This window comes from Manacus candei, unplaced genomic scaffold (assembly GCF_025592945.1).
Source record: "Manacus candei isolate 608988 ecotype Guabito, Panama unplaced genomic scaffold, ASM2559294v1 h1tg000060l, whole genome shotgun sequence".
NCBI lineage: Eukaryota > Metazoa > Chordata > Aves > Passeriformes > Pipridae > Manacus > Manacus candei.
The window spans coordinates 2,194,633-2,448,262 of record NW_026138108.1 but is presented as its reverse complement, the minus strand read 5'-3'; the positions used below and the strand labels follow the sequence as shown (position 1 = coordinate 2,448,262).

The 253,630-nt window shown below is 45.4% G+C and overlaps 4 protein-coding genes and 1 non-coding gene across 22 annotated transcripts; 3 read left to right on the top strand and 2 right to left on the bottom strand.

The window, feature by feature from the left end:
* Positions 1-20,618: 20,618 nt before the first annotated feature.
* LRRC56 (leucine rich repeat containing 56) lies at positions 20,619-106,141 on the bottom strand. Of its 11 annotated transcripts, XM_051804353.1 has the most exons (18): positions 105,949-106,141; positions 104,509-104,583; positions 98,075-98,187; positions 96,281-96,340; positions 84,029-84,174; positions 77,505-77,673; positions 75,491-75,655; positions 67,797-67,884; positions 60,914-60,974; positions 42,121-42,217; positions 41,535-41,732; positions 35,915-36,092; positions 33,600-33,800; positions 32,518-32,582; positions 31,270-31,400; positions 30,328-30,521; positions 27,211-27,577; positions 20,623-26,481 (listed from the first exon to the last, which is right to left on the bottom strand). In XM_051804353.1, exons 7-18 carry the CDS (start codon positions 75,644-75,646, stop codon positions 26,289-26,291), a joined length of 1,929 nt encoding a protein of 642 aa, XP_051660313.1. In that variant the 5' UTR covers positions 75,647-75,655; positions 77,505-77,673; positions 84,029-84,174; positions 96,281-96,340; positions 98,075-98,187; positions 104,509-104,583; positions 105,949-106,141; the 3' UTR covers positions 20,623-26,288. The 11 variants fall into 11 exon arrangements, with proteins under 11 accessions (XP_051660322.1, XP_051660321.1, XP_051660313.1 ...); XM_051804355.1 differs by lacking the exon at positions 96,281-96,340 and having other exon boundaries at positions 84,029-84,177; XM_051804354.1 differs by lacking the exon at positions 96,281-96,340.
* A 245-nt stretch (positions 106,142-106,386) lies between these two features.
* Positions 106,387-147,546, top strand: LOC127478520 (GTPase HRas). Its single transcript, XM_051804373.1, has 6 exons — positions 106,387-106,773; positions 136,955-137,108; positions 141,717-141,895; positions 144,169-144,328; positions 145,036-145,160; positions 147,245-147,546. The coding sequence occupies exons 2-5, from the start codon at positions 136,998-137,000 to the stop codon at positions 145,153-145,155; spliced, it is 570 nt and encodes a 189-aa protein (XP_051660333.1). The 5' UTR covers positions 106,387-106,773; positions 136,955-136,997; the 3' UTR covers positions 145,156-145,160; positions 147,245-147,546.
* An 8,343-nt stretch (positions 147,547-155,889) lies between these two features.
* LOC127478516 (USP6 N-terminal-like protein) lies at positions 155,890-233,770 on the bottom strand. Of its 5 annotated transcripts, XM_051804346.1 has the most exons (17): positions 233,699-233,770; positions 221,739-221,820; positions 217,634-217,777; positions 188,343-188,634; positions 183,308-183,381; positions 182,701-182,786; positions 181,952-181,991; positions 181,158-181,238; positions 172,432-172,539; positions 168,461-168,570; positions 167,790-167,838; positions 166,196-166,316; positions 165,248-165,342; positions 163,625-163,690; positions 162,145-162,244; positions 160,710-160,862; positions 155,890-160,521 (listed from the first exon to the last, which is right to left on the bottom strand). In XM_051804346.1, exons 5-17 carry the CDS (start codon positions 183,371-183,373, stop codon positions 159,257-159,259), a joined length of 2,340 nt encoding a protein of 779 aa, XP_051660306.1. In that variant the 5' UTR covers positions 183,374-183,381; positions 188,343-188,634; positions 217,634-217,777; positions 221,739-221,820; positions 233,699-233,770; the 3' UTR covers positions 155,890-159,256. The 5 variants fall into 5 exon arrangements, with proteins under 5 accessions (XP_051660306.1, XP_051660305.1, XP_051660308.1 ...); XM_051804345.1 differs by lacking the exon at positions 217,634-217,777; XM_051804348.1 differs by lacking the exons at positions 217,634-217,777; positions 221,739-221,820; positions 233,699-233,770 and adding an exon at positions 199,172-199,725.
* Positions 233,771-233,845: 75 nt separating this feature from the next.
* On the top strand, positions 233,846-253,320 carry RNH1 (ribonuclease/angiogenin inhibitor 1). 4 transcript variants are annotated; one of them, XM_051804364.1, is made up of 11 exons: positions 233,846-233,890; positions 239,030-239,123; positions 242,514-242,619; positions 244,267-244,437; positions 246,998-247,168; positions 247,821-247,991; positions 248,780-248,950; positions 249,443-249,613; positions 250,548-250,718; positions 251,942-252,112; positions 252,520-253,320. In XM_051804364.1, the coding sequence occupies exons 1-11, from the start codon at positions 233,861-233,863 to the stop codon at positions 252,605-252,607; spliced, it is 1,515 nt and encodes a 504-aa protein (XP_051660324.1). In that variant the 5' UTR covers positions 233,846-233,860; the 3' UTR covers positions 252,608-253,320. The 4 variants fall into 4 exon arrangements, with proteins under 4 accessions (XP_051660324.1, XP_051660323.1, XP_051660325.1 ...); XM_051804363.1 differs by lacking the exon at positions 233,846-233,890 and adding an exon at positions 233,901-234,018; XM_051804365.1 differs by lacking the exon at positions 233,846-233,890 and adding an exon at positions 236,296-236,322.
* TRNAA-AGC (transfer RNA alanine (anticodon AGC)) lies at positions 233,893-233,965 on the top strand. The gene has a single exon. It is a non-coding gene; the product is annotated as a tRNA-Ala (tRNA).
* Positions 253,321-253,630: the final 310 nt, after the last annotated feature.

Below are 253,630 nucleotides of genomic sequence, written 5' to 3'. Positions count from 1 at the left end.
GGGTTCTTCTGGATGTCCTCGTTCTTCACCTCCCGGCTCCAGCCTAGACCCCGGTGGTCACCTCATCAGGGAGAGCCAGCGCCTGGATCGCTTCATTCAGGGAGCGATGGAGCTTCCCCAGAACTGGCAGTGTGCTCCTTGTCCCCCAGTGTGGCTGCTTCCACCTGACCGGCTCTGCCCCAGACTGTGCAGCATGGGTGTAGACCCACAGTTCCAGGGATGCTTTCTGGCTTGGCTGCAGTTGCAGGGGCATTTTTTCTCCCAGCCAGCCCCTGCAAGATGTTTTTTACAGAGGCCAAAACTGCAGCCCTAAGCGCCCCGTGAGCACAGGGCACAGGTCAATACACAATGCAAACAGTCCATCTTTTGTTAAGGAAACTTTCCTGTCTGACCATTGGGAGGCACTTTGGCTGTCACAGTCCCAAATTTGAGTGCCTCCCGAATGATCAGACAGGAAAGTTTCCTTAACACCTTGGTGCTGGCTTCTCGGCTCAAACAGGTGCAGCTGCTGCCAAGGTGCACATCTGAGTGAAAGATGCAGCCTTGTTTCCTGTGGTGCCAGTGATGAGAACCAGTGCATTTTGCCTGCCCACAGCTGGAGAGGGTTAGACCCACCAGGCTCCTTCCCAAGGTGGGTAGGTCCAGGTGCCCAGGTACAAACTGAAGAGAGACTTCTACATCACCTTGGTGGTGGTGATAGTGGGATGGACAACAGGGATCCAGATATCTTGGCAGAGCTTCTTCCTCTGAGCCCTTTAGACTCTCCAATCCAGGCATCTATGTAGATCTCCTTCCTGCTCACGGTTCAAAGTCATAGCATAATATCCTTCATGCCCAGAGCAGATGCTGAGCCTCTGGGATAAGTGTACTGGGTTTCTCTAACCCTGTTGCCTGTAATTTATTCTCCCCACCAGAAGACAACTGAGGTTTTGCCTGCTCCCAAGAGAAGATGACCTGAAGTGTGGTCTGAGCATGCTGGAGGGTGGAACCATAGGATCAACTCCATGTGGTGCTGTGCCTGACTCACTCTCTATTATACCACCTCCCAACCATTCATTTCACTTCATTAATTAGCTACGCTGCCGAGGTGCAATTCACTCCCGTGGCCTGCACTTGGGCTGCTTTCCTTGTCACCCTGTGCCAGCAACAATTAATGAATCCAGGCTGGCTCCTTACCCCACTCTGCTCTGCAGGTGGATGCGAATGAGCTGTAGCAGCCTTTTCCCTGTGGATCCGCGTCTTTCCTGTACAGCACCAGGCACCCAGACTGCCTTCCTCGCCTTTGGGCTCAATTCAGCACCTCTTGAATGAGGTATGATTTAATTAAGGACACTGTTTCTGCAGAAGATGGCCCATGTGAGGCTGTAAAGGACTTTAACTCATTAATTTTCTGGGCATACCTACAGTTAATTTGTGGTGACTTTATGCAGTAGACAAGCACACAGGGAGGTGTCCACGTGGCTCTGAGGTTGCTCTGCTCATCCTTAGCACCAAGTCTCCAGTAGTGCTGATTAGACCACGGTTACAGAGGTCCCTTGTTTGGCTCAGATATCAGATTTCTCCATTGACTCAATGAAGGAGAAAGCAAACGACAATCACAGAAAGTGATGGGATGGATTTCACCCCCTCATTAGTTCCATCACCCCAGTTACAGAGCTTGGGGAGGATGTCAGCTGTCAACCAGGGATACAGCCCCACCACCACACACAAAGCAGGAGGGTGAAAACATTGACATTTCTGGCAGCTTTCCTGAAGAGAACAGACAACATCTCAAGAGATCAGGTGCATATCAGCATGGAGCTGGGGGATATGAAAGGATATCCCTACCAGTGCTGTTCATGCTTTTAACAGCAAGTTAGGAGGGTTGAACAAGGCAGCAAGACCTGGCTGTCTGGGCACTGCTGTGGTGCAGCAACACACAGCAGTGAGCTGCAGTGCTGCACCCAGGGGAAAGGCAAACAGCAGCCCTGGCCAGCAGTGGGACTTGCGGATGAGGCTGTCAGAAATACTGAGCTGAGGTGGTACCAGCTTTTCTGTGTTGGAGAAAGAGCCATTTTCTGCACTTCTTGCATATGATTTAGAAGCACTCCCCTTTATCCTCAACCTATTCTGTCCTTACCAGAGCCAGGAGTAAACTTCTAGCTCCCCAACTCACCATCTTTTATCTCAGGCTTTAATGCAGGCAGCTAATCTTGGGTCCCAATCACCTGGGGAGATTTTCAATCAGGGGAAAAAACACACTTGAGAGTGATTTCTCTCTTAAGAGACTGACTCAGCCCCTGGAAGTGCCATTTCCCTCCTCCACACAGGCAGGAGCCAGGTATAACCAGGCATAGTCTCGCGTTAGATGGGAGAGGAATGCTGCCTCCAGACAAAATCAAAGGATGTGAGATACCAAAATAATCCAGAGGGCATGGGCCTCACTCCTTAGCTAGGAGTCAACCAGCCCCATGCATTTTGTCCAGGCATGGGCAGCATTGGTGTATTGGATAAGTGAGCTCAGCTCCCTCCTCCAGGACTCACCAGGTCCTTCAGGAACTGGAGATACTGCCACTACCAGCATGGGGAGGGAGCAAAAGATCCCCTTTTGCACAGCTCTCTTGCAGCCAAGCTGTCAGAAAAGCTGTTGTGTTGCTGGACAATGGACATCCATCCAGACAGCTTGGACATCTGACCATGGAACCTTTGAAAGTATTATAGTGGAAGAGGGTCTCAGCAGAAACCTCCTCTACCACGCCACTATGAGTGTCATGATGCAACGAGGCTACAAGATAGCAACAAAACATGCCAAACTAACCCAGTGGTGGGGCAGAGTGGACTCAACCAGTCAACCATTGGAGGCAGAAAGGGGGTAGTCTTTTCCAAGGACCAATGGCTCCGTTTTGCCCTTTAATGCTTCTCCAAGCAAGATCTGCTCTGCCTGTCATTGGTGCAGGTGTCCCATCCAGAGCCACCCAACATCACAGGCACTGATGCAGTGGCATGTGGGATAAGACCCTAGAGGGATGCAGCAGAACAGTGTGATCTCCCTCCAAGTAGTTATTTGTTTGTGAGCTCCCCAAAATCCCCAGCTAGCCAACACCAGAGCTGGTGGGCTGGTGGAAGGAAATAAACCCGTTGTTTCTGGAGGGGCTGGAAGAGGGCCCAGCAAGTATTGATTCAATTCTTCATTCAGTGCATGTTTGAGTGAAGCAATTCAGAACTGTTCCATCAATTCAAACTTGCGTAATAACATTAGCCACAAAACTCAGGAACTTGGTCCATCTTTCCTAGCAGATCCATTATTCTGAATCACTCCCTGAGTAACGACAATAAAATGATCTTGGCCTGATACATCAAAGCCAAAACCCCTAAAAGTCTAAGAGACAAAGTTTTTGTTATCACCTTTTCCTGGACAAGAATACCCTACAGGAACGTTCCCCATCTCCCCCTTACCTTGAATAAATAGTATTGTAAAACAAGTATAAGAATAAAGTAAAATTTAGAAAATATATTCTTGATAAGCACATCTTAAAAAAAACAAAAGAAAAAAAAAGAGAAAATGTGCAAACCCTTTTTAGCACTCAGAGCAACCAGAGCCAAGGAAAACAGTAGGGCTGAAGAGGAAGACTGTATGGGCACTGCCAGGGTGGGAACAGACTACAGGGAGGGAACTGTGACCCCCACTTTTCCACATGTACACTTCACCCTTACAGTAGACTTAACTTGAAGTTACATATTTTCTCAATTCAATAATACCTCTAAAAAACCTATGTCCATCTCTGCTCTCCCCACATCACCTGCTCTCAGGTGATCATCTCTTCTAACCCATACTTTTGGTTTAGCCTATATATTCCTTGGACAAACTCCTCCAAGGTGGCAATCTCCTCTCCCCATTCTCCCTGAAGGGTTTTCCTTTACCATTAGATTTATTTTGTCACATGCCCAGCAGGAACTGAAATGAGGGCAAACAAGTGTATTCATTCACGTCTCCGTCTCCACATTATATCTGTCTCACAGGTAAGATGCAAACCCTGCTGTGAATAACAGCTTTAACCATGGCAACACACTCCAGCAACACAAACATAAAGGCACTGAGGTTGTAAAAAGGCTGGAAAAAAGAATGAAAGGAGGAGAGGGACCAGGTCCATCAAGGCCTGTCAAGAGCCAGGCACCCGGACCTGGGCTGAGCAGCCAGGTATTGGGGGTGGTACCTCTTCTCCCCCTTTTTTCTCCCTTTGTACTCACATCTCAGCATCTTGCTAAGCAGAGGTCTTATTCCATCACCTCTGCCACCACTGGGCTTGACTGACCTGGCATAGAGCTTATTTTCTTCAGCCCCAAGTTGTAATAAAGGCACATTACAATTGAAGATCCTGGCTGCTTGAAAATTACAGACATCCATCACTGTGTGGCCTGATGGAAAAACCAGACTAGTGGTGGGATGCCATCATCTCAGCTCTATCCTCCTCCTGTGTGATGAGCTAGCCACATGGCTCAGGCTATAAAAGCCAACAGCCCCTTCTTTCATTATGGGATACCCAAGCCCCTTTCATGTTAGATACCAGCATCATCTTGTCGTGCTCGTAGGACAGCTTCAAGGGTACTTGCTGGCTGAAGAAATCAAAGCACTGATTTACTCATGGAGAGGACAGAGATCATTGTTGGTATGGAAGAAAGAGAGATTTTAGCTGTTTGGAAAGAACCTGCAATGCAATCAGGTCATTCCTGGCATACTTGAAGCCTCCAGTGAAGACCCTGGCAGCATTACATGAGGCGCTGCATGGGCAAGGCCCTGTCCCACTGAGCTTGCAGGGCAAAGGAGCAAGATTGATGGGAGGTGGAAGAAAGCATGTTTTATGAATTCCATTCTCCAAAGAGGATGAAGAGCAAGGGTTAAGTGGCCCTCCCACAGTCAGCCCAGATGCCCACAGCAGTGTCAGAAGTGGACACAGCCCCACTGCTGTTTCACCTCCCTTGTGGCTGCTACTATTCTTAAGACACAGCCAGAAATACAGGACTGCCACCTGGTCTGGGTGGACTGGTCTCTCTCCTCTGAGTAGGGAAGTGAATCTGGACAAAGCAGCAGCCTTTTGCTATCCACAGATGAAATGTCATAATTTTTGGATGATTTTGACTCTACAGTCACCTCAGACCTCCTTTTAAAGGGTGATGTGGGTTGTTTTGCTTATTCGTGGTTAAAATCCAACAAGCCTTTGCAGCCTGCAAAGAGCGAAGGAGATGGTGATGAGGCACACTGTCCACAGACAGTGAGACTGGAGGTGACACCCGTGGCTTAGGAAAGCTGTACCCATGCAAATCAGAGAGAGGAGGAAAACTGGAGTGGCATGGGGAGAGGAGCACCCACAAGGGTAACTGGTTAGTGAGGAAGAGAGGTGCTGAAGGGTTAAAGGGTTTTAGTGAAAGCACAGAAGAGACTAAATGGATCGGAGAGTGAAAATCCAATTAGGAGATCTAACAGGAAGAAGCCAAGCCCTGAAACAATAAAGATAATAGTTTTAGCTGCCAAAGAAAAGATTAGAGTGAGAGCAGATTTGTGGTGGGGCCAAGAGGAAGGAGAAATTGTAGCAAAAAACCCATAAAAAAATATAAAGAGTTATTATTCGTCAAGACAGATTCTCACTACAGTCTCACCTACAGCAAAGTTCATCTTGGGACCCACACTGTGCAGCTGGTTCTCACTTTTATAATAGGCTGATTGCCTTCAAAGAAGTTTGAAGTTCCAGTTTGAGCCCCTCACTTTCTTGTTGGCATGAAAGAAGCCAGAAGAGAATTGACCACACTGAGGTTTGTTTGCTTTCTTTGCTCTTACGTGTTGTTTTGTAAATACATTTTACCTGGGATAAAAGCAAAGAGGAGGAGCTGGTACAGCTTCAAATGTGTCCCCTTCAGGTCTCAGGGGGGCTCTCACCTACAGTCCCTTACACAGCATGGGGTCTCTGCAGGAAAAACAAGGAGATTAAACACTGGGAGCATGGCCTTGCAGTCAGGAGACAGGAAACAGTCCAATGCTCAATGAAACACTCAGATGAGACTTCTACCCTTCCAGAAGAGAAAGAGTCCTGGATCAAAAAAAACCCAAAACAAAACCAAAATCCCAAGCTGGTTATGCATGGTATGCTGTGCCAATTACTTAAGCAAGCAGGATCACAGGAGCTGGCACAGCCTGTGGCCAAGAAACATCAGCATCTGGAGGGAGCAAGAGCTGTGAGGCAGGCATGCTTGCCAAGCCACTGCACTGACCTGTGCCCCAAAAGGCACCTCTTTGAAGCCTCAAACCCAAAATGTAATAGGGCAATATGGAGAATGGGATGAAGGAGGATCAAAGGTCTGGGGGAGCCTCCCTGCAAGCAAGGACTCGTGCATGCCAGGCCTTCTCAGTCTGGAAAAGACATGGCTGAAGAGGTTATGGTAGCGGGCCATGAAGTCATGCATGGCCCAGAGAAGGCTGATAAAGATTAGTCTTGCCGCCTTCTCCCAGTGCAAAAACTGGCGCTGATTTCAAAGCATGAAGGTTCTCATGTGATGGGGGTCAGACCTGGGGATCTCTTTGCCCAAGGATGCTGTTGGCTGTGAGCATTTGCACAGGTTCAACACAAGACTGGACAAGTTGGTGGGGGAAAAAAGCCATTTGGATTAATAAATATAGATACATGCTGTTTAGGAAGCCTAGGGGATTGTGCTCTTGACCTGTGTTAGTAGCAAATGGTGAGGGGACATATGGGCCACACTCTACCCATTTAGACCTCACTCCTGGAGGCAATGGCAAGGGGTGAGAATTGAGGGAATGCTAATCAACATGCCCTTGAGAGCACCTACTGCTCCCTGTAGCCACCCTAGGATGCTCAGCAACTCAGACCCTTGATCTTAGTATAGGATTTTCTACTTCCTCATGGCTAAACAGCCACTGGATCCCAGTCTTGTCCCAGGATCACAGCTTATCAACAGGAAAGCATTATAGGGAGTGATTTCTTCCTGTAGTATGTGTCCTCAACTGCTAGCCTACATCAAAGAAATCCAGCCACAGCCTCATCCAACTTATTTCTAAAGTGTGACTTGTTATACTTAAAAACAGAGGTCCTCCCACTGAAGAATCCCACCATGCCAACAGAGGATCATCCATCTCTCACAGGGCTGAAGCTCCATCTCCAAGCTCATGCAACCCCACTCAGCCCATGGCCATGCTGTGTTTCTCCACCACCAAAAGCACACCACTCACATTAGACAGCATAAAGCCTCTGACCCACTTGTCAGATGGGAATACACTCTTGCCAGCGCCAGCTCCCAGATGGCAAGAGGAAACCTTTGCCAGCCCCACGCCAACCCCAGGGCAGCAGGTGCCCCTGCCAACTTCCTGTGTGCTGAACCATATTTGCTATCTCAGGGAACCACAGAGCTTTCATGTTTAATAAAGTGAAGGCTGCACAGATGTGGGGGTAGCAGATGGCTGGCTGAAGGTCAAGATGCTCATGTGCTCCTTGTCCCTCCCATATTATGTCTTCCTCAACTCTCCCTCTGACCTTCCTTTCATCTGGATGCACATGGTGTGGATGTGGGATGTGATGTCAAGCCAGAAACCGTGGCCTGACTTTTATGGCCTTGTGGGATCACCAATCCCCACAAGAGGTGCCAGGCAGCAGCCAAACCTGTGCTGGGTGTCTGTCTTGTGCCTATTGGGAACTGCCTCATCTTGGCCAAAAGAAGAACCTTGCAATCTAACAGAGAGGTCTTTTCAAGCTCTCAAGAAGACAAAAAACGCCTGTGCCTCTGCCTGGTTTACATTTCATCAGCCCATGATCAGCTCAGAGACCCCAACCCCAAAGCACAGCACTGCAGAAGCTGTGGTAAACCCCTGCGCTGCCAGGACATCCTGGGGAGGCTGCAGCAGAGGAGAGCTGTTTGAACTGGAGCTGCTGCACTCGGAGTGCAGGATGGAAATCTTGCCTAAGCCAAATGTTAATGAGATGGCAGAGGCTCTGGGCAGGCTTTGTACTTTTTTTCCTCCTGGATTAAGCAGCGGCATGTGAGGATCATGGAGCTGAATGGCTGACAGCTGAAGGTTAACATCAGGTCAACAAGCCCTTTTCCATGCCTTTCAGTCCCAAGACCCTGAGGTGAGAGGGTTACCTAAAGCAAACATTTTTAAAAAGGCAGTTCTCCTTTCTTCCCTGTCTCTTTCCCTTGCTTGCAGAGGAGATGCCCTGGTTTTGAAAGCCAGCTTGAACACTGCTTATCTGTGAACATCAGGATGTGGGAGCAAAGGCAAGCCATGGCTCTTCTCCCATCTGAAGTCCACTGGTTTCTTTTTCCCAGGACGAGCTTACTCCTACACACCTGCAAGTGTCTGCAAGCACCTGAGCTGTGCAAAGGAAAGCAGGCTTCAGCTCCTGACTCTGCAGCTGATTTCTTGGGTGATGCCAGGCAGGTTTTTCACAGACTGACTCAGCCACCCTTGGGTTTCCTTGTATTGCAGAAGGATAATCAAGGTCCGGGCTCTGACGTCTCTTCCCCAAAGCAAAGGTCATCACCTCTCTCCTCATCACCCTCATGTGTGTGTGCCCCCGATGGAGCAGTGGTTCCTGTTTGATCATCTGGGTGGTACCACAACTCAAACACAACAAGTGGCTTGTTCCCCCCCATGCTGCTGTGCAGAGGGCTGTGGGCTGCCCTGGCCTGCACCCAAAACCACGCAGTCTCATCAACAGCGTTAAGGACAGTAGAGCAAAACATGGTACTTTAAGGATCTTTTTTTCCAAGGCAGAGTTTGGTGACTCAATTACTACACACCTTTAGAAGTAGTGATCCAACACACTGGATGGGGAGCTCCAGGGCAGCTTCACCTGCACAGAAAAGTGGCTCATGGGAGCTGTTTCCAAAAGGGATCCAGCTGGGCAGTGGGGGAACTTCAGAGGGGACCATGGCTGTCCAAGCTAAATAAAATCCCAGCCAAGTGTGCCACAGGGATGAGAAGAGGTTCCCCAACCCTTCCCACTGCCTCTGCTACGGGTGCATCAATCCTGAGCAGTCAGAGTACTGAGAAACTTGGAGACGAGGAACAGAGGAGGGAACAGGAGGAAAACCAAATCATAAACCATCATAGATACTTCTGCCATCACCTTCTGGCCGCTGCTTCAAGCCTTGTTAGCATTCACAAGTTGCATCGATTTAAAGCTGTTAGAGTAATTAAAGTGGAACAAATTTCCCAGGAATTTTTTTTTCCATACACACACACATGAATGTGGATGTATATGTGTGTATATATACATACATGCACCTGTAAAACTGAAGCACCATCCTTTACATTGCCATAGCTTACTTACTTTTGCCTGGGAAGGAGGTATCAGTACAGATTTTTAGGAGATGTGTTATCAAATGTTGTAAGCCTTATAAGACAAAAATATCTCACTTTCAAAACACCTGCCACATTTCTGATTGGTCTTTATACCAATAAAAATGTCATGTGCCCTCTTGGAAAATGAATCCAAAATGATTAAGACTGTAGATTTAGATTAGTGGAACCACATTAAGTCTTTCTGTATTCACTGTCATTTGAAATAAACACTCTTAATTTAGGTTAATTTGTAACTAATTGAAAAAATCCTTAACTCAATTGAAGGGACCATTAGTCTATTATGTTCCAAATGAGGCTGTCAATAGAGCTCTCAGCTGATTATATATTGCCTGTCATAATTACACCAGAACAGAAGCACCTGAGAGTTTCCCTGGGCATCCAAGAAGCCCTCAGGGTCTGTGAGGGGAACTTGGGGACAGTGATAAGACATTCAAGCCTTTTCTTCAGGCGTGGTGCTGTGAACAGAAGCATGACCACTTGAGCAGAAAAATGGCCTTTTTGGGCTCTTGATCCTCCAGTCTCAGCATTCCCACCTCCCTGATGCCTATTGCCCTCTGATGTGGCTTAGGAAAGGAATCACTTACTTCCTAAGGGTGTGTGGGGAGGGAGCTCACCCTGCAGCCCCTCAGGGACCCAGACCTAAGGGAATCACTTGTTCAGAAAGGTGTAGGTGCACATTAAGGTTTTGCATGTGCCCAGTGCAGTAGTTCACCCTGCACACGGCAGATATGGCCCCCAAAATTGTACCTTGCCGAGAGCCAGCTGGTTGCCCATCATCACTCATTAGGCAATAAAGCTTATTCCAAAGTCAGGAACAGTTTGGGGTACTTGGGCAGTTCAGCCCAGCCAGAAACAGGAATGGGGTAACCAGCATCCATGCCCCACAGCACCAGAGAGGTGGAAGCATGGCTTCTCTATAACCCAGCCAAGATCAAACACCCCATTGCTCGTGTATTCCACCACATTCTTGCTTTTGCTCCAGTGAGCGGAGCCAGTATAAAACATTCCCTGCCATCACCAACAGGGATTTGTTGAGGGTCAGCTGCGATGAACCCATCCAACCACTGTCTGTGATGGAGCCACTAGATTTGAGGAGAGGGAAAAAGCAGGAGACAACATATTTTTGATGTTAGTAAGGCTTTAGACATTGTTACAGATAAAACCATTCTCATGAGTGAGTCTGTGGAATGATTGTTGAGATTAAAAACACTGCACAGGGAGTGCACAGAGCGTATTTACTGGTTTTTCTGGTCAAAACAGAGAGGGCCCAAAACTGTTAACCCATTCAGGTATTCAGTTTGGAGGTAACAGCAAATGAGAGGAGTTGCCAGCACATCTGAGAAAGGGATTATGATTCAAAATGGTGTTGAGAAATCAGAGAAATACTCTGGAAAAAAAATCCCAAAATATAATTCAACAGAAGTGTGGGTGAGGTGAGATGGGATAATCAGTTGGACAAATGGAGGATGAAGAGAGTTATCCTTGCGGGAATAGTCAGTTGGACAAGAATAATAATTTCTATAGAAAAGGTGCTTTTGATCATAATCTATGATATGGGTTAATCATGCTGTGTTGGATGGCTTAAAACAGGTCCCTTACTTGGTTATCACTGCTCTGTGCTGGTAATGCTTCTCAAGAAAATAAGAAGCACTTGAAGAGAGCTATACAAGTTGGGGAGAAAAGTGATCAGAGAGGGGTTGGTAAAGGAACGGCGATCATTTTGTCTAGGAAGGGGAAGGCTAAGGAGACGTTTCAAATACACAGAAAGGGCTGTGATGGAGACCAGAGTTTGTGCAAGCCAGAATGAAAGCAATGCTTTGCAGTGGGGCCAAGGGCAGTGTGGGCTAAACGGGGCAAAACATCTTTATCCCAGCTGTCAGGATGGCCAGTGCTGCACCCGTGGGAACTGGCAAAGAAAGTTTCAGGAGAGCTAGGACAGGGCTAGGCAGTATGATGTCACCTCCCCTTACCCCTTCCCCTTGCTCCCTTCCCCCCAGCCCAACAAAAACTCATGTTTCATTTGACTCAGGCAATGAAACAGTGCTGGGAATTACCTGCCTGGTATCTGCTGCAACATGGCAGGTGAGAGCAAACACCAACAACGTTGCAGGAGCTTATAATGAACTTTTTTCATGTTTGGAGTTCATTGATGCCAGCTGGATTGCAGTCATTGACGACGGTGGTTTGTAGTGCGGAGATGCTGCAGCCTGCAAATATGGGGGAATAAGGAACAGTGATGGTACCCAGCTACAAATATTGCCATTTATATGTGTCCCTTAGCCTTGCACAGCGTCTCTAGCTGATGAAGGGATGTAGGCTTTTCCTAAAGCTACCAGCACAGAGATGAGACTACAAAATTATGCCATTCCTGTATGCCAAAGGCACAGACGATTACAATTTTTCTTCTGACTCCTACTCATCCCGCCTCATGAAGATCAGATTAATCGTGGCACATGATCAAAGAGATTGAAATGAAGAAACCAAGAACCAGATAGCTGCCGCTACTCTGCTGAAAAACTTAGGTGCAGATAAGGACTGTAATTTTGCTGTGAAATAGCCTGGGCTAAGAGAGGTGAGGGATACGGTGCTAACCCCATGTGTTTTTATCCTAACAAGTACCCCAGCACTCCTGATTCAATGAGAACCCTGTTATCACACTTCTAGCTTCAAGAAAAAAAAAATCACTGCCTTTTGGGAGAGTAAAAGCAAAGTGTGAGACCTGTGAAAATCAGCAGAGCTGCAAAGAGACTTTGCCATGCAGAAAATGCACATGGTGGCTTGGAGCACTTGTGGGCTGAAGCTCCTGTACATGAAGCCCAAAATGTTCCCAGGTCATGGTTATGGACCAGCTGCAGTCCCAGTAGCCCCTCCTCTGTAGCTGAGGACCAGCAACACACCATAAACTGGCCCCTAAACCCACCATCCCTCTCCTAGTACAGAGCAGTTGCTTTAATGAAGGGTTAGCACCCTTCAAGAGAAACTTGGCAGTGTGGGGCACCTGTATCCCACCCACTCCTCCTCCTCATTCTCCTCCTCCTAGCCTGCTTCTGGCACACCACCCACAGACCCCGCTGGCCACCCTTGGCAGCTCCTCAGAGAGTTCCACTGAAGCGGAGCCAGATGGAGCTGCCAGCTCTCCTGTACAGGATGGCACAGGCTTTTCAAGACGCCTCTTCCTGGAGCTGCCTACTCCCTGTGGGAGGTGTAAGTGAGGCACGTGTTGCTTCCCCTGATGACTGATCCTCTAGTGTGTCCCATGCCACCAGCGCTGCCACTGAAGCCTGTGCTTGGTTGTCCTGCAGAGCTACCAAGCATCAAACTGGCTCAGATAAGCACTGTGTCACCTCTTCCAAAGGCCCTCTGGGTGGAGTGCAATTCAAGACAGAGCATTACGGCTGCTGACCCAAAAGCCAAGGGATTTTCATGGTCACCTGGCTGTGTGAGCAGTATCTGCGTGCACAAAAGTCCTGTCCATGGCCCGTGACCTTGTCCACCATCACGTTGAGATGGTGCCAGCAGCAGGATTCCCAGCCTGGGAAGTGAAATTCCTGGGAAGACCCTCCTCCTTGCACACTCCCAAGTTTTATTCCCACTTACAACTTTGGGAGGACCATAGGAAAGAGTATCCACCACTGTCCCCTAGAGAGACCTGCCTCAGGCATCCTGTGGGATGTGCTGCCTATAAGGACAGGCTGGTGGGTGGAAGGGGAAGATGTCACCTGCTGTGACACACATCTCCATGTGGAGACGAGGTGTTTGTACAGGGTGAGAAAAGCCAAGACCACTGCAGCCTGGTGGCTCCGGCAAATCCTTAGGTAAAATCCTCTCTTTAATTCCCAGCATTTTACTATCTCAGTAAAGCCCAGAACACATAAGGGAGGAAAAACAGGCCCTGCACTGCAGCTTGCCAAAAATGAATTCAGGTGTTGGCTACACTGCGGACACTTGCTTCAGGTTGCCACAGGGCTTCGTCACAGTTTCAAGCCTGCTGCAACCATAGGTGCTGGGAATGCTGCCTTTGGAATATGGGAAGTGACCAGCATGGGAGCAAGCAGGCAGGTGTCAGATTTCCAGTGCTTGGGAAGCAGAACGCAGCCTTTTGTGGGCTGGGTGAGCTGGCTTGACACAGAGACTCGCACGTCTCGCTGCCATTGCCAGGGATCAGGCTGTCTTGACACATTTCCAGGAATCTTCATCTGTGCTGGAGAAGCACTTCTTGCCTCTGCAGTCTTGATGGCTGGGGAGAGATTGGAGTGTTCAGAGATGCAGTGTTTCTTCCGGGGGGAGCAGGCAAAAACAGCTCATCTGGCTGTATTTTCATGCTGGGCTTTCAGCAATCAGATAAACTGGATGCAAAAATATCTTGTAAAGGAGAAAAAACCCTTTCACACCTAAAGTGGGACCCCAGGGCTGCTGTTGAGGGTCTATCATTACCCAGGGAGCCTGTCAGGGCATGTGGAGTGGTAGACTGCCAAAGGTGGCATGGTATGGCCAGGGCCATGTGGGCTGTGTGTGCATTGTCAACACAGCTGGAGCAGCATGCAACACAGGACAGTGATGAGGACCTCCAGGTCACAGGCAGCCTCCTGGCTCTTCCCTTATCTCTTTAGCAAAGGCCTCTCTGGGGTCAGGCCAAGCCAACACCAGATACAACCTTAATTACATGAGTCTGGTTTTACAGCTACCATTTCTCTCTGCCGTGGAGCCACGTTCAGCCCTCTTGGTGCTGCTCTGTGGTTTTAGCTCACTTGGCTGGGGTTTGCAGTGCTGGGCTGGGCTGCCACCAAAGCAGCTGAACCCAAGAAGTGTTTTTCAATATAATCACTTTTGCGCTGCCATTGTTGTATGGGAGGAGGGATGGCAAAGTGCTTGTCTGAGGGATGTGGACTTGGTCCACCAGCTGTGATGTGGCACTTGCCACACCAGGCCTAAGACCACCACTTCCTCCAGCAAGGGGGCTTAGGAGGTACCTAAGGTCTGTTGTGATCAAGGGTGGTGGTTGCCACCTGCAGCAGACCTCATGAGTGACACATGATTATAAAACAAAAATACAAGAAAACCCCTTCCACCATCTCTCCACTGGCCTTCACCCAGGATGCAGGGTGCATCCCTTTGCTGGCTCAGCTTTCTCCATGGTAACAGATGGATGTCGGAGTCCCATCCCCCTTCATGATGCTGGGACGGGAGGGTGGGAGACAGATGGTGATGGAGGGGAAAAGAGTCCAGATCCTCCTGAGTGGCAGAAATTGCAGGAATCCCTGATTGCCGAAGCCAAGACGCTGACCCAGAGCTGTGGGAGGGAGGGAAAGCGGAGGCGCGTGGCTCTGCTGAGCCTGGAATAGCAGAGCAGCTGTTAAGTTATCACTTGTAATTATTACAGCATATGGGAAGGAAAGAATAGCTCTCAAAGGGAGAAAAACAAATAAGGAAAAGTCGGGCTGCCGCAGGGCTGAGCTGCAGGAGGAGTGACACTCAGCACTGTGGCGGGTCCCCACCAGGTGGCAAGGGCATCGGGGGACAGCTCTTCCTGTCCACAGCTCTGGTAGGAATTTGGGTGCAAATATTTGTACCTGCAGGACTAGGTGCTCACCCATCTCAGAGGGTGCCCACTGCCCACTCAGGGCCATGGATATGCTGGGGAGAGGATGACACTGGCTGGGGTGTTGCAAAGGGATAGAGCCTGGCATGCCCCCCGGGCCCTTCTCCCATGCATGATACGACTGCTCGCTCTGCAATTTGGCAGGAGCCATCGCTACTGCATGTGAGTGAGGCAGCACGGCCATGGGCAGCAGGTGACACCACTAGAGCACCAAGTGCCTGCATGCCATGGTTTGGAGGGAGAGCACTCAAATTTCTCACCTATGGATGCTGCCAGCCCATGTCCAGTGCTATACAGGGAGACAGGACGGGTGGCATGGAGCACTGCTGCTCACACCGGCCACTGCAAGACAAGGCTGGAACTGCAGAGTCAGAGTAAACACCTGCCCTCAGCTTCAGGATGCACCAGTTAGCCCCAGTAAACCAAAGGGGAAAGTCTCAGGGATGGGCCCTGCATGGGACAGTCTGCTTGCAGGAAGACATGGAGCAGGGGAGAGCAGCAGCATTAGGAAGAGAAGAGAAATTAGGATTACAGTCTGTGAATGAGGAGCAATCACAGTCTCTCTTAAGTCCTGTGCCACTTGGAATAAGTGGCCTCTTATGGCAGTTATTATTCTGGGCTTTCAATATCAGAAAAAATTAAAAATGGCAATAAGTCCTTGGAAACGTGGAGCTATTGGCAGCTGCATCAGCTTCATCCCACCTTTGGACTGCAGTGTGGGGACAAGGAGTGTCAGGGGATGCTACCCTTCTCCCCACCCAGAAAAAGCCTGAGAGACTTAATGAAGAAAAATCTAAGTATATCTGCTATGCATTATATGCAGATATTTAAATTCACTGATAAAATTCACAGCCACTGAGCTACAGATTTTCCTGAGAGTGGGAGAGCTTTTGGAGCCCATTTTGATATTTGCTTGTCCTGCGCAACAGGCACATAGCCACAGAGATGAGTCAAGACAAGAAAGCGATGTTACTTGTCCTGTTCCCATGCTCTGATGGCTTTTCCCTGGGCAGCTGCTACTGGCTACAACTGGAGATGATGCAGGACCAGGGGCAAGGGGTTAAGGGGTTAAAATCTATTCTGAAGAGATGCTTTTATACTCTCTTATATTCACCTGTCTCCTGCTTTTCAGCTGTCTACTGCTGCCTTCTCCCTGCAAGTGTAATGATTATCCTCAGAGCAGGTGAATTGGCACCCACCTGTTTACCTAGATCAACACCAGTGTGTCCCTGGGTCTCTCATCCCAAGCCAACCTGATCCCATTGCAAAAAGCCACTGGCTCTGGTGAAAAACACCAATATCTGCTGGAGCAGGAGATGGAGAACCCTGGGCACACTGGGCTAATGTGCCAGGACCAAAGCACACCACTCCTAGACTGAAGCCAAGAGCTTGGAGCAATGCCTTGGACAGGCATTGCCAGCAGGACACTGATGTAGATGAGTGCTGAGCATCTGCTGGTCCCATGGGAGCCTGGGAAGTGCCCTTCAGCTCTGGTACTCCACTTGGACATGCAGCACAGGCAGCTGCTGAACAGCGATGACGCTGCAAACAAAGCTGTGACAGAAGCATTGGAAATAGGAGACGGTTCAAACTCTGTGATCCAGAACAGGAATAAATCACATGTGGCAGACAACAGCCCCAGCACCCGTTAAATAAACCAACCAAACCCTGCCAGCATCCCAGGATCCTTGCCAAGACAGGCACTGTGCTTGGAGACTGAAGGACCAGCTCTGCTGCTAGCACAGCCTGGGTGAAGATCAGGGAGGCAACAACAGTTTGCACCAGATGGGAATCTGGCCTGATGCTTTCTAAACTGCTGGCCCTGCCAGAAGAGCTGACCCCCACCTCATGTACCCAGACTTGACTGCTGATGTGTGGGGGTGACCCGACAACCCAGCTAAACCTGGAGGTGTTCCCCGCTGCTCTGACACCTCAGAACAGAGGGAAGCAGCAATGCTGAGATTTGCAGAGCTGCTTGGTCCTTTCCTCCTCCATCTGCAGTGACTGAGGGGTAGGGAAGGGCTGCAGCAGGGCAGATGGGGGCTGTGCTCTGGCATAGGACACAACTTGGGCTATCCCTGCCCATAGCAGTGGGTTTGGAACTGGGTGATCTTTAAGGTCCTTCCATCACAAACCATTCTATGATCTAGAATGAAAGTATTTTCAGCATTTCTGCCAGAGCCTCCCTGGGGGACTGTGCTGTGTCAGGCAACCAGGGGGAGACAGAAAACCTGCCAAGAGCAGCAAATGGAGGAGAACTGCATTTGTAGTTCTTTCTTATCTCCATTTTGGCCCTGGATTTGCAGTGTCTGAGTTAGAGCTATCAGGGTTTTGACAGCTAAGCCCTCCTTGTAGCAGGATGCTCTGCCTAGGTGGAGGTAAAACAGCTCAGACTTTGCCCTATTTGCAAGGAGTTATCAGTGATGGATGGAGAAGGGGGGTCACGCTGCTTTTGGTGTCAAAGAATGCTGAAACCAGCCTGACTCATCAATACCAAAGTTAAACATTCTGAGGACATGAAAAACAATGTTTCCTGACAGAAACTGGCACCAGCGAGGAGGTGGCAGACAAAGTTCCTGATAAAGGAACCAACAAGTTATAGTACAGATAACTTATCTAATGGTGCTGAGCTAGAGGCTGCTGAGCTGACATAGCTGGCCTAGAAACATATGACTGACAGGAAATCACTTTATACTATAAAAGCCCAGTCCCACTTTTTAATGTCAGGGCCTTCTAACACACCCCATCTCGGAGTCTGTGGAGATTCCTCTCTTGAGTGAGGACTCCCCTAAAGGTTACTCCTTAAGGCTGAATGAAAGAGATAAGCCCATGATTGTTGGTATGGGTGAGTAACATCAATCTCTACTTAATAATTATTTTGCTAGCTTAAATATTGTTACTTCAATATGGTTTCAAGAAATAGTGTACTATACTAGTAGTTACAACTCTCTATATTCTGTAGTAAACAATTCTGATTAAAGTCTTTTAGTCTAATCATCATTGTCATCATCATTTAAATAATCATTCTATTCATATAAATATATTTGGTTTGTCATCCTTAATTCTGAAGGACAAAGTTGTATAAAGGCACAATTACACCTATATAATCCTTTAGACATAAACTGTTGATCAAGTCTGGGACCAGGACTGGATCCAGCTGCACTTAAGACTCCTCTCTGATAAGGAGTTTAGAAAGCAAGGGGTCCTTTCTGACCCTTATGATTCAACAGGAGGGTTTCCATGATAGACCTTGTCTGAAACTTCCACCTTTGCCCATGACAATCCTGCATCCCAAACTCCCCCTGCAGCCCTTGTTCGACCTCCCATGCCCTCCATTCTTGACTCAGGGCAAGGTGGCAGGGATGCCAGAACCACCCCAGAGCTTAGCAGGGAACAGACACACACACGCACACAGTCACACACAGGTGCATACACAGAGTCCCCCTCTTGCACTTTTGGCCACCTTCCCAAATGCCAGCATGACATAGCAGTCCCTTTCCATCTCTGTCCCTTCTTCTGTAAATCACCCACAAAGTTACTTGATCTTAAGGTAATCCCTTTTTCCACAGCAGCAAGGGCCTCTCATTTGTTTTTACATGCCATTAATCTAATCCGAAAGTTTGTGTTTGGATTCCTGCTTCCCCTGGATTGTTTGTAATAAAAGAAAATCAGGATTGGGCAATAGCAATTGAAAGAGGAAAGTAATACCTCCCTTTTTCTATCAAAATTGACACTAGATAAAATAAAAGGGACAGGAGAAATCAGGGAAAGTAGAAGTTTTGAACTTTTTTCTTTCCTCCATTTAAAAAACCTTATTTGTTGCTTTGACCCTACAAGACCCCTGAATATTTTTAATTCCTTGCTATGGCTGTGAAACCCCACCTAGGGAAGCAGCAGGAAACATTCCTTGGAGTATCCTAGCAGCTCTTGGAACTGAGCTTCTCAACAGGGGAAGGTTTGGTGACTAATCCAGGAAATCCCCTTCTCCTGGACAAGACATCCACATCCTGATCCTGGCTGTTGTTCCTGGTGTGCAGCATTTTTCTGGTAAGGACTGACAGATTCATACCCAGACCCTGGAAGATGCTTGCCTTGGCAAGACATTAGCAGTCATTCAAGTGGTCTGGAAAACACGATCTGCTCTAACCCTTCCTCTCTTGAGGAGGGTGTTGCTTTGGAGGGGGTCCATCATGCCTGCCTTGTTACTAGTTCCACATCTGATCCAGCAGAACATGGTTTTCCTCCTGTGACAGGATTGCACAGTGCTCCCAACCTGACTCCTGCTGCTGGCACACCCATCTTTCCCGTGCTGACCACTGCAGCCTGTGCTTCCTCTTCTGCTCACCAAGTGCCTTCCTCCTGGGGCAGATCTCCCAAAAGTTTTCAATGCTTCCTCCCACGGCAGTTTCACCTTTTCTTTCTCTCCTTGAACATGACACCTCCTTTCCATGGTAGATGGTGCAGCCACAAGTGCCTGTACCCTTGGTTAGTGTGTGTGCCCTGGCACAGCCCTGGCACAACCAGGAGACAGCATGTGCTCAGCAGTGTCTCTACAGGCAGCATGGCCAGGGCAATGTGTTTTGGCTGGTGAGGAGAGAGCAGGTACTGTGGTACTCACCTTCGGGCCCCTGTCATGGCTCTAGATGTCCCCTGGGTATGGATGATGCTGGTGACAGCAGCCTGCAGCAGCAGTGGCCCAGACATGAAGAAGGGACTGTTGCAAGCTGTTGGGGAAGAAGGGTCTGATCCTGCCCACAAAGCAGCAGTAAGAACGTGGGTGTTGATTTTTGCCAGGCTCCACATGGGGAAAGGGCTGGGACAGAAATGACATGGGCTAGGTGGTGGCAGATATGGAGCCCTTGGGACCTGCCAGGGTCTCCCAGTGCTGTCCTGACATCAGAAGGAGGGTCAAGATCCCTGCAGGTGGAAAGTCATGGAAGAGAGAAGAGCTACAATAAATGCAAACCATGCCTAGCTTTCACAACTCTTCCAGCGAGGCCCTGCCAGGGAGGTACCAGGATGCCAGGTGGGGGGCCGAGCTGGGTTAGAACCAGGAGCAGGGCAGGGGAAGGATAGAAGAGGTGAAGGTGGGGATAAAGTGGAGAGAAGTGGCAGAGAGCTTTCACACAGCTGGGCTGGGAGAGGACTGGTTTCAGACTGGAAGACCTAGCAGCAGGGACTTGCCCAGCAGCACTGGGGAGCACAGTCACCAAGGAAGTTCTGCCTGCTCTGCTGGGCTCTGGAGATGAGAGGGCCCTGGACAGCATGAGAAGAGAAGCTGGAACTCAAGCCATGCGTTGTTTTGAGCCTGTTTGCAGCTCATAGCTGTAGTCTGTGACAAAGATAATACCTTTAAAACATGTTGGGATTGAACATAGCATAATCACGTGCCCTATAACACCACTAATGCCTGAAAGCACCACAGCTTTCCAGTGCTGAGGCAGGTCTGGGATGTTCTCCATTGCACTTTTAGGGCATTGCAGGCTTCCTAAATTTCGAAATAAACCAAAGTCGTGTGTGATACAGCAAGCCACTATCAGCATAGCGCATTTGGGGGCATCACACGAGGCAAGCACACTGGGTGCTGGATAAGGTAAAGAAGAAAACGTTGAGTCTCTGACTGTCAATCTCCTCCCAAGCGCTCTGGAGCTGCTTGGGTTTGGTTTCCGACTCTATTACACTTGTGAGACTCTCTTCTTCCCTCTAGCGTCCATTCCAAGGCGTTCCTCTTACTCTTTAGCTAAAGCGGCGCTTGCCTCGTTGCATGTGCAGTCACTCCCTTCCTGAGGCACAGGTTTAATATTTATAAATGATAGTGCAACTCTCCACCCAGGAATCCAACGTTTTACTTTTCGGTTTACGCTGTGCCATGCAGGAGGATCCTGCAAGGCTGTCATCCCCTGGCACAGTTGAAAAATGATCTCAGTTACTCCCTTAATTTTAGCATGATGGTGCTGAGCTACAGCTGGGGATGTGTAGCCACAATGAGGTTTCTGATGGCAGTGAGGAGAGGACGTGACAGTGGTAAATGTATTGTTCGAGGGATGGGTCAGAGTAAGCCCCTGCTCTTGTTGCCTTTGTAAGACTGTGCTACATCTCTCAGATCAGGATTTGTCCTTGGGCTGTAGGAAACCAATGCAGAGCTGAAAAATTACTCCACTGCCCCTAAGGCTGGATCAAGGCTGTCACTGAAAGGTTGTTTTATTTCTGGCGACAGCAAGAGACCTCTCAGGCAGGATCTCCATTACCTGGGTCCCCTCCCAGATAGCTGGACTGGTTTCTCTAAGTCCAGCCAGCCTCCTCCTCTTTGAGGACAGAGATGACAGACATCCCCCTCTTCTGGGGACTGGGCAGCAGACCTGCACTCCCAGATGCATCTGCAACAGGCCAGCTCTCTGCCTGCACTCACGGTCTGCAGAACACCTTGAGTTCAGTCCAGGACAAGTCCTCCTTGCTGTCCTGCAGCCATCCTGATCTACCTACCCCACTGCCTGCGCCTCCCTGGAAGGTGCAAAAGCTTCACAGGCCTGCTCAAAGAGCCATGTGCACCGACTTGAGGTGTGCTGCCCCAGCAGTCACAGGCTCCCATGCTGTCTCCACTCTCCATGGCCGATCCTTTATCTCAGCCAGGACATTTCCACTATCCCCCAGGGTAACTTTAGAGGAGCAGGACACAATAAAAACATGGTCAGGATACTCTGGCATACTGAGACACTATTGCAGGGCAGGATTCATCTCACCTGGCTTGGATGGTACCATCTAAGCCATCACAAACCCTGTTTTATCAATGGAGAGACTGGCACTGTTGGAGCACAAGCCATCTGACTAATCATACTCCAGGAGCATCTGCGTTCTACCATGGGTGCAGACCTGCCCATGGCAATGAGCCCAAACATGTCAGGCTCTGAACAAGCCAAGAAACCATGTTGGAAATAATCCTGAGCTGACCTGTCATTTGCATGTATTTGAAAAGAAGGCATGTACAAGACTTTCCCTCCCGAACATCTCCTGGGCCAAAAGTCTCCTCCTTGACAGCCAAAGAAAGTATCTCCTCTTCATCCTTTAATGAAGATGAATTTGTTCCAAGTGCAAAGCAATCCCAAGCCTTCAATGAGAATAATGCCTTGGTAACAAGCAGGACAGACAGCCACGAGCCCTGTGGCCGTGTGCTGTGCACACAGCTGCCATGGGGACCCTGTCCCCAAATGGAATGCTAAGGTCTCTGCTGTGGGTGGGGCTCTGCAGAGCTAGGAGGTGTAGAACACAGTCCAAGTCTGAGCAGGAGCCACCTTTGATTGTCAGGGCCCATTTGTCTGAGTGGGATACTGTCCCAGACATGCTTCACTTCAGGAAGAGGGACAATTTTTAAACAGTGAAATAACAGTCTGGCTGGCACACAGCTCCCTACTTATTTCTCCAATTTTTTTTGTTGAAGCTCCATCTGAGTGGAGCCTTTCAGCATGCAGGACAGCACCAGCCACTCCTGCAGAGCTGCTCACAGGACACCAGTGATGTTCAGAGGCCTCATGGATAGATCATGCTTCTGCTAATGCCACAGCATTGTCACTTTGGGCCAAATCCTTTTGCTTCTATCCCTGCTCCCTGCAGGGCAACTGTTCCCAGCTAACCATTGCCCTCCTTCCCTTAGCAGCACGCAGTGATGAGACTTGGCTCCCAGTAGAAAACTCTTCCCTGCAGTGCTGATTTATTAATAGGTGAGGGGAACAGCTCTCACCCCTCTCTCCAGCTTACACACTAGATATCAATTTGGCAGCCAGCAGCAAATGCCATTAAGGCAGTGAGACACTTAAAGGCATCAGCAGCTCCTGGCCCATTACAAGAACAAGGAGATGGACCCTGGTAATGCATATCTGAAACTCATCACATCCAACTGGAAGCAAGGATCCTACTGAGATAAATATTAGGAGTCTGAAAAGGTAAGGGATGGGAATAAGCTTGTTCATATTCAAGGGACCAATGCAGGGGAAAAGCAACAAAAAAACACAAAATTAAACTCTCCATATATTTTCGTTTTGGGCCAAGAGAACTGAATTCATGAGTAGCCTATCATACCCGACATTTCCTAATGTCAGGTATTAAAGCCTATTAAAGCCCTGGCTGACTTTTGCATTTTCTAGATGAAAAGGGTGGAATATGGACAAGCAGAGGCTAAACCAGAGCAATAATTTTCTCTGTGGATCTGCTGTGGCTGTGCAGACAGCAATGGCCCTGTTTATTTTGCTTGTCCTGGAAAATGCAAGACAACAGCATGGTAGCTCTGGGAAACCTGGAGGCACAGCCACTAATGGCAGACAGAAGACTACCAGTCCTTCTTCCCCATCAGGTCAGGCTGTGATCACAACTTGCCCTCTTGAGCCTCCCTGCTGCTCCATGCGTGACAGCCTGGTGTTGGGTCCCATTACCCATTCAGCTTCAGAGCACATACTCTTGCACATAACCACTCATCAGGTCAGATTGCCCAGAAGGGACACAATGAAGGTGGCACACAAAAATCTGATGCCTCCAACGCAGCTGTCCACCACTGCTTGGCTCTGCTACCTGCTAAACTTTCATGTGCTGGGAACTAACTAGTCTTACTCCACTCCCTGTGCCAAAACCATATTAACAAGATGTGTGCAAGTCAGAGGCAAGTCTGGTGCCAACATGCTTCACCATCCTCTCTGTATGCCAGAAACCAGGCTCTGCCCTGCTGGGTAACACAGCTGGATATCCACCTTGGGAAGGCAATGCCCAAAAGCTAAGCACTGTTGCTTCACTGAGCCTGAGAGCATCCTTCTCTGGCCTGTTGCCCTGTGCTCTGGGTACGTGGTCAGCAGTGCAGCTCGAGACCAACCACATCTCCCAGAAAAGCATGGGGTGTTGTGTCCACAAGGTCCATCTGAGCTTTTGCTTTCCTGCACTTAAACCAGAGGTTCAAATGAGGAGAGATGCTGCCCTGCAAGAGCCCCAGGCCCCCCAGCTCCTGGCATCACTGATTGCTGCTGCAGCACAGTGCCACTAAAGCCACAGCGCTCATCTCAACTACTTCACTCCTCAGGCCTTTAGGTCTGTACACTAAATCCCCACAGTGGCACCACCAAGACACAAGAGCACATGGCATTAAGCCTGTCTTACATATCCATCCCCAGCAATATGCACCTGAGGAGGTGATGCAGTGATTATCAAGTGCAGTAGACATCTCTTCCCGTCTCTGTGAACACAAGCCACACCATGATGCAGCATGTGATTGCCTTGGTTAGGCCACCAGTGGGGCAGAGCTGGTTAGTAAGGGGTGGGGTGGCTCTTTTGAAAGTCACACACTGCCTGCACCCCTGAGAGTTACCACTGGAGTACCTGAAGGGAAGGTAAAACAGGCAACCCTGAGTTAAGTGGTCTGGATAAAGCCCTCAGTAACTTGTATTTCCCATACCTGAGGGTTCAGCTGTTTTTTCTGACATTTCTCCATGTCCTCTCTGCCACCTCAGAGAAGCTTCTTGCTCCATGCACAGAAAGAGCCAAGCTGAGTTTGTGGTGAGAGAAGTTCATAGGTGCTTTTGAGAGACTCCAGATCTGTACCCAGAGTTTTGCATTTGCAGATGCACATGTTCAGACCTATCCATATGCCACAGTTTACATGCACAAACCCCAGTGACCCTTTCTTTTCCCCTTCACCCCTTTGAAATCAAAGATGCCAGTTGAGAAGGAGGCTCTGAATACTTGGAAAAGACAGTCCTACCCATTGCCCACTAATACAGCCCTGGATATAGAGAAGGGCCTGACTGTCACCAGTGCTGACTGACAGCGAGGCCCACAGACTTCAAGAAGGCAGGGAGGGCACAGACAATTTATGAAAACTGTGCTGTCACTGTCTTCTTTCATTTATAAGGTCAGATTTTTCTTTTTGTGATGGTATGGTCAGTGACACTGGCAAAAAGTCAAATTTAGGAGGCCCATATAAGGACACAGGCACTCTTGCTGGGCGACATTTGACAGGAAATCCTGCTTGCATCCACAATATTGCACAGAATCACATCACATAATTTTTAATGATTTTTGATGGATGATTTCCACTAGGGCTCATCAAAACTGGGCAAGCTAGCTTCAAACTCCAGACATTCTGTAGGAGAAAGTGGTACAAGGAGCACCATGACAAAAGGAAGTTTTAGGGCTATGTCTATTACTCTGCTTCTCTATGTTAAGATGGCCAGCAGAAAGGAGACAAACCAATTCATCAACTCATTATGTACTGTTTTATAAACTGATTTAAAAATATAATCTAACCATAGTAATTTAAACTGGAAAAAAAATGTGATGATGCTTGGTTTCAGACTGCAACATCAATAAAGTTGTAAGGCACAGTCATTTGGAACAGCAACTCAGTCTGCTGTCCCACTAAAACAAATGTTTTAAATCTCACCCAAATATAAAGCAAATGCCCTATTGAAAAAACAAGAGATTATTCCCTTACTTCCCTGCCTTGTCTTTGCTGCATCATCACTTAAAATCATTCAGTTATGCTAAATTGGAAAGTCTATGTGGTCTAAAAAAGCTAGAGGTAGGATGGAGGTGAAAGGCACGTGCAGGGGATGCTCCGACACCTAGTACCAGAGATCAACCCTGCTAAAGAAATTTTGGAATGCAACATCTAAAGTAAGAGAAGTCCTTCCAGGTAGCTATGGAGCAAACAAACATGCTAATATTGGGATAAGCCACTTGTTCAGCATTTGCTCCCATAGCAATGCATCTAATAAGGACCTCTGATGCCTGTGAATGGGGTGAGATCCTGTGGGGGCATAAGCTCTGAAACCATCTAGCCCTCCTGGGCTCTTCTTCAGGCAGTGCACCCCTCCCTTAGAACCTGCTCCAGTCAACACTTCTTCTCAAGACCTCTGTTTTGGCCCTCACATGTTAAACATCCATGACTGCAAAAGGCAGGTGGCATGGTTGCTGCCTGGTCACCACCTCCAGCCCACTCCCAAACAGCAGGCTCCATGCTCTGCTTTGTTCAGTGTCCCTGCTTGACTCCCAGAGCAGGGCATGGTGTGGTGGAGAGGAAATACGATAGAATTTGTTCTGTTTTAGTGCACAAAAGTTGCAAAAATAACCATGTTTTTCTGTAATAAGAGGTTCATTAGCTCCTTGGTTGATCAGTGGTTGCTCTTTAAAGTATTTCTGGACCATCTGTATCCTGAATTGAGGCAAATCATGTCATTTGTTTGAATTGCTCTACTTGCACAGCTCTGTGTTTAGCTTGCAGAAGAAGCTGAAAGATAGCATTGATCTTTCATGACTGTTCTGTGTATATGGCTCCAACACATGCTGAAAACTGAGTATTTTCTAGGACTGAGGACTTCTGTTCTGAGATGTTGTTGTGGCAGTGGTACTGTCTGGCAGTGGCTCCAGCACAGCCCTGGCAGTCAGGGGCCAAGAAACATGTGTTGGCCTAAACCTCTCTGAGGCTTTCGTGGATGAGCAGACAGCTGGATGCTGGTGGTTGATCTCTCCAGAAGGGCTCTCATCCATGATGGGCCTGAGGAAAAGAAAGAAATGCTGCGGCAAGATTGCACTCTGGATCTGGGTATCTGCATGTTCCTCACTAGCTCTGAAAACTGATCCAAAAACTGCCAGGCCTGGGATAAGCACAAGGAACACCAGCTTCCCACATAAGGCATGTGTTCTCTGCCTGTACTGACTCCATAATGACTATGTTAACTGAAAATCAAGCTGTCATGTCACAAGTCCTCAGCTGTATTTCTTCAAAAAGCAACACGATGCTAATCTTACAGTAAGTGGGTACAGAAATAACAATGTTTTGGTGCATGTGACACTTCTCTAATGTCTATTTTATTTTCCAGAGCTCACTCTAACGTGAATTCATGTCAGGGGAAAGAAACCTAAGTGGGATGTCAGGAACTTGTCCTGGAGTTTACTCGAGGAGAGTCTTGAACAAACGACACAACAAGAGCTGTGCAACAGACACAGCATTGGCTCTGTGCGAGGAACATGAGAATGGATCAATAAGAACACAGCAAAATTCTGGGCTATTATTCAAGAAAATACAAAATTTCTAACACATGAGAAAATGTTTCATTTAGCATTACACAGACAAAGGTAAATGTCAGCACAAATAAAAGGAATTCTCTTCACAGAACAGGGAGTAGACCCCGTAGAAAACACAGAAGTCTGCTTTTTCCTGCCGTGAAGTCCCTTCTGTTTTCCCCAGACACATTGCAGGCATTGCTGTCAGCAGTACATATACCTGATCCTTGTTGATCCAACAGCTGTTGGTCCTGGAATAGGCCTTTGCTGGCTGGTGCAGCTAGCAGGCTGGTGCTGCCCTTGGGATCCAGAGGCAGACAGCATCTTGTGCAGGCTCAGGAAAGCAAGTTCTTCGTCAAAAGGCTGGGCTGAATTTTCTTTATGAGCCCTTGACTGGCATCGCTGTGTACACTGCCTGTCCTCCTCTTGGCTGGGTATTTTTAGGCATCTTACCCTGTGGTTTCTTGTTTTCCAGGATCCTGCTGCAACACTCATTAAAGATGCAGGCAAAGGGCTTTTTGGAGGGGATGGAATTAAACAAGGGTTTGGTTTGGAGAACACTGCACCCTCCTGAGTCTGTGATGAACCTGAAACAGAGTGAAAAGTACAGTGACTTACCAGTTCATCTTACTCCTACACGACTAATCCAGTGAGTCGTTTTGGAGATGCTGTGTGATGGAGATGGGTGGGCAGATGTGTCCTGGGGCACACAGTGATGCTGGCCTTGTTGAACTGATTCCTCTGATAGCCAGGGGTTTGGGTTCCTTGGCAGCCTCCCTGCCAGTTCTGCTGGTGATGTGCCAAGCACCACAACCGCTCACAAGCCATGCAGAGCTCAAGAAAGACAGACCAGCTCACCCGCCCTGCTGTTCTCAGGCAGGATCACACCTGCATCATTCCTGGCCAGTGTTTGCACTGACTTTTTCAAATACCTGAGGACTCCTTCCAGCGATCTGAAGTGCAAGGCACAGGAATAATCACACATGAGTGGATCTACTTTTTTCTATTTGGCGCAGAGATCATAGAATCTCATAATTTTGAGATTAGCTTTAAAATTACAGAAAGTGCCTGACTGCCAGGGAACATACTGCACTACATGCAGGGCTACTATTTGGCTCTTCGTATTTCAGCCCATGTAATCTTCAGGTGCAGCATACAGAGAAGAAAAAACTTGTTGCTAACTTATATAATGAGCATGCATATATGCTTAAAACCATTCTATACATAGCTGGGATCTGATTGCTCTTGTCTATTGAAAGAACCAACCATTCTATATATAGCAGGGATCCAATTGCTCTTGTCTATTAAAAGAACCAACTGTACCTAAGTGCCTAATGTGCAGGGTCCAGGGCAGGAACATAATCTAAAGAATGTGCCATAAAAAACCCAGGCCCATAAAGTTCAGCTTGGTAGCTCCTAGTTGATGGGGATGTATTTTACTAGCTAGGTAACCACATAAAGCTGGTATAAAATTTTCACTGAACAGTTTGCATAATATTATGCTTTTAAAATGTCTAAACTTCATAGGGTTTTTGAATTTGTTTTTAAGTATAGACACATTGAGAGACTGGTATGCCTGACTCAAGAGCCTGAAATAACATTCAGTGCCTTCCAAAGAGTGCAGTTTATATGGATCTGATGCTGCAAACACACTGCGTAAGAGTGGCTTTACTCAGATGACTTGTCCTTTTCTGGTCAGAAGGATTGCTTCCAGCAACAAGTTCTTCTGTGACAAACTCACATTGGGTAGGACACACTTCTGCTTTTGATTTGGGATCTGGGTCATTCACCCCTGCCACCTTATATAATAACAGATTTCAAACCATTCCATCATTTCCCAGCAGATTTGGTTACAAAATGGTCAGATCTATGCCCATCCATTCACTTTCTTAGTACTATATGGCATGACACTGGTACATTGTGAGATGTTTGTGACATTGCCTTCTCAATTTACAAAGATGATGAGACCATAATATTCAATCTAAAGAAATAACATAAAATGTAAAAAGATAACATTAAATCTAAAGATACTATGAGATCATAATCTTAAGTCTTCTGTGGTCACTGGACAATAGGCCATTCCTTTAGATTTTTCCAAACAGCTTCTGTTGTTGTTAAGGAGATATTGTTTACATCACTGTTAATACACACAGAGGCTTTGAATAGTTTAATGATATTTCTGGGGTTTTTTTCCCAAATATATTGTATTTTTCCAAATTTTAATAGATCCATTTTTGCCCTTGAAAGAAATGTAAAATGAAAACTCATGTGCTTTTATTTATTGAGCAAAAAGAGTTATTATTAACAATAGAAGAAGATTTAAGTTGTAATTTTGTGAGGTCCTCTATTTGATATGTATAATAATAACAGTTATTAACGTTTCTGATATTCTTAAAGACAATATTCAACAAATGTTCATTCATATAAAGGCAATTTCAGAGAAGCCTTTGGTTTTGTTCCTGAGTAGAAGAGCATGTTTTGGTTTTAAACTCTTGAGACCAAGGGAAGATCTCATTACAGGTCTACAACTTCCTTGAGAGGGGAAGAGGAAGGGCAGGCACTGATTTCTTCTCTGTGGTGACCAGGGACAAGACCCGAGGGAATGGCCTGAAGCTGTGTCAGGAGAGGTTTAGGCTGGACATTAGAAAAAGGTTCTTCGTCCAAAGGGTGCTTGGGTACTGGAACAGGCTCCCCAAGGGAAGTGGTCACAGCACCAAGCCTGATAGAGTTCAAGAAGTGTTTGGACAATACTCTCAGGTACCTGGTGTGACTCTTGGGAATGGCCCTGTGCAGGGCCAGGAGTTGGATTCAATGATCCTTTTGGTCCCTTCCAACTCAGCATATTCTGTGATTCTGTGATACCTTTAGTTGCATATCTTTCCAGAATTCCCAGTTGCCCAGTTGCACCTTAATCATTAGCTCAGTCATTATTTACATCAATGCCAACTGAGTTCAAATATAGCTCAGTTGGAATGACAGTATTTCAGACTCACCCAGCACTGTCATGAATTAATGACACAAAGTAAAAGACAGAGGCATGTCCTTCCTCTATACTTGATGCTAAATTAGTGTAAGATCACCTTTGATCCTCTTAATTCTGCAGATCCGTGCTGAAATATATCAGCTGATGGTCAACACAGCTGACCACCATGTCCTGCTTAAAAACTGGAATGGATTATTTAGGTTCTGGCTCTGCAATGGTATTTCCAAATGACTCCTCTAGAGCACAGAAGCCACATCTCATAAAACACTGCAGTTACCAATACACATATCTACAAACAGTAGCCTGTGTTACTAGCCTGATGCTAACCCTTCCCCAGGGGTTTTCGTCCAGTACCTGAGGAAGACTTGGAGAGACTGGAGTGGCAAGAAGAATCAAGTGAAATCCTTTCAACGAGGTCCTCATCATAGGCCTTCCTGAACTCATCTTCAGAGCTGTCAGTCAGGCTGCAGTTTTCACCCTCTTCCTCATGATTAAGAATTACCTTTGATGCTTGGCTGGCTTGTTCTTGCTGACCTGTTTGCAGGCACCTGGACAACATCAAGTATCCCATCTTTAGTTAGACCTTTGAGTGGGTTTATGCAGCCGTCAAGTGCAGTTGGCATGGCCACTCAGGCAAACACCTAGGCAGTAGATTTAGTTATCCACTCTTATTTCACACTTTTTGGGTGATATGAAAAATAATTCTAATTGGATCAGCCATCTAAGATGCCTGTGTCTGATTATCTGAAAGTGTCCTAAAGTTAACCAGGAGAAGTGGGGCAGATTTAAAATACTTCCTAGTAAAGTAAGCTCAGAGAAATAAACCCATTTTTACTTCCAAAATAACCATTACTTGCCTGTGAGATGGGGGAATCTCAGCATGATATTTGTCTTTCAGCCTTTCATTTGGTTAGGCCAATGTGCTGCTTGAAGAAAACCTCAACAACTTTCAGCTCTTCTACTGTCTGAAGGTAGACACTGTCAGGGCCAAGAATGGCTTACCAGTTATAAAAAGTCATTTCCCTGCTCTGGCTAAGGAAGTGAGCCCACCCTGCCTATGCTGGACTTCAGTTTGCTCTAGAGAGAGGTCAGAGGGTTTTTCTTCCTCGACCAGATGCTCGAGGCAGGAGGACAGATGGAAGGATTGCCAGCCTGTTCCAAAGCAGGGACAGGAAGGCAGGAGGCCAAGACTATCCCTCGAAACAGCCACCAGGTGGCCAAAGCGCTTATTTTATTTTTGCAGGAGAAAATGAATACCGACTTCATTGCACGACAGGAACTCTCCCGCGGTCTCACCTCTTCTGCTGCTCTCTCCATACTCTCAGTTCAGAGGACACATTTTCCTGGTGCACATCTTTTCCTCCTCCAGAGCCATAAACGTTTTCTGTCCTCAGACTGCTCAGTTTCAAAGGGCTCACTGCAGGTGGCTGTGAAAATGACAGAAGTTATCTTGATAACTTTGGGAACTCTCCCCAGCTCTGTTCCTAGATGTGGATTTTAGAAGGCATTAAAGTTCAGGTACCTCTGAGTTTTTAGATAATCCCTCACCATTTTCTTACCCTTCAGTTTTAACAAGTCTCACACCACAGTCACGTGCTGTTACAGCCTGAGGAACCCAGGGCAGCAGTGACAAAACTGTTGATTTACATTTCACTGGCATATAAGCCTGTATCATCTATACCAATAAACATATTAAGACTGGTACCACAGAAACTGCATCATTCAGTATATGACCACAGTCCCATTCCACATCCAGTTTATAACACAGTAATTCACTCAAATGTTCAAATTTTTTTCAGAAAAGCTTCCAGCGCTCAGGCAGTGGCAGGGGAAAGACAAGAGTGGGATATATATTTTTTCACGCAGTTCTTTAACATCTGTTGTCAGGCTGCTGACAGTGCAGTGATGCAGGTGTCCTGTGCATGCTGTCTCCCTGATTTAGCACAGCCTGTTTAAACCTGCACTCGTGTCTGTGCTGTGTTGAACCTCAGGGCCCACAAAGTGTGACGAGACGGGCTGCACCCCGTTACATACATGGGTGTCCTCTCACTAAGCTACTGCTGAAATGAGCAGGCTGACCCGCAGGGCTGGGCTACCACCCCACTGCCAAGAGGCACAAACTTTGGCTTTGTGTTTGTTTAGTCAACGGGAACGACCTTGCAGAATTAGCAATCTGACTATTTATGCCAACATCAAAGAACCAATGAAGTCTTTTGCTTAATAACTGTTGTAGAAATACCATCAAATTTTGTAATCCTGTCTTGCACTTTGCTCACTGCAGGATGATAAAGAAATCTGCCACCAGCAGCTGGTATGTGATTTTCACGTGTTCCTTTACAGGTGATGGTTAACTGCTGCTAGCACATGGGCACGTCCAACATCACGGCAAGAGACCCTCTGTCCTCCTCAAGGGCAATAGTATGTTGTGGGGCTTTTGGGTAACAGAAGAGAGTGAGCTGACACAAGCCACATTGGGAGTTCAGTTTATCCCAGGATTTGTGGGGGTCACCAGGCAGGAATATGAAGTCTACAAGAGAAACATACACCTAGTTTTTGCCTCCTTTCACGAAGGGCCTTGGTGGGGTTCCCACATATAACTTGACTGAGTCCTAGGAAAGAGAGGAAAAAAGAAAACATTTTACTCCAGTGATTAACAAATGATGCAGTCTTTGAAATCAGTCAACTTTTTCCAAATGTGCCCTCAGCTGATTGACTCTGCATTGCTTCATCTCATTCATCATCCTGAGTCCCACCTATAGCAAGAACTGAGGAGGGACTGGCATCTGAGAGAAGCAGACCACAATGCCTGGAAACAAATAACATCTTCCTATCTAATCTGCACTCTGTGGAGTGGTGGAGTTGCACCATCAAGTTGCTTCCAGAAGCCAGGGAAGGATGTCTTGGGAAGTGCCAAATATTGTACCGTAAGTGAACTTCCTCTCTACTGACTTTTTAGTACTTCCAGGTGACCAGGGCAAGACGAGCAGCGGAACACCTGTGTTTTGGGCTAGTCTGTAGATCAGGTATGTGAAGTTAAGGAACTGACTCCTTTTGCTAGGGGATCAACCACAGTAAACACAAAAGAAAGTGCTCGTTGACCGCAGCAATGCTGCTGCAGTATGAGACTGCAGAACACATAGCCTGAGCATGTGATCCAATGGGGAGTGAAGGAGCATCACCGCACCTTTATACAGGACTACCTTGGACCACATTCCTGTGACTGAACAGGATGTGACCAGGTGTTAGTCTGTAGCAGTTCTTGGTCCAGTGAGCCCCAGCTAGGCTGACATATTAAAGGGCTGAGCAGGACAGCTTCGATGAAGTATGAAAGGCAAATGTCAGCAAGGGAGCACCACTGCAGTATGGGGCTGTCAGGAGGGACAGCAGCATATGATGCATGGGGGTGAGGGGTGAAGAATGGGCAACTTTCACCTTCTGCTGCAGGAGGAAATAAAGGAAAGCTTACAATAGAGCAGGTGAGTCTTTCTTGGAAGAAAACATATGCTGAACCTGATCTAGCAGTGACATGGGTGGATGGTATTCAAAGCACCCAGGCTTTCATCAGTACTAATAACATTCAGAAGGAGGTGGAGGTGTGGGAAAGAACAGGATTAAAAACACATTACCATGTGTCAAATCACTGGAGTCATCTTCTGAGAACAGCATATCAGAAACAGCAGGATCTGGAAGAGGACGGCTACCATATAAGCAGTGGGCATCGCTAAATCTCCCTACATTAGCAGACCACTGTGCATTTCCAGGTCTGGAAGCTGTTGGGGGTCTTGGGCCACATCCAGACTGCCTTGCTACTGCCCCAAGATACGGATCTAAAAGAAAGATTTCACTAGTGAAAGCACAGTTGTGTAAGGCTTCAAACCACACCATCACTGTACATAGCCAATATAACTGGCTGCTGCACATTTGAAGCTATAGGGCACAGAAAAATATGTAATTGCAGCTAAAAGAAACATGCTGGAATGGATCAAGCCTAGAGAAAGAGGGTTTTCTGTGCTGCACACAAGCCATTCTGTTATTTGCAGATGGCAGAATGTGGGATGCCCAATCAAAGTAATATCCCTTTCCCACTCTTCTTTTGCTCTGGGTAACCAGGGACAGACTACTGGGGTCAGGAACTGCTCTGTGCTCACTATCCACCTCTGGTTGTCCCACAGGTGAATCTGGATGCATCCAGGGCTCTGCTACTTCCCCTGCCCACATGCCCAGGATAAGTGTAAGCTGCCTCTCATTTGCTGCTCACTTGCCCATGGGGGAACCATTGCAGACTTGCCACAGGCACAGCCTAAGCTCCCAGTCTTAAAATACGTTGCTTAAATGCCAAGGCACAACACAGATGGTTATGGCCACCTTACCAGAGCAACTAGACAATCAGGGCAAACTGTGTACCAGGAGTTACAGAAATCTGGGGATGGCAGTGATAAGTTTTTCCAGTACTGCCTCAGAGACAGATACTTCTCTACCACAGAAAGAAAGGTGAAAACTGCATTTTTGTAATGCTACAGGACAGTGTGAATTACAAAAGCTAGCAAAGGCACTCAGAGCCTTGTCCTCTTACCTGCCCAAACACTGGCTGTCCTGGGAGCACAGCACAGATGTAAGAACAGCATATGCAGCCAATAACCCACAGAAGAGTGAATTTCATTTCAGTGCCTAGATGAATAACGCCTTTGTAAAGGGTTGAGCATCTACCAGCTCCACAGTGAGCCATCAGCTCCGTAATAATAGGGCCATTTCCTTAAGAGCTGAGTGTCTTTAATGTATCTCAGCCACAGTTGTTAACACAAACTCATGAAATACACAGCACGTGAAAAGTATCCAAGTCAATATTGGTATAGGAAAGAAAAAATATGGCAATGTCTGAACCTGACGATATGAGCTCATCATTTAGAGCTGACAGCAAGAAGATAAGTCTGGTTACATGAGGAAATTACATGAAATCACAATTTTGTGCTCTGTCCCTACTGTTTCTGTCAGCAAACTTTGTTAACTAGTTTTCTGAACCACAGGTGATGTTACCAAAGTAGGATCACTGAGGGATCAGATTTTAATGGATTTTTTCTCTACCACAACTACTATTACAACTAATGATTTGGACCCATAGGGATTAAATAAATGACAAATGTATGTACTTATTCCAAAACAGATTAAATTTTTAATGGAGTACAATTGGCAGGCAAACCACAATTGAGGGGTGGGGGGCTAGGAAGCCAACTGCATTGCCCACACTAATGGGAAGCAACAGGAGCAGTTATAGGAAATACTTTGCAATATTTAATGGTATGTGGTAAAGTGCATGTAGCATGACACTTAAAGCATGGACATCTGAACTACTACCAAGGCTATAGGTAAGGGGACAACAGATTTACTTTCAAACCATTTACTCTCTACTAATGAATGCAATGGACTCAATCACAGTGGAAGAGAAAATAGAACAGATCTCTTATGAGACCATGCAATCCTGATGGGATGTTGCTACCACTGAGGGGTGATGACCGAATTCCCTTTCCTATTATTAAATTGGAATAGGAAATACTACTACATACATGCTACGTGGGATTAACTGTTCCCATGGAAAGGGATGTGAACAGCTGTTATCGAAACATTCCTTTCCAAGCTTTGCTTCTTCCTATCATGCAGAATGAACCCTAAGTACAGGCTCCCAGCTACTGCTGGATTTGCTTGATGTTCTATAAGTTTTCTGCATTTTCCTGATCTTGATACCCATCTTAGGACAACTTTCATTTAAATCTGCACTGTTATCTGCTGAATTAAAACTTTCTTACTTCCCAGGTGAAGAAGACAACATCCTTTGTCCCTTCACTATAATTAAATGTTGGCTTTGAAGAGGCCAGCTTGCTCTTCATCTTTCTTTCTTCATATCACATAACCTGAAAAATGAACCCCAGTAGGAAACCTGTCATACCTAACCACGAAATGTCTCCAGCTAAACCACCTTCCTTGATGGAGTCCTTGATGATCAGACGATCTTCATACATCTTCTTGGAAGGAAGGGGAACAGTCTGGCTTGCTGGTATTTTGTCCAAATACTTCAAGTGGGGAATAAGTTTTTTTACTTCTGCTCTGTAATTATAACCTGGTTCCTGAAGAAATTGAGAAAGTGGTCAGTTTAAGAGCCTGTGGACTTTCACCAGGAGCACAGCACTCTTCAGTTTGTATGACTGCCATATAACTTGAAAAGTTTTCTATGAAGCAAACCTATTCATCTCATTTGACAGATACAAATACAGTCAGGAGTTTAATTTCACTGTGCTTTCTCCTCACATAATTTCTACTTCAGTTGATCATGAACATGTCCTGAGCAGTGCAAAGACCTGGCCTTCACCAAAGGCTCATTTGCTGTTTACCTACTGATGACTTTGGCATTTGTCTTTGTTATATTATGTATAATTTGCAAAAGTATAGAAGGCCAGTGATGCCCATGGAAAGCCTGGGCACCCTCGGCACTCAGCCAGTCTGTCTCCCTGCTTTTGTGATTCTCTGGTTGTTGCATCAATACTCAGGTGATAGGAAGACTTGAAAACATATTATGAGTGTTGCCACACCAGCTGATGGGAAAAGAAAGAGCATTTTCACGGCTCGGGTTTTTAGGCACAACCATAAATCATCTACAGTCAATGAACTGCACTGATTTTCTGGGGCAGTCTTCAGGGGTTTGGTGTCTGATTTTACACACTGCTAGAAGCGAAGGCTTACTTCAAACTATCTTTTTTTCTGCAAGAGGCAGCATGCCAACAGCAGGTGCACAGAAGACTAAAATGGGCTGCAGTTGGGTTTCTTTTCTGTGTGCTGGAAAAACAATATGATTGTTCCTGATGCAAAAGGCCTCAGTGTGACAGCCATGGGGAAAGCACTGGTGTAGCCCCTCTCTGCATGCGTAGGTGGAGCTGACAGGTTATAAAATGATTCATGAGCTCAGAGCTGGGGGACCTCTGAGCAGCAAGGCCAATCCAGAACAATTACATCTGTGCTCAGAGCACAGTGCAAATTGGCTGTTTTGGTGGATTCCAGCAGTAGAAAGAAATCTTCTTGTCGTACCTTCACCTTTGGGAAAACTTAAAAATACCTCAGGGCTAACTGGGCTGTACTGGTTTGCAGTGGGAATATGTTTGGTTAAAGCAGTCTTGGATTACAAAAGGCAGCCAACGGTCTTGCAATCTCTTCTACTAAAAAAACTATAAAGGCAGAGTGGACTACTAGTAGCAGAATAAAAATTGACAGCTACCTACAGATCAACTGCTTAACCCAGGTAAATGTTACACTTCTCGGGACATTGCATGTCATATTAGAAAACCCCACAAAGTCCTCATTCAATACAGAGTTGCCACAAACAAGTGTTTCTGTGGGACCTGACAGGCTGGATGCTCTCTCCCTTTGTACGGTGCAGCACTGACGCTGGCAGAGGGAACTCACCAAACAAAATGTGTTTGCTGTTGTTAAGAGGCAGACACTAATTTTCTCTAACTAAGCCTTTAATCCTAATTTAGAAAATGATTCAACCATTCACGGCTAAAGCCACTTTCCAGCCATGTCCTGTTGGAGAGAAGAATCATGTTACGTTCATGTTACATTACTGTAACAGAGGCTGCAGAATTTATGATCAGGGTTGCTCTTGGCTTAGATAACAGGGGAAGATGAGCTCATCTGAAAATCAAATCACAGGGAGCAAACAGGCCATCTGAAGAAAGAACAGTAAATTTAGTTGGACCATTCTGTAGATTACAAGTAAATAAGTAGGAGAGCTTATACAGAGCTGCAGCAAGGGCCAGACTTGTAGTAGAAGACTTGTGGAAGGAGCTTGAGAAATTAGAGCTAGCCATCTAGGGCACACCAAAGTAAGCCCACATCTATTCTTTTCTATATTTCGAGTGGCTTTTCTATACCCTGAAGAAATGTAAACATCAGTTGAAACCACAAAAGCAACAAAGTCCATGGAGAAACTCTTGGCAGCCAAGGGCTGGATCTACTTTGTAACCACCTGAGGGCAAAGCAGCTTCCCAATACAGACACTGGGTGGGAGACTAGAGTGAACTCACAGTCTGTCTCTGCTACAACTCAGTGTAAAACACACAGTTGTGCAGACTCCCTCAACAAACTCTGCCTGGCATTTGAACGCAACTGTTTGCACAGAAGTAGAGACAGCCATTCTGTGTGAAGACGAGCAGTAGAGCACACCACCACATACCACTCCTCTTTGCACTCCTGTTATGTGACAACATGCAACAGCATCCCAAGGACTGATTTCCTCCTCTGAACAAGCCACAGGAAATCTGACATTTCTCCATTACAAGTATATTTAAGGACTGAAGATACCAAACGAAAACTACATCCTCCAAAATCGTCATTTGCATTGAGCAGGAATGACAACGGAGTAGAATCAGACTTTCTGCACCATTAGGACATCCTGCACTATTTCCATGGTAGGAAGCTATAATAAGGAAGTGTCAGAAGTTGTATTTAACTTCACGGGAGTAAAAAGAATAAATAGACATGCTTTGTCCATCACTAGCAGGCAGTGCTTTCTTACTGTGGGAACATGTTTTTTTCCTCTCATGATTGCATCTTCCATAACGAAGGAATGTTGATGGAGAAATTATTTTGATTACAAGTAGTTACAAGTGTGGTCTCTTAAGTATACTTTCACCATTTCAAAAGAGAAAGGCAAGTATATAACATTTTCTCTTGAATTCCAGAGAGGAAAATTATGACAGCTAAAGAGCTGCCTTCCATGGCCCCTTTTACTGAGTGGTATGATCAAGCCAACAATTACATCTGAAAAATGCTATTAACTCATGCATCTAAAAAGTGCCAAGATTTAAAAAATACACATCTACTACATGATTGAGTTTTACTGTTAGCACCTGTTTTCAAGTCTAAGTACAGGACAAATATCAAACCTTACCTCTAAGGCAGATAAACAGCATGGGTATGATTACTTTGAAATGCATAGTGAAGCTATGGAAAATGGCACAGTGGGATCACAGTGTCAGCTCCTGCTCTGATTTTTGAACCCTGCATTACCAGTTCTTTATGGTGCCATAGGGAATTGCACCATCCTTAGTGAGTGCTGTGTGTTCCATGGCTCTGTCTGTGTGTGCATAGGCCTCTGACCTTCCAAAAGACCTGGATGCCAGTATGTTGGTGCACTGGCCATAAACAGTCAATGACATGCATTAGAAATTATGCGACCAAAATGAGGAACGGTCTTTTGTGGCCAAGTGTTTGAAACTCTTATTTTCCTCCAGTTCCCTGCTCAGTACATGCCAAGATGCTTTTTTTTAATAACCCAGTAATACTTTTTTATGAAGCAGGAGAAAGTGAAAGAGAATAATACAGCTCTGAGACTGTTCATGTAGAATTAGATCTCCCTTGCTGTGCTTTGCTTGTTGACTGCCCTGAAACCCAAATCAGATAATGTATTACTGTGTTCTCATCTTTGTGACACAGAGGATCTCATGCCCTCAACAAAATACCTCAGCAGAAATTATTTTATCATTTCAGTACGTAAGAGGTGAACCGCTGTATTTTGTATCCTCAGCTTTTTATGAAGGTCTTTTTAATCATTTGATTTTAACACTTCAGGGGAAAGGGCAACAAGCAGTTCCTACAACATAGTAGCATCATTTTCTGAGGGTTCAACTTTTGAGCATGGTGGTGTTGAAGTACTTGTTTTTGGACTGGAGAATCTCCAAAGGAAATGCAAAAGCCTCAAAAAATGGATATCTAATTACAGAATCATAGAATCACAGAATGGGGGTTGGAAGAGACTTTTGGAGATCTTCTAGTTCAACCCCTCTGCTACAGCAGGTTCACCTAGAGCAGGTTTTACAGGATCATGCCCAGGTGGGTTTTGAGTATTTCCAGGGAAGGAGACTCTACAGCCCTTTGGGCAGCCTGTTCCAGCGCTCTGTCACATTCCAAGTAAATAAGTTTTTCCTCATATTCAGATGGAACTCCCTGTGTTTCAGTTTGTGTCTGTTGCCCCTTGTCCTGTTGCTGGGCACAAGTGAAAAGAGTCTGGCCCCTTCCTCTTAACACTTGCCTTTGAGATATTTGTATGCATTGACAAGATCCCCTCTCAGTCTCCTCCAGGCTAAACAGGCCCAGCTCTCTCAGTCTTTCCTCATAAGCAAAGGGCTCCAGTCCCCTAATCATCTCCCTGGCCCTCCGTTGGACCCTCTCCAGCAGTGTCTTGTCTCTTTTGGAGCTGGGAAGCCCAGAACTGTACACAGCATCCCAGGTGAGGTCTCACCAGGGCAGCGTAGAGGGGCAGGATCACCCCCCTTGACCTGCTGGCAATGCTCTTTCTTATGCACCCAATGAAACCATTGACCTTCTTGGCCACAGGGACACAGTGCTGGCTCATGGACAGCTTGCTGTTCACCAGGATCCCCAGGTCTCCTTAATCTTCTTTTTGCTACTGATGTAATTGAACAAGCCCTTCTTGTTGTCCTTGATAACCTTTGCCAGACTAAATTTCAAGTGGGACTTAGCCTTCTTCATCACATTCCTGTATACTATATTCCTATATAGTTGAAATACTATCTTTCTGTATTCCTTACAAGTGGCCTGTATTTTCCACATTCCATAAACTTCCTTCTTCCTTTTGAGTTTTGCCAGATGCTCCATGCTCATCCATTCAGGTCTCCTGCCCCTTTGCTTGATTTCTTACTCATAGGGATCCACCAGTCTTGAGCTTAGAGGAAGTGAAGCTTGATTATTAACCAGCTCTCTTGAACCCCTCTATCTTCTAGATCCTTAACCCATGGGATTCTTCCTAATAAGTCCTTGAGGGGGCCAAAGTTAGCTCTCCCGAAGTCAAGGGTTGTAATCCTATTCATTGCCCAGCTTCCTCCACTCAGGATCCTGTACTCCATCATCTCATGGTCACTGCAGCCAAGGCTGTCCCCAACCTTTGTATCCCCAAACCAGTCTTTCCTTGTTTATCAGTACAAGGTCGAGCTGCACACCCCTCCTCGCTGGCTCTTCCACTACCTGTGTCAAAAGGTTGTCATTAGTGCTCTGCAGGAACCTCCTGGACTGTGTGTGCTCAACTGTGCTGTCTTTCCAGTAGAGATCAGGGTGAATTGAAACCTTGTGATTGGGCACATCTTGTCAGAAAAATATTGACTACTTTCTAACCCGCTGCAAGATCCCTACAGTTCAGAAGGATCCACACAGCTGGGGTCCAAGCTCATCCTTTCAGATGCCTGTTTGCACTGCAAGCAGTGAGAAGACAGATGTGAACAGCTTATTCCTAGTTTAGTCCTGTTCTCACAGGTAAGAAGGATCACATTGCTAGGAAACAGGCCCGAGTCTTTACTAGCACTCTTGTATTTAATTTGTGGTCATCTTGGACATCACGCCCATGAGACCACAAAATCAGAAATGAAAGGTGAGAAATACATCCCATGCCATTACTTAGAATGATACAATAAAAAGATGCGAAATGTTTTTCATTTCCAACTCAAAGTTAAAAAGCACTGACAAAAAATTAACACAATATGTGCAAACCAAGTCCTCACCTCTGCAGATTCTGCATTTGGCTTCAGGCAAATAAGGTTGCCCTCCACTGTCAGGTGGCTTAGCTTGCAACAAAGTCTCAAGTACTGCATCTGGTCGATGTCCTCAATATTGTTCCCTTCCAGGTCCAAAACCTCGAGGTGATCTAGCCAGGTCAGCTGGCTCAGCTCAGAGATATTGTTATAGGCTATGTAGAGTTCCTCAGCAGAAGAGAATAAATATGTAAACCACAGGCTTGCACAAGTAACACTCAAGCTTTGCAAACTGTTTTCTAATACTTGAAATACAAGATTTTACAGGATGAAATTAGCAAGGAAGTGAACATTTTTCAAGCGTGGCTGTTGTCACCCTAAACAACTGGGGCTAATATGGCAACAAACACTATGTTTTATGCGTATTCAGGATCAAACCAGACTGTTACACCTCATTTTAAAAAAGCTATATTGTAGCATCTTTTAAACATGCAATTCAAAGCATCACACCAAAGCCCTTTACGAAAACAAAGGGTGAGAACAAACACTAGAAGCAAAGAGTATCAACTGAAGATAGTTCTGAGATTGTCATTTGGCAGGACACGTGTATACTTACTTTTAGAGAGCTGCAGGAAGAGATCCCATCTAAATCTGAGAGCCCACAGCAAGCCATCCACAGGACATAGAGGTGGGACAATGAAGTTCCAAGATCCCTGATAAAAAAAATAAAAATACATCAAGCTCTATTTGAATGGATGAAGAAAGTCAAGACTTCCTTTCTTTTTACTAAGACTAGACCACTGCTACATACTTCAAATCTCACACTGTTTACAAGAAATGTCATTAAAAATGTTCACCTTCAAAAGCAGGGAATAAAATTATACCCCTCTACTCCTCTCTCTCTTAGACATCTTTGTCTAAGACATGACAACATGTCACCCTAGTTCAGTTTGATTAAGATTATTCCAAGCACTATGTTATGGTAATTCTGCCATAAATCACTGGCAGTTGCTAAAGATTAAGTGAGGTTTTCTTACGTTGGCATCCTTTGATCTACACACAGAACACATATGAACATATCTGAGCTGACTGCAGAGTCATCTCACTTTATCCTTTTACGGAGTTACCTTTCTTCTGATTTTGCAATTGAAAGGAATAGCATTCTTGCCAAATAACATTTCGAATTAGCAGAAAATTATAATCCTTTCCATCCTATTTTCCCACTCCGTAGATGTAGCAAAATATAAATAAGGGATCATTTACATGAAATCTAAACTTTCTGGCCCTAACCCAGAAAACCACATGCTTAATTCCATGTATATGTAATAGCCCACTACATTGCAATGGTGCACAATACAAAGATAATGCAAAAAAGGTGGCAAATCAAACTAGGGCCTTAATCAGCTTCCATGTTTAGTAACATTAAGTTGCATAAAGCCCCTATTCTAACATAAACAAAATATAACACTTTATCAAATCCCAAACCAACTAAAAGCCCAGAATTCTCTACTGTAGTCATGATATCAGGCTATCTGAACTAAACAGCAGGGAACAAAATATGAGGACAGTTTATCAGAGGAAGTAGAAGTTAGCATGGAGTTCACAGAACCACAGCAATGGCTGAGGTTGGAAGGGACCCCGAGAGGTCATCTTCTCCAACACCCATGCTCAAGGGGGGACTAGTTGCTTAGGTCCACATCCAAACAGTCAAATAGTTCTTAGATGGAGATTCTTGGACTTCAGAATTGTGGGTTAACTATATTTTATAATATCCATTCCTATAATATCCATTAAATTTTCTAGGGAAAATTTAAGAAGATATATGCCGTGGGGTCCCTTCTGATCTTGGAATAAAGGTAACAGTTCATATACTCATGTCTTCTCTTTATAGATGACAAAGAACAAGAGCAGCTTTGCATTGCTCTCTGAGAACATCACACAGCTTTGATACAGTTCTGCAGAAGAAAACCTGTAGGTAAACTGCCTGCTTCAGGGATACTGTGCACTCAACCAGTTCAAGAGGTCAGGAAGGAGTGCTTTAACCAGTGGAGATAGATGTATATTTGTCTGTGGCTTTTGTTGTTTCTCCACTACCTGAATACTTGGGAAGGGCCATGTCAGGAGAAAGGAGACTGCATAAGGCTGAATGGAGGATGGATGCATGGAAAAATATCCCCAGATGCCTCTCTCCTGTGATGTACCAAAACTGGGGATTTTCATCCCTCTGCCTTCTAGGGACTGATATGTCCATGGACATCATTCAGATCTATCTCACTTCATTCATCCTCTATCACTGCAGGGGCCGCAGGCATTGGGTGCCTCTAATTATCCCTTTCTTGAACACTGCCAATTTAAGTAAGCTCACAATGGATACACCATACAATGTGTTTATGCAACATTTTATAATTTTTTAAGTGCAAACAGTGCAGCTTAATTAATGGCCAGAACAAGGCAAAAAAGAAAAATCTCAGTCATACAACACATCTGTTTCTGTCTAAGGCTACTCCTCCTTACAGGAAAAAATTCCCAACTGACATAAACCACAATTTCTCCACTGAATTCTGTGCATCCAGGCAGCTTGCCTATACTGACACAAGGATGAAGAAAGGCCCCCATGCACAGAAACTCCTTTCATGTATAAATTATATGATTCCTTCTGCAAACTTTAACTTATCCCTTAGCTATATGGCAACAGGGAACACTTGCCACGGTGTCACTTCTGTGACCAGATAAACCCCTAAAAAAATTTCTTTCCAAGTCCTAATTCATATTTGCCTGACCCGAAGGATCGTAATGTCCCTGTATCTCATCACATCCCTGGCCTCGCATAAGATCTTCCAGGGACTGTTTACATTGTGTATATTTTATAAATAAAACAAAAAGGAATTCTAAGGCTTCCTTAAGGAACAGATGCCTCCCAAAGTAATATTTACAGAAAATTTATTATTAGATTTGCAAGCTGCATGCTTATAATAAGAAAGAAATTAAATTACACAAACAGAACCTACCATCAAGCAAGGACAACACATCCATAAACACAAATATGGCATTAAGAATAATATGAAGGGATTACATTGCTCATTTCATGACCCACTTCAAGCACTGAGGAGATTTTCAAATTTCAGGCTAATTTTGGTGCAGAATTTTCTTTTCTGTAAACCACTGAAAATACATAAAAGGAGGTAATCACTCTCATTTTTGTGCCATTGAAACAATGCTTTTGATAGATCTTTGTTTATTAGGCCAGCAAAACTGAAGACAATCCTAACCTGATTACTTGACATATGGTATGGTAAGACATGGTTAGTGGATTTTATTTTCATATTTTCTTTGCCTTGAATTTTCTAACTGAAGGTTTTTTGCCACAGAAGGAGATTGCAGTAATATGTTTGTTCCTAATGTTTCTCTGTCAATAAAAAGAATGCCAAAGCAGAGTAAAGAATTAATTCCCACTCAGTTTTTACACAAGGCCCCAAAGAACAGTTATCCCCCTCTAGTCCTAAAACCTTCATGCATTTGTAGGAGTCCCCTGCTTTGACTCAGAACTCAAAGACTTCCAGAGTTAAATCATATTTGCCTCTGTGTGTCACACTTTTCAGTTCCAGTGCCAACTATGGTTAAACCCAGTGGTCACAAATGGGGCCAGTCCCTACTCCCACTCTCTGGTACATCACACAGAGCACAAATTAGCTATGAATTATAAGCTAACAAGTCTTTAAGCATTCTCCTGCTGTGGACACCACCAGAAGAAGACACTAACTGAAATGACTTCGAAAACCTACTTACCTTACTCTTAACAATTTATGCTGCCAAGTGTATAGTCTGTTGGAGCCTGACTCTCCTACAGCTAACTGGTGCAAGCCAGGAGTAGCACATTTAAGGCTGATACTAATTAAAGTTTAGTATCAAAGATTAGTATCTGTATTCCAGACAAAGGAATTAGGTTGTATATCCCATATTCTGGGTAATTGCAAAAGGAAGAACTGCTGCATGTTTGCAATGCAACCCAGTGTTTGATAGCAGGGCCTTTGCTATTAGAAAAATGCTTAAACAGATACTGCAGAAAAGAAAAAAACATGGAAGCTTATGTGAAGTGGTTTCTTGTGAGGCTGAAGTTGGCTGTCTCAAAGCTCATCTTTAAGTCATGAAACAAAATACTAAGAAAGCATGAATTTTCTTGCAATTTTTGGTATTGTTTGGCCTAATTTTGCTCTCTATTTAAGGAAATGGAGTTAGCAAGCCAAGGTATCTTCTCCCCTGCCCCTCAAGAGCGGCATTCCAGCTCTTATGAAGAGCAAATGACTGCTTTCTCTCCTTCCTTGCTAACATTGTGAGAAGAGGCAAAAGGACCTTTTCCTTTGTCCAGGCCTGACTGCAGAACTAAATTCCTCTCGCTGACACTGGGGTCATGGAGCTGCTAAAGGAGCCTAAAATTCTGGATTGTGCAGTCATATTTTGGCCCTGCAGATCTTTATTCCTGCATCCGTAATGAGTCATCCCCAGTCAGAGATGTTATCACATATAAGTACATCTGCAAATATTTTATTCAGTAACTAACAAACTAATCTTTTGGAAGCTGCATGACTCACACTGCAGTATCAGAGAAAATTCCCTTGTTAATTACTAGAGAGATAACTGCCCTCGAGAGCAGGGTTGCTGTAAGGTGAAATGGTCACATAAAGCAAGCTGCTCCTGACAACCGCGTGCACCTGCATTTCTGAAAATTCTTCTGAAATATTTTGGCTGGTGAGAAGATAACTTAAGAGCTTCCAAGAGATGGGAGTGTCTCCTCTGGGACCAACTCTACTGCTGGCACATCCACCTTGGAGGCGTTAAGAGCAAAGTGAAGAGTTGTGTGAGCACGCGTGACCACCATGGGAGTGCAACTGTACACACAGGCATGTTTTCATTTATTTTAAGTGCAGAGGGTGAGATCAACCCAAACTGGGGAGATGCATCTCATGACCTTTTAACAAGAAATTGAATGAATGGGAATCTGCACTCTAATAATGACCTACTAGGGTAAACTATTTGAATATAATAATAAACTCTTAATAACAATTTATCAATGCAGTAAAGAGAGAAAATCCCCTATAATTATACACATTGTGTAACAAAACAGCCCCCCCCAAATAATCATTGGTTGAGTCTGAAATTAATGAGACACATCAGAGACCAGGGCTCTCCTGTATTAGGCATGATATAAATGTATAGAAAATTACAGCATCTATTCCAAAAACAGGGTAGAGAGCATGACTGGAAAGTTTGATAGCTGAGAGAAAAAATATGAAATATTGTACAAAGCTGGTGGTAATGGGTCATATGACACAGCACAGGAGTGCTCCAGTGATGTGCAAACAACAAAGAACATACAGAAGGAACTAGAGGATGCTGTAGAGGAAACATAGCTCCCATTAATATACACATTAGGTAATCCAATTCCAGTGAACAAATGTCCTGTACCAAGTGACATGGAAGATGGGAAGTTTACAAGAAGGGGAAAGAATTAATAAGCAAAGCCATTATATATCCTGCTCACCTCTGCTATGGTTTATTCAAGTCAGGTTTGAGGCAGAGAGATGGAGCATGGGGTGGGAATGTGTATGTCATATGTGTGGTTGTGATAAACAGAGAATTACAGCTCCTGAAGCTGCCAAACCAGAGCACACTCCACACATGCTACTCCACACACACTCCTACATGATTGCCTGCAGAACATGCACTGAATACTAGATCATGTTTTTAATATCCAAAAGCGCCAAGGAATCAACATAGACTTTAACCTTTAACCCACAAATTTGCATTTATAATTGATTTGGAGAAAATAATATTAATAAACTGAAGGATTTGAAACTTGGGTTCCAACTATCTCCAGATACTGCTGCAGGAATGGGAACTCATCAGACAGCTCTGCATTTCTGTATGGGTCTTGGCAACACCCTCCCCATTTGTGCACAACCATTTAGGATTTTTCCCACAAAATCTGATGCTCCCATCTTGTCATCACTCCCTCAGACTAGGGAGAGAGCAGAGGGGCAATGAACAGTTTGGCTTACAACACCTAATAACAAGTTTGAGAAATAATGTGTTCTTCCATTAATCCAACATCTCTGTTCTTCAGGGATTGATTTTCTCCAGCCAAAATTTTACTGGATGAAGACCAGACCTGAAGAGCCAAATCCTGCTCTTGGTTTCACCACAATAAATCTTGAATAGCTCCACTGAGCCCAGGCTACCCAGTAAACACAACAGCACAACCCTGAACACATTCATCACCTTGAAACCCACAGTTTCTTCTGGAAATTGGTTTTGAATCATTCACCTAGAAATAAAGCACTAATCCACTGAACTTGCAAACAGTGTCTCAAAGCATGTGTGCATCTGTCGAATAAATCTTCAGAAGCAATACATCTAAAATAGCCATTGATGTGGATTTTATTTTTTTAAAGGTTGGTCTGAAAAGGAACACACTGGTAATCAGAGAGATTTAGACCGTAAAAGAGTATCCAAACTACAACCTTACAAAATAAAGGAAAAAAAGAATCCAGTCTCTGATCTACAGAAATCAAGTGGAATATATCAAGCCGCACTGTGATAATGACAATATGGTCAATGTCAGCACACAATGGTTTGGTTGTACAGATAATTCTGACATCTGAAACAAAAACGTTTAAAGTCTGAATGTTTTTTAAATCAGTAACATATGTTCTAATAGGAAGCTTACATAATAGTTTCATTGTGTTCTCAAATAGCTGTATTTCAAATTGTAAAACTGATTGTATGCATGTGTTGCTTGTACTTAATCAAATCTATGACACAGCCCCCAACTCTGCAAGCAACACTGACACTACGTTCTTGTTGTCCCTGCAGTGCCCTTTCACAGTTGAACAAATGTCATACGAACGTGAAGACCCAACTTCCTTTGCAGTATTGCAGTCTTTGTCGGTTTTGTATCTGCCCTTTCAAATTCAAGTAGCAATATGCCAAAAACTGTTGGCTTGCATCTCCTCTGTCTGGCACCTTACATTGCCATGACACACAGGTTGCCTTCAGCTTCTTATGCTCCCTTGTGCCAGTGTGAACCACGGCCCAAGGTGCAAGATAACAAGCATCATGTCCCATCTTTTGCTGCCAGAAGCTCACTTTTAGGCTGAAATACCACAGAAACGTAGCACCTAATAATCTGGTCACATTCTGTCTTCTGAAGATTAGCTCCATTGGTCAGAGTATGGTGCTAATAACACCATGGTTGTGGGTTTGATCCCCGTATGGGTCACGCACTTAAGAGTTAGACTCAGTGATACTTATGGGTCCCTTCCAACTCAGAATATTCTGTGATTCTGTGCCACCTAACTGTGCAGCTTTTCAACAGTAAGGGTTCTTAAGCATAGAGACATGTTAGAGACTTCAAAAACTAAGCAAAAAGACAGTTTGCTAGGCAATTTTTAACTCATATGCTCAAACATAGGCTGAACAGAAAGCATGCATTTACCAAAGGTCTTCTTAAATAAAAGTTGTGTCTATGAAATTCTGTTTTCATATCCCCCTTTTACATGCAAATGAAGAATTTCTGTATGAACAAAAAGTTATGGCTGCCAAAGGCCTTTGCAGTAGCATGTCTCTGTTGTCCCATATTTTTTAGGTAACCTAACTATGAATAAGCAGCTGTTTTCAAAATGGGCTGCAGTGCTGATGCCCCTGGCAATATTTCTCCCAACAAACAGATTTCACTATTTTATTCCAGGGTTGTGGTATTTATTTTATTGGTTGGTTGCTTGTGTTTTAAGTTTCAAGTTTGGAAAGGGGTAAAGGTCTGGTATATTGTTTTTTTTAACCTGTGGAACTCTGCTGCACACTTTCCTGACAGAAAAATGGGTGACAGTGAGGAAATGCAACTGCCTGGTGCTGCGCAAAGGGTCAATAAATCAGGGAGAACATTCAAGGCTTCACACTTTGTCCAGCCCTTGACTCTGCCTTCTCAGCTTTGCTATGCCAAGGGGAGAAACAGCTGCTGCAGCTTTTGTGGGCCTACCAAAGCAAATGGCGATTATCAAGGAGTCGTGTGCTTTTGGCCAGCACTTTCTCTAAAGCAAAAGCCTGAAAACAAGGACAGGAGACTACCTCGCTATGGCAGTCAAAATCACAAACTTCAAGGCAGTTTGTCTTTTTTCCAGGACTAGAGTCAGAGACCACACTGGTGGTCCTGACAAGAGTACCTGAGCTCTGCCATGGACACATCTGTGACCAGTGCTTCAACCACTGCATAAAAGTCCTTGTTGCACTAACACCAGTGCCCACCTCCCTGTGCCTTCAGTAGGACGGGGATCTCCCCCTCCAGTGCTGGCAGGTGAGGATGGCCTCTGGATAGAGGAGATAACAACAGCGGAAGAACCCAAACCCAATGAGACACATCTCTGGGCCATTCCTGACTTTTTCACTTGTCATTGTTGCTTCTCATTGCCTCATTGAACTCACTGTAGCAACTGCAATAATATACCAGGTGCTATGCTACTTGCAAGCACTTTATTTGCCATGTCAGATTATACTTCATTTAAACAAAAAGTGCTTTATGAGACCAACAGGAGAGAGGTATTTGTTAGTGAAATGGAGTGCTGATACACACGCTTCTGTAACTAGTGATAATTGTGTCTACGGCAACCCAGATGTTACTTCTGTTAGAGTTAATAGAGATGAAATGTAGCTTTAATTTCAAGTGCTCTCAGTTTTAGTTGCTGTCAAAAAAACCTAGAGCAGAATAATGGGCTTGATCAATGTTGATGGAGTCAGGAACAGCAATTCCCTAACACACGAATATATATGTGTGGAAAGGATAACGTAATTTTGTGTTAATTTCCTTTTGATCATTAAAACTGCTTGTCAACTTAATTACTGCTAGCATTTTAACAGTGGAAGATCTGTTGCTTTAACTCAGCTCCCACAATCTGAAAGGAGTAGGAGTTGCCAAAGGGTGTACCTGTGGAACAAGACCTGTCCTTGATTTTTTTTTTCCCACCCTACTCCAGATCCCACCCTTGGCATAAAGCTGCATCCTAGAGATGCTGGAGAAATCCAACACACCATGGCTGCATCTCATCAGATACATTATGTCTTCCACAAGACCAAGTGAATTTTCAAATAGGAAAAAGTTGAGACACACAGTAAATAAAACTCTCACACCTACATTGTCCCTCAGTTTAGCCCCAGAGCTACTGACAGTTCCTATAGCTTTGGCAATTGTTCATTCTCATTGCTGAAAGCTTACATGTAAAAAACCCCAAAGTATAGTGAAACTGTGGTTACAGAATGAGTGAGTTACACTGAAGAATTGAATCCCACAGTGCTTTGAAATTTCCTGCATGAATAACTTTTCAGTCTCCCACATGTTGTGTGCCTGTTTCACAGTATGTTCCAGGTCTGAGTTTTGGCAGAGTAAGACAGATATATTCCAACTCTGATTTAATACAGATCTCATCCTTCAAAATCAACACTTGAAACTTTTAATGCTGCAGGGTAAGCAGAAGGAATATTCTATAAAAGATCCAAATCATCTGACAGGTTCAGTGGTGTTAACACACACACCACTAAAAAGTCCCTGAAACCTCTTTTTCTGTGTTCCAGAAAAACTGAAATTCTAGATTAGTTGACCACACACAACTACAGAATTGGATCAGCTTGGAGTAGCTGATCAGGCACATTTGTATGACATTAATGATTTTCTCCTCTGGCTGAGGATAATTTCTTTGTAACTTTTCCTTTTTTTTCCTTTTATATCTTTATATATATAATAAGAAAAACAAAAAATACAGGAGCTCACAAGCAACAGATACAGGCACAACTTGGGCCTGTGAATGTCAGGTGATTTACACCAAATTTCTTTTATCTCTCAGCCTCTAATGTTCATTCCCGATTTGGCATGACAGACTTGTCTCCATATATCCCAAGTCAAGACTTTTTCCTTAAAAAATAGCTTCTAGGGAGATTTTCTCTGCTTGTACTGGCTGCCAGATGTTCTTTTACAACAAGCAAACAAGATGCAGAAGAGAAGCTTGGGGGACCTCAGAGCCCATCAACCCGACTACTGAGGCAGACGAGACCTTACAGATTTCCATACTACCAGTGTTACTACAAGGCAGAACCTCAGCACTTACTGTACAGTAGACCAACAGACATCTCAAATCTAGTGGACATATAGCAAATTCCACACCTCATTCTTGACTTCTTTCAAACAAATTCCCACTCCAGGAGTCTCAAGCAGTAGATGTTGTAATCTCTCCTCAGTCATGGAGATGGGCCTTATGGCAGAAATGCAAAACCTCACAAGGGCTCTCAGCTGCCAGTGGTGCCACTGATCAGCTCCATTGACCAACGGAGAGGCGTCATCATGTGTGAGCAGACTAACTGTTCTCAGCGACCTCCTGCCAACAAAAGTCCCAAAAGCTCTGCATGAACAATTTCACAAAAAATTCTCCGACACATCTCGACCCCGCTTTTGACCACCTACAAACAGTTCCTTTGTAGACTAATTTGCAATGATTCCTTTGCAGGAATAACTAATTGCAATGTTTCCTTTGGGTTTGCAGGCTACCAACCATCTCATCAAAATGGTACACAGCTTTGTGCAAGAGAAATGCACACCATGCACACTTGTAACTACAGTGACAAAATAAGACTCATTAAACAAATAAGCATATTTTCAAAATCCTCCAGCATGATTTAGTAATCATATTTTAATGTGCTTCTTTTATAAAGGATAAAGTTTATGCTACTGATTCTTCCTATTTCTAGGGTCAAAACGTAATGTAGTGATAAAGCTTTTTTCTTTAAGAAGTTCTTATGGAACAAACATTACGTCTTAAAACTGGGTTTATCCTGGGATGCTGCGAAAAAGAACTTGAAAAAAAAAAAAAGGTCTGTGAGACCTTAATAGGGACAATTACTATAATTACAAATAAGGGCAAGACAAACTAAACAACAATAAGTAGAGTAAACCAAAACACTACAAGTTCTTGCCTATAGTGGGATGAAGCAGTAGGAAGCAGAGTGGCAGGACTGTGAGGCTGACAAAGCTCAAACCAGGAGATGCCACAAACGGTCTTTTTGAATACATAATCCTTCATAAAACTTCTACTGCCAGAAGTGGAGGTGATAGGTTTCATTATCAGACCTTTGTGTTCAGGTTCTCACTTCCACAACAAGAACATGCAGTGCAGCTTAAGGCAAAGGGTGAAGAATATGCGCGCATTATACATGCTGATGAAATCACAAACTTCACCTCCTAAACCACGAAGGCATTTCTGTATTTCTTTCGTGCAGCTATTGATCCAGCTACCAATGCATCTGAGAGATCTGATGCATTGTTTTAAGATGTAGAGAAAAAGTGTGCACGTATTTTAGGGTAAAAATAGCAACAGGCCCTTTGTGTGCAGTAATGCATCCACAGAAAATAAGAACAACTAAATCAGTTCCTGTGTGGAGAATATTCTATAGAAATTAGATCATAAAACTGATTGTACACTGAAATTCTATTTGTTCATTTTTTATTCATACTGCTTGGCAGTTACCAACTGATGAATAAAACCATGTAGCTTAATTTCTCCTCCAACCTGACTCGCTACCTTTTTTAAAATCAGAACTTACCTTGCATTCCAAGAATGTCATTTCCCACTGAACATAATTATTTTCAGTAAAAAACCCAACAAGCTGCAGAGAAGCAACTCTCTCGTAGGAGAAAATCAAAACAACTACAAACCCATTAAACTAATGCTGATGATTTTACTACCTATTTCCATGAAAACAATCCTTAGTGCTGGATAGCACTAAGGAAGGAGGCACCCAGCTCAAGCTGTTTTTGTGTTACTGTGTCACGATTAAATTGCTTAAAGGATCTAGACATCTGAGGTTCTGCTATGGGAAACCCAGGGCTGAGCCAGTGAGGAAAACTTGTCTGACTGTGAGTGTGGGGTGTGCAGTGAGTCAAGTGGGGCACCCGTGGGGTCACTGGAGCTGTCCGATGTGAAGGGGCTTCAGTCCGAGCAGTGAAAGTCTGGGGTGGTGTGGGAGTGTGACTGACAGTGGCTCCGGGGTGGTCAGACAGGGAAGCTTCCTTAACAGTTAGTTCCACTGGCAATGAGCTAATTACTGTTGCTTCCCAACCCTGTTCTTTGGGTTTTCTCATATGAGGATTATAACCATGCTTTCTCATCACTGACTATAATTAATATTTAGGTGTAAGTTTTCATAAGTGAGCCCTGACACTGACAGCTGAAACAGAGCAGCTGCAAAATGCCTAATAGCCAGCCACCTAAGTACTTATTTGTTGGCAGAAATTAGCTAGTTATTACCACCATTTTTATTTATCATATCCATCCAAAGCATGTAAGCAAGATCGTGATCCCATCAGGCAAAGTGTTATACATAACTCATTCAAAAGACTGTGTCTGCCCAGGAATAATAAATAAAATAAACAACTGAGACAGAAAATATGGCATATTTCTACAGCTAACCCAGGATGCTGTAGAAACAACAGCTAACTCAGGAACTGAGTTGTATTTTTGAAGACCTGGTTCAGTGTGGCTCAGCCATAAAGTCCAGTCTTGCAACAGCCTATTCTAGCCAAAGCTTAGTCAGTCACAAAGCCTTTTTTGCTACCTCTGGGTGATTCAAAGGTAAAGCTTCCCCTGTAATTCCAGACACTGGAATCAGATGGGCTTGAGGACTGCTGAAAGGTTCCTCATTTACTGAAAGTAATTAGTGCATCCTAAATAAGTACTACGTGTAAACAAACAATATTTGTAAGACCAAAACACCACTTACTAGAGAATTTCAGAGGTTCCCTTCAGAAATGACAAAAGCTTTTATCCATGCATTTTCTTGAAGGGAAGGAAAAGTAAAATGGTGTATAGAAGGTGAGAGCCAGCAATGAGGCTTTTGCAGGCAGGGATACATGCACATTTTGCTGCTCACTGACTTTAAAAGAGTAAGGACTGGATTCTTTGCATGGGACCAAAGAGTTTACCCTCAAATGTCAGAAGGAAGGCAGAAGGAAGGTTCTCAGGTCTTCTCAGAAGAAGGGAAAAGCTGAGAAATGTCCCCCATGACAGTCCTCTGACCCCCTGGAACACACTGTGCTGTCAGCACATCTGTAGCTGAGGGAATGCTTGCTTCAAGATGAGCTGCATCTCCTGGACAACACCAAGTGAAGCTGAACCCCAGAGAAAGTCACACATGGAAAAGGTTTGAGGTCTTCACATCAACAAGCCCAGGCTCCAGCAGAGGTATTTACTACTCAAATATTAGCAAGTTAGTGGCTGAGGAAGCAGAAAAGAGAAGCTGAACTCTAACCTTGGATGGGTGCATGACATGAGAGAACATCCTGAAAGAAAAGGCCACTTTTTACCAAATATACTCAAAGTGTAACATCTATTCAGATGGTGGTACAATTATTTAATGGGCTTACCTTCCCTTGCAGGAGTTTACTGGCAGACTTGCTGCACACATTATCTATTATTAATTTATTTTGCTATTTCACCAGCAATGTTAATGCTGCAAAAAGTGTTGTGGTCTATGATGATCCTCTTACAGTTTTCATGCTCTCTATTGCATGGCAGCTTGGATCACAAAATAGAAATATGATAGTAGTGCACCTGGGGGAAGAAGCTACCACCATGGAACTGCTCAGATGACCATGAGAGCAGATCCTCTCTGCTTGGTCTGTGATGAAACAGATGCACTAGACCCTCCCCACTGATCCTGTCATGACAAGGAGATTTCTAAACCTGGAGCTGCAATGGTAGGCTCTGCCTCACAATCCTGTTCCTTACAAGTATGCTCTGTACCTGACAGTCTGAAATAGATGACGGGAGCTCCAGCTAGGGAAGACTTCAGAAAACAGAGTGCTGAAGGCAAGAACCATGTAAAGGCACTGCAAGGCCATAAACTTGTTTTGATTTCCTCTGTGCCTGCTGCAGAATGGAGCCCAGGCTCCAGAACTGCAGTGGTGCCTTTGTACAGAAAAATGAGTTCAGCTTCACTTGTTGGTGAATCAGCCTGGTAGAATCCCTGACATTTAAGGTCATAAAGACATTTACACTGTCTAGTTTGGGGACCTGACCTGGTGATATTAAGCCAGAGCTAGGCATCTCAGAGAGGTCTACCTAGGACAGACAAATGGTTAAAGCAATCAGATTTCCCTAGGGCCTAATACAGACAGGCTGATGGTACTTTACTCAATATAATCCACTCAACTAAAAGTAGCTGTATTTATGCCCCCAAATCATTACTTTTTATCAATAATATGAATATCCCTAAAACCATCAGTGCTAAATAAAACTTGAGGCCGCAGCAATTTTGCCAAGGTTTATAATGTTCCCAGGGATCTCCAGGCATTAATACAGAGAAGACTCATTAATACAGAGATTAAGATTCAATTTAAATGCTTTCTTAGTTCCTGGAAAGTACCCAAATTCCTCAAAGAACATGTTCTTAAGAGAGACTTCACAGCAACCTTAACCACTGAAGGACTTTCAGACTGGCTACACAAAAGAAGTAACAGAAGCACTTCTTACAGAAACTAGTTTGCATTTGAAATTAAATGTTTTCCCCACCCTGGAATGCGAATGTGAAAATAAACAGTGATGCTCTGGGCACTGAAATAAAGGCATGAAGCAATTCACCCAGACCAAATCAGAGCAGTGGTTCTCTGACAGTACGTGTAAGTACAACCCAGAGCAAGAGGACCCTGATCCCTCACTAAACACTGTAAGAAACTACTGTAACACAACTGAATCATCTGTTGACAGAAATTTGCACCTTTAATGCAAACTAAGCAACTGAATTGATTTTAGAAAATATTTGTGGATTTTATCTAGCATAAGAACAATGCTGATCCTTGTTGCATAAAACTTGTTGCATTTATGTGTGGTACCTGTGTTATATGCAACAAACATAGTAATTGCAAAAGATTAGAAAGGACAGGTAGAAGAAAAAGCAAACTAGAGGGGGAAAAAAGAGACAGGAAGGAAAGGAATAAGTAAAAATGACAAGGAAAAAAGCAAATTTAGGGGAATGATGCTCCCACATTTCTCCTGTTTGAGGGAAAATCATCCAGCAAATAGTCGGTGCCTTAGACACAGAGTATCAGCAATACATCAAGTCTTGGGGTGATAAGTATCACAGCTCAGTCTTATACAAGATGGTGTAACTTGACCCAGATCCAGCAAAGCACTTGGATCAATTTTTAATTTTCATCTTGTGAGCAATGCCACTGAAGGCAAACTTTGTGTGATTTTAAGAGGTGCACATTTCCCTAAACTCTTCATTGGATAAGTACCAAGGAGTTATACTGCTAAGTTCAAATACCTAAAGATCTTGATTCATGTCTAAAAATATTTTTAAACACTACTTTAAAGCCCTTGCCCTTAATTAAGAAAGAATTTATTTGCCTCTGGTTTCTTAAAGTCATGAAATGATCAGCAAACCCCTTACTTAAATCTCTTGGCTTGCATTTTCAGTTATTTTTTTCACAGCCAAGAGGGCTCAAAACATTCCAAAAAATGAATATAGAGATTCCTGTGTAGGTAGCCTTGTCTCCAGGAGCTGGTGCTAAAAACCAAACCAAAACAAATACCCTAAGGCTCATCAAAGCATGAGAATTGTTAATTTTGAATGCAATCTGCACCTTGTTCATCTGAACTTTCTGACGATTTTACTGACTGAAATGGACCAAAATTACTGCCCTCTTGTTCTGGGAGATGCTTCTGCAATAGTGCCAGACCAATTTGAGAACTGCAGCAATGAAATGTTAACTCTACCTGGATAAAGAATATCTGCTTTCCTTTACTTATATCCTTCATACTCACTTTTGTCCCCACATTTTGAAGTTTTTGCACTTCATCTCACTTGAACTATGACCTCTCCCTGCTACAAGCAGTTGCTAAAGTAGCCCTGAGAGCAGATCAGTCTTCTGCTGGCTACAGTGCATGGAGCTGAATGGGAGGAAATGAACTTCAGCTGGTGAAACAGCTTCTGCTGTAAACTTATGGGAACCAGTTCCTAAGCTCCCCTTATCTGATTTAAAAGCCCTTTCGTAAAGATATCTATCTAAACATTTTTAAACAGATCTTTTCATTCATTCCTGAATTGAGAATAAAAGCAATCTGATAAAAAAATATATAGGCTATGTGCCAAAGCAGAAGTAGTAATTCATTGGCCTTGAAGTATAGTTCTTTTCCTGGAAACACTACAAAGATGAGGACCATGGTCATCACACACACAAAAAGAAAGACAAAAAAAAAAGGAAGGCAGATTTTTAACAGGCACTCTTCAGAATAGGTTTGACTTTTCATCCTCGATTATCAGTTCATAAATCTAGAATTTCTCAGCTGCTAGCAGATGGGTGAAGGTCACCAAACAAGGACATAATAAAATTATTGTGATTTAGAAAATTAACAACAATATGAACTAATTTCTTTTCACAGTACATTGGATTTTCCAGAGCTGTTTGCCTTTAGCAAAGGGCCAGTAGAAAACCAAAACCCAGAAACAGCCAAAAAAGAAATTCCCTTTCAACCGCCAAGAATGATAATCCGCAAATAAACTTGGATATATTTTCCTTATGGATTAAATGAAACAGTTGATAATGATATCCTACGCTTACATACAGTCTCTTGAAGTTTCAAGTATTCAAAAGTAATGCAAGCTTTAGGAAGACTGGGGAGGGACTGTGAATTGACAACTAAAGTAGCTCAACCACATTCCCCATGAAAGGAATCAGAACTTCTTCAGAAACTACCAGGAGAAGCCAATATCCACATTCACTGGCCTAGCAAGCCTTGCTCTCCCACAGAAAACTGTAATACATGAATACCTTGATTCCTCACTGTTAGAACATCCCTCCTTTGATTTCTACTGAACAGCGAATGGCAACGCACACCTCAGCATCCTCACAAGTTAAGTTCCTATGTGAGGTTGACAGGAGCAAACACCTCAAAAACTAAAGTCAGGATCATAAATCTTCATTTTGACATCTCCCTCTATCCTGTTGACTATCAAGTCAATTCTTTCCACATTTTCAAAATGAAAATACATGTTTTAATTCCATTTCATCCTAAAGTAATTAGGTAATTCTACTCTGCAAGACAAAACTAAACAAAAATAGTATCAAAAAACAAAGTTTCCCATCTTATTACCCACTCATGTATGCACAGTCTTTTGTTCATAATAATTCAGAATAATACCTTTTTTCACATAAAATAGCATGAAAAGAATGTCTGCTTTTAACATTCCAAGTACGTACAAAACACCCTCTATCTTTTGCCTGCTTTTTTTGTCCTTACCTTCTTTTTAGTAAACAATCCAATCTTACAGTCTGATCCTATGAGCTGTTTCCTGTTATCTGCTGCCCATTTTCAAATTACAACCACAATGATTCTGACCTTATGGCTGAGGGAATTACTCTGAGAAGGAAGAACAATTTTTTCTATCATCCTCAAAAGCCTCAGTTGCAAGGGTTTGTTTGAATACAACAAAACAATCACTTTTTGGACAGAATTCAAATATCAACAAGATTGATTCAGAAATAAGATTTCTAAATTTTGGAATAAATGGCAGCAGCTTGCTGAATGGAAGCAGCTATGTTACATTAGCTATAGCAGGCATCACCACTGCTGTAGCAGCAACATTACTTTAATGGGCATTAAATTGACATGATGCAGACATCCAAAAATAAAGTTCAAGTAGCCAGGTTGTGCCTGCATGGATGTGCCCTTAAATGATATGTGTTTATCAATGACAGATTGTCAAAGATGGGAATTAATAAAGCAAAGCTACTGCTGTAACTGTACTGAATGAGTTCAAGTCTGGGAGAGCTAACAAAGTCGCCTTTTTCTTCCTTTACCTATTCCCTGAAAATTGCATTGAACTGGCACACAGAAAGGACACTTACTTAAAAGAGAAGCAGGTAGCTTCTCCTGGGATTTGTGTGCCTGGGAATCATCACAATATTAGACTTGATATCCAAGCCCAAACATATTTACATTATAGTGGGTCAAACAAAACCTCAGCTTGAGACCAAACATTACCTGCATCAAAAAACCCACAAAAATATCAGGTCAAAGAAAATGGTTTGCCAGAATGTCTCATGACAGAAATTTGAGTCTCAGACTACAGAGCTGCACAATCCTGCTAATAGCAGTCAAACAGTTTAGCTTTCCTGAACTGCATTCTATATTCGATACCAATAGAACTGGTCAAAACATTTTCCACTGAAACATTCTAAAGTGAACATGGATTTTTGACCAAACTAAGAAACACTTTTTAACTTTTTTGCTTTTTAGTATAATATTTTCTGATATTGTCAAAATTGTAATTTCTTTTACCCACTACTTACTCCTCCATTGCAATAATGGAGCAATTTCATGCTTATGACATTGGTTAGTTGCTATTAAAATAATTGCAGCAATGTAGAATTACCACTTTTAGATGTTATGGACTAGAAGGTGGGAAAAGCAAAATTTAGACTGTAGATACTTCATCTCATCACCAGAACAAGGGAAAATAAGATCAAAGTGTGACAACTGAAGTTCATTAGCAACTTTAGTGAGACCAAAAAGAATTTATCCCCATTTCTTATCAGGAAACATGTTCTCTTTAACAAGAATTGGCAAAACCACTACCTTTTCCCCCCACAAATTTAGCAGATAGCCACAAAAAGCCAGAGAGCAGTCCTGTTTAAAATAAAGATGGCCTTTTACACAGCCCTTTCCTGATATGAACTGTAGTTTTCCACTATGCATTAGTTACCGAGGGTAATACAGATATCAGCACAGAAAAGACAGTTCTGCTTCCTCATTGTGATGGTTTTCACTTCTACCTTTCCAACCAACCAACTCCCCTGTTGTCTGGGAGAAGACAGGTGATGATTTCATGAAGCTCAGTAAGCCAGGGACATGCAGTCTTCATAGCAGCTTTTATAAACCCAACTTCATTAACTTCAATAGAGCCAGAGTGATTTTCATCAGCTGAGGAACTGGTCTGACCTGTATAGAACTGGTTACTGTGCACAATAAAAGCCCAAAGGCTGAAACATTCTGAAATTCAAGCACCTAGACAGATAAGAGGTGAGTTTTTAGCTCCTTTCAAACTTGTAACAAATTTCCATGGATGTCAGGAACTTCCCTGGTGGCATACTAGGGCTAATTCATTGGCACCATTGCAGCAACACTGATTTATTCCAGCTCAGGTCCCATCCTTAAACTTATGTAGTAGCAGAGCATATATACATGACCTAATCCCTTATCATAGCATGGAGAAATGGAAGAAATGAAAGCAGCACAAATGAAGATTTTACCACTTGAATAAAATCGTGGACTGTTATTCTTTATACTTATTTCATAGAATCATTAATTTCTTACCTCACAGACACAAGTAAGCTATTGTTCAACTTCAGTTCTCTCAGATTAGGTAGATGCACACCTATAGGAACAGAATAAAGAATCACTTTGCAGTCCTGGGATGAGAGTAAAGGAAACTTAGGACAATTAAGAGTTGAAGCATCTAATTTTACTGTTTAGCTGTTTCTGCCAGATCTGCACTGGAATTCTTCTAAGAAAATCCATGAGATTATTTCACTCAAAAAATATTTCATCCTTTGCATTTTTGAAACACATACGTATTGTCTGCATGACTACTCAATTATAATTTTTCGAACCCCTCTCTGACAGGGCACCTTTCCAGACAGACAACAACAGAAACTGACTTCAGGGGTGTCTGTTTTCTTTGGTCTGATTCCGCATCCTTATTCACTATTAACTGAGTGATACTCTGAAGAGGTAAGGGATGCTTTAGAGTATAGCATTCCATGACTTATTTATGGAAAGTAGTGATGGACTTAACTGGATACACAGCTAAGTGACAGTTCTTCAAAATGTAACTGAGTCAAACAACAAAAACACAATGTTCCATGTCACATCATCTTTTATAGCTCAGAGGTCCCCAAAACACTACTTCTATTTTGCTAAGCATTGCTTTCCCCTTTTTAATTTTCTGGATCTGATCCATTGTTTACTATTGAATTGTAAAAGTTTCATACCTATGAAAACCTCAGTACTCTGTTGTTATTACTTCAATTAATGCTTTTTTTTTTCCTATCCCTGAGAGACATTTGCCTTTCGGTTGCTTCTAAAGATGTCTCTGAACCAAAATCATACACCAAATCCCTCCAAGGTACAGAATAATTTGGACATAAGTCTCAGGAAACATTTGTTATTGACAATAACAAACTTTTACCCTTTCCCACTAGCAGAACCTACCCAAGGCTGGTGAGCATCCTCCAGTATAACATGCAATCATGTAGAAGTAATACCAATTTTAGACAAACTGGATCATTGCTGAAACATTAAATTGTGTTCTCAGCAAATATCTTTATGAGTCCTCTGAGTAATCACTCTCTGGCAAGGGTGACTTATCAATGTCCAGAAGGGCATCATTCCAGCACTTTGCAAAGGAAAAAAATTAAAAAAAAAAAATGGAAACAAACAACAAAAAAAGAGGTAAAAAAACAAAAAAGAAAAGAAAAAAGGAGTGGGATCTCCAAAGCAAACAAAGGAGGTTCTGTTGTTCATTCCCTAAACAGAACAAGAGCAGTTATGGCAAAAACATCTCAATGAATTGTGTTTTAGTAGAAGCATAATCTACATCTAATGTTATTTGGGAGTGATTATAATGAATGATCTTTATGCTATACTGCAAGTATTTAACTTCATGTGTTTGCAAAGCTCTTTTGAAAAAAAACAAAAAATTCAAAACACCTTGTGCAAATTTTTTAGCCTTGTTTTTTAATCATTTTCCATAATCCATAAAAATTGGAATACAAATTATAACACATAATCCTTATTCTGCAGGGCATACCTTCTCATGTCAAACAAGTTTTATTCATTTATAACAAAACAATTTGGAGTCCTGGCAAAGGAGATATTAGGATCTCTGTAATTATTCACAGCAGTCATACTAGCTATTGAGCAAATACTTCCTCAGATACAAACCATGCCCTAAGAAACTCCCTACAGAAAAAAAATCAAAATCTAGACTAAAAAAAATTGCTATCCTGTTTCTGATAAGGACAGAGAGATTCAATGATGTCCCCCAAAGTGTTAAAGGAAACAGTGAGAAGGATGCAGTAGTCTTTCCAGTCCCAGCTCAGCAGTGGGTAATAGCCTTGCCATGGATTCAACCAGACAGGTAAAAGGGTTACCAAGCAAAGGCTATTGCAAAGCATTACAAAGCAAATGTGTTTTAAGAACTAGTATTAAGCAGAAGATTTGAACGAGGAGTCAAGAAGAGCAGTGCAAAAGAAAGGGAGAGACTTGCCCGAGAAAAAGCTTTCCACTGAATGCATTTAGGGTTGGTTCAGAAAAAAACCAACTATTAACAGAGTGACAGGCTGATGATATAATTTTCACATCTGGTTATTTCATTACTGTAACATGATCCTCCATCTCAGATATTTTGGCATGATCTATCCCTAGGATCTTCTAGAGTGCTACACTCTAATGTGCGGTTTGCTAGACTGAAATAGAAGTATTTTATGCGTAGTAGTGCAAAATTCTGCAAACAAGATTCTGCAATGTATTTCTGCAAGTCTGCAGGTTATTCCCTCCTCTAAGTTTTATATCAATATGTAATTGCTCTTTGGTGTTAAAAATTCATTGTACATGGTTTTTACAGTCCCAAGTATTTATATATACGTTAGAGTCTGGAAGATTAAATTAAGAAGAGAAAATTGTAAAATGAAGGTGTCAAAATAAGAGATTTACCCAAATGTAACAATATATTTCTAATTTTCTTAATTTTAACCTTCATGGCATCTTTCCTGAGAGCAAGGACACAAATTATTCTTATATTAAAATAAAAATACTCTAAAATATCAACAATATTAACTTCAAATATTGATTTTAAAAGTACAGACCATATATTCCTTATTCTGAAACTGCCTTCATGGTGCATAATTTCAAATTTCAAAAATGAGAACGGTCCAGGAAAATGCTGACAATTGCAGGACAAGGCTAAGAATTCAGAGTGACAAGCAACGTTATCTCATCTGTCTACGATTCCCTTTCGCTAAATACCGTTTTTGTTACATGGCTCTGAAATTACTAACCACCAACAATGTACTGGTGTTAAACTATTCTACTGCGCTGTCCCAGTGGAACAAAACTAAATGAAGAGTAGAAAGAAATCGAAGTGTAAGGTAGGTGAATAAAAGCAATAGAAGCACATTCAACAACATCGCCTGCAGTGCTGCATTTCACAAGCAGGGTAGCAATGCAGATGTCTTTCTGAGTTGCCTTGGCAAAGCAGGTGACATTTAGAAAACTGACTAGGAGTAAGGAGAAAACAGTCAAAATGATGGTTTTGTTATATTCTGCAATCTATAACACTTATATTTATAACACTTGCTGTTTACACTAGGAAGTATTCTTTAGGTAGCATCATATATCTCGTTATCCTATTGTTAACAAAAAACGTCATGTCTTCACTTCTTATGTCTTTTGCAACATGGACTAGTGAAAAGCACACAAAAGAAATTACTGATAAGTACTTGCACTGCCATTAGGCAACCTTCATGCTTTGTTGATCCTACGATACAAAACAGGCACGTGAAAACAGGCTATACTCTTCCAGCAAGAGCAACCTGATATGTAAATTAAACAGTCTACTTAATTCACTTAAGATGTATTTGATCAAGTAAGATACATCACTTCGATGTTATTTCTACACATTTTCTTAACTTGCATTTTTTTCCCCACATTTCTGAGGTGAACTGGGCAATATAACTGGAGATAAGAAAGCAGCACCTGCAGGCAAACCTGAGCTAGCTGCAGTCGAGCTACCTGAGATGTGAATCTCCCAAAAAACACATCAGTGCAGGCTTTAACATAAGCATGCTGCCCCAGTACATACTTGTGACTCATGGAGACCCTGCTCAAGCCCTGCTGCAGCGGGTTTTGTCCAAGCCCTACTCAGCAAGGTTTGTCAGCTCGAGCTAAACCAAGACCAGGATGGGCCAGACTCACACCTCCAGCCCCTGTCCTGGCTCCCTGACAGTGCCAGCACCTGCTGCTGTGACACCGGCTACCGGCAAACATCTCCCGGTTCCGCACCAGGAATGCCAACAAATAGGGCAAGAGGAAAGAGAGATGATGACCCTGTGTGAAAAACAGCGCATGCCTACTTCTGAACCTTTAACAGAGCTTTTCCTTGATAAAATGCGTGCAATGGAAGTGGCAATCTCCAGGCACGTAATCAACTGAGCCTGGCACCAGCAGGCAGCAATTTAATAAGTAGCAGCGAAGAGCACTGTGGGTAACTTGATTTGTAGGTATTGAAATTACTTAGAAATAAGAGGACTATGTAGTGTCTTAAATGACTCTATCGCACCATTATTTTCAACATGAATTTCTGTGAGCAGGTCACAAATGCAATCCCATATCTGTCAGCAATCAAAACTGAAGGGATAAGCTAATGAAAAGCAAATAGTCCCTCTGTTTGAGTATGAACTGAAGTCTACATGCAGCTGAAAAGCACAGAAATCAGCTCCAAGATCTGCAAAGCTGGATACAAGACCTGCCAGGGTTTTCAGTGTTTTCCCTGTCACTCAGCAAGGCACACTGAAAACAGCTAGAGATTTCAGCAATTACCCCAAGCCCCGCAAATACTCAGATTCAAGCTCTGGCATGAAGCCTTTCCTTAATTTTAAAACTGATCACATGAAAATATCTTGATAACAGTCTTTCTGTGTTTTAGCCCACACCCTATCCCTAAGAAAAGTAACTGTTCCCACCACGTCACGCCATTGTGTAGAAGCAGACCTGACAAACTAGGAAAGGTTAGCAGGATGGTGCTTTAAAGTTTAGCACATCCCAAAGTGGAATGGTCTCAAGAAAAACATCAAGCAACAAGTTTTAAATCACTCTGGAAATCTTTAGGTCCTGTGTGTTTGTGTTACAGTCTGTAACGCAGGCTGTGAATCTTGAAATGTTTCTCAAGTGGAAACTGTGTTGTAAATTTGGGATTCCAGTGGTGCAAGGTTCCAGGTGACCCAGTTATGTGCAGTCCAGTAACTTTTAACACTTCTACCTGGCCATTCAAGTGCTTGCACAGCCTGTTTTATCTTTACACATAAAACCAGTTAAAACAATATACTGAGTTTGGACTAATCATCCAACAAATAATTTCTCGATGACAAAGATGCTCCTTCCACAGCCAAGGAATACGGTGAGAACAAGGTTAAGTGCTTTAATATGGCTACAAAGCAAGCCAATTAGCCAGGTTTCAAATGCAAAAAAAACCCAAATTACAGAGCAGTCCAGGCTGGAGGGGACAGTTGGAGGTCTCAAGCTCAGAGCCAGGTTGTCTGTGACATCAGACCAGGGTGCTCATGTCTTCAACCAGCCAGGTCTTGAAAACCTACAAGGATGAAGTCTCCAAACCTCTCTGGATACTCCTATTGCTTGACTGTCCTAGTAGGGGAAAAACTGGAACTTCTGTCATTCCAGCTGGTCTGGTTCTTACCCTACTCTTTCCCTCAGGCTACTTCTCCAGACCGCTGTGACCAGGGACCAGGTCGGCAGCACAGTTCCAGGGGCAGGCAGCCAACAGGGAGCAGGCAATGAGCCTAACACCTTCAACAGCACTCTTCCCTACACCATTCACATTGAAGACGTCAACTGCTCTGCAACACCCCTAAAAATTTAGGCCTTACTCAATGCACATAAAAATCATCTGCCATGTGGAAAAAAACAGCAAGAAACCGAAGATCACTGGAAGCATTAAGTGGCAAACTTACTGCCCTAGCCACCTGTTGACATTTGCAAAGAGATTTTCTCAGGAAGGAAATTCAGAAATGTACTCAAAAAAAAGAAGGTAATTCAGGACGGTCTTGATGTTCTGTTATTCTCAAAAGCAGTGGGGACCTGCAGCTGCTGGTTTTTATGGCCCTCAAGGGCCAACTCTTGGTGCAAACAGTGGGATATAAACAAAATGGAAATTGTTTGCAACATGAGAATAGTGCTCTGTATTCTGTAGAAGCTGCAAAAGCCTAATCATGGGGAGGAGAAAGGGATTTATTCCAGTAAAAGAAAGGAAAGGGAAGAGAGAGTGAAAAAGGTGAAACATTTTGCTAGCTCATCACAGCTAATGTAAAATGCCATAGGAAAGGGAGCATCACTTCTGAGCATTGTAGAAATGGCATAATGAGATTTCCTTATCAATTGGAGAAAACATGACTGAATAGATTATGATCTCTGAAAGAAACGGATGTAGTTTACTTTAAATTATCAAGTGCCTATCAGAAAGAGACCTATTTGTGAAACAAGCAGAATAACCAATACAAGGGGGCTATATAATTTCAGACAAAAGCCCCCTTCACTGTACTTGCTTAACTATTCTTGACAAATGGACATCAAAAGACCCACTAAAGCTAATCAACTGTTACATTATAGTCATTTGCATATGAAAAATTAACCGCTTGGCTGAAAATACCAACACATACTTCTGGGGACATGGCTCCTTTCAGCACAGAAAACATTACCCTGCAGTAGTTACTCAGCTTCAGTGTAACAGAAGATAGACTTGGTTGTGGTAGGAAGCCAAATGACAGAAAACGATTGCCAGTACGGGGGAAAAAAAGGAAGGTTTTATATTCTCAGTGTTAACTCTACTACAGAGGGAATTCCTGTGGTACTTCTCACTTCCCTGGTGCAGTGATGATGACATAGAAATGAATTACAAGCATTAGGGCTGTTTGTAACTCATCAAAATGACATATCTACAGGACCTTCCTCCAGCACAGCTCAATGAGGCAGTACAGGGGGCAAAGAGAGGCTGCTGGCAGCATGAGCCACCTGATATCACTGGCAAATCTCAGTCACAGGGAAATCTTACAGGGGAGGAAAACTGATCTTTGGCTACTCTTTTGCCAGAGACAAGTACTCTAGAGGACAAGGTAATCAGTAAATGCTCATTTAGGGCCTAGAAGCATATTATACAAGAAAAATTTGTTCAAGTTAGGTGGCTTTAGACAGAAGTGGTGTCACTCATCCCATTGTCATATTTTCAGTCCTATTTAGAGCCTCACACAAGAAAACAGATCAAGGAGTGTGAGGTACCAGGGAGATCATGTTTCAAGAGCTTTGAGCAGGACAGTACTTTATATTGGCTGGTGGTCATTGAGTCCCCAGTCCAAGACACGATAAAGGAAAATTTGAGATGGTGAGCAAGAAAATAGTGTTTTCTTACCAAAGTTTCCCAAGCTGGTCTCTCTTGTATCTACTCGCATCTCTAGGGCCTTCACTTGCTGCAGATCATCTACCCCTGCCAAAGCTTTCTGTAAAGACAAGTAGAAATATGTGTACTCTCATGCAATAAACCAGATGTCACAGCAGTAAAAAGCTGTAAAAAGGCTTTCAACCAGTGTTTTGTCAACATATATTTCAGGACAAAACGGCTAGACATGCAATCACATTGAAATAAATTTAGTATTCGAAGACCTTTCTTTCTTGTAGCTCCAAAATATTCTAGTCTCCCATAACTTAAACATTGTTTAAAGAGTCAAGGCCAAGGGTTACATTCAAGCTGCAAATCAACAACAGACCTACATGCCCATTAGCTTCATTTAAACAGCGTGTCCATACTTTACAATTTGCACAAGTCTTGCACTAATCCTCTAAGTATCACCTGTAATCAAAAAGGCAAGAGGTAGTAAAACTCAATAAAACACACTGGTTAGCCTTTTAACCTGAACCACTGAGAAGGAAACATAATTTTAGCTCAAGCAGCTAACTTTTCTGAAAGAAGACAACACTAGTTACAAGAATTATGAATTCCTTTGAAAATATCTAGGCAATGCAAATAGATGCCTCCAAAATTTCTCATTATTTTACAAAGTCTTTGTAGTTGGATCAACCACTGCATTAAGCAAGGATGTGTGTGTGAATGCAGACTCTTTGCTATCTTATCACAGGATCTTTCCTAATACCCTAAAGTCTGTGTTGATTGATACACGTACTTTTTGCCTTGGCAGGGTAAGCAGAAGGAACAAAACAAGCAGAAGCTACACACAGGGGAGAGAGGGAAGCCCTAGGACCTCCAGTGAAAACTACAGAAAGGCTGCGAAATCCAAAGATGCCAGGCTGCAATTCCACAAGCAGCTGAAGTAATCTCACATTCCCACTGTTCTCATCTCCTATTTCTTCCTGCTATGATCCAGCTTCTCTCTCCTCAGTTTTTGGGCCTTCACTTAAGTTGAAGGCTGGAAGTCATTCAAAAACCTCCACATACAAGTTTTCTTAATATTAAAAAGTTACAACACTATTTAGTTTTTTTAATAAGGGAGAAATGATTCATTAGAAGGGAATGTGTAGGACCACCTTAGGTTTATGAATTTTGGGAAGAAAATATAACCACAAGGACATCCCATTCATTTTGCAGGGGAAAATATGGTGGTTGCAGTCTTCCTGCTCATTAAGTAACATTTTTATTGTGCAGCGAAGTGGCTGCAACTTCATTCACTCTGAAGGTTCCACATCCTCTTACAAAGGACCAAATACAGTCTGTCTGTAACTGAGTTTAAAAGAACACAGTTTCCAGAAAAAGCTGAGCATACCTTCTTGAAAAACTGTCTCCCTTTATAAGGTGTTGACTTGTACTCCTAAGAAACAGAATTATCCAATATCTTCAACTGCTTTTGAACTATCTTTAAAACATTATGTTTAAAATTACTTTTAATCTTATTTTTTAAACTGTAATTTTAGGCAGGCTGAAAAAACATAACCTTCCAGACTGTCTTGCCTCCCCACTAGAGTATGAGAAACAACGGTCAAAGGTGAAAATGTGGGAGTTCCCCATGGCACCCAGAAATTTTCTTCCTATTCCCAGATGTAGCCACCACAAAACGTGTTTTGCTCCTGCAAAGGTAGCAAGCTTACCAACTACAGACTGCTTTCTGCCTCCAAGTAAACACAAGATCTCTCACTGCAAGACACATCTTGCAGTAACCCTTTTCAGCAGATGACACTGTCTGTCACGAGATTATGTGTGAAACAAGAGCTGGCTGATGTCCTGGCACACAACCATGCACTTGGATCACTGGATTTGGATGCAAGCTTATTGTCATTAAAGGAAACCGCCTCTGAAAAATACCTCCCTGCTCCCCATCAAAACAGTCTTAAGAGCCTACATCAGAACAAGAGGAAGTCTCAGAACAAGTAATAAGCTCAGGGTCATACACTTTGTCAGTAGAGTAGGAAAAGGTCCTGACACCACAAGGAGCTTTTGCTCCTTTTTTGTCCTTTTCTCCTTGCTGTCAGCAACTTCCCTGCATGCTGTCCTTCCCCTGCTGTATTCCAGACAGTTTCCCCTCACAGTTCTGCTCCCTATGCTTCTCTTTAAAAATCCAAGCATAAAAGCTGCCTAAAGTTATATTCTCTCATTTTTTAGGGTTCCCTATTCCTTTTTCTAATACCAGGGATTACCAGTGTGATTCTTTGCCCTTCTTTTCCTATTCCAGATCCACCATTTGTACTTTTTTCACTGTCTGAGAGTTGAGCTGCTTAATGCATCCATATTTTTGTACTGCAGCAGGTAGAACTGTGGTTCCAGTGCTGGAAAGGGTTATTGGCCATCATCACCAGCTCTTTGAACTACAGATAGCTTTCTTGAAGCATGTGCTAACCAGATGCAACAAACTCCATGTATTCCTGGTGCCCACCTCCATGTTCTGCATTTCCAAGAGTTCCTGTGAAAATCACTGTCCTTCCATCTGCTGATGCCAAGGACATGCTTGGAGAGCTTGAAACCAACTTGCTGTGGGATGCAAAAGTTAGTGCAGTACATAAAGGAAACAAGAAATGCTCCTGGGTGGAGGATATGAGCTCATTTAAAGGCACTAGAAGCACAGAGACCCCAGGTGTTGACTGCAAGCTAGTCAGCAAGCAAAAGGCCAGGGCAGCAGTTCAAGAGGTGGTTATGTGGTGAATGGTTCCTGTGGAAGATAGTTAGGATATTACTACTCCCCAGACACCATTCTTGGCATACTGATGCAGCTGCAAGTGTGATACATCTCGTGTAAATTCTGACAGCTAAAATTCTGACACCAGGAATGGGGGAGATTGAGGAAAGGATGCAGAAACATTTAAAGAAAGATGATACATATTTAGCAAGATCTTTTTATGCTGTTTTTTAATGTCCAAGCACAGGAACCTTCCCCAAAATTCGAAAGGATGCATGTATAGGAAGAATTTTGATGTTATTGAGTAGCAAAACAAAAAAATCATGACCAAACACACCGAAGGGTCATCAGCTTGGACAGATAAATGTCTGGCACCACATGGACAGAAGTGATGCTATGGTGCTCTGGGTCTCTTCATTTCTAGGGCCATCCTAGGTCTAGGGCTGATGGTTGGTGTTCAGAGAGGATTCTGCTTGACACCCACCTGCAACCCAGCAATAGAGGTAACAGTTATACAGAGAAGGAGGATGTTTTCTGAAGAATCAAATATTAAAATCTTCTGGAACATGATGTTCAAGAATGTGACCTGACAGCTTGATTCTGAGCAGCGTTACACTCCACTGTAAATTCATTTATTTGAAAGGATACATTTCCACAGTAAAGCACTGCACAATTCTTTGAAGATGAATACACAGTAAGTAAAACAAAGATGAATAAAGTTCACTTTACATTTTTTAACCTTCTTCAAAATAGGAGTAAAATTATTTTTCATTATATTATGCAGAAGTTATTGGTTAATGATTTAGCCAGTATTTTAAGAAGTAACTGCATGATGGCTCACAAACCATTCCCACCATGCAAAATGTCTGGCCAATATCTAATTGGAGAGCATGCGCTCGTTTGAAAGCTTTTCCTCTGACTGACGAGTCAAGCCAGTAAGTATTCTGTAAAAATTTCAAATGAGAAACACTTCTGTGCTTGCAGAGCTTCCCAAGTGGCAGAACAGTCACCCCGGCATGCTGGGAAGTCCCACTTGCAACTATCTGTAACTTCCTTAATTGGCAAATAATACTTGTTCAATTAAAATTGCCATATACAATTGATGTCTTCTCTCTTCCCCAGATTTTTCACACACTCCAAGAAAAGTAGGTATGTTTCTGAGGAGCATGTTGCATGCAGCTGTCAGAGAAATATTTCCAGCTGTGCATTTATTTTGCTGATCCTGGTTAATTTGGCTAAGACAGGAATTCCTGAGTGGTGAGTTTGTTTTCTTTTAATATTACACCTGTATGCAAATATGTCCATTCATGTGTTCATTGCTTCTTTTTTTTTTTTTCAAATTCTCAACTCAAGTATAATCTCTCTGCAAAAAAAATTTCTGCAAAAGGAAAAAAGAAATGATCGAGTCATTTCAGCAAGAATCCAATCTGTTATTCAAGGACCCTCCAGCATTTTTTTCCCCCCACGAGGATGACTGCATACCATATGAAATACACCCTAACCTCCTGAGCAACAAAACTAAACACCACTTCCGAACATGTGTTCCTAAGTTTAGAAAACATGATTAGTTGGAGCAGGATCAATAAATAGCAAAATTAGAGAACACTTCCTTTCTTCTCTAAAGATCACACACAAACGCGACAATATCTGGAAGATCATTTGACCTTGTAAAATGAGTTTCTTGTGAGAAGTGGAATGCATTTTGTGGAATTCAGGAAAAGATCCTTTGCAAACAGTGGGGAGAGGATGGGGGTTAATAAAGCAAAACAAAAATGTGATTCAAGACAGGTGGCACCCTTAATTTCAGTTTTCCCACATTTAACGAAAAATCTGTGCCACAGCCCTAAGAGAGTTAAAAACTGATTGCCTATTAATAGCCAATTTGCAGAACAAAGTGAGAATTTGCTCACTCTGATATTCTACAATATCTGACAACAACACATAAGCACAAGGACAAGCAGAGCAGGGAGTTGGAAATATTATTAAGACAGGTACAAATGAAAAAGCAAGAATGCCTATTCATATAGAAGAAGATTAAAAAGTACAAGAGAAAATTAACATTGACCCTAGCAGAAAGAATAAAAAGGACATCTAATGATACCAACTCTTGAATCAAAAGCTTTTGACCTGTAGCTTGGATGAAAAACATTCAAATATAAAAGGATGTTACCTGATAGCGCAGCAAGAGAGCTGGCAGCAAGCAGAAACTAGATGAGGTGATTAACATAACAGGGATATGGAATCATACAGAATTTGAAGTAAACGTTATGCTGAAACAAGGCCACAGAAGACCAAACTCTGCAGTGAATGAGCATAAGGTCTAAGTGAAGGGGTCTGCTATGGAGTAGAGGAGAATGGGCAAAGGTCCAGTGGTTCTGTAGAAGTTCTACAGGGTCCAAGAAAACAAGGGAAGGAAAAAAACATTGGTCCAAGCCAAACTTTACTTTCTTCGGAGGAAAACAATCCAGCAACCGGATAAAAAAGTGAAGGGATACAAGTATCACAGCTTTTACAAAGAGTTCTTAAGGATAAGGACTGCTAATGGAGACTGATAATGTTTTCACTACAAAATAGATGGCAAATCCCCTGGGGAAAAAAGGACAAAATGAGTCAAATGTGCAGGTGGAAACAAGGCTGCAGGCTGCAATTCAAGGTGCCCAATCTTCACAATTCTGCACAGCTAGACCTTCCAGCCTCCCCAGACTCCAACTGAGCTGGTGCAAGAGAGAACACTGCAAGGGCAAGGAGTAAAGCTGAGTATGTATCTCAGTAAAAAACCTTCCTCAGGAACCTTCATCAAGTGTCCAAATATCTGCCTACACAACACTGCAGAACTGGGGCCCATGTCCTTATTTGAATGTAAAATAATTTTACTTTAATGAGCATGTATTTTAAAAGTGTCTTAGTTTCCTTCTCAGAGCACTTCAGCGAGTACAATCAATAACTCCTAAAATATTCACAACAATGAGACAATCAAGAAGATATTGCAATTGTATTGATTTCAGCAAAACAACCTTTCAAACCATTTCATTGTCAATGGCATGTGGTTTCTTAAAGAAATATGCATGTGAAAACTTGTTTCATTAAATGTTTGAACATTCTGAATGTTTGCAAATCCTGAGGAAGTAAATTTATGGAAGCAGTGGTTTCCATTTGATCAACATAAAGGTCAAAGAATAGATAGACTGGATATGTTATTAAAACAAGCTATAAACACTATAAATGTTTCCTTGACAATGTCATGTAATTTTTCCTCTGAGCAGGAAGTATCCCAGCTATGCCAACACAAATGTGAGGTTCCAGGGCAGGAAATAACTATCCAGAAAAATTAGCAGGAGGGTATGCATCCATTTAAAAGAATTTTTGAAATAGGATTCCTTACAAATGTTAAAACACACAATCTTGAAGAGGAAAGGCTCAATTATTTAACTTATCTGCATTTAAAAAAAATACAAAGTAATGAACAGTAAGGTCATGGGATGTGGGTAACATTGCCTTACATACACTCTTTTGCTTACAATTTACTGTGAACTAAAGTAGCAGAGCTTCAGAAAGAGAACTTCATGCCAATGAAAGAACTTTCTAAAGGTTTAATTCAAAGTTTATTGGATCAGAGGGCAGCTGTTTTGGTTACTTTAATGGGCTTTGGTTTACACCCTAACAATACAGACTAAACTGAGAGATTCCCATTGGATTTATACAGAGTGTTGAAGGCCATAAACACATTAGACTGGTCAAACTCTATGCCAGGTTTTAAAAAAAAAAAGTTGTCAGAGGTTCTCATGAGCCTGAGGAAAGGGAATGGCATAAATCATATAATCATGTAGCAATTTTCCTCCAGAGTGCTTAAAGTATACACTCTGCAGAAAATTATTTTTGCATCTTCAACCATTTTACAAACACTAAAAGACTTAGCTGCTAAGGGAACAACAGTTCCGAGAACAATTTGCTGTTTAATCTACAGCACATGGTCAAAATGGTGACTGGTATGTGGTTAGGGAGTGGTGTAAACCTGCAGCTGGAATATGCTGCCTGTGGAAGCTCATGTCTCTCCACTGGTGCAGTGGATACACAGAGGATTATGGATACTGCGATCACCACCCGGCCTGGCACATGAATGCCTGCCAGCATCTGAACCACAGTCTTGGCAGCCCCACCTGTCTTTCATAAATTCTACCCAGCAGAAGAGCTACTCTTCTGTAGCTCTGCAACACAGAAAGCTTCTCCCCTTAATTTCTGCTCTCAGCTCTCCCTTCCTTTAGCAGGGAAAAATGAGGTTATTTTCTCAGCTCCTGCACCTCCCACAGGATTTCACCTTTAATTAGTCCTGAGCAAATAAAACACAATATGCAACCAAGTATTCTTTCACGACTATTTCACAAAGTTGTGAATTCCTTCATGAAGATTTCAGCATGTTACTTTCTCTCAACAGGCTGCACACTAAAATAATTTCCCCCAGTCAAAAGGAACGTGGCTTTCAAATATGCTTTGAAATTCCACACACTTTGATATACATACAAAGTACTTTTAGCATTTGCAGAATATTTTAATTGGCTTTGTAGCACGACAGATGATTTCACTAATTCAGAAAAAAAAGTTGTGCTTTTAAAGTTACACTTCCAATCTCTAGAACAAGGTTAATGCAATTTTTTTTCCCTAATGCTAAGATTCAAGGTACTCCGGATGGCATTAATAAGATCTGTGTAGATTATAATTACGCTACCTGTACTTTTCTTCACGCTGCTTCAAGAAACCTAGCAATAGAAACAGCCACATTCATTCTGGGAGTATTTTTGATATGAAACAAGGTGAAAGGAGGACAAGCACTTGATACACTTTCATAAGATAGAATCTACTTCATGCAGGAGTCTAAATGTCAGACAAACAATCCATAATCAGCCCAATAGCAGTTGGAAGGTTAATGCAGCTCTGTATATGCCAGTTTGCCTCTTCCACTTCATTAAAAAGTTGGATGCCTACTCACCAGTTTCCTGGGGGAAAGATGTTCCTCCATAAGCAGCTCTCCATCATCTTTAATCAGCGGACTGGGATTTTGGTTGCCTCGCCAATTCAAATCAGTCATCTGGACTCCAGATGAGCCCGGATGAGAAACTCTGTCAGGATTCCACTTCAGGTCCATCTCAACACGCTTTGAACAAAAGGATAACAAGCAGTCTGATTTTTTTACCCATATTTATTATTTTCCCTTTAGTAAAATCTATTTTGACTCCCATTACAAGATAGCAAATGCCCATGGAGATCCAGGTTTCTTTAATCAGAACCCAAAGCAATGTGTCATGTAACATATATTCTTCCTTTTCTTCACCCTCAAGAGCTATCAGAGTCCCACACCTCACTCAGCTTTAAGTGTAGGCTTTTACAGCAAACTATTGTTTGCAGTTATAAAAAAAGCTAGGCATACCCATAGCTCTGTAAAAGGATGTTAGATGAGAACAAACAACTCAGGACACTAGCCCTTTTCAGTCTTCTCACTATTCCACTCACCCTTCTCCAGTGGCAATGAATTTCCCATCCACATGGGCCTCCTACCTACCCATTCACTCCTGAGAAACATGAACAGCACTCAGCAAAACTCCGCTGGACTCCAGCAAGTGCCAGTACCAAGACACGCCACCACTTCTCTCCAGCATTTTGATCTCTGCCTGCAGGCAGCATGGACAGAAGCTGTTTGTATTGCTGTCCTAAATTAAATATACCTGCACTGTCACTGGCTCTAGGCCAGGCAGGCTATGGCTGCTGACTTCTCATTTTTAAGACAGTCTTGGAGAAAATCAATGTAAAATACAATTTAAACAAAACTGTGTATGCTTCAAGTGAGGAGTGAAATCCAAAGTTGGAAGAAGAAGCACTTCAAATGTGTTCATTCTTCAATTCCCAAAGCTATTACTTTCACAGAAATATTAGCAATTAACTTTGAAATATGAGAGTAAGCATATGTACACTTGTTAGAGGCAAAAAGCAATTGGTTGTTCCCGAATGGTACAATCACTACTATGATTTATAAAGCTATTTACTATTACTTGGCAGCAAGGAAGTATCACAGCTGGAAACACTGCTGTAACAACAAAAGGCTAGACTAGAGAAAAGCCGTCTTGCTCTGCTAAAGGGACACCTGCAGGTTTGTTCTGTTCTCCACTGTGAAGCAATACTTAGCCTTAGCGCTGGAAAAGTAATTAAATGATCAAGCTAATCATAACTGGCTGACAAAGCTTCAGTGGTGGCCAAGACCTGAGAATTACCACCTTCCTTCCCCCTCATACTAATAAACAGTTAAACACAGGAGTAATTTCTGTTAGGATGAATAGAAGTTCTCACTGCTCAGCTAGTCGCCTCTGCTTGAGAGGACTGTCTTGTTAGTAGGTGAGAGAGGTTTAGATCGAAGAGACTTCTTGCTCTGACTACTCATGTCCAGTCAAAATTCTTCACTTGCACAAGAAAAAGAAATTCAAAGGACTCAGTACTGTCAGCAAAAACAGCAGCCCTTATTAAAAGAAAAACAGCAACGAAAAATTAACGATCCACCAAATCTCTCTGCAGAATCTCCTAGGATTAGAAAGGGAGGAACCAAACCCTCAGACTCCTAAGTGCTCCTTTCATACATTCATCAGGGGAGAGGAAGCCCACAGAAAGCAAAAATTATATTTTCAGATCACTGCACGTACCTGGCAAGCACTCCTACAGAAGCTGACTTCTCAAATGTGCTACATCTAAGCCACAGCAATATTCAATGCTTAAAAATCATATTCAAGAACAAATTCTTCAGAGACACACACCTCCTTTCAATCTTTCTTACTGGATTATAAAACAACCACCATAAGCGAATTGAGCAGTGATATTTGCAGCTTCTACTCAGCATACCTATAGTAGTATAAGGACAACTTCCATATTTTCATACTTCTGCCCATTAGGAGGGACCTCAAAAACACTATGTGTCTTATATTTTGAAAGAAAAGTTACAACCCATAAATTTCTATTACCTGTTTCTTTTTCCAAAGAATTCCAGAATTTCTCAGATTTTTCTCCTCTGCTTTCTTTAGAGCACGTCAGTATGATTTAGTCAGTAAGAGTTGCAATAGTCATCAGTTGTCCAAGGAAACTAAAGAATCTTCTGTGACAGCAAGATCTTCTGGTGTTGTCCTTATTTTCCTAAGAAGGAATTATTTTGGTCAATAACTGACTTGGAGTAGAATATCTGTCATATAAATTCTGGAATACTTTGCCAATTGCAGAAGATTTGTGTTGGATCATGTGCAAGTACTGGTGGTTCTTCCTAATTCAAGTGAGGATTGTTATTATCCAGAGATAATCCTGTATGTTACCAGAGCCAAGTGGAGCAATAGTTAGAGAACACTGATGTAACATGTGAGTGTAAAACATAATGAGATAATCGCAGGATTATGCAGATTTGGGCCACAAAGAGTTAAGACACTTGCATAAAACAAATTATTGTTCTCCCTCTATTGGTCCCTCGCTATTATGTTTCAGAATGTCCTCAAATCTTTGAAACGTGTTGATACAGCACTTACTTTAGGTTGACAGGGAGATCAATTTATGGCTTAATATCCAAAGTAACGCTTTGTTTTATACTTCCTGCTATTGATCTGTTCTTGTAATTATTGTAACAGTAGATTAGTGAGGAGAAAAGTATTTTCATTACAAATTGCCAGGGATCAAGTTGAATTATTGTCAGCCATTTTTTAAATGCCTCCATCACTTCAAAACTTTCTCCAGAGAAGAAATAATCTTCTCCTGAATATGGATCAAAATATCATCCTCAAAATGAGGAATACAGAAAAGTAAAGAGTGCAGGAATCATAGTGGTGAGGTGCCAATCTTACATAAAATCCAAAAGCCTCTGAAATCTCCAGCACTGTGCAGAAGCACAACACTTGTCTTCCTACAGATACAGAGGATATACTGCTCATTTTCATCAGGTCCACCTGACTTTCTGAGACAGGTAAAACCGCTCCAGTAAAGCCACCTCATCCACTCATTTATAATGCTAAAAACCAAATGAGAGACCTGTGACTCTGTCAAATGCATGGGAGAAGCAATCATTGACTCTAACTAGTGTTAGCCTCAGTGGGACAATTTACAGGGACTGGAAAGATCTTTTTGTCATTAAAGAGGTCTGAGAAGTCACGAACCTGAAGATTTCCTCCATGGGGAAGATGGCTGCATTGGATATGTATTGGATGTATGAGCTGAATGGAATGACCATTCCTGCAAGACTTCGTGAGACCAGCAAGGATGGAAGCTAACTGCACCTAGTACAAACCTTCAACAAATTCAGTGGGACAGCAAAGCAATACCAGTAAGTAGATGAGCTTCAGGGAAAGAGAAAATGGACAAAAAATAATGGAGTTTTGTCCTGCATGTGAACACTGAGAAGAGTAAAATCATGAAAGAAACAAAAGAATTTGTTTTTGCAGGATTTGCATCAAAGGCATTAACTTAACAGGCTCTTACATATCTGGATAACTAGAAGCAGATAATAATTGAATGCAGGAGAAATTAATGACCAGAGCAGTAACATGGAAGATCTTGAATTCCACGAACTGTTAAGCTGACAACTTTCTCCACTGCTGCCACCCTCCTTACCAAAGTGAGTGTGCTTGATCATGGCAAGCTATTCAAATCTCAGGCATGTTGTGAAAGTCCATTAAAAACTGCAGGACATTTTAAACATATACAAATACCACTAATAAAGATCATTATTAAAATTTAATGATCCTTGCAACCACATGTTATTTGAAATCCCTGCAGAATACTGTAATTTGCCAGAAAGAAATTGGCAGAGAAGAGTTACTCGATGTTCTTAGGGTCTGACACTGGTAAAACTCCAAGATTTTACTTTCCTGCTACAAGATTTATTGAAGGGTCAATGGTAGGATTGTGTACTCTTCATTAAATATATATTAATACACATTTCAAATTCAGCAATCGCCACGAATGTCTGACTCAACATTAATTATGGCCTCTTAAGAGTGGGTAAGATCCTCTGAATTGTGTGACAAGGCATGTTTAAAAAGAAACAAACAAAATATCAAACAATGGTAATCAATCCAGATTTAGTCTAGGAAAGGCATATACCTCTATATATTAACATCCCATACAAAAAGGAATTTCTGCTCCCTCAGGCCAGCTTCTCAGCCAGCATCCTTTCCTGCTCTGTGGCTACTCATGCCTTCACTGGACAGGGAGGGTACCATTTCAGTGGGGGTTCTGCAATCTTTGGACCCTTATCTGTATCTCATCAGCCTAAAAGTTCTCTAGGAAAAAACATTTGAGAAGCACTGTGCTATGTATCCCTTCATGACAGGAAGCTTGCGCTGCAGACTTCCATTTCTCTTGTCTTGCACAATATAGTTTTTATTTGTTTAATTCAGAACCACAAATTACAGTAGTGCCCATACTGTTACCACAGACACAGAATGAAAACAAAGAATTCTCTGTTTACTGAGGATTTGACAAAAGGTTTGGTTTATAAGTCCCCAGGGAACTATGAGGGCCCTTTTAAGTGTAATTTTGCGCAAGTGCACTGCAGATAACCTCTTCTGGAAAATAACTGTTTGGGCAGCTGGAATTTACTATGATGTCATCAGGAAACTACTGTTACAATAATCCACCCATAATGGCAAAAACAGTTCCTGCAACATTTATGTAATATAAAGCATCTCGCAACACATCAGTCTATTTTAGCAGGTGCGACTTCCAAAAAGCTGAAAAATAAAACATCTGACCTGTTATTAACGTGAATTCTTTTCAGTGTATGACTGGACAGTATGATTCTAATCTTCTGTTTTTGTTAAGCAGAAGGAGGTAACAACTACTTCAGTTATACTACTTTAATATCATGGGATCATGTAAACACTATAAAGAACATTCATAAATATTCCAGTTGTGTGCCCCACTAAGAAAAAAAGCTTTTAAGAGAATGCTGAAATATCAAGATATCAATATCCAATTTAATATAAATAAAAATTCACTGACATTAAAGACACTGAATGACTTGAATGCTCACAAGGATAGTTTTGTGTAAGTGTTCAGTCAATTTAAAGCCTTGGGTCGAGCACCCAAATTTACAGATAAAGCAAGTGCATTGATTTGTCTCATTTGTTTACCTTCCTTATTTGTGGTTTTACAAGCTGCAAGAGCCCATGACAGTCCTCTGCTACTGCATGTAAATCCTGCTCTACAATTACCATGACCACGGTAGGTAATTTTCAGGACTTATGTTGCACAGAGTCTTCAGGGTAAGTTCTTGGGAGCTTCGTGGACTTTGTATTACCCCCATGCACAGAGTTGAGTTCAAACTGTGCTGTCACCCAAAGCAGCAGTGATCCCAGAGAAAAAATGCGTGCTACAAACCCAGACTAGGTTTGAGCCAACCCTGCTGAGATAAAAGATGCCTAATATTCTTTAAAAACATTGCAGTAATAAATAAAAAGGCAATGCACTTCAATGTCACCTGTTTCTTCTTTATATATCTACAAATTGCATGTATTAAATTGCATAATTACAATTGCATGTATAATACTTTCCCAGATCCTGATGAGAAGGTTGTAGAGTAATGAGAAATGTTTTATCATATGTGCTGGAAATGCCTCTATATCAAATCATTCTGCAGCTAGCTTGTCAAATTGTTAAGGAAACCTTCCTGTCTGACCATCCAGGAGCCACTCTGTCAGTCACACTCCCACCACCCCAGACTTTCACTGCTGGGACCAAAGCTCCTTCACAGGGGTGGCTCCAGTGGGTGCCACACTCGACTCCCTGCACACCCCACACTCACAGTCAGACAAGGTTTCCTTACCACCTCGACCCTGGGTTTCCCACTGCAGAATCTCAGATGTCTGGTTACTTTGAGTAATTTAATTACTCAATGCAAAACCAGCTCGAGCTAGTGCCTCCAGGGAGGGACCCCCAACAAAGGAATTCCTGACATTTTGTACCCTCACAGTCTGTGCATCCAACCTGTTCCTCACATGCTCATCATGTCCCTTACACACGCCTCTTGGTCCAGTGGTGATTTTGAAGTATCCACTATTTAGAAGCATTTCCAGATTCCAGCTAAGAAAAGGACAGTAAAAATGGACTTTTTTTTCCAGGTACTGTTGCATTGCATTTATGAGCCTTTTGAAATACAAACTTCTGTGCAGGATGAAATGCATCATATATGGCATTTCTGAGTTTCAACGTGCTCTGGTTGTCCTCAAACAATTTTCAGTCCATTTTGTTTGGTAATTAAGCTAATTGAAGCAAGAGATTACAAGCCCTGCAAAGGCATTTGAAGAGCAGCTGCAATGTTTCTGATTTCCAATGTGTTGCTCACATGGGACAGATTGTATAAAAAGAGACAGATTTTAGCTGAACTTGTAGAAAAATACTAAACAGTGGAAGATGCTGCAGGAGCTTATTTAGTAACAGACATTCCCAAAATTTTAGCAAGAGCAGAAAACTCACTGTGAAAAGGACCTTGCATAATCAATTTAGGTTACTGATGAAGATGCATTATAACTGTCCTGCTGGGTCAAGACAGATCTCCAACTAACTACTGTAGTCAGAAATAGATCCTTTAAAAACAATATCAGAAGTAGGGGTAGTCCAAAGTGGTCTTTCTCCCGGCATATGGCCGTAATTTCTGGCAATCAACTGCTCAGTATCTTCACAATTCCAAAGGTGGTGTGTTCAACAGCTGGGGAGGTATGCAGGGAGGCAATTATTTATCATGTGTTGAGACACGACAAATAGTCATCCAATGACTAAAGACAACACAGAAATTTTATCAGGAAGCAGTTTTTAAAAAGGAGAAAGTGCATTTTTGCACTGTATTTATTTGAATTGTGGAAGACACTGGCATAGGTTGTTGTGGAGGCTAAAATTAGAAATTAGGTCAAAAGCAGTTAGAATTATGGAGGATACATCCCACTGTCCATGCCATTCATTAAATTATAGCTTTTTTTTCCATCTCATTTTTCATCTCCTATCTGAAGTATTTCATGGAATCTATTTCAGTTCTGCCATTTACCCTCCAAGATGATCAGTATTGGATGTAAGATGTGGCCACAGAGACAGTACCTGATTTTCCACTGTTTTCAATTCCTTTACTCAGAAGTTTTAACACTGTCTATTTGACCAGCTGCAAGATGATATTTTCAGAGAACAATCACAACAGCTAAACACTCTTTCTGAAGTAACAATAATTTACTTAAAGCCCTTCATTCTATATATGTTTCTTTTCTTCACGTTCATCACTTTGAACTTGGGTGGATATTCTATTAAAATAAAGCAAAACGACACCCAACCACTACATATGCTAGTAACATTTAAAAAATGAAAACCAAAGTGGTTTTAGAACTCCATTATAAAAATTAAAACTTAAGATGCAAAAAATGTAAAATAAACACCCAGGGGGTTTTTATACTTCAAATACTGCTTCCTGATTTGAGAAGCTACAGTCAAAGGAATGCATGCTTTCTGAATTTTTTTTAAAATATCAGATAATGCTTCTTTGAACTGGCCAGGGTCCACAATCTTTTCCTTTTAATACAGATACATTAGTATTTACTATGTCTGCCATGGCAAATCTGGTCTTTTGATTTGTATTATAGCAAGTACTTGTGGCCTTACTAATATAAATTTGGTTCAAATCCTTTTTCAAGCCCACATGTGAATCTGTAGAAGGTATAAAAACACTAACCATTTTACCAGCAAATTAAAATTATGCAGATGTACCTAAATAATTAATTTCTGTGAAAAGCTCATGAATTTTCTGATTTAAAAAATAACCTCTTCATAATTCCTCATAAATAAATATTAAGCCATTCCCATTAGTGACAAATGTAGCAATCCCAAATTTATGGCATATAACATAATGTTACTATTTTGCAGCACTAACTTTTATACTACTTCAAACTCTGGGAATAAATGTGATTTCTTTAACTGTTTCCCCCGAGGAACTTCAGTTTGAAAAGCACATGCATCATCATAATCATACATAGTAATATCACTCCAGTCCACTGTTAAACTTGCATCTGGTCTCACATATAATCTGAATCCTGCTTTTATATAGGATCAGGTCCCTTGAACTGTGTAAGAACAGGCTGATGGCAGGCCAGGCCATGGGCAGAGCCTGTTCTCTCTTTTACTGACAGTAGCGTATGACCAACAAATTGAGCTGCCCATAGGCGGATGCATCCATATATCAATGCCTTGAGAGGTCAGACTCAGAGAAGTCTTGTAATTCTCAGTGTTAAAGTCAAGAGAAAGAACACAAAGATCAGAAAAAAACTCACTGCCATCCCCAAAACAAAACCTGTTAATGACAGCAACTCTGAGATTTGACATGCCTGAACGCTGCATTTTTAATCCAAGTTCTTCAGGCAAACTCAAAACCAGACAAAATAACATGATGCAAAGTAATGAAATTAAATGGGAGAGTATTTTAAAAAAAGTTCTGAAACATTTTCAGTAATTTGCACATTTGAAATTATTTTACCTTTTCTTCCAGTGCCACTGGTGTTCTGCATCATTTCGCATCCCCCTTCTACAGACATCTTAATTTAGTTGTCCCAGCTGTTCATCTCCATTTATCTTGAATTACAGGTGCTCATAGTGCAATTTGTTATTTAACTGCTCCATGTCCTGCTAAAACAACAGTTAGGAATACAATCTTCAAGAGAATAAAACTAAAACAAACCCAAGAAATTCTGAGCATTTCACAATTAATAACAAAAAGTATTTTGTCCACTGTAGCAGCAGAAGTCCACACTCAAAAGGGTTTAAAAGTATAACAGGATATGAAGTAGTAGAGCCTAGAAGAGCTTAATGAAAGTATAACTGAATACAGTTCCCAAGCAGATCACGAAAAGGTGGGGGATTTGATATGGCAGAATCTACATATTTGAAGAAAAAAAAAAGTTATTTACTGAACAAAAAGAACAGTCATTTCCTAGGTGGTAGAAGTAAGTTGAATGTGTGTTAGAGAAAACATTGCCATTGGGGTAGCATGGGATAAAAGGTTAAAGTTGACATTTAATATATTTAATATATTTCACTGTCAGAAAACATTGCCTTGTAAAAGCAGTCCGAAAGGAAAATAGTAGGCAAGCATGAAAATCATTATCAGGAATCAACAACTACAGAAGACAGGTGCAGAGCAAGGATAGCACAGGCCTCACATACAGGCCACAGGGAGAGCTGAAGATATCCAATTAACTAATTACTGTCTGCTAAAAACTATGAGTAGGCAATATGAGTCTTGCTGACAGCAGGTACATCCCCAAAACATCCTAGATGCCACAGAGGGCTGGTCAAGGACCACACCTAGCCCTTTCTGCAAGAAGTTAAACAAAACTTAAAGCCTGTAAGCTCGGCACTGTAAAGTCTCTTCAGCCCTTCAAGAGAAGCTGAGGAGGCAACACGGAGGAGCCACATTCTCTCAGCACAAAATACCTGGGGATACCCTCTAAAACTTGCACCTGCTGCCGAGGACTATTTATTCATCAACTTCTTTCTCCTCAGAGCTCCACCAAAACATAAAATTTAAACATGCTGTTAAACCAGATTTATTGCCAACACTGACATAAACAGAGACTGTCAGTCTCAGCCCTCAGATGTTTTCCACCCGTGCATAGGCTGGATTGCTACAGTGATGCACATGCTTTGGTGGGGTCTTCAAGCCCTGGGATGCACTGGAGGTGTCCCACACCAGCCAGCGTGTCCTGCTCCAGCCAGCTCTGCTAGTCCTGCGCACACTAGCCAGTATGTCCCGCAGTGACCACCGTGGTCACCACAACGGCCTTTGTTAACGTCCCTAAAACCCAGCTGCACAAGCCCTGGCTAAGGAGGGTAAGCCGGACTCCACCTTACTCCAGTCCCCACGCCCACCACACGACCCCAGACACCTCCGGGCTCCCACTGCTCCCTCCGTCCCACGGGCTAGAAGCACGACCCCTCCACACGGGCCTGCCTCCTGGTGGCGGGGCCGGGCCGGCTCCTACCTGTCGGCTGGGCCGCGGGGAGAACGGGAGAGGGCAGGAGGGAGACAACGGGAGCGCCCGCCCGTCGCCTGGCAACGCCCGCGGCCCCGGCACTTGGACCGGCCCCCGGCACTTGGACCGGCCCCCGGCACTTGGACCGGCCCCCGGCACTTGGACCGGCCCCGGCTCCGCCCATCCATCCTCCCTATCGCCGCCGGCCCCGCCCGCTCCCGGGAGAGCAGCCGGCATGGAGCAAGGGCATCCTTCCGAGGCACGAACGCTTCCCGGCTGGGACTAGCAGAGCAGGGTGCTTGCAGGGGGAAGAGTGGACATGCAAACAGCGGGAGCAAAGTGGGCAGAGCAGGGCTGGGCACGGCATCCCATTTTCACGGGACGGGAAATGCAGCAGGACCTTGTGTGGGATTTGGGTGGCAGGTGATCACACGGCTGCAGGAGTCAGTGTGACGGTAGGAGGGGTTGGGGACATCTCTGTCCCCAACAACATCCGAAACCTTCTTTGCTGTCTGATGAATAACTAATGACACCACTATGCACAAATGTGATTCCACATGCCTGCAGTGTGTTGAGGACCGAAAAATACAGCTTGTGGTGTGTAACAAGGCTGGTTTCACCAAATTATTTTGCATTTAAAAAAACCTAACAAACAAACAGATTAAAAGATTACATTTCCAGACCAGAGCTGACATCAGATTAGACACTTAAGAATTAAGTTTATCATAATCTGATCCAACGGACGTGGTTCAACTTTTATTGGTGACATGATCAAACATCTCTGTCAGTGGAGGAGTGCAACCCCAGCGCAGCTCTGTGAGCAGCAATGTGCTATTCTTTCACCATTCACCATCTCCTGGTTGGAGATTGCCACAGCATCATCATATTCCTTTTTCACTATTCAACCCCAACATGAATTGAATCATAGAATGGCCTGGGTTGGAAGAAACCTTAAAAATCATCTAGTTCCAACACTCTTGCCATGGGGAGGGACACCTCCTTCTAGACCAAGTTGCTCAATGCCCCATCCAATCTGGCTTTGAAAAAAGTACTTACTAATTTCTGGGGGAAATTTTCTGGGACATGAGAAATTCAGAGTTCAGGATTACCTTCCTGTGGTTTAATGAGTTACCATGCACATGCACAGCCATCTGAACTGACCACGTTAATGGCCTTTCCATTCTAAACCAAACATGTTTGCTTTCCCTTAATATAATTTATTTTAAAAAGCAAGGGACTAAAGCACAATGCAGTCAGTTTTCACAGCTCCACTGAGAGGCAGTAATTCATTAAACCAGGTTAATTTAATCATTGAGACTCATCTGTCAATAAATTAAATTTGCCTGTTTGAACACAGGCATCACCTGATCTTTTAGACTCATCACAATATATTTATTCAGAACATTGCTCTTACCATTCTCACTTGCACTTAGAAGAAATCCACATTTCCACATTTAGATATAGGATTCATAAATCAGGGACCTAGGAAAATGAGATTATACCCTCAGTGGTCCCACATCAAAAGCCTGCTTTTTCAGGGGCTTACATTCGGGATGGTACCAGGCATTTTCTAGGAAGCAGCCCTTAGCAGAGTTTCTCTTGAGGGCAGGAAGGTACGAGCTCTGGAGGGAACACACAGAGTCCTGCCTGCCATTTAGAAGAGGCTGGGGTTTTGCATACCCTAGCTGCATGCACTCACCCCCTCACACCTCTGGTATATACTGTACCTTTGTGAGGATGTTGGAGAGTAGCAGCTGCTGGTGGATTACGTCGGCATTTCCTCTGCAACAACACTAAATTTACTCTAGCATTTGGAAAACACTTAGACCATAGGCCAGGAAATGTGTTGACTCCCCTCTTGCAGGGTCCGACGGTCAATTAACATCAGAGAAAACCACGAGGGGCCTGATTTTCCAAGGTGATGAATGCACTCAGCTCCACCTGGTGTCATTGCAATCCAGCTGCCCATCTTCACAGGAAGGAAGGCAATGGGCCTTGACGTGCTCCAGGAAGGTAGTGTGATTCATTGAAAACAATACTGAATCACGCATCTGCCCCTTGAATTTTATTCCCAGCTATGACATTTATTTTCTAGGTAGCTAGCTCAAGTCACCTTGACTTGCTTTCTCAACACACTGCTTCTTGGGATACACTTCCCAAAGATTATCTACAGAGTACATGTATTGTGTATGCACACATCTGCATGGTGGTTTTCTTCTTTTCCCTGCTTTGCTGGAGATAATCTTGTTATAGCCAATGCTGCCTGAACTACTTGAAACCAATCAAAGAAGAAATGCATCTTTCCATCACCGAGCAAGAGAAAAACGTGGCACAATTTCAGGGTAGATACAGAAGCTTTATGTCTGTCCTGTTCAGAGTTACTGTAATTGTGCTGGCATGATTCCCAGAGCTGAGCTAAGGTCAGTGAGAAACCTGTAAATTAATTACTGTGGAGCCGATGTGATCTCTATCCAGGAATCACACTGTACATTCATGAAGCTTTATAGGAAAGAAAAGTTATGTTTCAGTTTTGCCAAGAAATGTTTAAAATTTTAAAATCTTAATATTGACAATTAGCACACTCTGAACCTATTTGGAGATGTTGGACTCAATTCTGGTCTCACCATCATAGGAACTCCATAAAATGGGTTAGTCTGGATTAATTATATCGGTGCTACCCAAATGAACAGGAATTGGGTAAAGCCTTCTCTGAAACCGAGCCTGGATGAGCACTCTTTCCTTTGGGTGTTTTATCTTACAAAGAAGAGATTTGTCCATCCTTCTGGTTTTATCCAGTCACTGGCAACATCCAGTCAACCCAGTCTCTAATTAATATTATTGATTAATAGCTAATCGCTGTTGCTACTTGCATTAATAGCTAATCGCTGTTGCTACTTGCATTATTAACATTTAGGAACCCCACTGTACTACAACCCAGAAACACAGAAGCAGAAAGGACTTTCTGGTCAGAGGAAATAGTTTTTTGATATTGCAGGTAATCACATCAGAGTCATTTAGATACCTGTCAGTGTCTTCCTCCCTATTCTGAAAGACTGGTCCAAAGCCTCTCTCTGAAGACTACAGACCTTCTAATTTATAGGCTAAAGTTATTTATTGCCAAACTATACCTACTCATTCTGCTGCCATATTATTTTTCACCTTAAAATAACTCTTCCTCTCCGATGTTTGCACTCCTGATATATTTATAGGGCCCACTGTCGTCATCTTTCAACACTTCTTTTGCGGAGTCATACAAACCAAGCTCAAAATTTCTTGTCATTAAAGAAGGCTCAATTTTTTTTGGTATGTCCTGGGGTCACGTTATCAAGTTCATATCAAACTGGTTGCTCATAATCACTGACTATTAAGATGGGGTTCCTCTCTTTCTTTGTCCTCCCTGATTGTAAAGGCAAATGGAATGGAAGTTCCCACTGTAGTAAAAGGCTTTGTAAGTATGTGACCCTGCACTGTGTACCACTTCATTTTATTCAATTCCTATTACCCCATCCCCTTCTTCCTATCTTGCTTTGATGACATCCCTTAGTAATTAGCAAATGTTATAAGCACGCTTCTGTCTTTTCCAAATGGCGCTAACAGAAATTAAAATTAGTATTGTCCATAAGAACCTCCACTACAAACTATCTTTTTGCCTGACAGTTGTCCTTGCAGCATGATCTCTCACCCCCATTAGCCAGCTCTCTAATCACTTTTTGTCTTGTGAGAATCCCTTTTCCAGCGCAACTACCAAATTCATAGAATCATAGAATAGTTTGAGTTGGAAGGGATCTTTTAAAGGTTATCTAGTTCGAGTAGATAATACAGATCAAGGATATTCATCCCCATTTTATACAACAAGACGAAAATCAAAACTAATTTGAGATTAAGTGGAGAATTCGTACTATGGCACTGCCACCCCCATCCAGACTGCAGCTCTGCTGGAAAATTCTCCCATCTTCTTGTATTGCACAATAAGGAGAACACTGACTACTTTGGCAATTCTTCTCTCAGTTAAGAACCAGCAACTACCATAGTATTTAAAAAAAAAAAAAAATCAGCTCAGGTCAGCAGAAAGAGCTTTGAAGTCTCAACTGTGGCATTAACTTCATGATTTCATGTGAGTGAAGTCATTCTGTTCAGGAGATGATGTAAGAACAGTTTCAACCACAGCAAGTGTTTAGAACTTCATCCTTAGCATTGATGAATGAGGCTGGGAGGGAATAACAACTGATCCAAAGATCTGGAGGATGACAGGAGTCTGCGAATTGAATTTATTTTGCTGTCACTGCACCTGGCATGGAAAGAAAGGGCAATGAGAGAATCCAGTTAAAAAAACGTCTTCTCTGACTCAATGAATCTGGCCATTTGTTTTTGCTTCTTTTCACAGGCTTGTGTGCATTCATAAACTGCAATCAGAAAGGAAATCTTCATCAGGCAACATATGGCATTTTGTAGAAAGCTGTATCTTTTCAAGCTGAACTAGACCTGTAAAAACTTTTGCTAGCAGTTTTTATAGAGTATTTTAACTCACACTGAAAGATGGGTGTTCATAGTTTTACTTTGCCCTTGCTTCTATGAACAAGTAAACCAAACTGCTGAAGTCACCAAAGTCGCACAGAAAGTGTGCGTGACATCTGGGGGTCTGACCATGCACTTCAGGGGTCCTGAGCTAGGTGCTGAGTGACAGAACCTGTCTCCTCTCACTGTTGTATGCTCACTCAAGGAAAATGAACACTTTTCTTGGCTCGGTAGATTTTTGGGGTACTAAAAGGCAATAAAACCAGCAAATGGCACCTTCTCCTGGTGAAGAGTCTCTTAGAGAAAAGGTAAGCTTAAGACAGGCTTCAGTTGTGTTGGGATATCTCATTAGCTTAAGCCCTAATTCAGTTCTGCTGGGAGAGAAGAACTCTGATGGAATTCCACTTATTTTCAGGCAATAGCAGGTACAGATGACACACCAGAGAGCTTTTTCCTTCCTTTGTACTATTGCTTTAGAAAAGCAGGCTTTGGTTCATGACCAAGTGATTCTACTCAGAAGTAGCTGCATTACTGTGCAGTCAAGATGATTGATTGGGATGAAAGACATGAGGTAGTAAAGGTGAGATAGGGCACTATGTTAATATTTGAGCCACTGAAACAGAATTTCCTAACTCCATAAGCGCTTATTTCCTAATTCTGTCTTAATTTTAATGAAAAGTTGTAAATAAATGAATAAATAAATAAATGTAAGACTTTTCTCCCTTCCTATTTTTACAGGAAAAAGGAAACAAAAGCTTTCTTGCCTGAAAAAAAAATTGAGAGCCAGAAAAATATGTTTGCACTCCCTTTTTTTAATCATTCCTGACTCGAGATGAATCAATGGTAACTTGAAATGCCCGTGTATAAATTATTACTGTTTTGTGTCTCTGTTCAAGGCCCTCTATCTTTCTCAGTTTCTTTTGGGTCAAACTATTTCCTGGTTTTGGAAAGCTCAAGGATGCTATCTGCACACATCTGCTTTTCCAGGGTATGGTATCCTGTCCTACTGTATGGGACAAGTCCAAAGTTGCTCTACAGCTGCCAGACGGTAATTTTTACTAAAGAATTGGTAGGTATAAAACCTGACATTGTTACAACCATCGTACTACTACAGGGGTTTCATTCAGTCTAGGGGCATTACAGTGCTTGGTGTGGTAGAAATCCTCTGTAGGAGAAGGTCTTGCTGAGAGGTCTTAAAAATGGCAGGATTAAAAGAAAAATATAAATGGAAGAGTGTTGGCTATGGGACTAGTGCCCCTGGGACACAGAAGATCTCTTGATGATGCTATTTATAACCCACACCTGGTCCACATTGTTGGTGGTCCTTGCATTTCTTCTGGGATGAATTCCACAGTCAATGATTGAGTTACAAGTTTGTTTTCGACAATAAACTAAAAGGAAAATAAATTGATGTTAGAAAGGAATTAAGGTTCAATGACCTTGTCCACAGTTTTTCAGGAGCATCACTCGTTCTTTACATCACTTGTTGCAGTGTAAAGGAACCTGTGGCCCCACTATGCTTTTTAGGTCTGTTTTTCCAACTAAGCTTTTAAATTCATCCAGCTGTTAAATTCATCTAGTTGTCTTCAGACAGGGGAACCAACAGCTTTTCAATGTGTACTTGCTTTTGTGCCAATGCAAAGCCACGACAAAATGTTTCCAAATCAGAAAGGGATCTATTTATTTTCACTTCCCATCAGTGTAAGTGGCAAGATATGGTGTGAAGCAGTGGAGAAATTGGGGCTTTAAAAAAATTAATCAGGTCAAGGCACCAGTTTGCATGCTATTACACCACTAGTTTGCATATACTTTGCACAGTTCAAAGCTTACTCTGAATGCAACTCATGTACGCCAAGGCTTTCAGCCATCACAGCAACAGCACTGCTGTGAGCCACGCTACAGACAACAGCTCTGGCAAAAGTCCTTCACAAATCCCTGTCCAACAGGAGAGGAATAAGGTGGCTGGAGTGCAGTCTGCAGTGGTGGAGGGAGGAGATCAGCAGGTAGATAAGAGGTCAGGCGGTTCTGAAGACTGGAACAAACACTGCAAACCCACTGCATCCCTGTGCACAGCCATGTAATCCTAGGGCCAGTATTAGTAGCTTAGAAGACATGGCTCTCTGTCTTAACATGCTAAAAGCCAAAGTACTCCTTATGCCTTAAGTGCCTTATGCACTCCCAACGCTCCCAGGGGTGTTTCAGCTCCATGGTGTACTAGGTGATTTGTGCTCGCTTCTGGCTCAGCATCAGTGAACGAACTGAGAAAAGGCAAAAATGGTCCTATCTGCTCTGTCAAAGGAACCCTTGACCCTACACATCTGCTTCTGCTGCAGGCAGTGTGGAGTTGAGTTCCGCAAATACTATACAGGAATGAAAAGTGATGCAACACACCACTGTACTGTACTGGATTTTCCTTAAAATGTAAGGGGCTCATGTAAGGGGCTATTCCATGAATAGCCTCTTCAGAAAGCCTTGGGATTCATCTGTATTTGGGTCATTGTCGTGTGTAACTTCCTCTAGACTACTGGAAGGAATCCTATCCTCACAGAGAGGGAAGTAAGTTTCGCTCAAATGACAGGAGAGACCTGATTTCCTAATACTCTCTTTACAGTCCTGGCTCTGAATTTGCATAATGCATGTTTAGGAAAAGGACTATGTACTTACATTCCAGCAGCTAAGTTAGGTTAGTGATAAGAAGAGATGGATTATTGGTACACTTCTATACATTTTATGCACTGTCTAGAAGTTTCAGTAAAATTCAGCTTTATTACCTAACCCAGCATGCTGGCTGAGACCCAGACAGATGCTCAGGTAGTGTTTACAATTATTAAAAACTATAAAACACATCCCAGGGCACACGAATCTCACACCTACCTCAAATGCCTTGCTTGACAGTTTGTTTTCAAGGCTGGATCTGTCAGCAGCCCCACTGGCTGGTGATGGCACATGGCAGCGAACATGGCATGTTGTTTTCTACCAGGGACTCCAGCTCTGCTTGTAGGCCAGCCCTTTGGCCATGAAAACCCACACTATATCACTGTATGCTTGCACCTTTGGCTCAGCACTCCATCCTAGTATCCTCTTTTCTTGTAACATCTTAGAAGAGACCCTGGGGTAAACCCTTATAGTGGCTTAATAGAAACTCCTAGTGCCAGAGCTGCATGGTGTGCATTTGGCTGAGCAAATCCCTTCAGCAGAAGACAGAAATCCAGAATAGGAATCCTCCTTTGACCACAAACTACTGTTATCTGTAGGAGTCATGATGCTCCTGTAGTACTGTGACTCACCTTCATCCACTTCCTATAGTCTGAGCAGACCTTTCATTCCCAGACTCGCCTACCATTGTTAGCAATGGAAATGGATTTTTACAATCTCTGTTTCAATTTGGATCTGAACTTTTGGAAAACATAAAGGTGGCAAAACCAGTGCTAGATTTGCACCTGGGCTTTTCCAATATGATGGGTTGCAGAGGCTTGATCAATTCAAAAATATTGCTTTGGTGGGATGAGCAGAAGTTCATCCATTGCACTGGCATTAAAATGACTCAACTCTGCACAGTGTTTGGCTCCTGCTATTTTGTAGCAGAGGTCAATGTAGATGCTTATGTCTAAAATACTACCAAGCAATGTGACAAAATGTGTTTCCCCCACAACCACTCCTGACACATCACCACTGTCGGAACCTGTCTTCCTTGGATACACACAAGCCTCCCCTCTTCTGTCCTGCACTGATCACTCCCTATGCCATGCTGGGGATGTGCTAACACAGGGACATTCATTAAAGACCGTTCCCAGTAATCTTGGGAACCAAACACAGGCAGCTAAGTTATCATTTGACTACTCCCTGCAGTAACAAATCAGGTTACAAGTTAAGCTGGTGTTAAAAATACATTTCCTTCTCATCCTCCTTAGAAGTCAGTGGAAACATAAGTGTCTAGCACTCAACTATATATTCACTGTTTACTGGTTAACTCCTCTTTTGTGGAAGGCAGATTTTTCAGGTGTAGTTCACAACTTCCTTTTCTAGAGAACTGAACAGCAAACAGCTGCCTACAGCTGTTTGCATAGGTCACTTCTTTCTTCCTTGACATACTTGCCTCACAACACAGGAGCAAGACACACAGCCCTTGGCAACCTGGAGAGTGAAATACAGAGATCTGGGTGCAGGTGGGCGAGTGGGGAAATAAATAAATAAATAACCAAACCATGGGCGTGATCTCAAACCTATTGAAGTTCAAGGAAGGGATTTCAAACCATATCTGCTATGTAGCCTACAAAGAGGTGCCAAACTAACTCTAAGCTATTTGGCTTTCCAAAACCTCTGCAAAGACCATGCTTATAAAGCAGTGTTGTGTTGACAACAACCGTTGTGATAACGCCTGGTCAGTGACCATTAAAATACAATCCTTGTTCCAGCAGCATGCTTGGCTGCAGCAAGAGTTCAGTGAAACTGTTGACTGCTGCATGTGATGAGTACAAGATCTTGAAACACGGAACAAACCCTGTTTGTTCCACAGTCAACATCCCAGCAAGGGCAGTTCCCACATCACTACCATACCATGTACCTTCTTGTTTGTGATCGCACGCTTGAATTGCTTCCTCACTGTTTATACTATCTAGGAAATATGTTCAAGGAGTATCCTAGCACTCTAAGCACAACTTTCTGATATGCCCAACTTTTAACCAAGATGTTAGACAAACAACTGCTGAGGAACACAGGTCCCTGTGACCACCCTACCCTGCTGCTAAGTCTGGAAGCCTTCCTGCTGTGTGGCATGGTGCATGGCCAACTCCCAGATACATGGGAACCAGGGCTGCTTCTTCTGAAGGCACACTCCTCATCAATGCAATAGACAGGACCAGGGAGCAGAATGGACAGAAGACTTGGGGGCTCTGATAGCTGATCAAGATAGCCAGGTACTAGGGCTAATGACAAAGCTCTGTCTGGATGGAGAGAGAAAGGAGAGAACATAAATTAAAAGCAGGAATTAGGCTGAGGAATATTTCAACTATGATCCCTGAAATGCCACAGGTAAGGAAAGATCTTAGAGTAGGAAATGTCTCCATCTTGAACACAGCAACACCTGAGTACCTTTCATCTAGCAATTTCATAAAACTGTTTATGAAGGAACTTTATATCTTCTCTGCTGCAGCATAATATCTGCTTAAGCCTGACATTTTAAAATACCTCTGCCACATGGAGATGGGCAGGTGACTCAGTACAAACATGCAGACCTCAGCTTGGCTCTTTCATAGGTGCTGTCATATCACAGTATGGCTTCTGAAATCAACAGCTATTATATGCTTCTGGAAAAAAGCATGCCAGCCAGAGGGCAAATCTGCCTGCATAGTCACTGCACCTGGCATTACAGCTTATGTTACCATCCACACTATCTATAGGTACCAACCATCTATGAATGGAGCAGCCCAGGGGCCTGGAACATCCCTGAGGAACTGTGGGCTCGGGATGGGACGTGCTGTTTGCTGCTGTACCAAAGCCAGCTGAATGATGTCTGAGAACAAGGTGCAATTTTTGTGTCAACAATGGGATCATTAATATGAGCGTCTGCAGGCTTCAAATCAAATCCCTTTCTTAGAACAATGCAAAGGGAGTAAGGAGGTATTTTTTGTTGAGCCTAAAGCTGAGCTCCCCTGCTCTGGACTGCAGCAAACAGACAGGGGTAAGTGCGTGCGGACAGAAAGGTCTTTGCTCTCTAAGCCTGCCTGGCTCCTTGCCCAAGCTTCAAATGCAGCCTGTGAGGGTTTGACTCGAGACAATTTGATGGATACTGTGTGGGTGCTGGAGGCAAGAGAAGCCAAGAAAATGAAATATATGTCTGTCAGTTGTTCTATTTCCTCAGATATCTAATGCAAACCCTTCACTTCTGGAAATAAACTCTGCATGCTGCTATAGATAGGGGGTGGATTTTAAGTGTGATACTGAGAAAAGGGTGCAACACATAAACCAAAACTGAAGAGTTTTTCATCTACAGATCCTGTTCCATTCATTACATGTGGTAATAACATCCATATGATAAATTAATTTTTTTCTGCAAACAGAAAATAGTAATCCCCATTAATCCCATTCTTTGACCTCCTCTGCAATATGCCTGAGCCTACTTGTACTGCTTTTACCTTTACCAAGTGCCTTAAGCCCTCTGAATTTTGATCATCGATTGCCTACAACTGCAGTGATTAAACTAAAGCCTGAGCCATCCCCATTACCAAAAGCTCACCACTCACCTTTTCTGCAAATCAGATTTCAACAGCATTCCTCTCCTATTCTCCCTTGTCTGGCTCTGACTGAAAAAGATATGCAGGATCATTTCCCAGGGTTAATTTTTAATCGTGTCCTCACTACTGCAGCGAATGAAGTAATTTATTATCCAGCAGGCAGCATGCTAACATACTAGGAAATAACAAATGCTAAAGGAGGTGACTCAGGCATAAGCAATCAGGTGGAGCTTTACATTCCCACCTGCTGGATGGCTCAGCACAAAGAGCCAAGCATGGCGTTTCAGTTTCAGCTTGCGTCTCCATCCAGGGGACACCTGGACTCAAGCCACACGGCCAGTGAGGTTTATTTGCTTCATAGTCATGTGCAAAGCATGTACATAAACAGAGGCTGTGCAGCCAGCCCTCCCTCTGCCTGGGTACTCTTTTCCTCTAATGAAGGAGGTTAGTATTCCTCCTAGGCGGTCATCCTTGCTGCAGGAATGTGTCAGCCCAGGCAGTTTGGCCCTAAATAACGTTTTGTGATCTCAGGCAGACTGAAGCACAGCTTATCCACCTGTAAAACAGGTTTAATGGTAGTTGGCTTTTTTCTAGAAAAGCTGGGAGGATTACTTCATGTCTGAGATCTCTAGATGAGAACTGCTTAGTGGCAGAGAGCTTTTTAAAATAACAGCTCAAAATTAGGTCCAGAGCAGGTTGGCAGCCCTGTGAGCAGGTAGAAACGACTACAGAAGCTGCACTGTTCTCGTCCCATTACCCAAGAGTCTCAGAAAGGCTGGGATGCAGATGATTCACAAACCAGAAAGTGCTTTCAAATTACTTATTAAGTAGGATTCATGTTGCTTTTACTGCTCTGGGATGCACAAGGTTCGGCTGCAGAACCTCTTTTGCCATCTCTTCAGAGTGAAATGTGATGGTAATGTAGAGTTCACTCACCCATGTATCTATCACAGTTGTATTTTTGCCTCCCAGAGTAGCCCAAAGACCACTGAAGAAGTACATGAATCTTTGCTGTATCTGCAGTAAGCTTTGGATCAGATCTTACTAAGCCAACAAGAATATGTGGCTAAACATGCTATAGCAAGTTCACCAGCATGTGCTGATCTTTGCAGGAGTGCTGGTCTAAGCGTGCTCCTGAAAACCAGGAAGATCTCGACTAAGGAGGCAATAGCTTCTTGCTTAGCCCTCACTGGAGCACACCAGTGCCGCTTAAATGGGGGAACAGAGCAGCTCTGAACCCATTCCCTCCCCAGTGCACTATTTCAGAGAACACAGAGAGAAGGTACTGTTTTACTCCTAATTCACTTTGTGATCACGTAAGTCCCCCAAATCCCACTGCCAGTAAGCTCCAATGATTAAACAGCTCACTGAAGGGAAACTATAGCTAACACCTTCTATCCCTATCAAAGCGTATTGCTAATGAGGACTGGGAAATCGCTCAGTGCTAATACAACATCTGTAGATTAACATAAGCTTACTCATGTTTTTACAGTTAATGGCTGAAATTCCATCAATCACTTGGATTCATGTAGCATTTAGGATCAGTGTTTTGGTACGTTAGCCTCAGTATTTCCCCAACTGAAGTCCGCTGACTGGAAGTGGAAAAGGCAAAGTCATGAGTCTGAAGCCAGGGAAGAAATCTGCAACATGTTGCTTTGGGCATCTCAGCTTAGGAATCTTGCAGGACGTCTGACTTCTGAAAGCCCTCAGAGAGTATCTGAGTGATTTGAACACACACACACACACACACACACACACACGTAGACACATCACTGCTCAGCTTGCAAACACCTGACAAGTTACCTTGAAACATGCAGTGGCCCACACCAGTCCTTCACAATGCAAGTGACTGCAGGTCCTCTTCTGCCTTTCACCTTCCCTGATGGAGAAGCACCAGAAGAAAGGGGATGACCAAACTGCACACACACAAAAAAAAAAAAAAAAAAAAAGATGCTGTGGCTTCATTGTGGGTAAGTGCTTTAATAAGGAAGGGGGTAGCTGCCAGCAAAAAGAGAATCTGTGTGAAATAGGTGTAGAAATACTCTAGAGAGATCAACTATGTCACCTCACTGACTGAAGGGACAATTTCTAACCCTATGTTGCTCTTGAAGGCATTTGTGTGGGAGGACTATGCTCTCACTTTTACTAGGGGTCTCTCACTATTCCAGACCGGATAGTGACACAAGAGCATAGCCTTACTGCTAAGGAGACCTTCCAATATCTCACATGAATCTCACTTGATGTGGCAATACCACTACCATCATAAGCTCACGGGGAGTTGTGTAACTCAGAAGCTCTAGCTCTGATGACTGTCTGAGCTGTACTGAAGCAGCTGTACTGAAGGAGAGTCTACCTTTGCTATAAATAACATGAAGGCTGAGGTCACCAATGGACTTTGTTACTGCAGCAGTGCGTATTTGAGGTAGTCACAGAAAGGGACGAAGGAGGAGCTGAAAACACTCCCCAGAAGCATCAGGAAGAGGCTGCCACAGAGGAAAACAGATGTCTGTAATGGAAAGGGAACAGATAAACTGGCTTTACTAAGGTATACAGGAGTAGAGTGTACGCTGGAGTGTCAAGAGCACCAAGAAGCAGAGAGATGCTGGGAATGCTGCATTCCATCCTCCTCTCCAGTCAACTAGGTAGCTGCATTCTATGTGAGTACTGCTTTGCATCAGCTTTACTTGGTCACATAGGTAGGAACCAAGGTGCAGGGCAGCTCCTCACAGAATTAAAATCAGAATTTAGGGAAGGACTTGATAGAAGAGAAGAAAAAGCTCAGCAGCATGAGTTTGATGATGAGACGGAGGGCAGCATGGCAGAGACAGTGTGCAGCCAGTACATTAAAAAGCAATCAAAGGAAAAGGAACCAGTAGTTTAACTGGATAAAGACAAATGTCTTTAATTCTATCTGCTTCTACCATGTGTGCATGCCTGAATCATGCTGCGTAACACTGCTTTGAAATTTCTGCAAGAAACAGATGTAGTTAGCAATTGTTCTTTGATGCTGAGGGGAAGAAAATCAGCATTAGCTCATGAAGAAGTAAGAAGACTATTTAAGAAAAGACTATGAATAATCTTAGTGTCTTCTCCAGGAGAACATGTGGGATAGTCTGAGATGTCAGTAAAAACTCATCTGGTACAGAGAGGCCTTGAACTACAAGATAAATCTGTTGCGCATCAGTGAACGCAGAAATGACACAGGGCGCAAGACATCCCTTAGCAACTCATCCCGTTTCCACTTTGGAAATCTGGCTCCTGCCAGCAAAAGTTACAGATGACCCAGAACATGGTAAGTGATCCCAACTGTCCCATAAAAAAATTGATAGCATGTAAGTTGCAAAGTGTTCAAACTTTTCTGTAGAGTTTGAAAAAGAAATCACATGGAAATTAAATATCGCAAGGGATTCTTAACAACAAATAAGGCTTTCAAATTCCAAAGATCTGAGTTACTGCTGTCTGAAGACAAAGGCAAAACCCCTCTCTCAGAGTGCAGTGATCTAAAGATCACACCAAGGGAATGATTGATGTTCCATTCAAGCTGACAGCTAACAAAAGTTCCTTTACATAAGCCAGCAAACCATTGCCAGGAAAATCAGTTTGGTTCCCAACATACATATTCCTTCATTACCAGGCCTCCTACCCTATATAACCCTTGCTGAGTTACAATGGCAGGCTCAGCAGAGAGTGGAAGGAGACACAGGACCTCACCAACCCTGGCAACTCTTGGTCAGGTGAGGGTATTTCATGAAAGAATCAGTGCCATCTCAGGCTCCAGACTCACCATGTGATCAGCTATAACTCCCTGAAAAGGCACAAAATGTCAAAGAGAACATTTGCTGGGAGCTTAAGCAAACACCCACAGGAACAAATGAGACACTACAGAGGGCAGTGTGCTTCAGGTCAGACTGAAACCAACAGGCAGTTGTAGAAAGAGACATTGCTTGTAAATACAGTCCCAGAGATCAAACCTGTATCTCATCTCTCCCACCTGACCACTCCTCCAGCAGAATCTGATGTCCAAACATCCCACTCAGGTGAGGGCCTCATGTTACCAACTATTGCATATCATGGCTAGGGAAAAGCCATTGTTGTCATTCCTATGGTCTCTCTACAAGGAGGTTGGCTGGGAAATGGCCAGCCTTGAACTATGTCTTTTTTTGTGTGTGTATTTGGGTTGTGGGTTTTATAGAAAAAAAGGAATCAGCAGCTGTCTGTATTTTTAAACTACAGAACATAGACCTCCTTCCACTTCCAAGCTCTGAGTACAAAGCCTTTCACTTCTGTGATTACAGAGCATCTCCTCTCTGCAAGTTTCTATTCTCAGTTTACAATTGATCAAATCTAACTGTTAGTAGAACTCATTTCAGTCAACAGGAATCTTTCCTCTCTCTAGCTTTGGTGGTACTTAGGCCAGGCACCTGGCAAGTTCCTGCCTTGCTTATTTCAAAAAGGAATCCATAAGAAAGATCCTGTCCTGGGTCAGATATCCCTCCAAAACTGATGATTTTGCTCTATTCACCCAGAATCTACTGCAACATTTCAAATGGTTTGGTTGAAAGAAGCCTGAGCACTCTTACTTAGTAGAATTTAATCCAATATTTATGCCATTATTTTGGCGATTAAAACCAAAGTGGTCCCACTCACTGCTTGGGTCACCTGAACCAATGGGGTGTTTTTGGAGATGATATAGAGGAAGATTTTATTGATTAATTGAGGGTTGATTAATTAATTGTTTTGTTTTGTTAATTGATTACTCCAGTAGATTTCTCCAGTTCAGTGTCTGTCTTAAAAAATCCTTTGACACGAGAACTGACTAGTCTTTTTTTTCCTCTGTGTGGTCTCTCAGTTATACTACTGCTTCCAAGTCTTAGGTATCTCCAAGAGTCCGAGGCCCTTGGAATGATGGTACACACTTGCAGAATTTCACGCTTGTGATCTGTCTTCTGGCTTGTCTCTTATGGTACAACCTGCAGTAAGGATTAGCCCGCAAACTCTCCAGTCTCTAGGGGACTGTGTTAAATCATAGTGTTGAACAGTTTAGCATGGTTTCTTTGAGATGACTTTCATTTGATAGTCTCATGGTTTCTTTGTGCTGCAGAAGACTCAGATTTTCCCCATAGTCTTTTTATAGTCAGTCACTCACAGTATAAGAATTGATTGTCAGGAGCGAGCTCTAGCTTTGCATGTCCACATAGATTTATCTGATACATTAAGAGTTTCTCTCAAAGGCTTCTTTCCAAGTCATGCTATTGTTGGGGCTTGTAATCTAGCAGTATTTTCTCTACAACCTCACCAGGAAGCTACAAGAGGATTGTCCATGACTCAGAATAATTTTACGTGTGAATTCAGCTAAGCCCCCAGGCAGCTCAAAAGGCTGGCCACTGTTTCTCAAGCCCTATACTACATCAACAGCATAAACTTCAACTGGGAGAGAGTGTTTTTAAAATAGAACAGGGAGCATACACTTCATTCCATCACACAGTTGGAGCTGTGTTACTTGTGGTTCATATCAGTAGTCTAGGGATTAAGAAACTTTCAGTTTTTCCTTCACTTTTCAAGACTATCCCACAGAAGACATCTTTTCTAGCTCAGGAGCAAGGTAAACATTTTCTGTATACCCGAGACCCACTTCGGATCTACAAATGAGTCAATCTTCAGCCCAGGAATCCAGCACTAGTTCCACTGGATTCTGTGACTATTTGTGCATAGAAGAGTTTTCAAAATTGTCCTCCTCTGAGCCAACAAAACTCAGGTTTGATTTTCTCCCACAGTGGTAATATGAGTGTTTCCCCTCTCTGCCCTAAGCTGATACCCTTTACCATTTCTAAATTCACTCACTAACCCAAGTAAAATGTGTAGCAATGAGACTGCCCCTCCCAGGAGCAGCCCTGTAAAGAGCATGGGTTTGAACACAGACTTTGCAAGCCTATTCCATCCTCTGTCCCAGGTAACTCCAAAATACTCATAGATCTGCAGAGATTTGTTCCACCTTAAAAAACATAAAGAAAGGAGGAGGAGGGAAGAATGGAGATTGTCAGAGAATGCAAGCCAAATTAATTTCAGAATTGGTTCATCCCTTCCCAGCATCTTCAGAGTTGCATCAGCTTGCTGCGGAAATGGATTTGGCTTTGTGTTTCTGAGAATCCAGACTTGTTTCAATTCTTCTGAACACTTCTTTCTTTCCTTCTGACTGCACTTCAGTTTTGATCCAAGTATCAGATAGGCCCACGAGACAGCTCACTTGCACTGAATCTAACACAAACTTCTACTGACAGATTCTGCTACCTAGATGATGCAGTGAACAAAATGGATAAGGTCAGCTTCTTTCCTTGTTATAGCAGCAGAGCACCTTGTGATAATAATTTTTTTTCTGTTTCATAAGCTGCTTGCCATGGCAAATTGCTTGGGTTACTCTGTCAGATACCAGAAGGAAACAATTTGCGTTCCCTAGAAAAATACAAATTTTAAAAGTTGATTGCATATTGATTTGCTTCTTGCTATGACACTACTCATCCTCTAAGCTCAGGGAGAGATATGCAAGGAAAACAACCCAGTATGAGAAAAGGACTTGAAGGTTTCTTGGGTCTAATGTATCTGCAGAAGGACTAAACTAAAAACTCACGAAGAATATGGTACAATGGGAAAGCAAAACTCCCAGGGGTCTCTGTTTTCCTCAGTACGCTCTCAGAGATACTGTTAAAGAGATCACAATGATAGAGTCTTCCTTGCAAACACTTTTCAAGAAAGTTTCAGTTACACAGAAAAAGTTGTGCATCCAGGAAAATGGACTAGGGAGAGTTAAAAAAAAAACACACCAGAAAGAATCTGCATGATTAAAAGTCGGGGGAACTGGTAAATATGGTGAAGCAACAGGAGATTAAGAACAACAAAAGCAACTGACATCACTAATCTACCCTCTGTGTCTGCTGAGAACTGATATACCCTTCAGTATATAAAAAATATATGATGCATATCTGTAGGTATTCAAGTATGTATCCCTGTGAAGCTAGATTACTGTTACTGTTACTGAAGCTAGAAGATTACTGATTTTGATGATCACAAGAACTTTTTATGTTCTTTTTAGGGGTTTTTTTTAGGGAAAAAGAAAGAATAGTTCAAGTTGGCCATTGTCTGAGTGTTTCTATTAGAAATCACTCCAAAAAAGGCTATAATTTCAAATATGTCAGTGATAGCTTTGATCTGTAGCTGATGAGCAAGTTCAGTTGCTTACTAAGCTTTTGGCATAAGTCTGTATGTCACAGAGTGGACTCCTAACCTTATGTCTTGTCTGTGATTTCCCTCTTGCAGAAGTTAGAGAGGGGGTGCAATATCAAGAAGTTATTTTTTGGGTCACAGCACCTACAAAAATGAGTGACATACTTCACAGACTGAATTTAGTGTTGGTACAAAAGGCACGCTGGGATAAGCATGTCTATGAGTTCTGGCCTCCCACCTGCAATTTACATGCAGTTTGGGGAAGACAATCAGGAAAAATTGAAGGCAGGGGAATGATGGAACTGCTTTTCAACCCCACTGCAGATCTGGTTTTCACAGTTTCACTGTGGCAGTAAGGACCTTCTGTATCTAAGATACTCTCCCTCTCCTTTTTATTGCTTCACATGCCAGTAGACCCAGTATTTGATTAGCCTTCCTCTCCTGTCAAGCAAGACTTACAGCAGTTAAGAGCACTGCAAGATTTCTAGAGAGCTGTACATTTCTCTTTGCCTGCCTTGAGGTTCACCATAGAACACTGCTGCCTGGTGGGGCAGCTGGAGGAGTTTGTTGCCAATCCAGCTGAAGTCACAACACGGGTTGAGTTAGCAGAGTAGTGTTAGTAGGCTGAACTAACTTCTTGCGGTGGCATTTGCACTGCTGTTGCTGTGGCACTGCATATCCCACGTTTAAAAATGAGGGTTCTGTCTTCCAGAGGCTTCAGACAAGCTGGACACTTTTCAAGAATTAAACTCAAGTTTAGAGAAAGGAAGAAAGAATCTGCTCATGCAGAACCATATTTTACATACAGAATGGGCTATAACCTCGGCAAATGTAAATCTGTGCTCTGACAAAAGCAATGGAGTTACACTGCTTTGCCAAAACTGAGGATCTTGTCCCAATATTTTGCTTTTTTATCAAAAAATAGAAAGAGGAAGAAGACACCTTTAAGTTAATATCACCCTCTGTGCCTTTGGAGGTTTGCATCATCACCCCTATGCGATTGTGTGGTTATGACTCACCAATAGGTGATTATGTCTCTGCTTCCAGCAGTCTGCAAACAAGTAGTCCTCAGGTATCTTATATCCTGATGTGATCTGGCAGTGAAGAATGAGCAAGTAAGAGGCAGTTTCAGTTCCATCTTCTGGTGTTTCTTGGTTCTTGTAGGTCACAGAGAAGCCCAAGAAGCATGAAACTGAGGTTCACCCACAAATGTGCCTATTTTACTATCTGTTTGGTTCTTGCTCCCTGAAAAGTTCTTCTGGGCCACCCAGGTACTGAAAAATATGAGCCTGCTTTCAGGGTGCTTCAAAAAGCAAGATTTGTGCATGCTCCAGTACCCTGCCTGCTCGTTAGGAACGGCTAAAACAAGACGAGACAGGTAGCACGGAGAGGCGGTGCACCGTGCGTGCATGTGTCTGCCTGTGAGGAAACCCATCACCTTTGTGTGTGCTGCTGCTTCTGCCCTTGGTTTGGTCAGGAGAGATGCTGTGTTTCTGTGAGCTGTGGTCCTTGCCTCTGTGGAGAACCGAGAGGTCATCCAGAACCAGGAGGGCTTGTTAGAAGCAGGGAAAGAGTTTAAGGTAGGTTAAAGCTTCAGCGTTTTTGTTTGGACCTGTCTGTTTGTGTGCTGGCTTTCAGAAAGTGCTCCGGCAGGTTTGTTTGTGCTGGTGCAACACATTTATGAGACCTGAGAAAACCTGCACAACCCTCTCAACGGGTATCCCTACAACATGTTTCATCTGCTCTCTCTACAAGCTTTGCAGGGCATGTGCTTTCCTTTTATTATGTGTCAAACGTAATATCTAGAACAATAGGTTTTAGATCCATTTTCAGATTACTAGATACTTTTGTAATGGAAACAATAAATTGTTTAAGTGTGCTTGAAACATTATGTCAGAGAGAACAGTGCTTTTCCAGTACCGCATACTTTGTTTGGCATCATATTCTGCATTTAAGCTTGATCACTTCTGCATGCTGCCGGATAACAAGGTGACTGTGCAATCTACTGTCCAGTTTCCAAAGTAATAGGGGAATCATGCTGCCTTATAGTAGAAAATGTCTGGTGTACCGTGACAGGAAACACTGCATTGACAGACCTAAATTCATGGCATGAAGCTTGAGTCCACCAAGATTTACTAGCTCTGATTGAGTAGTGCTCCTTGAGGGACCCGAACAGGATCAGACAGGAGCCTTCTGCCACGCTCGGACCTTCGTCTGTAACTCCAGTAATTCTGCTCAGGCAGTGCCTATCTCTGCTGCTAAGCCTAATTGGACCCCAGCTGTCTTACACAGAGCCAATTCAGGTGTATTTTCTTTTGCGGCCTCTCCAACTTGCTCTGGAATAATTTGGAGCCACCTATTTTTCTAGGCATTTCCAGGGGCCAGATAGGAGCACCCTGTGAGCCGAGTTTAGCCCAGCGGGTATTCAGCCGGGGGCCGTGACCGGCAATCAACGCTACCTCTCAGGGGTCTCCGGTCTTCCTCTCCAGAACGCCCCCGTGGGGCGCCGACAAAGGCAGCGCAGCCCCGGGTAGCCCCGCGGGGCGCGGGCGGCCGCCAGGCCTTCCCCTGACCTCGGCTGCGGGGAGCTCCCACGGAGGGGCCACCGGGGGCGGGAGACGCAGACGCGTCCCCGCGGGGCGGACGCCGCGGTCCTGGCGGCTCCCGGGGCCCGGGGGCGGCGGGGGGTCACCGGCCGGGGGTCACCCGCCGGGGCGCGGCAGCACCGCCCCCCCTTCGCCGCCGCCACCGCCCCAGGGACCGCCCCGCGGCCGGGCCGCGGCGGGCGGTGGCGGCGGGTGATTGACGGGCAGCGCGGCCCACCCGGAGGGCGGAGGCGGCGGGGGCCGCCAATCCGGGGCGGCGGGCGGGCGCCGAGCGGCGGGCGGGCGGGGCGCGGGCTGGGCGTGTGCCGCGGCCGCCGGCGGGGCGCGCTCCCGCTCCGCTCCCCTCCCGCTCCCCCCGCACGCACATTGTCCGGGCGGCGGCGGCGGCACAGCGCCCCGGCGCCCCGTGCCAATGCGGGGCGGGCGCGGCACGCCGGGGGCGCCTCCACCACCGCGGTGGAAACTTCCCCTCGCCGCCGGGCCGACGCGCGGCTGAAAGCCCCCGGCGGGGAGGAGCGGAGCGGGGATTCGCCCGCCTGGGGTGGGGGGAGCGCCTCGTCTAGTTTGGTTTTTCCTCTATTGGAAGGGGAAAAAAGCAAATAATACTGTTACCCGGCTTTAAACTTCCGCGCCCCGCTCTCCAGGACGCGCATCCCGCCCGGCGGGGTGGACGAGCCGGTGAGTGACCGACCGCCGGGCTGGGGCTGGGGCTGGCTCGGGGTGGGTGGGACGCGCCGTCGCGGAGGGGCAGCGCCCACCGGCGCGGCGGGGACGGGGCGGCAGCGCCGCCGCCACCTGTTAGCGGGGCTGTTCTCCCCCACCCCGGGAAGTTTGTACCCCCACCGTGCTGGGGGTGCCCTCCGCCGTGCCCCGGCGGCGGCTGTGAGGAAGGAGTGACCCTTAGCCCGGTGGGCGGTGGCGGGGACCCACCTGTTCTCCTGGCCGCGCCATGACTCTGCTGCCTGGGCGCTGCCTGCCGACCCCAGCCCCGGCAGGCCGCCGAGGTAGGAGAGTGATGGGGTACTACCAATCCACAGCCTCTTCATCCTCTTTACACTCCTCCTGCCCTCCCCCTCCCAAGCTGCAACCCCTTTCCCTTTTCCCCCCTTGCCCTCCGGCTCCCCTCCACATCCCTTAGCTGCAGCCCTCTCCACCTGCTCTTTCTCGCGCCCCCAGTTTGCAGCCTCCTTCACCCACCTTTCCTCACCCCCTTGAATCCTCCACGCTGCTCCTGTCATGTGACTCCCCACTCTTTGCCCAAGTAGGTGCCTGCTGGGCTGCGGTACCCCCCAGGAGAGACCAGGTTCAGGGCAGTGCCAGGCGTCGGCAGGCCGGGGGCGAGGCGCGGAGGGGGCGCGCAGGTGGCGGAGGCGCAGGTATATATGTGCATCTGTGATGAAGTGAGCGAGGTCCCCGTTCTGTGAGCATGCGGCTCTGCGGAGCTGGTGACACTCCCTTCCTCCTAGAGACGCTCTCTGCCGGGGCTCTGCGGCGTTCCGAGGTTGCCTGCCTGCCGTGCCAGGGTGTCGCGGGGTCCGGGGGTGCAACGCCTTCGACCCAAGTGAAGGGGCATCTGAGAGCTTGCTTGGCCCGTATGGATCCTGTTTGGGGCTGTGTTTTAAATTGCCTTAAGCAGTGGAGCGTGTCTGGAGACAAAAGAGACAATGAGAAATCAGAGTGGACTGGTGAACTCTGGAGTGGCTGGAGAAATGCTTAGGACAGCTGGAAACAGGAGGACCGTGCATCAGGAATGGCTTGTTAAACCATTGCATGGCAAGTCAAGCCATTGACTATTTCAGTGTCCTAGGTTGGATGGTCACGTCTCTTTTAGCCTGTGACATGTCTGTTTTTACTCTGGTCTTTGATATGCAGAAGGGGTACAGACTCCTGGTGAGGCTGTGTCACGATGTACTCCAGTCTGGTTGGCGTGGGTAGGCTGTGCAGCTTGGAGCAGGAACTGGTTTTGAATGGAGGAAAGCACATGAGGTTTGGTGTGAGCTCAACTAAAGAGTTGCTGGAGTCAGAATTGGTAATGTGTTTATTCTTCAGAATATTTTGATTTTGCAGCTGGTGATTTGTGTGATTTCTGCAAGTGTTTGTAAGGCAACCATGACTTTTAATGCATGTGTGTCCCCCCTCTGTGTGTCTGGCCCTTTCCTTGTCAAATGTTTTCCCTATGTGATTAATATTGTGCCAACTGCTTCATTTCAGCACTGGGGAGGCTGATGCTGATTGATTTCCTTGTTCAGTCTCCTTGGTGGGTCTGGAGGCTGATGGGTGTTATCACTGCAGAAAAGTCTGCTTTTGGGTGGGAGCTGTCAGCATGTCTTTTTTTTATCTCAGTGAACCTCTTATTTCTTTTAATTAAAAAGAGATGAAGTATACATGGTAATATCCTTCATGTTTACATAAAAATGATCTTGTAATTAGCAATAATTATCTCAGTTTGGGATATTGCTGTGATATTTAAATAGGACATATGACCTGAGGGGCACTTTTCTGGCCCCAGGGAGTTGCCCTTGGTATGGTTCTTTCCTGTGATGAGTTTGATTCTTGGCTGCTGTCAGTGGTGAAGGTAGAACAGCAGTGGGAGTACCCTCATGCTTCTCTCATGTCTGCCTAGAAAGCGATGGCCATGATTTCCTTATCAGATCTGGTGCTACTGCACAGGGCTCCCTGGCAGACCAGCCACCACATGCATGGAGATGGTCTGCCTTGATGGCTTTCACTCCGGGTCTGAGGATTCTCAAGGGGACCTTGCTATTGTCTTGGGGAAAGGAAAAAAAAAAAAGGCTGAAAAATTGCCAGTTGACCTTTTTTTTCCTAGTTCTCCTAGGGAGATTTGGAAAAGTCTGCTGATAATGTGGGGAAAATTCTCTGTGAGATTAGAGGTCCTGAGGCATCCTTGTCCATGTAGCCATCTTTCACCTGACTTCCCTTTGCTTTAAGAGGAGCAGAGCTAAGCTCACAGATGTAAACATTTGCTTCCAGGCTGCATATGGCACCTGCTGCCTCCCCTCCTGCTACTGGTGCACCCCAAATTTACCTTCCTGCTAGGCTTGGAGAAAATACCAGGTTTTCTTGGGGTGAAAACCTTTATGGAGTAAGAAAAGTTGAATGCTGGGAAAATGTTCAACAAAATAAAATCCAAGACAAAAAGTGCTACCTGTAGAGAGGTGTTAGTCGTGGGAATGTGTTAAAGGGAAAAAGTAGGAATATCTCCTCTCCTGTCTTTCAAGATGTGTTATACAATATACTGTACTTTTTGTCAGTCTAGGAGAAGCAAAATGGTTGTGCTCCAAGGATTTTTATCTAACAGCAATTTATTACCAGCTTTCTATTTTAACATTTTTGACCTGTAAACTTAAAACCAGAGCTTATTAAGCAACAGATAAAAATGTTGAACGTATTTGAATTTTACGTGTATTAATCTAATAACGTATTTATGACATGATATTTGATCACCTTTATAGCTGGTTGACGACCAAAGCGTATTACTCAAATAAATTATTTGACAAATATAGATGAGATTAAACAAATTATCTTTTTGTCAGCTGCCATTCAACTGACCTGCCATGGAATGTTCCTTGTTCTCTTATCTTTCCCTTCCAGTTTTCACTCCACTTTTTCATGGTTTATCTTGTTCTGAACTGTCCTCGGTATCTGTTTCACTTACCTCTTTTGTGTCATGGTTTTCTGTTCATTCTTTCTTTTACCTCTCTATTGAACCTCTCTTTCCATGCTTTTTGAGTCTAAATTAGCCATTTTCCCTTTTCTTCTCTACCTTCCTGGTGGAGATTTTTATTGAACAGTTCATAGTCAGCTCAACTAAATTGGTATGTGTTTAAACCCATAAAAATGTAAAACTAAGCCCAGACTGTGTGTGAGTGTGAAGATGTTTGCTCAGTGGTAATGCTTCTCTGCCTCTCCCCAAGTTTTTTGGCTGTTGCAGGGTGTTCCTGCAATTCTGGAGGTTTTTCCCAGCTCTGGTTTTTGCTTATGCTCTCCTTATGCCTTTTTCAAACGTGAATTTGATTTTGTATCTTAAGAAAGAAACTGGGATCAAATGGCAGACCTTGTGTTGTTCATTGATTGTGTATCTGTATGCAACCTGCTTCCATCTGCTGTCTGACCAAACCCAGCTTTCCTGCCAGGCAGTTCTGCTTTCCTCCTGGCATCATCCTTCCTCCCTGCTGGGTTTACAGCCAGGAGGTGCCTTTCAATAGGGCAAAAGGAACAAGTGCTCTGAACGTTTTCTGACTTATCTGTTAGTTGCAGAGTCTGTATGACTGTCAGGTTGATGAGGGTAAGTGGCAAGAGGTTACTGTGCATGACCAAGCAGTCACAATATTCAATTTGATCTAGCATTCAAAGATTAAAGTCTCTTAAAAATGAAATTGCTGTATGGAGAAGACTTGAATTGTTTTAGGGTTTTGTTGTTTGTTTTTTTTTTTTCCACGGATGAAATCTAGAGATGGGGAGGATATTTTTCAAAAACAACGGAAGGAATAGAAAACCTTGTATTTCAGGGGAGGAATTTTGCTATTCTTTGGCAATAAAGCACAGACAGTCCAGAGGAGCGTGATGGGAGTGCTCAGAGTGCGTGATTCGCCTCCACTGATGGTTGCAGTGATGTTGCAGCAGCAGATGACCTAAGCTGTGTATGTCATAGCTGTCTGCTTTAAGTACTCCGAGTTACGTGATGATGCCCTCTTGTACCCCTAAGGAAAGGTCTCTGCTGCTCCGAAGTTAACAGTTACATCTCTCCTCTATGTCTTCTGAGGCGTTTTGGATAACGAGTGCACTGACAGAGTGAGCAATCCAGGTGGTACATTGTTGCAAAGCAGAATTGATGGGGGAGGATGGAGCCAAGAGGAATATTCTTTTGCAGGTAATTATTTACTGCAGGGAGAGAGGGAAGCTGATGATGTTTGGTTTATAATTACAGATATCCAGAGGAAAATACTTCAAGACAATCTGTTTTATTCTATGTTTTGCTGCCTATTTCTCTATAACATGGGACCAGCACGATTTAATGATTGGCTTAGTAAAAGCGAAACTTCATTATCAACTTCTCATTGATGGAATATGGTTTTACAGCTTCCTATGTGTAATGCAAAATGATCTGAATGCTTACAGAGGGAATAGTCTTTCCATCTCACTGTCTTAATGCATGACCTGCCTGTGGTGCCCGTCTGCCAGCAATGTGGGCTCTTGGAACAGTTGATCTCTATAACTGAAAGATGACTTTGTGTTTAAAGTGCAGGATTGTGAACTGGGGAGTCCTGACCCCCCCCCCCATCTGGTCTTGGATAAGCTATTTGCCTTATCTTACTGGACTCTCTTCTTTAGGAGTGATACTGACCCAGCACATATCCAGCCTGTCTGCTAAAAGGGTAGGATACCCTGGGTGAGAGGCCCTCTGATAATGTAGAGGTAGTGGCAGTCCGGGTACTTGTGTACTAACGTGCCAGGGGCCAAACTTTAAGTGGATTTTTCCTTTTGCATGGCTAAATGCATTACAGATCAGACTGCTTGTATGTAAGTTAAATTCAAGAGCTGGTGGAGCCGAGTTTAAATGTGTGTGTGTGGGAGCAATAATGTGACGAATACAAAAAAGAGACATTGCTGCAATGTCTCTGGGAAGATGCCTGTATGTCTTTTGCTTGTTTAGCATCCTTGAGAGAACAGCAGACGTGAGGGAGAAGCTGTGGCCTGTGAAACGAAGAGGATGTCTCGCTCTTACTGGGAGAAAAGATCTAAAAAGCCAGGGAGTAGGAGTGAAATGAGGGATGCAGGTGTGCACAACGGGGGGTGCTCTGGGCTGCCCTGTTCTCACTGGGTAAGGCTCTGTGGGAGGAGAAGCAAGGAGGAGATGAGTGGAAAAAGGCATTGTGGAGGCTGCTGTTGTGCAGGGTGGTGTGTCAGCTATCCTGCTGATCTAGGCTGAACAGAGGCATGGATGGCTGGCAGTGGAAGTGCACAAGGTCGTCTTCCCTGAGAAAGGCAGACCACTCTCCAAAGGAGAGTCTGGCTAGCAAGTGCTTGTGCCTGAGGCAAGTTGGGATCTTGTTCAGGGGCTTGCTGAGAAGCGAGCTCTGTTCATCAGTGGCTTGTTGGTGTAACAGGCAGCCATCGTGTAGGCCTGCTCCAGTGTTGTGTTGAGTGCTCTGATGCTCTGTGCTATCTTCAGCAGTTCTGTGGCTTACATCCAGCCCTATTCAGCCTGCTCCAAAATGTGTGTATAGAATAAGCTTGAATGTATGAAATTGGAGCCTGCAAATGATGGATTTTGTCCTAACCCAGCTAGCCACTGCAGCAGCCAGAGCAGTATTCCTGGTGCGGTACTAGGTTGTCTGTTTCTGTAGTGATTCTAGCATCTGTGCTCGTTCCCTGCTGCTGGCTTTGCATGAGATGCCAAGGAGCTTAATCTTATGTGGGGGGCTGGAATTCATCCTCCAGGAAAAGGAGAAGGCTGGGCTTGAGAAACCAGGCTTTGGTTGGTATGATAAATAGATAAAACAGTTGTTGACTATGTTAAGTAAATAAAGCATCACCACTTCTTGGAGGTAAATATGGGACCAGCCCCCGACTTGTATGTGTGCTAATCTTGTGATTAACTTTTTCACTGTCTCCCCTTGGATCTGTGTCTGTAGATGCAATGACTCCTTTTGAGTCCCACCATGCTAGGCTCCTGCTGTGAACAGCACAACTCTGTTGTAGAATACAGACCCAGCAAATGCTGGTGAAAGCAGGAGGTACCTCTTCCCTGTGTGTGTCTATGCATACTCCTTGCCTCTCCCCGTTGTGTGCAGAGGCTGAGTATATAACCTTACAATATAACCTTGATCATGCAAGATTTCTCCCAGTCTTGTTTCTCTCAGCCTTTTCCTGATTTGCATGATACTGTATGAGGCCAGCCAGCTTTTTCTGGAGGGTTTGTCCCACTTTCTACACAAGGCAGCCTTGGGTGAATGGTCTGCTCCCTGACCTTCTTCGATAGGCGTGTGCTGGCTTCTTGCTCCACTGGTGTGGGAGGGAGTACAAATGCTGGGGGGCTAGGCAGGGGGAGGACATTGCTGTGCTTGTTGGTGTCACCTCCCATCTGGCAGTCAGCTTAGCTGCTGATGGATGAGGAGATACACAGAAATCCCTGCTTCACTTTCTGCCTCATCGTTCTTCTAAGGAGTGTGGAGACTGAGAGCTGTACTGAAGTCTGTGAAGGTCAGAGCTGCTCTCTCTACTCCTCTAAGTACAAATGCATGTCCTCTATTGTGCTGTACTTAGTTGCATCTGATGGCTCTGTAGCTATTGTGGTGTCGCCCATGAATTACCAAATATCAACATGTTGATTCTCAAAACATATGCACTGGAAAGAAATGACCACCATTACTGTGGTGAAGGTGAGAAATAGAGGTGTGATACAGTCAGACCTAGACCTGGAAAAGTGCTTCTACTCCTGCTTTTCCACAGAAACAAGAAGGCTGTGTGCTGGTGGGCTCATAGTCACAGAGGCATGTGCAGGGTCTCACCAGGTCTGTGGCAGAGTAGAGAGGTAGATGGATGAGGGTGGAAATCTTGTAGCTGATTCACAAGCAGGATGCATCCAGTACAATTGTATTATGGTTCCTTGTGCAGAAGGAACGAAAGCCACAATATTCATCCCAGAAAGTCACTGCAGAGGCAACATCAGAACTATTTCTGAGAGTGGCTGGCAAAGTTGACACAGATGTGTTGTCCAGTGCAGATAAGTTCTGTGTTCCCGTTCCTGTAATACACCTGATACTGAAGAATCAGTGGCTTTAGAGATGTTTTCAAGTGTGAGAACCATAGTTTTCTGAAAAAACTATCCTTTTATGTATCATTCTTGGTCATTCAGAGACCAGTGTTTCCACAAACTGTGGTAACATTGACCAAGACTTGAGGAGAACAAGAAGATGGAGCACAGAGGTAGGGCTGTGAGGAGCACAACCTGGATTCAGTGTGCAGATCATGATCTGCATGGGGTTATTGAGCGAATGTAAGGATAGACAGAATCCACTGGCATCAGACTGAGAGGTCCACCAGTGGCAATAGGTGACTGAGGATGGAGGGTGCTTTGGAACACACAAGGTTTTTAAACCACTGGCAGTGGTTATTTAGAGCTGCAGCAAAGTGTTTTTTTGTGGGCCTACCACTGCAGCTTGACTTTGACTTCCAAGAGATTGGTTTACTACCACTCCATCACAAACCACAGGATCTTAGGGCTGATCCTGTGTGGAGTTGTTGTCATATGCCCACCTCATCCCCATCCCTTCAGCGCGGGTCTAACAAGGCGGAACCTTGGCGGTGTGAGAGCGCTCCTCTCCTTGTGGCAGGCACAAGGAGGATACAAATAGGAGGAAAATGGCCTTCCTTGACTGATTGCAGCAGTGACTTTCAAGGTTTTGTTCCTGAGATCACTTCCTATTTGCCATCCCTGGCAAGAGTTTGGACAGTTGTCCTGCAAGGAGGAAAGCTGGGACTTTCAGACCCCATTTGCTCTCAACTAATAGTCATCTGATCCCCCAACTACTGCAAGATGTCCTCTGCTTCATATTCCTTCTGTGCTGAACACATTGATCTGTGTTCAGTAAACATCAGCTTACACCTCTGCTGTTCCTCTTTTTCTGCGGTGTATATCCAGGCACCCAGCCTTTTCCAATCTATGAAGTGTCCAGGCCTGCCTGCCCCTCATATCTGCTAGAAAGTGAAAAACTGCCAAGTATCTACCAGTGCCTACAGCCAGGGCATACACTGGGCAGGGAGAGGAGACACATTCTTATAACCTCTTGTTTTACAGCTGGGGAACTGAGGAATGGAAATTCACTTAAACAGGAGGAGCCTAGAGCAGAGCTGACAACAGAAATTGTTGTCCTAGTCTAGCACTTTGACTGCAAGGTCAGTTTCCCACTTCCTTGGGTAACTGATGAGTGTCAAAAGATTCAGCACCCAACTGTTGATGTGTTGCTAATCTGATTTTCTGATGACAGCAGTGCTTTCTTATCACAATGAACCCTGAGAAGGTGAGGGGTTGTTTCTTTTTACCATTTCAAGCAAGGGTGTCTTGACTGTTATTTTAATATTTTAGGTGTCTGGTCTTAGAATTGATGTGAGTGGAGGACTGGGATAGCAGTAATTTGCATGTCACTCTCCCAGGCTGTAAGTGGGGCTTGTGTCTGTAGAAATTGATAGATACCCCATGGTAAAGCTGAATGTTGTGTTGTGGGTTGGAAAAATGGTAAGAAGATTTGGGTAGTTGAAAAGAGATGTTGGAGCCCTCTGTATGGGGATTGATTTAAAATCAGAGGGCTTTAGGATCTTAATTTCTGTTGGTGGCAGATGATTGCAAAATGAGCCATCTCCCTATTGGTCACCTGCATCAAGACACTTTTTTTGGAAAGATTTAAAAAAACATGATGCAGTTAATTGACAAGATCTTTGAGGTTAAAAAATAAAACAAACTTCCCGGGGGAAAAAAAAAGTAGGTTTCTTCAAGAAGCAAAAACCCTTTACTTTTTTTCAAAGCAGTTTCTGAAGCACCTAATCTAATCTTTCCAAAACAATTCTCTGACTGCCAGGGCTCGCATATTTTAAAAAATGGTGTAGAAAGAAATGTATAGTGACAGTTTAATTTGTTGCTGAAATATGGTCACCTCTGGGATAATTCAGAGCAACCACAGAGTGGATGATAAAACTGTTCAGGATGGGAGATGAGTAGAGGTAACTGAGATGAAGCCACCAATGGAGAGTGCCCATGCAGAGGTATAATTCCTGGAATTTTGGTTTGTCTTCCTCCTTTGACTAGCAGAACTGTAACCTGTTCACATATTCTGAACAGGGCAGTTGTTACTGAGTCCTTAATGTGACAGCAAGGGAGGTTTTTGTGGTGATTTCCCCAGGAAGGTGGTAGGGAAGAGCCTCTGGTATTAGACAGCTTTAGGGATGAAATGGATGCAGAAAAAAAGGTGGATGATTACAGCACATAAGGTACAGGTCCTTGGCTGGGGACTTGTAAAAGCCCAGGGTATCCAGCTGGATATTGTAGTCACCAATCCACAGATGCAAATTGAGCTGTGTTATTGTAAAACTGGCCTGAAATTTTACTCTTTTAAAGAGAGAAGGTGGCAATTGCAGGGTGCTCTTGAGAAGGCAAAGGAAAGCCTTCCTTAATTTTAGTGGAAGATGTACAGTTTATAAAGAAAGATGTATGGAGTTGCTTATCTGAAGTGTGCTCCTTGTGAAGAGTGGGAAACTGAGTGCCTAGGAGAGGGATGGGCTTTTTCAGAGCATGCTGCTAAGCACATGCTTTTTTGGCAAGCCTTGCAATTGCATTGCAACAGGGTTATGAGGTCTTGTTCAAATTCTGCTGAAGTTGGTTGAACTACGATGACTGCAGTGATCATGGGATGGTGGGCAGTACAGCATCTCTCAGGTCAGTTCAGGTTTGCATCTCCTTTATTTCAAAGTCTGCACCTGGAATGAGTTTATTCAATTTGCAGCTTAGAGCAATTTAACAATAAATCCCAGAGGAAGAGAAAGAGGAAAAGAACACTACCAGCATAAGAAATCAAAATAATCAAATGGGTGGTGCTGTGGAACTGAGATGTGACTGGCAGGCGCTGTGTGGAGGTGGACAACCACCAGTCACACTTTCTCAGTATGGCTTCCTCTGCTGGGGCAATAGGAGCAAGTACCTGTTGGGATTAGGATGCAAAGAGATGGTGTTTAAAATCTGAGATACAAGCCTGCAGACTCAGTGACAGCTGAATGCTGGGGTGGAAGAAAAAGCTCTGCCACCAGTAAGTCACCCTTTCAGGGAGCTAAGTTGTACTTGTTTTCTTCTGAACTCTTCAGTTCAGTCCCACTGTGGGTGAATGTTGTGCAGTCTCTTCCGAGCTTGCTTTTTTGCCCCTATTCGATTTGAGGGCCCTTTGTAACAACTTATTCCTCATGCATCCTGTTGTCAAGGAAGTTATTCTGCCTGCAATCCTTGTCTGAGCTTAATTTTCTTATTTTCTGTAGCACCAGGGCTGATGGCTTCACAAATCTTAGAATAACTCCTCCATCTCTCCCCTGGCCAGCCTAGCAGCATGACAGCTCCATTTAATGTGTGCTGTCTGCTTTGGCTGTATGCCCCTAGACTCATTATTTTGCGGTTGTCTGCATCAAGCTCCAGTGTTGCCTGCCCCAAAGGATTGTATATCAGAAGTCATGAAAAAGAGACGAGTCCTTAAGGTTGCTCTGTAAATCCCAAGTCTCTCTGCTAGAAGAAATTGCAGTCTTGCTGCTCTGTCCTTTCCTTTCCCTTGTCCTTGCCCCAGCTCTGCTGCATAAGTGTATCCCTCCCTGCCTGACATGGTGCATGTTTTCATGGGCATGAAGTGAGCCTTGCAGGCTCTCTGGGCAATGCTGTTTTTATAGCACAAACTGTTTGGTGCCTGGGATGTTTTCCTTTCTTCACCTGCTAACACAGAGGCAGGTTGAAACCTGCAGCTGTGCCTTCTCTTCACCCGTCCCCCTAAATTATTTGGATCCACTTGGAGTATCTTTACAGGGAAAATATTGTGAAGCTTTCTTGCTTCAGGTAGATACTTCAGGGCATGAGCCTCTCATCTACCACTTGAAGTGTAGCATTACCTTTGGGCCTTAGGGACTGGAAGTGCTTTCATGTTAGGTGCAGAGTGAGATAGTCCCTCTCTGAAAGCTTACAAGTGAAGTGCAAGATGGGGAACATCAGAGTGCAATTCAGCTGTCCAGATACTGACATCTAACATCCCAGCTGCATACTGTCAGTCCCGCTGTATAGGCAGTGGAGGAAATGAGCACTTTCATCTCATCGTAGTGCAGGTAGAGATCTGAAACAGGTCAGACAGATTGTGCCTGTCTCTGTTCATTGATGATAAAGCAGCTCTGGACAATGGGCTCTCATGTTGTAGGTGAGGTGAATCCCGCCTTGATTAGCTGCACTGAGCAGGTTGGGGTAGCACACAGAAGTGGCAAGACAGTGTTGAATGTAGTCAGTCCTTGTCTTAGCTGTGCGCTGTCTCATTTGGTAAACATGTGCGTCTTCCTTGGGTCAAGAAGCTATCCTTCATTTTCATTCCTTGCTGGCCAAGAGCTGGAGGGATGTCATCTAGACAGCAACTGGAAGACAAGAGTTGCTCCTAGGTGCTCTCAGAGGTGCTCCTAGGACAGAGCTGCAAGCCTGTCCCAGCTCTGGACCAAGTGGCATTTTAGCCAAGTGAAGGCAGAAAGTGTAGGTAGGAATGGGACAGTTTTATCCCTGTTTCATCCTTTCATACTGAGGCCAAGCAGCTGCTAGCATAGGTCAGGGGTTATTCGGCTACTTCTCAGGAGCTCCTGACCTCCTGAATGTGCCCAAACAGGTATTGTATTGCTGTGGGGAAAGACATGAGACCTCTAAATCTGGAGCTGAGACAACGGCATGGGACTTCAGATTGCAGAGTAACAGATGATATCAGCAGGAGCCCTGCAGTGCCTCAACAAGGGCTGCACACCTGGGTATTCCAGGCTTGGTGGGTAAAACCCCTTTCTGTTAGGGGAAAAAGAGCTTTTTTCCTAACACCAAAGCACTGTTAAATGTCATAGTTGGGCTTTGGGGATGATGGAGCTGGTTTCTCTGGATTTCTATCCCACTTGGCCAGAACCTTCATGGTTGCTCTGAAGATCCTGTCATTGTCTGCAGGGAGCAGGTTGGAGGAGCCCCAGAGCTGTTCTTGAAAGAACTGAAAAAACAAAGCTGAGCCAACTGGAAGGAATAAAGCCTGGTAGCCTGGGGAGGATTTTCTTGACTGACTGAGTTTCTCCTTTGATTTGGAGCACTTGTTCCATCATGCCTTTTGCTGGGGAAGAATTAGCCTGATGGCAGAAATGCAATACACTGGGCGTTTTGGGAGCAAAAATCTGTCCACAGCAAGAGACCACAGATCTTGAACTCAGCCTTTGAGTCCCTGTGCTGGCAGCTGATTGCAAGACTGCTCAGTATGGGATGGTGCTGTGCCAGCATCTTTACCCTCATTCTTATGCCTTTGTCGTCAGCATGATTTAATGCTAGAACCCTGAAGAAAAAAAGAGTCAGTTTTATACCCCGATGTTGTTTGTTATTGATACTCATGCTATAATTCCCATCAGTTCAAACACCTGTAAAATGATGGTTAGCTCTGAAGAGTCCCTGGAAGTCTTCTGTGTGCACTACAGACATTTCAAACTTACAATAGCAGGGAGTTTATCAGGGGGAAATTTCTAGCTGGGCCTAGGTGGGAAATCCACATACTGTGCTACAGAAAAAAAAACCAAAAAAATACCTTATATTCCCTTAGATAGTGTACTTTCCTCACTTCACAATGCATCTTAATCTCTCCTTGCTATCTTTTCTGGCTACACATGTCCATGACAAGCTTTTGTACTTTTCATCTTGTGCTTCTAGGAAACAGAGAGGGCAAGTATGAAAACCATCAGGAGGCTTTTGATTCAGTAAGGAAGGTATATCAGGGCCTTGTAGTTAGGACCCACAACATGTGTTTTGCTCTGATACTTTCTTTACTTGTTGTCCTTTCCCTCTGAACTTTGGTACAATAAACGGTGTCTATGTTTGAAGAGCGTCCCAACAGAGAGGCACCTGGCACAGCATCTGGTCCTGGCAGCTTCTCTGCATTTCTGCTGCACGTGGCCTCTTGCCTGGTCAAAAGTGCATCGTCAGTGGCACCGAATGGCGAACGTGCGCCTGTCCCTTTTTCCTGCTCACCCAAGGTAATTCCTTCTGCTACTCCTTCTGTGTGGCAAAACAGGTTGCAAAGGCAGAGCTGCAATGCCTTGCTGTACTCTGTTATTCAGGTGCAAAACTCTGAGCCCCATCTGCAACAGTGGTATTGTGCCTAGGACTGGCTTTTTGCTGCAATCAACCTGCTGCTGGTTGGATGCACCCTGGCAAAACAGTGCTTTTTACTCGTTAATTTTTGCCACCAGCAGTACGCTGGTTGTCTTGTCAACAAGAGGTGGTTTGTAGGTCTCTGGAAGATTTGCAGCAGTGTCACTTGGCTGTTTGCTGTCCTGGTTGAACAGGCACACATACGGGTCTTTCAAAGCTGGTGGGAGAAACCAGGATCCATCCATTGATCCCTTTCACAAAGGTTTTGTAACAATATAACCTTCCTAACTAATTTTCCTAACTCCCTAATAACACGTGTATGTAACTAAATCTAGGAAGCCAGGGCTATATTGAGCCTTAGGCATGGGAAGTTGTGTAATACGATCAGGTTGCATATTGTGTCCAGGGCAGAGCCAACCGTATTGTACCAACAACTTCCTTAAGATTTTACCTTTAGAGTGGGAAGACAACTCCCATCGCAGGGAACCCAGTTCTCCAGTAGTCCACCAAAGGCTGCTTTGGTTTCTAATTCAGCTCTGCAAATACTGTCTAGTGGCTTCAGACTGGGTATGAAGTCAGCTGGTATTATTTCCCCTGTGAAAGCTAAAGCGAGGGAGAGAAAACTGAAGCAGCTTGTCTTAGCCTGAGTCAGCACTGCAGAGTTGCAAGTGTGTTTCTGTAGAGCCTAGTGAAAGGTCCTTGCCTTATGTGTCTTGATATTTTGTTGGTTACACAACTTGCACATCCTATAGATGCAAATATTTTCCTGAGGTTGGCCCTGGTTGCCCAAGGAGGGTGTTTGCTCAGATTCTCATGCTTTGCAATTAATATGAGTTTGCAATTAATTTAAGCTTCTCAACTTCATATGAGAGAAAGAAAGGGAAGTCGTGCTAGGTGGTTTTGTTTGTTTGGGGTTTTTTTTTTCCCTCTCCTTGTTGTTCTTCACCAGCTGGCTACTTTGAAATGAGCATGTTGTGGTTTTTTGTTTTTTTTTTCCTTAAGCAACAACGTGTCGCTGCAAATTCAGCTTTGGAGAGGTTGTGGGAGGTTTTGTCCGCTGGCATTGCAGCTGCTGCGGGCAAGGCACAGACAATACGTAGTCCTGCGGCTGCCCAGCCTGCAAGCTGGGTCTGGCTGAAGTGGATGCCAACCCAGCTGAGTGGCATGATCCTTCTTTCCCGCTGAATTCCCACACTCGCTTGGCAGTGGCTGGGACATGCTAGTCCTGCCTTCCTCCGGGGTGTGCAAGAGCAGCCCAGTTCACACCATGGGATGCTGTCAAAGGAACCAGAACCTGGTGTGTTGCAAGTAAATATCTTTTCTCCACCTCATTTAGCTACAGCAGCGTTATCTCAAGAGGGCTGTATGAAGTGTGTTTGTCACCGACAAGGCACCGACACAGCTCATGGAAATATCTTGCACGTTCTCTCCTGAGCTAGTGGATGAAAATTGGCTACTTCAGAGGGTAAATTGCCTCCATATTAGTACACTTTCAAAAAAAGGTATCTAGTTGAGACCTAGAGAGCACACATCATCTTTAGGTACAGTGGCAAAACTTGGAGTAAACCTCATGAAGTCTGTGTTCATCGTGTTTTCCAAAACTTGCATTTTTATGTTTTGTGCTCTTCAAAAGCAACAATTCCTTTAGTGCTGTAGAATAAAGGAATCACTTGCTTAAAGTGGCATGGAGGAGTTGTCGCCCTATAAAACTCAGACTGGCCATCAGCTGTGTTTCACAGTCATGCTGTTGGCCAGTCATACTGGTGGAGTTTTCAGACCTTGCAGCCACTTTGAAGTCTTTTGGGGGGAAAAAGGCCAAATACATGAATTTTTGTGTCTGATCAGGGGTTTTGACCGCTAAGTCAGATTTCCTATCTGAGTTGACGTAATATGTCCTGAGTTTAATCAAAACTGTATGGAAGCAAGGGCAAATGAAACCTGTGGAATGGCAGCCACCACTTGGAACAGCTTCTTTGTGGAAGATCTCCATTTGAGTAAGAAATACTAACCTTAAATATACTTTTCATCAGTGCAGGTCTTGCACCCTCTCTGTCCTATCTTAGATGTACAGGTGAAAGGCAATAATTTTTATGTGGGGTGATAAAATATTTGTGATTAGTAGATCCTAGACTGTAATCAACCTTGGATGGAAGGAATTAATTTAGGATGGGGCAACCTTCACCACAAGTTTTTAAGAATAGATTATGAGGGTAAGTTGACAAATTCCAGCTTGTTGACAAATTCCATCTCTGAGCTCTTTGCTTTCATTGCTGTTGAAATATAAATTTTCCTCTTGTGTTAATTCACTGACACTCTTGCTACAGAACACTGCAGCATCGTTTTGCTTAAGTAGTGTTTCAGGTTAAAGTTGGCTGGTTTGGCATGTGAGGTGGTGGTTTTCTGTGGGATTTTTCTGTTTTTAAAAACAGCTTTTTGCAAACACTTGATTCATTTTTTTAAATTTAATTTTACCTTTTTAGTTGAAGTTTCTGTGTGGGAACAATGAGAGCTATGTAGGAATCATACCCACTACACCATGCTGTGGCCTTGAAGGTTCATTGTAGAGACACACATGGTCCTCAGGGAGTTGCTTTCTGAAAATAAGAGGATTTTAAGGGGGAAATCAAAAAGCATTTTACTTCTAGGTAGGTGGCAAATGATGTCTGAGAGTGAGAAACTGTTGTATGTGCCTTAGGAGCCCTGAGAAACAGCACTGGTGAGCTCTACTGCCCTCAGACAAAGAGGGAGGCTTTATCAGCACGTCACCCCTTCCCAAAATCTCACTGGTGGCTTGTTGCTCTGCCAGGCTCCTGTGAGAGCACATGATCACGTTTGAGACCTCACAATATTGGCAAGACTGTAAAAATTCAGAGTTTAAGCTTAATCTCTGAATGTATTCTAAGGAAAGAGAATTTTATTGTTCTGAGGATTTGAGGAGCTATGGACTCATGAAGTAGAGCCTCTGACTGCAGATACTGTGGTGGTTCTCTGCTCCCTGAAGGAAAAAAACCACCAAAGTACCATAACTCTGAAAGAGGTTCCTGTCCAAAAGTGACGATTTTCTGTAGTTATTCCTAGTGACTGTTTCCTCAGAGGGATAATTTTCCATAACTTATGCGCAATTTTTTAATCCAAGTTAAAGCCCACAAGACAGATGGGGTTGTGACAAGAGCCAGGAATTTTGCATCATCTTATTAGACTGGATCATCTTTAATAGTGCTGGTTCACATCACCTGTCCATTTTCTTGCTTGCTTTTTCCAGACTACTGGGGGAAGAAATAAAACCCCTAACAACCTTGTGACATTCAGCATTACTCATTCTTGCTGTCTTGAATGGTCAGCAAAGGCACCATGGGCAAATGCTATGGCGTGTGGGTGAGCAGAATTGGAGAGGAACCTCAGACCATGTGTAGGACCAGGCTCCTACCACTTGAGCAGTGACTTCATTGCTGTTATAATTCGTATTTATAGTAGCATACCAAAAAAAGCCTCAAGGTGTGAAAAGAGATGCAGCCACCAGTATGAGCAAGCTGTGGTCTTTTGGTGCACAGTCCATCTCTGTGTCCCACCAGCCCTGCCTGGAGCTGCTTTTAGTGGTATTTGCTGTAGCCCAAGAGGTAGTTGTGTGAGCTTTTTGGTGTCCTGAGGTCCAGCTTTCAACCCCCTTTCCAAACATCATGTCTTAAGTGTCAGAGCTTCAGTTCTTGTGTCTTTGCTGGTACTTATGAGGGCAGATGCTGAACACAGGGGTGACTAATAGAAAAAAAGGTCAGGATTCATTTGCTGGGGGCTGATGGCAAAGGGTGGTAGCATGAAATACGCCCCGCAGTCAGTGATTTGCAAAGTGATGTAGGTCATATAACAGATCTTCCCCCCACACACACACTGTAGTAGCATACAGAAAATATAATAATTTGACTTTTAATAATAAAGTTGTGTTACTATACACTGGGGAATTGAAGGCAGATGCTTGGATTTTTCAGTGGGCTGAAGGGAGGTTCAGGTTTTGTTTTCTTTATTTATTATATTTTAAACCAAAACCAAAGAACTGAGTCAGCTTGATCTTTGCTGCTGCAGTTCCTCCACTGTGGTCCCAATGCATTGTCTAACAGATGCCTGTACCTCCAAAAGGCTGGATGAACCAGAGACTGGAGGCTTATTTTTGTCACTCCTGTTGCAGAAACTCCTTAGGAAGGTTCTGTGTATCTTAGTAGAGGGTTCTGGGAAGACACTCAGCTGGTGATCCCAGGAGCAAGTTCTCTGTGCCAGCACTCACCAGCACCATATGCAATTCCTCATGGCAGCCAGACGTCCAGGGAGGAGAAAAGTACCACCTTCTTCCTTGTTCTGCTTTATGATGGCTCAGTTTTATAGCTGCTCCGTAGGCACTCTCTTTGCCTCCCTGGCTTAATGAAGGTATATTTGTAGCTTTCACAGGTAATGTCAGTCTACCTTGCTACTGTCTCAAGATGCAGGGAGGGGTAAATGTTCCAGATTGGCTAAGGTTGAAAATTAAAATAGACCAAGTGAGGTCCTCAGCCAGTGTTGACTGTCTTGTCTTTAGTGGATTCAATGCAAGGACATTACTTTTTACCTTTTACTGAAGGTGAACCTTCAAGGTGAGATCTCAGTTTTGGGACTCGTGTTTGGTTCTTACTCCTTGTCTTGTTCTGTCCTCTTGCTTCCTTTGGTAAGCTATAAAAGCTTACACCTTATCCATATTGCACACAGATAATGTCTTAGGGCTGTCAGGAAAAGTCGCCTTTGAAGTTCTAGGTTTGCCTTTTGTGGTTATTTTTTTCAGGTCAAATACAGAACTGTTTGCATGAGCCTCATAAAGTCCAAGAATAAATCCAGTGAATGCCGCTGTGTTTCTTTTTTAAATGTCTCTGCAACATGTGCTTCCCCAGCAATGCAGAGTTGTGCTTGGGCAGCAGGATCAGAAGGTCTGAGAGGCTAGTTGGGAGATGTCTATACACCAGGAAAGAAAAAGGGAAGCCATATATACAGATATAAAAAGAAGTGATGTTTGTAGTTTGGGCATCTCCTGCTCTTCTTCTCTCCTTCCTTCCCATGACCTTTTCTTGCTGCTGTGTGGTATTTACCTGGGGACTTTGCTGAGCAGAGGTTGATCTGTGATGAAGGTCCATTGTCATGCCTGACAAAAGGATGCTTCAGCTAGAAGGACACCTGCAGGATTGTGTTGCCCTGTTTTACTTTTCCCAAGCAGTGACTCTTCCAGCTCATGCTGTGGATGTTTTGGGTTGTACTTTGTGTGTTCTCTTACTTTCTGTGCTCTCAGGAGAAACCAGGTGCTAAGAACAGGGTGTTGTGTGTGGTAGTTGTGTCTAGTCATCAGGTGCTTGCCATGGTAGTACCAACTGTGGGCAAGTGCTGGTCTCTGACTTTTCCTACTAAAGACATTCTCTCTCTAAAGATTTCAAGGTTTTCTTCCTGTTTGCAGCTAGGATGTTGTGTCGAAGCTCCCTTGCATCTCTTTGTCCATTCACTTCATGGCCTTTCTGACTCTTTTTCACAGCTAGATGTCATCTCAAGCTCAGGACATGGTGTGCTTCCTGTCTGTACCTCTTTCAAACAAGCGACTCTGGTTCATGTGGCTGGAGGGAGCGTTTGCCCGTGCTGTTGTGCTGGTCCGAGTGAGGATCAGAGCCCTGTGTAGCTCTTTTCTCTGTCAGTTGTTGATCTGTGTAGAGAAACACCTAAATTGAGTCAAAGAGGTAGGGCAGGGTCTCTGAAGCTTTATGGTCATCTCCAGTGCAGTGCCAAAGCCATATCTGGATCTACTCATTGCCTCTACCAGGATGTCTGAGGGACTGGGATTCAACTGAGGGGATTCTAAGATGATGTGGTTATACCTAACCTTTAGGCATTATCAAAGGGAGCTCAATCACTCTTCTGCTTTCAGAGGCTTTACTTATTTGTTAATCAGCTTGTTGGGCTTCAGTGTTGAGGTAGGACCACATCTCACACAGGCTTGGTGTCTTGCATTTCTGTGGTTTCTTTTCAGCCTTAGTTACTCTGCAGATGCTGGCTGTGAGCCCACCCAAATCCTGCATGTTGTCGTCACTGTGGACTTCCAAGGAAGCTCTGGAAGGAAACCCACCCAGCTTCTGCTGATTGTGCAGGTCTGCCAGCAGATGCTGGAGGCTGTGATGGAGGTGGTGGCATAGGTGTTGTGTTCCTGTCCCCTGCACACTCAACCGCAGCCATTGATAAGGACAGTCTTGGGACAGAAGCTTGAATGTGGGGCAGCAGAAATCCCCAGCTTTATCATAGGTTTCCTGTGTGACTGTCAGCAAGTCACTTAATTGTTGTGGATTCTTCATTGCAGGATGGAGTTACTATTTCCTTGATCTGCAGCTCTGTGTGTTGCTGGGGGGTGGGATATGTGAACCTGCGTGAAGGCTACTTAGAGTTGAAGGAGTATGTCTTTTGTGTCCACACTGTGATCCTTGCAAGACAGGCAGGATGAGTCTCTGGCAGTGTCCCTTTGTTACTCCAGATCCAGAAGAGGGGAATTCCTTCCTTTTCAGCATGGAGAGCAATCTGTACATCTTCAGTCTTTTTTTGTAGCAGGCCTGTGCTGTGACAATGATGTGTTTAAATAACTCACCTACAGCAGCATTGCTTGGATTTTTTTTTTTTTAAATCCAGACTGCTGCAGAGGGCTAGGATATGAGAATCACATTATTAAGGGTATTGTGGCTGAGATTTACCACGAGCAGCAAAGTGAGGCTCGGGTAATCCAGGACCCTAACTTTAAATAAAATCTGCTGATCCAAACTTAATTCTTGCACCTTTACTTTTGGACCTCTCTGTTTCTCTCAGTGTTGCTCAGTATTGCACACACAATGTGTTGGTTGGCTCTGCATGGCTACAGACTTGGTCATGATGAATTCATTTGCCATGCTTGTTGAAGGGCTGGTTTGAAGGTCTTCTGTGAACCTCTGTGCCAGCTGCACTTGCTGCCCCATTGCTCTAGGTTGCAGCTGCCAGGTCCATAAATCAGCAACATGCCCCTGAATATCTGCTGCATAATTACCGATGCATATTCATGTTTGTTACAGCATTGTGTCACCCTGCAAATAATGTATCGTGGTGGGAAGGAGAGCAGGGACAGGCTCCCAGCAGCAGGTGCCTGCTCACTTCATTTTATCTCCTCTTTCTGCTGTCACCTTGTCTTTGGCTCCAAGATGCCCCCTCACTTGCTTTTCCAATGCGTTTTCCCCAACTGCTTCTGGATTTGCTAAAGTGAGCCCTGCAGGTTTTATTTTTGCTGTGGTGCCTTCTTCCTCTTCATCCCTGCTCTGCTAATAAATAAGGGGGTGTGCCTGCAAGGGCTAAATGAGTGCAAGAGGATGATCGTTATATTTGATCATGTAAATTAAAAGGCTTACTAATAAAAGGCATTCTGGAACTATCTGATCTTGGCTGTTCCTTTGAGCTCTGTTTTTGAATGAACTGTTTTGAACAGCTTTTTATTGATGTCCCATTGGGAATGGAAGTGCAATAAGGAAACTCAGTCTTTGTCCCTCATCCCAAGATGGACTGTCCCTCACCCACAACTAGCCTGGGGAGATGATGCTGTTGTACCTGTCCTGCTTTACCCTCTATTTTGAAAAACGAGGAAGAAGAAAAGTTCTTTCCCTGGAAGAGAAAAAACTTTGAAAAAAATATGTTTAACAGCCTGTGATATACCACATGTGAGAGAGGACAGATGGGTGTTGACTCTGCTTTTCCCCTTCCAAGATCCTAAGTGCTGTCCGGGGAAACTGGGGGAGCCAACTTGAGGACTAACCAAAGCATACCCCAAGAGACAGTTGAGTTCAGCACAGCCAGGGCTGGCTGTCCCTTCAGAGAGGGATCCCTCTCACTCCTACTCTGTATTTCTACTAGGGAGACTTGAGCTGTTCCCAGAGGATCCTATTTCTCTGTGGAAGCTGGTTAGCCATCCAGGGTGTGTGTGTTGTGTGGGCAGGAGCAGACTGGGCACCTACTGTCCCAAGATACTCATTTGTCTGCTTTTCTGCTGCTGGCCAACAGCTTCCACCTTTTTTCACCCAAATTTGATGCTGCTGGCTCATTGTCTGGACCCTTCTGCTGCAACAGCTGTAATGTCATAAGATGTGTGCTGTATGCACCATTCCATTCCTGGAGACTGGAGCTCACCACTACTCTTGTAATGTTATTTTTCTCCAAAACCTTGCTTTCTAAAAAGTCTCTTATCCATTAAATATTTACATTAAAAACACAAACAAACAACCTCCTAAAACCATTATCAAAATCATTCTTGAAACTTTCCAGCTGCAACCATGCTGTTTTCTTATCCACATATTTGCTGTGAAGATACATGTGTTAGGATTTAAAGCAAGCAGGAAGCTGAACAGCCATACCTATTTCCATTGCAAATTCTTCTCAGCAAAAATGGCTTGGATGCATTTCCTGAAACCAGTTTCCTAATTTTTCCTTGTCAACAGTTGTTTGGGAGGAATAAGGAAGGATGGGGAAGGAGAGGAGAACAGAAATCTCGTACCGGGAGTGTCTTTCCTGACTATGGGGTACTTCTTTTGGTCTGATATACGTCAGTGGTGTTCAGGTTGGGATTGGCCCTTTCCTTAAGTGATGTACAAGGCCATCTTATATCAGTGACTTCCCCCTTTCTTGCAGTTGGCTTTGAGTGAGGGGAAACAGGAGCAATGCTCAGCCTGCCCCTCTGCTCCCAGCCCTACCTGCATTTTCCATTGCTTATCTGTGTATTCAGAACATTTGCCTCTCCACTGGCTGCCTGTGCCCATGACCCAGTTGTGATTTCATCAGGATAATTGGAGAGCAGGGCCCCTTTTTCAGCACTCTGGTCTTTCCTGTTTGATGTACCCTGCTTCCCCAACTCTCTCTGCCTAGGAAGGCTGGGCTGGAGCTGAGCTGGCAGCCCAACACAAAGACCCAGCAGGAGACCAATGGCTTTGCCATCCAAAACCTTTACTGGGAGCTTTTTGTCTCAGGTGAAGACCCCAGATGGGAAGTCACATTGCCTGAATTTAGTTCCCAGCTTTACCACCCACTGATGGCTTTGGGCCAGTCCCTTGACTTATTTGCATCCCCTTGCCTGTCTCTACAGTGAGGAGGATGGTGTTTCTGTTCATGCATGGCCACCATCCCAGCTCTAGCAGTGGGTGCTCCATCTCTTGCTGCTTAGTGGTGAGATCTGAATTTGTCCCTTCTTATGCTGTTGCAACAGAGAGCCAGACGGCTGCAATGTGCATGGTGACAGGACCAGTGGGTCATGGGAGAGGCTGTACCTTTCCCTGGAAGTTTGCCTGCAGCTGCTCCTTTCATCACCAAGAGGACCAGGCAGAAGATACCAGGTACCTTAGGAAACCAGCCTGAAGACAGCATCTCTTGCAATTCCGTGCCATTACCAGGCAGCAGTTTCCCCAAAGCCTGATGTTCTCTGCCCTTGTAGTTACATAGATCCACTTACACTGGCACTGCATATTCATCTGGTCCAAGTTTCTAGTCATTTCACCTTATATCTTGTGGGAAAATCAATAGAATTTGGTACTGAGACTAGCAAGCCAAGAGATTGCTCAGAGCTTGGGTTTGTGGTTGTGTACCACGTGTTTTAACAGTTAACAGTTACTGTCATCTATATTGTGGGTCGTGTTTTAAAATTTCCTGGTTACCTGTCCATCTCTTTATATACTCAAGATACATCATGCTGCCTTTCACCCATCCCATTAATGTTTATAGGTGGGATTTTAATGTAAAGGAAAGTTAAAAGCTACCTATTCTCTTAAGCTGCACCTTGGCCTCTTTTATCATTTGTTTTTCTGAAAAAGGCTGAGAGGCCTGGGAGAAGTCTTCTTTCCAGGGCAAGGTGGAGGGCTGCCAGCCAAGGCAGGGAAGCGTCTGCCTCTGAACCACCTGCTTGGCCCAAGGAGGCTGGAGAGGAGATGAAAGCAGAGGAGCCCTGGCAGTTTGCAGCCTTCTGCATCTCCACAGTGAGAGCTTTTCCTCCCCCACGCTGCTTTCCCGCATGTGTTAGTAGATTCAACACTAGGTCCTAAGTCCTGATTGCAAGATAAGAGTTCATTTTTTATTTTATTGTCCTCTGTTGTCCTGGCCTGCATTGTGGCATGTTCACGCCTTCGTGCATCCATCTTTACCAACTTTCAGACACAGCTCCAGTCTCTTCTTTCCTTAAGCAGGCTACTCTTGCTCATCTGGAGTCTCAAAGAGCACTTACGTATTAGATCATAAATCACAGGCATAATTTAAAAACCATCTTTGATTTTAGTTGTTGGTTTTTTTTGACATCATTGGCCCTGCCAGATGCAGATAACTGGTGTTTTCGGGAAGTGACTTGGGTGCTAGCACAGGTGGTCTCTCCCATCTGCTTGTGATTTTTTTGAAGGGTCTACATTCAGTAGTGGTGTGGGATGTATCATGTTTCTTTCACCCTTTTCATGGACTGGCAGTGATTAACAGCTTTCTCTCTATGGAAGTTAGCTTGGAAGATTGGTTCTTCTGCAGAGAGTATGGTGGGATGAGCAACTTGCTATCAGGGAGATGGGAGGTGGTGGTGGGAGGTGAAGATTCCACTATGATTTCCAAGCATAGCCCAGTACTTGCCAGAGTTTCCTAACTTCATGCTGCTCCTCATGGCACATGCATGATGCCGGAGATGTGGGCATGAGCAGTCCTGATTTATAAGCTCCTGAGATAAGGGGCCTGCTCATCTTTCTTTGGAGTGTAATGATTTTGCTGGCCTCTATTGGCTAGAGGGAGTGGGGTGGGCGGGCAATTCCTTTATCCAGAAGGAGGCTCTTGGGTAGCTGGTTTGTTCTGTGAACTTCTTGCATAACTGACTTTGTTTAGGTTGTTTGCTGGTTTGAGTAGTTTAGGTATAGCTACCTCTACCGGTTGTTTTTCTTGGAATAAGCTGGCAACACAGAACTTAATTAAGAATATTTATTGTTTGAAAGGGAAAGCAAGAACAGTGTAGTTGTACTCACTAACTGCCAACAAGCAGTGACTGCACAGCTTTGTCTTTTAGTCAACTGTCTGACAGCTGGAGCAGGAGCCAGGGAACAGAGAAGAGGTAGCAGCTCTGGTGAGGATGGTACTATCTTGTTTTCTTTTGTCCTGTATCTTCACAAGCTCTTTGTGGTTGTGTAGTCTCTGGCAGAGGGGTTGTGTTGCCACAGGTGCTTCAGCTGAAAACTGCAAGGGCTGGGCCTGGTACAGTGACCAGTCTATGCCTGTTCAAGACCTTGTGCAAAGCCGTGGCTTATACCTTGCTGCTGGGACATGTTTATGGCTGCTACAGAGCAGCAATCCCTCTCTTCCAGACCTGCCTATACCTTGAACCTGCCTGCAGCTTTCTGCTGTTCTTCCTCACAGGTTTCTCCTTGAATGTGCATCTGTATTTTGAGCCTCCTACATTATGTCATTCCTTACCTCTTTTCTTTTTTTTTTTCCTCTGCAGCAATATTTTTGTGCTCAGTCTCTTGGGACAGGCTGTCTTCTTCTTCAGATCTTGAAGAGCTAGCAGAGGATAGAAGAAGCCATTCTGTTCCTTTTTGGTTTTTTTTTTTCTTTTTTCCCATAGTAGAAGACATTTATTATCTCCAAGTCATTTCTGCAAAGCAGGGCTGGCATTTGCAACTTTTATTCCCTCTTTGGCATCCCTTGCTCTTTTTTCATCTGTGAGGTGCAATGTCTGAATTTGTGGGTACACAGCCAGCAAGCCAACAAGCAGCACAGTGGATTAGACTTACAACCCACTTGTTAACTTAAAAAGCAACAAGTAAATTAAAATGAAGCATTGGCTAGGCAGATTTGTAAGAGTATCAGCATGCCAGCCTCTTTTACATAATTTCTGTCAGGCTGGGCAGGCCAATGAGAACATCAGCATTTTGATCCCAGAGTAAAAACAAAAGGTGGCATTTCAAACCACTAGAGAAGTTCCTTCAGTCCCTCCAGAGGCTATGTTTTGTCATGCCGATGACAGTCTTGTGCATGAGCAAACCGAGGAACCTGGACTGTCAACGTAATGAGCCAACAAGGTTTACTTTTCCAGTGCTGAGAAATCACTGAGTAGGATCGTGGCCAGAATTGACTGCTGGTAAAAGGCTGAGATGAGTGTTGTTCTCCTAGAGGATTGCAGACCGATTCTGCCTGCAGGGCATCTCTGCTGAAGGGAAACAAAATCAAATGCTGTGGCATTTGTGGTCATAGGGCTCCTGGGTTCCTCTGGACCGTGCTTTGGAGGAAAGGGTGCCTGGTCTGGGATGTGCCCAAAGAGATTTGCAGAATTGAAACTGATTTTCAGTGCCTTTAAATGCAGAGACTCCCAGTGGACAGGTAGAGGGTAAATTTCAATAATGAACAGCTGTAAAACGTCTGCCATGACTGGCCTCAGTATGGCAGTGCTGCACAGAAATCTGTCTCTTGACTTGTTTAGTTGGCTTGGTGTCCATCCTGGGAGAGATACAAGGTGATGGGAGGAAACAGAGGACACAGAGAAAGCTCCTTCAGTTATTCTGTGGAAGGAGTGTCAGAGCCTCCCTCGTGGTGAACGTACTGGAAAACCACTGCATATCCCTTTCACTTGACGCCTGAGCTTTTGTTGAAACTGTGGTGGTGTGATGTGATGTACTGATGGGGTCAAGCCCCTCGAGTTCCTCACCTCTGGTAAGTTTCTGAAGGCTTCACAGTCAGGTCCCCCAAACCACCTCTCTGTGCTGGAGCATAGGAGCCATGAAGATCAGATTGTTTTTTGCAGGACACAGCTGCATCTCTGGGTAACACCTGTAGCCTTGATGCCTAGACCTGCTTTAGGTCTTAGCTCAGTGAAAGCTTGTGCCGAAAATCTTGGTCCTTGTTTCTGTGGGCAAGGCCTCCATGCTGCTTCCCAACATGCGCAGGCAGGGGACATGATGTGCCTTCTGCCCTCACCCACATCTTCATCCCTTCCCTGCTAGGATGCTGGTGTCCACCAGGGCTGGCTGCTTGCTCTCCCCACTTCCTGCACAAGGCTGGCAGATGTTTCTTGTTTGCTGGAGCTGTGTGGCTCTGGCTACTGGGCTGGGAGCAGCTGCTGCTGCCAGGCGGAAACACTCGGCGAGTCTTTCCTAGACAGCTTTGAATGGGAGCCAGGAGCCCTCTCACTACAGGAGAAAATCCACGAGGTCAGGAAATACAGCAGCAGCAGCTCCCGCTCCATGCTGGGGCTGTTGGCTTGGCATGTGGATTCCAGCTCTCCTCTTTCGAGATGATGCTCCTGAGTGGCTCTCCTCCTTGCCATCTCACTCAGCTGTTGCTTGACAGCTCTTTGTGGCTTTTGGGGTGTGCAGTAGCTGAGTACTGCAGAGGTGATAAACTTGGATAGGCAGGGGAAACACTAAGTGGTGACCTGGATCAGACCTTTCAGATCTGCCGAAGAATGGAAGAAGCTGCAGAAGATGGAAGAAACTCTGTTCCTGCTCTGTGTGGAACTGGGAGGCTGTGCTTTTGTGTTTCCCTCTGTAATTTTGTGGTCAGCTCTGTGTGGGCTCTGTCTTAGCTGCAGAGTAATAGAAACTGGAAATCCTCACATCAGGAGAAGCTTTCACAACCACCAACAGTCTGTAAACGTCCATCTGGTGTGTCCCCAGCATGAGAATTTGGGGTGTCTGTTACAGTTGCTCTGACAGGAGCCCCATGCTCTCTTCTCTGCTTCTGGATTTTAGGAAGCCAGAAACATTGTCTTTGGGATGGCTTTTCCATGAACCAGCCTCTGTGGTGGGGGTGGTGATGTTCATGTGGCATTGAGGTACAGCCACGCCTTTGTTGAAACCATGTGTGCATTGATGAGAAGCCTTGTTCTTCCCATGTTGAGGAGCAAAAAGCGTGATGGGGAGCTGTGAGATGGTGTTGGTAAGGTCAACTTAAGGGTAAGATTGGCTGCCCAATCTTAGCAGAGTTTGGCCATATGGAAATTCCTGCTTTCCTTACAGCCTTTGGCCAGGTTGCTTCTTTTGTGGCATTTGCACATGTTCTGATGTGCAGTTGGGTGTGCATGCTGCTTGTGAGGAGTTTGCATTGTGGATTCTTTGGGAAAGGAAGCAAGCTCATCTGAACGTTGATTTTAACACATGTTAATTCGGGCAGCTCTCATGCCCAGAGCTGTCCATCATTCCCCACGCTCTCGCTCTGCATTAGGACATGTTTTGCAGCAATGGTAGGAAATGGGTGGGTAGGCTGGACTTGCTATCCTCTGCAAGCTGCAGAATCTCTTCTGCCATTGTTGGGGCAGGGATGGCATGCAGAGCAGTGAAGAGTTAGCTGAGACTGGCACCTTCTAGGTATGGCGTGAGCAAACACCAACTGTTGCAGAGTTCTTGTGTGTAAATTGTCTGTCTGCTGGCCATGAGTAACGCATTAGCAATAGGTCCTTTGCCCCTCTCATTTCCCCTGCCTCCTGGGTGGGTGTGGAGCAGGAAGATGTGGGTCTGTGTTTCTCTGGAGGAGCCAGATCTCAAAGCTCTGGGCTAAGGTGGTGATGTGCAGGGCTTGCTGGTGTGTGGCTGCCCCTCTGCTGTGCAGTGGAGCTCACCTGTGGTCCTGAGCAGAGTAAGACCCTTAAGCTGACATGGGTGACCACGTGGCCCCCACCTCCTGCTGCAGTGTGGACCAGAAGGCTGGTGTGGCTGCATGGGCTAGGGGTCTTCTGAAGGGATAGGCAATGCCTTCCGCTGTGCTGGTCTTGAGGGAGGACTTCCTCCTTGAGAACTCATGTCTTCTCCTCCCTGTATTGAGTCAAGGCTTTTCTCACTGCCTTATAGCAAGTCCTATAGGCCTGGGCAGTTGTGTAGTCCTTCTTGAGCATCATAGTGGCAACTGCTTCATCATCAGCATCAGATACAGAGCAAGGTCCATTGTAGCCACTGCAGGCCTTTATTTACAGCCACCATGTGTTTTGCTGGGGGCTGCAGATCTCCCTGCTCTGTAATGAAAGATGGGAGCTGGTTGCAGAGTTTCTTCAGACCCTCAAGACCCCTCTGTGTTCAGCAGTGAAGCTGTTTGCTGCAGGAGCGATCCCCTCCTGGCCAGCAGTGTTGGTGGAGATGGTCAGTCAGCATTTGTTCCTCAGTCCCCATTTAATCCTGTCACTGTCCCTCATGATAATTGTCTCTGCCCAGAGAGATAAGAAGCCTGGGGTGGGCATCTCTCTTGTCCCTGAGAAGCAGAGTATGTGAGAAGGTCACAGACGTGAGGGTGTGCATTAATGGAGCAGAGCAATGTATGCGCTTAGGTTCTTTCCTGTAGTCTTGTTTTCAGTCTGCATCTCTTCCTTGGCTGCCAGAACAGAGGCAGATCAGACTTTCCCAGGAAAAAGTGGCACATTTGGGTAGGCACTTAGGGTATGACATTATTTACACTTCATTTTCCCCCTCCCATTACCACTTTTCCATGGTGTTTTACTGCTTCTCCAGCAGTGAAGAGCAGCACAGCAACCAGAGGTCCTGGTTAGGGTTAGGGTGGCATCATGTTTGTTATTTGGTTGCTCCTTGGCACCCCCTCCTTTGTCTCTCTTTAGTATCCTGGGTGCTGAGAAGGGCATGAGCTTTGTTTGCCTTCCGACTACGGAGACAGCAGCTCAGAAACGGGCTTCGGGAAGAGGTGTTTGTGTCCGACTGCTCCCAGCTCGAGTGGGTGATGGAGCTGTCAGAGTGGTTTAGAGTTGCAGTCAGGTGGGGATTGAAGGCAAAAGGTTCTGGCCTCCTTGCCATTAGATTTCTGCTGCGTTAGCAAATGCATTAAATGCAGTCTGGGTCTAGAGTGGCCGTTGCTGGCACAGTTCGTACCAGCTTCCAGAGTTTTGGGAGCAGGGCTGGCAAGCCTTGGGAGGAGGATTGAGTGATTTAACTGTCTGGGGTGGGGACAAGGAGCGTGTTCTAATCCACGTGCAGTAGCGTTGCAGGCAGCGTTGAAGGCTGACTGTCATGGGGAACTGAGAGCTTGTCTTCCTGCTACCTGCTGCATTTTGGGTGCTTTCCCCAGAGCTTGCAGATGGCAGCTGAGAATGAGTGTTGGACCCTGGAGTGACTTTCAGAGGGCAGGGCCTACAGTCCAATGAGGATGGATTTCTATTTAAACCTTTGAGATTTTGTAATCTTCCTGCAATAGTTCCTCTTTCTCAGTGGGCTTGGAGCAGAAGTTTAAGGGAGGAGCTGGGGGGATGTGAATTTTCTCCTGCTGACGGGCTGTAGCAAGTACACAGTACTGCAGAAGTGCAGTTTGCTCATCCTGGCCCTAGTCATCATTTCTCAGTTAGAGCTTTTCATGGCAGCAGCTCTTTATTCCCTGTTGGGCATGCCAACTTCATCTCTCAGGAGCAGGGGTGCCCCTTCTGCCGGCCTCCCTCTCTGATGGCCAGCACAGTGGGAGGCACCCGTTAGCTGGAGGATGGGCAATGGGTGTGGATGTGCCACTGTCTCAAACCTGCCATGTGGTTTGAGGCTTAATGCAGCCTTGAGGGTGTAAGACATGGCAGTAACAGCATATTTGGGTGGGGCTGGATGTTTTTCCCTGCTCCTGTGGGAATTGACATCCCAACCTCATTGTCCAAGGGTTTCAAATCTATCAAATGATTGTCATCTTGAGGTAAGATAAATCAGGGACAACACTGAACACTTCTGCAAAACCAGACCTCTTAAATTGATTACTTTAGGGGTTGATTTACACTGCATGTACCTCTGTCTTCTCATCAGTAACACCTCTTGAAGTTTGCTCAGGGAATCTGTGAAGTTTGCATTCAGACTGTCAGGCTGAAGGATTGCAACATGCCACAAGATAAACATAGTTTTTTATTCAGTTTGATGGATTATTTTGCCCATGTTAAAGTAACTTCTCCTAACATGGTGACCATGTTTCTCCTTGCAGGTGGTGGTGCTCCTGGAAGTCCTGAGCTGGGGTCAGCTGGAAGATGACTGAATACAAGCTGGTGGTGGTGGGAGCAGGTGGTGTTGGGAAAAGTGCTTTGACGATACAGCTCATTCAGAACCATTTTGTTGATGAGTATGACCCCACGATAGAGGTAAGTGGCTCTGGGCACAGGGTCTGTCTTGTCTGCATGTTTTCCTCTTGCTGTTTTCCACCTTGTCTCCAACCCAGAGCATACTCAGTTTGGTCTCAAGTCTGAACTTGATTAGGAATGTTCGTCTGCTTTGCAGAGCTATTCTGAGTCACTACATTTGTGTTGAGAGGTCACAGTGACCGATTTGTGTCTCCTGCAGAAGGACAGTGATGTCTGCTGAAGAGAGATGACACAGGAGGCAGCAGAAGCAGGCAGAGCTGGGCAGGTGCTGAGAGGCAGCAAAAAAGTCCTCTTTTCTGATGAGATGACAGCATAGGGAGGGATTAAAGGTTTGGGATTGAAGAGCCATTTTGTGCCTGTGCTTCCATTTCTCCTCCTGTCAAATCAGAGTAAATATATTGACTTTTTCTGCAGGATATTTTGAGATTTACTGATGAAATGGATTTTACCAGAGCTTGGTTGTATTATGTATGTCCTGCAGTTTGAGATGTGCCAAGCAGCTGAACTGTTGTGGTTCACAGAGTGCTGCCTCTGCTTCATCGCCAGGAGTTAGAGGTTGATGTGTGGGTTTCGCAGTCAATGTGGATGGTAGCTCTGACCTGTCTAGCTCAGCAAACTTCCTGAGGAAGCAAGCAGGGACCCTGTGGTCTTCACAGGCTGTATGGGGGTAGAGGGGGATCTGGTCTTCAATATCCATTACACTATTCTTTTTTTTTTTACTTTTTAAAAACATATTCCATTCTCTGTCTGCTATCACTGCAACTAGTGGCATGTTAATTAGCCTCTATGTGACTTACACCTTTGTTGGGGGAGATGTGGGTAGCAGCTGCTGCTCTGCACAAGGAGTAAGTCCATCCTGGGAAGGCAAATTGCAGCTCTGTCATGTCTCTTGGACAATGACCTCCCTGTCTGCAGTCCTAAAGAATTCTCTGCCAGATGCATATAAATACAGCTGTGGTTGCCGCAGTTATTATTATCATAATGGCTAAAGGCCCCAGCTGGGACCAGAAATCTATTCTGGTAGGTGTTGTATGTGTAGTCCCCACTCTGAAGAGCTTACAACTTAAATAAACAAGCAAGACAAGGCTTGGTAGAAAGGCTGAAATAGTCTTACAATCCTACAGACAGGAAGGAGGGAAAGCACTTAAAAAGCACATGCTATTATGTCATTTGGCCAAGGTCACCTAGAAAGTCCATGGCAGAGACTGGAATTTAATTTAAGGGCTCCTGAGTCTCCTTGCTTATGGATGCAGTTGCCTTGTTCTCCAGCTCCTCTCTCCTCATGTGCTCATCCCCAGTAGCACTGTATACTTTTCTTAGAAACCCATTCCAGGTTGTTTTCAGCAAGAGCTGCTGGTGGAGAGCAGCCTCCCTGGGGAGACATCTGCATGGATGAGTCCTCTCTTGGACCTTAGGTGGGCAGAGGCAGCTCTCACCCTGTGATGTGTTGGGTTTTGGCATCCTGTGTTTTTTGTCTCCAGCTGCCTGCCCCTTGTATGTACCCTGCAGGGAATTTTCTCCATGTAAACAGGCAGTGGGGAATGTAAACCTTGCATGGCATTTCCCAGCACACCCTCCTCACCCTACCCACTCCTGCAGTGCCCCGGGAGATGCCTACTCTCTCCTCCCCTGTTCCCTCCAGCCCCATTCTGTTCTTCTCCTCTTCCAAAAGCTCTTTAGCCCTCTCGCCCCTGGTACTTTTCCACCTGCAGGTCCCACCAACCCTGATGCCTTTGCAGCTCCCTTGGTTATACTTCCCTTCCCCTGCTACCCCAGCCATCTTCTCATACATTTTAGGAGACTTCTTTTAATTATGCTTCATTTTATGGGGATTTAGGACACACAGAAAGCTACCTGCCAGCCATCCAAATGTGACCAACAAACCACCCTCCTGTGACTAAGCTGCTTTGGATCGTGCCCAGGAGCTGACTATGACTGTTCAGCCAGCTAACAAGCAGCACAGCAATGCTGAAACGAGCAGGATAAAAGGGGGCAAAGAAGAGTATATGTGCATGGAGCAAAGGCATTGCCTGTCACCCAAATGGACTGAGCTCGGGTTGTGCTGCAAAGGGCGGTTGTGAGTGGGTCAAGGTGCACTGAGAAGATGCTCCCCAGGGCAGGAGGGTTTTGTCCCCTGTCTGGGGCAGAGACCCTCACTGGATGCCTGCTCCCCTCCTGCCCTCCTGACTCACTATTGCAAACGTTTGGCCCTGTAACTCAACACTGTCCAACCCACGACAGCACATGTTCTCATGCCTACTCTTTTACTGCTGACAAACCTTAAGACCTTGATTTTGGGAACAGGAGGGCCGGGGCTCCAAGGAAATGTATGCTACTGGCATTGTCCCGTGGTGAATAAGCAGGGATGGAGTAAAGAATTTCACTGTGTTGAGAAATTCTTTGGTTCATCTTCCAGCTTCTAGCAGCTGGCTAGTAGTGGGCTTCCCAAGCCTCTGATCATATCCTGACTGTAGCGTTTGACAAGTGGACGTCTTGGCCTGGACCCCCAGCACATCCGGGATGCTCCCAGCATCTGCCTGGGATCCTGAGTCTTGATCGCCAGACAGATGTTGTTTCTGCTGCCTGGCACTTCACAGCTGCATCTGGCTGCTTTCCCCTCTGCATGAAGGTAGGGTAGGATATGAGGGGCTGCAGAGGAGCATTGAGGCAGGGTGCTGATGTGGGCTGGTGGCAGCTACCCCTGCAGTGGCAGCCAGGTCACCTGGCAGTGTGGCTGAACTGCCATCCTGAGACAGGGTTTGGATGAAGCTGCACAGAAAGCAATGATGGGGAGAGCTTGTCCCCTTCCTTTGCAGGAAGCAAAGCATCCTCTGCAAGGCAGTTAATGCTTTTGCCTTTAAGCAAGCTAGCTGGCCTCACGGGCAGCCTGTTGATGACCTGAGCTGAGGTGTGGGATCTCTCCTCCATCTGCATGCTGTATGCTTGAGAGACCTCCTATAACAGGGGACTTGGCAATTAATTGTGAACACGTGTGCCAAGAGCCTGGTCCTCTGTACACAAGCCAAGGTGCAGGGGTGGGAGGATGCCTTGCTGGGCAGAGCAGGCACTAGGGTCCCCTTGCACCAAGGAGGCTCCAGATACATTATTGATTAGAAACGGGAGCACATTCCTGCAGGGCAGCCTGCCAGTTGCCTTCAGAGTGGTTGGCTGGAAGCCAGCCCATCACTCGGTGCTTATTCTCGATGGGTCAGCAGTCCACTTTTTGGGAAGGCACAGCTGAGAAGGTCGTGGCAGAGCAGATCTCATCTCTGATTTCACAGCCCTCTCTGCAAGGTGAGGAAAGACTTTAATTAGTCCCAGCAAATGATGTTGTTTAGTAATGAACCAAAGGATGGAGGCTGTGTTGGCCCCATTCCCTTCCTGTGCTGCTGTTGGTCCTGTTGTGACCTTTGCTGTGTCGGCTGTTTGTCTGCAGACCTGCAAAGCTCATCTGATAACATTGTTGTGGTCACTGGAAGAGCAGCCGACATTTGAATTAATTTTAAACTGCAGCCGTAGCCTCTGCGAGTGGTTGCAAAGCACTGTTGTGGTCATACCGCTGACTTGCACCTTTTTCATATCTTTCATTTTGGCTTCTTTCTCTTGCTGGGGGTTGAGGATGCTGCACTGTCCACAGGGGATGGCTGTTAGAGAGGGAGGAGGCTGTCCTCCATGCAGGGGCTGCCCCAGCAGCATCCCTGCCGATGGGACTGAGCACGGGGAGAGGCATGGTGGGAAGGAGCAGTGCTTTGAGAAGCCTGCCTTCAAAATAAAACCTTTTGAGGGATGCCCTAGGTGATTTCCAGGCCTCCTCACATCTGTGATAAGTTGTGATTGCCTCTGCTGCAGGGAAAACCCCCAACTTGAAAGGACCTGCCTGGATAGTTCTTGCCTCTCCTGGAGCCCTCTGGGCACAGACTGGTTGTGGGAAACACCCAGCTCACAGCATGATTTTATTTTATTTTTTTTCTCATGTTTAAGGAAGAGGTTTACCATCAAACCCAGTCTGCAACCTTACTGGTGGCATATTGCCTCCAGTGCCTGATCTAAGATGCATTGGAGGCACTGGATTGCCAGGTCACTTTAAACACCTTCTAGTCCTGCAGATTACAGATGGTGGCTGGAAGCCCTGGCTGGCTGGAGCCTCCTCTCCTTAGTGTCCCCTTCCAGCACCCAAGCAGGGTGGCAGCAGAAGGGATTAGAACTGGGACTAAATAATGCTTAGGAAATAGTTGCCGAGGGTTGTGCAGTGTGGTAGAGATGAAGCTGTGCCTGGTCTGCCAGAGGCAGGGCTGGGAATGTGGAGAGCAAGCCAGGAGCTGTCTTCTCTGTGGCTCAAACAGACCAGGAGAAACCTGCTTAGCTACTCCCTTTTTCCTTTGTGTTTTTTTGTTTTGTTTTGGTTGGTTGTTTTTTTTTTTATTATTATTTTTCCTTTTCCTCTCGTTTTTGAAACAGATTGAGTTGTCTCTTTAATGGAAGCTAAACGCAGGCCGAGCGTGACCTGGCATCTTCCCAGGGATGCACTTGCTGCATCCCTTTGTTTAGCCAGACTCAAGCCCTCTCTTAATGCATCCTCCTCCCTTTTCTCCCTCTTGTGGCCTTCAGGATTCCTACAGAAAGCAAGTAGTCATTGATGGAGAGACCTGCTTGTTAGACATCTTGGACACCGCAGGGCAAGAGGAGTACAGTGCCATGAGAGACCAGTACATGAGAACAGGGGAAGGATTCCTGTGTGTCTTTGCCATCAACAACACCAAGTCCTTTGAAGATATTCACCAGTACAGGTCAGTATCCTGGGAAGGGCCCTTTTCCTCTTGCCCTGTGCAAAGGGGAGGCCTTGCCTCTGCACCCTCCTGCCCACCCTTTTAGATCAGGCCCAGTGGTGTAAGCACTGGCTGCCAGCAAAGACAATTAGCTCAAGTGGCCATTCCCCAGGGAAGAGACGGAGCAGACGGCTAATGTCAGTGACTCCAATAAAGCCCATCTGAAGGGATTCCTTGTGGCCTTTGGGGACTCGGTAATGTAATGTTTAAGTGTTTATGGTGACTAAAGAGAGAGCTGATCCTGTATGACCCCCTCCTTTCCCTCCCTAATTAGTGGAATTGCTTTGTTAGTGCAATCGATCTCCGGGACTTCTGCTGGGCCCTGGAGCTGGGAGAGGAGGCTGAGAAGGGCAGGGAGGGCTGCTTGCTCTGCTGTCTGCCATTGTGATGAGGCTGTAGTCTGCCAGCTGCACACATGCAGGGAAAAGCAGTCCTGCCCCTTTGGAGCTTGGTTTCAACCAGGGCAAAGACTGAGCAGGAGGGGAATCAGGACCTCAACGAGGTAATTTGCCCAAGACAATGTACGGGGAAGCGGTGACAAAGCAGGGACCTCATCCCGACATGGTCCTGCTTTGGCAGCACCTGAGTAACTCATCCCACTTCTCCTTGCTGACATCACCCCTGCAGAGCTGGAGAGGTAAGGAGCTGATACAAACACAGCAGGAATCTTTCCTGTTTATCCCGATGCTTAGGGAGGGACCACTCTGCCTTGTGCCTTTTTCTGAGGCTTGGTTGTGATGGGAGGCACTTGCAGAGGATGCAAGAGATGGCTCTGCCTGTCCCTGCTCTGTCCACTGCCCACCAAGGGACTGTGTACCTCAGTCCCCCACCATAAACTGCCGTTCCAGTAATCCTGTTGTTCCAAGCACAGCACAGCCCTTCCTTGCTCCATAGTCCAGAGGTGCTGCTCTGAGCTGTTTCAGTCTCAGTGAGCAGGCTGTTCAGTGTAATAGCTGCACAGGTGGACTAATTTGGCTTGTTTTAGCTAAACTGGAGGACAAAGGATGGGATTTTCCTAAAGCACCTGAGGGATTAAGCAACATTCATCCTTGTGCTGGGACTGGTGCCTGTGAATTGCTTGCAGGATGGCACTATTTCAAGTCATCATGATCGTGGTTTAAATCACTGGCTTTCATCTCCTTCAGCCTCTGCTCTTTGTGTTTGCACTTTTAAAGAATATTCCCCAGAGAAATGCTGGCTCTTCCTGGTTAGTAACCATTTGAAGATATCTCTTTTCAGCTAAGTGTAGCCTGTGCACTAAATTTAGTACTTGCATTTGCTGATCAGGATGTTACATGGAACATTTAAATGGCTTTATGGCATATCATGCATATAGTTAGACTTCATTTCTATGTTCTACTTCATTAAAAAAAGATAATTGATTCTTTTGTATGTGATACATGTCCAGCTGCCTTTGGATGGAAATTTGCATTAAATTAAAATGCAGAAATTGGCATTTTAAATAATGCTTTTATTAGTTTAATAAAACCATGTTAAATGTTCCTGATGCATGAGCAAAAAAAAAAAAGCTAAAGTTAAATGATTTATTAAGCAAAGGAAGTTATTATCTATCAGAAGGGAATTGAATGGATTGCTTGTGGTCATAATGGACTTTAAGAGTTTTAGAAGTGGTAGATCTCATCCTCGCCCACCTAGTTTTAGATCCAAGGTTGGAATGAAGAAGTGAGCATTACAGTTTTTTTAGTTCCCAATTGGTTTCTCAACTTTGAATGACCTGAACCAAACTGAGAGGGAGCAAATACTGCCTGTGCATCTGCAGAAAAGGTTACAGCTGCCAAAAGCTGCTCTATCAGCTCAGCAAATTCTGATTGCAGTTGATTTTTTATTGTTTTTATCCCCATTTTGGGGAGATTACTTGATCTAAAATGTTGGTAGTAGTACAGGTAACTGCTCGAGAATTCATTTTTATTTAGCTTAAACTATCTTAAGGTCATTTCTTAATATAGTTTATCATAATTCGAGTTGTTTTGTAAATAATTGCAGTTAAAGAGCAGAAGTATGTTTAGTTTTCATTTCCAAAAGTGCCCTAGCTATTTTGCTTTTTATTCACTTGTGTGCCATAGTCATTTACATTTTCCTGAAAGCCCAACACAAAGCACTTGACAGGAGCAAGGCGTAGCTGTTGATTCTTGACAAAGAAGCTGGTGGGGATTGTTCTGGAGCTGCCCCTGATGCCTTTTCTCCCTTCACTTTGTCACTTCTTCCTGTTTCAGGGAGCAGATCAAGAGGGTGAAAGACTCAGATGATGTTCCTATGGTGCTGGTGGGGAATAAATGCGACCTACCAGCCCGGACAGTGGAGACTCGGCAAGCGCAGGACCTGGCCCGGAGTTACGGGATCCCCTACATAGAAACGTCTGCCAAAACCAGACAGGTAGGAGGAGGGTTTTAAACAAAATGTTCTTCTTGTTTTCTTTTCTCTATTGCTGCCCTGGAATGGCAGGAACAGCTTGCAGACAGATGGGTGCAAGGGCTGGGGTTCGTTGCTTCTTCAAGGCTAAGTGCTCCGTCAGGATGTTCTCTCCCCAATCTGGGCTTGAGCCTCCAGCCTGGAGAAATGCGTAATTCATGCTCTGGCAGCAGTGATACTTTCTAAGGCCTTTCTCCCAGGCTCTGGAATAACCCCCATAAGTCATTGCAGGTCAGCTAAGCTCAGGGGCCTTGGCTAACCTCATCCGTCATCTATTTTGGCAGACCTACAGGCAGAATATACCAGTGCTGGAAGGACCATGTGGGGCTCCCAGAGCACAAAGGTGGAAATGGAACAGCTGACACCTTCAGTGGTCCAGTGGTGGCTTTTCTCTTGGTGGTAGACCTCATTTAGACTGCTGAAAGCTGATGAAACTCAGGGACTTGAGAGCTCTTTGACCTCGTGGTTGCTCATTCAATCATGCTCTCTGTTCGAGGGCCACACTAAGTCCTTGTTAAGTCTCCCCAGCTTGGTTTTCTGCCTTTAACTCTGCAATTTGCACTGCTGGAAGACAGAGCTAGGAACACCTTGCTGGGTAGCAGAGCCCTCTCTTCTCTCCACTGTCCCCTCTCAAAGTGGGCAGCTGCTTGGAGTGATGCTTTTTTCCCCAGGGCGTTGAGGATGCCTTCTACACCTTGGTGCGGGAAATCCGTCAGCATAAACTGCGCAAGCTGAATCCCCCAGATGAGAGTGGCCCTGGCTGCATGAACTGTAAATGTGTGGTATCATGACTATGGTGAGTTGTGGAAGCAGGAGATGTGGTGCAGTGGGGTTATATCGGCAGCAGGCGATGGAGTGCCATGGAGATACGTTGGAAGCAGGGCAGGTGGTGACTACAGATGCACTTGTCTGCAAACAAATGCAGCAGAAACGATTTCAGCAGCAGATATTTTTTGAATGAAACACCTTTTCATTGAAATAGCAATGGTCAAAATTCCCACTTTCCTGGGGAAGTGTGGGAGAGGAAGGCGTTGTTAATTTCCCCCCTCATTTTGTAAAACAAGATTCTATAGAACTGATTTTTTTTTTTTAAAAGTATGTTTTGTTGTGCTTTCCCCAAGAAAGCTTGTTCCCATGTTGCTGCTCTGAAAGAGAAGTTAAGCTGGTGTTGAAGCTGTACAGCTCAATGCCTGCTCACCAGACTGGCTCTAGAAGAGTTCAGATGAAGAGCTGGGTGGGTGCATTGCCTTCTAATGCACTCATGAAAATTGCCTCATCCTAAAGCTGTAGAGCAGACCTGTCTTGCTGTGAAAGTCCTGCGTTCCTCAGAAGAGTTTTCCCCATTAGATGTTTCCCCTGGGATATTTGGAACTGATGCAATGTTGAGAATTAGCCATAAGGGGGCTGTTTTGCTTTTATAAATTGTGTGTGCTGGAGCCAGAAACAGCGTTTTTCAGATTGTTTATGTTCACTTGCCTCTTTTTCTTCTTTTTCTTTCCTTGTTATTTTTTTTTATGATGAGTTTATTTAAATCATTGCAATCCTGCTGGATAGCAATCAGGGAGAGCTCCTATTGTTGTCCCTGCTGGTCTTAAACCAAAGGCCTGTGAATATCTGTCTGTGTAACCAACTCGTTCCATGGCAGAAGTGGAGAGAGGGGCAATTGGGGATGAGATCTGTATCTCTATCTAAGGACATCTGGGACTGGAATGTGGGAGAAAAGCCTGCATGAACATTGCCCTTAATGTCTTTTGGGGAGTCTCCCAAGCATCTGGATTGGCCCTTCACCCCTCTAAACAACTGCTGGAGTCCTAAAGAGAAGTGCATTATATCCAGAGATGGTGCTAAGAGGGTATCCTGAAGGTGGAAGTGGTCAGCTGGTGGTTGCCTCCATTGCTTTTTGAGCCAAAGGCTGTGAGCACATCAGAGCTCTTCCTCCTACCCCTCACCCCCCCAAAAAAACCCCCAGCAAACAAAAAATGCTGGCACTGTTTGCTTCCTATGAGCAGAAAACCACCCAAGGACCCCACCCCTCTGCTCCCAGCTGAGGCACGTGAGGTCATCTGGGGGCCGAGCCAAATGCTGTGCCCAGCACACTTATCACTACTAAGGGAGATTTTCCAGATGTTTGGGTCCTCCAGATGTTCAGGAGCGTTTCCTCCGGATGGGGATGTGAGCTCAAGGCTCGTTTCCTGCTCTGGCTCACAGCTGACAGCATGGGCTTGGCAGACACTGCTGCTCCCTTACACTGCCAGGAGCCTAGTCCTTGTCACAGCCCGGTGGCAGCACTGGTGTGGGCAAGAAGGGGAGGGAAGGAGTCTCTTGGAAACACTCCTCTCTCTTAAAAGAGCATGCCCTGTGAGTTGCCCAAGTCTTTTTCTGCTCAGACAGAAACTGGAAACCAGACACCCCAGCTTACTCTAGCTGCAGTGGCTGAGAGCAGGGAGGGAGGAACATCAAAGCACAAAGGGAGAAGTGAGGCAAAGACATGCAGGGATCTGGGGAGGGGAAGGGTGGGTGTGTGGCCAGGGAAATTTGGTTGCATTTGCCCTGGATTCGCTTTGTGGTTCCCATCATCCCTGGAGGAGGGGGGAAGATCTTGCCAAACAGTGCCCCTTCCCACAAGGAGGTTCAGGCAGAGGCAGAAGGTCTGGTGAGGTGCCCGGGGCTCACCCATCACTCCAAAGCTTATTCCCTTCAGCAGATGTGCAGATGCTTTGCTGAGCCAGGCACAGGCCTCAGAGACCTGTGCAGCCTTTTGCTTTTCTCTGTGGGCACTAGCAGAGTCATTCCAAAATGTGAGGAAATTGAGAAAATGGAAACAGCCCCGATGGTTCTGATGGTGAATGGGTGCTAATGAGTGTCCTCTTCTGGTTTCAGCTGACTGGACCGTGTCTTGGAGAGGTTCCCACTGTGCAGTGCACAAGGACAGAGGTGAAGCAAAGGAAGAAGCAAACGGATTCAGAGGAGGAATATGGGGGAGGGGGAGAGGAGGAGGAGGAAGAGGACAGGGTGAGCATGAGCCCTCCAAGGACTATCTCACACTTCACCCAAGCCTGCGGCAAACAACATTTTTTCTTTTTTATCCCCATCCCCTCATCCTTTGGCGTCCTCCCACCCCGGCAACTGTACAAAGCCACAGATTGAATCACAGTAAATTATTATTTGATGGTCTCGACAAATCATCTTGATGGCTGTGTTCTCCTTCCAGAGGGTGCTGCTGCTGGTGCTCCTGAAGGATTGCTGATGGGATGGCAGGGAGGAAAAGGTGCTGATATTTGCTCTCCGCAGACCAAGGTCATGCTGTAGATCATGAAGGTGATTGGGGTGGGAAAGACAAGCTGCCTTTCAGGGTAAGACAGCTTGTCTTTGTCTCCAGCAAGTTGTTGTCATGGTCCCGTCACCTCCAGCCCACCTGAAACTCTGCTGGCTCCAAGTTTTGGTAGGATGGAAGAATCCAACCTGTCCAAGCCTGTCCTCGGTGCTCCCTTGAGTGCCTTGCTTTCAGCCTAGTTCTTGTGTGATTTTTTTATGGCCTCAGATGCAGTGCCTGGAAGGAAAGAAGCAATGAGGAGGAGATCCAAAAGCCTGGTTCACTTCAGCTGGTGCCAGTTAGTTGCTTCTGTGACTTTTTTCCAGGCAGCTCTTTCTGGCACAAGACCTCCATAATGTGTTGTGCTCCAGAGGTAGAATTAGGCCTTTCTGGTCCCCTCCAGCACCTAGCTAGTGCTAACACCTGTATAGTACATATACCTCAGGCTGTTCTAGTCTGTTGGCAGCATGTAAAAGTATGCAAATCCTCATCTGCCCCGTGCGTGGCTTCATTACTGGTGAGCACGTAGAGAAGGGCTTTCGTGCACTGCAGATAGCTGTCTGGCTGCTCAGCAACTAAGACTAAAGGATTCAGGCTTCCAGTCTTGGGTTTAGAGTAGGTAAGAGTGTTTTGGATAAGGGCTAATGTGTTGGGAACCCCATCTTTGCTCACCTCTGCTCCTTTGTGATTTTTGCCTGAGCTCTGACCTGTGTGCTTTTCACTTGCAGACCCAAGATGACGCACTGTGCTCAGTACTGCGGGTGGCTCAGTACTCGCTGCCTTTCCCTCTCCCAAGCTATTGCACATGCTAATTTAGCTGGCATCCAGAATAAAGAGCACCAAAGGGGGAAGGTGATCCAGCTGAGTGTGGCAGAGAGCTGTTCTGCATGGGCTAGCCCAGGCCTGAAGAGGTGCTGGCTTTGGCAGCCAAGGCCGGTCAGGGTTGGGAGTGGTGAGGGTGGTGTGTGAGTCACATGCTTCATATGGCAAAACTGGTACAGAAACCCTGGTCACCCTCAGCACAAAGCCACAGCCCACCCAGGGGTTTCCAGCATCCATGTGAATAGCCTCCATCCTACTCCTCATCCTCCCTCATGCCAGGCAGCAGCAGAATTAAAGCAGCAGAAATTCAACTCCTATACTGCTTGGAGGTGCTGCCTTTGCTTTTGGCCTGGGCAAGAGAGGACTTGTGCTAAAGGCTTGGGTTTTTGTACATGCCTGCTCCCGAACTGCTGTGGGGCACAGCCCCCACCCTGGCTGCAGCTGCCTGGCACCCTGTTCCCATAGGAGAAGGACTGATACCAGCTAGAGTGGGAGAAGTTGCCCAAGGGAAGAGCTGCCCTGCCTTTAGCTGGGTGTGCTGTTTGCAGCAGCGCTTGTCCCTGTGCTGTAGGAGTGCTAAAGTTGCTGAGTCTAGTATTACGTGGTGGGACTGGATCAGAGCCTCCCAGAAAACCTCCCAACCTAAGTTGTTTCAAGTGTGAAGCCTGGAAGAATGGTGTTTGTTCCTAAGTTGGCAACTTGTGTGCAACTTGTGTGCAGCATGGGGCAGAGGGCAGGGATACTTTGTCCTTCTAGAAGATGACTGAAAGCCTTGTAACAGTTAGTGGGGTGGGTTGACATGGGAGCCCTCGCTTGGTGGTGTTTCTGCACTAGGAACCTAGTGCTCTTTATCTGTGATAGAATTTCTCCCATCCTTCACCAGGCCCTTGGTGAAGGATGGGATAGCTGTATCTGGAGGCCTGCAGATGAGAATTAACACTATGTCTAGGGCTTTCTCAATGACTGGACTCTGGATGGCTCTAACCACGGAGAGTATTCTCTCATTTCTGGTTGGGAGCCAAGTGACACAGTGAAGGACTGGGAGCTGTGGTTAAGCAGCTCCCCTGGGGAGCTCCTGGGAGCACTAGGAATGAGGTGTCTTTGCAGGGCAGGCACCAGCTGCAGTCACAAGAAACTGGCACATCTTGGTGAGGGTGTGCTAGTGACACTGGCCAGAATGCAAACTACTTCAGCAGCTTGGTCGAGAGCAGGAAGCCGAAGTGGGAGCATCTCCCTTTCAGAATGGTTTCTGAACTCCTCAGAGTAAGGTTTTCCAGCTTGTTCAGGAAAGCTCCATGTCTGGTCAAGTCACATATGTTATCATAGCTTGTTTGAGCACCTGGTAGTTGCAAAACACTGTTGCTTCCTTGGACCACTCTTCCTGGCTGTTGCACCAAGAGGTGCTGAAAATGAGCTGTTTCATCCACAGGTCAGCATTCAATGTCACCATCAGGCACCAGACAGGCTTTTCTTCTCAGCAGAAGAACTCAGTTGAAACTTCAGAGCTTTCTTCTGTTGTACACTTCAAGTGATTTCAGATATTGACAGTTTGTTCTGGTGTAGCTGGTTGTAGTCCTGTTTTATGTATAGCTAAAGCAGACCTAGATGTGCTAGGAAACACTGGGCCTCTGCAAATGGCCCCAAGAGTTCTTCAGCAGCCAAGGTCTCCCTTCACCTTGGTGCAGGTGGTAGGACAGTGCTATGACAGGACAGCATTTCAGAAATCCAGTGGTCAGGTAAGAGGTAGAACTGGAGATAGCAAGCATCTGAGGAGGACCTAGCTGATGAGTAACATTCTGAGTCTGGCAGTTCACAGACCAGTCTTTGCAGCCTTGTGGATTGCACCCAGCAGAAGCAGGGCAGCCCGGACCCTTTTTCAAACAGTGCTGGTCAGTAACATGACCATCTCAGGAGCTGGTTAGCCTTTTGCATTAATTGGAAGATCACAAGAAACTCCAGCTCAGGGTCAAGTCCATGCTGAAAGCTGGAGATAGTTTGGGAGCAAAAAGCTGCTAAAAGCTTGACACCACAGCTCTTCTCTGGAAATCATGTTTTAATTGTGTATTAATGTAGTGCTGCATCTTTGTTTCCAGAAGGAGAATCGTGACAGATCTTCAATATGCAGTAAGATACATCAGCTGTGATCTGATCTGATCTTTTCTGTAGGCAAAAAACAGATTGTATCACTTCTCTCAGGTGGAGCTGTTCCTCTGGATTTGGCTTTTTCACTTGTTACCTTGGTGCTGGTAATTTGGGTACAGGACAGTAACTTGCTGGCCATGACAGGCAGAACGTCAGTATATGAGCTCATGATGTATTGTCTGCTTGCTAGCTGAACTTCTCAAGTCTGAAAGTAATGTCAGAATTTCAGTTTCACTGGAGTGAATGTAGGCCTGGAGAAGGAATTGTGGGGTTTGGAGTTGGTTTTTCCCATAGTTTTTTAAGGCACATTTGTTCTAGAAGTACATGGACTGGAATATGCAGTTTTCGGATGCTGCAGTCATTTCCCTTATGACAAGGAGTTTGTTGCCTGTCTCAACTCCGCTTCTGTGGCACAAGCTTAGGTGAGCAGAATGTACAATTATTCTGAAGGGCTGATCCTGTTGCATAGCTAGAAGCTGCAGGAGTCCACAGAGGAAAGCTTTTTGCTATATTTGACACATCAGCTCACGTTTGGCTGTTGTGATCTCTTCAGCTGGTCATGGCAAGGCTGAACTAAAGTTGGTGTTGTGCTCCAGCAAGTGTGAGCACCACTTCTGAGAAGGCTTCAGTCATCCTACTGATTATCTGTTGACACTGCATCTCCTGTGATGAAGGAGAACCACCTTTGAACCTGTACTTAAATGACAGAATAGCTGACGAGGTCTGTTCTAGTCTGGTCAGGTACACATGTCTCAGGATGTATAATGTATGTTTTTCTCTCACATTGTTCAAGAGCCTTACACCCTATTACAGGGGGGTTGGGGCTCTAGAGACATCACAGCTGAGTCAACTGAGGTAATTGCTTACAAGTCCTTAAAGATGCTGATTAAATGCTGGAACAGATCTCATGCCTTTTGGTCTCTCAGGGCTTCCACAGAAGCATTTTCCTAAGCCAGCAGAGATGGTGACGCCAAAACAGATGAGCACATGGTGCTTGCTGAAGGCTTTGGCAAGCACCTTGGTTGAGTTTTCAGGAGCTGGCAGCAATGGCTCATTGCTGGAGTGAGACCTGAGATGTGATGGTAGTGGCAAGGGTAGCTGAATGAAAGGCTTGAGTTTTATGGAGAAGCATTGGCTAAATGCTGGCCTCATCCTCCTCACCTGCAGTCTGGTTGGGTAAAGAGGAGCAGACCAGGTTTCCCTTCAGGACTACAGCCACTGCTGCAGACCTTTTCAGCCTAAGTGGTACTTCCAAGTGGCACTTTCTGCCTCCACCAGGAGCCATAAAGGTAAGCAAAGCCACTCCAAGAACCAGCTTCCCCAGGCAACTGCCTGCCTGAGGTTATCTAAGTCTGTCTGCAGGCTTAGGTATCCCAGGGGCTGGGCGCTGATGTGGAGCCAGGCTGTGGCCTCCAGGGCACCAGAGTGGCTCAGGCTCTTAATGGGATAGTTGGAAGCAGGGGCTTGTGGTATTGCACCCTGTCTATCCACAGGTACCTCTAAGGGACCTCATACCATTTTTGGACCAAGATGGAAGTTTCTTAGTTTACCTTTCTCTGTGTCTTAGGAGGAGCCTGTTTTCCTATGTGGAAGAATAGGGCTCAATAAGCCAGGCTTTGGTGACTTCAGTCCCTCAGATTCATGTCTTTGTGTGTACCTTCAAAGCCATCTCCATCACCATCTTGGGCTCATTTGTAACTGCTGCCAGTGAGTGAGGATGCTTGTGGGATGAGACCACCTGCTGCGTCAACTACTGAGATACTATTTCACCTCTGGCTTGCTTGTCTCCTGCACTGTCTTGGTGTCCACATCCTTCTAGGTGCACAGGATCCTGGTGTATGCCCTGTGGGCTTCCTCAGCTGCTGAGGTTGTAGGATTGGGGAGATGGTTTGAGAAGGGGTCAGACCTGCCTCTTTCAGTTGCCAGGCTGTTCTGTTCTCCATGTGCTGCTTTGTAGATGATGTGCTGTAGGAAGGAGGTGACACTGCTCAGAGGACCCCCAGCAATGGTGGGAACTGGGACAGGCAGATGGGGCTGGCCTCACGTGCAGCTCCTTTCCCCTTAGGGCAGATGGGCCCTGCTCTCTGTGTGTTGAGTACAGAGTCTGTGGCTTAGCAGATGTAAGGTACCAGCCCCAGCCATGGCTGCTGGGGCTGGGGGAGCACACCCTGTGCTCTGTGTGCCCTTGCTCTGCTCTGCAACCCTCAGCCACCACTGCCATGGCCCCTTTCAGCACAGGAGAAGCACGTGAGCAGTGCAGCAGGACATGGCAGCAGGTGAGCAGCACAGTGGGCGAAGAGGAGGAACATTCCCAGGCCCAGCCAAACTCTGACACTGCCCCTCAGCCAAACTGGCTGGGGCGCAGAGCTGCCGGACACAGCACACAGATCTCTCTCCCCCCACTCCATCCTGGGACCAGAGCCTAAACCAGCACAAAGCTTGCTCCCTCCCTCAGGTTGGCTCTGCTCCAGGCTCCACTTAGCATCAATTATTCATTGCCGACTGGCTGAAGCCTTGCAGAGGCACACAATGGGGCTTGATGAGCTTTCCATGTTGTGGGTGGTGGGCAGGGAGGGTGAGGAGTGCAGCCATGGCTTGGCAGAGACCCAGCAAGCAACAGGGATGGAAGTGGCCACCCGCTTGTCCCAGCTCCTGGCACTGCTGGTTTGACTGTTCATGAGCCAGGAAGGACAGGAGCCATATGGGGCTGCAGGGCACCAGAGCTGAGCACAGCCTGGGGAGTCTGCAGTTCTGCCTTGGGGTCGTTTCTGGACAGGGATCAGCCCTGGGAAATGGAGAGCTCTGAAAGCCATGACGAGAGCAGTGGCTCCACCAGGGAAAGGGTGATAGGAAGTACTGGCAAATACCAAGTGCAGGGGAAGAGGCTGTGGGAGGACCAGTCCCTGGCTGACAAGGCCATTAGAATTTAGGCAGCAGCCTCAATACCTTCTACAGAGTTCATTTGCCACTGGTCCCAGTGCTGTCTAGCAAGTGGATATTGGTAATGTTGGGCTTTGGGACTGCCCTGCTCTTTGTCCCCTGTGAGCAGCAGCCAGGCCCTGGGGGGACATAGGAGAGGGCAGGGGGTGCTGCTTGACTGATGCAGGAGCTGTCTGCCCTCCCATCCCATTAGGGACATGAGTACTTTCCATGCTGACACCTCCCTGCAGCAGGGAGCATGCCATGGCCTGGTGCTCCTGGCACCAGCTGGAGGCCTGGCATTTAGCCTAGGCTGAACACCAGACAAGGCTTATGTTCACCCCGAGGTCTTTCACTTCTTGGGTAAGGGGTGGAAGTCCTAGGCTTACCTGGTGAGCAAGTCCCAGGGGAGGTCTCCCCCTGGGGAGGACTCTGCAGTGGGTGCTTGGCATCCCAAAACCCTACCTGTGACCCCCATTAAGCACCAGTTCAAGGCTGGGTACTGCTGTGGCTCCTGCATTAGCTGGAGGGATGCTGTCAAGAGGAGGTGGTGGAGCCCTGCCTGTCCCTAGTCCTTGCAGGAGCAGGGTGAGAGTACCCTGCCACAGCTAGGAGGCCACAACTGGGCACATACATGGAGTGTGGGAATCAAGGATACCTGTAAGCAGTATCTTACTCCATTTTTTTTTCCAACTACCAAGTGAACCAAGGCTGTTTAATAAAGGAACACATCCCTCAAACCTAGCACAACTCACCTACCCTGGGGAAAACTCTGCCCTTCTGGACACTTCTGCTCCCTCTTTGGCAGGGAGGCTGTTCCTGCAGTTGGATAAATGCCATCTCTAATCCCTGTAGTGCCTGTCATTTAGGCAACCATGGCAGATGTTCAAACCTGGTTCCACCTGGCTGCTTCCTCCCCACTACCTGAAAGCCAGCTGGGGCTGTTGGCTGGGAGGTGACACAAAGCAGCTTGTGCAACCAGACTGCTTGTGGGTGCCTGAAACACAGAAGGGTCAAGGTTTGTTCCACTCCAGCCCATGGATGTCTCACCCATGCTCATCCTGGCATCCAGTGTGAAATAGCACAGGAGATGTGCCAAGAGCTGCATCCTCAGGGCACTCCTGCTCCGTGGTGTTTACTGGTGCAGGTTTGGTTTTTTTGGTAGTGTTGCAGACCAGGTTTTAAACAGTTAATGTAAATTAGCTAACTTAAAGACACTGGAGAGCAAGATAGGAGCATTTTTTTTCCTATTGGATCTCTTTTAGGTGAGGCACAGCAGTGATAGAAGCAGGAATACCAGCCTACAGCACCCAGCAGGTGATACAAAGGGATGCCAATTTCCTGCACTACTCTTAAATCCTAGGGTGGCATTTAGGTAATCCTGGCCCCTCCAATTGCTGTCAGTCTTTGTGCCCTCTGTGCTACTCTGGCAGAGACAGATGCCCCTGTGTTTACTATAAACATGTTGCTTAAGAACAAATGGCAGCTTTCTCTTAGGGAAGCTAGAATACTGCTCACATTTAACACCCCAAAGCCAACAGTACCATGGTCATCTAAATGCAGGAAGCCGTGGCCATGAAATCTGAGGTATGTCAGAGGTACTGCTCAGACACAGCTTTGTAAAATTCATCTTCAGCTGTGAGCAGCCCCACCTTACGCTCCCAGTGACTGGCATAAACGTGACTCAGTCCTGACTCATGAGTCGCACCCACCCACCCACCTGCTGTGCAAGGAGCTGTGTCCACCTGCTCCCTGTCCTGTCCAACCCTCCTAGCACTGCCTCCGGCCAGGAAAACAAACTCCAAACAAAAAAACTTGGCCAAAAAAGAAGCTGCAGAGGGGCTGCTGGGCAAGGGGCCATGTGTCAGATGGGATGCGCAGGAGCTGCAGGCAGGATACTGCCCTTTGCTCAGGTGGCAGAGGACAGGGCTATGTGGGATGAAACATTTTTCTTTCCACTGCTGCTGGGGATGCCTGGATTTAACTACAGTAGAAAAGCCGGGAGGAAAGCAGAGATGAAGTAGGGGGGACCCTCTGCAGCTGAAGCTTACCCAGGGAACCAGGCTAACACTTGGGAGAAGGCAACCAGTCTTGCTGCAGCTTCTGTCACTGTAATAAACCTCATGGAGTCTGATTTTATGCTAAACTTCTTTAACCATTATTATTATTATTACAACCATGTAAAACACAGCATCAAATACTTTGGACAGTTTGGATCAGCGTAAAAAGGAATGATAACTTTTCTCCCCCGAAAAAAACTTCCTTTAAAAAAAATAACCACACAGGAAAAAAAGCAAAAAAAAAAAAAAAAAGCACAGACATAACAATGTTTCTTTAAAGTAATAATTATAATACATTAGAAAGAGTCATGGAGGAAGCGTTCCACGCTGTAAACAAGAAAAGCAATTAAAAAGAAAAGCAGATGGTAGCCAGGTTCTCAAAGTGCACAGCTGAGAAACCCTGACCTCAACCACAGTCCCATACTGGAACTCAATTCCATGGTTCCTGCTGCTCACCGATGCTGCAGCCACTCAAAGTGCTCAATCACAAACAAACAACAAAAACAAACCAACCCCAAAAAAACCCAAACCCACAACAATGGTCTTTACATTGACATGGAAGACAGCAAGGCAAAGAGTTGTCTCAGGGCTGCGAGGGCTAAGACGGGGAGAGCTGCTTTCCCAAGTTTGCTCACAGTAAGAGTGCCTTTTGCCAAGGGGCTGACACTGTTATAAGAGGCTGGGCAGGGGGCAAGTGGCTTAGACCAGTTAATTTGGTAAGAGGCAAGTGGCTTAGGCCAGTTAATTTGTCCTGCTGAGCTGCCACCCTCATTCTTCCCTTCCTATTCCCCGTGAAAAGAGCTGAGGATGGGCCAGGTCCTGCCCATCCTGGCTGCCACAGACCTGCCCTGGCTGCACTTTTGTCTGCAGCAAGAGGCAGGTCTGCAGACAAGAGGAGGCAGGATTTGTCATCTCCTTGTAGATCATGCTTTGATGTGCTGAAGTAAGAGCATCACACCAAGGAAAGCAATGCATGCTGCTGGCTCCCAGCCAGCAGTGGCAAAGGGCCTCTTCCCAAACCTACCAGCTTTCAGGGCCTGTAGGTTGGAGAAGAGCTTCTTAGGTGGCACAGTGAGGAGCTCAAAGACCTTCCCAGCAAGAAGCACATTGGTGGAAAGGGGGAGCCTTTATTTGCCTGGTCCAAAGGTCACTGAAACCAGCTGGTGGCTTCCCCTAGGCGCAGAGGTGACTGAGGACCTTGCTGCTCATTCCCAGTAGGTCTTGAAGGGTAGGAACTGCCCCCTCAAAATTCATGTTGAACATCATACACCAAACGCTATGCAATGAGTACTATGCATTTGACAGCTCTCCAAAATTAGAGCAAACCACCTTCTTACATGTTAGTACTGCAAAACATCCCAGACATGCTGGATGAGGAGCCCAGGTGCACAAGCAACATGATGTGCCAAGGCTGTGTGCCTGAAATGAGGGAAAATAGGTCAAAATGAGGGGAAAGGTCTCCACTCCTGCACGCATGAGCCAAATGCTCAGATGCATTAGCAGGAGTCCTATGCAGGCTTCAAGGAGAGGACAGAGCCTCAGGCTACAGAAGCCAAGCCAAGATGTGACCAACAGCCCTCAGATGCTTCTCGTTGCTTCACAGTCAGCTCCAGTGGCCAGTGAGCTGCCAGCAAAAGGCAACGGATATCTGTCCTGAAATACTGCTCAGGTATTTTAACACACAAATAGGTTTAACTATGCAGAGTTACAGGAAAACATACTCTAAATTAAAAACAACTCAAGCACCATTGTCCTAGAAAGGACCAGTGGTGTCTCAAAACACAAATACTGAACATTCATAGAGCACTTTTCCTCAAACAGCAACACTTGACTCCTCACAACACCCCTGCGAGGTAGCTAATAGAGTTATCCCTGCTTTGCAGAGGGAGAGGACAGCCAAGGTTGGAAGCTCAGCAGAAGATGGGGCCTTGGACAGAGCAGGGGTTGCAACAGAAGCTGAGAGTGCTGTGGTCTGGCTGGCTACATCCAAACAAAGATCGGGTGCTCCCTTTGACACTCTTCCTGCTACAAACACAACCAACCACACGTACACAAGGCAAAATAAACCCTGATAAATCATCGAATCATAAAACGTGATGAATTGGAAGGGACCCATCAGGATCATCGAGTCCAACTCCTAGACTCCACTAAGTAATTTAGTGGAGGTTTGGTGCTGGGCTTTCATGTAGGCTTCAGATCAGGTTATGCTATTGAAGCAGCCTGTGAGATAAAAAAAATAGTTTTCTAAGTCTCCTTAGAAACTTAGAGGAGCTTTTGCTCAGAGTCTCTGTTGAAGGGGTGGTAATCTCACCTGCAGCCACCCCTTCTGAACTGCAAGGTCAAAAAGCACATCTAGACTGGTTTATTTCTTGCTTCTTCCACTGATCTACCTTCCTGATGAAGGCCCTTCAACCTCTAGGCATGCAGTAGATGCTGGAACAGGATTTTGGACCAGCTCTTTCAGTGGGGTGTGTCCCAAGGTCCCTGCACATCTCCAACCAATGGCAAGGGCTGTGCAGCAGCAACACTCTGGGATGGGGAGAAGACGGACAGGCCACCAGGACTTGGTGCATGTGGGCACCCATCATGCCCAGGTTTCCTTCCTTGGTTGTTAATTTCTGTGTGGTCTAAACGAGAAGAGCTGAGATCAGACCCTGGGCAATGTGCTCCCTTTCCCCAACTCCTATGCCCTTTCCACCCTGACACTTAACCTGCTCAAAGTAAAAGCGGACTTCAGCTTGGGCACTGTGATTAGATGCCATCGCACCTCCAGCAGCTTGCTCATGCTGACAGGCCTCCCAAGCCAGCAATCCCTTTTTCTGTTTGGCCAATAAAAAGGCAGCGAGCCTGCTCGCCACGCTGGACCTGCGAAGGAAAGGCCAGCAGAAAGGTCACTCAGCTCAAGAGACCAGGCTCAACATTCTTCACTAGCCTTCTCACCTTGAGAACTTGGGAAAAAATGACCCTGTTGGTGGTCCTCCACCGGGGTAACACCAAGCAGACGCCTTAGGGACTCAGCAGCTGTTAAACCTCTTCTCTGGGACACCATCCACCGCTGCGGCAGGAGCTGGGTACAGCTGGGCACTGCTTTGTGGAATTGCATAGAGGGAGCAGCAGGCCAGGATGCCGTGGCCCTGCCTGGAAATCCTGCTGCCTACAACCATGGGTCTGGGAAATGAAATAAAGATCTATTGCTACAAAGGCCTTTGAAACCAATGCTGTGGCTGTGCTGATGGGGCATTTTAAAGAAAGCATCTTGGATTCCTATGCCTTATGCCTGCTTCTCTGGCCATGGGTACCCATGGCAGGCAGGAGCAAAAGAAAACACGCAACACATTCACCAGCCCTGCCTCTTCCCCCAAGCCATGTGGCTCAGGGAGTTTTGAGGAACAAAACATGAAATCACTTTCCAATTTGTCCATAGGAAAGACGCAAATCCAATTTGTTGGTGTCTCCTGTTGCTGGTGGCCCCTGCTTCGTCTCCTCGCTGGGCACACGTACCAAAGCACAGCTCAACATAGGATGGCTGCTGTGCTGTCACCCCAACACAGCCCTGCTGAAGGATGGGGATCCTGTAAATGAGGCAGGGGTGCTGCTCCAGAACCCACTTCCTCTCCCTCGCCTCCCCCATCTCCACTAAAACGTCACTGATTTGGGCATCTTTGCCAGGGGAGGAGAGCCTGAAAGGAAACTGTTCTCTGAGTGAGATTTGACAACCTGTGGTGGTAATTTTGGTTTGGGGCTCAGAGGGGGTCGTGGGGCTTTCAGTGCGTTTAATGGTTTCTGGAGGCTTTTCTGGACATCTACTTCCTCCGGATCCGGCGTAAGAGTTGGTGGCGTGGAGGTGGCAGGCAGGGGGTGCCCAGTCTCTGACAGAGGCAATGCCACCTGCTTTCTGTTCAAGAAGTCCTGCTCTGTTGCATGGGCCAGGTGGAGGGGAGTGACAGTTTTGATAACGATGTAGGGGCTGTTCCCCTCCACCACAGGGGATGATGCCTGCTGGAAGGGGCAGCCCTCACCCAGCTCTGCTCCCTCCGGCTCGCTGCTGGATAAGATGGGCACGCTGCCTCCTGCCACCCTGTCCTTGGGCCAGTGCACAGTGCTGGCGGTGCTCCCCAGCCCATTCTGCAGGCTGGTGAGCTCTCCTGTGGACGCAGCTTTGGATGCTGAGCGCTTCAAGTCCATTTTGCCCGGCAGCACTGCTCCGCAGTGCTCCTGGTCCACTGCCTCCCTGCGCCCACCCTCGGGGGAGCCGTCGTTCTGTGACGTGCAAGAGAGACGCCGGCAGCTGCCCAGCAGGGGGTGGGGGGGTGCTTCAAGCGCTGCATCTTCACACAGGGAAGATGCTTGTTCTGCCGGCAGGGCAGCAGGATTTGGCTGCCATACTGCATCATCCGTAGTGGAAAGCTCAGCAGTGCTCAAGTCAGGAGGAGTTGGCCTGTTTTGGAGAGAGGAGTCTAAGGAGCTGTGCTCAGCTGGGGCATGGAGGGGGACTCCATGGTCCATCATGGCACAGTCAGGAGCAAGAGGAGGCTCCTCTGGAGGCAGGGCCGTGGGCAGGAGGTGATGATGGGCTTGTGTCTCGCCTTCCTTCAGAAGAGATGATGGCTGCCCGTCCACAATGGGCTCCACCCGGCCCTGCTCTTCCAGTGGCCGCCCACCAGGAGGAGGCAAGTTTGTTGCTTCCGCTGCTTCACTGCCCTGGAGAGTGGGAATCCTCTCTTCCACCACTGTCATTCCTCCTGGTCCCTCAGGAACTCTGTGAGGATGGGGCTCCCTGTCCAGGGTGTGCTCACCCGCCCGGCCATTCTGGCTGTTGGCTGCTGGGTTGTCCTTTACAGCTACTGGATTGAGAGAGAGCTCCAGGCCCAGGGGTTTCCTTGGAAACTCTTCAGGCTTTGCTGCATTGAAAGCAGAGAAAACAAAATAAGACCAAAATTGTGCATCAGTCCATTTCTGTACGCCCTGAATGCAAGGAAGGCAGATGCTCCACCCAACAGGTGCCAGCCTTTCTGGGCTGCCCCAGCTCCCAGCTAACCAGCGGGATGCTCTGGTCCCTGCTGGGCTGCCCACCTTCCCCTCTACCCACCTGGTGGTGGGAGGTCAAATTTCATCTTTCGCAGTTCAGTCATTGACACCTGCAGTTGCTCGATGACTGCATCGTCCTCATACTGCAGGGAAGCAGCAATTTTCTCCTGCAGAAACTCACGTAAATCTTCCAGTGTCATCTTCAGCAAGCGCTCTGGGGAACAGAAGAAAACAGTAATGATAGCAGCACAGCCAAATTGCAGGGTAGCATGAGCGTGGGTTGCACTGCTTTGGTTTTATCTGGGATTCTGCTGCTGTTCCCACTCTGCAGTGAGACAGCCTGAATGTTTTCGCCCCTCTCCCACCTTTCCACTGTTGCTCAGGGTCATCAATACATGTACATATCCCTGTGCCACCTCTGAGCAGTAGCTCTGCAAGGGCAGGACAATGGCAAGGCTGGGAGCTGTGCTGACAAGGATGCACGTTTTGGGCCATTTCTGGAAGTTCTCACCAATACCTCTAGGAGGAGGAAAAGCTCCATGAGACAGGCCCTGAGTGTCAGGCTGAACAGCTACTGCTGGCAGCTGCTACCACCAGCCAGGGATGCCAACCTGCACCAGCCAGCAGGCAGGGATGCAGGCAGAGGTGCTGGCCCTCACCAGGGTTGCAGGCAGGGGTGGGATACAGTCTGGAATGGGTTGCAGGAAGGGATGCCAATCTGCACCACACATTCCTCAGGGAGGAGAGATTTCACAGGCAAGCTGAAACATCTGCCTGCCTGCCAGTTTCCAGCTTTTTGCAGACAAACAGGATACTTCAAGATTTATTTCTGGATAGCCTGTTCTTCATTTAACTGAAGGAAGAGTGGGGGGCTGTTTGCAGAAGCCAACACACGCAGTCCCAAAAATCCCGCTGGCCTAAAGGTTTCCAGCACACACTCCTGCCCCAGATCAAGGTCACAGAGTGACAGAGCAGGGCTGCGATCTTATGGCAGGAGAGGGGTTCAAAGTCACAAAAGTCTCATGGCAGAAACATCAGTGCTCTAATGTTATGCAAGAAACCCAGGTTTTGATCAGTTTAGAAGTATATTAATGGATTTACTTCTCCTTCTACAGACTCTTCAGCTGAACCACCACCTAGAGTTCTGCAGACAGATGCTGCAAAGATGCAGCAAAGGAAGATGCTGCAAAGTGTGGCAATTGCTGTCGGTATTGCCCCTAAAAGCCTGTTGATAGAATATGTGGGGCACATACACAGAATATGTGTAGAAAGAGGCAGCTGGGAGCGTTGCAGGTGAGGTTTGTGTGTGATGAGCACAGCACATCAACCCTTGCAGCATCTCATTTCATCCCCAGAGCATCAGCTCGGGACTGTGACTTCTGTGGCCAGCGCAGGGCCTGGAGAAGGCTGGAAGTGGCCAGCAAGGCATTCTGGGTCGGCAGCCCAAGGGCAGCCCAACGCAGGGCCATGCGGGACACAGTCTGCTGGGACCTTACTTTTGTGCAATTTGAGGATGGTGTAAGCCATGGCTGTCAGCACACGCTCCCCTTCCAGGATGTAGATGTCCCACAGCCGCAAGGTGAGGGTGAAGGGCGTCTGTTTCAAATACACAAACAAATACACATAAGGGATGATGATACAGAGGTTGGTGCCATCACTACACCCCCTTGCACCAAAACACACAACACAGCTAGGCTCTGGAAGTCATGAATTCATCTATTACACAGAAATATATCTTTTCATCTATGGTTTTGCCTTAAAGCTAACAACCTTGGGTGGCTGGGAAAGTACTTAAAACCCATCCATGAATGCAGAAAAATGAGAAGCTTTCCTCACAAGCATGCTAGCACATGGATTCCCCTATCCTGGAGGGAGCACCATCATCTTTCAGCCTTGCAAGCACACAAAACAACTCCTGTATGCATCCAAATTTCTCAAAAGAGCTATTTAGGGGATAGGTCTGAAAGCCCAATGATGCCTCACTAAGCATTAAAAAATCACTCATTTGGTGTCCAGAGGAGTGGTTTTCCTTATACACAGACTTAGTTCTGCCTGCTAGAAACACCTCTGCAAGAGGTTTTCATTTGCACCCACACCCAATCTGACAAACAGGAGTGAACTGATATCCAAAGTGATGGAGGAGCCTTATACCTCCCAGCAAAGATCTAAGGCATCTCACTAACAAAAAAGTCTGTACTGGTCCTACTGTGACATGTAAGTTCAAATTTAGGATGCTGCACTCCAGACTTTGGCACAACTGACCATTGCAGCTCTTTTGCCACATGCTACTGCAGACTTTGCATTTTATGCAGCTTTTAGTGGAAGACTGCAAAGCAGTGAGTCCCCTCTCAAGGGGAGGAGGTCATCCACTGTTTTACAAGAGACAGGGCATCAGAAAATTGAGACTGGGGCACACAGATGTCCTAAACATTAGCAAGTCTGGACATTGCATTCAAGTGTGCAAGCAGAATACTGCCCCTAAAAATAAAGTAGTCTTGGCTCAGGACTGGCAAATTAGCTCTGAACAAATCAGGGCAATTTTCTCATGCTTTCACACGTTTCCAGTCCCAGCCCTCTCGTCTGCCTGCAGCTGCTACACTGCTATTTGTTGAAGTTTGTGCCCCCAGCTCTTCTCCTCCCTATGCTGTTTCCAGAGCCCAAGTGAGGTTAATTACCTTTGCAGCAGTGCCAGTGGGCAAAAGAAAGATCTCTCCCAAGTTTAAAGCTCATGCTGCTGCTGCTGAGCCATCTCCCAGCAACTGCTTTAGATGAGGCAGCAGGAATTGGTTTGTCATCAGTGACATGCAGTTATTTTTAGCTTCTCCTTTATTAATTTGTCTTATGAGAATGTACATAGTATCCCACCTTATAAAATATTAACACTTTCTTCAAAGTATGATATTTAGAAAAAATCCCTGGCAGATTAACCATGCATGCAAACAGCAGAGCAGCAAAAAACCCCCAGAGCATCCTCACCCGGTCAATGAAACACTGCAGGAACCACTTGGTTGTATAAATCCCTGTAGTCATCTGCTCTTTGTCCTGGGGGGAGACAGCAAAGAGAGACAGGCTTTCACCAGGGTGGCTGCTGGAAGTTCAAACAGCTCATAAGGCTTTGGGGGAGGTTGGTTGGTTGGTTGGTTGGTTGGTTCATTAATGCTGGGGTCTGGGTTGCAGGATCTGGCTGTGGTTTGTCTCCCAACAAAGCCCCTGCTTTAAATACCAGTTTTGAAGCCCTCCTTTGGCCAATCCTCGATGTCGACAGACTTCAGTTACAACTTGGGACAGGAATTTCTAGGAGAAGCTTTTCTGGCCTGGTACCTACTCCAAGGGATTTACAAAAACCTTTGAGGAACCCAAACCACTCACTCCTTGCAGATGACCATTTTTGTTTCCATAGCAATTCCCATGCAAGCCTCTCCGAGCACAGTCAAGCCAGCTTTAAAAGCACCACCTCATTTGCATGGCATGGCATGGCTGCTGCAGGAGCAGGACAGCCTGACAGGCTAAGGAAAGCTCTTAGGAAGTCTTAAAAACCTCACCATCATCACCCCTGTCTAACGGTGCTGGATGCACAGTGCTCTGCCCGTGCACAGAACTGACATAACCGCTGCTGCAAAGCCAACAGAGCGGTGGGGGTGGGAAGAGAAAGAAGCCCATGGGATTAACGTCTGACTCAGGCCTTTGCTCTTGACTGGTGCTGAGTACCTGCAACCCTGGAGAGCCTTCAGGAGCAGGAGGCATGAAGCAGCTTTCAGAGTTATTCCCACCCTCCCTCCTCTGCTGGTGACCATAATTAAGTGAAAACCTGTCCTGGCCCTGTTTCACTTTTACAGGCAGGTCTGGCTCGTTTGTAGTATGGAGTAAGAGCTGTTGGAACTGATGGAAATATAAGCAGCTTTTCCTGGAGCTGGGGGCCACCAAGCCCTTTGGTAGCATAAGAAAACTTTAGGAGTCTGGCCACTGAATGCCAACTGTCTACAGCAAATGCAAGGGTGGACAAGGCAAAAAAAAAAAAGGGAGCAGGTGTTGCAAAACAGTTGCCTAAGATGTTAGACTGCAGTCGGTGTGTCCTGCAGATGCTTCTCCAGCTATCAAACAGGCCTGTACCATCTGCTAGAAAGAAAACCAACTGGACATGCCTGAGCAACAAAACACAACAGCAAATCTTATGTGTCTCCTGTCTTTAAAAAACAGCAAAGCACTTGGAGCTAATAATTACTGAATTAAGACTCCAGAAAATTCAGCATCAGACTTTGGGCTTTGCAGCTGGTATAAGAACACAGTCCAGCCTCACTGCTGTATGGAACAGCTCCTTCTGCTGCAGGCCCTGTAAGCCTTTCTGCCTGGCTTTCCTAGGGAAGCCTTTAGATTTTAGCAGTCCCTCCACTAATGATGACCAGCAAGCGAATGATAACCATTTGCCTCAGCAAGGTTGGGGCACTCCATTTAATAAATGCTTGCCTCTCTGTGGCTGAAGCAGTCCAACATGGTTAGAAGTATGTTCAGTTGTGCATCTGTTTGGCAGAACATTACATTAACTGCTTTAGCATTAAAATGGGGTATTATTTTATAGGAAGACTGATAGCAAAGAGATACCATGTGCTTCTTCAGTTTGGGAAACAGTTTGTTTAAAATCTGTTCGTGGTGAGCTTGAAACCTCTGCAGCTTCGGGAACCCAGGAATGAAAAAACCTTAACAAGAAAAGATGAGAGAAATAAAAAATAATCAGAAAAGCTCTGGAGCAGGGACAGGGACAGCCTGATTTTCTAGAAACTCATCTCTTCAATTGCCTGTTGAAGTCAGCTGGACCACAGGGAGCCCAGCTACCTCTCTCCCAGAGTCCGTCCTTCACTCCATCTACATGGACAATGGGACCCTCAGACCAACCTCAGCTGGTCCTTCTCAACCAGCCCCATGGACCAGACCATGCACCTTCCCCAGCCCACCTGCCTGAGACTTGGCTTGGCCAAGACCTCTCTGAACACACTTCAGTGCTCACCAAGGTTCAGAGAAAACCTGAAGATGTTTGAACACTACAAGCTTGTGCAGTGCCCTGTAATCTCAGTTAATCACATTTAAGACTGTCCAGAGTTATCAAGGCTTAGCCCTCTGCCCATAAAATAACCACAAGTAAGATGAAAGGATCTTTAATTCGTTTGAAGTAAAATAATACAGCACATGTGGTGGACTTACATCCACATTTAATGGATGCTCTTGGATGTACTTCTGTGAGACTTCTTATAAACTCATAATCTTGAGTTAATTTACTGCCAAGGGCAAAGCACTCTGGAGGGAGGATAACACCTCTGTGGAAGTGTTAATTACTGAGCACTAAAGCTCATTGTCGATAAAACTAATTTTTTTCTGATAAGAACTTGTCTGCCTCCAAGAGCAAAGTTCAACTCCATAGTCAGGCTGCGTATATAGTTAAGCCTTACCCACTTTAATTAAACAAGTATGTGAGGAGAAACAAGGCTCTACTGACCAACTAAACAGCCTTCCCTTCTGTTGCCAGACACCCATCCACATCCCCCCCAGCCTTACCGTGCATGGCGTGTCGCTGATTGGTCAGCAGCTGTGCCAGTGCCCAAAATGCATCTTCTTCATTCAAGTACATCAGGAGGATGGCTGCAATCTGGCTCATCCCTTGGCAGTAGCTCACTTCCTGCAAGAGCCAAGAGGGACACGCTTACTACCATAATGCTAAAACTGTAGAAGCAGGTCAGGCTGCCGATGCTTCCCTCTCCTCTTTCAAGGTTTGCCCTGTTTCAATGTCTTTACCATTTATGTCCAAATTCACAGCTCCCACATGTCTACAGCATCTACTACATCACTGACTCACAGTAGATTGGGTTGGAAGGGACCTGCATAATCATTTCGCCCAACCCCCCTGCCATGCACAGAGACACCTTCCACTGCACCAGGTTGCTCAAAGCCCCATCCAACCAGGCCTTGAACACTGCCAGGAATGGGGCATCCACAGCTTCTCTGGGCAACCTGTTCCAGTGCATCATCACACTCATTGTGAAAAACGTCTTCCTTATGTTCAAGCTAAACATATCTCTTTCAGTTTAAAAATGTTGCCCCTTGTCCTGTCACTACGTGCCCTAATAAAAAGTCTTTCCATCTTTTTTTTTTATAACACCCTTTTATATATTAAAAGGCTGCAATGAGGTCTTTCCAGAACCTTCTCTTCTCCAGGCTGAACAATCCCAACTCTGACCCTTTCTTAACAAGAGAGGGGTTCTGGCCCTCTGACCATTTTTGTGCCCTTCCTCCAGACCTGCTCTAACAGGGCCTCCAGCAGGAGGTGAGGGGTTTGAAGGCAATGTTACCCCACCATGCCTCTGCTCCCTGCTCAAGCCTGGAGGGTGAGGGACAGAAACCCAACATAAGAGGTGCCTGCAGCTACTTCAAGGAGATGGGATGACAAACAGCATGTGACTGATGCTGTTTTGGATTCCTTCAGCCATATGAGCACTGAAGTAATTAAACAATAAATAAATGTGATAAGCATTTATCTGGTATGAGGGAGGCTCCTTGACTAACCCCTTGAGCATCTTCTGTGCCTCATGGGGTAACTGTCCCCTCCCGGAGATGGAGGCTGTAGGTTCAGCTGCTAGTTTAGGCTTATTCTGCCTATGCCCTTCAGCTAAAAAATGACTGGTTTGCTGAAATAAGTCAGTGTTTATAACAAGGAATGCCATTTGGTGTAAGACAAGAAGGCAGAAACATGGCAGACTACCAAGAGACTAACTAGTGTTGCTGGAAAGCCAAAGGGCAATCCCCTGTTCTTTGCTGACTCTCACCCAAACTGAATCTGCCAGATGTCATTTACCAGGTGACAAAACGAACAAAGGAATGAAACAACTATGCAAAGACTCCTGTACTGCCTGAGAGTCTTGCAGCTGTCTGTATAAGCCAGCATTAGGACTTAAAATTGGAATTACCACTGGTTAAATATGTGTGTGTCTATTTTATATATATATATATATAAAATAAATATTTTGTATATATATATACATACAAACATACTTGTCTACATATATATATAAAATGCTTTTTAAAAATCTTTACATATATATATATATACATGTAAAGCACAACACTATTCATGTTGACTGGACTTACTACTTACGGTGTTATAAACAGAGTATGCTGACAAGACATGGAAGAGTGCCTGTTGCCTGGGGAGAAAGAAGGATATTAAAACACTTGAGCCCAAAGTCTCCAGCTTTGTGACCACATCAATGCATACACAGAGAGCAAAGACCCTGAAAACACCCAGCCAATTATGCCTTTTGCACAGGAGCCTCCTGCAAGGAGCAGGTCTCACAAAACTAGAAAGCACTTCCTCAGAGACTGTGTAGGGCAGCGAGGTGTGACTCATCCAAGTGACAAAGCCACTTTGTCAAACCTCTCCGACTCCATCTGTTGTGGAGACCCCGTCCCACCCAGATCCTGATGGGCCCACTCCATCATCCCAGCCATCCCAAACCAAGCCCTCTGTAACCTTGGGGGACAAGGCACTGCAACAGGCTGGTGGTGCTTGGCTCAAGAACTGGGGCTGAATGTGGTGCAGTGTGGACCTCTCTGAAGGGAGAATCAGCAGCCCAACATGTGTGGGTTGTATTGCGTGGTGAGGGTTTGAGGAGCAGGCAGAGATGGCTTTGCTCTCCTGTGAGCTGCTCTGAGCCAGGGTGCTGGTGGCCACCCCAAACCAGGGGACTGCTGGCCCCTCTCCAGCTCATCCCCCCATATCCACTGTCACCGGCGTCTGTATAGCCCCGCGAAGCCTCCTGTACTCACTTCACTCCGTAGCGATCCCGAAACATGATGTGGTTTCGGAAGGTGCGGTTAACATCCAAATCTATCTGCTTGATTTCCGATGAAAAACACTTTGCTTGTTCTTTCATTTGCTGGACGGGACAGGGACAGACAAGAGGCAGAAGTCAGACACCATCTAAGTCCATGCCTCTCCCCCTACAGTGGGAAGTCAGGCTTCCTACAGCAGGAGTGGCAGCTTGTGAGCTGCACAGAGGTATCCAGAGCAGGGGACATTGCCACCTTTCAGTAAGCAATGATATGCAGCCTGGAGGTGAATCCCCAACCCCTTGTCTGTGCTGCTGGCCCAGGAGAAGGGGACGACCCCACATTCACACGTTACGACAGTGGCAGCTGCCAACCCAGCCTTCGCCCATCTTCCAATGCAGATACTGAGTTTTCAGAATCTAAAACCTTTACAATTAAATTCCACTTTGATTTATTTTGATTTCTTTGTCCGGCTGGCTATCATAAAGCATTGAGAGCTCTGTTAGTGCTTAAGGAATGATAAACTTCCTTAAGGAACCAACATGCAGGTGTACACACTGAGTCCCTGAGCTTTTCAAAGGCTCAGTCATAACAAAGTCCAAACTGTTATAACAGACTCTGAAATGATCTCCAACTACTACTCGCCCTGCAGAAGAGAATCATATAAGATTTAAGGAGTTTCCATTAGAAAAGCAGTTCTGGGGTATTCCCTTGGACTGGTGCAAATTTAAAGAAACCAGCAGAGACCAGAAGAGAAACTAAACCCAAAACCAAGAACTCCCATGTTCCCTCCCATGCTGGTTAATCATTTAAGGCAGCATCACATAGACAAAAGACTTAAGTCCAGTGCAAAAAAATGAAAATTCAAATGAAAGTTAAGACCCCCTCAACCAATTGTGCCCTCAGAGTTTCAAGCTGAAGATGCTCCATGGACAAATCCCACCACAGTCCCATTCGTAACCCACTGTTCAGCCCTGTGCTGCAGGCAAAGGCCATTATGCAATAGCCAAGGATCTCATCTCACAGCCTTTAGATACTGCCAGTGATCCTGCCCTCCTCCTTTGATAGCTACGGAGCCAACTGCATGAAGAAAATACATTTTGTGACTGAGCTCGGGCAGACTGAAATCCACCGGCAGGTTCGAGGCAGCGGAGATGAACAGCAAGCCCACCCTGCCTTAAGCCCAGGTTCAGGACCCCTCCTGGGCTGACACAGGAGACAGAAAATAACACATCTGCACAGATGCTTATTATCTGCTCCAGCAGCTTCCATCCTATGAATGCTTGTCAGCCTGATACCAGGTGCCTCCATGCTGTTGTTGACCTCCTGAGGTGGCCACATCAGCTCTGGGGAACATCAAAAGGTCAACATTTTGGGCAGTCACAGCATCTTGGGAATATTAACTCCAACCTTGAAAGCAACTGTGTGGAGAAGCAACAGTATAAGGGCTATTTTGAATTTTTGCCTGCACAAGACAAGGGAGGATAAAAGCAGCCGCAGAGTGAAGGTCTGATGAAGAACATAATTTCCCTGCTGTAAATACTGTGCTCTCTGCATCTTATGGATACTTGTCCTCTATAAAGCAAATAGACTACCTGAGAGAAGAGGATTATTCATATCCACTGGGTCAGTTCAGTTCAAATTTCCCCGTTAAAGTCCCTCTTGTTTTCCCTGCCAGAATAACATGGCAATCTCTCAAAGACTGTAAATAACCCTACTTCAGTTTGTTTTGAAGTACTGCATCTGAATAGCAGGTAGGTTGCACAGCACTTTGTCGTCTCCATGCACTCAGAAGACTTTAGTAATTGCGCAGATGTTAAAAAAGAAAACCCAGGTTGGGTTATTCTCCTTTTTTTCCTCTTTAAGTATACTGGGGGTTCCACAGCTGCTCTGCAGTTGCTCTGCTGAGCTCATTAGCACTGTGAGCCCTGCAAGCTGGTGGCAGAACAGAGGCTGGGAAGCTGAAGGTCCTGTCCCAGAGACCTTGTACAAAGCAGCGGGTAAAAGCCAGGATGCCTCTGCTCTGCCCCATGGCCAAGATGTTTCTCCTGCTGCCTTCTCAGCTCCCCTCAAGCCCTCCAGTTGTGACTAACAAACCCCAGAGGAGCAGAGCATCACAACCACATCAAAACTAAGCATGGCATGTCCCGTGGTAGCCTCCGGGCTTTTGTGCTACAGTTCACACCCCAGGGAGAAATGGGGTGGCCTTGGGACCAGCCCCTACATGACTCAAGTCTGAGGCTTAGTCCCTTCTTGAAAGCAAAACCCCTCATCCAGGATCAGCACTGAGCCTCTCCTGGAGGAAATTAGGAGAGAGCTAATTACTGGCAGCAGGTGGCACCAAAGAAGAGGCAGATTAAGATGAGCTTGTAGAGGGTTTGCATCCAGCAAAGCTTATTAGCCCTGAAGCTCCTGTTTATCGCAGACCCCTCTGGAGCACAGATAAACTCCTTTCGACTTTCATTTGCTTGGATTGCTTCCCTGCCTGTGTAGCACAGCTTCGAGGGAGGGAGTACAATTTTAATCTGTGTTCTGGGAGATCTTCCTTATCTCTGCTGACTGCAGTGAGCCCAGCCCGCCTTCCCCAAGCCCCTGCCTGTGCCCCCATCCCAGCGGCACCTCGCCAGTAACATCTATGCCTGACTGACTATAATGAGCGTTATCATCATCCCGCTTAATAGGCAGGGATTTTTAGAAATACCTGCTGGAAGCAGCACTCAACCTCCTGCCTCTGAAAAATAATTGTCTCCACAACACCTCGCCCTGGTACGTGATGCAAGCTAAATCACAACAGAGGTTTGGAAAATAAGTTAATTATCAACCAAAGGCTACCATACTGCCTATGGAAAGGAGCCAAAACACCGGAAATAAAAATAACAAATACAAGAAGCCCTGTCACTTGGGTTCCTGTTCAATGCATGCTACAGAAACTGCTTATTTAATGACATGGAATCCAAGCCTGAAGCATGCAGCGCTCTGGTAGGAAGCAATGCAAGGCAGGCTTTTCTCCTACTTGCAGAGAAAAGAAGTGATTTTTAACAGAAAAGTAGTTTTTAATATTGATTTTTAATAGAAACGTTCACAACAGTTATAAAGAATTGAAGATGGAAGATAAAAGAATCCCCTTCAATCCAAGCTCTCCCAATGCTGTCAGTTAACTTTTGGCTGCACATCTAAGTGGTAAGCCAGGACCCTGTGCTCAGAATTAAACCAACTTACAAGATCTGCCTTCACCCCACCCTTATTTTGGTTTCTTGACTAACAACCGATTGCTGGCTGGTTTAGGGCTTCTCACCTTGCTGCACCTGGGGATTTCAAACTTTCAAGCACACACAGAGGTTTGGGGTACCCCCATCTAGCACCTACCTGCTCCAGGGTACTCGTGACTACTCTGCATCACCCCAGGGAGCTCAGGGAACTGTGAGCGGTACCTTTGCTAAGCCTTCCCTCACTTTTGCCTGCATCTCTCCCTAAAGATGCAATAAAACTGACAGCAACTTTGCTTGCAACTCCCAGCACAACAGATGGAAGCAACATATTACAGAAAGCAGCCAGCTAACATGCTAAAAGACCCCAGCTTGATGTACTTCCACTGATAAAGAGTTTATACCACTTGTGTTTTCAGTCCCCACTGAAAACGCAAAGGGTATAAAACGCCTTTCCTCCTCAGAGGTCGCAGAAGTTCACAGACAGGATGAGGCCTCACCACCAGCACACACCCTAGGGCACTCACCACGCTGCTACCCTGTGAGGGAGCACACAGGGGCCATGCAATTCTCCTGCCCATTAAAGCATCCCCACAAGAACTCCCATTTCTCTCCTGCCCATGCCAGTGGAGATGGAGACGCCTGCATGCACCACGGGTCCAACTTGCCCTGACTGATGAAGCCCCACCTAACCAGCCTCCCCAACCAATCTAGCCTCCTCATCACCTTGCTCTTGTTGTCTTTGCCAGGAAGAGCTCATACCTCGTATTTTCCTTCGTTCTCCTTCTTCATCTTCTCGACATCCAACAGAAGTGACCAGACCTGGCCTCTCACTTGGAGTGGGATCCCTTTGTACACTCGCCGGCACATCTGCAGGGAAGGAAACGTGTGCAAGGTTAGCTGGTCCTGCTGGTGGCAGAACAGATTTTCTCCATGGTTTGCTGGGGCAGATCAGCAGCCATCTGAGCAGACACCCCAACCGGTCACTTCATCTGCCTGCACTGGCGCATCTGATGGATGAGCTGACTACCTGCATCCATTGAAGACGACTACTCAGTCAAAATCATATAATCATGGCACCATAGAACAGTTTGAGTTGGAAGGAACCTTACAGATCATCTATTTCCAACACCTGTTTCCTGCCATGGGCAGGGACACCTTCCACTACACTGGGTCGCTCATAGCCCCATCCAACCTGGCTTTGAACACTTCCAGGGGTGGGGCAGCCACAGCTTCTCTAGGCAATCCATGCCAGTGCTTCACCACCCTCACAGTAAACAATTTCTTCCTAACATCTAATCTAAACTTGCCCTCTTTTAGTTTAAAACTGTTCCCTCTTGTCCTATCACTATCTTCCCATGTAAAAAGTTGCTCTCCCTCTTTTTTTATAAGCCCCTTTTAAGTACTGGAAGGCCACTAAGAGTTCTCCCTGGAGCCTTCTCTTTTTCAGGTTGCACAACCTAGCTATCTCAACCTATCTGCAGTGGAGAGGTCTTTGTTAGGAAGCATTGCTCCTGAGCTTGGGGGAGGCAATGCCTGAATATCAGCCAGCTTCCTTGGATGCCTCTTCCCTCCAGGGCTTTATCCCATGGTACTCTCCCAAGCAGATCCTTGAAGAGGACAAAGTCTGTTCTCCTGAAGTCCAGGGTAGTGAGCTTGTACATCCTCCTTGCTGCCCTAAGGATCTTGAACTCCAGCATTTCATGGCCGCTGCAGCCAAGGCTGCCCTTGAACTTCACATTCCCCACCAGCCCCTCCCTGTTGGTGAGAACAAGGTCCAGCATAGCATCTTCTCCTCGTTGGCTCCTCTGTCATTTGGAGAAGGAAGTTATCATCAATGCATTCCTCCCATATTGCTTATGCCCTGCTGTGCTGTCCCCTCCAGCAGATATTAGGGTGGCTGAAGCCCCCCATGGGGACCAGAGCTCACGAACATGAGGCTGCTCTAACTGTCTCCAGGGCCTCATGTGCTCAGTCTTCCTGGTTGGATGGCCTGTAGCAAACCCCCACTAAAACAACACTTGTCCCTGTCCTCCCTTTAATCCTGACCCACAAGCTCTCTGCTCCTCGTCCATTCCCAAGCGGAGCTCCATGCACTCCTCACTGACAGAGTGTGACACCCACTCCTCATCTCCCCTCCCTGTCCTTCCTAAAGAGCCTGCATCCTTCCATTCCAACGTTCCACTCCAGTTACAGAAGCCACCCCACTATGTCTCCATGATGCCAATAGGATCATAGCTCTGCAGGCATGCTTGCCCTTGGACTCATCTTCAAAGACCAGATGCAGCACCCTTGGCTTTGAAGCCTTTGATCTGACCTGGCATAGCTGTTCTCATCTAGATGCTCAGGGACTGACAGAAAAACACATTTTTCCTTGGAGAGGAGAGCCCTCACCATGAGAGCCACAAAGATGTGTCCACAGCAGCTTCACAGTTTGACAAATGGCAAAGCAGATTGCAGGCTACACCAAGGGCTCTCCCCTGAACGTGCAGGGCACTCACCAGGCAAAGAGGGGGATTGGTGACAAACATGCACATGTTCACTTCATCTCACAGATGCTTCTTTCCTTTTTCTTGCCATAAAGCCCTTTCTCTCTAAAGAGACCATTAAATTTCAGTGCAAAATGGAAAGAAAAAAAAAGCTTTTGTTCCATTGCTGACTTCTTCCATTAAAAGAAAATGCTTCATAAAAAAGAAAAAAAGCTCCATTTTGGAGTATTTTCCACCCTTTCATTCATCCCACCCGTGAAATGCCTTGCAGCTGCAGCACAAAACCAACTGGAGCACTCCTCCAGGCTCCTGAGGACCTGCAGCACATGCCCAACCTCCAGCCACGGAGGGTATTTATGTTGTGATGTGGTGCTCCCTCAGAACCAGACAATCCCTTGCAAGGGGACAGAAGTGCTGGATTTTCAGTCATAGGAATGAGCTCGAGGCTGAGCAGGGCAGCACCCAACCAGGCAATCAGCTTGAGCTACTGTCACTGCCTGGTACAAATGTACCTGCCCACCTTCAAAATCCCTCTTTTTTTTTTTCCAAAGGTTGTTCTGCTTCATGCAATCCAGGCTGATGCAAGAGAGGGGGGGCTGCAATTGACAGGGAAGCATTGAGATCCTAGTAGAAGGTTTTCTGGACATGGGCCTGCTGCACTATCTTTGCATCTCTTACACCAAACTGAACATCTGCTCTTGCTACCTTTCCTTTCTGACCCACCTCACACCATTGCCTTTTTTATTTCCAACTTGACTTTTTAAAGCCAACTTTTCACAAAGATATAAGGACCATAACCACAGCTGGCTCGCAGCCTCTGCAGCACAGACCCATGCCCCTCTTTTGTTCCTGTCTGCACAGCAGCACTGTGCCTACCCAGGGCAAAACCCAGCAATGGGCTGAAGAGCCAGGACAAGATGAGGCAAGACAGGAGGTGGAGTTCAAGCAGACAGGCTAGGTGACAGCAAAGAATTAACACCACTATCCCAGCCAAAATAGGTATATAAACCAGCTCTGTAGCAAGCGTCAAGATCACCATGCAGTACTAGTAGAACTAGATGTGTGTGGGAATGCTTTTGCACCCCGTTATGATAAATATTTCAGTATTTCTGCTGTCACAGGAAGTGTCAGTGTAATGTATCCTGATCCTGTAAGTGTAATTCACATTCAACATTCAAAAATCCATTCTCTGCACTTCCCAAATCCTTGCTTTGCCCAAGTGCTGCTTAGCACCAGCTTTGAAGGTCCAATATACAGCCAGGACCAAATCCTACAGAAATCTTTTACCAGATCCTGCCCTCCCCTCTGTCTACCTCAAGGCAACCTCAATAGCAACAAAAGGCAACCTCAGTAGCAAGACACACCCATAGAAGGCCATCATCCTGCTCAACAGCATCCAGCATTTTAAGAGGGACATCACTAATTCGCCATCTGCACATCCAGGGGAGTTGGTTCTGCTCGTCCAAGCTCACGTGAGGAGGTGCTTCTGAGGACAGCAAACCTTCACACCATGCAGGACAGCTTCATCCCCACAGGTGAAAGACCCAGTTCCTGAGAGTCATTAAATCAGGATGAAAGAAGTGCAATGCATCAAGAGACACAAAGGTGAACCACATCCCCAAAGTAGTACTGGCAAGGCACCCATGAAAGCCTGGCTCCTGCAAGCACTCATGCCTTCATGAAGCAAAAGCTGAGATGGGATCAAGAAACTGGAGTATGAACCAATTCTGATAAAAACACCGATTCGGAAAAAATTATTTATTTCCAATGGATTAGGAGAGACTGACTGACAGCTGCCAGGGTAGGTGATGCTTAGCTCTGTGGGAAGAAAATAATTTTGTTTTGAATTCCCAGAGCTGGTATTGCTGTACTTTAATGAGTGCAACCCTCAGTGGCATATAGTAAATGTCTCTAATGATTTTCTTTGCACAAGTGTGGAAGGAACAGGAAAGTTACAAAACATGCTGAGATGACACTGAACTGAAATGCCTTCATGTTATTTATTCAAGGGCTTTCCTCCTCCCACCGCCTCCAGACATGAAAGTGATAAAACCTCGGAGCTGTGAGTCACACAGAGGAAAAATGAGCAACTTTTCTGCACTGTGAAACTTAAAAGGAAAACAGGGAAGTTACCATTACAAGCAGCATTTACGCTGGGACGAAGTGACAGAGGTAAGGCATCAGGTGATGACAATTCCTGTTTCATGTGAGAATCAAAAACAACTCTCAAGGTCACAATCTTTGATCTCTTATGGACTGCTCAGCCCTTATAGATGGGAAGGGAGCAACCAGATCACGTGCTATGCAGACTGACAGACTGACCAACGCAGGGCAGGAAGAATGGACATCACCCCGCTCCACAAATGGAGCTGCTGGTAGTCAAAGTAATAGTTCAAGACACTGTGCAGAAAAGCCATGTCAGCCAAGGACTGAACCCACAGTGTTTAAAACCTGCTGCAGATTTTGTCATAGGATCATCTTCCCTCTCTAGGCTTTAGCATACAAAGGTTGTGGCACAGAGGCCATCACCACCCCATCCTTATCTCTCCCTTCCCCATGTATTTTCTTCCTGGTAATTGGGATGGGGAAGCCTATAGAAGTACAGACCTGAGCTCCATCTTCCTGCATCAGAAATCTCCTCTGAGAAGTACCCAACCAAGTGCTCCAGGTCATTAACTAGAAGAGTGGAGTTACTGCCTTTAAAGACAGAACATGTTTTTGCAGTAAAGACACTGCAGTTAAAAAGGGGTTGGGAGACGTGGGTTGGTTTTTAAAGCAGAATATACACATTGCAGTTCACTTTCACACTTTGCAGTCTGTCACTGTTACCTTCTCAGCCTTGTGCATGGCTCACCAGGAAGAGACTGCAGGAGCAATGCCCAAATCTCGAGTATGCATGATGATATCCCTTTCCCTGAAGTGCAGGGAAGTCCCCCTCCTAAATTCCTTTAGGGCTCAAAGGGTGATCCTTCTGAAGAGGAAAGACTTCTTCACATCCTCTACCAATGATGCACCAGGGGAAATGAGCTATGAAGATTTTCACCACCACCAGCACGACAACCATCACCCCAGAGAAGAGGATTTCTTTTTCGTACCACAAAGCCAGCTGACTGCACAAAGATGACTGACTGATGATGTGGCTGTGCAAGACACCTGGCAGATGGGACATCACTGCATGTGGCTTTTTTTCCATACAGATAATGCTTACTCCCAACTCAGCTGCTGTGCCTGCAGCTGGAGCCTATGCAGCTATGCCAGATGAGGTGCCACCAGGTCTGCAGGGGCTCCAGCAGCAAAGCAGGGGCAAATTTAAATCCTAAAGCTGATGGGCTGTGGGTAGGCATTTACCTTTACTGCCTGGGCTACCTTTGGAGGAGAGAAAAATGCAACCTGCTCCTCTAAAATGGAAAAAAAAAAAAAAGGCAGGTGAAGCCACCCTGCAGCTCCCAGATGCAACCCCTTTTCTTTCCCATAGCATTTGCATGCAGGAGACCTGACTTCAGCCAACCCTGACATGACAAACATCTGCTGGCTCTCCCTGGCATTAGCAGACTATTTGCTCCTGGGGGTCTGTGTCAGTCCATACAGATCCCCAATTCATCCTAAACTGCTTGGCTGGTATGCACTGGATTAAGTGCCCTGCACTCCCATGACCTTAGCAGAGACCAGGCTACCCCCATGCACAAAGGCAGGCTTTGCCTAAAAACCAGACATCTCTGACCAAAGACATCCCTTTTTAATGGTCCCATCCCACATGGACAGCAATAAGACACAGCTTGCAAATGATGCAGATGTCATATCCTCTCCCTACGACCGATACTTCTGGCTGAAATCCATCTATTTCAGGGCTATGATGAATAAATTATCCCACTGTTGGAGCACACACAGCAGAGCCTTTTTTCTCTGCAAAACTGTGCTGCCTGAACTGTTATATTTTTACACGCACCAACCACTTCCTAACCTTCCCAAGCAGAGTCAGGTTGAGATTTAAACCTGGGTTCAAACCAGCAGTGAAGAGGACAAAGACCACTTGACCCTCCCTGTGCTGAACCCCAAGTAACACAATTTAGCACTTCTATGCAAGTTTGACATAGCTTAACTCTGCAAAACAGTGTGGTCCTTTCATGAACTCCTTTATTTTTGTGCCCTTTCCCTTGTGGAAGTGCAGCCAGAAAAAAGCACTATTGCATCATTCTAACCCCACCCATGTGAGGAATTGTGCTGGTGTCACTTTTTGCTGATGTTGCTACTGAAATTAAATCACGTCGCTACAAAATGTGTCGAGAAGAGACATGGAGACAAATCTGAAGTGATAACGAGAACAGGGAGCCTCAGGACATCACTTTAATTAAGATAATCCTATTTGTTTCTCATCCTGAAACAGGTTATGCCAGAAATTATTTTAGGTATGGTCAGGCCATTCTGGGCTAGGAACTGTAAAAGGTCTTCCTCTTTTTTTCACCCTGATTTCCTATAATTTGTGACAGCCACAAGACCCAGACTGCAACCAGCAGCACACAGGGATGCACACTGGCTGCAGGTGAGGGAACAGGAAGCCCAACCTGCTGCTCTCTGGCAATGGCTCATGCCAGGGGTCTGAAAAAGCTGCTTTCTTGCCCATTGATGGGTAACTGCTTTGGAGTCAGCACCCTGGATGGGTACAAAACCTCCCTCCTCCTGTGGACATTTCACAACACAGAGACTGAGACAACAACCTAAGCCCCGATCGAGTACAAAGATGCTGCAAAACCCAGTGGCCTGCTTGGTAAGTCCCTTTTCATCAAGCACTCAATATGATCAGATGTCTGCCAGCTCCAGCATATGAACTGGAACTCAAAAGGTTGGCCCTGAAGTCCAGAAAGTCCTAACCTGGAAAGACAGGTTTCTACATCATTCATGCAGTCAAAGTCAGGGCAATTTCTCTGTGAAACTGCCTGTGATTCCTGCAACAAGATTTTTTTCCTTCTAAAAAAGCACAGTGTATCAAAATGAACATCAAAGGGAAGATTCCTGTCTTCAGTAAGAGGAATTTTTCAAAGACGACATCCTAGTCATTGTTAAAATAACACGGAGCTGCTGTCTTGTGACACTCTGGTTTCTATCATGTCAGCAAAGTGGAAAAGACAAACCTGAAGAAAACGTGCAAGGCAGATGTGTCAGCCTGAGTGCTCAGAGAGGGAACAAAACCAACCCACTCTGCTTTAGAAAAATCAGATCAAGGGCTTGTCAGATTTACTTTACTTAGAAAACGTAGCCATCTCAAGGGCATGACTGTGATCCCAGCATAAGGTCCTTGAAATGCCACAGCTGATTCTGCATCCAGCTGCTGTAACAGGAATATCTGAGCACCTTCCATGCTCCTGACATGAGAGCATGGGGTTGCACATCTAGGTGAAGGGTACAACCTCATTTTACTATTTTTTTAAAAGCACTTTTTTGTGCCTCTCAGGGTCTGTGTGGCTGCTACAGACCTCCCTGCCTGCACTTGTCTTGGCACAAGGCAGCAGGGTGTTAGGCTGGACGGGACTGAAACCAAAGCTCCTTTCTACTCTGGGGTCACCAGACTGCTCCCTTCCCTGCTTGGGGCCAAGCACTGCTTCTCTGTCTGCTGGGAGAGGGGACAGCCATTTCCAGTCCCCCAGCATGAAGACAATGCCATCTCTGTGCCCAAGAGTCATCGACCATTTACAGGCTGTTATAAATAACATCCTTTATTCTACTACAAGAGCTCTGTGATTTTCTGACCCAAAGACCCTCAAACCCCACTTGCCGGTCCAAGCCTTCGCCATCCAGCAGACCTGAGTGATGTCAGCCACAGTGTGCTTAACACACCCACTAACTATTAAAGTAAATCCAAGATAGATGGGGATCGCTACTGCTCTACACCCCTCATGCCAGATTCTGTCTGTCCCCACTGGCTGACTCAGGGAAGCCAAGTTGTGCATCATTACTCGCCCCCAACATCCTCCAGGACCCAAAGGAATTCCCTGCACTCTGCTGGAATTCAGTGGTTTACCCACAAGGCCACTAAACAATTAGTGCTAACTTCTAATTAGGAAAAAAACAAGCCATAGGAGAGCCTCTAATTTTGCCTGTGGAGCAGCACCGATGAACCAAATAATAGGAACCACCCTGAAGTAAACAAAAAGACTTAAAAGTCCCAAGCCCATCTACACCCTAACCCTGCTCTAATGAAGATGATTTTGGTTTTTTTTTTTTTTTTTAAAAAAGGATGAGACTACAGCTGGGTGAACCGGACATCCCTCCTGATGGCTGGGCAAGGAGGATGCTCTGCTTGACATTATCCCTACAGCTATGAAAATATTCTCATCTGAGACATTTCTCTCTGTGTAACCCTATTAACCAAGCCCAAATTTCTCCCAAGGACTCTCAGTAGGAGCTAAAGCAATCCAGATAAACATCCCACTCCTCCTGCTAAACGTGAAGGCTATCTCCATCCTTGATTTTCACACACAGGTGGACACAAATCTAAAACCTAAGTGGCTTTTCACAGGCACAGCTAGGAGCAAAATATGAAATCCAGGTGATGCTCTAGACAAATAATTCTTCCTCCAAGGAGAATTACAAGGAACATCAACTGGACCGTATCAGTCACATCTCCCACATCATTCCCAGGAGGTGGAGACACAGAAGCAATCTGTGGCGTGCACTGCCCTCTGCTCTCACTGGGCAGGGACCCAGCTGGGCACACAAATATCTCTGCTGTGCTCCTGTTTGCACAGGGAAGCAGAAGTGCAAACCCGTCAGCAGCATTTAGGAAACCCTTTTTAAAACCATGTAAGTCAGAACAGGACTTTTCCCCTGACTGGTAACCCAGCAATTTCAAGGAAAGGTTTAAAATATTAAAGACCAATGAGTAGAATTAGGCACCGTTCCAGTGATCTCTGGTTTCTCTATCAACTTTTTGAAAGCCTGACTCATCATAAGGATGCATCAGACCCGCCCTTCCAGACACATGCTCTTTCTTTTCCTCCTTACCTTGTCACTGTTTCTGTATTTGCCCCATTTCTTCAGCATCTTAAGCCACTTGTCCACACGTTCAATTTCCTGCTGTTTTTGCTGGTGGAGGGAAGAGAAGACAAATTTAAGAAAAAAAAGCCCCAGAAGATAACTCCTGAAAACACAAAACTTCGTTCTCTTAGATTTAAACTTCTATGCAAGACTTCACATTAGAGATGGGAATAATCCACTGCTGCTTGCAGAAACTGGTAATTTCAACCCATGGTAATTAAAAGTAGCATTGGTAAAAATGACAAGACACACAGGCTTAACATAGAGAAAGCATTTCCAAGAGGACTATTCCTTGACAATAAAAATACTTGCAGGTTCAGCTAGCCTCAAACTCTATCACTGTATCAGACTGGCAGAAACATGATGCTGCTGAGTCCTTGTTAGTAGGATCCTAACAGAGGACATGCTTTCATCTCAGGGGAGATGAGGATGGAGATGACCTCTTTCCCCTGCACATGCAGTCCCCTTTTCAAGCCACAGCTGCTGAGCACTGTGCCAAAGCAGAGGGAAAAGCCCAAAATTGCTTGAAAAGGTGCTTTTTCAGCTTGGCGTGGAGGAAGAGATGCCTGACCCAGGAAAATAAAAGCTCCAATAGCTGGGCATCATGCAGAGTTCCCACCTCTGGGCAAGCAGCAGTGACCAGTGGGTGCTGGCTGCCTGCTTTGCTCTCATTTGCACACTCATTTCCTCAAAAAACATTCCCTCCCCAGATGGTGTGATAAGGATGCCACATCCATGATGACTGAGCTGGCAGCTCTCACCTTCTCCTCCAAGGCGGTGCGGGTTGGCAGCTCCTGCTCACTGAAAAAGCAAGGGGTCACTGGTTACTTTGTGGGCAAGAAACCCCACTACCCAACAGGAGCTCCTGGGGGGTAATCAAGCACTGGACATAACTGGAAATCCTGGCGTATAGCTCCTCTTCAATACACACATCATTAGCAATTTAAAGTGTGTGGAAGCAGAATTTCTGGACAGCAATTTCTTCAAACCCCACTCCTACACACAGAATGCCTACTATTATAACTTTTGTTCAGATTTGTAATAAATAGTTCTTTTAAGCATTCTTCCCAGGCACAGGGCGTGCATCTAAGTCATCTGTGCCTTGCTTCAGATGGGGATTTCCTAAGGGAACCAAAGATGATCAGATATCTCGTCTCTTCCTATACCTCCCTGAATTGTTAGGTGCAAACACAAGAGCCTCTCCCTCTGTGACAGACTGTGGTCCTTCATGGAGGCACAGGAGCACCAGACTGCACCTTCTAATGCCAGGCTTGTGATAGGAAACCACTTCTGAGCCTCGCCTCAGAGCAGATTCAAAGCATCAGAGTGTTTGAACATGCACAGTTGAGGAAGGAGGCCCATCTCATCTTTCCTCCTGCATTTGGGATTGATCAAGCCAACCCATAGAGTAGCTTATAAGAAGGATGCTGGGCCTGTCATGCTTGGTGCAGAAGGATGGCCCACACACATACACAGGTCAGAGGAGACAGGATTGGGCAGGAGGACTTACTGTAGGAATCCAAACCGGTCTGTGACTTTATACAGGGTGAAATCGGCATCTTCCCAGTGGTCAATCGGAGCTCCTTCCTGTCTGCCCTGAAAACAGAAAGAACATTTGTGAGCTGGTCCCAGCATCAGGAATGACCTCATCCCACCCCCAAAGCCCATATCCCTCTCTCCCTGCATGCTGAAAGGCACAGAGCAAGAAATGCCAAACCTGTGCTAAAGAGACAAATACAACACAGGTAAGAGAAAAACGGTAAGTTCAGCCTATCCAGCATTCCATGCATGCCTCTGCTACAGGCTGGGAAGGGCTGTACATCAGAGAAACCAGTGCTGTCAGGCACAAGCTGTCCTGCTGTTAAGGGAGCACTGAGCATTAGAAGCCCAGCACCTTTCAGGATCTATACTGAGCACACAGGGGATCCTCAAGAAACTCCATGGATGTAGTGAAAGGAGATGTGCAGGCAGAAGAATGCAGGGAGAGCTGGCATGAAGCCTGATGGCATGAGGGTTATTGGGGCAATGTCTGCAGGGAAGCAATTCTTATTTGAAGCATTCCTATCTACTAGTTTCAGCCTTAGCCAGCACGCTGGGGAGAGACTCGAGGCTGGTACCTTCTCATACTTGGCAACGATCTCTGCTTTTTCCTGGGCTATTAAAGACTCTATATCCTTCTTCATATCAGAAGCTGTAAGAAAAAAAAAGGGGGGGGGGAAAGAGATACATAAATGTGTAGACACCATGAGAAATACCTGGAAAAGTGCTAATACAAAACATGTTTGCTGACAACTTTAGTTGCCATCCATATCACAAAGCTAAAATTAGGCTGAGGTTGAAAAGCTGCTGTACAAAGCATTTGCAGGGTTTGCCTGCACACAGCAGGACTGCCAGCTCCCAGCTCCCTGCTCCCTGCACGAGGACACAACCGAATCTGAGCAAGGGGGAGGCTAAAGCCAGGCCACTGCAGGCCACATTACCCAAATCTTTGGACCATTGCAGCTCTCTAATGGATACCAGGAGCCATCCTGACCTTCCTTTAGGAGGAACAAGAAGGATTCTTGTCATTGGACAGCCTACCCCAGCTTCTGGTTGAAGCTGCATCTCAGCAGTGGTGCTTGCCACCAAAATAAGCCAGAGCAGCCAAAGGCGTCACACTTCTGAAGGATGTGATCCTTCTGAAGGGATCTTCTGAAGGATGTGATCATTCCTTGAGGGGAAAAAATCTGGGGGAGATATGATGAGCAAAAGCATCAGCACTCTCCGAGGCTCAGCCTACTTCTCCACACCTTCAGACATCTGCAAGAGATTATTTGTCTCATCTTAACAACTCCTTAATGCAACCTGCTTGTTGCCACATCTTTCAGGCATGATGGAGATGGCTGGGACATCCATCTTTCCCTCATTCTTCATTTTGGAAGCAGTTGCCAGCAGTGTGATAGAAATATTATACCACATGCAATATAATCAGGGCTATCAGGACAGCTCTTCAGTAACCTATTATCAGCCAACAGCACAGGCATGGCACCACTTGACACTAATTTGTACAGACACTGGAAAAAAGCAAATTCTTCAAATTCATGACAGGAATGGGTGTATCTTTCCCCATTACTGACAATCAAAACAGAGCAAGGATGGAAATATTAAAGTGTATTTTGTTCTTTTATTTTTCCAAGTTCTTACTTCAAGCATGAACTTTGCTCAATACATTTTAATCACAGCTTAATTTTTCAAAGTAGCAAGATTTGAGTAACTGTCTCACAGTGTCATCTGATATATCTGCATCTCCTCCTTCTCCTGTGAAGTTTAACTCAAAGGCAATTCCACTCCCCCACTTCTGACACTGTTTTTTTGGTTCTTATGGGGCCACAAAATTCAAATGATGTCCTTTATGTGCTGCTAAAAATACAAATATTCTGCAGGCTGCAGGGAAAAAATAAACTGTACGTCAAATTAAACGGGAAATTTTTCAAGATGTTTACAAAGTGAAAGCTATTCTGAACATCTATGACCACACTCTGTAATAGAATAACCAAAGGAAGAGCAACTTGGAGAGCAGCAAGAACACATATATTTTGGCATCCACCTCTGCAAAAGCCTCTCTGCAGCCAGAAACACCAGACTGGTGCAAATGAGCCAGTTTTGCATCTCATGCCTGGAGTATGCATATTTGTTTTCTCTTTCTACTATAACAGTACAAAAGTCCTAATTTAGGAAAAAACTTGAAAGCAGAGAAAATGGTTGATGGCAGCGGGAAGGATGGAGATGGCAAGTGGTTGCACCAGCCTCATCTGATCACAATACTGCTGCTTTGTGGAGTACAGAGACAGTGCTGTGCTCAGCTAGGTGATTTTCAAAGTACTCTAGAGAGGGAACAGAATATAGCTTAGCTCTGCAATAGTCTATATTGAATATGGATTTTTTTTTTTCATTCTGCACATACTCAAACTCCAGAGTAGTTTGACTCCATGAAGTTATATAGCATTTGCTTGAGGAAAATGACACCTTGTGTACATGGAAACTACTGAGACATTTTGTTTTCTGAAGTGTTTGAGGAAACACATAATTTTTTTCCTTGATATAAACAGGCTTCCCACAAAAAGAAGCAGGCTGTACCTGCCATGCTTCTCCATATACCTATATATGACTGCATACTTTCTTTTTTTTTTGTAATACCACTCAAATTATTTTCTCAAGCCTGACACCCAATTTTCTCCCACCAGTACGGTATTTTCCTAGCAAACAGATTTTTTTTCCACAACAAACACACAAGATGAAGCTGCTATGAACAGGAATGGTAAGAAAATGTGAACAATGCGACAATGGTATTACATAAATTTACTGGGACATCAGCAACAGAAAGCTCCAAGCCATGCACACTTAAATTCAACTGGGAAACAAAGTTATCAAGTAGTTCCTTTTAAAAAGGACAAATTGAAAACACCCACAATCTGTCATCTCACACTAAAACTTGCAGCTTCCAGTTTACAATTTAAGGAAGTAAAAATTAATCTCAGCAAGAGTAAGCCTAAAGATGTTTAATGAAAATGCATATTACTACCTACCTGCATTAAACACTATCGGTAAACCTGAAACAAAATACCAAATTTTTGGATGAAAACAACTTTCCTGAAATTAATTCACCAGCTGGGATCTCAAATATTGGCAGTGGAAAGAAGGTGTCTGCATCAAAAATCCAAGACTTGGTGTATGTTCTCCACAAAGCAGATTTACTGTTATAACCTTCCCCATATTTTTCCAGTCAAATCTGCCGAGCTCCCGTTGCCCCACATGAGGTGGTACCCAGTGGGACCAGCCTGGCTGGGAGCATGGGAACCTCTGCCCAGCAGTCACCCAGGCCATTGCTGCAACCCTGCTCATTGCCCAGATGAAGAACCAAACTTTTCCCATGGCCCAGCAACAGTGCTCTCTGTGACACAGCCCAGGACACACACACATGTCCCCTGTTACCCCCAGTCATGACTCTATCTCTCATGCTTATAAATCCACTAACAATTGCCCTGCCAGTACTTGCATCAAGTGTCACTTGGCAGAAGGGCTTTTGGAAATGAAAATATCAGTGAAATCTCTTTTTAGGAAGCATAGCATAGCAACATGTTCTCAATCTTGGGCTGGATTTGAGGATATTCTGGAATCCAATTTTTGAATTTTTTGTATTGTAAAACAGCATTTACTCAAGCTATTTAAGATTAAGACTATCTCTTTTGGTTTTCTGGCAGGAGATCATTGAAAAAGGAGAAATGGTTTTAGGTGAACGTGTGTTCACATTCTGAATGTGCCCATTTAACTTTAAATAGAGAGTGCTGCTAGAAGAAAAAAAAAGCACATTTTGATACACTGTACTTCACCATCATTCTGGCCTCTATCAGACTGAAACTACTGCTGTGGAATAAAGTAAAAAAGGTATATACTTACTACAACCACATCCACCATTGCTGAAACTCAACAAGTCGCTGTTCCTGTTTCATGTTCTATTTTAAAAGAACATTTTAACACAGCATTTTATGTCTTTAGCCATCTATGTTATAAGCCTACAATTTTTCCTTTAGAGAATAGTTTTAAAGGAAAGGTTTATGCATCTATGCAAATGAAAATGCTTATACAACATCTGCTAAGAGGTGAGACCCTCTAATGACACAACTGCAGTCTGCAACACTTCCCAGCAAAGCACTGCTTTCACTTCTAAAGCCAGTATTAGTTGTAAGGTGACTTGTGCACTTGCACGTCATGGAATAAACCTGGGCATGCAAAGCAGTACAAGGGGCTAAAAATCCCTATCGTGGTTTTTTTAAGCGCATGAAATGCACCTCGACACCCTTCAAACCACACAGACTCATGGCTTGGAGCAAACTGCCCATCCTGGTTGCCTGGTAAAATTTACTGGGCACAGTCAGCAGCTGCAAGCCAAGGGCGGCTGTCACCAGAGGCTCTTCTCCCACACGCTTAAAGCCTTTCAGAAGCAAAGCTGTGGGGTTACACCACTGCACGTACCTACCAAGCACAGCCAAAATGAGCACGGCTTTTGGACTGCTTCAACTGCATCACCATGGCCCGAGGAAACCCTAGAACTTCCCAAGACATCCAGGAGGGGCTGTGGGCTGTTGCAGACAGGCACTGGCATGCATGGCTGTGTGCCCTGTGCCCCAGAGGTGACAAGATGAGGGGGAAGTGATGGCCACAGGCTCCTGACTGCAGGCAGAGCTTCTGCTTCATGAGAACCAGCCCCCACATGAAAGTCAAGCTGCTCCTGAGGTCTTGGTACAACATTGACCAGCATCTCCACCTCCAGTGTTGCAGTGTTGCTGCTGCTGCAGTATTTTTTTTACTAGAAACCCAATTTCTATTCCAAAATGGACAACACACTCAATGTGCTTGCATCGAGCATGTCTGCTGATCCCCATCTGCAGCCCCTCTTTCACTAACAAACCCAGACTGCAAACATCCTGGCCAGGCACTGGTTTCAAAACAACATATCACTGGTCTGTGCATCACCAACCTTAGCCCACACCTGGCACACGCTAGAACCCTGCTACTGGAACGGAAATCAAGACCTGCACTCACAAAGTGAATTATGACTTCAGGAATGAAATTACTATCAAGCAGGATGAACCAAGATACAGGACATCCTGTTTGCATGTTTATTTCCTTGACTACAATCCAAGAGCACACAAGCAAGCTTTTTTGTTTGTTTGAAGAGTATAAGGAACACTAGCTGAATTGCAGGGAGGTTTATGTTTTAACTGTCTTGGAGTCTTGGAAAATGACTGCACATAGATCACTTTAGATGAATCACAGATGTGTTACATAAAATTCAAATGAGCTCCTGTCCTAGTAAACTTGCACTGTATCTGAAACTGCACAGGATGCTGTGCTGGATAAAAACACGGTCACCTCCTACAGCAGAGGTACTGGGAACACCCAAGGGAGAACTGCAACTCACTTTGATGCCATCAGCAATATCCCAACAAATCAGGGGATTCAGCATCACTGCAGATGAGATCCTGCTGATTTATTAGCATGTGTATCCACAGCACACAATGGCTCTCAGGGTGATTCTCATCTGCTCCAGAGCCAGTTTGTGAGTTCAGAGAAGACAGGATGAAAATACAGCCCAGCTCCAAGCTCCCTTACCTGAGCGTTGTATCAGGTGCCGAGATGCATCAGCTCAGCTGGAGTTGTCCACTCCCCTGCGGGCATCTACCTGGCAGGAGCCAGCTGTCCCTGCTGTGGGGTGGTGAGGACCCCCAGCAGCCACAGTGCACTGGTCAGATGCCCTTCAGCTCACTTGTGCTGCCCCAACTCTGTGCAGTGGCTCTCCTCCACCCTCCGCTTCTCTGGCATGTGAGACCTCACTGTAGGTGGCTGGGAGAAAAGGCAAGGCAGGAGGCAATCCACACGCGTGTTCTCTTGTCCCCCAGGCTCACTGCAAAGGAAATAAGAAGTTAGTAAGTTTTACAGGCATGATGAAGGCTCGATCCTTTACCAGAACAGGGTTCTTTCCACATGGAGGAAAAGGCAGGTCCCACTGGAGCAGGCAGAAAGAGCCTGGTGGGGAGGGAACAGCCTGTAACAACAGGGGACCCAATGGCAGAAGGTAAACTATGCTCATCTGCATTGCAAAAAAAACCCCTGGTGTGGTTTTCCTGGCCATTTTCTGGCCTGGTTGAGTGCCAAGGGATAGAGGGGCTTCCTCTGCAGGTCTGAGAATCCAGCACACCTTTGTACCAGCAGGCACGCTGTCCTGGCAACTCAGCAAGCAGAATATGCCCCCAGCCTAAGTCAAAGGCACAGTATTACACCCAACTTCAGCTGATCTAAGAGCATGTTGCCACCAAGAAGGGCTGCAGTGGAGGGGCCAGGCCATTCCTGTGGACTTTGGTCAGGTTAAGATCATCAATACAACATCACTGACTCACATGGCAGAAGAGTTGGCACTGGTCGTGCCACCTGAGCCACTTACCAGCCCTTGCAGCTCCTACCTGATACATCCAAACAGCTAACAGTTCAAAGGACACCAGAGCCCAACATACAGCTATTGTTTATAAAAAACTCCAAGGTTTTAGTTCTCACTTTCAGCAATTCAGAGAAGCAAAGTACTAGTTTCACAAGTGAGAACTCCAGACATCACCCCAAAGCACGATGCTCCGTTTGCAACCAGCAAGCACTGGGAGAGGAAGCACAGCTCACTGTCATGAGCAGCCACTTCAACAATGCCATCTCTCCTCCAAATTCCCACACAAGCACCTGTGAATGGAGCTATCCCCACATTCCTGGGTAGTCCTGTGCTGAATTTCCCTGCTGTCACCCCTCCAGCACCCAGATACAACAACTTGGAGACCCCAGATGCAGAAGACCTTGCACTCTTTCTATCTAGAGGTGGCTACCTTTAAAAACAAACAACCCATAACACAGATTACATTTTATGTAAGTGATCACTGAGTAGGTTATAATGTGGCTTAAATGCATTATAATGCAGATTACACACATTTCCCTCTGTTCTCCCAATTTGCACCAAGTTTTTACAGTACAATGGTAAGCTGTGGTCACAAGATAATGATACTTTGCCACTAGACTATGGCAGTATCAAGAAAACCAAATACATTGGCCAAGTCTTCTAGTTATAGAAATGACTAAAACCACGTAAGATTGCAATTACATGCCATCCCATCCACTCATCACAACCAGCGTGATGGTAGCACTGAGAGTAAATAAAATCTGAACCCTCTCCCCACCATCCTTCTTCCTGTGCTCCCAGTACTTACATCTCACTCTCATTTTCACACACGTTTTTGGTGCTGTGCCTTGGCAGTCAGGTTAAGATCTTCCACCCAAGGATGGAGATGAGAGGAGAGAAGCAAGAGGGCTAATACAGGGATTTGCTCTCCTCCCTGCTTACGCTCAGTAAGCCCAGCCTTAGTGCTTCTGCACAGCTCAGCTGTTGCAATGTCAGAACATGCAGCTTTAGACATAAGCTAAACCCTCCGAGCAGAGTAGTGAGTCTATAAGCAATTCTTTGTCAGCTTCTATTTTTAGACCTCACAGGGAATAAAAGAGCATCCAAACACTTTTTAAGCTCTTTTTAACATGAACTCATCTTCTACATACAACAACAGCAAAAAAAGCCAAATGGAAGACCGCACAAAAATCCCAAGATGCATTAATTATTTTTTTAAAGCATCATTATTTAAATAATTTTTCATTTTAAAAAAAGAAGTAAACTGAAGAATGCAAAAGTCCACATGCTGCTTTGAGAATTGAAGATTAATTTTCTCTCTGCACTCCCTCCTTTTTCCATTCCAGTGGCTATAAAAAGGCCAAAAAAAAGCCAGAGGGAAAACAAAAAAAAACCTCTTTTTTCGGGTGATGCACTGACCTGGAAAGGAACTATATAAACACAGTGCTTAGGAGCTGGCTTCTTCTGTTTGCTTAAGACTGTAAGAGCAGTTTACTTCTCTTTAACTATAAACTAAAGGATGCTACAATGATGGTCATTCTCCACTGGACATGCATTCCTCTTAAAATACTGCATTTTATTCCTTTTGGTAAATGTAGCAACACCAAGGGACACAATACTTTTCCTTTTTACCATCCCCACTGTCATCCTTGCCTCCAGCTATACTTGGCAATTTTGGGTAAGCTAAAGGCTTCTTTTGCTATTTAAAACTTTTCCTGGTTTTAGCTTGGCAGGCACTGTCAGCTAGAGGCCACCCAAACCTAACACGTGCCCGAAGCAGCAGGGTGAGGACACGTGTCCTGGCTGATACCCAAGATGTCACCCTGGGCACAGTGGAGCTAACGATGGTCCCTAGCCAAAACCCAAAGAACAAGGATGCAAACATAAGTTATCATGCTGCCAGCAACCTGTGCTCTCTTTGGCACAGACAGGCAGCACCTTTTTTAAAACACATACAAATAACAAATGTACCATTATATAAAGTCACTGGGACATCCGATGAAATAAAGGAGTAGGAAGTTAAAAATCTACGAATAAGATGCAGCTTGTCCATGAAAAACTTGTCCAAAATAACTATTAAGGGAAATGACTTATAGATATCTAAGCTGAGTTAAAGTGAGATGTATGCTCCTATGCTGACCATGTTGGTCTTGCACTGCTTGCCAGAGCCCCCGGCTGCACCCCATTTTTAGGAGGGGAGGCAGCTTCAGCCATTAGGCTGACGCAGACTAATGCCCAGCCCCTAGGAAAATATGTTTTAAATTACATTCTCTGAGTACCACCCTCATTCCTTCAATCATTTTAACGAGTTTAATCAGCTCACACTGCCTCCAAATACAGAACCCTTGCAGTAAATTATTTGTATTTGGCAGCCTCTGCAGAGGACACTCCCTGATCATTTTGCTGGCAGTCCCCTGGACTTGCATTACTTTCCAACAGCATCTCTGGATGCTAATGGGCGAACTTTTGTTAACTTCTTTTCTACCAAAGCCTCATGCAAGCGTATCCAACAATAGAAAACTTCAGAGAAATAAGAAGTATTTGATCCGACACCAGAAAGGACTGAGAAAATGTCTCCTAAAACTTTTTTACAGCCTTGAACTACATGCTGGCAGTCTTGGATCACCTTCTTGTCTTGCAAGTGCCTTAACATTGCTTCCATGAGGATCTCTTCCATGATCTTTCCAGCCACAGAGGTGAGGCTCATTGGTCTGTAGTTCCCAGGGTGCTCCTTTCTACCCTTCTTAAAAATAGGAGTGATGTTTCCCTTTTTTCCAGTCACCATGGACTTTGCCTGACCACCGTGACTTTTCAAACACGATGGACAGTGGCCTGCCAATCACATCAGCCGGTTCCTTACGGATCCTGAGATGCATCTCATCAGGCCCCACAGACTCGTGCCTAATCACTTCCATCAGGTGGTCTCCAACCTGCTCTTTGCTTACAGTATGAGGGACTTCACTCCCCCAATCTCCCCCTGGAGGTTCAGGGAGTTGAGAGATGTGGGAAGCCCGACTGCCAGTGAAGACCAAGGCAAAGGAATTGTTGAGTACCTCAGCCTCCTCCACATCTTTTGTTACCAGTTCTCTCCTCTCATTATGGTTGTCTCGCCTTTCAGGAAATTTTTCACATAAGAAGTCCTCCCCTCTTCTCTTAGTGGAAAACATGTTCATAAAATCCAACTGAAGTGAAGACTTAAGGCAGAGGTAATATTTCAGCTTACGAAATGGTCAGGTAGGACACCCTGTTAAAAGCAGCTTGCCAGCTTACAAGTCAATATAAAAATAACTCAAAGATTCTCGGGTTCTTTTAATAATGTTGAAATCAACACCTGTGTCATTTGGTCAGGGCTCCAAAATACATTTTACAATTCACACTGTGTTTGGCTGTTACCACTTTACTGTGGTCAGTGTAAAACTAGACCTGCCACTGGGGTTGAAAGATAGACAAGCAATTTCCCAGCCAGGGAAAATTAAACGGTACCAATGTTTTGGAGTAAGCCATATTACTGCAGCAAAAGCTTCTGTACTGAAGTTATCAGTTCAACGAATTGATGCTCAGGGGATTGGTGAAAACACAGCTGGGCAGGTTGGTGCTGGATGCTGGTAAGAGTTAAGTGTGGAAGAAGATGCAAACTTCCCAGTCCCTGGCAAAGCCCTAACACTGGTAGCAGGCAGCTGGTGAGGTGCCATGCCAGGCAGTGTGACAAGGGCTAAACAGCATCAGCTCCCTATCATCAGCACAGCCAAACCAGTGCTCCTGAAACTGTGGCCTGACCCACCCCCAGCTAACCACAACCCCATGCAAGCGTGGCACACATCTCTCTGTGACTGCAGCTGGGAGTGCCCGGTCCCAGAGCAATGCCTTGCACGTCCCCCATGCAGGGATGTAAACAGTTGGTGCCCCTGCATGTGAGCTTGGGGGATAAAATGAGTCTTATCTCCTCCTCCACCAGCCCCATGTTCACCCCAAAGACCCCAACACCACTTTTTTGCTTGCAAACATACCTTCAGCACTTGAGAAATTTCCTAATTAGCTAAACACCACCCTGCAGGCTTGGCAAGGATTGCTGACATCACCACACTGCCATCCCACAGGCTTTACCACAATGGCAGTGCTTTCCCCCAACCCTCAGCAGCGAGGTCAAGCCCCCAGAATGCACGCCTCCATCAGGGAGATGGCAGAACACTGCCACACTTCGTGGCATGTACCACCACGTAATAGTGTATACCACTAGCATCCCTAGGGCACCTCAAATCAGTGTGAACCACAAATTCAGATTTGCCAGCTCAGTGTCCTCCTCACCCCTGGCTTGGAAACCACCTGTGATGTTGTGATCATCATGGGGAGGCATGAATTCAGCTTTGTTTATGAGGGGAGAACACTACCCTGAGAACATTATCTGGCTCAATCCTTATTTAACACCATAAAGGAATCAGAGGTGAAAGAGCAGCAAAATGAATGGCCTGAGCCAGCCCCCTGTTTGGAATCCAGCTCCATGTGGTGCATGGAGAGCCCCAAGCAGGTCCAGCGTGAACCTGAATCTGCAGGTGCCTGCCACCGTGAAGCCCAGGACCCAAGGGGATGTACAACTGAGAGAGCCAGGTGACATGAGCAGACATCAAACTAGATGCCATATTTGCATTTCTAGATTTTACAGAGGCATTCAGCAGCACCTTTAATCAAACATGCTTGTGGAAGCAACACAAGGAACTCCAGAAAAACCCATGCTCAGAACCACAGTGGATTACCTACATTTACTGTTTTGCATGTCCTCAGCATTTCTGATCTGCATAATGGACTGCAATGGAAGTGGGATAAAAACAAGTCAAAGGGGACCACAGCAGGCTCAAGTCTATTAACGGACATGATTGAGAAGGGTTTCTCCAGTGAAAGCTGGAGCTTGCTTTGGGAAAGTTACAGTTAAAAAGTTAAAAAACCTCTTCTTGGACAAGATAAAAAGCAGAGGGAGAAGTTTAAGTACATGAGAACTTGTGACAGTGATATAAAGACAAGCATTTGGTACGATGGAGAGCCATGTAAGGCTGTCCAGAAAAGCAGCAGGAAATTATGTTCTCCCCAGGAAATAACCAAACACAACTCAAGTGTCACCTTCATTTCAAGATGCAGTCTTAGCTGAAGACATGCTCAGCTAAAGAAAAAAACCCAAAACTATTCTGAACTGGAATGATACATTTGTCTTAAAAATGTTTTAATGTTCACCCAACAAAGCAACAACTAGACAGTTCACTTAAAACAGTTCCCTTATAAATAAAAAATTTCAGTTAACTGCTACAAAAGGCATTTTCAAGCAGAATGATCATTTCCTCAGCAGCTTGGGAAATGAATCTTCCTGTTCAAAAATCAAAACCTGGGAGAGTTGAATGCATCCTACTAAAGGATAGCTGAACTCTGCACTGTGCAAAAAAGCTTGGAAAAGGGAAGTTGCCAATAAATAAGCATCTGAGGGTAGTGGAGTGCCTTTTGATAGGAAAGGCACTTTTTTTCCTGACATAAAGAATGGGTCCAACACAAAGAGTAAGATCCCTGCTTGAGTTAGAACACGCCTGCAGGACTTCAGACAAAACTTCAAAATTGAATAGCAAATGCAGGGGAGCTTTTTGCATTGCTTTTTACACAACCTCGAGTCTTTACATAGGAAGAATCTTTCCAGAGAACAGAGATCAGAGCTGGTTCACTCTTTATCATCACTGTCAGTTGAGTAGAGAAGGGCCTCTGTGAGTTCTCCCTTTAATTTAAAGCACAGTTGCTTAAGTTTTGTCCTGAGTACAAACCAAGGAGTTCAACTCCCCAGTTCCCATTTGCCACGTAAGCCTGGACCTGGATTCCCATCTTGGCTCACTGGTCACAGACCTTTCTTTAGCATCTGCTTCACACAGGTGCACAGCTGCAGCAAAACAAAAGCTTTGCCTCTCCCACCCATTCCAAGCAGCCTCTCGTTATGGATATCTCCTCTCCTAGGACCTGCTAGATGAGTCTATGCACTAAATCTCTTTTGCAGCAGTAAAGCCTGTGCTGCCCTAGAGCTATTACATGTTTCTCCCACTTCCTTCCATTGACTACAAACAAAAGCTTGTACTGTTGCTCACCGTTATCAGAAAATATTTGCTTTCCCAGATTGTTTCTGCCCTCCCTGTTTTGGAAGGGTTTTCAGCAGAGTAACAGGCTCACTCCCAACAATAAGCAGCAGGGGGTGATTTGAGACAGAGGCCCTTCAGAGCCCACCCAGGAAATCCAGCCTGGACCCAGGCACAGCCTGGTCCTCCCCTTCCCAGCCCTGCTGGGGACTGCACACTCCAGTACTGGCTCCATCACCTTACAGGTCCTGAGAAGGAGACCACGTTCCAGCAGCATGGCTTGAAGAGACCCGGTCAGTTCTGCACCACTGACCTGGCTTCAAGTGGCTGCCTGTGTTTTCCAGCTGCAAACCATCTCTAGAAGATACTCTGTGCACTCTGAGTATCTGCTGTACTACACTCCAAGTATGATACTCTGAGAATCTGCCCTTCTCACCACACACTGCATTTCCTTCCTGCCAGATCTCTTATCACCACGTTTCATCCCCAAATCACCCAAATGAAGCTTCCACTCTTGCTGATGTTGCTCCTTTACTCAGCAACCAAAAGAAACACTCTCTCATCAGGCACTAAGCCCATGGCATTTCTGCTAATGAGCAATGATAAAGAATTAAATAGAGGTGTCACATGAAAACAGGGTACCAGGCTCACAGTTCCCAAAAAAGCAATACTTAGTCACTTTTTATTTTTAATTTAATCTTTTTTTAAGCAACCAGAGAAACAAGTGTCAGGTCCTAAACCTAAGAAGGGCACCAAAAGTTTAAGTATTATTCAAGATATGAAACGTTCAACTACAGCACCCCAAGCTGATACCTTGCGGACTCCTGACTGAAATCTGCCCATGACAGTCATTGCTAAGCCCAAACAGCTTTCTTATACATGCAGGGATTCTCTGCAACAAAAGCAATACCCAGATAACCATTTTATGCCCCAAATAGACACAAGGGAAAATGTGGTGTCACAGACAACAGGTTCCTGCAGGAGCTCAGCACCAGCCCTGCACTCTTTCCTGATGAAAGCTCCCAGGAGGTCTCATTCAGAAAGGTCAGGTCTTATCTCTGGCCATCACTTTGGCACAAGGCTCTCCTGAAGACAGTTCTAAAATATGAGCTTCAAAATAAATAAGTAATGTCTTGGTCCAAAAATAAGGGGAGGAGAGAAGGGGGGAAGCAATAAGGCCACTTTGGCAAGTTTCTAATGTTGAATGATCCATAACCCCTTTCAAGCAAAATCCCCTTTACTGGTGCAAGTCCTGCCCAGCCCCAGAGCAGTGTGGGGCTTGCAAACACCCCCAAAGCCACTGTCCCCAGCCAGCAGCTGCAGGATGTGGGCTCATTTTTTTGCAGAGCAGCAAGCCTTTTTTTTTTTTTCTGTCTCAAGGCTGGACCAGTGACCACATGCAGTGTCAACACCTTCAGTAGGTTGGTCTGTCACAGTGCCTGAGGTCATTAAAAAGGCACCGCAGCATGAAAGGATTTGCTGGAAAGCAAAACAGCCTCAGCTCAGGGAATGTTTCCTTAATTTCATTTCATTTATTGACAATTAGCAGAAAACACTGATAACTGATCTGGGTTCTGAAAAATAAAATATATAGAAACAAGTAAACAACAACTTAAAACACCTTCCTTGTCCCTTCCTCAGGTTCAGCCTACGCCAAACACCTCTCCAGCCCCATCACCAGGTTCAACTTCCCTGATGCCCACTGTGATGGAGCAGTGCACCACAGACCCAGCACGGACACCTCTTGCCTATCTTACTCCTGCTCTCTTGCCCTGTGCCGTGTGTCCTTATTGTTTACACTTGGCTTAATTGCTTTCCTCCCACAGTGCCATCAGAGGCAAGCTTGGGGAAACACCTAACTATGCTGTTCACTTTGGAAAGCCAATCACCAAGAGACAGACAGACAGCATCAGCAACCCAAACTAAAAAGACTCTCCTGCTTTTCATAACACTTCTCTTTGAGAAGCTTTTTCATGGCCTCTTTGATGTTCTCAAAAGCCCAGGACCAGCTTCTTTACTCTCAGGATCTATGCTGGCTTTTCAGTCTATCAACAACAGGTGAGGAGAAGCCCATCAGACTCAGGACTTTCAGGTTTCACACAGGAATTTATTGGCTCTCTTATCTCAGAGACAACATCTGCAGGTAAATCCTAAGAGCCTCCAGACAGTCAGCCACAGCCCAAACCACAAAGACCTGAAATTTAAACTGCCGTTCCTTACACTTGCCTTCCCATGGGATTCCTGGACTACAGCCTCTCCATTAGCACATCATTCCTCTATCCAAGCTTTCCTCTTTCAACTATAAAAACTTATCCCAATTCACTTTTTTGATCTCGTTTTCAACTACTTTTAAGAAGCAGGCAGTGGCAATTTCACAGTTGCTCACAGGACAGAGGAAAAGCTGAAGCATAAGCCACCCGTCTCACCTGGGAAAGGTTCCTCACAAGATGCACCCAACTCTAACATCGCACCCTTTTAGGCACCAAAATCCAACAGAAAACAGATTTCAATAGTTCTACTGCCTGTGGGCTGCTCCTCCTTCTTCTCCTCCCCCCATCTTTGTCTGAAAAATCTTCTGGAACTACAAAAATTCTAAAGAAAGTGTTAAAGAAATGTATTATTAGCAGAAGGTCACAAAACAACTTGAGAATAGCTGCAGCTAAAAATACCCAATCGCCACACCCCTTCTTTAGAGAAAACATTATCAGATGTCACTTCCCAATGGTAAAAACATATTTGTTTGTTTTTTAATTAAGGTTATATTTTGAACACTGGATTTTTTTGCCAGGGAACACAGCAAGAAACTTCAGGAAAAGACCTTGTTTGATCCCTCAAAGATCCCACTTTTCTGTACTACCTAAAGGAAAGATACTGTCAGAAACTGGCACCTGCAAATCTGTATTTTCTTCTAGCACCACCTAACTTCACAAAATAACTTGCTAAAGAGAACAAAGTATTTTGGCCCCCCCATACCAAGTTGCAGAGTATTTGTGCAATATGGATTTATTTTTATTTTTTAATACTTCAGAGTATCGAGGTGGTGAACATGGGAAGGAGAAAACATCAACAAATAGAGCAGCAGTGCAGAGGGCACAGGGCTGGAAACTGCCTCTCATTTCACCCAGACCCTAGGTAGGACTGGAAAAATCTGCATTATAAACAGACAGAAGTGGTTAGTGTGCTGCCCAAAATCTCCCAGTTCTAAAGGGCAATAAGCCATGATGTACAGCAACCTTATGGCTTCCTTCAACAGCCAGATAAGCAGAATTAAGGAAGGTCAGTTAAATGCTCCCCAGCAGAGACCATTATACTTTTTCATTGGTTAAATAAGCTCTGGTTAACCGATCATAAAGAAAAATACCCAGGAATTACTGCAGGTAGATAAGGAAATGCCTGTGATAACATTTTAACAAACTAAGCATGTACAAGGGAAGCTTAGTACACCATAGCATGCCTTCTCCTCCAAAGATGTAGATGAAATCCAGGAATAACTTTTCCAGAAGGTACAGAAACCTTGTCCAGGCCACAGTCACTACTTTGTAACCCTTAACAATCATGTGCCTTTCCTCCATTCAGAAACACTCAAAACAATACTTTTTCAAGAAATCACACACAAACTAATTTTGATAATCCATTACTTTGGTGGTCAACTCTTACCCTGCTGCCCCCCCCAGAGGCCTCCTTCTCTCCACCATAAAATAAGCAGTACATCTCATACATGCCCACTCCCACTTCTTTATGCCTGTCCATGCAGGCATTCATACCTTTAGTCCACCTGCTTCCCTTTCATAGTTATTTGAAATTGGCCTGATGCAAAATTTAGTAGCATCGAAGAGACTGTGTGCAAGCCTTCTGCTTCCCTGAGACGTCAGGGTGAGTACCACCAAAAAGCACTTCAGAGGACTAACCTGAAAGTGATGAGCAGGAAGACAACCAGACCACCACACCATATTATAACACCAAAAAGTTTCCTAAAGGAGATGCAGAAGTGTGCTGGGGGGCCTGGAGTAATTTTGAAGGACATCCACTGAGCAGAACCACAGGGGTGTACTGGGAAAGAGGCAGGGCTCAGCTTCACAGCCACCACCTCCCTCTGTCTGCTCAGCCTGGTGGAACTTGGAAGACGTATCCACATGATGTCATTACTGGGTTGGTGTCTAAATAAAGGAAGCTTTTTATAGAATTTCTCACTGACAAACTTATTCCGGTAAACCCCGAGAGCCAAGATGTCAAGCTGAAGGGAAGGAAAAGGGAAAACAATAACTGTAGCCTTGCTGGGGCCTGGGCAGGTGGGTGGAGTCTCAGGAAAGAAACCTAAACAAACTCAAATTTACTCCCTAATACCTGCTTGTTGGATAAAAAGCATGGGGAAGAGCAGCGTGCAGTGTAAGGGAGACGTGCTTTTACACCATCTGTCACAAGGACACACAGCCCATTTCTGCTCCAGGTATGACAGAGAAGATGAAGACGAGGAGGATAGAGAGAAAAAAAAACTTTGCTTAAAGAGAGTAAATAAAACATACTTCCATGTCAGAGGGGTTTTCCAGCTTCATATTATTCATGTGGCAATTTCTGTGATTCCTAAAAGCAAACTGGCGTTTCTGTGTATTCAGAAGACTCTTGGCTGCAAATGCCTTAGGCTCAAATCATCAGCAAACAGCATTTGCTGGAAGTTCCAAAAAACAAACAGAAAACCCCAAACAAACAAACAAAAACCTAACAAAAGGAAAGCAAAGGTCAAGTTCACATGTGCCTGCATGTCATCCTCTTCTTCCTAACTCTTTACCACTTCCACAGCACTACGGAACAGTTCCTGTCCCTCTGTTCCTCAGTGCATCTTTAGCAGGGCATCTGCATGGAAAGCAGTTGCAATAGCCTGGTGACTCATGCTGCTGTAATGTGGGTGGGAACTGCTCCTATGCCCAGCTTCTAAGGACACAGCCTTTTATGGTATTTTTAGAGTGGAAGCTGTTGTGGTTTGTAGCACTTTGGCCTTTGTCTTTCAAGAACCTCCAAGGAAAGAGCTCACGCTCCCCCAGAGCTTCAGGATGCAACAGTGAGGAGCAGAGGCAGGTGATGAGCAAGGCAACTCCAGGCTCCCTGGACTCCCATGCCCAGACATGCTTAAGGGATGCTCAAGGATGTCACCAGTTCTATGTGCCTGGTCATAGTCAATCCACAGGCTCTCCCTTCCATGCAGCAGGTCCTTGTGTGGCTGCACCACCCCCCAACCTCGAGAAGAGTGGAGCATGCATATTACCTGTTTTGTGGACACCTTAACTACTACAGCCCATCTTTCTAAGGAGTCATTCATTCCCTGTATCCCCTGAATCTTGCCACCCTGTGGCAATACACTAACAACCTCATCCTGGCAAGCCACCAGACATACTGTTTCTACCCTTGATGGGCTGCCGGCATATGAAAAGCTGGCAGGGCTGACGGAGTCCCATCTGTCTTGCCTCAGTTAATTTAGGACTACATCTCTCCAGCAAGTAGAAAATTAACTCTGTAGGGTTTCTAACCCATACAAATTAGTGTGAAGGGGGGCCCGAAGCTATTAGGAGAAAGCAGACAAGGGTGTTACACTGAAACCAGGTTAAAAGCATCAGGGATAAGGGTAGTGGCAGAAAAGCCACTCTCTGGGCTTGTGGACCACAGCACGCCCAACTCAAACTTGGCAAGATAATGAAGCAGGCTCAGCTGTGTTCTTTGAAAGCTGAGGGTCATACGTGAGATTAAAAGGGTGTCCCAAAACATTACTCCATAGGGCTTGAAACAGGACTCTGGTTGCAGACATGCAGTGGATTGCTTTACAGGACAGCCCCCCATTCTCCTTTGCACTTGAAGCATTATCTGCTGTAGAAGAGAAAGGCACGAAAATTTCTGCATCTCCAATCACAACTCCAACCAGCAGTTGATTTTAGTCCTTTTAAAGTTGTTAAATTCAAGAGGAAATTAAATTATAATCTGCACATGCCTAAGAAGTCTAGGACAAAAGTGAGCAGGATAAAGGAAAAAGTAGTAATCAGTCCTCCTGATGCAAAGCCACTGATATTAAAAGTATTTTATAATTCCTTCTGAAATCCCACTGAATTCTGGAAGGAGTCAGCTTTTCAGTCAGGACCAATGAACGACAGACTGCCCTACAAACATTTCATCAAGTGGGAAGCAGCAGTGGGAAGTTGCTCTGCAGCAACTTCTCAGGTAGGGGAGACATGATGGAGGGGAAGTTCGGGGGAGGTCCGTGTGGGCAAGCACTGCACAGCCCACAACATACCTTGGAGGCAAGCCAACAGCAACAGAGGAAAAACCTTCCAGCCCTAATGCAAGTTAAAGGTGACACAACGCATTGTGCTGGGCACAGCAACCCCCAGCATCTGCCAAACAAGGCACCAGGGGCAGAGCCAGGGCTCTCCAGACAGACCAAGATGGAGTCGTCTGCTCCCCAAGCAGATGAAATATGTTTTCAAGTTTAGGTAGTCTTCCTGCTATTAGATAACAGATCAAGATTACAGAATTAGTTTCAGAAAAAAAAAAAATCATGTGAAAGGCTCCATCCTGTTCAAAGGAATACAATGTGTTTCCTGTGGTCTTATTCCTAAGTCCTGCAGAGGCAGCTTGGCCATATGAGAGCAAAATGAGCTCTGCCTTGCCTCATTTCTCATTATACTACTAACTACACACAGCAGTGACAGTGTAAAAAGCAGGACAAATTACTCAATTTTAATTATACTTTACTTGGACCAGTACTATGAAATCTGAATTAAAAAAAAAATAAAAAAAAAAACAGGAAGGAAAAACAAATGGAACAGAATAATCAGCCTAAAGCTCCTACACCAGAAAAGGGACACATCCAGTCCTGAACTCAGGTTCACATCTCCCATGCCAGACAGACCTCTGTATGAAGCCTTTAGTTATCAAAACCTGCCATCTGTACTTCTGAAAAAGCCAGGAAAAGGAGGAAATGCCAGTTTGCCTCTACACACTCAACTCTGTAGTTGCTGCAGGCAACTTGGGGCTGCTCTGACCTTGGTGTGCTGTGCTGGCAGACCCCTGGGACCTTGCCCTGTGAGACCATCCACATGCCCTTACCTCCAGCTGTGCAGTACACCTGCATTTAACATTATTTTAGTACTTTTTCCCACAACAGAAAAACTTTCCCAGCCAGCAGGTTCTCTGTAAACCTAAAAGCATTGGATTCAGATTCTGACAGAGCAACAACTTCCCTTAAGTTGTCAGGTGGTGCCAGCACAGCCTGGACTTGGGATGCATTTGTGCTTGGATGCATCCAGGCTTTGCAGCTGATGATATCTTCAAAGGAGCAAATCCAGACAGTCTCAAGTGCTTCCAGCCCTCTCCTCCTCCGCTGAGTGTTCCAGAGACCATCCTGCTGTATACCATGAGAGCCGAGATACAGCTCCCTTGGAGACAACCAGACTGTAGTTTGCTGGGATGGCTGTAGGAAGGGATAGATGCCTTTCTCCCCCTCTTCATGGAGAAAGGGCTCCTTTTAAAACCATCCTGTGGAGGATGCAAGGTAGACAAGTCTCTCCAGAGGAAGAGGCACAGGCTTAAAGCATTGGTTAGCTGGAGATTGCAACCCAGGCTCCACTGAAATGAAGGAGAATGCTGCTAATGCATCTACAAGGAAACCCAGATTTCCACTGGTCTTCATACAAGGCCAATCTGAACTAGAACATAGTGTTTGCTGGAAAGGCTGAGCTCTTCCTAGCTCCTGTTCCTTATGAGTTTTTCATGCTTATCAGCTTACTTTGCCCTCACAAATCTGCAGATGGGTTTAAGCCCACAGAAGCTTCTGCTATGGACACTTCTCAAAGCAGTTTGCATCATGTCAGGGTTGAGCTTGATCAGATGGCTTCAGGAACCCTTGCAAGGAAAAAAAAGAAAATCTGAGAAATTACATCCTTCACGGGATCTGCAGATGGTGTATTCCTCTCAGTGGGAGCAAAACCATTGAAAAGATAGGAAGCAGCCTTCCAGAAGGAGATGCAGACATTGCCAACATAGCCAGGTGAAAAGAAGGAGGCAGCAGACCATGACACAGGTGTTGTTTTAAACAGATCCTCCGCTGTTTTACAGAAAGGAGAGGGAAAAAAACAAAAAGAGAATCACCCCACTGTGTGAAGATTGCACAACCTATCACCTTCATCAGTCCTTTGCAGGGTCACAGCCTTCAGCTAAGCATCTGCTTGGCTGGAACCAGTCTGCAAATTATATAGTAATGGGAGGCTTTAAAGGCCTTGCAAGAAAATGCAATAAAATAAATAAAAATCAGCTGGGCAAGTTCTGTCTGACAACTCATTTTCCCCCCATCCAATACATTGCTGTGTGGAGACACTGTGGCATGAATCAACCTGTTTTGGCAGCACAGTCTAGCCAGGAAGGGCAGGATGCATCACTCAGGCAGTACATGGGCAACACCCTCCAAAAGGCTCTGTTTACCCAGCGGGAGCCAATGCAATCCCTACACAAAGCCTGCAAGTACATTTAAGGCTCAAAAGTAATCTGAAACAGGTCCATTCTCCACTCCCACTCCGTAAATACAATCCAAATTGGGTCATCTCCTAACAATGAATGAATGACACTCACTTAAGCCTCTCTGCAGTGCTGACATAATCTAGGTCCTTTCATTCTCCTTGTACTGCAAGTACTAAAGATGCTTTTGTGCATCCTCTGAAGTACTCCATTTAAAAAACCATGGTAACTAGGGCATTGCATTCAGATGCTCTTGGGAAAAAAACCCCACCATTCCCCTTGCCTCTCAATGGGCTCTTAGGAGGCTTGGGACAGAAAAACATCACTTAATTCAAACTCAGCTTCACCAGGATGTCTGGAGCTGGGTCCCACGAATGGAGGATGAACACAATACTGGGTACCACTTGGATCTCCAGTGTGAAAAACACCAGCAGTAGGATGGTATATGGAGAAAGGGAGCCCCATCACCTGTGTCCTGCAGCTAAGCAGCACCCAAAAGTCCCATTTGAAGTCACCGAGTGCGACAGCACAACTGTAGCATTCAACAGGTAAAACATCCTATTTTCTTTTAAAATTATTGAGTGTTCCTAAATATCTCAAGTTCTTTTTAGGGGATGACAGGATTATTCAGTTTTAGTACTTGAGCGTGACAAGGAGTAGAGGAACCAAGAAGCAAGTTTTCCTGTTATCTTTGCGTGGCAGTAAAAGTTTAAGGAGTTTTGGTGTTGTTTTTTTTTTCTGGCTCATTCCTAATGCCTCAGAACTGTGACACCTCCCTGCATGGCAGCTTTTGAAGTTTGTCTGCCAGCACCAGCATCCTTCTCCTTCCTGAAAAGGAAATAGTCAGAGGTGTGGGCACAGAGATCAGATGGAAAGAGCATGGCAGCTCTCACTAAAAGAGCCATTAGCTGGGAAAAAACCCCCGCTATTGCAAAAAAAGGGATATTTGTCTAAAATGGAAGGTCTACTATTTGTGTTTTTAAAAAGAAAAACGTTCCTTAGGAAAAAACCCAAACACATGCATCAGAACCAGAAAGTCTAACAACTTTAACATGACCTAACTGTTTCACTATCCCTTATATACAGTTTTACCAGACTTTTTTCCAAATCCCACTACATACTGCTATGGAGCCACATTCCAAGATGAAAGGTTTTAAAAATAGAAGCCTTTAACCACAACATCTGCAAAAGTACCTAAAAAAAAAAAAAAGGAAAGAAAATTTTAAGTCCTATCCTATTATGCAGGCCATTCTCCAAATGATGCATAGAAAGACATTTTGAGCCTATCTGTAGGAAGCAGCATTGGATTCACAACAGCATTGCTGCAGAGGACTTTTATAACAAAATTCATGCCTGTTTGAAAGAGGTGCAAGCTTGAGAGAAGATAGGCAGTTTTAAAGACTTAAAGAATAGATTCTTAAATGGGGAAACTGAGGTATGTAATGATTAGCCAATTCCTCTAACAGCAGAAAATTTATTTCTGCCCGCTAACACACTGTCATCTTTGCTAACACGGGCTGTCAGGGCGAGAGACCTGAGCGGGTCAACTGAGGACAAGCTCAGCAGTTCTCCTCGAATTCCTAACTCTGCTCTCGACACCATCCACTGAGTAACTTTTCATGAGGAAAACAGGAGAAAGCTTATAAATGAAATCAAGACAACAACAATTTGGGGAAATGATCACAACCAGATGAGCTCCTAGCTCGTGTGGGACATGGAGCCATAAAACCAGGTACCAGCACACCTGCTGGCCGCCTTGTGAGACATGCAAAGACAGAAGGTTGTTCAGAGGCTGAACTACTGTGCCCTTACTTCTAAATATTAAGGGGAAAATATAAAAAAGAGTATTAAACTTATGTAAGCAGCAAAGAATAAAAGCTAAAATAACAAGGGGTTTGCACGAGATGCCCCCATTTCTGTATTGTAACATGTGCAAGAAAAAAGTGGGTTTTTTATAGCCAGCATTTAGTATTTTTCTTGAGACCCTAAGAGCACTCTCCTCCATATGAACCTTACAGGATGGGAAAAAAAACAGGAAAAGCTGACACTTTTTGTATTGCTCTAGCAGGCCCCTGCTCATTTAGGCTTTTGAAGGCAGAAATTTTTTATGAGAATTAAGGAAGAGAATTAACTCTGGAGCCTGCTGCTCCCTGCCACCTCTCTTGGGATGAGTATAGCAGCTCCTGGCTGTGCTCCCTCATCTCCACCATGGATGAGGCAACTGGGAAGAGTCTGCTCACAGTCAAGTCTATGAATGTTTCAACCATTGCCTCCTCCTTTGAGCAGCTGCCTAAAAGCTTACCCAAACCTGGGCCTTCTGCCACATCATCCGGCTGCTCTAGCTAATGAGCTCCTCTGTTTGTAAACCCAAGCCTTGACAGACACTCTCTGGTGCATGGGTACATAACGTGCTCACACAACCACAGATGCTCCCTGCTCCCAACCTGCCACAAGGCTTCTCCATCCCCTGCACCTTGCACCTTGTGGGACAGCAGCCTGTTGACTTTAGATCATCAGAGGCTGGCACTTCACAGGATCTGCTCCAGCAGGAAGGCAGAGCTTCAGGAGTAAGTTCTCCAGCAGCATTTCACTCTGCTTTGCAAAGCCAGACTGTGCCGAGTTTCATCTCACAGCGCAAGACCCACAGAAGTTTAGCTCCCAGGACCACTAATGCCAGCTACACTGTGGCAAGTCACCTTGGTTAATGCATAATGTCTGCCACCCCTTCAGGGGAAGGACAAGTCCCTGGCATACCTCAACCTAAACAGCAGAATTTTGGTGTTGCGTCGCCACGAGTTTCTTCAGGAACACGAACAACCAAAGAAAGTTACTTGCACTTGGATCAAGAGACAGAAGTCTGCAGTGCTGTGGTATAGCGGAAAACAGCAACAAAATGCTTTTTAGAGAGCAAATGACAGCCACCTGGTTTTGCTGCTGCTATTCCTAAAGAAACATCAGACACATCCTGGTCCCAGGTGAAGAACAAATCCCACACGCACAGCGGATACAACTCTCACAGGAAACTATGACAGGTATTATAGCACAACCCAAAAAGCAGGAGGAGAGGAAATGTCCCACCAAACTATCAGCACTCGATCAGGCAGGCGATTTCCTCTGCTCAGAGCCATCATCAATTAGTCATCTTGGTGTTTGGGAGCCCTTGCCATAGACAAAGGCCCTTCTCAATCTGATCTAGCACCAGCTACCAGAAAATGGAGAGTGAGTTTTAAGGAAATCCCATTGGAAAGAGAAATCGAGACACACAGGAAAAGTTTCACCAAAACGAGTCACCACACAGTTTCTACTCTATTGCTGTTGATGGATCTCCAATCCTCTTAACACAGACCAGCACCGAGACAACACAAGGTTTAGCAGAGAAGTAGAGATCTGTAGACTTAACTTTTAGTCTGCTCCCTTCATCAGTCACCTCGAGCAAGAGTCCTCACCAATCATGGTAACTGGTGAAGCTTCCCCTTTGCCTCCATAGTCCATACCAAGCAATACCTCTATATGCACAAAGAAGAAATTCATAGACATTCAAATAAAAATCCTTGCTGAGGGGAGATCAGAAAAACCCACAGCCAATACACACCTGTCCTCCCCACATGCCACAGTAAATTAAGCTGCTATGAAGTGTACTATCTATTGTGGAACATGACAATCAATTCACTGCATACACCATTATTTCCATCAAGCCATGTCAAGCAGTAGTGCTCTTGTATAGGAACATGTGAGTTGGGCTTTAGATGTGTTGGATTTTTTTATGTGTATGGACATAAATTCTGGAAAATTTGAGGAAACAGGGCTGGTTATTTTCTTATCACAGCACTTGGAAAACAGAAACAAATTCATTTGTGGCTTTCAGTACTTTAAACTAAGTGAATAAATGGAGAGAGCAGCCAACTTCTGAATTCATCTAGATGAATTGCTGAAATCATGTCATTAGCAAACACTGCTCTCACTTTGGTTTTGGCTGGAAAGCCAGTCCAAAGGGGTGTCCAGTTACAGAATGGAAACACTGATAAACTGCCTAATGTTTCAGCAAGAGAGTAAATGCAAGATGTGTGACAAAAATGCTTGCTGAGTAATAGATGTTGGGTCACATGGCATGTTTCTAAATTCCTTCTCTTTGGTATGTTCAACAACTCTTCCAGGAGGAAAGTCAACACGATGAAGCACATAATGCTTTTTTCAAGTGAGTCTGCCATTACTCTATTTTCCCTGCAACTAGAAGGTCAGTTCTAATCCTCTTCAAAGCATCCACAAAGCATTTACCTAAATGCTGACTCCAGAGCAGCACGGTCAAGGCAGAGAGTATATAGCCATGAAATATTAAGCTGTGGGCATCACAAAAAAAGGCATCTATGTACCAAGGCAAGAAAGAAAACAGGAGCCACTGCTGTCACACAAACCATGTTAGGAGCACAGAGAAAGACCATGAGACAGCAGATGAAAAAAGTCAATCAGAAGGAGGAAATGCTTCTTCCAAGTGACCCACAATTGCCCTGTAGCATGTTCTTCTACTCAGACTGAGTTATAGAAAGTATCTGCAAAGTGCAGGAAAACAAGACTGTTGCAACTGTTAAATTCAGTGACTAATTCTCCTTCCCTGAGGATCCACTCTGGTTGTCCCCAGGGGAGGGGATACTGGCTGAGTTGGATCTTGGCTGGAGCCAGCATGACAGGTCTTTCACTCTCGAGCTACCATATGTGGGCATTACAGCAAAGCTGGGAGAGGTCTGGGCCCCAACATTTAAGTCCTTTGACCAGGTATCTTAAGAGACCATCTCTGCCAGGGCTCTGAAACATGAGCAGACCGAGAAGGGATTACAGATACTTCCAACAGTCTTTGCAGATAATAACCACCATCTTCTCTTTCCTGAGCAAAGGATTCAGAGGGGAAACACTGTTTTGTCTGGTGCAGAGTCCCAAGCAGTGAGACACAGACAGTCCTGTCTTTTCCACAGTGTGTCACTCTGAAACAGAAATTGCAAGTGTTCTAAAAGACAAGAACAAGAGCAGCAGCCCTTCATCAACCCAAAGGCAGCTCAAACTCCGGGACTGAGATTGCCACTAAGTGGCACAAAATTTATCCAGCATCTACAACTATCTGCCCATTACAAAAGATACTTGCTCTCATCATTAATGGGCCACAAGCTTTACAGAGGAAATCTAAAGGCAAGAGGCATCTCCAACTGCTTGGACATCCCTGCCACACCAACCACTGCAATCTTAGATGTTGCAACAAGCAGATCGTACTTACAAAACTCTTGCATCACCAGACAGGACGAACTTCCAGGAAGACACACCAGAATCAGCTCTCTACACCACAGGATTCCCACACACAGCAAACACTTCCACAGCCATTAACTGGTGGATGACACTGGAAGGCTGTGAAAACCAGTACACTTAAAAGGAATAGAAAGGCGATGTCGTGCCATCCTGCTGAACAGAGCGAGTTTTAAGCCACTTTACTCCTGCACTTGTCCTTGATGATTTAAAGGACCAGGGCACTGTTTTCAAGCTGTTCGTATCCAAGGCAAAACCTGGCACAAACAAACCTGCCAGAGTGGCTGTGTTTTTCCTGCAAAACAGAAAACATCTCTCATTAATAGTGGAAAGGTTCATGGGAGGGAGGAAGCTGATCCACTCTACTTTAGGGCTGCTCTGTCAGGAGATGCATGAATGCAGGCAAGGTCCAGGGAACAAGTAAATGGCTCACACAGAGGACATCTCCATCTTGCTTGAACCAGGTAACACAGAGCAGAGATCTCAATAATCCTTCTCCCTGTGACAACCAACCCTCCAGAACAAATTAGCAGCAACAAAATCTGACAGAGGTCCTTTCTTCTGAAGGTGTTTAGCCACTTCTGCCTTCAGATAGGAAATCATAAGGACTTTATGCAGATCATACAACTTGTCCTCTAAGCCACGGCAGTTTGCCTTGATGTCAGAAACTGCATGTGCACATAAAAAGAAGTATTTTGTCTCTGCTGTAGCTATTTTCCAACCAGGTTGACAAAGTCCTCCTGTTTCTTCATGCTCCTCCTGTGCTTCCTATTCTAGACAGCTGTCTCAGGTGTTTCATGTACTTTCACACAAGGTTACTTACTTCTGAGTACAAGGAGCTAAGACTTCTAAGGTACTAAAATGATAGGTTACAAAAATTTTATGACAATGCTCTCACCAGTTGCTGATTAAATTAAAGTCTGAGCTCTATGGACATTGCAGACAAAAATAATGAGAGTGATGATTGCTATTAAAAACTGTGGGTCAGGCATCTCTCGCTCCACAAAGAGGTGCAGATAAGCGTCATGGCACTGGCCAGCTCTGGGGCTGGCAGGGACCACTCAGCAAAGAGGTGTGAAACCCTGTGCTATTGGAAAGGTGCACACAGAAACTTGTTATGTTTCAGGGCCGACAAATCCCTCCACTGAGAAGGTTAAAACCAGGACATCCCATAAATGGGGTCTGTGCATTCATGGTCCCCCAGCTGTGAGAAAATGAGAGCTGACAGCAGTGCCAATACAAGCAGTCTGTCCTCTCTCCTGTTCACTAGGTTTATGTGCCGACGATGCAGCCTGTGGGCATATCGTACTCGCTCTTTATATCCGGCATCCAGCTAAAACAACGCTTCCTCTTGTTTCTTCTCCCACCTCAAACCAGTTGGGCTTCTGGCAACTAGCAGAGTAAACTAGAACAAATAGTCCTCCTGATCCACTAACCTGAGCATCTCTGCCTTGTGCTAGACTTGTAAACCAGCCCACTTCAGCCTGAAGCTAGGTGTCCTGCAAACCAGGGCTCCTATCATGCCACCATGGAGAGATGCTCATGCAGAGTGGCGAAGCAAGTCCCTCAGCACCGCCACACACCAGTGTCACGCTCTGTTTTAGCATGCCGGCTGCAAATGGAGGCAAATACTGGATGAGGTTTCCTTCCTCCCAACAGTACTTCTCGTTGTATCAAAAACACAGTGGAGAACAGAAACAGAGCTGTCCTGCAGACGTGCATCTCAACTCTTCTAAACAGAGTAAGACCCGAGTCTTGGTCTTCCTGCATTCTAGCTCAGCATTGTCTGTCACTTTTCATGCCCCAGTCTGCTTTTGCCTAGGATTGCACCATAGAAACACCTGCATAATCATCATGAAACTATAAAATGCCTGCCATCTCCAAGCTGCAGATTTCTGGCCAAAGCAGCAAGCCTTTGGAAGTCTCTGATGACTGTGTTTTCCTCCCTCACCTATATCAGTTCATCTGAATAACAGATGCTTCCTTTGTTAGTTTTGGTTTCTGTTTTGTTCGGAGGTTTGCTCACTTTTCTTATTTGAGTTGCTCTTAACAAGAAGCCCAGCTCCAGGCTGTGGCATGACCTGTGCATTAGGCAGGCTGCTAGATTGCTCTTTTTTGATCTACTAATAACAGCTGGGTTTTTTTCTCTTGGTTTCCAGGGAAGGCGAATAGCTCAGCCTCCAGGAAAAAGACACAGCAATTACATTTACCTCAAACCAGCAGAGTGTTTTAGTGCAGAGCTTGCAGAGCACGCACTGAGCTGGTGCCCTCCAGCATCTGCGCTGTAAACGGAGCACACTGGGGACAAGCTGACCAAACTGAGAAGGCTGACAGCTCCTTGCCTCTGTGCTGCGGAGGGTGTCCCCAAAACCCTCTGAAGAACATCCAATAAGCCTCTGTCTCCCTGCTACTTTCATAAACTGTAATTCTAGATTTGGAAAGAAAACAATATGCAACAAAAGTTAATCCAAAGACTTCTCTTTGTTAGGGTCACATTTCCACCAAAAGGGAGGTGATTGCTCAATTTGCAGATCAATGCAGCTTTACAAAGTACTCAGTAAGCACAACCACTGTGACTTCTCAAGTTCAGTCCAATATCCAGCACAATTCTTCATTAGATATACTAATAGTTAAGTATAAAAATGAATAGTTATGTCTACAGGTAAGGTTTTACGCAGGTAAAAATTCACACTGCATTCACTTTGCAGGGTGTTATCATATCAATAAGTAAATCATATTTTCATGTGTGCAACTGCAGCTATTAAGAAAGCATTAGGCATCTTATACCCAGTCTTGTGGAAGGTGTCCTTGCCTACGGCAGGAGAGTTGGACTAGATGGTCTTTAAGGTCCTGTCCAGCCCAAACTGCTCTATGATTTCATGATCTAGCCTCTAATTTATTAACACTAAGTCTATTTTCTCATGCATCATCCTTGTGGCTTTTGCAACCTTAATAGGGATAGCAGGGGATTACTTTATCACAGATACCAATGATGAGGGAGAAGGTACCTTGTACCTCTGCAGCATGCCAAATTGGTAGAACAGAACCGAAGTGATGCTTGGTTTTATAGGAGCTGTTTTAGCTATACCAGTATACCACTATCATTACCTCAACAGCATAATTAATGAGTTATGGCAACTTTATAATAATAGGCTCTTTGAAAGGTGTGCCAGCTGCCAAATCTATCGGTATTTTTTTGCATGACAAAGTGTGCCAAGCCTGATACTCTGTTCAAGCAATGTAAAAAACCAGATTTTTGGGCCGATCCCCAGGACAAACACTCAAGCAGACATAGCAGCTGGTTTTTCCAGAGACACGGTGAGCTGGGTACACTTGCAGGCTTTTCCATACCAGACGCACAAAGTCCTTCAACTCAAAGAAAGTTTCATTCACAGGGTTTCCATCAGGAAAGCAGGAGTCTCTTTCACAACATGCCTGCCAAATTTCTAAGGCTAGAAAGCTCAAGCAAGATGTATAGTCCATGCATTTTGTTTCCCCTTTTAATTTTTTTATGTTTTTTCACAATTAATGTACCACTTACAGAAATGGCTACTTACAGAAATGCTCTCTCTCAGTGCTAACAATAAATGTATATCCAAGAGAGCTTCATAACTGAGTTAGAGGATAAACTAATTTAAATACAAGCCAGCCTATCAGGAGGGAACTTAATATACCAGGCAAAAAGAGACAAAGAGAGAAACCACTGCAGCATGGAGATGACTACTGATCGTCTTGCCTTGGAGGTTTGAAGGGAATCTGCAATTTTGGTGGTAGAAAGAGAAGGAAATGGCATTTTCACTCAAATAATATTCAAACAATTGTCAAATACTAGTCCTTCTGAAAATTACAATTTTTAAATTGACTTCTAACCATTTTTTTCAACGATTAGCATAACCAACTTCTCACTTTACTAGGCCTTTGGCATCTTCAGGTAATCATCACTACACCTACCTAAGGGATGCTGCAGTGCCAGAGTTAGGTCCTTCAATAAAATACTCCCTTGTTTAACCTACACATAAAGCCTACTGAAGGCTGAACACCAATATTTTTGGCTGGTATCTGAAAATGGCCAAAAAAACAACTGCTTAGAGCAACCTTAAGTTAAACTAGACTAAAGAAGGAAAGAAAGTGCATATTTTCCTATGGAAATAAAAGTCATCTCGAGTATAACTCGAGATCAATATAGGCAAACACCACACAGTTTTGAAGAAAAATAATTAATATCCATCCACACCTATCACCAAGCTTCTCAGAGGGGCTGATACAGCAAGGCATGACTTGAAAAGAGGACAGTGACTGAGACAGGAGGACACAAGCTCCTCCGCTCTGAGACCAACCCATCACCAGCAGCAAGCACACTTGGCTGCCCGGCCACAAAACCTAACTGAGAAAAAGCATCTCCCCCAAAAAAAACCAGAACCATTTTAACTGTGATTAAAAATACTTGAGTTTGCAGTTTATACATATGAACTCAGAAGGGATGCTCTGAGAAATGTTTCTCTCTTGTGGTTTCTCTAACAGCATCATCATTACATCATTAAAGGGGAGACACTAATTCATTCCACTACTAGTTGCTTAATCCAAACACTTCTCTATGGCCATTTAAATAGTCAGATGACACTGAGGCTGTTTTGACTAGAAGATGTACCACTGGTTTCTCACATGTGGATTTTATTGCAAAATTCTGTTGTTACACTGGGGGGAAAAAAAGCTTATTCAAAGGATAAAAGAGAAAAAGGACTTGAGAAAAGGTTATTAATCTCTACATGTGCCCCATTCTCCACCTCTGCCAGTTTTGTTTTTACTTTTTTTCCCCCTATCCTAAGGGACACAAGAGCCAAGGAGCATGTTGTTTGCTCTAGTCCATCCAACTTAGCTGGGCAGCTGCAACAAGTACTGGGATCGTGTGTTCAGGTAAACACTAAGGAAACCTATCTCCTGAGCATCAAGGTCATGGTAATGAGCTGGTGGTTGAGAAGATCTCAGTGACTTGCTGTGGTGGCTCACATCCTGTCCCTGAGTAGTTTGCTCATCACAGTCCTCCCACTGATGGATCAGCAGACTCCCAGTACCCAAAGGCCAGGAGTTCCCCCTTGACAAGATCAGTAATCATTGCAGAGAGGGGAAGAAGTCAGACACATCCTAGGAGATGCCACTGCAATGCCAAAAGTATCATCTACCTGGGCTCATGTAAACCAAAGCCTTTCAGTGCTCAAAGGGAAGGGGAAAACCCAAAAATGCAAAAAAACCCACATCTCACATAAAAGATACTTAGCAAAAAAAAAAATCTGAGTGGAGAAATTCATTATTGCAGCTTATTTTAAATTAGGGAAGCAAACTTAAGTCTTTGCACAGCCAGAAGATCATGCTCTGAACAAACCAAGGGAGGTTTGCAGATGTACACCATGCTGACCACAGGGTTCAGCTTCTGAGTTCAATGTAGGTAAAGGAATGCTTTGATGCAAAGCTATGTCAAGCCTGGTAAACACATATACATACAGATCCTATTAATAACCTGTTATTTCTGGAGGGAATTGGGTGAGCTTGAAAATAAGCATTGGTCTGGAAGAGTAGAACAAATTTAACACATGAGATGCTGTGTAGAAAGGGTTTATTATGTCACTAGAAATGTTTCTATGAAAGTCAACTCTGTCAAGGTTATGAAGTCCTGCTTAAAGGTGAACTTGGCACAATCTTAACCAAAACCTGTCCAAAACCAAGCAAAAGCTACACAAGAATCACACTTTCATAAACTCAAATGTAAGCACTACAAAGGCAGCTTTCCTGCCTGGAGTTTTGAATATAAGGCCTTCTCTAACAGGAAAAAAATATTTTCTGCTATGTGACCCACAAGACTCCAGAAGCATTTAGGAGACTGTTTTAGTCAAAGGAGGTTAAAAAAAAGCCTATAAAAGTGGAAGACAGAGTGAACAATGCTGAGCTATTCATTCAAAAATGAAATCTGCTTCTGGGAGCGAAGGGGAAATGCACACCACAATAGCTTTGGAAATCACTGCCCAGAACCCTCAGGAAAAGAATAAAAAAAGGAAAACATGCTTTCAGAAATCAGGAATGATAAAAGTAACACAGAAGAATTACAGCAGTTGCACACTAGGAAATAAAGACCAAAAAGAAAATCACCATGGTCAAGCCATTTATCCCAGCTCTCATAAGCTTGTTTTTTACCCAATTTAATCCAGAAAACTGGTGCAGGGGTTTTGGCAGCTGCCAGCACTTGTGCCATGCAGGGATGCAGCCCCCAGTGCTCCCCACCCCGATGCTCCTACTGCAGCTCCCACATGGAAGTGGGACAAGCCCAGATGCCACACCTGGACTGCTTGCACCATGCCAGGGCAGAAAACACGGAATGAAGGATGGATTGTGGATCCCTTAAAAAATCCTCTTTGATTTAGATGCAACCTGCTAAATCCCTAGGGGACTGTGCTTCTCCTTGGTGTGGTCCTCACCATGCAACATGGAGGTTTGGAAACACATGGGGGCTGATGGTAGCACTGGCAGCACCGTCACATGCTGTGCGTGTGCTAGTCTCTGCCCTCCTCAGGAAGCCTTTAGACAGTCTTATTTCCACTCAAAGCATGACCACTGAAACCCCAAAAGCAGTTATCCTAGATTTTTTTTTTTAATGCCTATTTCAGGAATAATACACCTGGAAGTACTAGCCTTGTGCTGGCATTTTCCCAGCCTCCCAAAGCCTACCATGGGCCCTGCCACAGCAATTTTTCAGGGTTAGATAAATAAACAAAGAAATGGGTTATATAAATAAACAAAGAAATAGACAACAAGCCACGATTATAGATACCCACCAGAAATCTTTGCCATTTCAGGTTCCCATTTTCACCTTCTTTCTCAGTCTCATCTTCCTGCACCCTGGCAGCCTGGTACAGGAGCCTCCAAGGCATGTAAAGTCCAACCACAGCTGCATACCAGCCAGCTGTGACTTCACTCTGCTTGTTCTCTATGGCTAAAAGGCCAGGAGCAATGCAAGACCACTCTGGTTTTATGGACCGCACCATTCACAACATCCTGGATCCCAGCAAAGGACACAAGCAAGAGACAGTAACTTCATTTTCATAAATCACCAGCACACCAAACCCACATCTTCCAGCAATGCTATCGTTCTCCTTCCTTTCCCCTCTGTTACAATACCTCAAAGACCTAAAAACACTTATTATTTATCAGTCTAGCAATTCCAAGAGCTACTTAGGAGGAAAAAAAAACCCAACCCAGATTAGACCAGCAGGACTCCAAAGCAGAGCACTGGCGCTTGTCTGGAAAAAGTGGCACCACTCAGACAGTCTCAACAAGCAGCAAAACATAGCCAAAACCACTCTTAATGAAAGCTGTGTCTTTTCTCTGAGGAAAACAAACAAGTGAACTACATGGAAACTCAGCCAAAAAGAAAAAGCAACACAGTCCCTTATGAACTGATAAGACATGAGATAGCCCACTGCATTCCCAGTTTAGAGAGAAAAAGCAGAATATCCTTACTGTTTCATTTCTCTCTAATTCTGCTGTATGGGTTTTTTTGCAAGTCTGGGTTTCACCTGAGAGTAATGCAAAAAGGAACATAAAAAATCTCAACATAAATGACAACTGAAGAGTAGCCATCTGTGTGGGCGTTTCTCTTTCCAAAGAAAACTTGGAGTGAAAAGGGTTTTCCAATAAGCCAGCCAAGAAAAGGGAAACTTCATCAAGAGTCACAGTGGGATCTGCCTGGAGAGTATGCTTCATGCAAGTACCGGGGCTAAAACCATTCCCCTGCCCACTACCAGCAGCCCTCAGAGATGTCCATCTGTCCACTGTTCCTTATCTTCCCTTTTAAAAAGTGCCGTTTTTAAAAAGTTGCTGGGAAGCACACATTGCATGGCAAGTAATTACAGAGCAAAGCAGAGCAGAGCCACCTCCAGGGATAAGCAGCAATTTAGACAGTCACCAAACACTGACCGTCCACAAGGGCTGCATGACATCTCTGCGTGTGAAACCACACAGAGACACTGACTTTGGCACCTCACACTTCGCTGCGTACGCACGAACCGCGGAATGCCCACGGATCAGACCCGCGTGCTGCAACTGCTCACCTGCAATAAACAAAGATTTCAAAAACGGCGATCTGACCCTTGCAGAAGTCAGCTCTGTTCTCTGCTGCAGGTAACCCACAGACTGCCAGAATTTCCATTGCTGCAACCTCACACGCAGATCTGGGTTTCAGCATTCAGCCACAGACTCCTCACCTGCTTGAGTACCTGGGCCTGGAGGCTGCCAGCCAACCACAGATCTCAGCCTGCTCAAAAACCCAGCATATTTGCAAGGCACAATGTCAAACTACAGCAGATAGAATGCTGAATTAGGCTGCTCAGCCTCCAGCCAGCTCCTTCCAGAGCAGCTCCACTAACACCACTGGAGACAGGGTATTCATTTGGAAATTAGCAGTTCACCTTTGGTCCAACCCAGGACAGCTATTTTCACAGTATCTTTACCAGTAGATTACAATGTAAGCCCACATAGTTTAAGCATAGTTCAACGACACCAGCAAAAATTCACTGATAGAAAAAATGTTTTCCTACCAGTGTACTCAAAGCTCGAGGTAGACACTTCCTCCTTCAAGCACTCAGCCGCTGGAGTGAAACCCTCCTTCCTTTCATCTGAGGGTCAGAAGAAAAGCTGAACCAGGGATGCCCTGACATTCCTGGTCATTTTGTAGCAAGTCACTGTAAAAAGGAAACTGAGCTGAATATTCACGTGCTTAAGGTCATTTAAAGCAGAGACTGCTTTCCTAACATATCAGTGTTCTTCTGGCCTCTGAGGGCAAGAGACGGACAGGAAAAGAACTACTTTTGGGGAGAAAGCACAAATAAGATAGGAGTTTCCCTCAAATAATTAGCAATGTGAGGGGAAAAAAAGGAAAAAAAAAATCCCACAAAAACCAGCCACCCACAAACTTTCCCTAAGGAAAAGCTTCAAACTTATGAAGTGCCTATATCCACAGGCCATCAGATGGATGGCAAGTGTGGGGCTGAGCACTGCAACAACACTGGGAGACAGGAGATCTTCTGCATCCCACATGTACACCGGATTTGCAAATAAGTTTGTAACTAGAAAGTCCCCAGGAACTATGGAAATTTGAGTAGCTACAACAATCCTGATTTGCCAGCTGATACAGATGTTTTTTCAACAGGAGATACTAACAAGTCTTCGGAAAACATATGCCCCCTCCCCCTTGGAGAGAAGAGTGTCATTTTGGCACTTATTTTTTCCTAGTCTTCTCAGGAAGCTTAACAGGAAATGGCAGAGACCTCCCCCACTGCATAAATTCTTTTATCAAGTTAAACTAATTAATTCCCTTGGGAAGATTACTGCTCTAGACAGTTGATGGGTGCTCCTACCTTGATTCTCATGGTGCTTCTACTCCAATGACTGAAACAGCACTTAAAATTTTGTTTCACCCCCAATTCTTTCACAAAGATACAGCTCCATTACCTGCAGGCAACATATACCCACTTGGACCAAATGCAGAATACACCTAAATTCCAGGTGCTACTTGCCCTCTTTCTTCTGGTTTCCAAACATTCAGAAGAAAACTAACACTGAACGATTTCTCTTTGTTTTCTTAATGGAACCATGACAAAGCTACTGTGCAATTGTCTGCTATGGGAGGGGAGGAAAAAAGAAGAAAGATAAAGCAAACGGCGGGAGTTAATCTGCAGCAGCAAAAAAATATTTACATGCCCACATGTGGAGTCGAGTCTCATTTTTTCAGAGAAGTAAGTACCAAAGGCTTTGAACACAGTCATCCACTCTCTGGTGTCACACTCAGATGTCTGGTCCTTTCAGCACTAACAGCTAATGGTAACAAAGATGCCTCTGTAAAAGGAGTGATGGAAACATCAGGGGAGATGCAGGAACAGGAAGAAGATATTTCTACCTCTGAAAGGTAGCTGTTATGTGAGAAGCCAGTGCAAGACCCAGAGTGGTTAGGAGCAGTTGGTGAAAGCAATGAGGCGTATGAAGAGAGTTTGTCCCTGAAGCAGCAGCTGGGTAAGAGAGGAGGACACAGCTGCAACACTGCCCCAGGACATCCCATGTGCCACCCTATTCATTTCAGGGTATCTCACAAGGGTACTCAAACACGGGGATGATAATTCCCGTATCATCAAAGAGCTCAACCCTCAGCGAACCTCCTGTGGCAGCAAACGTGAGTGCAACAGGACAGTGCAACACACTGCATGATGTAACGCTTCCCATGGGTGCAGTTAAGGTGACTTTGCTAATTCACTGCTCAGGGTCAGGCCAAGAAGTTGGCTACATCAACCACCTGCCCTTGAAGAGCAGTTCCCATCCACTGTTGGTTAACCTCTGTGGCAGCCATCACAATGAAAAACAAGAGCAACCCAGACCGAATTATCCACTGCAGCAAATGCAATGCTGTTCTCAATTTGCATTACCCAACCCTTATGCTCTCACAACATTGTCTTAAGGTATTTTTCAAGTCAGCATTTAGCTTTTAAACTAGCTAATATGACATTTCCTCTCCCTTCCCCCAGTCCAAGTATTTGGCAAAATCGCTTCTTCTGCAAATTGCACTGCAAATGCTGAACTGTTGCCAGTTAGACAGGGAAAGTCTTGACTAAAAATAAACCACGTTTCAGAAAATAGATCCCTTCTCCATACGATGAAGTAGTGGATAATACATGCAAGCAGATCTGCCAGGAGAACACAGCCTCCAGATTTGCATACGAATCTCATCAAGCTCAACACACAGCTGCAACTCCTGTGATTTGTCCCGTCTTAACAAAAAAATGGGGAAAAAAAGGAGAGGTAGGGTTGAGGGTGCTGGGATAAATCAACTTTTCATCTGTTTTGGCAGGAAGAGAAGTGTCACCACCATCACTTGAGTGCATCCCCAGTGAACCAAACTGCTCATAACCCATATGGGAGGAAGAGGATGGCACTGCATTCCCTATATGGTCACTATAAGAGGCAAAACCTTGTTACAGGAAATTTGCTGCAATTCAGGCATGAGAAGAGAACCTGGGCTTTTGCCACCTGAGTCACCAGGAGTCTGGGGCACTGACTCAGTGCTGGCTCCCTCCGACTCAGACGCACCTGCAACACCTTGTTAGCAAATGGAGGCACTCCTGCCTTCGCTGTTCCCATTCTTATTATGGTTCTCCCTCTAAGAAGAAGCCTTTTACACTAGAAAATTAATTCAAGGAAAGGAAAGCACAAGGAGAAGGCTAACATGGGAAGCACAGGCAGCGCTCTACTAACCAGCTCTGCTTTATGCTCCGAAGTGGAAGACACGTCTGCTTGCATGGTGTGATAAACCCCGAGAATTATGGGAGAATTAGGTGGAAACAGCTCCACCCTGACTCCTACTTCTCCAGCATGTCTGCGGCACCACCCAGACAGTCCCAGATGAACCAGGTTTTCAAGAAAGGTCTCTTTCCGTAATGAATCCATTTCACTTTTTTAGGGATCGAGAAAGCTTTAGGCAGCAAGTTATGGCTATGTCCTTATACAGTCAAATGGGCCATTTGGGCAAGCTAAATGCAAGGCAATGCCATTTTGAGATGAGATCCATCAGGGATGGACGTTCGCAGAGGGAGTTTCTTTTGCTCTGTAAGCTCTTATGGCAAGCTGAAGGCTCGAGCTCAGCATGCCAGGCCAATCCCTTCTTGTCCATCGATGCTCTCACAGCAGTATCCATCTATCTGCTTTTCAGACCTCGCCTGAGCAACCACAAATGGCAAAATATTTCACTCCAATTCCACTGGTTGCACACACACCTCTGGTCGGCCGGGAACATAATTCCATTTGATAAAAAAGTAGATTGCAACCCAGCCCTATATTTTCTTCTCCTCAAAGTAATGCAGGAAATGAAATAGAGGTGCAAGCGGACCTGCTGGTAGCACAGCAAGGGGCATCACTGAAAGCATGTTTGGCATCTCAGGGACCATATCCAACTCAGGCAATCCACTTTGCAACTGTCTGGCATTCTAAGACTGCAGATTAGATTTTTCAGTTGAGCACTGATGCCTTAAAGCAATAACTAATCAAATAACTCCAGCAAAAGGATACACAGGGCAGCACAACAGAGGCACTACTCCACTGCTCTGGCTAGCAATCCGTGGCAGAGCAGAGCAGTAATTATCCAGGGAGGAATAAGCTGCTACAGGCTGCTCTTGCCATACATTAAGAAAACAACAGCAGATTTGTTCGTGGTTGGATACCAACACGAACACAGCTCCCTCCCACTCCTGCTCAGGATGCAGGCAGACACACACCACGGGGGAGCTACCAAAGGCCAGCAAGGCAGGAGGGCGCAGCAGCCGCCTGCGCAGCCGTGAGCTCAGCCGGGATTCCCCAGCTGGTGCTCCTGGAAGGAAAAGGTTGTGCCTGCGTTAGCGAGGAGCATGGCCTCCCAGGAGCTGCTCTGCAGCGACGCTGTGTTTTCCAGTGCTCCCCTCAGAGGCTGTCAGCAAGGCTAAATGCAAACTTTGTCTTCTGCCTGGGTGTTTTCACAACGCGTCTGGATGGAAAAAATAACTACTCACTGTGGAGCAGTCTCCTCCACAGTGTCCACCCCACACCCATAAGGCAAACTCTGCACGTTTCACTGCTGGACTCATAAAGACCCTCTTCCCCTCGCCAGGAGCATGGTAAACATACCTGTTCCGAGCATCAGCTTCTCTTAAAACACTGACCAGGAGCCAGGACACGATTCCCATTGGCATAAAGGAACTGGCAAATCCTGTAAGCATTAGAGAAAATAGTAATTAGTGACATTAGTAAGAGCTGGCTGGGGAAAGGGAAGGATGCCAAAGCAATCTCGCGAGAACTGGAAAGGTGTTAGATCCCTGCCCTGAACACACTCCTGTCTAGCCCGGGCATCACAGAGGAGGTATCTGGCATGAGGCTGTCAGCGGACTTCTCCAAAATCACAAAAGGAAGCCAATGTAAAAGGCAAGACAATAAGTCCCAAACCAAGGCTGTTCATCCAGTAAAGCCTCCTCAACAGTCAGTGCACTGAAGTTAACATCCCTGAGATGCTGCTGAAGATCTGCTCCACAGCACTTGTGCAATTTCTTCTAGTTTGCAGAGCAGGCAAATCCCACATGATGTCAGAGCCAGGCTGCTTCCATTTTTTCATCATCATGGCTTCATAATAGAAACGGTTTTATATCTCCCACTGATTGCTATATAAAGCTTTTGTACCTTAGTCACAGAAAAGACATCTAGGAGCACTCAGCAAGAGCTGTGACAGAAGTTGCCTCTGAGGGCTGCAAAAACACCTCACTTTGGGCACGTGAAGTGTCTGCTGCATGCCAAAGAAGAGGTATCAGGAATGTTTTACTGGAAACAATTCTAAGCACCTGTAGGGAGATGTTCTTCTGATGATACAACTGAAGCAAAGATCACCACATCTAGTACAATTTTACTTTTCTAATTCTGTTCATGCAATGGTTCAGGGATAGCAAGGAACATGGTGGATGAGTGATCATCCTCCAACACACTCTAACATAGACAGGATTTGGAATCTGAGGGAGGTAAAGAAGCAGAGGGACAACTTATCTAGTCAAAGCACCAAACCAGCAAGGGGAAGGTATAGAATCAGCCTGACAATGTCTCGTGTATTTCCTGCCAACTGGACTTCATTACGAACTGTGAGAAAACTTACTCATGCAGCACATCAGTTTACCTTGGACTGAGAAAAAGAGTTTTCCCTAGTCTCTGTGGGTGACTCAGAGACCTCAGTCATTGCCAGCTGGTATTTAAAAAACTGAGAAAAACTGCAATTCATTTGCAGTACCCCCTCCCTCATTTTTCCTCTTCTCCTTTCCCATTATGGAAGGGATGAAGGCATTTCTGAGGATGAAAACAATGCAGAAGGCCACAAGACCACAGCACAGACTTTGGACTCCAGCCTCAATCACAAATTTTCCATCACCATTTATAATCACTCTCCCTGTTGCTTTACATTCCAGCCAAAACACAAAAGTTACTCCTGTTATATAGAAGACTCCAGGAGGGTCTTCTGTTGTTCTTTTTCAGCCAGTAAATGAATACTGTTCAGCAGTTCTACAAAGACAGAAATAACGTGACAAATCCAACCTGGCCAATAATCTTCAGTGGCAGCTTATGTATAAAAGTATGGAAGGACAACTTTCCTCCCCCAGCAAGGAAATTCATACTTTAGTGTCACATAGCTTAAATCTAAAGGGGGGTGCTTTAGATTTGTAGGACTTCATGTGCACTGGCATTGACCCACGGCTGCCCCAGGGCTCAGCATATAAAGAAGATCAGCATGGCTGCCATGCAGACAACCTTTTCTCCCTTCCTCCTCTGGCTCCTTTTTCCTCTAACAACTTTCTCAACACGTTTTCTACTATTAAGAGAACATTGCAGAAACATCACTGGCAAAGTTCAAAACTCCTCGCCTCCCAGTATGGTTGAGCAAATCAAAAAGAGATGCCTGTATCTTCCCTAAGTGCTGCTGGATTTAATCAAACCCATATGGAGGTGGCCTGGTTTGCCTTCCCAAAGCAACTGCAGCTCTCAGACAAAGCATTTTGTCTCGCAGTGGACAGATACACTGGAGTGCCAGGGAATCAGGCTGCCCAGCCTTTCTCTCTGTTCCCAAACTCCCTTCTCACGGTGCCCAGCAGCATCACTCATCCCAGGGCTGCTCCTCCCCAAGACATGACAAGGCTCCAGGCAATGCAGAGCACGGATGACACACTCATGACAGCAAAGCTCTTCTGCTACCTTCCTGCACCTCCAACTTGCCCACCAAAATATGTATTTCTCAGTGTCCCCACCTCAGCAACCCTTCTCTGTCCTTGACCAAGACATGATGACTCATTGCCTGCTGGCAGACTGAAGTAGTGCTGCAGAAACACGGTAACATTTTATTTCATTTAATGCAGATTCACCAGAGTTTATAAAGAAGTTATGAAGCAAGGGGGCAGAGGACTGAGCAATACCAGGTGACTACAAAGGGAGAAGGAAGCATCTCCAGATCAGGAGTGAAGGGTGGAAGAAAAATGATGGAGCAGGGAAATAGGAGGGTTCTGCACAGCAGGAGTGACCAGAAGTCCCCCATACTATAAGCAGTAAAACCAGAAGGGTGACACTGGCCAAAAGAGCAGGCACATGACCTTGGTGGACCTGCCAGACCCCAAGCCTGATTGTGCAGCTTTGCTAATGCCCCGGTCACAAGCAGATACAATCATCATAAAAGAAACCCTCCTCTGAAGCCTAAGTAGAGGGATATGGTGTTTCCTGCCAGCTTTGAGAATATTTAAGTTTTCTCTAAGAGGCTTATGCTAATTTCTGCCCCCCTCCTGTGATGATCTTCCAACATCAGCAATTTCAAGCTCAAACTAACAGCCATGGCTGCCCCCAAACCAACATCAAGGCTGAGTTCTACATTGGTTTTAGGAGGATGATGCACAACTCTCTTCGACACAACATGCAGAATGAACTCCTCAGACACGGCTACAGTACGATGTGAGCGCTGCCGCAGCCATGCCAGCTCGCCAGCCACCAGGCCCTGAGAAGTCACTGTCAAGGCAATAACATGCTTGCAACTAACACCTAGCACAATGGCTTTTCAGCCTGATATGGGTCAGATGAAGGTTTTTAACAAGTCAGGCAAGAGGATAAACCTACCCCCAGCCTTATGGCTAGAGGAGAACAGGACAGTAGAATCTGTCCCTCCCAGAGAGGCACTAACACATTAGGCCCTGGTCTGTAGTGTATTTAAGCAGAGAAATCATAGAAACACAGAGTGATTTGGGTTGGAAGGGAACTTTTAAAGACTATCTAGTCCAACCTCCTGTTGTGGGCAGGGACACCTTCCATTAGACCAGGTTGCTCAAAGCCCCATCCAACCTCTCCTTGAACACTTTCAAAGACGGTGCATCCACAACTTCTGGGGACAGCCTGTTCCAGCGCATCACCACCCTCATCACAGAAAACTTTTCCCTTGTATTCAATCTAATATTCTCCTTGACATGTTCAGCATAAAGTTTTCTTTTAAAGCTGTGCTCAAAGTTCTCCCAGAGGGAAACCTCCCCTGGGTTAACTGGGAAGCCAAACACTTCCAGCATGTACGTGAAGCCATCGGATAGCAGTGCCCCTCAAAAGCCTCTACTAACATTGTAGCCTAAAAGAAATATTAACACATTGTTACTCTTTACCACTCTTTTACAGAGAAGGAAACGGGGGTAGAAGCAGGACATGCTCTACCAGGGGCTACATAGCTGCCCTTCAGCAAGCCACGCCCACTCCCACATGCTCATCTGATCCAAAATTACCCTTCTCTGCCAAAACAGACAGTCCTGACTTTTCCATCCTCCCCCTTCTACACATCCCAGTCATCTCTACACTTGTGGTAGCAACCATCATTTGCTTGATCCAGCTGGAAGCCATCCCAGAAAGAAGAAAATAAAGGGGAAGGATTCCTGGCAGGAGAACAGCCTGAGATCAGCTAAAGCTGATGGGAAGCATGACCTCAGAAAGATGGCACAGTGGTACATCTGGAAACCTAGATGAGGTTTCAATCCATCATATCTTTGTCTTGCACAGGGTAAGTCACTTGAAATCAGTTTAACGACTCCATTCACTGCTGAACCTGCTCAGCCACTCGCTTTTCTAAAGATCCATCCACAACAGCCTGGTGAATTGCTGTGTGAAGTCTCCAGACTAGACTGATGCACCCAAACAGCAACACACCACAGCTATGCAAGCCTTGCAGCTTACCACATAATGCTGGTAAAACAAAATTCCTCCAAGAGGTTTGGGGATATTTTTTTTTGGGGAGGGGTGTTTCATCATAGTTAAAGCATGTTCTCAAATGGTTTCCAGAAGAGGAGCAAGGACAAACATATACAAAGGATCTAGCAAAAGCTCTTAAGCAAAGCAGACAGCAGGAAGCTGAAAATAAATACGCAAAGCTCTTTGCAGCACCGAAGTTCAAATCCATCTGGGTATTTCCAAGGCTGTCACGGAAGCCCATAGAAGGGATTTTCCAATTCCTTGCAGAGAAATCCTGGAAAATAAGGATGGAAAAACAGAAGCACAGGCTCAAACTGTAAGTCAACCCTTCCTTCATCCTGAGATGTGACCTCCTTCAACACCACGGGGAGTGTGGAGGGAGGAGCACGACACAGCCCTGCAGGGTCCCCACAGGCTGGCTTGTCCTCAGCACTGGGTAGCCTGAGCCCCCTCCACCTCCATCCTGCTTCTCCCCTGGCACAGGTGTGATGGAGGGGTTGCAACAGACCCAGAGGTATCAGAGGGGCTGCCAGCACCAGCCTTCACATCCCAGCCAGTCACCTCACCTCCAAAACCAGCAAGAGGCACGATCCCCACCTCAAAAGTACTTGCCACAAGGCTGCACTGAGTGGGGAGAGCTGATCCATCAGTTTGCTCAGATGTCCCAGCAGCAGTCTCATGGAGCTCCCCACCACTAGCTGCTGAAGGAGGTGAAAGAGGCAGAGCTAATCCTCTCTTGTTTTTCTGAGTTACACAGCATTAGTCACACAGGCTCCTGACGAAGCTGCCCCAGGGCCCCCAGGCAAGCCTTGCCTTCGATCGCTGCTGCGTGCTCCCACTGAAACCACCAACTCCGCCTGCTCTCGACACGAACAGACAAGCAGACAAGTACAGTTCAAAAACTCACATTCAAACCTCCTCTAAACACCTTTCACAGAAATACCCAGAACTGCTCCTCCACTTAACACAGTTCTTTTTTTCCGCCACCAGAAAAAGCACAAAGCTACTCAAAATGAGTTTCCATCGTATTAAAATCAATTCACCAGCTACACATCTCCAGCTGCTCCATTCCCAGTTTTTCTGATAACTGTTACCATGCAAAGCACATGCACATCCCCAAAGCATCCTTAAGAAAATCACTGACTTTATTACAAAGCTCAAGCTTTCGCCTCTGCAGAAATTCATCTTCTCTTAGTTTAAAAAACAAACCAACCACAACAGATTAATTAAGGCCGACTTCTACCGAGCAGAGTTTTAGAAGTCAGCTGCAGATAGATGTAACCACAGAGCTGATGCTAGACAGGACACAAGAGTCATCACATTAGAAGTCCAACGTTCATACTGGGAACCTTCCAGTCTCTGCAAGCTCCCGGCAGCAGAGACTTAGGGCAGAGCATGGCTCCTCGACTTGCAGGAAAAAGCAGCTCATTGCACTCAACCAAGACACAAGAGACCACTGGTAACAGATGGAAGCAATGCCCACACCTGGTTCTAACTAAAGACGAGTTGCCAAAGCAATCAAGCGAGCCCTTCGGCTGCACCTCCACAGAGGTCTCCTGGCCCGTGCCACAGTTCTGCTTTCACCACCAGCTTTGCAACACCAGAAGGAATTGCTCTGCAACACAACGTTGCAAGCAGACATCTGCAGTGGGAGCAGCCTCTGGTGCACAGCCTATTGGCTCATTTCTTAATACAGTTTCTTGAAATAAACCAAGAACAGCTAAATTCATTCTCTCTCAGCTCAAGCAGGATACTAGCTAACCCAGTCTTTTCATTTCAGTCTGCCACTTCCAGCAGTCAGAGAAGATGGACTAGCAGCATTGTTTGAACCACAAACCAGGAACACATTTCCCAGTCAAGGGCTGGAGGGGCAATCACCCCTCCTGCCCAGCCTCTCTGGGTATGGACCTCTCTGTCCCTCTAGCTGACCCCATGCCAGATCCAGCACCCTGCAAGAGGTGATCAGGGCTGGACTGCTTGGATATGCCACAGGAAGAGGTCAGTGAAGATCCAGCAAGCATCCATGCCCAAGGCAGCAAAGCAGTAAGAGAAGAGATCCCTGTAAAATCCAGACAAAAGACTTGGAAAATTGTTTCCTTAGACACATAGGAAGCTGACAACAGTCCACCAGTGCCAGAGGGGGACAGACACTCCCAATCCCATCTCCCTCCTGTTCCTTCCAGTCTATGCTGAAGGGAAAAGCTCTGGCTGCCACCGAGACTCTGCCTGCCATCAGACTGAGTGCTGGCACACAAGAGGGCACGACAACGACAATTTCCATCCAGACCTTTCGATATTAAAAGCATGATGAGGGCAATGCTGTAGGAAAGAAAACTCCACGAGTTCTCACGAGTCTGCAAAGAGCTAGAATAACTGAAGGGATTTGCAGACTGAGCCTGAAAGCACACACACACTTCCGAGCAGAGTCCACCCCTTGTCTTGACAGACGTGTGGTGCAATTTTTTCCACGGAAACTGGATTACGGCACCCTACTTTAAGAGGTGACTAATCACATTTTAAACACATCAGCTGGAAACAAGTTCAGCCCCTTCAGTGGTTAAGGTCTTATGACGCTTATTGGTTTTCTCAACTATATGTTACACATGCCCCCTTTCCTACTCTTAATTCAACTTCAAATTCCTCCTGCTGTATTTCATGGCAAGCTGATCTTGATCCTGCTGATTTCTGGTGAGTGAACTGGCCCAAAGCACGTGCATGAAGAAGGCAGGCACACGTGCACGAAGAAGGCAGGCACACGTGCACGGCTCCGGCAAAGAGAAGTAAGAGATACACGAGCAGGTTGGGGACTTAGGATGGCTGTCCCAGCTGCTGCAAGGTCACCAGCAAAGTGTGCACCTCGCTGTGCTCAACAGACAACCCTCCCCCACACCTCTTACAGCAGAGGAGGCATCGGCAAGCTACTGAAACCACCAACAAACAAGCCTTTTGAGGCTTTAATTCTGCTGTCAGGATGCCAGCAGGGACCCAAGTCCTAAGGAGATCAAATTTGTACTGAGGGATACTTGGAGAAAGCTGGAGTGATGGGGGTACGTGAAGGGTTGAGCATTCCTAGCACCTGCTTCCTCTTCATGGACCTTTTTCCCCCCTCCACTTTGGACTGATGACAAGTAGTCTCCCACAAGGAAAATCCTGTACTGAGCTTCAAAAGATGGGGGCAACCATCTTGTTTGCTAGAATTTTGGGGTACCAGAGCACTGGGACTCACTGGTGCTGTGAGCTCCCGCCCTACTGGACACAACTGCTTGGCAGCTGCCTACAGCACAGGAAGCTCGTCTACATAAAGCTGAATGGTGCTGGCTCCTGTGCTTGATTTCCAGGTTCCGAGACACAAGGAGAACTAAAAATATCCCAATTAACCATTCTTTTTCAACACAAGATTTGATGATCGTGCCACAAGGGTATTATACAACTACAAACAGGAACATGTGGTCTGCAAATCAAAAAGAAATCAAACTGAGAAAACAGGTGGCCAGGACCATAACCTCTGAATTCAAGCGTGGGCCACATCCAAAACTGTGGAGGAGCTTGTGCTACTTGCAATTGCGGTGGCTAACTCTGAGGGGCTTGCAAGCTTTCTGATGTGACACGCACAGGGTATATAATTTCTGCTCTGCATTGCTTATATACAGGAATCTTGTTCTGGCAATAGCCCATGGAAGCTGTCTCCTGGGTCAGCTGGCTCCTTAGCCAGATGCCATGCAGCACATCAGGAGTCAAGCAGGGAACTTTTATTCCTGGTCAAACCCATTGCCTCTGCTAGGCTCCGCCACTAAGGATTTCTTCACATGCAGATTTAGCAGCCAATTTTTTTATCACTGCCCAATCTTTACATTGACATCTAGACTTTAAACATAGTCTGTGGGTAATACTGGAGTACATTACTCACAGCAGTGCACCTGGGAGAACCAGCAAATCCTCTCCATTTGAGCCCGAGCGTCGGCTTTACCCTGGAATTACATTTATCTCTCTGGCACTAGGCTCTCATTAATGGAATTACCAGGCAGGCTGCTTCAGACTTAACACTTGAGAGAAGCGGGCTGGGATGGCTCCAGTCCAGCCTCAGCCCGAAAAGCCGGCACTGTTTCTCCATCCTTCAGTGAGCTGCAGCTCTAACGAGCCCGACCCCGTGACGAGAGCCAGGGAAACAAAAGAAACAACCCCGAACTGTCCAGGGCAATCAATATCTTTCTAGGAACATCCAGGCTTCTTGCCAGCTTTCTTCTAACCCCGATTTAGCTCTTCTGCAGTGCAGAGGGGGATGGCACGCGCAGGAGCAACCCAGCGGGATGCAGAGCCGGCAAGTGTGGCTGGCACTCGGGGAGGCCAGTCTACAGTAGTCCTTCTACAAATACCTCACACTGAGGGTGTCAAAGCAAACACACAACTACAGAAAGCACCCATCCACCTCGAAAATCAGAGCAAGCACTCCAGTCTGAACACCTGTTTTAGAAATACCACTGCTGCTTAAAATGGGGAGGCGTATCATAGCAAACCAGCCAAAATTGCTAACCTCAGCATGAGAGGTTACCCTGCACTTTCTAGAAAACTGCCTTCCATCCCACAGCAGCTACTGCACTGCCATGCTGAGCAATCTGCAGCGTGGCATGAACTGGATACTTAAAGCACCCCTTCACCACCCAACAAAATGGACAACTGGGAGCATCACAGGCTGCTGAAAGCCAAAGGGGATGCAGCAATCAACCCTACTGCAAAGCTCCACTGATAGCCTGCAGTTTCAGCACCTCTGTGGGCTGTTCTTTGCACAGAGCAGCTGTAGGCTTCTTTAGATGGCCTTTTCCCAGTCACCTGCAAAGGGACTTCTCTAATCTTGGCATGGAGTGAGCACAAGGAGAAAGCAGAAATTCACCACAACTTGAACAATGTTTGCCCCAGATATATAGACCCAGGAGCACAGCACTGCCAAACCAAGTGGAAGATAGAAATGGTAAAGCAAGGAGAAAACTGACTTGCAGAGTATAGACCAGCTTGAACTGTGGGAGCTGAACTCCTCTCTCCTGTAATTAAAAGGCAGGAGAGGAAAGCATTGGAATTACCCCAGTGTGACTGCAAAGGACTGACAAGCTTTGAGTTTCAAAGTCCATCTTAACACACACTCTTTGGTGCAATTTTAATCCTAAAGAAAAGGAAAAAATGAGGTTTTGCTGCAAGAAAACCTGCCATACAACATTGGTATTAAACAACACAAGGTGCAAATGAGGGAGGACTGTGCCTGGGGTTGACCAAGCAAAGTTGAAGGCAGACCTGTCTTCCCCCCTGCCCCTGCATTTGCTCTGCCACTTACTCTCAGCAACCTAACAATTCAGAGAGACAGACTGCCCCGTGACAGGAAAAACACATGTAACACCCGGGCGGTGAAACCTCGCATCTGCGAGCATCTATGCAAAACACAGCCTGAAACATATTTTCCAGCTCCACAGAGTCAACTTCATGTTTTGCAAAGCCGAGCTGGTGAAATACTACCGGTTACATCCAAGGTGAGATTTGCCAGCAGATGTTACTCTCAAGCATCTCCCTATTTTCTGCATATCAGAAAAAAAAAGAAAAAAAAAAGAGAAGCCTAGGGGTAAGATTATGGGGTCCTGCAGCTTGAGGTGATGTAAAAGAGACAGGAGGGCATCAAAAAAAAAAAAAATTACACAAGTGCAATACTCTTCAGCCTGGCACCCAGCGGAATAGCCTAGCTACGAAAACTACTTTCTTTTCAAAAAAACCTCTAAAGGTAAGGAGCCATCGGAATTATGAGTCAAGCTCCAAGATAAGAAATCATGCTGCTGGATGGGTGCGGCTGCCTGCTTGTTTGGTCGCTGTTGGGGTTTTTTCAAAAGATAAACATGTCTTTCAGAACATGTTTGTTGGCCAATCTTCTCTCTGCTGAAAAAAAAAAAACAAGAAGGAAGCTCACAACCGTGAAAACGATAAATGAAAGGCAGGACAGTTTCTGATGAGCTGACGTCACGCTTCATGGGCCCTTTAAAGTAAGATGCAACATATCAGTATGTTGAAAAGAACAAAAGAGGAGTAAATTTAAAATTCCAAGTAATTCAGTAAAATATCATTCAGAAAAGCTATTAAGCAAACTCTGCATGAAGCAGAGCCCACTCATAGACCAGAACCTGTCAAGGAAAAGAAATAAATGTTTTATATCTATTTCAATTTTAAAGTTGTTGATATATAGGAGTATTTAAGCAGAAATTCACAGTCTGGAAGAGGCTCACTGAGCAAATGCATCCAGGAAAAAAAGTAACTTGTACATCAGAGGCAGAACTAAGGCAAATCCCTTAGGAAGGGTGTAATATTGAGCAGAGAATGTTTTGAATCCAACAGAACGATGACTTGAACACAGCCACGGTAGAAGTACAAAAGTACTGCAGGAAAGCAAACAGTGTAAAGGACCCAGAAATTTGATGGAGCAAAAGCCGCAGCAGGTCCCATTGCTCTCGCCAAATTCCCTGCTGCTCAGTGAATTGCAATAACTTGGTGACAGGCATCACTGCCTAAATCCCAGCCAGCTCAGCCCAGGACTTTGCTGCTTTCCAAACACAAGGTGTTAAGCAGCTACCACCGAGGTTATACAACAAGGTTATTTGGTAATCCCTTTGGTTCAGAAAGAATTTTGCATTGGCCATCAATGCTGCTTGGTTTTGCCTTTTCTTGTTCAAGAGCATCAGAGGGGAGGAAAAGTGACCAAGCACAAGGCAACCAATTTACTAGAATGACAGGTTTTTAACTAAGTCCTGGATATCACTGCTGCTGAACACCGATTTAAATTAAAGTGGCAAGCCCATCAATAGCCTCATCTTCCTCAGTATAGTGCCGGCAAAGAAAGGTCCCAATGCTCTCACCTGCTTTGCTATGCACACCCTGATTGAGAGCATCCCCTTTTCCCACCAAAAACAGGGCACCAAAATCCCATCTCATCAAAGCAGCTCCCCAGAAGGCTCCAGCACATGCCCTCATCTGCCATTTCGACAGGCGCCCAAAAATCCCTGTTCCAGAGCAAGTAACTCCCTCCTTGTCCAGAGAGGAGATGTTGTTTTTATTTCAGCTAGAGCACAAGGGCATACAGAACGATTTCTTGAGGGAAAAGACCTCACGATTCACCCCGGTGCCAGATACCACTTTTCTGGGTGTTGTTTTCAGAGGAGGTGAAAACACGCACGGCAAGGCGGGGGGATCCAGCTGCCAGCAGCTGGTTAGCTCATCAGGCACTTGAGCTGCCGCATCTCCAACTGCCCCAAACACCCGGAGGGACCAAGCCCGCATGTCCCACCATCGTTGCCAGCTGCATCCCCGGCAGCAGGTATTCTGGGGGCTCCCCTGGCTGCCCACTCGGCTTCCAGGCCGAGCCCCCCGAGCTCCCGCAGGGAACAGCGGGGCGGGGTGCGGGCTCTGTGCCCGCAAAGACCGTGCCTGGCTGCGGGGAAGGCGAAGCCTCCCCGAACAGTAACCGCGGCCATCCGGGCCGCTCCCGCGCTGCTCCATCAGCTGAGGTGGCTCAGTATTTTGTGAGGGTCTTTTTGTTTGTTTGTTTCGTTCTGTTTTGACCTCAGTGCAGCCCCAGGGTGGCTCAAAGGACCACCTCGGTCCCCCGGCAGAGTGTCTGCCGGGAGCACAGCCCCGCGCTCGGACCCCCCCGCAGCCCCCCGGCGCACAGCCCTGTGCATCCTGCCTCCCAAACACACAGCCGCCCCAGGCACAGCCCTGCACAGCGCCCCCGGCACACAGCCCTCTGCAGCCCCTCCAAGCGTGCAGCCCCTCGCAGTTCCCCCCCATTCCCATTCCCATTCCCGCCCCGCTCCGGGTCTCACCGCGGGGCGCATCCTCCTGCCCCAGCGCGCGCCCAGCGCCCAGCCCGGCCCGCCGCGCGCCGCCGCCGAGCCCCGGCCGACGCGCTTCTGCGCAAGCGCAGTGGAAGACACAACTGGGAAGTGCAACTGCCGGCAGCGCACGGTGTCTCGCGAGAAGAGAATATGTGCGCGCTGGTAGAGGGCAAAACCAGGGTGGGGAATTAGCTCAAATGGTAGAGCGCTCGCTTAGCATGCGAGAGGTAGCGGGATCGATGCCCGCATTCTCCAGATACTTTTTCATGCTTTACTTTGCCAGGCCGCAGCCCTTCTCTTCCTTCACGGTACACAAATGCAATACTGGTTTTGCTTTTTTAAATTTCTATGTTCTTACTTGCTTCCTTAGCATTCCTAAAGATCATAGAATCATGCAGAATATCCAGGGTTGGAAGGCACTTACAAGGATCACTGAGCTCTGCACAGGACATCCCAGGAGTCACACCATGTGCCTGAGAGTATCATCCAAAAGCTTCTTGAACTCTGTCAGGCTTGGTGCTGTGACCACTTCCCTGGGAAGCCTGTTCCAGTGCCCAACCACCCTCTGGGTGAAGAACCTTTTTCTAATATCCAGCCCAGACCTCCCATGACACAGCTTCAGGCCATTCCCTTGGGTCCTGTCCCTGGTCACCACAGAGAAGAGATCAGTGCCTGCCCCTCCTCTTCCCCTCACCTGGAAGTTGTAACTGCAATGAGGTCACCCCTCAATCTCCTCCAGGCTGTGAACAGACCAAGTGACCTCAGCTGCTCCTCATATGGCTGCATAGATACTGCATAGATACATGTGCCTATCCCATGCTTAAGGCAATCAGAGCGCTTTCTGTGTATTCCCCGCACTTTGAGTGGGCCTTTTGCTTTCTTATTTGATAATGGACGAGGCCAGCAGCAGGGAGCAGCTACCCACTGCCTCCAGTGCTTCCCAGCAGCTGTGGCCCCAGCCATCATCTACCTGTCCATCTCATCCAGGAGCAGGAGGCCTCAGAGATCTCCTTTTCCTGGGAGCCTCCACTAGAGCTGAAACACTCATTTGCCTTTAGTAAATTTGAGAAGGAATCAAAACTCCTCAAGGAGTCATTGACATAGGTGCCATTTAGTAAAAAAAATCAAGCTCAGTGAATTTATCCAGGTGCTAATGTCAGGAAAACACTCGATTTCTTCACATTCTGTTCCTATTCTACTGCAAAAAGCCCCAAGGAATAACCAAAGGCTTTAAAGAAAAAGAGAAGCAGTTTTTAGAAACTGAAGGTGTATCATGAAAAAACCCCAACCCCACAGGATTACACTCAGTTGGCATTTCTATCCCAGTTACTAGCTAAATGGGAAGCCAAAGGTGGAAAACAAATCTGCACACTTTCTTGGGTTACATGCATGAGGAAATGACCTTCCTGGCAAATTTCAATAACAAAGAGTGGAATTCAGCTTTCAAGCTGCTCACAGGCCCCAGCCAACACTTGAGGAAACTGCAGAATATCCCACTCCCAAGCCTTCACAGTGAATTAATTGACAATTAATTCCAATAGTCCAAAGAAGAACAGGATTGAAGAGAGGATACAATGGGTTGAACACAATGATCTTGGAGGTGTTTTCCAACCTTAATGACTCCATGATTCAAAGTGATTTTTTGGCATAAATAACCACGAATTCTCATGGGTAATCTCATGGAGATTAAAAAGAGATGTCTCCACTGGCAGAGGACATCTACAATTCCTTTCCACAAAATGACAATGGTAACACACAAACTGAAGTCCGAAAAACAAATGAGTGTATGGTTGTTGGGATTTTTTTTAGCTTGAAGATTTCATCCTTGCCTTTTAAAGCTGGTTTAAACTCAGGCTTCTGAGTTCCATACAAACTCAGGAAATAACTAGCTGTCACTACAGTGGTCTTTAAAGCTTCAGAAAAGATTTGAGTCTTCTTATGCAGCAGGATTTAACAGGTAAGTGAAATCCATTGCAGTCTCCTATTTCATCAGCTGCTACACAGCTGGCATGAAGACACTGTGTTGTGAAGTACATTTGTGTCTGGTCTGGTCCTGTCATTTTCCCCTCTAGCTTTGGCCTCACCTCAACCCTCAACTCCTTCAGTATCTTGGTGACCACGGGCAACCTCGGGGTGATGGAAAACCACTGGACCGTAAGTCTGGTCAAACTGATGTTGCATCGCCCTCTGCAGACGGGCAGGCAACGACTGCCACAGGCTGAGGCAGAAGACACAGAAAAGCAGGGATGTGAGAAAAATTCCTCTGACCGTACTTTTTCTGCAGATCAATGCAGTCCAGTGGTTGATGAACAAATCTGGAAAGCTCCATTTTCTTGGTGCTCCATTTTCACTGGACCCACGGTGAAAGACTGTATCCAGACGGATAAAATATGACACATAGAGTCACAGCATTATTTCATTATAATGCTCCCCACTCCCCCCAAAAAACAAAACCAGCATGAAATGGAGAGACCAGCTTTTCTTTTACAAGAACAAGCCGACCACATCAGAACAGCAAAAATTTCCTCCCTAATGGTTTTCTTGTGGGAATCTATAATGAGCTGCCACAGTATGGAACATCCATATGCGTGCATGCACACATGCGAGTCAGGGTGAGCATTTGTCTGTATTTACTGAGGAACCCAAAGCTTGCTCAGCCACCTCATAGCTCCCAGCCTATTGCTACCAGCATCTGTTTATTGACCTCTTTTTTTTTTTTTTTTTTTTTTTTTTTTGGCTCCTGAGACATCAGTTGAGCCACAGTGTCAGGTTCTCTGGCTCCACAGATGCTTTGTTCCCCAGTGCTTAATCAGCCCTCTGGCTCTTCAGGAATGACTCAGGTTTTGCATTTCTTTACCCTACAAAGCCTTACTTCAAGTTCACACGCAAGCTCAAGGAACAAATGGCTCCCAGCAACAGATCAAGAAGGAGTTAGAACAAGCCTCTCAGAGCAACAAATGGAACTGGGTGTACGCTTATAACTCGCTGTTTTGATCACCATGGCTGAATTTATGGAATGAATTTGCTTGTAAGGATGGCATAGTCAAGTTAGCAAAAGATCTGCAACTACTCTTAACAATTTTATTGTTTTTAATTACTATTAAATATACGCACAGAGGCATCTTGAGAGCAGAGAGAATGGAACAGGAAACTGCTAGAGGGGAAAAGGCAAAGCTTTCAGCTTACACTAATGGTCTTAATTTAAGTATCCTTTTGTAAGTTTGCTCTAGGGTTATGTGTGTAAATTTAGTTTTAAAAGTAAAGTCATCTTAAATGCAGAGATACATTTCGACTTCCTCAGATCCCACAGCACAAGATCTACACTTCATGGGTCCATGGCAGCCATGCACAAAAGCAGCAGGGACCAGATGGACCAACGTAAGGGGAGCACCTAAATAAAGGGGAGATAAATTTGAGTGAACTCAAAATGGACATGGACAAATGGTGATAAAGAAGGAAACACAGGGCAGATGTCCCCATCAGACTCCTCAAGGAGTCAGACCCGAGTCTGTAGAAACAATCAAATGGACATACCTTCCATGCCAGGAGTCTTCCACTGTTTCTACAGCAAGACACACGCATGTATTTCTCACTACTGTTTGCTGTTGGCTTTCTTAGCCCCATTTTGCATCGTTTCCTCTGGACTTGTGTGTACGTCAGTGAGTAGGACAGCCTGGTCCTGCTTGCTAGGGGGAGGGCAATAGATTTGTCCCAAGATGCCTCTTGTTGTCCCCACAGCGAGGGCAGCCAAAGGGATGACACAGAGATAAAAGCTGATAACATTTTGGCATGGCTATTTGGCTTGTAAATCTAATATTCCACAAGCACAGATCAGTGTGTATTGGGTGCTTTGTCCAGGGCAGGAGGTCTACAGGAGGTCCACGTGATGTAAACGTCTCTGAAACCTCTAACAAACACTGGACTTCGTCCTTTAGAGAATCCTGGCGTGTGCAGTGGAGCAAGAATCAGCAGTAGAGAGATGCCAGCAGGGGCAAGATAGGAAATGAGACCTTTGCTGTTTGGCTGAATGACAGGCATCTGATTTCAAAATGCCTGATGGGCCAGGGGATGGTGCAACCTCTTGCCAGTGTTCATTCTTCCTAACACTGGTGGTCTTCCTGGGAGCATCATGCCAACACAGAAGGGTGGAGACACCCTTCACCAGCCACAGCACTCATCCATCTGCCTGCCAGGGAGCATCCTAACAAGCAGAACTCAAAAGCTTGTGCCATCCCCAACCTTGTGCCATCCCCAGATTTTTGCCTGTGGTTCAGTAGATTTCAGGTCAGACCTGAAACAGGCACAAGGACTGTTCTAGCAAACTCTTTGTGTGGACAGTCCAGTGTCTCCTGGGAGGGAATGGGAAAGAGGTGCACTCTCTAGCATTTAGCTCTCTTCTGGGCACTAAGGAAGGTGGGGTTTAGCTCGTTGAGCTCTTCTGGTGGTCGGTTCCCGTCTCCTCCAGAGGAAGGATAATAAAGGTAACTGCAGGGAAAACCTCTAGTGCTTCACCTGGGGCTCAGCAAAGGCTCTGTTTCCCAGGTTGCAGTGCCATCTCCTCTGTCAGCATCAACAGTTGCAGGAGGGAAAAAATGCAGCTGGCCCTCTGCCTCTGGCTCATTCGCAGGCTATTGAAACATTAATTCATCTTTGGACCATAAAGGATGGGGAAAGAAAGCAGGTTAGTTCAACCTGCAATTAGCATGTGATGCAGCTTGAGTGATGGCAGGGTATTCCTTGGGGAGCAGAAGACCCTGTGGGAATTTGGGAGGAGGAGGTGGAGGAATGGGTTCATGCTTGCTGCTGAGAGGCAGCAGTTTTAGGGAGGCACGACCAGGGCTGTTCCCAAGGGACCCTTCCAGGCAGTGTGAGCATCCAGCTTGTGCAGAAGCAGGGGGCTGCCTGTGCCCTAGGCCCTGCTGGGAGGTAGGATGGATGACCCCTAGGTGAGGTGACAGGTAAGCAGTAATGTGCTCAGCATCACTCCTTGGCCAGGTGGGGCAGGGCTTGCCTGGGGAATGGAGAAACTATGCAATCTCCAGCATCTCTATCCACACTTTAACAGTGTGGTGGCCTCATTTTCGGATGGATCCTTCAATGGCAACCACTTCCTTGCTCTGGGCTAAACCATGTCGAGTGGCTACATGATCCAGTGTCAGAAGTTAAAGCCACCTCTGTCCTTATCACGCTTAGTGCGATGGTTGCATCGTCACTAAGCCAGACACAATCGCAAGAGTGCTTGCTCCTTGAGCCCCTGAAAAGCTGCCACGGGAGGAAAAAAAGCGTCACAGCCCAAAACTGCTTTCCTCCCTCTAGCAGGCACCATGTGTACGACAGCAGAGGTTGCGTGGTAACGGCAGCAGGGAGGCGCCAGCTCTGCCTTCCTCGCTCCCCGGACGGCACCGAGAGCAAGGTACGTATCAGCGGCAAAATCAGACTCTGAAACTCCCTGAACTTTCCCTTCTGCTTACCGGGGGGCAACACGGAACCGTTTTAAAGCCGTCCTTTGTAGGCGGCAGCTGGTTGTGCTTAGCTGAACTGTTGTGTGAGCCAGGGGGACGGGAACAGGGTGTTTGTAGGAAGAAAAAACTCGGGGAAATGCTGAGATTTTGGGGGTGAGGGAGGGAGGGAGGCAAGTCACTATGTTGCCTAGAGCCTCTCGGCACTTCAAAACCTTTCTTTGCTCTGTCTCGTGAAAATCTGAATGAGCTTTTACTGGGGCTAAAAGTACTGGGAAACAAAAGGGAGACAGGGAGTTGCCGGCAGCCGGAGGAGGAAGCGAGCCGAGTGATGACGAATGCCTTCCAGCCCTGGCCAAGCGCTGGCACCCTTGCCCCGCCGCGGGATGTGCGGGAGAGCCGCTGGTCACTGGGGTCGGGGGGAAATCTAGGGAGGGGACAGTCTCGGCAGCGGCCGAAGTGTGGCGTGCCATCCTCCATCGCTGTCACGGCTTCGTTCCAAACAGCTTAGAGAGAGGCCTTTGTGCCAGCGAGGTGCAGCTCGTCTGCTCGGCAACATGTTGCGCTAACGAGGGAGACAGAGAGAAAAGATGCGTCATGGGTAGGACCGGTGACAGGGATGGAGAGCGGGGACATCCCAGGCCCTCCAAGCTGGGCCCCCGTGCACAAGCTGTCTGGCAAGGTGGAAGGCAGAGACCACAGAGGAATGGATGTTTTTGTTGTTCCCAGTTCAAACAGTTCCCGGTTTCGATCTCCCTGGGGAAGTACAAGGCGGGGTCCTGTTTCCCCCAGCCAAGACCCCGCCATGGTGCCTCTCCTCTGGGTGATGGATCCCCATTGTCCTCCAGGTCTCAGCATGGGTTATAGGTTGCCCTCCGAGTCAGCTGGGACACCACCTCACTTTTACTCTCATCCTTTGTGCATCCCCTAATTATAGGGATTTCTCCTGCTCCTGTTCTCCTGTCTTGTATCCCAGTGCTCCTGCTCCGGGTGGGGGTGGGGAGATTGGGGTGGATGGGAAACAGGGGCAACAGGGGATGGGAGTAGAAGGAAAGGGAGGAAAAGAGAAGGAAAATAGGTAAGTTGGTGAGAAGAGGGGAAAGAGAGAAGAAATGGGGTAAGAGGTGGGATAGCAGAAAAAGGAGAACAGAATTGTGGAAAAGGAACAAAAGAGGGAAAGGGAAAAGAAGGGAGAAGGAGGAAAAGAAAGAGAGAAGTGAGGAGAATACAGGAAAAAGAGGGAAGGAAGGGAGGAAGGAAGGGAGGGAGGGAGAAGATGGGGGAAAAGAGGGGGGAAAGGGAAGAAAAAGAGGGAAGGGGGAAGCACAGGAAAGAGAAGAAAGTGAAAGGTGAGAACGGAAAAAGGAAAAAGAAGGATGTGAGGAAAACAGGAAAAAAGAGGGAAGGAAGAAGACATGAAGGAAAAATATAAAGGAGAGTGGAAGGGGGAAAGAAAGGAGGGAAAAGGGGAAAAGAAGTGGGGAAAAGGGAGGGAGAGGGAAGCAGGCAGAAGTCAGGAAAACATTAAGAAAGGGAAACACAAAAAAGGGGAAAGAGAGGAGAAACGGGAAAAAAAGGGAGAGACAGAGGAAAAGGGCGTAAAAGGGAAAAAAGGGAAAAAAAAGGGGAGGGAGGAGGGACAAATCCTGCCCCTCCCCGCTGCGCTACCAGGCGGAGCCGGGAGGAGCCGGCGGCAGCTGCGCGGTGGCGGCGCGGCGGTAGGAGCTGGGGGAGCAGGGCAGGGGGGGCTGGGGCGGAGGGACGGAGAGCGGGAGGAAGGAAGGAAGGGAGGAAGGAAGGGAGGAAGGAAGGGAGGATGGTTGCGGGAGTTGAGCGCTGCCTGCGGTGCGGGAGCTGTCGGGAGGCGGCGGAGCTGCGGGCACAGGGGCCGGGCAGGGGCAGCAGCGATGGCGGGCGTGCCCGCGGGGCAGCGCCGGGCCGGGGCTCGGGACCCCGGAACGGGATCCCCCCTCGGCTCGCAGGGAGGTGGCAGAGCTCGAGGGGGTCGGGGGAGAACCTTTTGTCGATCCGGGTTTAGGGGAAAACCAGGCAAATGCCGGGGAGGGCTCTGAGTGTCCCCTGGCGTGTCGCCGCCGGCGGGGGTTGCTCCGACCCGCATCACCCCGTGACACGTGGGCTGTGGTGCCATCCCACGGAGGCCGTGGGCCGGCATTCCCGGCAGCGCCCGCGTTGGGAAGGGCAGAGGCCGAGCACGTCCGTGAGCTCGTGATCCCGCTGGCGCCGTGTCCCGGGTCCCGCCGTGATTCCCGAGCGCAGCCCCGCGGTCGGACGCGTCTCCTCCTCACGTGGGTGAGGGGTTTGTTGCGGACGAGACCTTACGTGAGCTCTGACGCCGAGCTCGCCTCCGAGAAAAGCGAGTTTGGCATACCCGCGATGCTGTGGCAGCAGGAGGTGATGGGAGGGAAAGCGGTGGTTAACTGCAGTTCGCATTCCGATGTGATAGCTCAGGGGATTATTTCTTTTACAAACGCCCTGTAGTCTGAGTCATGTTGGCCAAACCAGGGGACCAACGCTGCATTTTGTCACCTACTGCAGCGCAGCTTCTAATCCCATCCGCTGCAAACTAAGCCTGGAGCTCAGCTACTGGCCTTGTCGTGGTTTTGTGCACATTTATCTGGAGCTGCTCTGCAAGGGGCAGTGTTTACATCAGTTCAGAAATGCAGGTTGACTGCAGAGCAAAAAAATTCCCGCTTACCAGCTTCTGGTACTTGACTTGCACCACCAGAGCAACCTTTCAAACCTTGGAATCAAGGCATGAAGGAACGCTTTTCCCATTCACCGAGGTTCCACTCCTCACATACAGACATATGACTCACAGGATTTTTAATTTGAGCCCAGGCAGTTCTCATGTTCATTTTTCTCACTGACTCTAATTCTCTCAAAATTATCCCAGTTTTAATTATAGCTTGAGGTTCCACAGTTGGTCGGTGCGCCACGCTGGTAGAGCTTGGCATCTGTGTGGCTCAGCAGTGCAATAGTGAGTAACACCAGGGCCTCTGAAAAGCTCGTTCTGGTTAAGCTCCCTTGGAGAGGGAAGGGAAGCTTCCTAGTTTCACACAAGTAGCTTTCAGATAACCGGCTGTTGCCATATCTCTCCAGGATTCCTATTTCCCTCATGGAGAACGGCCTTGACAAGCCCCAAACAATACCATTCCAACTCTGCTGGCTTATAGTGGTGCTTGCAGCAGAGTAGTGTTGGAAAAATATTATCTGTCCCCTTTGCACAATGTGACTCATAGCTGAGAGCTGAGGGGGTTGGAGAATGTTGTTGCTTCTCAGTCAATTAGAAAAAAAAGGTGGTTTTGTTTTGTTTTAATTTTCAGGTCTTATCTCAACTGTCAAAATGGAACTTGACATCCAGTGTGAGGAGATGAGCCCATCCAGATGGGCTGAACTTCTGACTACAATGAAATCCTGCAAAACCATCAGGTAGTAACCAGTTGTGTATCATCTCTTCTAAGAACTGTTGCAATTCTTTCCTGTGCTCTTCACCTTCAGGACTGTTTGACATAGGACTTAGAAATTGATCAGCAACAGTATTGATTCTACCTATTTTTATCCAGAAAGTTAAATTAATTTAAAGTTTTTCAACAACAGATAAACATTGTTTGGTATGAAGCAATGTTGCCCTGATTCCGTGGTGTGCCATAGAGCTCAGCTAGGTGATGTGATTATCTAATATTTGACCACCATTTTGGTTATTCTGCTTTTCTCCCTCAGGAAAGGGAAGACATCACCCTGTGCTCATTAGGTTGCACATTCTTTGGGCTGCAGCTTAGATGCTGTCTTAACTTTTGCTTAATAGTCACACACAAGCCACCTGCCATCGGCTTTTAATTCTTCACTTGACCTTCAGAAGTACCAACCTCCTTTGTTGAGCAGACAGCATGAGGGAACCCTCTCCTGGGGTGTAAAGTGTAGGACAGGGCCCAGAAGAGTTGCTCCTGCAGTCTTTTGCCTCTGCTGGTTGGGAATTCACACCCCACAGGCTGGTATCATCCTGCTCAGGCTGGAGAGGATGGGCCGCATCATGCCAGCAATGCCTCCTCGGAGGACATCAGCCAGGCTGAAGGTGGCTTGCTTTTGTTTTGCAAAAGAGCTTTTGCAGGCAAGCTTCATGGGCCTGGCCTTGACTTCCCGAGGCCTGCCCTGGGTGGCAGAAGGCAGTGGGATGGTTGTCTCCTGGGCAGAGGGTGGGCTGCTCCAGATGTAGTGGATGAGAGTGGCTGCAGCATGGATTGTTCATCAGTATTGAACACAGTCTCATTGGGAATCAAGTCTTCTTGCCAGAGGGGCAGAAGGAGAAACCTAGTGGACCCTCAGTTTTCATGCTGTTGTCCAAGAAAAGTGACCAGGCAACTTTTGGCAATCCTGACTGTGGCTGGGGCTGTAGGGTTCTTCATGACACCTTCCTTTTCCCCCATGTCTTTTCTGCCTCCCTCTATGGCTCTCTGCCTGTCCTGGGCTCCTGATCCTTTCCTTGGCTCTCCTTTCAATTCAGTTAACCCACATCAATTTAGCAACAACGAGAAAAATGCTGATGTCCAGTGGGAGAAGCTGCTGCCACACTGCAAACTCACCGTTTGTGTGCCGAGATTCATGGTGGAGGGGAGATGGTGCAAACCAGCATGACTCACCTACAGGAGACCAAACTGCTTGTGGGTGTCTCTGGGGCTGGCTGAAGATCCAGCTTGGCTGTTCTCAGTGCAGAACCAGTCTGACAGCCTGTGAGCTGCCTCTGGTTAGACTCAGATGGCAGGCAGTTTGCCACTATGACTGTTTAAATGAAGGGGCATCCTACAGCTGAAGGGGAATGATTTGTGCCCTCCTCTGTGCAGCACAGAGGAGGAGTGAGGCTTGGGGAACTGCCACCCAGCCCATCCTGTACTGCAGCCCTGCAGAGCACATCTTGTTTTGGGCCATGCAACGCTCAACAGGTCACACACATACTTATGGAGGCATCCCAGGAACTGCAGAGGACTAAATTGCCCACTTTGCTTTAAAAGGGAATGCTCCAGCCAGGGAGAACAGAGCAGCTCTGGGGACTAAAATGCTCCTTCTCTCTGTGTCTTTCAGGTTGGATGACTGCAATCTCTCCAGCAGTAACTGTGAGGATCTCTCTTCCATCATCAATACAAATCCATCCCTCACAGAGCTGAAGCTGAACAACAATGAACTGGGAGATGCAGGTGTTGAATACCTGTGTAAAGGGTTGCTGATGCCAAGCTGTAGCCTACAGAAGTTATGGTAAAGCCCCATGTTGTCTTGCTCTAACATGCTGTCGTGAATGAGTGTTTTAAGGTCACTTGAATCACTGGCAAAGGTATTGGCAAAAGCAGGTTTAACATAAAAGTGAAAGCACAACAAAGTTCACTGGCAAGGTTCACTCTACTACTTACTAGATGGTTAAAGCACAAAGAGAAAAAGCAAACAAAAAGCTAAAATAAATCTAAACCCAATGTCAACCCAAAAATTATCTTCATGGAGGCTGGGGTGGGAGGAAGGATAATGGTATGGATAAAAAGGAATAAAGAAGACTTTCCTGTTGAGTCTCAAGGTTCAGAGTAAACACCCTTGCTAACCTGAGCCCCAAACTTGACCAACAGTTTAGGCCTAAAGGTTTTAACATCACTTAAACTTAACAGCATTTAAGCGATAGTTTAAATTAAACAATTTAACAAAGTATTCATTTAGAATTTACTATAGCACAACAGTTAAATCAGGCCTAACCTACAAATCTAAAGTACTTAAGAATCTAGCAGAGCAACAATCATAGTACATTTGCTGTAGCATATTGACACCTGCACACACACAGACCTAAATAAGTAGGTCTCTCTCATGAGAGAGTGGGCTTTAGTCGTAATAATTTTTCATCCTGGTCGGTAATTTTCTTTGAAACTTTGATAAGGAAAACGTTATTCCACTTGGGTTATTATTCAGGCAAGAAAAATAAGTTTCTAAGGCTGTTCATTAAAAAAACAGGAGCTCATTAGACAGCGTTAGTTCCTGGGAACAGACAGTGAGCTTTTTTGTAAGTTCAAGGGGACCTTAGCCCTATTTGTCAAGGCCAAGGCCCAAGGGAAGGGAGGGAATGCACCACTACATGTGCTTGCAGGCAGCTACAGGTGAAGTCATGAGGCAAACTCGTATGTGGTGGTATTAAGAGCCGTGACGATCCATTTCAGCCATTACCATGGTCAGATGGCTGGAAAACCCCAGCAGTTTGTATGTAAGTGGTATATTCATTGGAATAGTCCAGATCATCAGCCTCTCTTCATTTTCCAGCACAGAGGGAAGGACAGGTAGGGTTTTCCCAGCCACGCAAAGGCTTTCTGGGGACTTTCTTTAGAAGAGGTGCTAGGTCTTTCCACAGTCTAGGCAGCTGAATTATCTGTTTAGGCCAGCTTAAACAGAAGGATGACCACAAAGGGCCCCCACTCTGCCATTAGCACATACTTGACATTGTCACAAATGCATTTTTCAAAGGGCTCTTCTGCCAGTATTAAGCATGGTATTCAACATGTGGTCTGGTTTGCTTTCTCCTTTCTCTGGGAGCCAAGCAAAAGGGTGTTCTTATGAGCCTTGGTCTTTCAAGAGCTGTCAGCCTTTCTGCATTCTACCAGACTGGCTCAGTCTCAAGCCTTGTCTTCTCAGCTGGGCAGAGCCAGCTTGGTTTGGGACAGCATGTTTTATAGAGGCACCCCGCCACATTATAGCATTAGTGGGCTTCCATCAGCAACCCCGCTGCAGGAGCTTTAGTCAGAGCCAATGGCTGCTGCCCCTGCTCCTCAGAAGCCCTCAAAGAGATGGTTTCTCTGTCCAGCATCTCTTCTTCAGGATACTGGAGTCCTCCAGCTTGTGAAGGGGGTCTAGGACACTACCTTGTAAAAATCATTTGCCTTTTAAACCAGATATGCCTGCTTCAAAGTCTCTGTGTCCCCTGCAATGAGGACTCACAGACAAATAGAGGGAAAGTTGACTGTGAAGCTAATCAAATTGCAACTCTCTGATGGGCCTTCAAGAAATAACTGTGGTACTCTGTACTGGAAGACTTAAGTAATTTTTCAGAGAGTTTGTCCTAGGCTTCACACTTCTCCAGATGTTCAAGTAACAGCCTGGATTAGGCTTTCTCAGTTCTGTAGAAACATAATTGTCCATTTTTGAGGTTCTAGTGAGAGCAAACAAACCCAAGTCAAACTTAGTACCTCCATTCATGACCTCTCTCCGTTGCCACAAAGTCCTGTCCAATAACTATATAAACATCCCATAGCAATACTAGCACAGTTCCTGTGCTACTTCTCCAAGCCTGAGTGCTGAAGGATCAACTTTGTAGACCCTTCTTAGAGTACACCAATAAACATCTAAATGATATCCATGGATTTAAGCCAAGTAGGATGAAATTTTAACTTCTAGCTACTCTGGGTCATATTTCTAGGGGGGGGCAAGAAATCATAAGATGCCACTGCTTTATCTCTGGGATCAGCCTCGTGATAATTAAAATACTTCTATAAAGCAGTTGTGGTGCTACTTTATGTAGGGTGGATCCTTATTTATTCTGCTGGAGGTGCTGCATGAGCAATTATGCTGAAGGAAGCATGGGAGCTATTGTTCGTGGTACAGATATAATACTGAGAGAATATTTTAACATGTGTAAAACAGCAGCACTAACCAGGATATATCGTTTCCTAGAGGGTTAGTGCCATGGTGTCCTTTCCAAGCTCAAACCTTGGCAGATACACCTCGCTGAGAAGAGCCTCTGTAATTCTGGGGGTGCATTTCCCTCACCCTGGTTGCCTCTCTCCTTCAGGCTGCAAAACTGCAATCTGACAAGTGCCAGCTGTGAGACCCTGCGGTCTGTCCTCAGTGCACAGCCATCCCTGACAGAGCTGCATGTGGGTGACAACAGACTGGGAACTGCTGGAGTGAAGGTGCTGTGTCAAGGGATGATGAACCCCAGCTGTAAGCTGCAGAAGCTGCAGTAAGTAGTCACTGGGATTTTTTGGTCATCAGACAGGTCATGCTTGTCTTTCCCTTGAGAGAAGGAGGAGTTTTGTTCCCAGATGTGGATTTCTTCTTGTTTTACCTGAAATTGTGTCACACTTATTCACACCGGTGGGTGTCGTGGGTTTGTAAGACTTGGGTGTCTGTTCCCATAGGCTTTGTTTAGGCCTCCTGGCAGCAGTGGCTGTAAATGCAGGACCTCTTAGACGTCCAGGGGACATCAGATTCTGCTGCCCTTGGTCTTTGTTTTATGACTGAGCGGGACCTTGGTCTATTTGCAGCCCCCATCTCGGGCTGTGAGATGGTGTTGCAATGTAGAGCTCAGCCATGTGCTCCAGGGCAGCCTGTGCAGTGGTTTAATGGAGGATTAGTGTAAAAATGGGTGGGTAATTAGTCTTGCTAGGGTCCCCTAGGATCTGGTTTAAGAATTAATGCTTCCTGCAATGAGCAGAGAGATGCTGTTAAAAACTCTTATGTTGTCTCTGTCTTTATGCATTGCCTGGTCTCAACTCATGTTGGCATCTTTTCTGCCCTGGCTAACACACACTTTGCCCACAGCTGATTCTTGCAGGTCGTGAGACATGGTAAAGACAGTTGGTTTTTTGCCTGGATTTCTTTTCTTCTTGCAGGCTGGAATATTGTGAACTCACAGCTGATATTGTGGAAGCTCTCAATGCCGCTCTGCAAAGCAAGCCCACCCTGAAGGAACTCAGCCTGAGCAACAACACTCTGGGAGATACAGCTGTAAAGCAGCTGTGCTGGGGATTGGTGGAGGCAAGCTGCAACCTAGAGTTACTACAGTAAGGAAGAGCTGGACATCTCTAATTTCAACCAGTCCTGCTGCTAGTCATACCATCCATAAGACAGTAAAAATTATTGCCAGGAATGCTTGAAATTTAGGCCAGATTTTTTGCAGGCTCAGATTTATGTAACAGGAGGCTGTACACAAACGAGTGTACAGCTTTCAGTTTTGGAAATTTTGGTACCACAGGTTAAACCAGCACTTACCAGGGGGGACTGCTCGCCAGTGTCTCAGAGCAGAGGAACAAGTACCCTCAGTGGCTTCAGTTCTTAACTTTGAATTACTAGCCAGCTGAGCATACTTATTAGAGCCCTTTTTTGCTACAAAACAGAGGTGCTGGACTTGGCCTTGTATCTGGGGTAAAGCCCTTGAAGGGCTTTAGGGTAGAAGCACAATTCATTTTATATTGCCCCTGTGGTTCAGCAGGGGTTGGCTCAGCGGGGACTCACTTTCTGATACAGCCATCCTCTTAAAAGGGATAATCAATATAAAGTGTGAGTTTGGCAAGAATGATCCTTGCTTTAATGGTTATAAATGGGTAGGTCAGAGTAAAAATGCCCTGCAGCCTCATGAAATGCAGGAGCAGTGTGTTGCCTCACCCAGAGCCCATCTAGGACACCTGTATCATCTCTGAGCCTTGCAGGATCTAGCAATGCCCAGCTGGGCTGTACTGGTTTGCAGCAAGGAAGCAGCACATAGACCCTTCTCAGTCTGAACTGGGCATGTTGGAGTGTATCTAATACAGCAGGTCTGGAGCAGTAATTCCAACTGTGCTTTTTCATGCAGCCTGGAGAACTGTGGCATAACCAGCGACAGCTGTCGGGATATTAGCACTGTTCTCAGTAACAAGTCATCACTGATGGATCTCTCTGTGGGGGATAACAAGATCGGGGACTCCGGACTGGCTCTGCTTTGCCAAGGACTGATGCATCCTAACTGCAAAATCCAGAAGCTGTGGTAAGGGTGGAAAGAGGATTCTTAAATCCCTTGTGCAGCCCCCAAGCTTTCAAGGTTGTGCTGCTGGTTCGCTCCTAAGTGGAAAGCGTCTGTTACCCCTCTGGCCCAGTGAAAAAAGAATGTCTCAGCTGCAGATTAGTTCCTTCTCAAAACTGGTGGAGGACACCATGAGCAAGCAGAGCCACGCTGAAATCACTTGGATCAGATTCTGGGAAGAGTGTGAATGAAGTTTGCGGTGGCATTGTCTTGGTTTCCTGTTATCTACTAGAACTGCATGTTCCTTTTTTTGTGCGTTTGTGTTAAAAACAGAGCTTTTGCTGCAACAATTGGAAAGTAAGGAGAAAGCTGTGTGATACGATGCATGAATGGGTTTTGTAAAGGATAGAAGAAAATGAGATGATGTAACCAGAAATTCAGAATACTAAAATAGGATTCTGTTTTCTGATCTAAGTCATTCTTGGGAGAAAATAATGGTTTTTTTCTTCCCTGCAGGTTATGGGACTGTGATCTCACAAGTGCTAGCTGTAAAGATCTCTCCAGACTCATCAGTACAAAAGAGACCCTCACAGAGATCAGTCTAATAGACAATAACCTGAGAGACTCAGGGATGGAAATGCTGTGTCAGGCGCTCAAGGATCCCAAATCTAAACTTCAGGAGCTATGGTGAGCTGCTGTCAAGTTTCACGTATCCACTGCCTTCTTTGAAGGCTTCACTGAAGAAAGATGTAAGTGAAGTAGTGCCCACCAGATTGATGCTCAGTTGCAATGGTTGTATAAACAATTTGTGCTGGTTGTTAATGAAAGGATTTATGGAGTTGAAGAGGGTTTTTATAGACTTACAAACTTAAAAGGTATTTGTATTTCTAAACTTGTAGACACTTTGAAGATCTGCCCCACAGTCCTGTTAATAGGAGACCAAACATCACTTGTAGAGCTTCTAATATATTTTATCGTGCAACAAATGTCAGCTGAGAGACTTTTGAAATTTGAAAGGCCTCATGTAATAGCAAATTGAGTGCTGTGATCAGATATCTCAGGTTCTCCACTGGATCTGATCTCTCTCACTGATCAGCCAAAAGAAGCTGTAGTGACATAAACAGTTCTCAGCATCCTATCCTGCTGACTGTGTTACCCTTTAGTCTGGGACGGTCTGGTGGCCAGGAGAGGAAATTTGTTCTTTCACTCAGAAACTGAACAAGCAACACTTGAACTTTTCTACTTTGCAAATTCAGCTCCTGCCCCAGTTGGGTTCTTGCCCTGCACTGGAGGCTTGGAAGTCAACCTCAGGAGTGCATGGTGGAGCCAAGAGTGACTGTTAGAGCAGTGTGCTTCATTTCTGATTGTCCCTGTGCTTGATGGGCAGGTGCCTTTCGTAAGTGCACACTCTGAGACAGACAGCCCACATATAAGAGTGGGAGAGGTGCTGCTTAGAAAGAACGGAGCAGATGGGGGTTGAGGGGAGTACAGTGATTATGGGAAAACTCTGGTTTCTCTGTTCCCACTGCCTGGGCTCCTGATAAGCAAATGTAGAGAAGCAAACGGTGCCTGATACTCTCTAGATCTCCCACCTAGATCTCATGTCACTTTTGCCTTGCAGGGTTAGGGAGTGTGGGCTCACGACTGCTTGCTGCAAGGTTGTCAGCTCTGCTCTCAGCACCAACAAGCACTTGAAAGTACTGCACATGGGTGAGAACAAGTTGGGAGATGCAGGTGTTGAACTCCTCTGTGAAGGGCTGCTGCACCCCAACTGCAACATCCAGTCCTTATGGTAAGGTGCAGAAGTCATCTCTCTTGCTGCATTACCCTTCCAAGACTGTGCAGAGAGAGAGAGACAGCAATAGATGTTAGTGTGGTATTTTTTTGTTTTGTTCATTATGAAACAATTCGCGCCACAAGCTGATGTTTAAGTAGTCCAGGAGCAAGTCAGTGGAAGCCACACCTTCTTCTATGTATTCTGTCACTCACGATCTCGAAAGTACAGGCTGGCACCTGTGTGACAGTGCATTCGTAGCTGTCCACAGGTGCTGTCCCAGGTGCAGAACTGAAAGTTCACAGCACAGTGTACCTGGGACAAAGAGTGGGGAGGCTGGAGTGATCTTGCTTTGTTGTGGGAGCCATGCACTGTAGAGCTTCTGGTGCCCTTCTCTAAACGCACGTGCAGGGCCTCTCTCAGGTGGGACACTGAGATGGAGAAACTGCTGGTCGAGGTGTCATGTGCTTATTCTCATGCCTGCCAGTCTCAGTGCAAAGCCTGCCTGGATTCACCTGTTGCCCCTTATTCCCATAGTCCCTATGGGTGCAAATACAAGTACTGATCCAGCCTCACTGGTAGGAGTAGGAGGCCATCTGGAGCATCACCTCCAGCCCTGTGGTGGGCTTTGCCTTCTCCATCTGCCTGTCCCTTCCCAGGTGGGCACTGAGCTCTGGACTGTGTAATGCTCAGGGCACCTCAGTGCTTTCTCCATGCCTCTGGACAGGAGCCGGAGCTGTGCTCCGATGCCTGAGTCTTACAGTGAGTGAGTTGAGCCAAAGGGTCATGGGAGGCATAAGTAAGACTAGAAGTCTCTTCCAGAAAGATGTGTTTGCTGACCAGTTAAAGCTTCTCAACTGAGAGGTCTCAATTGCCCTTTTTGGAGAGATTGTTGCAGGTCTCAAATAGCACTCACATAGTACTAAAGTTTAGAGATGATTTATGATCACTTTAAACCAAAAACATGTATCCTGGTGTTGAAGTTGGGAATATCTTCTATGGGTTCCTTCTACCCCTGTAGCCACACATTATTAAGCTTTAGGGAGGACTTCTAGGTGTTCAGCAGTCACCATGAGGGTGGCTGTCTCTGTGCTGAGACCGCGGGCCAGCCCCTGCTGATATCTCAGAGCTGTCAGCTTCACAGAGATTGCTGCTCCGTGCTAGGATGTCTGTGTCTGCTGTCTGAGGGTGGGCTGGTGGTCCCTGGAGCCCTGGCTCACTGCAGTGTCCTCTCCCTGCAGGCTGGGTAACTGTGATCTGACGGCAGCCTGCTGTGCCACCCTCTCCACCGTCATGACCACCAAGCAGTGCCTTACCGAGCTGGACCTGAGCTACAACCCTCTGGAAGACGAAGGCATCAGGAAGATCTGTGAAGCCTTGAGGAATCCCAGCTGCAACGTGCAGCAGTTAATGTGAGAGATGTTTGTGGCCCTGTTGTGTTCCCCCTGGCAGGTGGTGAACTCAGAGAGCTGGGAGGCTGTGGGGAGGGGGCCGCAAGCACCGGCTCTCTGGGAATTGCACCTGAGGGCAACTAGTGACCGGGGGGGATTCAAATGCTGTCTGCATGTCCAAGTGACATGACCACAGTGCCTTGATCTGTTTTGGTCCACAGGGCCAAAGAACAAGGAGAAGGTGATGCTGGTGAGGGAGTAATAGGGCTCTGGATTGTAAAGCATGTTTTGGCTGTTGGGCCGGACTCAAACCTAGATGGGGCCCTTCCTGTTATATGATCTTCCCATACTGGCCATCTGTGCATCGTTCTCTTTCTTTAACAGGAGGATGCTCACTAAACTTTGCTTGCCTTTTTGTTTTGGTGTAGTTTGTATGACATCTTGTGGAGTGCTGAAGTGGATGATGAACTGAGAGCCTTGGAAGACTCCAAGCCTGAAGTGAAGATCATTTCATGAGTGGTGACTGCCTGCAAAACAACGTCAAAGCAACATCCTCTTCTTATTTTGAACTTTCCATACGTGAAGCTAATTAACTTAATAGAGAATTTTCTTGTACTGAAACCATTTTTGGATTCCCTGAGTGGGTGTCTGGGGAGCTGATTGATCTCCTGTGCATCTCTGGATGTACTAACTCTGAGGCTCATGAAAGCTGCAGCATCACTATCCTTGAAATAAACAATTACTGTCTTATAGAAGTGGGTCTCTAGCCTTTAGGAGCTCTTTAATCCTATAATCCCTTCTAATGAATTAGTTGGGCTTTAAAGAGAGCTCCTTTCCCAAGGCAAGAGAACTATGCACTGTATTGTTACTGCATGTTGCTTTTGATAGGTCTCTGGGGGAGGCTCTCAAAAAACCGAAATGTTTTTTAATCTAAAATGGAGTTCTCCCCTGTCTTTCCCTGAAAGAGTTATTGGAAAAGCAGTGGTGGCCAAGGCACTAGAGAAAAAAAGAAATGAGCAGCTGTTCAGCTGTGTAATGTCAAAACTGGTGTCCTTTGAAAAGTGATTTTCCTACAAAAGATGCTGTGTGCATTCCTGCTAGTATGGGAAATTATTAAATGATTGATGTGTTTGCTCTGGCAAAGAGTGGTTCTACAGGAACTTTATACTTAATTTTTCTACTTATAAAAATAAAATATATCTGTATATTTCTCCTTTAAGACCAATCTAATCTCTTCTGAATTACAAGCTTGTTTTACTTGTTTGGTTTTGGTAACTCTTTAACTGAAATATATCAGAGATCTTAGTTAAGGTAGACAACAAGCCTAGAAGACATTCCAGTTTTCAGGGAATGCTGACTGGCTTTTCATGCCCAGTCAGAGTTTTAATAAACCCTGTTCCAAGGGTAAATGCATCTGTTGCATGCCTGAAACACAAAAGAATGAACACAGCTTTAAAAATGTAGAAGGAGAACCTGGCATTGCCCTGGGGTGGCCTTGCAGGAAGAATGCCAAAAAAATCCCATTCCCCAACATCTCTT

Bases quoted from the DNA above. Each gene is read 5' to 3' on its own strand.
- LOC127478516 (XM_051804346.1), bottom strand. From the start codon at position 183,373: ATGAAGAAGGATATAGAGTCTTTAATAGCCCAGGAAAAAGCAGAGATC. The intron at 182,787-183,307 runs GTACCAGCCTCG...TTCTGTTTTCAG, and splicing joins TCGTTGCCAAGTATGAGAAG to GGCAGACAGGAAGGAGCTCC. The intron at 181,239-181,951 runs GTGAGAGCTGCC...TCCCTCCACCAG, and splicing joins GCACCGCCTTGGAGGAGAAG to CAAAAACAGCAGGAAATTGA.
- LOC127478520 (XM_051804373.1), top strand. From the start codon at position 136,998: ATGACTGAATACAAGCTGGTGGTGGTGGGAGCAGGTGGTGTTGGGAAA. The intron at 137,109-141,716 runs GTAAGTGGCTCT...TGTGGCCTTCAG, and splicing joins AGTATGACCCCACGATAGAG to GATTCCTACAGAAAGCAAGT. The intron at 141,896-144,168 runs GTCAGTATCCTG...TTCCTGTTTCAG, and splicing joins GAAGATATTCACCAGTACAG to GGAGCAGATCAAGAGGGTGA.
- RNH1 (XM_051804363.1), top strand. From the start codon at position 233,908: ATGGTAGAGCGCTCGCTTAGCATGCGAGAGGTAGCGGGATCGATGCCC. The intron at 234,019-239,029 runs GTACACAAATGC...TCCCTCTAGCAG, and splicing joins AGCCCTTCTCTTCCTTCACG to GCACCATGTGTACGACAGCA. The intron at 244,438-246,997 runs GTAAAGCCCCAT...TCTCTCCTTCAG, and splicing joins TGTAGCCTACAGAAGTTATG to GCTGCAAAACTGCAATCTGA.
- LRRC56 (XM_051804353.1), bottom strand. From the start codon at position 75,646: ATGGACCTGAAGTGGAATCCTGACAGAGTTTCTCATCCGGGCTCATCT. The intron at 32,583-33,599 runs GTAATGTGTTTT...TCTCTTTCCTAG, and splicing joins CTCCAGTGATTTGACACATG to GACTCAGTCAAGTTATATGT. The intron at 26,482-27,210 runs GTATATGTACTG...TCTTTTCCTCAG, and splicing joins GTTGGATCAACAAGGATCAG to GCCCATCATGGATGAGAGCC.